Source organism: Leptosomus discolor, chromosome 8 (genome assembly GCF_034619465.1).
Source record: "Leptosomus discolor isolate bLepDis1 chromosome 8, bLepDis1.hap2, whole genome shotgun sequence".
NCBI classification, from domain to species: Eukaryota; Metazoa; Chordata; class Aves; order Leptosomiformes; family Leptosomidae; genus Leptosomus; species Leptosomus discolor.
The window spans coordinates 38,882,005-39,137,266 of record NC_141398.1 but is presented as its reverse complement, the minus strand read 5'-3'; the positions used below and the strand labels follow the sequence as shown (position 1 = coordinate 39,137,266).

General features: G+C 50.1%; 13 protein-coding genes across 21 annotated transcripts; 5 read left to right on the top strand and 8 right to left on the bottom strand.

Moving 5' to 3' along the window:
* Positions 1 to 13,669: 13,669 nt before the first annotated feature.
* PSME3IP1 (proteasome activator subunit 3 interacting protein 1) lies at positions 13,670 to 28,802 on the top strand. Its single transcript, XM_086469324.1, has 7 exons — positions 13,670 to 13,753; positions 16,718 to 16,863; positions 17,053 to 17,151; positions 20,635 to 20,756; positions 24,772 to 24,905; positions 26,853 to 26,917; positions 28,048 to 28,802. Exons 2-7 carry the CDS (start codon positions 16,734 to 16,736, stop codon positions 28,263 to 28,265), a joined length of 768 nt encoding a protein of 255 aa, XP_086325450.1. The 5' UTR covers positions 13,670 to 13,753; positions 16,718 to 16,733; the 3' UTR covers positions 28,266 to 28,802.
* A 2,963-nt stretch (positions 28,803 to 31,765) lies between these two features.
* Positions 31,766 to 89,155, bottom strand: CPNE2 (copine 2). 5 transcript variants are annotated; one of them, XM_086469603.1, is made up of 17 exons: positions 89,140 to 89,155; positions 73,784 to 73,980; positions 66,111 to 66,290; positions 62,713 to 62,787; positions 59,329 to 59,400; positions 54,578 to 54,661; positions 51,542 to 51,631; positions 51,197 to 51,295; positions 48,925 to 49,011; positions 48,115 to 48,174; positions 45,551 to 45,684; positions 44,679 to 44,733; positions 39,574 to 39,625; positions 38,301 to 38,434; positions 37,963 to 38,070; positions 33,364 to 33,600; positions 31,766 to 32,335 (listed from the first exon to the last, which is right to left on the bottom strand). In XM_086469603.1, exons 2-17 carry the CDS (start codon positions 73,949 to 73,951, stop codon positions 32,228 to 32,230), a joined length of 1,743 nt encoding a protein of 580 aa, XP_086325729.1. In that variant the 5' UTR covers positions 73,952 to 73,980; positions 89,140 to 89,155; the 3' UTR covers positions 31,766 to 32,227. The 5 variants fall into 5 exon arrangements, with proteins under 5 accessions (XP_086325729.1, XP_086325730.1, XP_086325726.1 ...); XM_086469604.1 differs by lacking the exon at positions 37,963 to 38,070; XM_086469600.1 differs by lacking the exons at positions 31,766 to 32,335; positions 33,364 to 33,600; positions 89,140 to 89,155 and adding an exon at positions 36,214 to 36,534 and having other exon boundaries at positions 73,784 to 73,970.
* Positions 89,156 to 92,542: 3,387 nt separating this feature from the next.
* On the bottom strand, positions 92,543 to 136,326 carry NLRC5 (NLR family CARD domain containing 5; the record flags this gene model as incomplete). The annotated part of the gene is given in 47 exon segments (XM_086468809.1): positions 92,543 to 93,743; positions 94,845 to 94,937; positions 97,213 to 97,296; positions 99,430 to 99,513; positions 99,672 to 99,755; positions 100,909 to 100,992; positions 101,848 to 101,931; positions 102,795 to 102,872; positions 103,826 to 103,909; positions 104,599 to 104,682; positions 104,775 to 104,858; positions 105,523 to 105,606; positions 106,246 to 106,329; positions 106,701 to 106,796; positions 107,353 to 107,433; positions 107,889 to 107,970; positions 108,583 to 108,671; positions 108,748 to 108,831; positions 109,366 to 109,431; positions 110,383 to 110,472; positions 111,105 to 111,188; positions 111,951 to 112,049; positions 112,727 to 112,795; positions 112,902 to 112,991; positions 113,817 to 113,900; positions 114,669 to 114,752; positions 115,817 to 115,891; positions 116,374 to 116,421; positions 116,545 to 116,633; positions 117,856 to 117,943; positions 119,020 to 119,092; positions 119,811 to 119,893; positions 120,927 to 120,992; positions 121,592 to 121,681; positions 122,081 to 122,164; positions 123,130 to 123,213; positions 123,922 to 123,987; positions 124,854 to 124,904; positions 125,775 to 125,858; positions 126,498 to 126,503; positions 127,475 to 127,558; positions 127,644 to 127,727; positions 128,095 to 128,175; positions 130,012 to 130,966; positions 130,969 to 131,424; positions 131,427 to 131,756; positions 136,269 to 136,326. Coding segments are annotated over 47 exon segments (5,226 nt in total), but the record flags the coding sequence as incomplete, so codon positions are not given.
* An 8,046-nt stretch (positions 136,327 to 144,372) lies between these two features.
* On the bottom strand, positions 144,373 to 153,417 carry CETP (cholesteryl ester transfer protein). Its single transcript, XM_009953168.2, has 16 exons — positions 153,273 to 153,417; positions 152,121 to 152,235; positions 151,223 to 151,357; positions 150,598 to 150,668; positions 149,418 to 149,505; positions 149,221 to 149,290; positions 148,859 to 148,919; positions 148,135 to 148,226; positions 147,670 to 147,849; positions 147,202 to 147,252; positions 146,694 to 146,861; positions 145,290 to 145,357; positions 145,132 to 145,174; positions 144,977 to 145,046; positions 144,544 to 144,629; positions 144,373 to 144,447 (listed from the first exon to the last, which is right to left on the bottom strand). The coding sequence occupies exons 1-16, from the start codon at positions 153,415 to 153,417 to the stop codon at positions 144,373 to 144,375; spliced, it is 1,518 nt and encodes a 505-aa protein (XP_009951470.2).
* Positions 153,418 to 159,401: 5,984 nt separating this feature from the next.
* HERPUD1 (homocysteine inducible ER protein with ubiquitin like domain 1) lies at positions 159,402 to 165,256 on the bottom strand. The gene is made up of 8 exons (XM_086469102.1): positions 165,125 to 165,256; positions 164,152 to 164,229; positions 163,994 to 164,068; positions 163,326 to 163,447; positions 162,843 to 162,965; positions 161,903 to 162,250; positions 160,560 to 160,656; positions 159,402 to 159,947 (listed from the first exon to the last, which is right to left on the bottom strand). Exons 1-8 carry the CDS (start codon positions 165,254 to 165,256, stop codon positions 159,780 to 159,782), a joined length of 1,143 nt encoding a protein of 380 aa, XP_086325228.1. The 3' UTR covers positions 159,402 to 159,779.
* A 4,199-nt stretch (positions 165,257 to 169,455) lies between these two features.
* Positions 169,456 to 174,531, top strand: PARD6A (par-6 family cell polarity regulator alpha). Its single transcript, XM_086469254.1, has 3 exons — positions 169,456 to 169,518; positions 170,718 to 170,940; positions 173,744 to 174,531. The coding sequence occupies exons 1-3, from the start codon at positions 169,456 to 169,458 to the stop codon at positions 174,529 to 174,531; spliced, it is 1,074 nt and encodes a 357-aa protein (XP_086325380.1).
* Positions 174,532 to 177,815: 3,284 nt separating this feature from the next.
* On the bottom strand, positions 177,816 to 186,527 carry ENKD1 (enkurin domain containing 1). Of its 2 annotated transcripts, none has more exons than XM_086469401.1 (7): positions 186,443 to 186,527; positions 185,925 to 186,149; positions 184,521 to 184,693; positions 180,862 to 181,023; positions 179,539 to 179,708; positions 178,484 to 178,620; positions 177,816 to 177,988 (listed from the first exon to the last, which is right to left on the bottom strand). In XM_086469401.1, the coding sequence occupies exons 1-7, from the start codon at positions 186,525 to 186,527 to the stop codon at positions 177,828 to 177,830; spliced, it is 1,113 nt and encodes a 370-aa protein (XP_086325527.1). In that variant the 3' UTR covers positions 177,816 to 177,827. The 2 variants fall into 2 exon arrangements, with proteins under 2 accessions (XP_086325527.1, XP_086325528.1); XM_086469402.1 differs by having other exon boundaries at positions 179,539 to 179,702; positions 180,892 to 181,023.
* Positions 186,528 to 198,380: 11,853 nt separating this feature from the next.
* On the bottom strand, positions 198,381 to 209,301 carry GFOD2 (Gfo/Idh/MocA-like oxidoreductase domain containing 2). Its single transcript, XM_086469298.1, has 3 exons — positions 209,273 to 209,301; positions 203,367 to 203,710; positions 198,381 to 199,279 (listed from the first exon to the last, which is right to left on the bottom strand). The coding sequence occupies exons 2-3, from the start codon at positions 203,623 to 203,625 to the stop codon at positions 198,381 to 198,383; spliced, it is 1,158 nt and encodes a 385-aa protein (XP_086325424.1). The 5' UTR covers positions 203,626 to 203,710; positions 209,273 to 209,301.
* A 3,071-nt stretch (positions 209,302 to 212,372) lies between these two features.
* Positions 212,373 to 216,966, top strand: LOC147414977 (uncharacterized). 2 transcript variants are annotated; one of them, XM_086469358.1, is made up of 7 exons: positions 212,373 to 212,799; positions 213,184 to 213,456; positions 214,083 to 214,352; positions 214,718 to 214,768; positions 215,168 to 215,272; positions 215,781 to 215,827; positions 216,127 to 216,966. In XM_086469358.1, the coding sequence occupies exons 1-7, from the start codon at positions 212,739 to 212,741 to the stop codon at positions 216,313 to 216,315; spliced, it is 996 nt and encodes a 331-aa protein (XP_086325484.1). In that variant the 5' UTR covers positions 212,373 to 212,738; the 3' UTR covers positions 216,316 to 216,966. The 2 variants fall into 2 exon arrangements, with proteins under 2 accessions (XP_086325484.1, XP_086325483.1); XM_086469357.1 differs by having other exon boundaries at positions 214,068 to 214,352.
* Positions 216,967 to 222,392: 5,426 nt separating this feature from the next.
* On the bottom strand, positions 222,393 to 231,574 carry CIAPIN1 (cytokine induced apoptosis inhibitor 1). The gene is made up of 9 exons (XM_086469129.1): positions 231,545 to 231,574; positions 227,877 to 228,052; positions 227,418 to 227,570; positions 225,972 to 226,048; positions 225,528 to 225,696; positions 225,246 to 225,319; positions 224,800 to 224,915; positions 224,186 to 224,255; positions 222,393 to 223,623 (listed from the first exon to the last, which is right to left on the bottom strand). The coding sequence occupies exons 2-9, from the start codon at positions 228,031 to 228,033 to the stop codon at positions 223,513 to 223,515; spliced, it is 927 nt and encodes a 308-aa protein (XP_086325255.1). The 5' UTR covers positions 228,034 to 228,052; positions 231,545 to 231,574; the 3' UTR covers positions 222,393 to 223,512.
* A 73-nt stretch (positions 231,575 to 231,647) lies between these two features.
* On the top strand, positions 231,648 to 239,772 carry COQ9 (coenzyme Q9). The gene is made up of 9 exons (XM_086468808.1): positions 231,648 to 231,702; positions 232,721 to 232,889; positions 233,493 to 233,628; positions 233,982 to 234,124; positions 234,396 to 234,480; positions 235,652 to 235,756; positions 237,629 to 237,784; positions 238,148 to 238,201; positions 239,717 to 239,772. Exons 1-9 carry the CDS (start codon positions 231,648 to 231,650, stop codon positions 239,750 to 239,752), a joined length of 939 nt encoding a protein of 312 aa, XP_086324934.1. The 3' UTR covers positions 239,753 to 239,772.
* Positions 239,773 to 239,932: 160 nt separating this feature from the next.
* Positions 239,933 to 247,658, top strand: POLR2C (RNA polymerase II subunit C). Of its 3 annotated transcripts, XM_086469066.1 has the most exons (9): positions 239,933 to 240,044; positions 240,392 to 240,441; positions 240,670 to 240,738; positions 240,920 to 240,972; positions 241,096 to 241,224; positions 242,272 to 242,323; positions 242,826 to 242,994; positions 246,391 to 246,465; positions 247,135 to 247,658. In XM_086469066.1, the coding sequence occupies exons 1-9, from the start codon at positions 239,959 to 239,961 to the stop codon at positions 247,277 to 247,279; spliced, it is 828 nt and encodes a 275-aa protein (XP_086325192.1). In that variant the 5' UTR covers positions 239,933 to 239,958; the 3' UTR covers positions 247,280 to 247,658. The 3 variants fall into 3 exon arrangements, with proteins under 3 accessions (XP_086325192.1, XP_086325193.1, XP_086325194.1); XM_086469067.1 differs by lacking the exon at positions 246,391 to 246,465; XM_086469068.1 differs by lacking the exons at positions 246,391 to 246,465; positions 247,135 to 247,658 and adding an exon at positions 245,921 to 246,051.
* A 2,698-nt stretch (positions 247,659 to 250,356) lies between these two features.
* Positions 250,357 to 253,749, bottom strand: DOK4 (docking protein 4). The gene is made up of 8 exons (XM_086469250.1): positions 253,684 to 253,749; positions 252,712 to 252,819; positions 251,779 to 251,893; positions 251,564 to 251,683; positions 251,261 to 251,450; positions 250,800 to 250,938; positions 250,582 to 250,705; positions 250,357 to 250,481 (listed from the first exon to the last, which is right to left on the bottom strand). Exons 1-8 carry the CDS (start codon positions 253,747 to 253,749, stop codon positions 250,357 to 250,359), a joined length of 987 nt encoding a protein of 328 aa, XP_086325376.1.
* Between the last annotated feature and the right edge of the window lie 1,513 nt (positions 253,750 to 255,262).

Sequence of the window (255,262 nt, the reverse complement as noted above, 5' to 3'; positions counted from 1 at the left end):
GAAACAAACAGGAATCACAGACGCCATTTTAATGCCTACAAATCTAACCAGGATTTTGAAAGGGGTGTTTTCTGTGCAGGTTGTATGCTTGTTCAGACCTAGCATCAAACCAATCTTCCCTTTTTGGGAACAAAGACTAATTCAATCATTCTTTTGTTTTTTGATTCAAATGGCTTGGATCAAATACAGACCCACTAGCAACTGAGGTTGCAGGGCAGTCCCTCCAAAGCATTAAACTGAGACTGCTAGCAAGAGCAATAGGATTCAAAACCCTATTTCGTTACCAGTTATTTTTCAAGCCATAGGGCACAGTTCTATAGAACATTACGTAAAGTGTTGGCTAAAATAAAGCCCTACAAAAGACATCATTTCCCTATTTATGCACTTCAAGCATGCCAGAATAAATAACTTAAGACTAAACACACGTTATTCTTTTAAGAAGCAAGCTCAACATTTAAACTAGAAGTTATGGTGAATATCCTTAACAGGTTATTACTATTCTACAATTAAATAATCTACTTAACAGCAGACATGTAGCACCACAAAATTAAAGGAAGTCAAAGACAGTTCCCACCTTTCAAATATGAAAGGCCCTCACCACCAGAGTGAACTGGCAACCACGCAGTCACTGGCTGCCATTTGGGACAAGATCGTAACATTATTTGGGAAGCTCGACAGTGGTCATCAGAACAAGTCTCTGGATGTATAGCTGTCCCTGGAAAAGCACTGCAAATAAGCTCTCACAGACTCTTCTGTAGTTTTAAGTACATTGTCTTCTTTCAGCACAGTGAGAACTTCAGTATTAAGAAATTAACTAACTAGGAAAAAAAAACCCTCAAGGGATATTAACTGCAAAAAGAATGCCAAGATCTTGACTTCTTGTTCAAGAAGTTCCTAAACCACAGATCATTAAAAGGCTTTCAGCATCACAACATGCTTGCCTTACTCTCTAAGCAATTTGACCACAGCAGGAGGTGGGGCACTAGGCTCAGGAGTCCTTCCACCTGAGTCAATGCAGCTGCTATCTTCTCAGTCAGCAAGTAGAAAGTAGATGTGAGGGTGCCAATACAGACTGCATAGGTCTTAAACAGAACTGTACAACATCACAGCCAGTTCAAATGACTTGAAAAGGTTGCAGGTGGTGAGGGGAGGTGGCGGTGTTTCTTTTTTTACAGAAGAGCTAGTTATGTTAAATGCAAAACATGTCTTCCCAAGGAAAAAATATGCATGTATTTATGAATCTAGATCATTTAAGGGCATTTTAGTAACATAAGACTAAAATGTAACTGTTACAGATTTAGAATCTGAATTAAGTTGTTCTGCAACTTACAAAAACATTGATACAGTGAATCAGACTTGTCATCAAAATGAGCACAGAAAAGCTGTATTTTAGGGATTAGCAATGAGTAGGAACCTACCTAAGGAAACAAAAATAGACATAAGTCAAGATTAGAAGTGATTATTGAAACCTAGGTTTTTCTGGTTGACAACTTAAAGCTTGATTAAAAACAAGTGATTATGATCAACTCACCCTTAAGTATGTTTGGTTCATGAACGTTTGGGCTTGCTCAAAGTGCTGTCGCAGAACTGGACTGTATTTTTTCAGGGCACGGATGCAATTGTAGCTGGAAAAGCAGCACTCTGAGCCTTTATCTTGGGCAGCAACTCATTATGGCTGACTGCTTTCACTTTTAGGAACTACACTGAAGAGCCCCTAAAGACAGATGGAAAAGAAAGAACAATTCACTTGGAAACTCTGCCTCTAAGGTAGATGTATTCCACCTCCTCCCTACATCCGCCATGACATCAAGCCATGCTGTTATTTTCAGCTACATTCAGCCTTTACAGGAGAAATTCTTTCAAGGCTTCAAAAAACACTTTGTCACCTACTAGCTTTAGGACTAGACACAATTCCAGAAAACCCAATCTGTTTTTTACAGCCTTGGTATTCCAGACACCATAGCACCAAATGCAGAGCAGTGACCGACTCCTCCCCTCAAATTACCGCTTACAGGAGGAAGAAGGGAAGTAATTCTACCTGCTCCAGAACACCCTTAAGTAGAGACAGCAGAAAATAAAAGCAAGTACACTATAAAAGTTGATTAGGTGAAAGGAGGAGAGAAATGACAGGATAAACGCCCCTTATTTAGTAAGGAGCAGAGTTTGACAGCATTCACTTGGCTATTGCTCACCATCATGTACAAGGAGTTCATTGTCAAGCCTCAAACAAACTGAAAGGCTAAGTAATTAGGAACATAAGGTAGAAGAAGAGATTGCTACAGAGCCGCCTCACAAACCAGCTTGTCTGGACAGAGTATGACTACATGAAGAGAGGTTCTGAAGTGCAAAGGAAAAGCTTTTTACCAGAAGTTTTTTAAAGCAGTGATGTACTAGATTGCATTTCAGCTGACATTTTTTAAGGACAGCTTTACAACATTATAATGAACTGTCACTTCAGCATCAGGCTGCTGGCAGCCATCCCAACTCCCTCACTCTCACTGCTGAAAAGGGACAGAGACATCAAACTCCAGGTCAGCTGCAGGATGGAATGGGGAAATACAGCAGAGAAGGGAGATGCAAGTGATAAGCGCGATCAGTTCTGCTTCTGTTCAAACTCTGAGACCTCAGTGACAACCAACACACAAAACCAAAAGCATTTTGCACATGAAAGATGAAATATATTATTGTTTCAATAAGAGGTAACAATCTCTGCATACAGAAATGGAAAGAAATTTTAAAATTTAAATTTCATGCCTAATTTTCACAAATCTCAACAAGCTCTCAATAAAACCTTGACACAAAAATATGGGTTTTTTAATTCCAAAAGTCTACTTGCAAATATTGTAGGAATAACAGAGAAAGGGGGTTTTTAAAGACTTTGTCTAAAAGAAGAAAAAAATTCAAGGAGCAAAACAAGAATACAACAGCAGTATCGAGACAAGCCAAGATAAGCCTCCCGTCTTACCTGGCAGACCATACTTAAAGTCAGGCACAACAGCAAGCTTATTATAACAGACAAATAGGCTCTTTCCTGGTGCACTCACCCAAGAGTCAGTAGCTCAGTCTCCCGAGAAAAGGGCCACATGTTTGTTTTGCTGTTAAAATACAGCTAAGGAAAAGACCTAATCTTTCATAATCCATTTAAATTCTTTTTCAGTAGTTACACAGCTGAGTCCCTGCAGCTGCTTTTAAAATTTAGCAGTCTTCCATTATAAGGCTGGGATCAATTGTTAACCAAAGCATACTAGTTTTCTTAAAAATTATGCTATTGGAGAATTTTGTGTAGTTTGGGACTTTTACTTTTCATAATCCAAATGTGTGTGAGCTAATGGCTAAGATTTACCTAAGCAACAGCACAAGAATAAAGGTAAGTTTCCCTGGAAGACTGCTGGAAGAGAAACCTATTGCCTCCTGTCAGCGCTACAACGACATGTGCAAACATCATTTTTTTAAACAATTAGTGCAAGTCAAAGTAAAACTGAAAGTCTTCAGATGAAGAAACTGTGTGTGAAAATACCAGCAAGAGCTAAGCTACAGGACAGAAAGAAAACAGGTTCTCCATGTTAAAAGCTGTGGCCCCTTAAATTTTGTGTCATTCAAACACCCTGCAATGCTAGAAAGCCCTACTCCCTCAGTTTTGCACTTGCCCAAGGAATACTCTTCAGCAAACTGTGAAAGTGATAACAAGACTGCGAAAGCTGTTCACAACAGCAGCCAGATTTATAGAAGTGATAACACTTATTTTAGTTTTAAATGGTATTTTATTAAAAGTTTGACCCCATGGTTTTAAGTGCAAGAAATGGCAATGGCAGCAGCCAGTACCTGCTTTTCAACAGGTAGGGTCATCCATTCACTCCGAATTCTGACCACCAGACATTACTTTGGGATGCAGGAGTACACAGTTGTCCAACACATGATCAGAATGTAAGTTTTTATTCTATAAGTAGTATGTGGTATCAATATCTCTCACCCTGAACAGATACTGTGGGGACAGCATAGGATGCCTGTGCCTGACACCTACTCCCTTACACCAGACAGCACCTGCAAGACACCTACCAAGACACCTACCAAACAACAAAAGCAGTTGCTGTGGCACTGCTGGAGCCGGGGCATGGCCGGAGCCCTCCAGCCGCAGCATCCCGTGCCCCCGGGACCAGCCCCACCACAGCAAAGCAGCTGCTCTCCTGGCAGGCTCAAGTACATGCATGGATGCATGGAGGAGTTGCAAGCTGCACAGACTGACCAACCTGCCACAGCTGGAAGTCCAAGTGGAAAAGATGAAAGAAATCATCATCCATTGAAACAAGTGCTATTTGAGTGGATTCGCACCTGCCTGGCAGCACAGCTGCCCAGCCTGTGCAAGAGAGGCCTCCTCTCGATCACCTGGCAGAGCACACCAGTGGAGAAGTCAGCTCCAAGTGGCATTAGGCTCATTTTCTCCGTAATATGCGGCCCGAGAGTCAGTGATTCATTCCCTCAAATATTCAGTTACAGCCAACCATAATACTGCCTCATGATGGAAAAAGCCTCTCCTTTCCATGAAACGGAGCACGTTACCAAACAAACAAAAAAACCCTCATGCACATAAACAAGCAGAGAGGATTTCAGCTACTAGAACCACTTTTCCACCTTTGCCACTGTTACAAGACTAAGACCAGCAATTTCTCCTCTCAAGAGCAGAGTAACACAGGAGCTCATTCAGCAAACCACACAGTGAAGCTGACGGCTTTTCAAATGCAAGACTGTGAGAGTTTTGGGCAGCAGCTTCCTATTAAGGAGATAAAATAATTAGAAATATTTCCTCAGCATTTCTTTCCCAAAGAAATGACGGTACGAAAAAGGACGAGACGGAAATACTTGTGATGCCCATTGGATGAAAGGTTCAAACTACCACAAGAAGGAAACACAGCTATGACTTGCTGCAAGATAATCAACTGTGATACAGGAATAAAAGGGGAAAGAAGCTTGTTTGCAACTACAAGCTTTTACAACACAGAGAGGATAATAGCTTTGAAATGACTTGCTGATGAAAACCAAGAATTTCCAGTAAGTTAAATACAATTGAAACGTGAAATTGAGACTTTCTCAGGAGATCGCAGTGAGATCTGAGGTTAACCTCTCAGCTGTAAGACCCATGCAACCAAAAAGAAAGAGCTACTTGGCATTCAGTGCAACTACCACACAGCGCATGCAGGCTTCAGGAGAGCAAGTAAAGGCCATGCTGGTTCTTTTGCATGTAGTAACCAAACATCATATTGTGTAATCTGAAGCAAACCCCTAATGTAATTCTATTTTCTTTAAAAATATCCCAGAGGGCTAAGACTAGTGTCAAAAATCAATGGGAAACAACATTTACTGGCATGCAGTGTGTCACCATCCACAGGACAAAGCCATTGCCACAGTCATTTGCTTTCTTGCTGTAGTAAGGGCACTCTAAACCGAAAACAGACTAACCTTGAGCGTGCCCTTTTCACAGAAAGTGAAGAGAGACTGATCAAGTCTCAAAACTTTCCACCTTCTGCCCAATTGCTTGTCAGTGAAAACCCCCGGGGTTGTGCAGGGCTTACGCAAAAAAAAATGGGCTTTAACCCTCCAGTCTTCTCCAGGTAATTCTGGCTTTGTCAGAAACACAGAGCAGTTGAAGGATCTGATCTCTTATTCACCTTGATGTGCTAACAGGCAAAGAAGAAAGAAGCAGCAGACACTACCCTCCACAACAGTAGTTTATTCTTCTGTAGACTCACTGTGAAAGTCAGATTTTATGGTCACCTGCACATTGGACCACTTTGTCTTTTTACTTCCCTTAAGTCTGTTTTTTAAGCTGGTACAGGAATGCTAAAATTGCAACACAGATTTAAAGGGAACTTCACCTTCTCACTCAAACTAGTGTCTCCCAAGTAGGCCTGGTTAAAGAGACTCCTGTCCAGCCCAGGTTTTCCCTTACCTTGGGATACAGAGACACCAGTGCTCGGGGCTGCTCAGGCATCAGCAGCTGCTCTGCTACAGCTCTTTCCAAAAGAGAAACTAAAGCATTTACCACTTCCTGAGCTTCCTTATCTCAGAGGCCATAATTTGTCATACCACAATCGGTTAGGTGGAACTGTCCTTTGTACCACTGACCTCCAGAAAACCTCAGCTTCACTTTATATCTAAATCACCCATTCAACGTTGGTATTGATCACGCTTCCCAGTTCTCGTCTCCCCAAATTGTAGACAGATCATTACATTTCTTTTCAGAGACAAAGCTTTAAGTTATGCTTTGAGGTAGATGAATACACTTCTGAGATACTCCTATCTTTTAAAAAGATGGTTATCTGACAGCTCCGGTGAAGTTGAACAAGAGTTGCCTCCAGCAGCCTGACGTGGTATGACAGAGCTGTACAAGCTCAGTAGTTGCCCAAGGAGCAGAGTATCATGCACTGCTTCAGAAGTGGCAGGAAGATAAGGAGAACACCCTGCAGAGGGCAGGGAACATTAATCCTTCAAACTGAAGGGATACAAGCATGTGAAAAAAAATTGATTAGCTATATCATATTAAGTTGTGGCACAGACATCCATTTGGAGGTTTATAAATAAATCCTTCAATTAATTCAAGTTAATCTTCCCTGCTGCCCTGAAATTTACAGATGTTACCAACAATAAACGAACTCCCTAAATTTTGACAAAAATATTCATGATACCAGGATTTTTTTATTTTTTTTTTTTAAAAAAAAGATTAAGAAATTCCGGAACAGGTAGTGCTGGGAAGAAAGCGTGGACTCTTTAGGTACCGAGCAGAGGTGTAGAATTGTAAACAAACAACACAAAAACACAATGCCTTTTTTTTTTTTGTAAGCTTTATCTAGTAAATTTAATAATAGTCTATTTCAGAAAGGATAAGGCTTTACCTGTATTACTATCCAGAAACCTACGAAAGAGCTCTCTTAAATTACAGGGAGATCAACTCTTTGCAGTAAACTGCAATAATACATAGTTCAAAGCACCTCATATTAACAAAATATGAACCACACAAGCATTTTGAGGGACAAATCAAGAGACTGAACAGCTCACACAGTCATACAGTATAGTCCTGCCACGGGAACCAGATCTAGGGCTAGCACAGAAGCATCTGAGTAATTGCACCATGGGCTACGAGCAGGGACTGCTGGAAGCAGGGACAGATTCTTGTCAGCAAACCACCAGCTTCATGTAACTGAGCCGGAACACTGACAACCCAGTTGTCCTGTTTCTTGTCTGTAATCTTAGTGCTTTTGTTTCTACTAAGTCAGAGGTGGGCTCATTTTCAAAGGTTAAGTACAGACCTACTCTGCAGAAGGCAGAGCAGTCTCCTGCTGTAGACCACTGAAACGTGCTCAGCTAGATGGCATGACCAAGCTACAACAAATGCATAAAATACACTGAAAACAGTTTTGGATGTGTGAAAGATTTTGATAACATTGCTGAAAAATTCAGTGGTGCCTCAGTTGGAAGCTTGCATTGTCAGCTGTCTGACAACTGCCTCAGAGAGTAGAGCACAGAGCAGACGATGTCTAGACCTTCCTATTCTCAGCTTCACCAAACTAGTCACTTGATGACACTGGTTATCATCTCAAACATGGAAAACCTAACAGTGTGGCAGGAAACAAGCGGAAGAAACTTCCACTTCTCGTTAACTCAAGCAGCATCAGAAGATGCCCAACCTTTCGGTGGCCACAGCCAAGAGCCAGTTTTGTGACCTTCCTTGCCAACCGCGGGAAGCCAGCAGCTCTTTGCTAGCCTAAGTTCAGGACTGTACCGGCAAAGCAGGAGAGGTCCTTCTAGTTCTCCTTCCTCCTATAAGTGGATACAGCACCAGCTCAAGAAACTGCCATCTCAGTCAAATATAACATGCAGGTCACTAGGTTAGCAAACCTGCCTCAGAGGCACTCACGGGAAGCATGATCCCTGATAAGTCTGGGGCTTCCAGAGCCAAAGTCTACAGAACTTGATGCACAGCTCTGGGCAGGTCACCAGAACCCCTTATCTCACCTGTTAAAAAGAAAAACAAACACACCCACGCAAGACCCAGCTCCATTTCTCCCCACTTATCTCTTCAAGGTTCTGCCTTGAGGACTTTTCCTCTCTGCCCCACTACAAGTCTAGCAGGAAAGCATGCTGCAGGAGGGATCCCAACATTAAGTAGGCAAACACATGTAACACAAGTGCTTCTGTCAGCAGCCGAGCCATTGACTCTAGGTCTCACAGGTATCTACTCCTACCACCAATCTGTGGGGTTTTTTGTTGTTGTTTGTTTTGTTTTGTTTTTGGTGTTGTTTTTTTTTTTTTGTATTTTTTTTTTAAATAGTGTTTTACAGCCTCTGCTTGCATAAAGAAACTCATAGGAAGCTGGTCAATGCTCCCATAGCCGAGGAGGAGGGGACTGACTGCCCAAGAGACAACTCAGGCAAGTGCACATGCGGTAGGAGGTGGGCCAAAGACAAGCATGCACATGTTTCACAAGGAAGTCTAAAAATGGTTTAAACAACAGCATGTACCAGTTCTGGTTTGTTATGGCTGCACATCAAAAAAAGCAAAAAAGCTCAAAAACAATTTAAGAAGCTTCCAAAAAACTGGAAAACAACGTCACGGTCATCTGAGGCTTCTATGTAACTTTGTGAGGAATTCCAGGAAAATTAGGATTAAACTGTTTTGATTATCATATTTAGATACTACTTTACCAAATGTTCCTGAGGGGTAAAGCTCTAAAGAAAGAACTCATCTGTTATTCAATTATTTTTTAAAAAATCTTTCATTCCAGGACTGACACATTGACCAGAGTTTGAGTGCAAACACACACATCACTCTTCATTCACCATTAGGTGAATGTTTTGAAAAGCCACGAATAATTCTAAGCTTTCTCCATGCCAAGAGCCAGCTTTGCTTTTAGAAAAAAAAGCATACCTGCTGGATTTTCTTTTTTCAATATCACTTTCTAGCATGTTTACAGGAAGGTATAAAAACACACAAATGGCACAGCCTTCTGGCACATAGTTTACCAGCTGTCCTCTAACCTGCGATTCCAGCTATATTAATATCAGCTTGCGCACATGCGCTGAAACAAGCAATCCGAAAAGCCACACCAAGACTTCAAATCAAAGTGTCCTCAACTCTCATCCATGTCCAGCAAAACAGCAACATACTCAGAAACTTACAGCAAGAGTGAAGCATTTCCTATAGCAAAAGCACCTTAGAAAGGAGGAAAATAACTACAGTTGCAAGTGTTTTGCAAACTTAGAAACCACTACTTCTCCAAGGGGAGAGATGTATCAGGAAGAGGATGGATTTCTTGTCAGTGATCATGGCAGCTTGCTGAACCCCCATTACTACTAATAAATGAGGAGCAGTACCTCACCCCTAGACTTTGAACAGTCAGGTATACCTACTGAATGGACAAAATCTATCAAATACACAAAGCTCCCATGGCAGAGTTGTGCTTCTAAAGCACAAGTTTGGCCACAGTAGTGGCAGATCAAGGTATCCAGGTAATCATAAGCACAGCTGAAGAGAACTCATGATGCCTTGGTCAGTCACACAGCCTTATGAGTCATGTGTGAACATCTGACTTCCATTAGACCTCAGCAAATAATGAAGAATAGAAAAGGAAATAAAGATCATGCTGGCACAGCCGCTGCCATGCCATGCCAACTTTACAGTCACTGCATACAAATCTGGAAGGGAAAACAAAATAAATGGTCAGGACACAAGGAAACCTAAAGTGACGTGACACAATCCTAATGAGCTACTTGAAAGACAATGAATCCCAGTGCAGCACCTCTGCCCGTGCTACTTTAAAACAAGGAATAAATTAAAAGTCTACTGAACAATAAAACTCATGAGGAAAAAAAAACCCAAATGGTTTAAAATGCTGAACACAACATTTGACAGGGGAGTAGAATAGGACAAACTTCATCACATTAGCTGGCCTCCCATTTCCTACCAGGTGACAGTATTTTAACTTGCTGCCTCTGTGTCGAGAGGGAAACCCAACAGTGCACGTGATGAGCTCTGCTCTGTTTTGTGAAGAGGCCACCACATATCTAAGTAACCAATAGGAGAGATTTCAAAATACAATACGTTATCAGCTAGGGGAGATACTCATGTAAAAGGAAATTTGAACAAAGAAGCCTAAAGAGTAACAGGCCAGTAAGCATTCCATTATCATTAACTTAAAGCAATACACGACTAAATTTACGCTACTAAATATCTCCCTTTATTCCTTACTTTTAACAATCAAGCAAAAGGCTTGAGGGAAATGGACTTGGATACCACCAGACAGGCAGAATATGAGGGATGTCTTACTTTATAGAAGGCAGCCAAAATATTGTAAGTAATCTCTTTCAGCCCATCCATTAGGCTCACGGCAAATGAAACATGCTGAGAGCCAAGATCTCCGATGTGAAAATACTAAAAACGTACCAAGGAAGAGCACCGAGAAGTTGTGCAGAAAACCATTGCACCCCTTCTATGAGGGGAAAAAAAAGAAAAAAGAGCATTAAGAAAAGCACAGAACAAGGTAACAGTGAGATTAATGGAGCCACTGAGCAATCACTGAATTATGAGGCCAGAGAGTAGGATACCAGAGTGGGTGACATGAAGCATTGCAGTCAAACTCCGTGTATAGGAGGCTGAAGGCAAACAAAAAGGAAGACGATTTCAACTCCACCTACCCGGAAAGACGCACCGATATCACAGCTGAAGATAAGGGAGGTGCGTGGGCTAGCTGAATTAGATGTATCTGCAATCTAAGAGTAGGCAAATAACCAAGACTAAGCCAACAAACAATCAGCAACAGCAAGAGTAATGACAAGAGTTGTGCAGAACGCAAAACACCGCATGAAAGTATCCTGGAGGAGCTTCCTAGGCAAGCGATGGACAGCAGATGCTGAAAACTTTCAGACTTAGCAGGAGCCTTGAAAGGGCGCTTGGATGAAAAGGGGAGAGACAATGAGAAGCAATCACATAACTACAGTTGTGCTTCACACATCTGAAAAGAACACACTAGGAGAAATATACAACCTGTTCTACCAGACTTATAAATGAGAATAAACAGCAGGGATTGGGGCACAACACACTAATAATGTCCTGAAGGAAGCGACAAGGAACAGGTGCCAGCAGGGGAAAGGATCCCTTTTGCTGAGTGGGCTTCAGCAGAGAACAAAGACACGTGCAAAAGCACTTGCAGAAGAGCAGGCCAGATTTAGATCAAAGGACCAATCAAGTCTTTGCATTTGGATAAACACAAAAGAAAAAAATACATTCAATAGCATCCTAGGCTCTTAAAATAATATGACAAGTTTTTAGAATGCAAAGTCCTCCAGAAATCCAGTCAAGAGAGGAGACAGGATGCAAGGGAATATTTCAGATGGCTCACAGGTGATGAGAACATCTACTGTTACAAGATTTGGATAGTTTAGCAGGGAAATAGCAAACATCCTAATACTGAGAAGTCTGCAGGGGAAGAGTCACAGTACACAAATGTATGGAGGGCACACATGACAATAACCTCATAGCACTGATGAGCAGCACATCGTACAGAAAATTATGATTAAAGCAGAAGAACTGAACAGAGGACCAGCATGAGGGAAAAAACCAAACAAAACCAAACACCAAAACAAATAAATGCATTCACTGCAAGACAAAGGACAGAAAAAAATGAAAAACCTGAGGCAAAGCTAGTGCTAAGTGGAAAAAAAAAATCTCTCTTGCTTATGTTGAAGAAAACAAATACTGACACAGACATAAAAGAAAAAAAAAAACCCAACAAAACCATCAAACACACCAGCATTCAGAAAACAGTGCAGTATCTACAAGGCTGAAAAAATTTAGAAGAGAAAGGGCAGCTCAGATATCCGTGCTTCCCCGTGGACCAAAGTTCCCCCATGTGAGAAATACTGATAAATGCAGGCTGAGCACCAAAATGAACTCTGGGCTCGGGGTGGATACCAAGAGAGTCAGAGCAAGATTTTGCAGTAACAAAACAGAAAAAGAAAACCAAGATGACCACAGTTGTTCTCGGGATCTACATTAAGACTTTACCCAGAAGTGACACTGTACCTACTGCTGCATAGCAGAAGATAAGAAACAGCTACATGAGACAGAGACAAGGAGCAGCAGGACAGAATCAAAGGGCTTAAAAGAGAAATGCACGCTTGATAGAGGCATAATACGAGCAGTGAGAAGACCTGCACTGAAGTAAGAGAGCAAAGCAGCATCGTGGTGTTACCACAGTACTAGGGAAGGTGCCACTGCCAAATCTATTGCCCAAGTACGCAAAACAAGAGACCTAGGTAAATAGTTGCATTTAGTAGCTCATGCCACATCTTCATATTTCCTCTGTAAAAGAAAGAAAACTTGCTCTGAAGAAATATTTTTATGCTAAGAGCAGTTTTCAGAATTCTGACTTTTTACATTAATGTAAAAATATTCAAGGGCTCACCAGAATTCTCCTGAGTGTTTCTGAGCTCCTACGAGGTCCCAGAGCACCGTGTCATTTTGCCTCCTGCACCCCAAATCCCAACCCGCACCAACCCGCTGTGGCCAAGCCCTTGTTTTGCAAGTCATACAAGTACTGGGAAGGTCTCCTAGCACCGGAGACAAAGCCGGAACGCCTCAGTGGCCCGAAGAGCAGCGGCCCGGGTGTGCCCCATTCCCGCAAACCCCCGTTTCGTTCCAGTTTTGCAGATTTTTTTTTTTTTTTTGCAAGCTCCTAACTCGACACCTTAGCCCAGCTCTCACCAGCTCCCGGCCTCCCTGCGCAGCACCGGGAGCACCCAGCGGGCCAGTAGCCCGGCCGGGCACAAGGCGAGAGGGGCTGCAGTGTGGCCACCCGGCTGTTATCGCTGGTTGCCCTCCTCGGGGGAGTGGGTACGGGTGCTCCCGGTGAGACAGGGCGCCAAGCACCCGTGGGAGCGCAGGCCGCTGCCTCCGGCCGGCGGGGCTGCGATGGCCGGGCCCCCAGCCCCGCACCCGGGCGGCCTTCCGGCCCTCCCCCCAGCCGGGACCCTGCACCGGCGACAGCGGCACGCGTGGGTCCCGGGGAAGCGGAGGGCAGGGTGGGGGTGAGCACTGCGCCCTTCCCTCGTTAACCCAAGGCCGGCCGCGGCGGGCCCCCCGCTGCACAGGGCCCACCAGCGCCCAGCCCGGCGCTGCCCCTTCCCCTCAGCGCCAGCCCGGTGCGCGCCCCGCCCCGCCCCGCTCCGCTCCGCCTCAGCCCCGCCGCACCCGCCCGCCCCGCCGTCGCCCGAGAGCGGTGCCTGCCCCGCCTTACCTCAACTCAGCCCCACCGGGGCCGCCGCGGGGCCCACGCCCCCCCTGCCCGGCGGCTCCGCTCCTTTGTGCCGCGGCGACGCACGGCTGAAAGATGGAGGCCACACACCGACCAGTCCCGCCCCGCCCCGCCTGGCCCCGCCCCCCGCCGTCTCCCGGGCGACTCGCCCAGCCCCCGGCCTCCGCCCCGGTCCGAGCGCTTCGCCCAACCGAGGCGCGGGGCCGTCCTGACGTCTCCTGTCAGCAAACTCTCCCGCGCGCTCCTCTGCTTTCCGTAAGAGCGGCGAGGATTTGCTACCGGGGGGGAGGGGTCGTCTGAGGAAGAGGTCACTCGGTTGGTGCTTGCGAGCGGAAGGGGCGGGGCGACTGGCCTCGGCGAGGGAACCGGGGCGGGCCTGTGAGCGGGGATCAATGGCGGCGCTCTGGTCTGGGCTGTGTGTCTCGCTCTAATAGGCCGGTAGCGGTGGTGGTACGTGCTGGCGGTGGTGATACGTGCTGACGGCGGCGGCCCGAGCCCCGGTGGGCGGCAGGGTCTGGGGCGGGGGTCGGGGGCTCTGCGAGCGCGGCGGGGAACGCGGCCGTGGCTGGGCTGTGGGGCCCTTTGGGGGCAGGGGCGGAGAGGGCCCAGTCTGGGCCCTGCGAGCGCGGCGGGCCGGGCCGGGGGCCGGAGCGTGGGGGGAGGCCGCTCCCGGAGCGAGTAGGTGGAAGGAAGGTCGAGAGGGGAGGTCGCGGTGAGGGCTCGGCGGCGCGGGCTGGGAGCAGGCCCCGGCCCCGCACGGCTAGGCCTGCGCCCGGGAGGCTCACCGGCTCCGAGCGCTACCGTTAGTAGCGGGTGCCGGACCCCGGTGGCGGGTTTCAGACTGAGTCCGCCACGGTGGGGAGCGCCTCGTTCCCTCTGGCTTCAGGGCGGCTCCAGGCCCGGTGCCTAGCGCTTTATCGGGCGCGGCGCGGGGGTGCGGGGAGCGCTACCCGATCGGTTGCGGCGATGGTGGAGGAACCCGTTATTTAAGGGGGGACTGAATGTGTTGGAAGCTGCAGCCGTTGTCTCTGCTCTAGATCTGTCCCAGCCTAGGTGGCGGCGAGGGCTGTGAAGTTTTATTTTTTCGATCCTGGGAATGTTACCATCTGTGAGTATCAAGAGGTGAAGTTTACAGCTGTGACATAAACTTCTGTCACAATGGCAGCGTATTGCTCTATAGAATACGGTTGCTGGGCAAAACCATTGGCAAACAGGGGACAGTGTCCAAACACGTGTGTTTTGTCTGGTCTGGAAGATTTTGTGTGTGTTTCAGGTGGGGGAGCACAAAGAATACAACAAGATTAGCAAACTTTGTAAGTGCAAGTCAACTTAAATGTGATGCTGCTTAGTTGTTTTGTTTTTTTTTCACCCCATCTTTGTGCCCCAGGATGTGGTTGCCAGTAAAGTTGTTATTTGCTGAAATGGTTTTTAATCAGACACCAGTTTCCAGGGCTGTAGTGAGAGTGCTGTGGCTATGTCAAGTCAGAATTCAACCTTAATCCATTTCAGGTATTGTGAAATATATTGTCTAAGTGAACTGGCTGATCCAGGAGGCAGGTGGTTTGCTGTTGAAGGCTTTAGATGATATTGTGCCCTTGCTGAATCCCTCTCAGTTTTTTTTTATGGCTTTCTGTCACCATCGTATTGGAACCTTTTGTTTCCTCTCTAAAAGGACAGGTTGAGATGGCACAACTGGCAAACGAGGTCATCTTGTTTATACAGCACTTGGGTAGGCCTCATGCTTTGGACCTGTATTCAGGAGGGAGATTCAGTTTTCATATTCTCTATAGGTTTCCAGCTTGAACCACCTTCAGAAATGACACTCGAAGAGCGGGTGTTCCATGCTTTTTGGAAACTGCACTTGTCTTAGGGTGGAATTTTGTTAGATACTAAAAAAGAAACAAAAGAAAGAAAAGTAAAAATAATAATAATAAAAAGAGAAAATCACCAGCCCTTGGTCTGTCCTTCCTTTCCCCAATTCTTAAGCAAATCCTTTTGTCGTCTTTTGAGAATTCTCACCTTAAGAATGCTGTAATAAATATCTGTCCAGTGCTCTAACCTGGGTCTTTCCTGAGGCCTCAGTTTGTCACCTGTATTACAAACAAACAATAACTCGCAAAAAGCATTAGTTTTTGTAGGAATTTTAGGACTCTGCGTCCTGCAGGAGCAGTTCCTTGTGGTACGAAGGAAGGATGCTAAACTGGTTCCTTCCATTATTTGGGTTACCACATCCCTCCCTCACTCCCTGGAAGAGGAAGTGTTCTGGGTTCTCTTCCAGTGCTGAAATGCCGGCAGGGTGAGATCCTAAATGGATGGTGCTTGGCGGTGCAGGGGGCAGTCGTCTGTAGTCCTTGAGGTACTTGCTGAAGTTATACCAAGGCAATAAGATGAAACTAGGCAAAAGCGTGAGGTTAGCATGACTTTAAATCGATGGCTGTACTTGCATACACAGGCTTGGCGTAAGAAACAAAAATAGGCATTGATGCCTCGTTCTGTAGCATGGAGCTGGCAGAATAAATCTTGAAGTGAGACACTGAGGACTAGCACAAGCAGTTTGTTTCATCCTGGGCTTACAGGTATCAAGACCATGAGTTTCCTTCTTAGCATCACTCCTTGGAGCACCTTCACCCTGCACCGAGTATTGAAACAGGGACCTGGCCAGTGCTCAGTGTTGGGACCTCTTGAAGCAGAGGGTGGGTGTACTGGGTGAGAGGGGCTCTGCTTGCTTGGTCAGAAGTGCTGCTCCTGTCTTCTAATCCCCGCCCCGTCTTAGCCCAAGGAAATTCCCTCTTTCCCGCACCTCTGTGTAACCCTGACAGCACAGTCTGTCCAAGCCTAGCTCTCCCCAGAGCTGCAGAGAGGTGCAGAATGCTTTTGAAGGCTAGAGAGATTAGTTGCTAAATTCTAGTAAGCACTTATAACTATGTATTCAAATCATTGAAAACAGGCAAGCTTTCTTGAGTTTTCACAGGATGGGTGAAAAAAACTTAGGTAAAGTGAGAGCAAAGGGTCAAATCCTTGCCCCAGAGCAGAAAGCTGTAAGAACTGAAATAGAAGGATGTGAGTGTAGGTGTGGAGTTTTAATTATTTTTTTTTTTAAATATTTATTTAAGGAAGGTAAATCCAAAGCAGGGTGGGGAAAATTCCATTAAAATATGACTTTTAGAAGAGCAGCCTGAGGCAGACAACAAACAAGGAAGATGTAATTATGAAAAAGAGTAAAAAACGAGTAACAGGGGGTGCTGTTTGTCTCAGCAGTTGTGCGGTGAGTCGGTATCTCAATCAATACTTACTCTGTAGTGGTCTTTTTAGTTATTAGGAGTGCAGCAGGCCTGTTTTTCAGGATGTGTGGTGATGTCTCATGCACTGATAAGTGAAATCAAGCCCACAGTGTCTCTCATATTGTGTTTTTAGGACGGGCTGTTCCACAATGGATGGGGGAGATGGTACTGCTGACCTTGTGATTAACAAGAGGTTTGTGTCTGAGTCGGAGCTAGAGGAGCGGCGAAAGAGAAGGCAAGAGGAATGGGAAAAGGTCCGAAAACCTGAGGATCCAGAAGGTATGGGATAGATTTGAATAATTGTAGGAAAGAGATCCGAGAATATTTCACTTTTGTGGAAAACAGAGCTAAAAGGTAATAACTTGTATTCTACAAGTTCAAAAGGTTTTTACATGAAGGAACTAAATACTGTCAGGGAGTTAGTATTTCTAACATGGTCTCATCTCCTGATTTGTTCCTTCCTTCCAGAATGCCCAGAGGAGGCGTATGACCCACGTTCGTTGTATGAAAGACTTCAGGAACAGAGAGAAAAGAAGCAGCAGGAGTTTGAGGAGCAATTTAAATTCAGTAAGAACCAGCAGTTACTATTTTGAACCGAAACCCAGCAAACTGTGCAACAGCTTTATTCAACACCTAAGGGACATATCTGTGTGTCTTGTCTGCCTCGCTGAGAGATAAACAGAGGCTTCAGAAAAGCAGAAAAGTGCTGTTGAAATCTTACGTTTTTCAAGGATGGTAGGTGTTCCTGCAGCTAACATGTTGTCCTGGACACCGAGACAACACTGCACCCATGCAAAACTCAAAAGTTGCTTGCAGTTATGAAGCTGCGTTCCTGTAAAGTGTGGAATGCTAGGCTTATTTTGCACATTAAATTAAAAAAAAAGCCCTGATACCAGTCAACGGAAAAGTGGAAATGTAACGTGGTTTTGTGGCTCTTGAACTCATGTGTTTACACAAGACCGTTCTGTTTGAATCAATGAAAAATCCTGTTCCAGCAGCTGTTACATTTCCAAGCCGTAATTAGTTGATGCAAAAGTGATTTGAGGCTCAAGATTACTATTTGGAAGGAGTAAACATGCAGGTATTAATTTTTCAAAAAGTAGATGTTTAAACTCTTCTAATGAAATGGAAACCTAATTTCTACTGATGCTTGAATTTCTGGTTTTATAGAAAAATCCTTTGCATTGTATCACCTGTATATGTGCTGCTGAGTGCAAAGATGATAATGAGAACTAGAAAATTGTTAGTCAACCATTTTGAGAAAAAGGGAGGTATTTGCTCTGTCTAAAGAGAAATAAGGATGATACTGTGGGATTCCATTTTAAGGTGGGTTCTTATTGATTTTCCTTCTTTAGCTGGAAGCCTTACTATCAAACTATTACGTTCTTTAGGCTCCTGGATTCTGACTAGAATTTCTCTTGTATTTGCAACGCAACAAAGCTATGTTTTACCTTTAACAGTGGCACGGTCTTTGAGTCCTGCTAGGTACCACTCCCTGCCCCTGCAGATGCTGTTGAGTGTGTTACTGTTTGCCACAATTGCCTTTCCTGTTTTGTAGCAGATGCTTTTAGAATCATTCCTGTAGCCAGATTTCTTTGGGAGAAGGTAAGTGGGGAGAACTGACTACCTAAAGATTAGTGCTGTGTGAACCATGGACCGCTAGTTTGCCTCATCAGAGTTCAGCCCAGTTTGGCCACTTGTGACGAGATTTTTTCCCTGATATGCTTGAATTTGCCTTAAAATGTTCCTAAGTATTTTTTCTATCCATGGGAACTTTGGAGGAGTAGGAAACAAGTTTAGTGCCCTGTCATCTGGTCAGTCAGAACTGATGCTGGGTCTTGGGAGGAAGAACACCTTAGTGCTGAAGAATTGTGTTTGCATGAACACACAAACTTAGTTACTCTAAACCTTTTGTGTAGATAAAAGCCGATATAGAGACTAGCAGTTTTTCTTTCTGCTAGGTTATTCAGCATGGCGAGAATGTCTTCCTTTTCAAAGTGAAGTGATTTTCGTAGGCTGTTGTAGCGTTTGAAATGAAAATTAATACTAGTATTCTCTAAAATGCAACTTTAAAAATTTTCTTTCTGAACAATTATGGTAACCAAAGTAAGGATATGTGAAAGTTATTTCCTCTCTCTTATGTTTCACTTGTATTTTTAGTGGTGATCAATGGAAAGTACAGATAGCAGCACTAAGGTGTTAAAGTTTCCAACTGTACCTACAGGATTCTTTCCAGCTGGAGAGTTTCCAGTTTGCTTCAGTAAACTTTTGATCCAAGTCATCTTTGGTAATACGGCTAAGCAGTTCTTGTCCAAGTAGCCACCAGAAAGCTGACCGCTGTCAACCTGGATGGGAAAGGCTTCCAATAACTGTCTAAATTAATTGTTTCCTTTGCCCAGTTGCATGAGATCTTCAACGTCTTTGTCTTCCCTTTGGTTCAGGAAACTTGTAAACCAAATACTGGAATGAGATGCATCCCTGAGAGGAGATAACTGAGAAGTAAAGCAACCGCTGCTTTTAAGGCAGCCCATGCAGAATAACAGATTCCTGCTAACCCAGAGAACAAAACCTGCTGCAGACTGTTTAGTAGCGAGGCTCAGTGATGTCACCATAAGGATCTCTACGGCTGCTTCTCTTAGTTTGCAGATCAGGCAGGCAGAGAGTGAAATGAATTCATGTCACTCGCTTCAAAAAATGTCCAGAGTTTCACTGCTTGTGCCGTTTGAAGGGGCCCTCAGCAGTAGTAGTGAATGCTGCAAGTTACTCCACAGATTTACGGATGAGCTCTGCATTCTTAGAGTTGGAAAGAGTAGGGATCAGCCTTTAAAAAGTAGCTTCAAATAATAATTGATTTCTAGAGCTTTTTTTTCCGTCAAAGGCAGAGGCTTGCTAATTAATCAGTGTAAATGGATTTCTTAGCTGGCCATGGGAGTGAGTGGGACTTGGCTTGGGTGAAGATTAAAAAAAAATACAACCACCTCATGTAAAAGCCTAAAAATCCCTTTGCAGAGTTAAACTCTAATGAAGGTTAAATGTGATGTTTGGGTTAAGATTTCTGTGGGTGTCTACAAACAGCAACATTTGGTCTTTCTAAAAAAATATTTTTTATTACCTTTCTAACAAAATGATTTGATTAAAAGACATTGAACATATGCAGAACAGAAAATATAAGACCTTCATTATCGTGAACTTTCCTTAAAGTAGGGTAGCATGTTTAGAAAGAATTTGGTTTTATTTGGAAGTTAGGAATTGTCTTGCTTCTACTTTTTTTTTTTTTTAAAAAAAAAGCATGTTAATCTCAGTTAATTTACTAATTGTTTGCCTTTAAGGAAATGTACTTACTATCTTTAAGCAAGATTTATGGGCAGAAGTAATGCATTTTTTTCCCAGTTAGTGGCTGGTGTAAGAACAGATTCTGAGGACACAGGGTTCAATTCGGTGTCTGAAACCAAAGCAACAAATGTATCATTGCTTAATGTGGTTGTTCCTTGTTTTGTGTAACCGGTTTCAGAACTGCAGAAAGACTGCTTGTGTGAAAACTGGGTCCGTTTCCCTTAATCATATCAGCAAGTCCAATAGCATTTCATGGCTTCCTGTGACCTGTGTCATGATTTTCTCTGTGGTAATAGCGTTGCTTTCACACTGTGTTAGTTTGTTGTAGTTTGTGTGCTTGAGCGTGTAAGACTTTTGGCTTGTTAGCATCTGGTATCATTAACTGGGAAGTATTTTTACTCCTTAATTACAGAATCCAGCAGAGAGCTTGTGGAGTTTGCTTTGTAACCTTTTCTTGGCCCAGCAGCATGACTGCTGGAGTACCTGATTCACTCAGTCACCCAGGACTCTGCTCCCCGTGTTCCCAGTGACTTTGTGCACAGCATTCTACCTCGGCAGTATTAGAAATGTGTGTGAGATGTGGACGCTTACCTGCATTTATGGAGCAGTTTGAAACCATCAGAAAATGTTCTAAGAGACTGGCGAAGTAACGCAGAATAAATGGCTGCTCCCTAAGCGGTTTTAGCTTATCAATGTGCATCCTTTTTCTTTATTCAGAAAATATGGTAAGAGGCTTAGATGAAGATGAGACGCATTTCCTTGATGAGGTTTCTCGACAGCAGGAGCTACTAGAAAAGCAACGAAGAGAAGAAGAGCTGAAAGAACTAAATGAATACAGAATATCCTTTGCATTAAAATGGCTGGCGGTTACATAGAGGAGAAGAGACTGGCCTGTAGTTTTATTTGTTGACATTCTTTCTATAAAACTGCTTTACAGAACATGTACAATGATAGGCTTTTAAAGATTAATGTTCTCATTGGAGCTTGGATCTCCCACTGTAATGTTTGATGTTCCCTCCCCCTCAACCCCCACATGTCTTTAGTACTTTTCTTTCCTTCTCCCCCTCCCGATTGTTTGGGGTTTTAGTTGTTTTTTTTTTCTGTTATTGAGGGCATGAAATACCACAGCTAAAATGAGAAAGAGAACATAAAGGAAAACCAGCCTGTTACTTCTAGTCTTTTGCTTTTGCCTTCTTATTGAAAAGTGAATGTTCTTGTTTGTTTTTTTGTAATGGCATATTGCCTGGTTTTAACCTGTTTGAAATAATGTTTGAATTGCTCTCTCTGTTATTCTTCTGGAGGTATTAGCTACTTTCTCCCTTGCTGATAACTGCAGGATGACAAATTAAATACGTCTGTGCAGAAATCAGTGCCCATGGAGACTCAGCCCCTTTGGGTAATACAGACTTTTAGGCAGTACTAAGAGCAGGACAGTTTGGCATTGCTGTTAAATGTGAAGATGTGCTGGAAAATAATGTAGGATGCTTTTTCTCTCTAATCAGTGCCAGTCAAGGGAGGTGGAATGGTTTGAGGATTTCTGTGCTAAGTTAAATGTTGTTTTTTGAGGCTTACTGAATTTGTGCAGAGCCTGATGGTTTCTTTGCCTCCTAGTGAAAACCATTGCTTTTAAGTCATCAGTGAACAAAGCACAAGTTCTCAAGGATGCTTTAGTATCAATGAAAGAGTTTGTGGACACAAGGAGGTGACCAAAACCAGTCAGCAAATAAAGCTGAATAGTGCCAGCGCTACAAAGATCTGGTTACCTTGTATTAGTTAATGATTTACAACTTAGAGCATGTGTTCTGTGCAGAGCATCTGAGTTCTCAGTAATGCGTTTACAAAAAAGCAGTACCAGTGCATTTTTTTTACTTCAGAAACAGGCTGTAGTTGGTTGACGGATTTGGAATATTTTCTTGATTTGTTGGATCTAGTAAGGGGATGTTCATGGGATATATTTAGTTTCGGCGATGGTTGCTTGCAGGTCTGGCTGATGCAGGGACGTGCAGTGTAAGATTGTTCTGTGGAAGCAGCTGACAGCTCTAGTTAGGTCACGAACGTCTGGGGTGAACCATACCAGCCCAGAGGGAATCTTACATGGTCTTGAATTAGCCACATAACACACTGATCCCTGAATTTACTGAGCAGGGCGTGTTCAAGATGTACAGGCCATCTAACCTCAGTCTTTGCAGTCTTACTAATATCATCAAGCTCTCGATCTGAAGTCTTGCTGTAAATTAAACTAGAACTTATGGTGATGGGGCAGAGGGAGGGAGAATGGTTTATAGTTGCCTTATCTCATGAGAAAATGAAGTTTTGCCCATAATAGTTCAAGCAACGTCAGAGCAACTTGCAAAATGACTCGTGTGTTTGAAATTTTTGGTGGTGGTCTTTTAAAACACAAAAGGTGGTTTTGCATCTGCAGGTTGTTACTAATAATCACTGCAGTGACAAAACCCAGTGGGTACTAGGTAAACGTGCTGGATCTGTAGGTGCTGTTGAAGTGCTCTTCCAAACTAATAAAAGGAACGTCAGCCCAGTGGGTTTGGTTATTTGATCTTTTTCCTCGTACAACATCCAGTTTGAAGGTACCCAGAGGCATTATTTTCATGGTAAAGCCTACATCAGTATCCAAGTACTGAGCTTTTATTCTTTCATTTTTTTTCTTCATTTTTTAGGTTGAACAATCATGAAATCATCTATCTTAAGGATAAACATGCCTTGGACTATTTTAATGTGCTCTCGAGCATAAGAAATTCATATGCATGGATGCATAGGAATTTTACTTCCTCCTCCATGAACAACTAGAGGTTTTTGTCTCCTTAACCTATCCAGACCCCACTGGTCTGACAGTATTTAAAGATTTACAGATTTTTTTTTTTAAGCTGTTTGCAAGAATTGTTCAAGAACAACATCCTTTTGTCTTAAATACTGTGTAAATTTAGGAAAAGTCCCCCTCCAAGAAGCAGGCTTTACTGTAGGACAGCTTTTTTTAAGATTGAGAGGTTTATTTCTAATGTAGTCTTCCTGAGAGAGGACGCTTCTTGGCTAAGTTTAGTGTTACATTTGCTAATGGCATCAAAAACGCTGCAAAACAAAATCTGTGTTAAAAATGTGCTGTGTCCGTGGTAGCTGAGGAGTGTTGGGAGAATGGCACCCTGGGTGGAAGTGAAAAGTCTGTCATTTGGTATCCTAAAAGAAAAGTCTTTGATTCCTCAGCTGGCTGTTGTAGTGCAGTATTGGAATATAGCAAGGTGATGAACCTGAATGTGGAGGTTGAACGCTGCAGCGTGTGGAGTTGTGTGTTGCAATATCAAACCGTGTTCGACACAATGAGCTTTCAGATTGCTGTGATAGCCACAGGATGGCACTCCTGTGCCACCTTAAAAAGTGAATAATGTGAACAGTCTGGTTTTGACTGAGAAGACTTTCAGTTGAGGTGGAGAGCAGCCTTGGTTACTGCTGTATCCATGGGAAAATCAAATAAGGAATGGCATCTGAACACTCGGAATTGTAAAGTGATTGGAGACTTTGAGGGTGTCACTTCCAAAGAAGGTGTAAGAGGTCTTATTTGGAGATGTTCAGTGAGGGGAAAGAACCTACAACTTCGAATACATCATCAGTCAATGTGAATTCGCTATCCAATATTTGTCTGCAGTAACTGGGGCACCTGTGAATCTCCAGCTTGTGGTTATGGCACCTGATGAGTGGAACTGTAGTTGGAGAAGAAACCGATAGAAAGCTTCATTTAGGGTTATAAACAAATTCCCTTTTAAATTAGGTCAATTTGCCTTTGCTATGTGCAGTTTAAAAGTTTTGCAGATTTTGTGACTCCTCTGGCACCTCATTAACAAGCAGGATCTTTGACAGACCTCACTTCATCAGATAGAGCTGGACATTAACCATTTCCAGGGATGGGACCAGATCTTGCCACAGAAGAAGACCTGCTCACTGTGTGTGCAGAGTGAGTGCACCTTAGTAACAGACCAAGCTCCTTATCCCATTTGAGAACCTGCTTAAGCTTCTCCACCTCATTATAGGTTTCAGCTGCATCCCACCTTGCTAACACTCTTTTAAGCTACTTAGTTTTTCTGTGCAGTGCAGTCACAGTCTTTTTTGGGTGAATCTTGGACCACATGGACCCTTAATCAGATGTCTCCTTCGTCTTGGGGCTGGTGTTCCAGCGGGCAGTAACAGCTTTGGGGCCCTTCTGAAGAGATGAGCTGAAGAGTTAGTGACGAGTACCAATACAGCAAACTGAACTGGTTTGCTCTGGCAGGCTGAAGTCTGCTGGGCTCAGCAAAAGCAGGGTTTGAGGAGTGGAAGTGAGCCCAGGAGGGAGGAAGGAACATATTGCTGCTTAGTGCTTTTGGTAAGGATTAGGGGCTGAAGCAGCACATTTGCATTGCAAATGCGTTGATCCCTGTAGATGGGGAAAGTACTGCATTGCCTTTTTTTTTTTTTTTTTTTTTTCCCCTGGCGGTTCAGCCAGAACTTTTGACTTTTGGTTTTTCTAAGACCTTTAGGAAAAGACAGGACGATGGGTATGTTTATGGGTGCTGGCTGTGTCATGTGTTGCACCTTTCCAGCTGTGGAAAAGCAGCTCCTAGTCTGCTGCCTGGATGTCTGTACAGGGAGAGCTGGTATTGATATCTGAGAGAGCTCTGAACCCAGAGGGTGAAGTCTCTTCTGTCTTGGGCAAAGGTTAGAGCTAAATGTCATTACAAATAAGTTTATTTTGATAGAATATGTGAATGAACTTCGGTTGCTGCTGTCAGCAGGGATGGCTAAATATATCAGAGAGGAAGTGTTTGTTCTCTCCGTTCCTTCCTGGTTGATCCTTAACCCTTAATTCACAGCACTCTCACCAAAGTGGGAGTCAGTGTGGACCCAAAGAAGGAAACTGAGAAGAAATTGCCCGTGAAGTCAATGGAAAGCAAGAACAAATTCTGTCAGGCGAAGCTGTTGGCAGGAGCTGTGAAACACAGAAGGTTAGTTTCACACCTCTATAAATTCCTGAGGAACGGAACCCAGTTAGCAGTGTAAAGGAAGGCAGGCCAAAACTGCCTTCAGAGAGTGAGGTGTGAACCTTAGCCCTAAAGAAAAAAGGGGGGAGGTATAAGAAAAGGCCAGCCTTGTTTCTATAGGCTCTCACAAACTGTGGGAAAAACATGAAGCAATTCAAATAGATAAGCGTGTGTAAAGCAAGCGAGTAGACTCTTCATTCTGGCCTGCCAGGCTTGGGCAATCCTGCTTGGGGATCTAGAGGGAATCTGTTTTACATCTCTGTTTGTAGATATCAGTGTCACCTCGCTCATGTAATTCATTCAGGTTTGCGTAATTTCTCCGCCGATTTTTGCCGGTGTCTAAAATGGATTGTTTTAATTGCCGCTGAGGGCCGCAAGGGGGAGACATAGGTTACAAGAGAGGAGTTTTGTGTACCAATTTGATCCTGAGGGCATCAGGCAAATTTCCCTTGTTCCTTGCTGGTTTGCACTGGTACATCAACATCCTTTCCGTCCCAGGGAGATGGCGGCTGGGTTTGTGATCTGTTTGCTGTTTTGTTCTTGGCATGTGAACGCAGCTGCTGGTGTGCTACAGGTTATGGAGAAAGCAGGCATGTGGGACCAGACTTATTTCCCACAGATGAGTCGTCTAATACTTAAGATGATTACTGACATCTCAAAATTCAGTCAGTGTTTTTGAATCTGTCCCAGAAAATGAGAGATTATTTTAGAAGCTTATCTTGTAGGGTGATGTTTAGCTCCCAGTTCAGCAGTAATTACATGTCTGAAAACTGAAGTAAGCACTTACACCATCTAATGTGTGTGGGGGGAGTTGGGTAGTTGTTTGGGTTTTTGAAAAGCAGAGAAGAAAAACCCTGAACTGATAACAAGCAGCCAACAATGTTTTTTTCTTGTAACAAGCAGTACTGAACCCAGTAGGATGTAGAGAATGAGCTGGCATGTGCTTAATGGCACATCTAAAGTCTGCAGATGGCATCTGTTTGAAGAGAGCATCTTAACTGATATGTCAGTGCCATCACAGACTTGCAGTCTCTTATTTTTGCCATCTTATCTTTCATCGCAAACTGGCCAAAACCGAGTGTAGTGTGAGCTCAACATCTGCTCTCTGAGCTTTGTAGCTCCCTGTAAAGGATGTCTTACTATTAAAACCTCCCCACACAGAAGAATCTTTCATTTGCACTGCATGTTCTGACAGGGACAGGAAAGAGTTAATGCATAAAAATGCTCATACTGCATTGCCTTAGTTCATCACAGCTGAAGCTGGGAAGCATTTGGTTATGTGGATGGCTTAGGATTGGGAACATGCAAGAAGTCCAGGGAACGGTCCTTTTCCCCACCACCGCTTTGGACCCAAAAAGGACCCCTTTCTTTTTTAGGTCAGATGCTGCAGCTGCCTGTGAATTGCTGCAAAACCTCCTGGGCTTCTCACTGGGTGCAAGATGTCTAGGGGTTTTCTAACAGGCTCTCTGGGTGCTTGAAGGAGGGGAAGGAAACCCTGGCAAAGAAAAGACACAGGTGTTGCGCCAGCAAGCGTGGTGATCATCCGCATGTGCAAGCCTGTGGTCATGTGGGCTGTCTGAAGCTCAAGTAGTTGCTCCTGATCTCCTGGGGGGTACTTGCAGCTGCATAGGCAGCTCTGGGTTGCTGCGCAAGAGGTCTGACTTGAACTCCCAGAGGCGTGTTTCTGTGTCCCGGGTTAACAGGAGATGCTTGCAGCGTAGGTGTGGACTCTTTCTAGGATCCAGCATGTTCTCCAAGAGCCCCATTTGACAGCAGCTAGACATGGTGGTGGTCGTCAGGGGATCCTGCTGACATTTGCTGTAGCATTTGGGGCAAAGATGGGACTTGACCTTCTCAGTGATTAAGTGGTTGCTTATGAGGAACAAGACACTTTCTTATTTTTTTCCACAGTTCAGATGGTGGTAACAGCGTGAAGAGGTTGAAACTAGATACTGATCATGACGAAAAGAATCAAGGTATGTCCTGATTTCTGCATGTGGGAAGCTGCCTGTCTCTCACCTGAACAGCAACTGACTTGGTGTTAAATCTGATAGAGGATTTGCTTTTCTGCTCCTTCGTTATGCAAGACAGCGCGGCCTGCCCTTGGCATGTTCTCCCTTAAAGTGGTAGAAGTGGTAGCTACAGGCGCTGACAGCCTTCACGGGGCTGGAGGGAACCTCTGTAGGTTATCAGTCTGTCCCCTCCCTAAACCATCCCTGACAGATGTTTGTCTAAGCTGCTTTTAAATCTCCTCAGATAGAGATTGTGCCCCCTCCTTAGGCAGTTTATTCTAACGCTTAACTGATTTAACCTTTAAAGAGTTTTACCTGATAACTGATAGGAGTCTCCTTGGCTGCATTTCGAGCCTAGTGCTTGTTCTGTTGACAGGAGACATGGGGAACGGATCACCCCCTTCCTCTTCACGACAGCATTTGATGTATTTGTGTACATCCACTGTGAGCTTTTCATGCTATGAAGTGATCTTGTCCATCCTGAAACAAATTTGTTCCAGAAAATTATGCGGAACTAAGCAGAAAAATTAAGTTGCATTTCAGTCTTAGCTGTCAGGGCTGCAGTTGACTTGCTGTCGAGATACTGTGACACAAACAGGGTGAGCTGCCATTGTGTAATGACAAGCCAAGTTGCTTCCTGAGTCTCCTTCAGTTCAGTAAACCTTCGGAACACTGGAAATAATTAATTAGCCGTGGAAGATGGGAGACGTTGACTAGCAGAATGATGGAATAAAACTTTTCCCCAGCTATGCAAAAAATTATTCAATTACACAAAACAGAGCTATTTATTCTTATTTAGTGGGTTTGGTACTTGACAAGCATCAAACTGACAACTTTAGAATAAATATCTGTAATGCCAGCATAGAGCTGGGCTTAAAGTAGTGATGAGAGGAAAATAAAAATCCCCTGAGGTAGCAAGTCCTTCCTGTCAGAATAGCTTTATTGCAGTATAAAGCTGCCTTATGCTTTAATTAAATCCTGCACTCATCTGGCGCTGATGTGGCGATAGCAGGTGAACGGCACGTGGCAGTTCCTGGGCTGATTAAAAGCCTTTCCCTGTGCTCTCCTTTTTGACTGAGGTACCTCTCTTTCAGAAAAACCATCCTGCGTTCCCCTGGGGAGCAGCTCGGTGGGCGGCTCCGCAGTGCACTGTCCCTCGGCAGCCGTGTGCATTGGGATCCTGCCTGGCCTGGGCGCCTACTCAGGAAGCAGTGATTCGGAGTCCAGCTCGGACAGCGAAGGCACTATTAATTCCACTGGAAAGATCGTCTCTTCTGTCTTTCGTAGCAACAGTTTCTTTGATGGTCCATAACAAAATCCCTCCATGTGTAATGTAGTGCAGAGTACCTTCCAAAGCCCCGATGGATGCTTGATGCGTCCTTCTGCCCCAAATATAATCTTTCTAGCTTACCTCTCGACTTTAATACACTCAGATACTCCTAAAATAACTCATTGTATCTTTTTTTTTTTTACCCCCCAGCTTTCCATTTCTGGGGTGCACACTGAGCCTGGAAGAAGGGCTGCCATCCTAAAGCAGAAGGCACACCTAGTAATGTCATGAAGGTCTGAGGGTAGGGAGGAGAGAGCTTTATCTTTTAAAATTCTTACGGAAAGAAAGAATTCTGGTGATCTATGAAGTTTATACAAGACTAACAGGCACAAAATACTCACTTGAAGCGGTGGAGTCTTGTAGAAACAGCCGTGTGTTCTGTTTTAAAATGTCATTTTTATTCTGTATTTGAGAAATGGGGGCAGAACAAAAATCAAGCAGATGGTGAAGTGTAGATTGCCATGACACTGTAAAGAAGTTTTAGTGTAACATGATTAAAGACATTCTGAATGCATTTTTTTTTTTATCTCCGCTTGTGCCATTCATAATTGTTCCCATTCCATTAAGCAATTTCTGCTCTACCCAACCCTTCCTCAAACTGCCATCCAGGAGAAGTGCAGGCCAGCCTCCTGCAAACGCAGAGTGGTGCTGGAAAACTTGTTCTGAGCGAATTCAGAGGAGCTGCGGTTGGCTGTTCTGCTCTCAGGCCATTGCTCCCGCACTGGTGCTTGACAGGCTGTTCAGCCTTTCTGCAGCAGTTTCCTGAAGAGCATGAATCCAGAGCGGGTGGGATTCCCCCGTTCAGCCCAACCTCTTTGTGCAGAAGCTGGAGAACTCCACCATCCTTTGCAGTCAGTGGGGTTTGAAGTTGGAGTTAAAAACCTCACATGGGTTATGGGTGGTGTGGACTGGGGAGCTAGGCATGAGCGAGAAGGAGGCTGTGAAAGCTGAGGGCCCGTCCTCTTCACCACTGTGAAGTGCTGATGGGAGGTTGGTGGGTTGGAACAGCTCAGTTTGACTGCTCAGGGGGGGAGATATCTTTGTGACGGCCTCCCTCGCAGCAGTCCTGCTCTATGGACCATGCTGCGCTTTGAGCAAACAGCCCATGGGTGCGTACCGAAGGGCGGTTACCTGCACATGACGCCGGGCAACTTGTATGAGAGCAGCTGGGGTAAAAAGCCCTGGAAACTGAAGGTCTTTAGTAGGATTTGTGCCTTAGTTTAAGTGTTGAACTTTCCCAAAGGAAACCAGGAGAGTTGTGCTCACACTGAAGCTATCCTTAGCCAAATACCCTTTTGTTTGCACAACCCTGTTCTGCAGTCAGATCTTTACAAACACGCTGTAATTCTTCCCCTGTTCTGGGCTGCCTGGCACCTCCTGTGTTTGCTCCAGAGTTGCTCCTGCCTCTTCTCCAGCTGCTGTAATTATGGTGCTTTCAGGAGGAAAATAGCTAGATCTCTTGCTGCCTCCTTGAGGCTTTGCTCTCGATGACTTTCATCGTACTTAGCTATGGAGTGAAATGGAAGCACAAAAAAAAAAGCCTATTTTTCTTGGAAGTTGGATCTGTAAGATCCTTGAGCAGTTGGAGTAAGAGGTGTAGGTGTCCTGTCCTGGCATCAAGCTAAAACAACGATCTCTCTCTAGAGTCAGAATGGCCTAGCCTGGCTGCAAGCACACTGAGGCCGTTTTCTCAGGGATATTTTGCACGGCTGCAGTCACAATGGCTGATTTCGACAGCAATTGATAGTGGGAGTTGCCAGCCAGTTGTGGGCAGATGGGATGGTGGTGGTGGTCCACAGGGGCTGCAGGTGAGATCTGGAGGGGGTTATGTTGGACCCTGCACAGCCAGAAGGAGACGTTACTCAGTAAAAGCCAGCATGGGACCCCCTCTGCTTTCCTCTTGCTCCCAGAAGAGCAGGAGTGGGCACTTGAGGAACACCTTTAGCTCACACAAGCCTTTGAGTCTGAGTCACCTCTGCTGTTCTCATGGCCTGGCCGCTGTAAACACACTGCAGAGCTGTCCCAGCTCATTGCTCCGTCTGTCCCATTTACCTTCTTACAAGCCATCTCAAAAGCCATCTGACATGAAAATACTGAAGTGCGCTGAGACATGCTGGGACATGAAGAGTGCAAGGGATGGAGGATAAATCAGACCTTCTGGAAACGGCAGCTGTGGCAGTAACCTTGCCCCAGGCCCGACATGCTGGAGAGCGGCTGGCTCCAGCAACTCTCGTTCAGTGGTGGATGCAGATTTTTGTTGTTTTGTTTTTTGGGGGTTTTTGGTTTTTGGTTTTTGTTGTTTTTTTTTTTTTTAAGACTATTCTCTCTCCCCTCCCCAGGGACAGCTTCAGAAACTGCTTGTTTTCTGTGCTAGCTGTTAAAGCTTCAGAGAGGTGTTAAAAAAAACCCGACAAACACTCTACTAGCAGAAGAGTGTACTAGCTAGTGCAGCTGCATGTGAGGTCCTCTTACAGAAAGGAAAAAAAAATATTCCAGAGCCACAGGCTTTGATCTGGAAGCTGAGCTGTGTACAGCATTATTTTGAAATGAGCCACTGCTTCTCCAGTTGGAGAAGGGTGGTGTTGGTTGGGTTTTCTTTCCTTCCAGGGGGCTTTGCAAGGCAACTGCTTCACTGAGCAGTCCTGCCTCTCCCAAGGGATGGGAGCTAGGAGCTGGCTCGGGGCCTGGCCCTTGGCTCCATGCTTTGGGACTGCATGGGGCAGCCTGCGTGCTGGTGACTCAGTGGCAGCGGTGACAACCACGCAGTTGCTAGCGGTGGTTGGCGGCAATGGGCACAGCGCATGCAAATGGGCTCCAGGCTTTACAGAGAGACACTGACCTCCCGCCACCAGCACTTTCGCTGGGGGGGGGGCAGAGAAGGGAGGTCGAGTCTCCCTGAGTTTGGAGTAAGGCTGGGGATCCCTGCAGTATGTTCAACTTTCTACCTGCCAGCCTTGAAAGACCACGATCTAGTTAACAAGAGAAGAAAGCAGCAATTAGCGCTGAAGATGGTACATTGCTGATGAGCAGCTCAAAGGAGCTGCTGGAGAGCAGGATTTAATTACCCAGCCCATCCTCTTGAGAGATGAAGCAGCAATGAACCACAAAACTCCCTTTGCCAATTTGTTGTGGTATTTTCCCAAACGCGTGTGTGTGTGCGTGTGTGCCCATCCGTCCAGCCCCCACCCCCGCCCTTGGCTCGGGCAGGCACTGAGAGCTGACGGGGGGGAGTGAGGGGACGCTGCCCTCCCTGGGGCATCTGTATTCCCCTCCACCTTCAGTAAATTGCCCTCTGGCATGCTGCCACTGCTGACCTGGGGCTGGTCCCAGGGCACAGCACGCAGAAACACTGAGCACAGGGTGAGGGGCTGGGGAACCAGGACAGCCCGTGTCAGGGTGACTCTCAAACATCCAGCACTGCTGACCATGTAAGGTGCCCCCAGACCTTCCCACCTAGGAAAGCCTTGTTTTAAATGTCCAAGTTTGTTTATTAACCTGAGTATAACAAATATAACATGTACACAGTATAAAAATGAACATAGAGCATGACATGTACAGGTACAACACAGATACATGAACTATACAATGACCAGTTTGTTGAATGACAATAATATATTAAGCATTTCATTGCTTGGAAAAAGCAAGTTTTGATTGTAAAAATTGTATCCGGTTCCACTGAAATTATACAAAGTACATTCAATACTGAAAATTGACTCAGCAGAGCAGGACCAGGGCATGGCCTGGCCGCTTAGTGTTGCTTTGGGCCAGGACTGTACAAAATGAATCCAGACGCTTCTCTGGGATGCGTTTTAAGAACTTAGCAATTAAATTAAGAAGTACAAAGTATTTCAGGGAGGGTATTCTCTTAAAAGCATGTGGAACACGCATGTTCGGTAGGACCAACAGGCTTCGGCAACATGCAGAGGGCGCAGCCTGGCACAGCTCTACGCGGGCTCCGAGTTGATGGGTGGCAGGTTTTGGTGCTTGAAGTACTGCACAACTTGCTGGGGCAGCTCTGCCAGCACAGCTTTGGCCAGGGTCTCCTTGGGGGCCTGCAGGCGAAAGTGAGCCAACATGGGTGTAAGAATGGCTGTAGGGGATGTGCCTGGGCTGTCCCCAACTCCAGACCGTGACGTTTCATTTAATACCCACTAGTCTCCTGGCAGCCAGCATTTTATACACCTGGGATTATTAAATTCTATGCTACACCTTCCCTCCAGGAGATAATTCACAGGTAGGGAAGACTAAAACATCCTCGGTAGGTTAGAAAAACCAGGTATTGAGTAACAGCAGGTGAAATGGAAAGACGCTGATTAGTTGCAAAAAAAGGGAAGAGAAGCACGGGCTGATTTTCTGCATCCTCTGCCAATACTGTGCCAGCAACAGTGTCAGACCCAGGGCTGACTCCGGCCCGATCAAGATGGGCAGAGAACTGTGTCTCATTCTGGGTTTTTTTTTTCCCCCCCTTTTTTTTTTTCTTCCTTGACTTTTTTCCAACCCACAATGGTGGGTCAGGCAGTGGGCAGCAGGAAGCCATCCTGCAGCGGGGACAAGTGCAGGGCCGGTGGCGGTGTTATCCTTTTCTGCAGGCGCTGGGAGGGGACCAGGGCGGGGGGGGCTCAGGGCTCACCCCCAGGGCAGGGGCAATTCTGCATTAGGCCCTCGGCACACGGCACTTCATGGGTGCCAGATGAGGCCTGAGTGAGAGACGCTGGCACAAGACCACGGCGAGGGATGTGCACCCAGCACCGCCCCAGCTTGCTGCGGGAACACGGACCCTGCTAGAATTAACTGGGTTTTGCTCCCACCTGCCTCGCAATGACAGGGGTTGGTGGAGACTGGGGGATGCTCAGATGGAGCACACTATGGAGATGTGGTGTGCTGTTGCCCCTGCCTGCACCGCTGATTTCTGTGGTCCATGCCAGAGCATCACCGAGGGATGTGGTGTAAGGCAGGCGACTGCCAGCCCTCCACCTCTTGCCTCTGTCTGCCTTTACCGCGCTTGCTCCACTTCGAGGGTAATTTCCAGGCTTGAGACCCTATTTCTGCCTGTGATCCCCTCCCTGCTGCCCACACTCACGTTGCGGAAATCTCGGAAGGGCACAAACTGGACGATGTCGCGCACGGCCTCCTCGCCAGTGTGGGAGCGCAGCACCCGGCTGTCCCCATCCAGGAACTCCATGGCAGCGAAGTCGGCATTGCCCACGCCAACGATGATGATGGACATGGGCAGCTTGGACGCCTGCACCACGGCATGTCTCGTCTCATCCATGTCACTGATCACCCCATCTGTGATGATGAGGAGGATGAAGTATTGCTGCAGAGGGGAGGGTGGATGGTCAGACCCAGTGGGATGCCGGGGCACCCTCACACCACAGCCAGGGCCCACAGGGTGTGAGCAGCCGGGATGCTCCACGTGTTGGGGGGAGGCAGGTCCCCCAGGGATTTGGGAGCATGATGTTCACTTCCCAGGACAGCCGGCATCACCCCCCCGTAGCAGCACACAGAAATTTCAGGTGCTCCCATTCCCCCTGGTTTTTGAAAGATTATAACCAAACAACAAATCAGCTCCCACACCAAAATATTTTGCTGACTTACTGATTTACTGTACTTAATGGTGGAAAAAAACCCCACCAACCTGTGCAGAGCTTCCGTGTCACGGCCAGGAAGAGTTTGGGGCCAGGCAAGAGCCCAGGGGAGATGAAATCTCCCCCTGCCCACACACAGCAGGGCACGATTCGGGGTGGTCCCCATCAGCACGTCCCTGCGCCAATGGGAAGTGTCTTCTGCATCCCAGCGCTGGGTTGCAGGGCGAGGGGCCCCATCCCATACTCAGGGCTTGCCCATCTCCTGTACAAAGCCGTGGGTCATGGAGACACCAAGGGGGGGATGCAGAGTGTACTAGCAAGCTGGGGGGATGCCAGAGCAGCGGCATTAGCACCCGTTCCCCTTCCCGTGGGGAAAGGAGGGCAATGAGGCTGGTCCTGCAGAGCTGGGGGAGGATGAGTGGATGGACGAACAGCCCATCCTGCTGGACTCAGCTCAGCAAATCTGGGGCATGTGGACCCTTGAAAAGCCCATCTCCTCCACCTCCAGAGAAAGTAATGGTTCAGTTTTGGCACATTATACAGCTTGCGTGTGCTGGAGAAATGACAAAAACAAGCACTTAAGCGCATTAAATAGCCCTTTGTTCTTCTCCTCATTCTTTCCATTTCCTCTGAAAACCACTAGCGCAGCTGTCCTGGAAAAGCAAGAGAGCGAATGCAGCCCCAAGCCCATTTTCTTGGTTTTCCTCCAGCCCACATCTCCTGAAATCTTTCCTAAGCGTCATCTTCCTTCGACACCCTCCAGTGCTAAACTCCAAGTACAAACGAGGCTGCGTTGATCTTAAACACAACCCGGGGATGTGGGTGAGGAGGTTTTCCTGAGCCTGGGCAGGCAGCCAGCCCCTTCCCAACCCCTTTCAAAGCATTAGCCCTACTTGCAGAGCACTGCCCAGGGTTTATTTTTTTCCCTAAATCTGAATTTTTCAGAGCAAATCATGGGGACACGTAGGTCTGAAAAGCAGGACCCCAACATCCAAGTCTGGAGGGTAAGACTAAGCTCCAGAAGACCTGCATGGTCCTCTGTGGTGGCCAGCACTGGTCATCACTGCAAGCAGGACCAGCGACAGGGACCTGACCCTGTCTGGGATCCAGTAACTTGAGGGCAGCAGCTGACAATGGGAATGACTTTAAGCTGATTCCCTCCTTCGTCCCCTAACCTCTGTGCATGGTCAAAAAGAGGAAACCCAGAAAGGACTATTTCCCTTTGTTCCCTTTTTTTCTGTGAAATCCATAACAGGATCAGAGAAAAATGCTGGAAAGTATGCAGGAAAAGAGGGGGGAGCAGAGCTCATCAAATGTTTATCACGACATATTTCAGAGGCCAAGTGGAATAAGAGCTGATGCTGGGGCTCAGCCTCGAAGCCCGGGGGGCTGCAGCGAGGCGAGCTCACCGGGAGCATCGTTACTTGCAAGGGAGCAGCGGGCACTGCATGAGAGCATCGGTGGGAGATTCCCCAGGGAGCGATGACAATTTTGGTGGTGTCAGTAAATGGCAGCGGGGCAGGAGTGCTGGTGGCACTTGGGGACTCCGGCCATGGTGCCCAGCTGGGGTGCAATGCCTGCCGAGCTGTGACCAGAGCTGCTGGGGCAGGGACCAGGCTGGCGTCTCCATTGGCACATCAACACAGCAGCACCTTCCCCTTTCTCTCCTCTTTTTTGTTGTTAAAATGGCCAATCTCTGAATCCACCAAGGGCTTTGGGGGTGATTCCTGATCATTTGCTAACGATATCAGCAATTAGGCTCACATGCATGAGCAGGACTTGAAGGGATTAGGCAGCATTAAGCAGCACGCAGTAAGAAAAGGGGAGGTTTGGATGCAGGGACCCTGCTGGAAAGGTGTGCTTTAATTCCCCAAAGCTTATTAATCCTTCCCTGAGACTTAAATCATGTGTAATCCCTCTGTCACTCCCCCCACCCCGACACGTTTTAGTCCTCCCATCCCCTAAGGGCTGACAGCTCGGGTGTTTGTGATCCGCGTTGCCATGGAAAAACTACGAGTTTTTTTTTTTGTTTTATTTGAAATGTTGGGAGCAAGCGAGAGCGGGAGGAAGAGGAGAGCAGGTCCAGGCAGCCACCGAAGCCAACAGCACCAGGGGTGGCTTTGCTGCACGCGTTGAAGATGGGATGGAAGAGGAGAAGACCCCAGGGGAGCGAGATCCCTCATCAACAACGCTTTGTGCTGCCATAAAAAAAAGACTGAGCCAACCCAGGCTTGCCTCTGACGGCACTATTAGTGCCCATTATTTAAAATCTCCCTTGATTAAACTATTAGTGCCAACGGAGGCATGCAATTTGCATACGATTAGTGCCTCTGCTTGGTGCGGAGCCTGTGGGCTTCTCCCTCCCCCACTGATGCCAAGACAGAAATCGAAAAAATGAGGAGCGACCTGGATTTGCGCTGAATTAAACCCAATTCAGTACTTCCTTGTGCCTGCAGCTGGGAGAACACTGGAGCTCAAGGCAAGGCTGGAAAAGGTCCCCTTGTGGAGGAGCTTTCAGGTGGGATCCAGCTCTGCTCCAGGCAGAATCAGGAAAGCTTTCACTCTGAGGCAGCTTGTGCCACACACATGCTGGTGTCCAAGCTGAGCTGCTTTTGGCCAGCAAAACTCAGGGGCCAGACCTGTCATCCTCCATGGGCAGCCTGCTGAGACAGGGACACAACAGGCACCCAAGTGAGCTCCCTCTTGCAGTCTTCAGATGCCCTTCACACCCCTAAGAGGACACCCTGGTCACCACCAGCAAGGCTGGACCCACAGCTGCAGCTCCCAGCACACACGGGCATGCCAGGATGCCTTCAACCACCAGCCTTGCCCTCCAAAACCCCACTGCAGGTGCCTTGTGGACTGGCACAACCAAGCCACTGCGCTAACGAGCAGCTTTTTGACATATGGATGTGAACAGTCTGATGGACTAATTAACAGGGACTTCCAGGACTGCCAAGTGGCTGGAGTGGCTGCACGGGAATCTTGGCCCTGAGCCCGCTGCTTCTCCAAGTGGCAACAATCAAACCAAGCCATCCCATGGTTTTCTGCAATTCCCCCTCAAATATAAAAACTTATTTGAAGGGGAATAGCAGAAAGGTCTTCTCTTGGCAAAAGGTTCAGATTCAGCCATCAGCTGCATCAGAAACATGAGGCTTTACACCACGGCATGGGCTTGCTCTCTCCTTCTGCTGTTTGCAAGGCTGGATGTGCACCCCTAGATCTCCCCAGGATATCTTCATGGAGGAGGGGGAGATGCTTCCTCCAGCTGTTTGTGGAGTATCAAAGGGAAGTAAGCCAAAGGTTTGAAGTCATGCTCAACCTCTTCCCTGTCACTCATGTTTCTTACCCTCGCATCACCATCCCCATGCCTCCTGGGGACCCCAGGACCCTCCAGTCTGTCCCGCCCCAGGACAGTCCTGCAACACGCAAGAGCAGGAGGCTGTTTTCAAAGCAAGAGCCACACTCCTTAGGACTATCATCCCCCACTTAGCCACAAGGACAGAGGTTGTCTCCTCAGAGCAAAGCCCCTTGGAGCTCAGCAGAGGATGTTTTAGGAAAAAAATTTCCTAAAAGACCAAAGTTGTACTTTCCTGTCTCTTGCCAGCTGCTGCCTGGCATGTGTCAGGGGCTCCTGAGCCCAGGCTTGCCTAGCACAGTGGTGAATGGCCCTTGATAGTTGGGTCTGCCACAAGCACATCCCTTCCCTCTCCGGACCTCCACAGTTCTCAGCCCTAGGCACCATCCTGGGACAGTCTCAGCTCCCTGACTTCACTGCACGCTGGCCTGTTGGATACCCATCACCCAGCCACTCCTGGGGGGCCCCACAGGCCTTCTCCATAAAAATGAGGGAGAAATCAATCACTTTTTCACCTTTCATGATTTTATGCATCTCTGATATTCCCAGCTGACTTCCCTGGCCAGCCCTACTGCTTCTCACAGGGGAGCTGTTCCACGCCGCTGAATGTCTTGGCCAACTCTCTCATTACCATCCCCAGGGCTGTTTGATCCTCTTTGAGATAGAGGGACCAACATTTTAGACAGTGGTCAAGGCATCTGTATAAACTCACCCACCTCATGAGGACACTCACCTCAGGCATCTCCCACCCTTGTCTCAATTGTCTCCCCAATAATTTCTGATTCTCCACAGCTGCAGTTCTGTTGACTGTTGTCAAGTTTTTGAGTTTTTTTTTTTCTTCCTAAGAAGCAAGTTTTTGACTTTTTTTATTCTTCCTGCAAGGAATTCCATGAAGTGATGACAGCCAACTGAGAGCCCACAGCTCCAGGGACCCCAGGAATAGTCCTGGTGGGAGGACCCTGCCTCCCTGCCCACAGTGAAGGAAAAGACACAAAATCAAGCTCAGCCTTTGCCTTCCCCCACCCGAAGCCATCAGGATTGCCATCGCATGACAGGATCTTACGGACTTACGGATGCAGCCTCCTGTTGGGTGGCCTGAGCCGCGAAGCGGGCCACATGGTTGATGATGGGGGAGAAGTTGGTGGGTCCGTAGAAGCGGATGTGGGGCAGGCAGGCTGAGTACGCTTGGACAATGCCCTCCACACCTGCAAGGAAAGCAGAGGAGCCAGGCGTTACAATGCTCCACAGCTCAGGCCCACCACAAATCCAATTAAGCATCATTAGCTAATGCTGTCAGAGCAGCTGAAGTTAGACCTATTCCTCCCCCCGCAAACTCATCCAGCTCCACAAGTTTTATCCACCTCAACTCAAATTTTCTAAAACCAGGGCTTTTTGCTATTGAGTCATTTTGTAGTGGGTCCTCAAACCTTGTCAGGTAAGACAGCCCTCATTGCACTCACAGTCTTTCCTTGCATTTCCACAGAAATCTCAGAACCAGCCAAAGAGGAAGAGCAAAAAGAAAAGCAACTCCCGGTCTCTGAGCATAACCAAAGACTGTATTTGGGACACGCAGGTCATGAGAGACCCTTCTGCTTCTGCCACACCAGGTAAATGGCTGCTCTCCTGAAAGGATGCATGGGTGTGTAATTCAAAAATGACCAATTCCACAATTAATCTGCTGATAATCAGTTCTTTGGGAAGGACCTGCCACTGATAAAAGAGTTCCAGAATGGTGGCTTCTGCACCCCATAACACCTGCAATAAATCAGGTCCAATGAATGCTCTACAGCTGCCGGAGACAGACTGAACAAGGCAAAGGCAGCAGAAAAGCAGATGTTTGCAGCCAGACTTCACGAACGAGCCAGTGAGGTTTGGAGGCTGCCTGAGCCCCCGTTTTGCTGGGGCAAGGCAGAAGTCAAACCAGCCAACTTTTGGAGTTGCACAGTAGCCCTTACCACTTCGATTTCAGCCATGACTGTGACCAGTTCTCAGCTGCTAAATGAAGAATTAAGTCTGAATTCCCCATCTGCTAATCAGGCCTGGTGTTACTCGCAGGCTTGCTGGAGGAGCAGACGGCTGGCAGGACACACTAGACATCAGCGTGAAGACGGATTTAATGCTGTCTGAATCCAGTTGCAATTTTACCCTGGGCCTTCCTACACATCCCCAAATTTTCTCTGCTTTCCTCTGAGTGCACCCTTAGCATGTGCTCTGCTAACAATGTTAGTGTCTGTCTCTGAACAGACCTTGAAAAATCCCCAAAATGTTATGGGAGAAATGCAGAGGGAAGGACAGAAGACACTGAAGGCATGTAAGGAGTCTTAACGACCTGGTAGACACTTACCTGAACAGAATGGGTTTGTGGGATTGAAGTTAATGGCAAACTCGTGGGATACCTGTGGAGAAGAAAAGACCCAAATTAACAGAGAGGGCCAATGCAGAGCAGGTTGCTCACCGTGGGAAAATAATGGAGACTGGTGAGGAAGACTGTAAACATACTCAAGTGTGTAAACACGCAGCTGGGGTGTTGAAAAACACCTATATCATACTAATTGTTGTTTAGTTCTGCATGTTGTACAAGCAGAACATCTGTGTCCAGATAACACAGGCCTGTGATAGACTCAGAGGCATCTTATCTAACATGCTTGAGATTCCTGCCCTGCTGCGGGAAACATCAAAGCACAGTGGAAAACCATTCCTGCAAAAATCCCTGATACACAGGCAAAAGCAGCAGGTTTGAAAGCTTTGTCGCTCTCTAGCAAGGACCAAGCCCCGTGGTGCCTGCGTCCCCGCTTGCGTGCCTCCGCCTGGGTGCTGCTGCGGGGATCCCCCAGATTGCGAGGTAACAAGAATAAATTTACTCTTTGCATTTCATCTGTGGTTCTGTGGTTGTTCCTATGTCCTGCCTGTGCTGGCTCACACACTCGCTATTGGTTTAGCTGAAGCTGCAAGGCTGGTTTGGTTCTGACGCTCCCCTGGGACAGGACCTGGTGGTTGCAGAGTTACGGTCCATCCTGCTGGGTCAGCAACACTTCCCAGCCCTCTGCTACCCAAACAGCACGGAGCAGCAAATACAAACATAGTCAGGATTGTGCAGCATCTGAGGATGCACTGGTTCATCAATCCCCCCATCATGGAGCCACCTGAAATTATCACATCACGCATTCTTCTACAGCTATCAAAGTGGGTTTGTCCATACGGCTTCCCACTGGCTGCCCAGAGGGAAAGCACATGGAAGGGATGCTCTCAGCCAGCTGGGCCATCTCACTGGTCACTAGGAGGAATTACCTCATCCTATTGCAGGTTATAAAGGCAGAAAATACAATTAACATCACAGGGAGCCCCCATTTCTGGCAGCATCCTGGTTCCCCATCTCTCTGCCACTGGCATGGTGCAGCAGGAGGGAGGCAGGCACAGAGCAAGCTGGGTTGAAGACCAGATGTGGCACATCAGCTACCATGACAAAGCCAGCAGATGATTAGCTTCATCATCTGAGTCAACAAGAGGGTGAAAGGCAGAGCAGGAGAGGTGACGTGAATGCTTGGGTGTGATGGTCAGCAAGTCCCAGCACAAGCTGGGCTGGTTTTCATTGACCACAAAACCATCTCTCCTCCAAGGCAAGTGCAAGATCCTACACCTCCTTTCAAGCCGAGGGAGATGCTCTCACAAGGAGGTCCTGTGGGACACTGGTAACAGCAGACAGCCCTGCACACCCTGATCCTTGGCCTGTTGCACTAGCCCATCCAGAGAAGCCAAACAGCACTGCTGACTGCGAATCACAAAACCTTCCTCACCTACTTCCACAGGAAGAGCCTGCAGACAGAAACCACAAAACGCTGGGCAACAGTTGCTTTGAACATACCTCAGCCAGCAAAGGCAGGGCAGCTCAACAGCCCGGGTGCAAGAGAAGGTCAGGACTCCTGGCCTTCAGAATGAACCTTGCCAATGCTGGCATCCGTCAACAGCTTGCCTGGGGAACAACCATCAGATCTGGGGGCTTAGGCATTCCTCACGCTGCTACCTTCAATTTAGGCACCTTAAGAAGCAAACGGACTCTCAGGAGCACCAAGGACACGCAACTGCCTCTTCCAGCACCTCTGAAGGTTGAAGGGGATGATTTAGGCTTTCAGGCCTCCAGCTCAAGGGCTCTGAAACAAAAAGCTCCCACTCTGTTCGTGCCAGAGTTTCAAAACAAGGAAATTTTCTCCCTCTCAGAAGGGTGGTGGTTTGCTGAGCTTCTCAGCCAGGGGATTGCTTCAGGGCATGTGTATTCCTAAGCTGGCAAAACGACTGTCCTCTAAAGCACTGTGTGAAGCAGAAGCCCTCCTGAGACTGCAAAAGCAACACGCATCTGATTCAGACTTTCCAATTATACTGGGCATTGTGTCGAAAGCAGCAGAAACTATTTTTGCAAGAGGCTGTGGGGTGGGAAATAGCCACCAAACAAAAGTAGGTCAACCAAAAGTCCTCCTTGTGCTGCAAAGCTGATGAGCTGTCGGACTGGTGAACTTCAACAGCCTGCTTGGGTCTCTCCATGCCTGCTGAGCACAACCAGTAACACTCCCAGCCACCAGTAACCCCAGGGTTAGAGACAGTCTGAAACACATGACTGTGTTTTGCATACACCTTTTCTCGTTGAAGCCTCATTTTTGGGCAATACATCCAAATTCAAATTTCTTGATTTTTCAGTTGTAAAGGGCTCACTTCTTTTTTAGACAATGTTCAAAATTCTGCCATGCGAGTATTTATAAACAAGGGAAGCAAAAATATTTCTATGTTTTGCACTGCAAGAGAGGGGTTTCTCTTTCTGTTAAGCAGCAACAAAATGGCTTGGAGCTGTGTTCCTCGCTGTCTGCAGAGCAGACCCCCTCCATGGCAGATTACAAAACCTCCTCCGGAGTTTTTACTGACTGTATACATATATATCTCTCTCTGTGCTAGAAAATTCAACAGGAGGGCTTCAAAATAACAAATAAAACAAAGGATCTCTATTCAGCTTGTACTTTGATAAACAGTTTCTGTGGAGTCCAATTAAATGCATATGGAACATCCACAGGTATCACATTCACCAGTAACTCACAGGGAGAAACTCTTTCAAACCACCCCAGAGGGTAAGACGTTCATCTGCAGCCAGCCTGTGTCCTCTTCCAGCCCTGGACAGGGATGGCCCTAGCTCTATCTTTTCCCATCAGGAACTAGGGACGCGCCTTGCAGACGCATGGCTGGAGCCTCTGCCAGAGAACTGAGCCCACAGAGGGTTCTCTGCCACCTCCTCGAGCGATCCCACCTCTGCTGTGACTCAGTTTCCCTATATATATTCAAGAAAGGGCAAATAGACGGAAAGCCTTGAAGGTGGCACATTGGCAAAGCTGCCAGCTTCCTTTGGCCAACCCCATCTCCCAAAGCCGGGTGACCGGTGGGCTCCGATGTTAAGCACCATTCTCTCCACTGCCGCCTTGCCTTTGCTCATCCCCCAGAAACTGCACCCCATCTGCTTCCCTCTCCTGTTCCCTACTGGGAAACCGCTCGAGGCTCTGTACAGAGCTGTTACACAGCAAGATGTTCTTTGACATTTCCAACGAGACTTTTGTGTGCAAAACATCTCGTTCCTACGATGGGTGCCTGGGAAGCATTGGGGGAGCCATGGCAACGGGAGCTCAAAGCGCCATTTTTATGACTCTTATCTCTTCATGATCTTCCCCATCTTCACTCTGGTCTCTGGGTACAACATCCGCCCTTCGTCATGTCCCCTGTGGAGCATCATCAGCCACGGGTTTCAATGAAGAACTGTTGCTTCGGCTTTGAAACTACCCAATGAGCCCTGATGGCCAAAAAAACCTTGAATGAGTGAGCCAAGCCGGTGGTGCACACACCCCATGGGCCAGGCAAGCTGGGAAGGGATGAAGGCCAAGGCTGGAGTGGTGTGGGGTGATACATGGGGGATGCCCCTACCGCTAACGTGTGACAACCAATGGGTCACTCTGGGCATTAGAGCTGGTGACCTTTAGGCAGGGTCCAAGCACCTGGGGAGGGAGTGCTCTCTCTGCTGGGGGTTACGTAGGCTTAGACATCATTCTGGGTGAAAATGAGGTGTTTTTTCTGATAGGACTTATGGAGCATTCCCAGGCCCACGGGAGTGGGCAATATTTCTGAAGCGGGCAGCCGCAGGGGGGCAGAGGAGTAGCATCCCTCTGCCCCACAGCCCCCAGCCAGCACCCTCGACCCAAGACCCACTTCCAGCCTTGCAGGAAGGGCCGTTTCCAGCCCAGCGATGCCTTTCCCACGGGCGCTGAGGGACGCTCACTGTAACGATTTGCCCATTCCCCCAGCAGCCTGAGCCACCATACCCTTTCTATCCCCACTGCATTTTCCATTCCCATTCCTCTCCCCAAGTAATAAATCCCTGATGGCAGCTAGCTGTTAGTCCTTGGAAGCTGCCTACTGAGGTTTTCCCACCAAAAGTGGTGAAGCGACAGATATTTGCTGGCCAAGGAAGGTGAATCTGCTCCAAAGTGCACACAGAGGCAAACAGCGAGAGCTCCTACTCGAGTCACATGAATTTTGGCTGCCAGGAAGGTGGAGAAAAGCACAAAGCTGGAACAGGCAGGACATCCCCAGCCTTGAGGGCTGGCAGTGATGAGCGTCCCGGCCTGATTCACGTCCGCTTGTGACTTACGTGCCCCACTGCTCTCAGCCCAGAGCAATGCTCCCCTCCCAAGGAACACAAAAGGCTTGCTCAGATTCAACCCCAGCCCAAAGCCCGGAACTTCTCAAAACCAGCGAGCGGAAAGAAAATGAACATTAAGGGTGTGAGCAAAATGCAGCCAGAAGACCCAGCCAGTAATGAAAGATGGTGGTGGTGTCCCAGCACATCTCAGGTGTGAGAAGGTGCTCCCCATCAGGGATTGTGGGCTGCAGGAGCAGCCCTAACCCCTGCCCACCTGATGAGCAGGAAGCTCCAGCTCAGTCCTTGCAGGACCAGGGTGCCTTTAACTCCTTCAGTGCCTAATCCCAACAAAAGATCAAGGTGGCTTTTGGGAAAGCCCCTCTGCTCCAGTCCTTGCAGTCTCTGCCCGTGCAACATCCTGTCAAGGCTACTCAGCTCCCAGCCCCCTTTCAGACTTTGTCACCATCTGACACATTCATCCAGGGGCCTTTTCTCTTGCCCAGAATTGTGTCTGGCTCTGCCCATTAATGCCAAGGAACTGCTACTTTCATGCCAGCTTAGAAGGGAGGAACGGGCTGCCTGTGCCCCATCCCCAACTCACTGCCCACCCACACTGCCACATCTCATTCTCCACCGACTGAAATCCCGCACCTGCCCATTCCCCCTCTGCCTGATAGCTTTTCCCTGACCGAGCCAGCTGGGAAGCCCCAGCAGCTCCGCTCCTGCCCAGGCAGCATCAGGACAAACCCATCTCAAACACGTAGATGGCCACTACACTTCACCTTCCAGTCTGGCGGGAGCTGGGCGCCGAATCCCAGAGCAGGAAACATCTTGTCTCTAAAAGAGAAGAAGAAGCAGGTATGGGTATATTTACACACACGAAGCAGGTTTGCATGGCTCTTGCTACAGCCTCCCTGTGCTACCAGCTGCCCAACACCCAGCTACAACAGAAGCACCAGCTAAAAAAAGATGCCAGCCTTCCCTTTGCCCAAAGCAAAAGAGTGCCTTTAAAAATCATCAGAACTGAACAGAGAGAGAATAGATGTTCCTCTTCGGCTTTTGATCTTTAAAGAGAAGAGTCCAGCTTTGCTTTGTCACCTGCAGGGATCAGGAGCATTTTGTTGCCCAAATACCTGAGTCTCTTGCAGATGCATAACCCTGGAGATTTAAAATATTTAACCACCAATTTTGGTCACAAAAGCCAGTGTGGCGAGACCAATAGATTTCTGTTTTGTTTTCTCTGTCAATGTCTAAGATGATATTTTTCTACGTTGCACCCCTCAGGGTGGCTGGGGAATGAGGCAGCCTGGCAGTCAACAGCAAATACCAGCAAGCTGAGGGCATCTGCCTCTGCGCTGAGAAAGCACCAAGCGCCTGCTCTCCAGCTGCCCCCGGTAGAGGATGCTCCACCACTGCCAATACACCCTTCCTCTCAACAGCAGTGATGGGGGGAGAGAAGAAACCCTTACCCTCTCCTTCTCCTGCATCCCAACGTATACGGTAATTGTCTCCAAAGGAGCTTTTCAAAAGCAAGGTATTATTTAGCCCTGGTTTTGCAGATGGGAAATCAAGGCACATTGCTCCCAGCAGCTCCCTGGGAAGCCAGAGAAGAATCTGCAAAACAGGGGTGGAGGCAGGAGGGCACAGTGCTTACGAGTCATAGTCCTGGATGATCTGGCCAACAGCCCAGATAGCTGACAAGTACTCGTTTGTCCCCATGGGGTTGATATAGTGCAAAGAGGAGGGGTCTCGTGGGTTCCCGTTGGAGGCTGTGAAGTCAATCCCAACCTGGGGGACAAGAGAGAAGCACAGACCCATCCTTGGTTAGCAGACACCACCACAGACCTGGCCACCCAGCCTCCATGGCCTTTGAGGTCCACGCATAGTCCCATCAAGACCCAAACCTCAAACTTTTGAAAAAGTTTAACAAAATCCAGCTCTTGACCTTCCCTAAAAAAAAGCTAAGTTAGGCAAAGCCATTCACTATTAGACGTACATTTTTCACAGCAAGCATCACACAAGGTGTCCTGAAGCAGCCCCTGCTCCTGCAGCAGGCCACCACCATCTCGCCCAGGATTCTCGCTGCCCATCTCCCAGGCATTAAGCTCGGGAACTGAGTAGCTCCATGGACACACCAAAGCAGCCAGGACCACCTGGGCATTTCGGGTCTTAAGGTCTTTGACCAAAAAGTCACAACCCTGAGCAGACCTTTCCCTGCAGCCACTCTTCATCAGCCTTCCCCCGGGACCAATCTACGCTGAGCTCTCAGGGGACTTTGTCAGCAAGGCATTCATTTTTCTCCCCCCTCAATTAGGCTTCCTATTTAAAGACATTTGTAGAAATGCCTGTCTCAGACCCAGTTAAATCTGGTCAGAAGAGGCGAGATGCTGAGCCACCCGATCCGAAGTGACTGGGAAGGAAGAGTTGGGAAGAGGTGAGCAGGAGGCATGACTGCGCTCGCCTTGTTTGCTTAGCAAATAGGTAAAACCCAAAATAACTCCTCTGGCTAAATTGAGCTCAGGAGATTCGCAAGGGATTTTGCTCTGTGTCTGTAATAGGAGAGGATGAACTGCGATTTGGCTGGGAAGGGACCTTGGCCTGGCTGGGACAAGAAGATGTCACAGCCCAGGATGTGCCACCACCCTGTGCCAGAGTGGCTGGTAAAACAGGCTTGACAGGACAAGGGGATGTGGTTTTAAAGTGGAAGAAGGTAAGTTTAGATTGGAGATAAGGGAGAAATGTTGTACGATGAGGGTGGTGAGACACTAGCATGGGTTGCCCAGAGAAGCTGTGGCTGCCCCCTCCCTGGCAGTGTTCAAGACCAGGTTGGATGGGGCTTTGAGCAACCTGGTCTAGTGAAAGGTGTCCCTGCCCTTGGCAGGGGGGTTGGACTAGATGATCTTCAAGGTCCCTTCCAACCCAAACCATCCTATGGTTCTATGAAAACCCAACACCTTCGTCAAGCAACCTTACAGCCTTACCAACCTGTGGTTCACTGCTGTAACACCCATGCCCATGCATCCAGCTCCTGCCAAGCCACCATGGGCATGGTCAGAGGGCAACAGGGAAACTGAGGCACGAAGAGGGGGCTCAGTGGAGGCAGACAGGCGCATGCCCCACTTGTGCAAGCAATGCCACCAAGAGCAGCACTCAGGCAACAGATTTCAGAGGGACACAGCTGGTCTGCCTCCAGCACGAGGCAAGCAGTCGGGCACAATGCCCTTCTTCTCTGCAGCTTCAGCCCTTCTCTTCCCACTGTCTCCCTCGGCAGGGAGGACACCAGCAGCCTTTCCAGATTGCAGGGGTGCGTGTGGCAGTGTCCTCCTCCAGCTCAGGCATTGCTACAGTGTTGCACCCATTTCAAACTCCTCCCCCCAGGTTCTGGACCAAAGATGCCTTGGGAAGACAAATCCTCCAATAACTGACAGATCTTTAGCTGGGGGGAAGATTTCTACGTTCAAGCCTAATTCACACAAGAGCTTCACACTACCAATAAACTTAATGATTTCCTCTTCTATTCACTCTCCAGCACCAAGACCTTAGCGTGCAGCAGCAGAACGGCACACAAAACGCTCTCCGAATTGCTCCTGTTTCTATGGCAACTCTTCCTCCTCCTCCTACTCTCCACCCATCACGTTTTTAGACAAAACAACAAAATACAAACTGAAATACTGGGAGTGCCCGCATCTCTCTGGATACTGCACCAGAAAAGTTTGCAGAAATTGAAAATCCCACTTCTCTTATTGTGGCAGTTTCACTCAGGGTTGTAATGTCCTTGGTTTAGTTACTCCTGACAAGCCATGGTCCGGCTTGAAAGAAGATGGAAATGCCAGTCAAAATGCAGAAAACCATCTCATTAACAGCCCAAAGCCTCTCAGCTGGCTTGAAAACAAGGAGAGCTTCCATAAAACACTGGAGGGTGGTTAAACCCTGCAATGGGGAGAGAAGTCGGTAACATTTTGTGAAGGGTCAGAAGGTCTTTGTGTGGGTCTGACCTTCAGCCGAAGTCTAGCCAGCCTCCGCGCTACTGGATGCACCTGAGCATCACAGTAATGAACGCCCAAAACCACATGGTTTAACAGCAAAACGAGGCAGCTCCTCATTGCCATGAAAAGCCACCCAAGCTCGTACTAAATCTCATGCAGAACCTCCCCTCCCCAGTTTTGACCGCTACATATGTGTTACTGTTACTCGGCAAAGAGGAGTAAAAGTCCTTACCGTAAACATCAGCTGGCAGCCTCCCAGGATGTAGTCCAGGAAGGAGAAATCTCTGGTTATCTGAAAGAAAAAATAAAGAAAAGTATTTCAGCAATCTTCACACTGCAGAACAAAAAAAAAAACCAAAACCCCAGAAAATATCCAAGCTTGCGGTCACTGTGAGTTTGGGCCTTCAAGGACCTTCAGCTACATGGCAAAGCAATGGGAAGAACCACTTGGGTCTCCCACGGCAGCATTTTTGCACTTCACAAGTTATATGGGGCCAAGCAGGGCCACATGTTGGTCCAAAGATGGGGTGGGAGGACTGGACAGGGATCCTTGAGAGCTGCAAGTGTCCATTATGGTGAACTGAATGGAAGATCCTCTTCTCATGGCCAAAGTGGTCTTGCACCACCTGCAGATCTGGTTTGGAAAGAGCTTTCCCCGCTGTGCTGCTGCCATACGACAGGAGGACTTCAGCAACACCTCAGCTCAGAAGGACCTCTCCCACCTGCACCCAACTTTTGCCCCCAAGGAGACACCAAGCAGTTGGCAAGCACCCACAGCCTGGGCTTCATGCAGACACTGCCCATGTTGAACATCTCCTCCTGGGTCTGTGGCCACCTGAGTGTGGAGTGGCACCAGCAACTTGGAGCATCAGATGCTCCAAGCGGAGAGAAACCCAAGAAGAAAAGAAATCACACTTTCATTTATGCTCCAAAGGACCTGCACTTGGAAACGCAAGGGCGCTGGAGGCAGAGGGATGGGGGGAGCTTGGGAAGACCCAAGCTCAGCCAGGAGCAGAAGAAAACATCCCAGCGTCGTACTCACTTTGCAGGACTTGACAATGACTATTCCGGAGTTCTTGTAATTCTTTTTTTTCTTCTGCTTTTTGGGGTTAATGCACTCTAGCTCAAGCTGTAACACATGAGACAGACAATGGCGTGAGAGCGGTGCTCTGGATGGCTGCAGATGCCAGCAGCAGCCACACCCTGTGGGCACCCTCCCTCCACATCTTTCAAAGTGCTAAAGAGACAAACAAATCACAGCAAGCTAATGATATTTAATGATGGAAATGGAGGCACTGCTTGGGAAGGGGCTGCTTTTCCTTTCCAGGGGCTTTCACCATGCCCAGGACCTGGCGTGTGGCAGCTGAAACACCCCAGTGAGGCTACATGGGACGACAGGATGGGACAAGGGCGAACGAGATGGGATGGGTCAAACACATGAATCATTAGGGCAGGACACCACTTTTCCTCAAAAGCTCTGGGAAAACAAAATGCATCTTGAATATCCAGAAAATTGCTGCAATGTTTCAAATTTTTAAAATCTAAAACTGAATAAGAACTCTTGCTGAAGAGGAAAGTTTACATGGTGGTTGGTCAGCAGGAGAGGGCAGGACTGGGCAGGGGGAGCATGGAGAGAAAGTCATGTCTGTTCTTACAGCTGCAGAAAATGGGAACATTTTAAATACTAAAATCCTTACATTTCCTGAATGTGAACGTTTCATTACACTGACTGAACAAAATCAAAATACAGATCTATTGACAAAATTCCCTAACTCTGAATAAACCCAGGCAGATGATCCAGACCCACTAGCAGGTAGCTCCCACATAGGTCCACAGGGGCCCCATGTGGGACAGTGGTGGCCAGTCCATGCCTCCTCCCCCAGCATCCTGCTCAGATCAGCCCAATGATGGCCCTGGACCTGCTCAGACCATCTTGTGATGGCTCTGGAATGTGCTCAGACCAGCCTGGTGATGGCCCTGGACCTGCTCAGGCCAGCCCAGTCACAGCCCCAGACCTGCTCAGAGCATTTGGTGATGACCCTGGACATTCTCAGACTGTCCAGTGATGGCCCCAAACCTGCTCAGACCAGCCCAGTGATGACCCTGGAGATGGCAATGAGCCTTTCCCCCCATCTTGGCCAGGTTGTGGCTGGACAGTGCTGCTCCCAACCTACAAGCATGCCAGCATGTGGTGCCTATTCTACTGCTGTAGAGCATCTCTGTTCCTGTTTCTGTATTTACCCTTATCTGCGTGACCACACGATGGATGACACAGGTCACAAGGAGCCACCCCAGGGAGAAGAGATGCTGAAGGGCGATGTGCAGCGGTGGCAAGCAGCAGCCACTTGCTTTTGGAGCCACCTTCCTCTGCCTGGAGCCCATGGCGGCTCTGCTTGGACAGGGTATCAGCTGGGGAACAGCTTCACCAGGGAAGGGAGGGTACCTGACCTTTCACAACAAGCCAGGCAAGGGAAAGAGGCAGAGAGAGCCCGTCCCAAGTTGGACCCATGTTACACACAGGGGCATGGCAGCACACGCACGCAGCAAGGCGAGGTTTATGCTCTTCTAACCAGCATCTCTCAGGGTCCCATGGAGAGAACAGATTTTATTGCTAGCCTGGTAGGTTGCAAATCCAATGGGAAAACAGGCTCAACGCCTGTCTCTGGCACCATCCACTTGCGCAGTCCTAGACAGGACACTTCATGCCTATATGCCTCAGCTTCCCCAGCCAGGGAAACTTTTCTCATTGTACCAAACATGGTGTTTTACACACCCCCACGTCTCAGCCAAGATGTCCTCTTGGTTTTGTAATCCTAGCAACAATGGCAGTGAAAAGCTCTGCTTATCCAGGAATCTTCACAACATGCCTTCAATCAGGTGGCATCTGCCAAGGCTTTTGGCCAGCACTTCAGGGGGAAGATGGGGACACCTTTGGCCACAAAACCAGTGTGGAGTTGCACGGGAGCTGGTGCTCCTGGGAACCAGGCTGCCCCTGCTGCAGACACAGCCCCAGCAGCACATCACACCTCCCCATCTGACCCCCCAAATCACAGGGCACCCCCTAAATCACAGGTGCTGCTTCAAACATCTCATCAGAGCTTGATTTTCAACCAAGAATGCCTTAGCCCTCTCTCTAGCTCAGATGCTTTAGCTACAACAGTGGCCTGGTCAGTCATGGTGCAGGTGGGAGGAGAAACAAGGTTGGACTTGGGTTCTTCCTGGCACAGGTTGAGGCTCTCAGTGAAAGTACCAAAATCCACCACCAGCCCCAAGGAGCCCCTTCCTCGTTCCTCCCGAAAAGCATCGGCACTTACCGGAAAGGCATCCTGGGCTTCACACATCCTGGCCACCGAGGTCTGAAACTCCCCGATGAAGTCATGCCCCCCATCACTGTCATAGTCGTAACACATCACCTAGGGTGGAAGGAGCACAAACCAGCTTCAGATGCAGTAACTATCTCCCATGAGGAGACCTGCTGAAGTTCTCAACCTCACCTGTTGGGAGACCCCAGACAAGTTTTTTTTTTTTTTTTTCTGGGGGAGTGGTTCTGCTTTGGTTTTGGTTGAGTTTTTTTAATAAACCATCCATGGGGTTTTAGATGTTTAATGATCAATCCCAGAGGCTGACCACCATGATACAAGCTGATGGGCCCCCATTACCTTTATCAGCTTCTCCACATCTCCATCGCACAGTGACACCAAAGGCACAGTGAACGGCTTCCAGATAGGGTCCAGCGTGTACTTGATCACCTGCAGGGTGGGAACGGAGGGATGCTGTTACAACGGGCATATCTGCAGGGGGAGACTGGCGAAAAGTGGGGAGGACATCTCCAAGAGCGACCCTGGACCAGGTCCAGGCAAGGCCAGGCAAGCTGCAGAAAGCCCCATCTCAGCCCTCTTCTGCCTCCTTAGACACAGTGGTTCCCCCTTCTCAGGCTGTCCCATGTGAGTTACAACAGATTCGTTTGCATTACATTGGGTGATTTATCCACCTCCGGGGGCAATTAAGCAAACCTGCTTGAGAAAACAGCTGCAGCAGACCGGGCAGCATTGGGCACAACCATGCCCAGAGCATGGGCACAACCACTTACCCATCAGTTCAAGGCCAGCGGCTACTATTTATGCCCTCTGCATCCCACTGCTTGCACCCTACTCATTGCTTACTCCCGCCCAGCACCCCAGCACAGCCTACATCCATCTGGGGTCTGACCACCACGAAGATGGAGCAGTGGGATGCCACAACCAGTCAGGAAAGCCAAACAGCCCTGGGCATGTCCAGCTGTCTTGTCTCATCTGCATAACATCTGCTGCCTGAGCTGGAGAAATAATTAATGCTTTTTGACATTTCCTGAGAGAATGCAATCACTTGGTGGAAACCCAAGCGAATACTAGCAGGCTCCACGCGCACACAGTGTACATCAGAGATGCCTCTTACACAAAGGTGTTGTGCTCAAAAAGAGATTCATGTCAATGTTAGGAAAATCAGACATGGGCAGCAGATTAAACCCTCTCTGTCCAATTTAAGCACAGGGGGATATCTGGCATGGAGGCTCTTTGATCTTTGCAGCCAGAGCAGCAACAGCCCAGCCCACCAAGGAAGAGGTCCACGGCTGCTGCTGCAGGCAAACAGCCGTGTGGGACCTCCAATGGGCGTCTTGTTTTACAGACAGGCTCTTGCGCGAGACCGGGGGAAACCCTGAAACTGTGAGCACCGTTTAGTCGAGAATTTGTAAACATCTCCTCCAGGAGGCTGGGAAGAGCAGGGGGAGCCCACGCACCCCGAGATGGCGCCTGCACGCTGCCAGCCGCCAGGTCCCTAGGGTGGGTGGGGGAAGGATCCGGTGTCTCCATCATACGGTGTCTGCCTGGGCGATCACACTCATGCTTAAATAACAGGCTGTAATGAGCGCACTAATCCTTCCTTGCCAGACACCTCCGTGGTGGCATGAGAAATGCCAGCATCAGCCTGAGAGCTGGTTATACTCCTGCATCGAAAGAATGGGAAGCCTTATTTCTTTGTATCCGGCCTCAAAACACAAAGATGCTTGCCTGGCGTGGGATTCCTCTGAGGGCAGCAGGTTACATTCAGGGCTGGGAAGGAGGAGGTTGATGGAGCACCCATCACTTGAAAGAAAACCTGGCTAGACCCTCGTCCAGCAAGCAGGAACTGGGCAGCAACCCAGAGGAAAAATCAGTATATACACCTACTCCCCATAAATGTGATCTGTTTACAGGGATCCCAGTGACACTCGTGCACAGCCGCACTCCCAATTCCTACGCCTCTTCCAGGAGGAAGAGCTGGAGGTCACTCAAAATCGCCACGTCTGAGAAATACATCTTGGTGAGTCAAAGCCCAGCTACCCACACTAAACCAGAAGGAAACAACAAACAAGCTCCCAGCCTGCTCCCACAGAAATACAGGTGAAATTTTATGGTTGATATGAATCAAATATGCACAGAAATGTGTATGGGAAAGCACCAAAATATAAACAGCAGAGCTAGGGTTAAAAGGATGGCCCGTATCAGTACCACAGGACACACGGTGGTACACACATCCTGGTGCTCATGCGCACGTGGGTGTGCGAGTGAAGGAAATCCTCGTGGACTTTGCACAGCAGTGGTAAAAAAAAAATGTACGGAAAGACTTTGTAAATAAATACCACCCTCTCCTTCCGTGTGAGTTTATACTGTGTTTTGTTACAATAATTCGCTGCAGTGGGACAACGGGGTCCTTAATCAAGCCTTGAGGGGACAAGAAAAAGAGGGAGGTGAAATGGGGATGCGAAAAAGAGAGGTGGGAGATGAGGTGTGATGGGATTCCCTTCCTCTGATATGGGGGTTGCTGTGAGCTCCTCCTGCAGTTATTGCCCCCTCCTCTTTCTGCCAGCTGCCGGGAACTACATGCAAAAAAAAAAAAAAAAAAGCCTTGAAACAAGCTTTGAGGAGGGGAAAAAAAGCCATTGAAAAGTCTCCATTAGGCTGGTGCTAGAGCAGAAACCAGTCTGCTGCTGTGCCTCTCATTCATAACATCACCAGCTTTAGCAGCTTGAGAACATAACCAGAAAGGAGCTTAGATCAAAATATGGCAGCAGGTATAAAGAAGGGACAGGGAGGGGTCAGCTGCCTCTGACTATACCCACCAGGACCCCAGTATAGGTCTCTGCCTCCTTGGCCAGGGTTCTGGCTCTGTTAGACACCAGCCCAAGTGCTCATGCACTGAAGCTGGAGATGCCCAAGCATCCTCCCAGGTTAGCTGCAAACCTAGCAAAAGTTTGTTTTAACCTTTCTCCACTACTGTTCCCTGGGCCACCTCCCATCACCTCTCTCCACCATCTCCTTGGGTTGCAGCTCATCCTGCTGCTCCTGCAAGTGGAGGGAGAGTGGTCCAGGACTCAGGCCATGCCCAGGCTGAGCCTAGAGGTTAACACAGGTTAGAAGATCACACCCCTCTCTGCTTGGTAGATACAGTAGTGAGTAGTACAGAAAAGTTCTCAAGACCTTGCTGGCTCTCAGTAAATCTTTGTCCACTGGAGTCCAGCAGCCTCAGCTGGACACCAGCAAGGCAGACATAAGGTTTTGAAATCCCTGTATCCTACCCTGCTTTATGGGTGATTGATGAGATCGTGCCATGAAGGGCAAGAGGAGCTGATGTAAGGATGGCGGTGTCTCAGCAGCTTCGGTTAGAGTTGCACTCACCTCCGTTCTGTGGACCAGCATCCATTTCCCATCATCACCTGGTTTATAAAACTCCAAGAAGGGGTCAGACTTTCCAAACAGGTCCTGGGGTAGAAGAACAGGATGGGTTACATGGTGCTCTGCAAGCAGTGACAGCCAGTCCAAGAGACCTCCTTTCCCTGGCATTGCCAATTCTGCAGACACCCTCACACCCTCACGAGACCGGCTCAAGCACACCGGCAAACAGGCAGCATCCATGGGCAGCACCCTGCCACCCCTCCGTGTCCTGGTCACACAAATCCCGTTGACGTTTGCACGGTGTTTTGGCAGTGATGTGGCAGGCAAGTCAGCACCCCAGTGCGCATCCAAGGGATTTGCTGGCAGGCATCTACAACCCAGTGAGCTCTCTGGACATAGATGCCACAGAAAACAACCTCAGCTGGGAGGCAGCTGCGTTTGGGCTTGGAAAAACACCCAAAGCTTCAAAGGAAAAACAGAATTATGAAGTGCACACATGTCTTGGGGGAAAAAGGAAAAAAACCCCACCCTCCTACACACAGAGGTAAAGCATGAGTAGAGGAAATAGTTAAGGAGCAAGCTGCCCTGGTGTTGACAGAGATCATGGAACACCCTCCGAGACATGCAGCCCTCAGTCAGTGTGCGCTGCCTTTCCTGCCAGCCTCTCCTCAGATATTCCCCCAATAAAAGGCTGCTAGTTTATGAGAAATATGTACACAGACACACACGTCTCTGCTGGGTATTGGCATGAGGGCTACTTTGGGACACCCCCAGCCCGGAGAGGAGGGCAGCGCTGGTGGCAGCCACACAGGGAAAATCCAGCATTTCTAAGCAGAACTTCATTCCCATTCAGAAAAACTGAAAAGTGGTGTGCTGGTTTTGGCTGGGGTAGAGTTAATTTTCTCCATAGTAGCTGGTATGGGTTACGGGTTTGTGCTGGAAACAGTGCTGATGACACAGAGGTGTTTCAGTTACTGCTGAGCAGTGCTTGCACAGCTTACACTTTTCTGCTCCTCACCCCACCCCACCAGCGAGAGGGCTGGGGGTGCACAAGGAGTTGGGAGGGGACGCAGCCAGGAGAGCTGACCCCAACTGACCAAAGGGATATTCCATACTGTACGATGTCACGCTCAGCATATAAAGCTGGGGGAAGAAGAAGGAAGGGGGGAATGTTCAGAGTGACGGCATTTTGTCTTCCCAAGTCGCCGTTATACGTGATGGAGCCCTGCTTTACTGCGGATGGCTGAACACCTGCCTGCCGATAGGAAGTAACGAATTAATTCCTTATTTTCTTTGGCTCACGTGTGCAGTTTTTGCTTTACCTATTAAACCTATTAAGCCGTCTTTATCTCAACCCACAAGTTTTCTCACTTTCACCCTTCCAATTCTCTCCCCAATCCCACTGAGGGGGAGTGAGCGAGCAGCTGTGTGGGGTTGAGCTGCCAGCTGGGGTTAAACTATGACAAGTGGCTAACAGGAAACCAAGCCCAAAATATTCCAAATTATTTACTGAGAACTCAAGCCATTTCAGTTGGGTTTTCCTCCCAGAGGGAAGGGAGTGGACCACCTCTCTTATGAAGAAAGGCTGAGAGACCTGGGCCTCTTTAGCCTGGAGAAGACCGAGAGGGGACCTTATCAATGCTTATAAATATCTGAAGGGCAGGAGTCAAGAGGATGGGGACAGGCTTTCCAGTGGTGCCTGGGGACAGGACAAGGGGCAACGGGCACAAACTGGAGCACAGGAAGTTCCACCTGAACATGAGGAAAAACTCCTTTACTCTGAGGGTGGCAGAGCACTGGAACAGGCTGCCCAGGGAGGTTGTGGAGTCTCCTTCTCTGGAGATACTCAAAATTCACCTGGACGTGGTCCTGGGCAACTTGCTCTAGGAGTTTTTTGGTCTTCCAAGCGACGCAGTAGGGATGCAGGGGGCTGCTCATGGAGGAGGAGGAAGCATGGATGCCCCAGGAGCCCCTGTACACAGCCAGCCCCGGAGGTGGTGGCTGGGATGGACACAGGCTCTAGTGATGCCCCAGCAGAAAAACAATTAACATTTCTATCCAAATCCTGTATCCCAATCCAGCGAGAAAAGCAAATCACTGCAAAGTGCTTTGGCTTAGAGAAATGATAACCTGGTTCAGTCAAAATTCTTCTGCCAGAAGAGCAGACCATAAAGGCTCACAGGGACGCTCTTTGGTGAGACGAGGCTCTTTTTCTTCCACCCTTTTTCACATGTTTTTAGAAGAGAAAATCAAACCATTCTTTCTGCAGGGTTACGTTTATAGCATAGCTCTGATCCTGCCCACCCACAGCCTGGACTTGGCACTTTCAAGCTCCACTGACAGATTAAAGAACCAGCGGTGGGTACCTGACCCTGCCTATGCTGGCTTAACCTGCAACACAACGCGGTTTCATCGGTGCCAACCCAGCGTGGGTTGGTGGAGGCACCGGCTCAGATGACAGCGGGGAGCTTTGAATGATGTCTGCTGCCATCCCACGCGTAGCAGCCCTGTTTGCAAGTCTGGTCAGCTTTGCTCCATTCAAAGCAGGGTGAGAGATGCCTCCAAGCCACAGGATTGTGGGCTGCTATTTTAAAACATCAAAACCACAAACGTCTCACTCCTGCAAGCCTGGTGGAGATGAAACCTGAGCAACCAAAGGAGCTCAGCAGCCCAGATCGATCTGCAAAATGGTCCAAGAATCTAAATCATCCAAACTGGTCCTTGCACACCATGGACAAGGAGGATAGAGGTGGCACTTCCACCAGATGCAGCTCCCAAAACCACAGCTTCCAGCACCATCCCTGGCTCACAACTCTTGCTCTCCCCGAGCTGTGCCAAAGCATGGCTGCCCTCCTGCCGTCCCCACAGCTGCAGTGGCACACACAGCTCTGGGGCCGAGCCCACCAGGTCTGGTCCTAGGTGAAAATACTTCCTCTTCTGCAAGACCTTTTTGCTTAAAATAACCCTTTCAAGAGCTGATCTGACATAAGGTACAGGAGCCTCAGGCTAGTTCTGCTGCTAACATGCTCCCGCTGTGCAGCTTCGGCTTTTAAACCAAGGTAGTGAGCCATGGGTGGAGAAACCATGGATGTGTGATGGGGAGAAGGACCTGCCTACAGCCTGAGAGAGGTCCCAGCCTCAGGGTGGACACGGCAGAAGGCTGCATGGGGCCAGGCACAGCTCCAGGCTGGGTTTGCGGCACAGCTGCCAGTAAGGAATGCTCAGAGCTTCAGCTCAGCATGTGCAGCAAGATGATCCCATGGAACCACCACAAAGTCCTGTGAGATCTGACCCCTTCACACGATGTCCAAGCCATCGGCCATGCTCCCCAGCTTCGTGCTGTGTGCTGCAGGAGGGTGTTACCCCCCTAGGCTGCAACCTTACTCCTGTGGGTTTTTGCTTAGCCACTTCTCCACTTCTTTCCTAAGCTTAAATGAGTTCTACCCAGCTCCCAAAGTTGCATTTCATCCATGATCAATAATGACCCAAAATACTGTGTTTCACCCAATTTCCTTGTTCAGAGACCCTTTTAATTTGTGTGAAGTGACACAAAGGACTTTGAGCACCGCAACCCTGTGCTGTGTTATGGGAATCGGTGAAGAAACCTCATTAGTTCTTGATGACGGCAGGCGGTCACCAAGGAAGGAGCTTTCTGCTGACACCTATTGATAAACTGGAGGGAGACCCAGAAGGAATAGGATTATTTACAGTCCTTATCCCAGTGTATCCAGGTAGATGCTGAATTTCCTTCATCAGTGGGTCTGAAGGGCAGCAGATCTAGTCCTAGTTGAAGAATACCAAAAGATGTCACCTTCGAATAACCTGGTAGAGGAACTTTGTTGCAAAGCAGATTAGAAAGGCAACTCCTCTTTAAGAGGAGCATTTGGCTCCTTGCACTAGGCGGGGTAAGCAGAAGGGCAAGAGAACAGCTGTTCCCAACAGGTGGGAAAAACAGTTGGATAAACCAGGCATCCATCCAGTTTGGACAACAGGTCTGGACAAACCATGTCTTCTGCCCTAGCAAGTACCCTTCTGCCTGAATGCTTGCTTTACTCTGAAAACAGAGGGCCATCCTGACAATAAAGCAAGCTCTGGAGAGATTAGGAAGAAGGAAAAAATATTCCCATCGATTGCTTAGCAACAGCACTGGTTTAAGAGGAATAGCTCTGGTTGCCTGGTAAATAAGGTCAGATGGCTTTGTTCAGAAAGGCTCATGGTTTCTCATGTATCATATCCAAAGCAAAATTCATGCATCACCTGCCTCCATGAAGTCAACATTTCTCCCTTGGAAAGGATGGGCCCTACTGTTCGATACAGAAGCAGATTTTCACTCCATTTCCAGAGGGGCTGAAGGCAACAAGACAGGAGCTCTCAGCACTTGTGAGATACGGGTTCAAGGGGCATCAAAACTGCCGGCTCTGTCAGGAGACATTTCCAAATGACAGCCACTGGAGTAGGAAATCTGCTCTCTTTAAGACATGCTAGGACACAGAACCCATGCCAGATGCAATCTTTCCATCTCAATGTGCATCATGAAGAAAGCAATACTGTGTCAATAGGGAAACTGAGGCACAGGCGTACCCAGCAGCCAGTAGCACCACCAGGATTTGAACCCCTCTAGTCTCACCCTAATGCTTTCTCCAGCAGGGCTATTTTCTGTCACTGCTATACCTGAAAGCAGCGATTTCTTTAGATACCTTAGCCTACGAAGGACACCATTTAACATTGCATCCCCCCAACGCAATCCCACTCACCTTTTTATCCAGTTTTCTGCCAGCCATGCTCAGAGTAATCACCCTGTTATCTGAGAGCTCTTGGGCAGCTATCTGAAAGACAAGGGAAGGCCGCCTTCATTTCCAACACAAAAAAGAAAGTGAACGCCAAGAGCGCTGAGGACACGTAGTCTGAAGATACCTGCATGACTTCTGCGCAACCCATTTCCCAGCTAAGAGACTGGATGATCTAATGCACACAGTGTTTCACCATTGAGGAGTTAAACTGATTTTACCTTTGCAGATCAATTTGGGACCAAAGCTGGAAAGTATCCCAGCTTCTCCCTGGAACGGAGAAGGATGGAGGAAAAGCCCAGACTTCCCCTGGATGGGTATTGCCATCTACCCTGTGCCAAGACAGTGACACACCAGCTTTAACACAAAACAGGATATGTTTTTTTTAGCAGGCTACTAGCTACGATGTTGGTGCTGCAGCAGGAGTCCCCGTGACATCCACCGACCTCCACAGCCTCATTGTTGGCGCTGGGTCCACATGATATACGTTCATTTGCAGGGCTGGGAGTCAACAGGTACAATCAAGCCTCTTGAATGGACAACCTGAAGGGAGAATGAGGTGCCAGGACACTCTGAGCAGCCTGCTTCCCCCATGTAATCAGATCTAAAATGAAGCTTCTGGGAACAAACTCATCCCCTTCCTTGAGTGACACACTTGAGCTGGTTTTGGATGGTTTTTTACACATCAGGATCTGGTGAAGCCTCCAAGGACCAAGCCAAGAGGATGCAGGAACCATAGAAATCCTTGCCAGCAAGATATGCCACCTTGCCCTCCGTGTCCCAGGCTGGGCATGGCAAAAAGCAGGTGCCCCATCCCTTGGGAAATATGCCAGTGGCACCAAGGACCCAAGCCACATCTCTGCACAATCACCTGACACGACAGCCCCAAGGGTGAAAACTCCATTGCTCCTCCTGAGGAACTACAACAGGCAGGAGTGCAGCCCAGATTACTTCAGTTTAAGAGACTTTATTCACATGCGCTCCAGAAGGGCTTCAGCTGCTAACCACCGGTGGGCTGGTTTTGTCTGGAACGTGGTCTAATGAGTCTCTTGGTATTTTAAAAGAAAGGGAATGTTTATAACAAAAAACCACATTTATTCACTACTGTTACCAGCCATTTTCTGAATCACTTGTATTTTTTTTCCTCAAGGTTGTGCTCTGCTCAAGTATCTGCTCCCCACCTCTCCCTCCTCTGCTCCCTGGGGTGAGCTCCCACCATCCCCGGCTGCAGCCGGCACCAGCCCAGCCTGGAGCACAGCATGGACATTTTCCTTGTGCACAGTGTTCCCAAGCACGGCCATTTGCTGGCTCTCACAAGGAGGCTGTCCTTCACTGGAGATACACAGCATAATTACAGCAAGGCTTTTAGAAAAACTTGCTGAAATCAAGGGGACAGTTTTCTGCAGAATGAGCAATCAGAGGGTTATTGGCACTTAGGAGAGCGGGGTGTTTGCAGAGACAAGGAGTCAGAGATGCAGCTTTTGAATCTGCCTGGACAGCTGGGTGAGGGGACAAGCCACAGCTCCTGAACAACCTCCTAGCCTTTCCATGGCAGATACAACTCTGTGGTCCACAGAGGATCCGTTCACCGCATGCAAACCCCAATTTTCCCCTCTGCTCCATACAGATGTAAGGTTGGAAGTTCCCTATTGCAAAGCCGCAGCATCCATTTTGTCTCCCACCTAGTCCTTGGTGGGCACACACGGTCATCAAAACCAGCGTGAGGAAGAGGAGCTGTAGGGAAGCGGATGAAATTTGCCCTTTGCTGATCCCTACAAAAGCACATCCAGTTGGTGTCCAGAGTTTTAGGGCTCACTGGAGACTACGTAAAAGCCAGACCAGGCAGACAAGCCAGGTATGTCCTTCTGCCACACTGCCGCAGGCTGCTAGTGGCAACTTCTCTGGGCCAGCATGGACAATAACAACATCCCCACCGCTATGTCTGGCAGAGGCATGTGACAAGATCTCGGGACTGATTTCTACAAACACGGTGCTTGCTTTGGGATCTTCCCCATCTCTTCAAACCTAGGGACCCCCACGGAATCCTGTCCATCCAGCCAAGGTTCTTCTGTTGCATTCATCCTTGCAGCATCTCAGTTGAGAATATGGATACTTGGGCAAAATTGAAGGGGATGGGGGTGAGAAAGGCAGGCTTTGGCTCCAAACTTAATATTTTATACGTGTGAGCCCAAGTTGAAGCCTTCTCCTCCAATGGTCTCCATAGCCTGTGCTGCCATGACAAGCAGTGAGGAGAGGTGCCCAACACACGTGACCCTATTGTCATCACCAAGCCAGGGCAAAAAAACTCAGATCAGAAAATTGCATCAATGGTACAAAATGAAGCAGACATTTCAGGCCCTTTGATTTTTAACGACACATTAGTGACAGATTGGAACGCTCCTTTTTTTTTTAAAGTGTGTAACCTTCAAACTTGATTGGAAACTTTTCACCTGGTCCAGCTCTTCCAACTCAAGCATCGTACAGGGTATTGAGAGCCCGCTCTTGGGGGCCAGCACATGGCATCGGGCACCGCTTGTGACCTTCACTGCGGCTTTTCCTCTGGCATTTAAAGACTAACTGCACCAATTAAGAGAGAAAAGCTGGCAGCATCTTCCCAGCCTCTAGAGCAAACAGCAATGGAGATGCCCTTGAAGCAGCCAGGTCCTGGGCTTTTAAATCCTTCCAGTGCTTTTAAACCTGACAGAGGTTTAAGTCCTTGCTGGCCTTTTCTTCTACACCTTTGTTGCCCATTGGCACATCTCGCAAAACCCATAACACAGGAGAGGTCCATAAAGGATGGCAGATGTGGCAGGAGGGAAACGCACCTAAATTTAGTCTTTTCTTCTTTAAAAAACCCCATCACTAAAGAGATCTGCAGCGGGAAGGCCACTGCCCGAAGGGGTCTGCATCAGGAGCAGCGGCTGTTGCTATGGCACAGCTCCCATCCTTTTCCTACAAACAAAATCACCCATTTCCGGCAAAGGAACCAGTCCTCTTACCTCCCGCTGCTCCAGCGAGGGCTGAGCAGGTGTGTCATACCAGATAACATGCAACAGCAGCACAGATTTGCTTTGTACTTCTCCAGATTGAAGTTTTTCTTATTTCAGAGACCAAAGCAGAGGTTGAAGACTCACAGTTCTGGGCACCAGGCAGACACCAGGCAAGATGGTCCCTGCCCCAAATAAAATTGTCCTCCAAACACACCAAAGTGGGCAGAAAAATGGGAGGTAAAGGGAAAACTGTTTATGAGATAAACCCCAGTCTCCTGAACCCCAGGTGAGTGTCCTGTGTCGCCCCCAGGTTATTATCCGCCTTTACACCTCAGGAGGTAAGGTAAAGGAGTAACCATACCGTTATCATCCCTTTCCCAGCTGGCTTGCCATTCCCCAACAGGAGGGTCCTTGTTATTTTCTTGCTGGAGACAATCTAGAAAAGCCAAAGAAAATAAAGTCATGATTGTACAAGTGATCACAAGCAGACTCATAAGCAACTGATCATTGCTTATGTTAGTTAATTAAAATTAAGCATTCACAACAGTAGAAGAAAGACATCATATTCAGGGATGACTCTGATACTGTGAGTATCACCACCATCACCCGAGCCCATGGGGCGCACGGCAGCAGCTGAACAGTGCAGAGCAGCGAGGGCGCAAGAGGCTGAAGCATCACCTCCCGTTGAACCCAGGGACCAGCTCTTTGTGTGGAGCAGGTCGGCTCCCACACTGCCAGAGCTACCATGATTTGCTCCCAGCAAAATCACAACTCAACCTTTCAGACCTCACTTTACATAATTCTAACATGACCCCTGCCAGCAACTTGTTTCCAGGCCACGTTTCCAGGGTGAATCCTGATTACAAGCCAGATGCTCTCCCCCAGCGTCGTTCTGGACCCCCGACACACCTGCGGCCAAGCAAGGCACAGGGGTCAGCACCCCCAAAAGGCATGTTCTCCCCTTCACTTCTGGCTTGTAAGAGGATAGGCAGGATGATCTGGGAGCTGAATTGAACCCCTTGAGATTTTTGCCAGCTCGCTGAGTTTTGGTAGCCTTCACATCTGGAGATCCCCTAAGTTTTCCCCACAAGGCGTAGACCCCACACAGGGATCCAGCAGCCTGCTGGAACTATCTGTGCTCTCCTCCCATACCTAGTGGGGACCCCTTTGAGATCTAGGGGTTGCAGTTTAAAAAGGGCAGTCCTATCCACTCTTCTGCCTCCACTCTTGGTACTACATCTCATGGTCAGAAAATAATAATATTAATTTTAAAAAACCCACATAATGAAATGGCTTAACTTGTTGCTCCTGCCATCCAGGTGACCCAGTCACGCTTGGATTCCTCCCATTGCTCCCCAGAAACGTTCTCCTCACTCTTCTTGCAATTTCAAGGCAAAATCTCTTTCCCATTGTGGCTAGCCAGCCATGTCTCGGAGCTTTTGATCCATAAGCGCACAGGAAGCACTAGCCAGCGTAACTAGCTGTTTGCGCCATGCCATGTACAGGGAGGTGAAATCTCCTTGCAGCCCTGGCTAGCAGAAACCACGGACACTCTCCAGCCTGCAATTTGATCCCTGCTACATTTTGTTCGGCCGCAGAGGTCATTACAGGCCCGCAAATGATCCAACCGTCCTTTTAAATCTTACCACAGACCTAATTAGCTGCAATAAAACAAGCCAGCTAATCTGACAGAGCTCCGACGCAAACTCGAAACTGAAAGTCAGATGCTTGCTGTGTGATTGTTGCTGCCCACAGCTGCTCTCTTTCCTTTCTAAGAGCTGCTCATACCTCAGAACTGGGCAGGCTTGTGAAAACATCTCATCAGAAAAAATCCAACCATCAGAGAACCCACAGCAGGGTGGCTGAACCCACAAACTCCCATCCACCCTGTTTCTCCCCTCTCCTCACCAGGCACACTTGTGCATGTGCTACCCCTTTGGTCCACCTCTGCCCTGCAACTGGGCTGTGCCGCTAGCCTGTGCTGTTCACAGGGAGAGAATTTCGGGAAAAAAGGGAAAATGAGAAAATCCCTCCATTCCAGGCTGGTGTCTTGTTGTGGACTAAAGGTCACCAAGAAGCTCACAAGCTGCTGTAAAAACTCATCAAAAACTGGGCATACACATGAGCAAGTTCTCCTTTGCAGAGTGTAAATATTTGCATGACATTACAGGAGTTCAGAGCTCTCTTTTTTTTTCTGGTGGATTAAGACCCCCAGCTGTGCCTAAAGACACAATAAACAGTTATGCCATGCCCGTCAGCCACCATGGCTAAACCATCAACTGTTTTGAGCAAGCACCTCAAATGTGAGACCTGCCAACAACTGCCCGTCCCCACCATTACCACAACCACAGGATGGCCTCTGCAGTCTCATGCTCTGAGCTAATCACCTTTCAAAGCACCAGAAAGGGTTGGGCTCGTCTGGGAGACCCACCAAGCAAGAGGAGATAGGTCAGACTCTTCCACCTTCCTTCCCAGCACATACAGATAATGTTCCTCTCTGGCATGAGCCTGCAGAGCCCTGGCCTTCTGCAGGGCCTTGTTTAGGAACACTAAGCTTTCCAGCTCTGTTTCCTTATGTCCATAAATTCTCTGCTTGCAGCTTCCACCAAGACCGTGACCTTCACAACAAGCATTGCTGAACTGCCCCATACCAGAGGCGGCTGCTTGTCAGCAACAGGAAAACTAACGGTACAGGATGGGTTTGGTCTAAATCACTGAACACTGGCCTCAGCTGTTGCCTGCACTGTCTCTTAACTTTTGCAGGAGCAGAATTAGGTCATCACAGAGCACTTCCAAAAGCCCAGATGTTAAACCTCAAACTCTGTAAATGTCAGAACTCTTCTAACACGTCAATCTCTTGTGTTGGTAAGGTCACTTGCCCCCTCTTGCTATGTGCAGTGCCATATTGCAGTCTGTGTAATAAAACGACCACATTCACAAACCTCCCTGAACACCTTGGGCTGGTTGTCCACGCCAACCCACCTATTACAGTGTCTGCTTCCCCCAGGTTCCCAGCACCAAGCCCAACAGAGACAGTTTCTCCCAGCCCCTGCACTTGTGCCAGGTACCACAGCAGCCCCGAGCCGCCAGATGCTGCAAAAGAACGGAAAAAATCCCCCGCATTCCCTGTGTCTGAGTCAGAGCAAGCTCAGAAGACAGAGACGTTTGGAGAATGTAGCTGCCAACTTCTAACATGTCTGGGCTCATGAACACAAAGACTTTCCAAATCGCATTGTGCCCTGAAAGCTTTTCCACAGGAAGAGCAGAAGACACATTCCTGCACCAACACACTAAAGTAGGAGAGTATTTGCTACACAACGGATGAAGCTTTTTTTTTTTAAAAAAAAAAAAAAAAAGGAAAACCAAAACTGAGATAGAAAGGTAGACAGCAATGCATCCTAACTTTAAACATCTGGAAGTTTCCCAAGTCCAAATCCAAGCCGGTCATCAGCTCTTACTATAAACCATGATGAGATATGGGTACCTCCAAAACCTTCCAGTTGATGTCTCTCTGTCTGCAGCAGCCCACACTATGACTACCTTAGACTTGAGCAAGTAGCCAACAGCCCTAACGTGGAACAGTTCAACCTCAACAGCTGAAGTGTGACAAGCAAATTAAATTAGTTTTGCCAGGAAGGACCCAGCAAACTTTACAGTAGATAAGAGTAGCAGCTCTAATCCCCCCATGTCCCTGTGGCTGACGTGATTTGGGGTCCCTTTGCTGGAGGACAGTGAGCTGCAGGGACCTCAGAGACTCACCATGCCCAGCGTGCAGGAGAATTCACCCAGGAAGTCATGCTCATACAGCTGCATGCTTGACTTGTCCTGGTCAAACAGGGCAAACTTGAGCTTCTGCACTTCTTCAAAGTGATAGTCGATGATGAACTTCTTGGCAAAAGCTGGGTTGAGGTTGTTCACGGCTGTCTCTGTCCTGTCGAGCTGCAAAGAATATAAAAAAAGAGGCATTTAGGCATGTGCATCTTGCATCTTTGTCACTGTGCTGTTTCTACTCTAACTTCAGCCAGAGCCACCCAGAAACCCTGCAGTGACCATCAGAGAGCGAGCGCATCAGGCATTCAGCACAGCTATCCCTGCATGCTGGCCGTTATACCCAGCGTACGCAAGGTGGGATCTGTCTAAATGAGTAATGACATGTCATGCAGATAGCTGCATCCCCAAGGACAGGGTGCGCAGGGCTGCACACACCTACCCCAACCAACAGCCAGGACAGGAGCGCCCACCCGGCCAAAGCTTGGCACAGACTCAAGGCTCACTAAAGCCAGAGCCATTTCATTTGCTTCTAAGCCCTGTTCTCCCAGGAGCTGAAGCTCTCACACATCTCTGATGCTGAACCAGACCCTCACAGCTGTAATGCCAAACTTGTTTCTTTCAGGCTGTGCAGCTAACAGCAAAGACAAGCAAAACAAGAAAATGTGTCACGAGCCAGAACAGCAACCCTCTAGCATTTCCCTCTAGACCTCAAACCAAAACATTCATGTGGTTTCTTCTTCCTTGGCCTTCCGTGGAAAAAAAAAAAAAAGGGAAAAAAATCACCACAGGCCATTTTTCACAGATTTCATCAAGTGTTAGGAGAAACAAGAGGCTGGAAGGACCCAGAAGACAAGACTTCAAGAGGCTTTGTCACCCTGAGCTACTGCGAGCAGGCTGGAAGAAATGATGTCTCCGATGGCTTGGAAGGGCAAGCGCACAGAGGTTGATGGAAACCACTAGGCGCGTGGGGAACCACTGTTGGAGAGGAAGCACCACCATGGTTTGCAGCATTCTGCAGCAAAGACCAGCGATAAGAGCAGAGGAAACTTGGCAGGCAGCTGGTGGAAGTGTGGGTTTATGATGCAGCATGGCACAGGTGGACAGAAAGCCTTGTGTGAGCCAAAAAAAAAAAAAAATCCCAGGGACAGCCACGCTGGAGATCCCGGGATGCTGCCCTCCAGTAATGGAGCTTCAGTCCCAGACCCCGTAACTCAGACTGCAGGAGGGCTGGGTGGATGGCAGCACCAGCCAGGCTCCCAACATGGGGTCGTCCAGAGACAGCAACCCACAATTTTAGCCAAAGTGGTAGAAACTGGAAAAACTGGGAAACTGAGGCTGAGAAAATCTGGTGTATTTACTTCTGGAAGTCAATGGCCAAGGAGGGTCTGAACTCTAATGTGAGGACCCATCATCCCCACCAGGCCGTTCTCCATCTTGAGTGGCACCCCGAAAGGACAAGTTTGGAGCCCAACATGCAACATGCCCTTATAAAGCTAAAATGGGCAGGAAGGACACTGGTGGCACAGATGGAGCTCTCAACAAGAAACGCAGCCTGGGGGGAAACCCTCCAGCAAGCAAATGGAGCAGGAGCTTTGTCTGGAGAGCAGCTATTGATATCATATTGATATCAGAAGAGCTGGGAGCTCATTTGGCAAAGGGCATCCTGCCCAGGCAGCCCCACGGGAAGTGCTGACAGCTCCAAGCTGGAACAGCCCCATGCCCACCCACCAGAGCTGGCAGAGAAGCTGGCAGCGTCAGCCTTTTGCCACATCGCCCTGTTATCCCAAGCTACGGTAACAGGGGCTGTTAAAATAGAAAGAAAGGCAGGCGCTCGCCAGTGTGATCTTATCAAAAGCTGCTGCCCCCGGTGGTGCCCGGAAAGACCATCCCGTCTGCCTGTGGGACAGCACAGAGCCTCCAGGGCCATGCCACAACCTCGGCCAGCATCCCGCCTCATCTCGCATCTGGGACACCCGGTCCCGGGCAAGGCTGAGCTGCCTGCGCATCCCAGGTCCCAGGGCAAGACCTCTGTGGAAAGCAGCCCCTGTGCCAGCACTCCCGGGTAGCACTGGGCTGAGGGACGGCAGGATGTCTGCCAGAGCTGTGGAGCCAAGAATAAGTATGGCAGAGCAAAAAAAAGGCAAACACATACCTTTGTCCCAAAGAAACTCATTCAGCAGAGGAGGCAGGTTTTGGAGGGGCTGGGTGGAAATGTGGTGAGTTTGCTATATATACCGATTACCGCAGTGTTTTTTGAAGTTCGTCGCTCAGTCTGTCTTAATTGCCAAGAAACGACTAAAGTACATGCTGTGTTCCCAGAATAGCCACCTGCTGCACTCTGGGGAATCAAACACATCAACACCAGTGGGCTGCAAGCTGGCCAAGGCCACGGAACTTCACACAGATCCTTCCATCTCTGCTGCCATCCCATACCGAAGAACGCCAAACGTCTGCTCAGAGATGCAGTGGACCAGGAGCAGTGGGCATCCATGAGCTCTACCTTATTTCAGCAGCACAACACATGAAAATCCCCGTTCAAGCCCAGGAAATGAGACTGTGCAGGCAACAGAGATGGATGATTTTAACTCCTTCCATGTTCTCTGAACTACTGGGAAGGCAGGGACCAAAGGAAACCAGTCCTCTCACTCCCAGGCACCAGTTCAAAGGAGATAACTTGAGGTCCCATCTCCAGCTTTTCCCTGGAAGGGGTGGCCCAGGGAAGGGGAAGAAAAACCCAGCCAATGTATCTTGAGCTAACCCTTTGGAGTGATGGGGCTTCCTTCAACACCCAGATTAAACTGAGTGTTTAATCTCCTGCCTATTATCAGTGTGAAGCACAACAAAATCACAAGCCCCAGCTGATTGCTGCACATGGTTTGGTCTGTGGTTTGATCATCACCTTGCCAGTGAGCATCAGGTATGAGGCCTCTTCACAGCACCTCCACTAGGAGACAAGTATGCCATCAGCTCCTGCCTTCCCCTTCGCCCCCAACACTTACAGGTCTATGTTCCCTGTAAAGAGCAGAGGTGGCTATGCCACTCAAGAGCAGAAAAGCACAAAGGTTTTTAAGAGGCAACCAGGCTAATTAAAGATACCTGTTTGAATAAGTCTTGATTCTACAAATCAAGCACAAAACCAGGAAATCATCTCAGCGACAGCCCTTGTGTTCAATGAAGGCAGCTGGAGAGTCCTCCAGTGTCCAAAAGACGGTTGGCTAGAGATCTTCAAGCATCCCCAGCATGTGGAGAAGCTTGATGCTCCAACACTGGGAGATGCTATCCCAAGTGCCAAGGCATGGGGCTGGCTGGATGACTCAGAGCAGCACAAAAGCAGCAGCACAGCTGAGTCACGTGTCCCTCCTCCCAGCATCACAGGCCAGGTCTTTCATGGCTCCTGCAAGATGATGTCGTTGGGCAGAACATTTAAACAGCATCCATCTCCATGTCACTTCCCGGCCTCTGGTTTATTGTCCCCTCCCTCCCCCACCCCCTCCAAGGCTGATTCACAAAGATTTTTTAATTCCTATTAAGCTCAGTGAGACAAAATAATTGTGTTTTGGAACAAATGTGACAGCTACAAAGAACAGCGAGCAGAAATATTTGTGTTGGCATCAGCTGGTGCTGCAGCCCCGCCACCCAGCTTAGATGCTGGCACCACCATGGCTAGAGCTGGTCCTGAAGGAGAAGACCCACCACCTAAACCAGGTCTGATGGCTGGGACATGTTGCTAACCCGGTGCGGAGGATGCAGGGACAGTGTGGTGGGATGGGTTCATGTTGCTGAGCTGCTGCTGTCCCCATCCATCCCCTACATTTCAGCTATGAATTATGACCACCGCCTTCCAATGGCAAAGAAGTTCACCTTAGAGCAAGGGGCATGTCTGTGTGGCCAAAATCCATGCAGGACAACACAGGCACACCTGGATAGCTCTGAACCATGGTGGCATGAACTACCAAGGGTCCACCAAGTGTCCCATTCAGCGAGGCTCTTGCAGGCGAGTCCACCTCTCCTGGCCCTCACCGGCACCCAGCCACAGCCCAAAGCCATGCACCGCTACTGCCACATGTGGGTGTGGGGGGATCTCGGTCCTGGCTGTGTCCCCAGCGTGCAGGTTGACCGGGGCCAGCTCCGTGCATGACAGCACACCACACCATGTGCCAGCTCATGCAGCACACTAACCTCCACTGAAACCACAGCAGTGGAGCACCAAGCAATCTGCTGCTCAAGGATGACGTCCAGTGCCTATGGTGCCAACTAAAAAGAAGCTAAAAATAGCACAGAAAAAGAAAAAAAATAAAACCACCACACATTTGTATTGCAAAAGAAGCTTTGGAATCAAAACTGTTAGACTGAGACATCACTGACAGAAATTCCTGAAAACTACAATCAGGTCAAAGAGATGACACCTATCAAGGCTGGAAAGCTCATTAGTCTCATCCAAGCTGCTGAGCAAAGTTAATTGCAGACCAGTCTCCTCCTGGCCGACAGTGAAGAGATCAGGTGCAGGACACCTGAGGTGATTCCCATTGATTCACCAGCTCCTTGGCCAAGCGCTCAAAGGCTGCCTAACTAGTCCAAGTATCTGAAAAACAAGACCACTTAATTTCCCAGGAATCAGGATAATTTTTCTTTGGCTTACAAGATTTAATGTTTTTCAGCTGCTCATTTTGCGTGCATCCAACACCAGTGCCTGTATCCATCCATCACACCCCCATGCCCTCCTTACCTGCTCCCTCCCAGACCAGCTGAAAAGAGGTCTTACGGTATCTACAATCGCAGTAATAAAATGAAATCCCCATTTTTTTTCTGCAGGTATTTTAGCCCAGAGTCTTTCCCCCTGTAGCCAAAAGGTTTTTCTTAGGCATAGAGCTAAATGATCTTGCATAGACTCTGGAGTTTGGATTCATGACACCAATTTTATTACAGACGGCACCTTGCACAACTCGGACTGCTGCAGAAGAGACAACTATAGTTTCTCCATGTGAGATGCTGAACAGTCAATAAAGCACCATGAAAACACTCCTTAGGAGTTCCCAGTCCACATTGTGCACATCCCGACTGCAAAACCGGCCCGAGACATGCATCTGCCTGGGACACCCACCTAAGTGCGACCTCTTGCTGTTGCAGCAGCACTGCTGGTGATGACCAAGGTCATGATGCTCCGAGCCAATACAGGCACCTCTGGGTGAACTGCGGTGCCAGCAGCATGCACACACCCAGTCCCCGAAACAGCATACCCCTGTCCCCCTTCCCTGCAGCAGCAGGATTTTCAAAGGAGTACACATCTAGTTACTGGGCATGCTGGGAAGCAAGCCTTTGGGATCAAGCCAACATTTTACCTATGCTACGAAATAATTCAGGCAGCTGCTGAGGGTCAATTCCCTTGTGCTCCACTAGCCTAGTTAGCAGCAGCCTCGTCCCGCTGAAGCGGAGGTGCTGGGAACAACACACAAGGGCTCCTTGTGCACTGTCTGCGTCTCGGAGAGGACGGATTTATCCCATGTTCACCCACCGCCAGGAATGGTGCAGCCATGGAAAGTTGTCCTGTCTCCAGGGTCTTGCCCTGGAGCAAGCTTCTGTTGCAGTGGGTAGGGAGGCAGAGGAAATGAATGCAGCTCTCAGCTCCTTAGTGCATACAAGGAAAATAAAAACATACACACCCTGAGCTGCAGGAGCGTGCCCACAGCCCACAGCCCTGCACATCTGCTGAGTGGGATGTCTTGTTGCAGCAAGGACACCCAAAGCTGGCAAGAAGGATAGTCATAGAAACACAGACTGGTTTGGGTTGGAATGGGCCTTGGAAGATCATCTGGTCCTGCCACGGGCAGGGACACCTTCCACTAGATCAGGTTGCTCCGAGCCCCATCCAACCTGGCCTTGAACACTGCCAGGGAGGGGGCAGCCACAGCTTCTCTGGGCAGCCTGTGCCAGTGTCTTACCACCCTCATCATAAAAAAATTCTTGCTTATGTACAACCTAAACCTCCCTCTTCTAAGTTTAAATCTCCCGAAGTTTAAAACTGTTGCCCCTCATCCTATCCCAATGGGAAGTGCTAAAAAGTCTCTCTCCAACTTTCTTATAAGTCCCCCTTACTTATATAGGAAGGCCACAATGAGGTCTCCCTGGAGCCTTCTTTTCTCCAGGCTGAACAACCCCAACTGTCTCAGCCTGTCCTCATAGGGGAGGGTGCTCCAGCCCCACGACCATCTTCGTGGCCCTGCTCTGGACTTGCTCCGACAGGTCCATGTCTTTCCTGTGCTGAGGACTCCAGACCTGGATGCAGTACTCCAGGTGGGGTCTCACCAGAGAGGAGTAGATGGGGAGAATCACCTCCCTCGACCTGCGGGCCACACTGCTTTTGATGCAGCCCGGGATACACTTGGCTTTCTGAGCTGCAAGCGCACATTGCCAGCTCATGTCCAATTTGTCACCCACCAGTATCCCCAAGTCATTCTCCACAGGGCTGCTCTCCATCTGTCCATCCCCAGTCTGTACAGGTACTGGGGATTGCCACGACCTAGGTGCAGGACCACGCACTTGGCCTCGCTGAGATTCCCATGGGCCCACCCCTCCAGCCTGTCATGGTCCCTCTGGATGGCCTCCCTTCCCTCCAGCGAATCAACTGCACCACTCAGCTTGGTGTCATCAGCAAACTTGCCAAGGGTACGCTCGATCCCACTGTCTACGTCATGATCTCTCCCCTCCCCTCCTCTCTTCCTGTAGGAATTACCTTTCCTATTTGTAAGGAGCCAGCTTCTGAAACCAAGCAAATAACAAGATCATCTGCAGTTTCTTCTCAGGGCCTCCCGGTATCAAATACAGCAGTTGAAGCACCTATTTATGAGATTTCTGGTAAGGAGGAAAGACCAATGTCTGCAAAGAGTTCAACCGGGATTTGCCAGACGGTTGCCGTCTGTCTGCAGCTGAACTGATCCAACTCCATGCGCACCCAGCTCCCAACAGTCTCTTTCCCCATCCCACAGTCCTGCCCTCTCCACAACCAGTCCATGAAATGCCAAGCTTAAGGACTGTCGACCTTGATATACTTCCTGGAGGAGGCCACAGGATCAGAGCACGAGCTGCCCTGGATAGTGTTTTTCCACTGGACTGACCTGTCAGACCCTCATCCAGCACACTCCTGGCCCCTAGAAAGAGCGACTCTTCAAGCAAAACCCAAAGACCAGCTTCCTAATCCAGCAATTCAGGATCCAAGAACCAGCTCATCTTGACTCACCTAGAAACATGCCGCGTTGCAAGCAGGACCTCGCAACATCTAAGTGTCACGTGGGATCAGCATTTCAGGGACCCAAATCTGAAGCACCTCCAGCTTACAGAAGACTGAGAAGGGGCTGGAACCACTTTGAAGGTGACAAGATCCTTTCACGCATGCGACGTGACTTGCCAGAGGTTGGCATTTTGAGATCTGCATTTAAATCTAAACCCCAGTACAAAGAAGAAAGCACCGATGGGGAAAGGACTTGTTGCAAAACACAAAATAAATAACACATGGGCACCATGCACACAGCTTCGGGAGGACTAGAAGAGGACCTCCTCTTCCTCGGGGAGGAATGAGGACTAGCCTTGTAGTGGAGCATAGAAGGAGGAGACACCAGCACGGGCAAACCACAGGAGGAGGAAATCCACACAACTTCAGGACTTACCTCCACCCATTTCCCGTTGACTTCCATGAAGAGGACGCAGAAGGGGTCGGATTTGGAAGTGACATCCCTGTCCAGAAGGTTTTGGCCACAGACGGACAACTCGACTTTGCAGACGCAGTACTGGGAGCCAACAGGCCCCGCCAGCATGGGAGTTACGGTGTATGCCATGGACTCCAGCAGCAGCAGCTCCAGGCAGTCTGTGGGACACGAGAACGGATAGAAACCTCAGTGCAAGCAGAAAACGCTCTGTCGGTGTCAGTGGGTTGGGCACAGACAGAGGGGCCACATCCAGAGCCTCATGCTCTAAGTTACATGCAATAAGTTATGAGGCTTTCCTGGCTCCAAAGCATCTGCCCTGCCCAGTCACCATCCCCATGTGGCCACCACACCAGGCAGACGCCCTGAGTGGGAGCCCAGCAGAGCACCTGCAACCTGCGTTGGTTTTGCTCCATAAAGAACAGATTTTCAAGGAAAGGTAATGTCGTCTGCTCACTCCCCTGAGGGAGCAGAGGGTCCCCCAACATCTTATTCCAGTATGCTGGGCTTCTTTTGTGGGGAGGAACTACACTTCCACACCACCTTTCAGCACAAAATCTGGTTGTCATCTGGCTAGTCCCAAGCCATGCACCATGAACCTAAGCTATGAGGGCCAAACTTGAGCTCTAATTGTCATAGGGAAAGGGGTGAGACCATGAGGATGAGTGAGGTGGAAGGCAGCTCCAGCCCTGGTTCAGCCCTACCTCCACCCAACTCACCAGGCCAGCAGAAAGCAGTGGCTCTGGCAGCACTTAAAAAAGCAGCAATAGTTGGTTCACAGATGAGCAAGGCAAATGTGACAACCGCTGCATGACCTGGTGCACAGGGCGATTTACAGGGCCCTGATAAAAAACGCTTTGTCATTAGAAGAACTTAACAAAAGTCGGCTACCAAAGCCACTTTGCAGAGATAAATGTGTTTTATACCATGATTAGATCAAAACCCCATCCCACATGACAGTTTTCCCTCCTGATGTGTGCAGTTTACTTGGCAAACCCACCAAAGATCTTCAACAGCAAAGAGGAAAGAGGGGGAAAAATAAAGAAGAAAAATAATTTTCTGATTCATTTATACTAATAACCTTTGCAGCTGGGGTTGCTAGTGGAGAGAGAGCGTTTTCAGCAGCTGCTTCAAACCTTTCGCCCTCTTTTTCAGGAGTGGTTCCTGGCTCATCCACTTTATCTGAAAACCCCAGACAACCTTCCTCCACCTTGATAAGCCATCTGCTGCTGTTTGGCACTGAAACCCCAATTATTTGTTTGCTTTGCTCGGGCATGAGTATTTACAAGCACTTGTGCTGCTGGGAGCTGGGCTGCTGCCGTCTTCCCTTGCAGCTCAGCCTCCAAGCTGGGATGGGAATGGAGGACAGGGATGGGGTAATCCCAGCATGGCTGTGGGAGAGGGAGCTCCAGGCTTGCTGCCAGATGTCCTGAGCACTCTGCCCCAGCTGCTTCCAAGGCTCTGAGCCCTCCTCTCCTACCTGCCACGACCTCTGCTTGGCACTAAGTCACCAGAAACAAGCCTGATGTTAATCACAGAATCATCAAATGGTTTGGGTTGGAAGATACCTCAAAGATCACCTACTTCCAACCACAGGCAGTCCTTCCACTGGACCAGGTTGCTCAAAGCCCCATCCAACCTGGCCTTGAACCCTTCCAGGGAGGGGGCAGCCACAGCTTCTCTGGGCAACCTGTGCCAGTGTCTCACCACCCTCAGAGTGAAGAATTTCTTCCTAATGGCTAATCTAAATCTCCCCTCTTCCAGTTTGAAACCATTACCCCTTGTCCTGTCACTACAGCCCCTGACCAAGAGTCCCTCCCCACCCTTCCTATAGGCCCCCTTTAAGCAATGGAAGGCCACTATAATGTCTCCCCGCAGCCTTCTCTCCTCCAGGCTGAACAACTCCAACTGTCTCAGTCTGTCCTCACAGGGGAGGTGCTCCAGCCCCCTGAGCATCTTCATGGCCCTCCTCTGGACCTGCTTGAGCAGGTCCACGTCTGTCTTACACTAGGGGCCTCAGAGCTGGACACAGTACCCCAGGTAACCCCCAACACTAAATGCAAGCCCTTCATCACAGCCTCCCGCTCAAGGCAAGAGCGGTGCAATCATTTCAGCTCCACAGGAACCCAAAAACATCTCCAGAAGAAGAAAATCCCTATGCTTGGCTGCACGCACATGAGCACATCACCAAAACAGCACCCACGTCCCTTCCCCAAGCGCAGCTTCCCCTCATCTAGACCAAGCCTGTCTCACACCATCACTCGCCGTCCACAGCAGCACAACACCAAAATGGTGGCACATGTGGGCCACCATCCATCTACCGTGACTTTGAGGACAAACATACGCAGGAGCAAAACTCCTCATGGCTCATCCACTGTGAAGCCCCTGCAGCTGCTGGGGTGATGACTCTGAAACACCTGACCTTGCCAGAGCTGCTTTTGCTTCTCTCAAGCCCATGTTGCCAGTTGCAGCTAAAACAAATTTCTTTTTCTTTAATGCACAGATCATGTAATCAATGTCTTAAAATAGCCGGGCCTGTTCTATTTATGCCGCTGTCTGTCTGCCTGCCGCTCCCTCCGAAAAGCAAACATGGGGCAGCTGTGCTGGCGTGGACCTGGTCCTGCCAGAGCAGGGAGATCTGGGCTTGGTTTTTCCATCTCCCCTTCCCCCAGATCTCGGCACCGTATCACAAAAAGCAGAGGCAGCAAATGACTCAGTGGAAAAAGCTTTTTCCCAGAGCTGGCAGGCGCCAAAACATCCTCTCGGCATGCTGTGCATCGCCCAAGCTCCAGCCCCTGTGCTCAGCCTGCCATGCTCTCCAGGGAGCGCACGGTCAAAACAGGCACAGGGAAGAAGAGAGGTGACCACCGCCAGACAGGGCCAGCTGAGGGCAGAGATCTGGTGGGACTCATGTCCCCTGCACAGACACACTCCCCACCCAGGCACCTGAAATCAGGGACTGGGATACTCGCTTCTCCCCCAGGTGCCAACTTGGAGAGCTTGATGCCATCTCATGGGTCCCAAGTACAAAATCCTGCAGTTGCCCCCTCCCCAAGAAGGCAGAAGGCAGTAGGAAGATGCCACCACCCCTTCCTCCATCATCCCAGTAAAGATGATTTCTCCACCCAGGAGCTGCTGGTCCAGCCAGCCCACCAGGGATGGAGATGCCAAAGAGATGGACAGCTGTCCCGAATCATGGCTTGGGCTACTCCTTCCCTCCAGCTCCAGTCCCTGTATAAAACCCTGAGGAGCATAACCATCCTAATTCAGCCAAAAAGTAATTCGTTTAAATTAAAAAGTCATTTTCCCAGCCAGGTTGGCTCCCCAGCGCTCAGAGAGATGGCAGGGACAGAAGGTGGTGATGCCACCAGGGCACAGCCACATCTGTAGATGCCACCATCGCTCAATCACGTGCACTATCCTGCCCTGGGAAACAGCCCCAGCAGCCACCTCCTCCCTGCCGAAGAGTCGCAGCCACCTCTCCTCTTGCTGCACCAGCACCGATCCAGCACCTTCCTTGAGGCCAGGCAGGGGTTTGGCCCCTGTGGCCTTGACAGCAGCCATGGGTCCCCCTGGCTCAGAGGCTTCACCTCTGAGGCACCACCAGGCTTCAGCGAGCCAGCGGCGTTTTAAGCCCCCAGCAAATGCTTTGAATTCAGAGGGGGGATTTGAGCTGGTACCAAAAGAGCTGGCTTGCCATCATCTGTATTCCAGTCTCTTCTCCTTTTATTGTTCTCCTCTCACCACATTTGCTGCCCTGAATGAAGTCCTGTAACTCACTCAGCATCTGCAGCCAAATATTCTCCCAACATACAATCCCAGCTGCCAGCTTTGTGCCAATCATGCGGGCACGTGGTCTCCTGCCAAAACACGGCCAGGCTACCAATAAGAGGTCTCAGGGACAAGCGTGAAGGTCTGATTGCCCCACAGTCCTGTCTGCCATCAGCCACAGCAGAGCCTGAAGAGGTGTCACAAGAGCAAAAGCAGGATGAAGGGACATTGTTCCCAAATCCTTTCTTTGCTCCAGCTTCCAGGACCTTCTTAGCCAGATACATCTTCATGCTTCATAACCTTAAAGTGCGTTTTCCTCCATGACTTGGTCACCTCCAAGCTGCTCCATGCCCACAACATCCCGCAGTGCGGGGTTTTGCTGGCTGGAGGCACACACAAGACCTGGGGCCACCCAGAATATCTGAGATAAACATCTGGGAGCCCCAGAGCAACGCAAACAGACGTTCTCCTCCTCCTCACCCCATGGTCCCCGAGTCCCTACAGCAGATCCCCGAAGTATGTGCAAAAGGGCCAGCTGGAAGCCCTGGGATCTTTTCTTCCTCTCATCTGAAAAAGTAGGAGGAGAAGGCATTATCTGTTTTGCAAGCTACCTTCTGCCCTGGGAGGTTCCCCTTCCCTCTGCTACAGAGAAGCCCCACAAGAAGCCCTCGTTCGGGCCATGCTAAGGCCCCATTTTAAGCATTAACAGGAGAAAACACAGAGGGAAAAAAATAAAGCCATACTTTAAATTAAACACTTTGGGGGCTTTTTTTTAACATTAATAATGCTGTCAAACTTCAGCAATCTCCCCTCCTTAAAGAAATCAGATTTATTTTCATAGGGAATGTGAGGCATATTTGAAATGGCCCCAGAAGTACCGATATCCATCAGTGATACCATGCAAAGTCGCTCTGGGTCCCTCCCAGGAATGTCCCGCCCCTTCTTTGGGATGACAATTTCTCTAATAAACCACAAAAGTCACCCAAGACTCAGTTCACCCTCTCTCAGTCTGCCCCACTACAGCCTACTGCAATTGCAGAAGCAAATTTATTTTCTGGAAGGGGAAAGTGAGAGAAATGAGTATCAAACAGGTAAATTTGGGTTCCTATAAAGCACATATCTGAGCTTACAGGCAGCGGAGACACAGCAAGAGAGCAGCAGTACCCGAGGGAGGATGAAGAGCAGGTGAAAATGGACTGTCAGAAGATTGAAGCAAAGAAGAAGAGCAGGAGGACACAGAAACCAGCTGCCCAGAGCAGCAGCAAAGCTGAAAGGCAGCACACATAGAGACACCAGGAAAAGCTGGGATGCACCATGACAGCTGCCTGATGCAGCTACCCAACGCCATCAAAACCCACAGCGGCCGCTTTGCTCCCTCCTGTCAACAAATATAGTCATCTCCAGAATTATTTTTCAAAGTAGAAATGTTTGCCTTTCAGTCTCGCCTAGGCAACACGGTGGATTCACCAGCCTGCACCTGGTCTTAATAACAGCCTTGTTACCTTCTGAATGCACGTGCAATTAGTCATGTATACAGCATCATGCTGCTGCCGGTCGCCTCCTCGGCAAATGCCTCTGCTGTGGGTGAGCAGGCTGGGCAAGGCAGAAAGGAAAACTCCCTGCAAGGATGTACCTTGGGTACCCACTACCATCAGAGGATCCTTCTCTCTCCTGCGAGGCAGAAAAAGGATGAAAACTGCCTCCGAGCATCCCAGCACGTGTGGCATGGCTGGGGATGAGTTCAAATGCTCCCAAATTCCCAGAGATTTGGGGTAAACCTGGCAGAGGGGGATGCCCAGGCTGGGCTCTCCTTTCCAGGCTGTGAGCGAGTCCCACGGCCCTGCCAATGGAAGGAGCCAAGGGGACTGTACTGGGATGTTTTGGGGGCCTCATACAGTGGGAGAAGGGTTTCAGGACAACATAATTAACTGATTTCCCCAATGAACTCTTCCTGATGGAAACGGTGCCTAATGATGCTTCCACGGGTAATGCCGCTCATGCTGACAGCTAGTTTGCTCATGCTGGTGCTGCTAAATCCCATCCCAAGCAAGGCATGACAATGGCTGGTGGCCACCTCAGTGAGACAGTGGCTGCTCCTTCATTTTGTGCCCAGGCAATAGTCACCCACAACATCCAGCTCCTGAGACTTCTGCTATCCCCAGAAAAGCCCTCGTCCACCAGGTCTTGGCACATTTTGGTGCCGGTGTAGGCAGCACCCTCCTTGCCAAAATCTCAAGTGGCTGTGCCAACCGGTACGCGGGCAGCACCCAGCAAGCTTCTCCTGTGGGCGATGACCAGCAGAGTCATGCAAAGTTGCTCAGAGTGACCTGGGAGTCACAAATCACAGCAAAGCCCCAAGGCAAACCCCGCAGTACCAGAGCTGGCCCCCCAAAGTGGCTTCACGTTTCAGCCCCTCCAGCAAGGTTGCATCCCCACTTCCCAGCCAGCCAGAGATGATGCTACACAAAGAGGGCTGCCGTACCCACTTGCGTTGGAGACCGCAACCTCCCAGCCAGCGTGCCAGGCCAGGCAAAGGAGTTTTCCTGAGTCCTGCAGCTCATGAAGGGAAGAGGGACAAAAGCTCAAGAGAGAAACTGAGGCAGAAAAGGAAAATGAGCCGGAGTCCCAGATGAAGGTACTGAACACAAGTCCATCCCGGCAGCATTTCTTGCATTCAGGCACTTTCAAGGGAAAGAGGTCTTTGGTGGAAAGAGGTCTTCAGTGGGTTTAAATGTCCCATCATCCTCCGTCTCACCGCAACCTCTGCTTTGCTTTAAGGTGGTACTATGCCATTTGGCGACAGCTAAATGAATTTATCACGGGGGAGAGAGTGAAAGGCAGCTTTAACGGTCTGGGCCAGGGGCCAAAGGCCTTTTCTGTGGTTGGATAGCTCTAAGTCAATTTGAATTTGAAGAGTCAGCTTTGGCAGGTAGGGCTATGCAAGGAGCTGGGGCAGTCTAGCTGGGAATAACACGAAGCTTGACCCAGAGTGCCCAAAACCCTTTCTAAAGTCACATGGTGAAAGCAAGAAGCACAGGGCAGTTGCCACCCAGACCCCCAGCTCAGCACACCCACCCAGACCTTGCACAGCCAGATGCACCACCAATTCCTTGGGGTCCCTTGGGGGAGGGCGGGGCAAATCACACCTCTTAGCAAGATCAGGGCTGGCCAAGAAAGTGCATCCTCGCCTGACCCAGGCATACCCATCCTCCCATGTACCCCACCCGGAGGTTACCACTCAGCAAAGGGCAGTCTATACCTGTCCCATGCCCTTGATGCTTAGATATCCATTAAAGAGCAGGTCCCACCCTGGGAAGATCTTCCCAAACCACACAGAGACCTCCTGGGGTGTGTCATGGATGGAGGATGAGGAAAGTCCCCCTGTCACCGACACCACAGAGCAGCCACCACCAGCCAAGAAAAAGCCCCAGCCCTTCCTGTAGCACCCAAGACGGATGGGGCCAAGGTGGTGAAAGAGAAGAGAAGGGAGAGTGCCAGGATTTGCAGCAGGACTGGGCAGGGAGTGGGATGGGCAACACAGATCCCAGCCAAAAAATGAGGCAGAAAAAGCCCCAATTCCCTCGGCAGTCCCTGGAGAGAGACTGGCATCTGCAGGGGGTACCTGCACCCCCCACGGGGTCTCAGGCTGCAGCATCTGCTCCCCTAGCTCCCAGGGAACCCTGGCAATTAGCCTTGTGGCAATTAGGTAGCTGGAGTTAGGTCAGGTTGAACCCAGCACCCCAGGCCCAGCATGGGACAGGTGGGGACACTGGGATCCCACTCTGTCCATGCAGGGAGAGTTTCACCCAGCAGGAGATCCGTCTCCAGAGAGCAACAGGATGGATAATGGGGACACGACCCACTAAGCCACATCCAAGCACTGACAAATCCTTGGTCATAACTCTGAAGAGAGAAGTACTTCCCATGCAGAAGGACCTGCCCATGGAGATGCTCATCGCTCTCTGCAGCCCTGGGACACGCACCTCTGAACCGGAGATTCGGGAGCCCCATCCAGCTTCTCCAGATGGATGCAGGGGGAAAGATCACTGCTTCCCTGCCTGGGATGAGTGATGGGTGAAAGGGAACCTACAGCAGCCATAAAACCTCCTGGGGACCTCCCAGTAGTCCCTGTCCCAGGGAGCTCCTGGGTGAAGCCACCTTTGCTCCCTGTAGAGGGGACGTTGCAGCCCTGCCTCCACACACCCCTCCAAGCAGCCGGCTGGCTCGCAGAGCTCCACGATGCAAGGAAAGGAGCCATGACGCAGCCTGCCCCACCCATGGGTGCCACTGCTGGATGCCCTGGGGACAGCCAGCCCTGGATGGGTGCTCAGCCGTGACAGCCTGCTCGGCCTGGCAGCCAGCAGGCAGGCAGGGGCCACCAGGCAGGACCTGCCGAGGGAGAATGGGCACGTACCGGGCCATGGGACAGCAGCATCTCCTGCCTAACTGCCATTTCCCAGGGCATGCCACGGGATGCGCAGGGACACCTCTCCATGCATATGAAGGTGCTGGAGCATCAGCTGCCCCAGTGCCCCGTGGAGTCAGGACACTGGCAGGTACTGTAACAGCACAATATATCACACCGTAATACCAGTGTAATCGGTTTAACAGGTCCGGCACATAAGACCCTCAAGGGAAAGGTGATTAGGAGACATCATTATTTACTGTCCATCACGCTGGCAGAGCTCCTCTGCTGCTCGTGCATCGCCAACAACAACACTCAGCACTTGCTAAGACCTCACAGGCTCTGGGTGCTCTGCAGGCACCACAGCCCCAAACTCGGTGGTGGCATGCAGCGATCCTGCCACATCCAGAGAGGATGAGCCCATTCCATTTTCTGCTTTCTACAGACCTTCTCCTTGGGCAAAGCCTCTCGCTGCTCTGTGCCATTGCCCCTCTCCCTCATCTGAGGGTCCAACCCAAGGATGACCAGTGCCTGGTGGGATTTAGGACCATGAAGAGGGCTGTCAGCAGCCAGAGCTAGGAAAAATGCTCTGAAGAAGCTGGGTGGATGAAGTAACGATCCTCTCGCCTGGACCCATGAGCACAGGGGCCTCCCAGTGCTGCCTGTAAAGCCCAGCACTTGTCAGCACCATCCACTGCTCATCTCATTTTGAAAACATCATCACCTGAAAAGCCACTCCAAAGCACTTTCCCCTGCCCAGTCTAGAGCTGAGGAAGCTGCCACAGACGTCAAGCACAAATCCACTGCCTCCAGCTGTCTCTCTGCCATCCCCACATGTGGCACAGTGGTTGCTGGACTCCGGGAGACAGTGGCACCAGCAAAGAAACTGGCTCATGATGAAGGACCTGCAGGGTGGGAGCAAGACTCCTCCACACAGTCCCACCCTGCCCTGCGTCCCCCCTCTTCTACTGCAGCCCTGCTCCCTGTACCGCCACGCAGTCCCAACATCTCCAAGGGTCCCCCACATCCCCTGTGATGCTACCCTGGCTGTTTCCCTGAGCCAAGCAGAAACTGGAGGGACCTGGGGCTGCTCTGTCCCTGTAGCTAAGGGGAGCTGCCATCCCCCTGGGACGAGGGCATCGGGAACAGCAAGAGCCCCCGCAGTGGCCTTGTACCTGTGCCAGCATCCCTCTGGGGTGGAGGCCGGTCCCCCCACAACTGTAGGGACACAGCCACTGCTCTATCACTGCTCCAGGAACAGAGGACGGGACCCACATCCTCAGAGAGGGGCTCACAGCCGCAGAGACACCGGAATCGGAGATCTCAGTATGCCAGGGGTAGAAGAGTAAAGCCAAACACCCTTACGTGCTTCCGGCACGCAGGCAGCTGCCGATGCTGGCTGGTGGCACCGACCCAGCACCCTCAGAGCCTGCCCTGGCACCGGGGAGAAAAGGGCAACAGGATTCATTCACCAACCCTCTCTGGATGAAGCCTGAAAATGTCATTACGTTGTCCCCAAAGTATCTAAAATCACTTACCGGCGAGAAATCACCAGCCCTGAAGAGACGGAGAGCTGAGCGCTCCAGAGAGGGCAGGGCCCTCGAGCTCCCGGCAGCAAAGGTCTTTCTGTAATGCTCACCCGGCGGCAAGCCAAGGGCTCCGGCCTGGCAAACGAAAGCAAAACTTGCTCCTCGCTCCTCCACATCCAGTGGTGACGTGCAGAGGGAGGCAGCGCCATTGCTGACAGGGGCTGGAGGAGCTACAGAGGCTGAGCACGTTTTGGGAGAGCGTTTGGAAAACCAGAAAGTGGCAAAAAAGCCCCCCCCCCAAAATGTATTTCCTTTACACCTGAGAGAAAACAGACGGGCTCTGATGGCTGCTACCAGACAACCGTACCCAGTGGTGCCTCTGCAGGAGGCAGAGCCCAGCCTTGCTGCATGCTCTGTGGTCACTGCATGCCCTGTGCCCGCTGCGTGCCCTGTGCCCACTGCATGCCCTTGCTTGCTGCATGCCCCATCACTGCTGCATGCCCTGCACCCACTGCACACCCTGTGCCCGCTGCATGCCCTACTCGCAAATCTGCCTGTGGTCTCCAGAGCAGCAGCAGCTCTGGGCTTGCTGCTCAGAAATGGAGAAAGGGCAAGCGAGAGGCAGGGCAAGCCTAGAGTGCAGCAGCAGCCTCTGTTAAGGACGTGCAGCGATGGACAAGCTGCACAGACCAATCCCATTCAGCCCCCGCTGGCAAGCGCGTGTTTGGCTTAGCTACGCTGAGAAGCCTGCATATCTTCACTTGACTACAGGCTTCCTCTGGGGCTCAATTTAGAGAAATCTGTGATTTAGGGCAGAAAACATAGTGATGTCACTGTGAATACTGGCAATCGCATCAAACCCCGTACACAACAGCCCCACGAAGGCGACCCAAGGCAAAGGTTTACGTGCCAGCTCTGTGCCTGCTGCATTCACATGCTGCTGACAGCCGGGGTAGTCACTTCTCTTTGCCATGCCGGAGCAGAAAACGACGTTGCACGTTGGCCACAGGCAAGCAGGAGGCTGGGTCCTGCGGGCAGCAGCCCGGCTGTGGGCAGCCCCAGTGGGAGGCTCCATCCAAGAGAGGCAAATGCCAAACACGAATCTCTTACTTCCCCACAGCAGCAATGCTCATCCCGGACATGTGCTCCAAGTGGGCCAAACAAGCAAACCAGGAGGCGCAGGGAGGAAGGACAAGGCACTTTCAGGATTTTGGGCAGATTTTAACTTCCAGCTGCTGCATGAAAACATTCCCAGCCCAATGCGAGAGCAGCTGTACAGAGCTGGGTACGCTCTCCCGATGAGGGGGGATGTATCTGTTTCAAGGACCAGATTTGGAGGAAATAGTTGACTTAATTGAAACCAGACCCTATGAAATGTAAAGGCGCAGGGCAGCCCCATGAAGGTGGCTGGGCTGTGCAGGACGAGCAGCCAGCAGGGCTCCCTCACAGGTGCAGAGGGAACCTCCTGCATTTTATGTCTATTTAATGTATACTGGCTGTTTAACTTATTAAAGGCTTTTATAAGCTTTTAAAACAAAAATGCTGGCTTTCTGAATTTTAATTGAATTCCGATTTCTAGCCAACACCATATATCACACGTGAGAGGGGAAGAAAAAAATCATCACTTCAGCAATGAGAAATATCTGTATGTGCTGTCTAACATACTCGCATACCAAAATTACAAGCATGCCAGCCAGAAAGCCCCCGCCAGCGGCCACAACAGCGGGCAGGCACATGGGTCCCTCCATCCTACACCATTTCATCCCCATAGCAGCCAGAGCTTCAGAGCCCTTCCCCTGATAACATAAATAAATATTAATTAATGGGTAGTTATGTACAATGCTCATTTGCACCAACACCAAGCCCTGCAGAGCCCCGCTGATGGCCCCATGGGCTGGAGCCACCTTCACCCAGCATGGAGGTGACTCTCATTGCTATGACCCGAGCATTTCCTCAAGAACTGTATTTTGTCGGCCCACTTTGCAGTAGAGATGCCACCACTCGACGTGTGAAGCTTCACCCTGAGATGGATTTGTATGCCAGCAATACAAAAAATCATTTTATAATGAGAATTACATCTGATAAATTCTTGACACCTTCCCAACTGCTTTAGACACAGCTTAAGGGAATATAAAACTCAGTTTAAATAGTTGCACAGCCCTGGACTTGCTGTTTAACAGCAAAATTTGTGTTCCCAGATTGTCTCATTTTTAAAATCAGCCTCACAATGGCTGATGTTTCTTCCTAAATCCTCAGCTTCTGGAATCACGTGATGACGGAAAATCCAAGGCTGGGAGGAAGGTGACTATTTTAGACACCAGCTTTTTCCTGCTGGCTACAGGCAGAAAACCTGACAGCTCCCAAACCCAAAACCTTAGCAGAAGCAACAAATAAAAAGTGGAGCCTTTCTTGCTGAATACTACACTTGTTTTTCTGCTATTTTAACAATATTGTTATGATCTCCAAACTCACCTGAGTTCCCAGGAATTACGTTTTCCCTTGCTGCTGTGATCCAAACAAGTAATCTTACAAAGCCAGCAGCCAGGAAACCAAGCCAAAGCAGCCAAAAGTGATGACTTGGGGCCCTCAACAAATATTTTATAGAGGTTCAAAAGACAAACTGTTAGATTTTGGGCAGGGTGGAAGCATTCAACTCTTTTTTTTCACACTGTCGTGTGGTTTTGCATCCTGCCAGTAGCACCATTTCAAACACCTGGCTACTCCACCACGCCAGAAAATTTACCTTTTCTTCTCCCTTTCCCCCCACCCTGCTGCTGAATGCAAGCCAAGACTCTCACATAAAGAGTTCCTTATGAGAGCTGGCAACCCTGAACCAGGACAGGAGACCACAAGCGTTGCTTTTTTCATCAATTAACTGGGTATTACGTTCTCAACACCCCAACGGCTCCTGGAAAACAAGCCCTGATTTATCGTGGTGTGAGCGACTCCGTCCAGTTTTCCCTGTGCAGAGGTTTCCACTGAAGACAGCGGGAAACTCTTTCCACCAGGTATAACGGGAGCAAGAGAAGTTATTCCTCCCATGCTCTCCACACACCACACTGAGACTGCTAAAAGGTGAACAAAGATGATGAAATTCCCATATACAACTGGGCAGATTGGGAAGCCACAGGGTAGCTAGCGGCTGCTCCAGCACGGTGCAACCCCACTGTTTTGGGGCAAGGGAGGAGGATCGCTGGAAGACGAGCAGAGACAAAGACCTTGGGGGCTGCATGGCTGACACATCCCCCCCAGGGCAAACAGCATCTTCACCCACAGCTCAGCTCCAAACCCTAAGGGGATTGTTCTGCACTGGAAATCCCAGTGCACAGGGCCATGCCTCCCCCCAGCACAGACTGGCCATGCACTGGGGTCTCCCGAGCCCCACAAGCAATGGCTTTACAAACTGCACCAGCTTGCCAGTAACCGGCACAGGGTCCCTTGCTGTCTACCAGTGCAGACCCCAGGAACGTGGATGTCCCCAGGGCAAGATGCACTGATGTGGCTCTACATGATCTCATTTCTCTGTAGATTAAGCTCAGAAAGACAGCAGGGAGGGAGAAGCATCACAGCAGCATCTCAAATACTAGCAGTCGTACGACCCTGCCCACCCTCACATTGCTACAGTGCAATGTCTGCAAACCCGTTCAAGAGATGCAAACTGCAACCCCAACCAAGCAGGTCCTGGGAACAGCGGGGCACACACCCACGGTGCCGGCAGAGCCACGCTGCCGGCAAACCCCATCCCCAGGGTGTGAGGGATGCCAGGCTCTCAGAGAGCAGCTCCAGGACTGCTGGTCTACTCAGGCAAGTGTTAGGGGCTGCCTACACCGCAGGTAGGTGCAATTTTGGGAACACCTGGAAGCCTCATCGGGTGCCTTCCCTCCATGTTATCCCAGCCGGGATGATCCAGAGGCAACAGCAGAGAAATAAAAAGGCACATCACCAGAAAATGTTTGTCCCAGGCTATCACACAGCTGTAACCAAAGCAAATGCAGCATTTCCCCAAGGCTACTCCAGAAAATATCCTCCACTAACTCAGTTCTTCAAAACATATCCCTTCCACACACCCCAAGCTTTTGTTCCCAGCCTTCCTCCTCCCATCGCTCTGCTCCCTGCCCCCCACCAGGCTTCAACAGGATGTGATTTCTGGCTGTAATAAAACATTTTCTAACCCCAAAAAAGCACAGTGGTATCACATGCCGGCACAAATGCCCCCAATATCTGGGCTGGCAGGAGGAGGCTGATGCTGATGACAGGGGAGCAATATCACAGCTGCGTGCCCCTGGGCTGTGCTTGCACTGGTCTGATTCTGACTCCAGCTTCTCCAGCAAGGTTCAAGTGCATCTCCAGGAGGCTTCAAACCTGGGGCTCAAGGTTGACAGGGATCCTCCCAATTCCTTCCCACAAAGCAGCTCAGGCTTTCGGGGAGTCAGCAGCAGGCACACAGCCCTTTAGAGACATTTCTGCCACTGAAGCTCAGCTCTTGACTCACCTCTCTATCCCCTGTTCCACCCTCCTTGCGCTGACCAGCTCCAAATAGTGTGTTTGCCCACCAAGTCCCCTAGCCCCGCTAGCTTTAATCCAGCCACTTGCCTAAATTAGGGTTACTCACCCAGAGATTTATTGTATCAAGACCTCAGGCTGGCGGAGCTGACAGGAAAACACCTCCCAGCCTGCCATCCTCTGAGTACCCTCACGCTGCCAAGCAAAATGCTTCACTCGCTGTTATCTTGGAGGATGATGAGTCTTGCTGGGTGCAGAGGAGAGGTGCAGCCCATCCACGAGTGTAAACCCTCTCGGTTCTCCCCTAAATGTTCTGCACAAAGGATATCACCACCAGCCAGAGCAGCATCGGGCTGCAAACGGCTCCCAAAGAAGTGCTTCCGCACTTCCCCAGCCTTCAGCTCGTCAGATCCCCCTGGGACTCGCTGCTGGAGAAGGAGAGACGCTTGCAGCAGCTGCCAGCAACTACCAAACATCCCCAGCCTTGGGGAGTGAAGCCACCAGGCCCCGGCGTTTGCTTGGGGGTCGCGCATTTGGTTGGCATCTAGCGGAGCGGTGCACGGAGAGTGGGGACTGGCAGGACAACTTTTACACGGTGTACGAACGGAGGGGCCCAGCCTGGGGAAGCGGAGTGTAAAGCAATAGCAGGGGCGGGGGGATGTCAAGGGGGGGGGAGGGGGGGGGTCTGATCCAGGGGTTGGAAGTTCTGTCCCAGTGGATGGAATGTCTCTCCGAGGGCTTGGAAGGTGTGTCCTGGGGGATGGAGGGTCTGTCCCGGGGGATGGAGGGTCTGTCCCGGGGGAAGGAGGGCAGAAGGGACACCACGCACACCCGGGACAAGCTGGTGGGGACGCCGCCCTGCGGGTCCCCATCCGGGAGCTGACAGCGAGGTTATGCCGGCCGGCCGGTGCAACCCTCCCGCCGGGATATCCGAGGTCACCGCCGGTCCATCCCCCACGGCTCTCACCGCCCACCCGACCCGCGGTGAACGATCCCGCCGTGGGACCGGCTTCGGCCGCCCTTGCCAAGACAGATGGCCCCTCTCCTCGCCCCCTCACCCATCCCGCGCCCATTCGTTAGCCCCACGGCACCCGGGGGCCGCCGGTACTCACCGCCGCGGGCCGGGCCGGGCCGGGCCGAGCAGCTCCCGCGGGGCCGCGGGCTCGGCGCCTCCCCCCGGCCGCGCCCGCCGCCCGCCCCCGGCCGGGGGGGGGTGGGCGGTGATGGCGGGGGGCGGGCGGGGCCCGGTGCCGGCATCACCCCGCCTATATCAGTTGGGGATCGGGGGTGGGAGCTTGTACCCTGCCGCCACTCCCCATGGGGAACAAAAAAACATCTGGTTAGACAAGGGAAACGGGCGGGCCCCGACGGCGCGGCCTGGGGGCGGAGGGGAGCGCGGAGGGGAGCACGAGCCGGGAGCCGGCCAGCGCCCCCCGCTAGCCTGGCACCCCAGCGGGCACCCTGCGCGCCTCGGCAGCCTCATCTGGCGCTTGGCGGGCACGTCGGCAGGGCCAGGGGTGTTTGTAGAGGTATTTCTGAGCTGGGGATGGGGTAACGAGGCTGGCAGCCTCCGTCCGAGGCTCCCGCTTCAATCAACCGTCATGCGGAGCCCTTGACTATGGGCTCCCTTCACGCTTTTAAAGACGAAAATAAGCAAGTCCCGTACTCCCCTCGCCAGCGCTCCCCTCTGCTGGGGCTCAGCTGTTAAAGGCACAAGAGTTTCCAGTCGGTTTTCAGCGCCGGTGAGGTCCCCCGCCTCTGCCAGCCCCAGCCCCACTCCCTTCCCAGCACCCCAGGTCAGGCCCACAGGCCATGAATGCTCCTGCTCAGCACAGGCAGCACGACAGGCAACATCCACCTAAAAGCTGAGCCTTGCTTTTCAGAGCAAAAGCCTTCTTACTGCGTAAACCATCACAGGAAGGGACAAAGTTGTGCCTGAGTGAGGAATTCAGTGGGAGAAGTGGGGTCTCTGCCAGACTTGCCCTTCTACATCCACACACGTGGCTTAAAATGTCGCTTTGGGGGAAATAGGGAGAGGCAGTGAGCACCTCATGAAAGCCAACGTGCCTATTTTCTCCAAAATGGGTTTTTCCTGTGTTTTCTCTCCTGCCCAGCATGACGCCTCCAAGTCACAGCAGGTTCAGTGCTACCTCGAACTGGTTTTAGCAGAGGGGAAGCAGAAGCTGCATTTCCAGCTCTACAAAACAGCAGCCATCGTGTGCAAAAGCCCAGCCCAGCCTGGCTCCGGCTGCTCCCTAGCACAAAATCCAGGCTCCTCACCACCCTCCAGCAGAGTGTTTATTTACAGCAGTGTATTTCTTTCTAAAGATCTAGTCTCAGGGGAAAAAAAAATCCCTTCTGTGTATGAAACCAGTACCAGCTAGCTCAGAAATTGTCTTCCGGAGACTGCAGGCAGCCTGAAACAATAGCAGTGTGTGGAGCGTCCTGATACATTGCCATTTTTGGACCACGATAAATCTGAAACCTAATAGTAACTGCTCTAAAAACGGCCCACGTTAATTAGCTGTTTGGGAATCAGCTTGGTATTCAGCCATCACACACAATCCGCAACAGGCTCACATCTTCCTGCATACCAGAAGATTCGTTTAACTCCTCAAAATTGGACAAAGCCTCCAGATTCCCCTTGGAAACTTTCAGGCATGACTACAAGCCAGAGTATGGACGTGGACACTACAATGAAAATGGGAAGCACGATGGCAAAGGGCAACCCAAAAGTCCCTGTCATTCACTGTAACAAACAAACTAGAGACCGATTACATTGTTGTGTTTCATGTACAACTCAATCCAAATCTCTGGGTTTTTTTAAAACGCAACCCATGCAAATCAAAATACAGCACAGAGCCCGGTTTTAGCCATAATCGCCCGACTCCATACAACCACCTCCCATTTTTGGGGTTTTGCTGACACCTGGTGTTCTGGAAGAGATGCTATGAGATCCTGCCAGTCTCTCTTCCCTGGCTCGCGCTGGGATGGCCGCTCTCTCAGGGCAGACAGATGTGTGTTTGGGAACTAATCCTGAATTTGGGGAAGAACCTGAGAAACGTTAGAGATTTCAGAGGCACTCTACCCTCTCAAGCCAAGAGAAGCGCTGCAGCAGTATCTGTAGCGTGCCTTGTCATGTTACTGCAAAACCCACAGTATGGATGTACACTTCCTAACTTCAGGAGTCAGGACAACTGCAGGGAGGAAAACTCAGGCCTTGCTTATTTTTAAACAGTGCATTTCATTGCAAGGGAAAACAAACTAATCCAGAGCTGTGATCCAAACCCAAGAGATCTCTCTACGGTGGCTGCTCTACCCAAGGCAGCCTACATGGCTCAGTTAGCACCCAAGACCCAGAAAACAAAACTGACTTGAAAAGCCAAGTGCTTCTCAAAGCAGCATTCTCATTTATTCAGTTAAAGCATATTTTTTTCCCCAACAAAAAATGAACAAAACCCAATAAAGCAAGAAGCCACGTTTCACACCAGTAAAGGAGGAAAATAAATTATCACGACACCTGAACAAATTAAAACGGAGGAGTCGGTGGCATCAGACCACACAATAGAGCTGAGCAAAAATCAGTTTGACAGCAACAGTGCCTGGTTTTCCCCTGGCACATGGGCCTGTGGTAGCAGCAAAAGGCTCTGGCTGTGGATGCTATCAAAGATGACAAAATGGCCATCACAAAGTGCATAAAAAAGTCCAATCCCAGTACTTTCCTTCTTCATACAGGATAAAACTCAGCCTCTCTTAGTCATCACACAATCCTATTGAAATGATGTTTCACATGCAGGAAGAAATTAATTTTCTGCTCACGGCCTGGACCAAAGCAGGCCATTACTGCAAACTCTGACCAATCTCTTGTACCTCCAGTAGAAGTCTGGGGAGACCAGGGCCTGAGAAGAGCCCAGCTGACAAACTTGCTCACCTTGAAAGCTGCAAAGAGCTAACGGCACTGAGACACCTTTTGGCACGTGATCACTCTGCCTTTTGTGCCATGCTCTTCCTCTGCTGGGTGCTGGGAAGATCTGCATCTGCAAACTAGATCTGAAGATACAGGATGAAAATAAAATAAAATAAAATAAAATAAAATAAAATAAAATAAAATAAAATAAAATAAAATTTTAGCCACATTTGGTGAAGCTTTTCCTCAGTTCCAGTGTTTGAAATGCAGGTACCTGAGTGCTTAATTTAATTATGGCCTGATAAGGAATTTCACTACCTTTTTTTCTTTGTTCTTGTTTTTAAACCCTTTTCAGAGTACAGTCTCTGCAAAATGTGTCCCACCTCTACGCAACAATGTCAGCACCTCACAGAGCCTAATGCTGATCTTGAAATTAGGACAGTGACTCCCCCAGGAATAGGAGGCACCAGCTGTCCACGTCCTCTGCCCAAAGGTTTGCTGGACCAGCACTTCCATCTCATCCCAAACACCCGCCCTGCCCACATCAGATCTGTTAGCTCTCCTCAGGCAAACATTGCTACAAACAGAGTCCACAAATAAATCCACCATAAAGATTAAATATTTACAGCACAAACACGTAAGAAAAACGTTAAAACACAAATTAATAAATAATGAGGATGATGTGGCCTCCCTCCTGCTATACAAGCTGGAGTTCCACATGTACAAGGGGAGCTGTAGTCCATCTCCTCCGCTGAGTGGCAAAGTCAAGTGTTTGGGATCTTCTCCCTCCAGTTCCCACAGGTCCAACATCCATTGCCCAGCGACGCGAAGGCTTTGGGATTCAGGAGATAGTAGAGGCTTGGAGTATCGATCATGTGGTCATCAAGCTAACTAACCCCTCACTTCACCTCAAAGAGATTAGTGCAATTGAGTCTTCCAAAACCCCCACAAAGGTCTACAAAACCCCATGTGAAAATAGTCAGTAGTACACATACTCTCGCATAGAACGGTCACAGTTTTCTTACAAATTGTTTTACAACCTCAGTAATCTAAGGTTTCTCACTGGAATTTATGGTGACATCAGCCTTTCCACATTATCAGAGTATAAATATTAATAATTTTGGGGAAATTATTTGAAACTTCAAATGTCCTGCAGTTTCTACTTGGCAACTCAGGCAATTCTGTATAAAAAGGAGCTTGCACGAAGCAAACAAAACCACATGTTGCTGTAGAGGCAAAATCAGAGAGGTATTTCACACACGGTTATATATCATTTTCAAACAGCCTGTTTGAGTGCATTTGCAACAGGGTCAATTATTTTACAATTTTGGAAATAATTTTACTTCCTCTCCCAGAGGTCATGCATTAATTTATCGGCACACCCTGTATGTGTTGTAGTCTTGATTAAAGACAATTAAATACTCTGTTGTCTTTCTGAACACCTGAGCAGATGCATCACATCCTCTTGAAGAGAGTTTCAGTGTTTTACACCTAGAACACTACCTGCCCAGCAGTGATTCTTTACAGTCTTTTGCTTTTCTGTACAATAAAAGCTCACAAGAAACAAAACACTGAAAGCATTCACACTTGGTTCAGTGCCACGCAGGAAGACCTAATAGTTACAGTTTTTAATTGTAGGAACTTTGATTTCCTGGGTTCTTCAGTGCAATTTTTGAGGGCAGTGGGAGATGGAGTGCAATTCCCAGTCAGGCAAGGGCTCTTCTTTACTAGTAGAAGGAGAAACACAATCTTGGGTCTTGGCTTGTCAAATTCTCTGCGAGTCCCTTGGGCACTGGATTGTCCCACAGCCTGCAATGACACAAATGCAGGGCTAAGCATGGGGAGTGAGGAGGTGGCATGCCCAAGACAGTGGAAGAGGCAGCTTTGGGTTTTCATCAAAGCAGGTCTGACAGCAAGACAGGAGTGATGTGTGGCCATTATCTCAGTGACATAGCAGCAACCCAGCAGCTGCCTGACTGCTGAGATGGACTCAGTGATCTAGCTTGGGAGAGAGATTAAGGCTTTGAAAAGCCCTCAGGTCACTAGGATCTCAGAAAGTGGAGGAAGAACCAAGTTACATACAAGCAACCCGATTCACAAAAGCCACCCTTCTTCATCTACCTCATTTGGTGGAGTCTACCCCAAAGCTCCTTGTACCATGCAAAGCAGAGTGCCCTGAGGAGTCAAAGGGACTGCATGCTATGCTGTGCCCACCAAGCTAAGCAAGAACACAGGGGCCCCAAGCTTCAGCAGGGACCAGAAACATTCCTCAGTGGTTGCTCTTGGGCTGCTCTTGCTGTTGCGGAAGGCAGAGCCTGTTTGGGGCCAAAGAGGCAGCTCAGGTAAGAGCAGACGCTTGGCTCTGGGACCTGTGTTACCAGAAAGTTACCAGAGGCTCTCTCAGAAGAGTGACTTTTCAAATGGGTGAAGGATGAGTGGGTCTCTCCTACAACAGGTTTCTCGTGGAGATACACAGGGTTTGGAGAAGCAATGACAAAGAGTGGGAAAAATCAGGTGTCCCAAGTATCTGCAAGATATGGATCCCAGGACAGAGTGGGACAGGGCAGGAATGTATCTCAGAAGTGAAATCAGACTTAACAGGAGAAACAAAACTTACAGGAAAAAATGCAACAAACTTCCTGATGGGGATGTTACACAACTGGGTCTCCATTTTTACCTCATTCCAAGCCAGTAAGCTTTTCAGTCCCTTTTCCCCAGGACTTTCTGAAGGGCTGGAACTGGCCTACAAAGCCCTCAGCTTAACTGGCTTGCAGCTGCATCCCCTGCAATACCCTATTCCGTGCCAGCTAACCCAAGGCAGCAGGCCAACATGGGTCATGTCTGTCTCAAGACTGGTCACCTTGACTTCCCCTCATTGAGCTGATATCCAGCCACAGAGCCCCATGATACCTGCTCACCTTATTGAATTGAATTTCCGGGCACTTGGCAAGTTCCTCTGCTAGCTTTGTGGCCCCATAGGCACCAATGCGATTTTTCTCCAGACCGTTTTAGAAACAAAAAGAGAGTGTTAAAATCCAAAAGCAAATCAAGAGTCGAAACCAGCTGAATAATCACTGGCTCCTTCTCCTGTCCCAGAAGAGCTACACTTCTGCATAAGCACAGCAATGCCATACAACTTACATCAGCCTCATCTTTAACACTGTGGCCCTATTTATGCAAGAAGTGTGTGTGCACTGTTCCTTATGACCTCCTTCTAGCAACAGGACTTGTAAGCAGATCTCTTGCCCTTGGAGCACTCTAACAGATCCCACTGCAAACTTGGTGCCAAAAAACCACTAGTAACAACTCCTTCTGCCTCGGGCACAACCTTCCTCCTTGTACCTGTGAAACAGCCAGGCTCTACTACGTAGTTTCCCTGCGCAAAAGAAACAAAACTCAGTTCCTGACCCTATGACCCACAGACTAATATTTTCATACAGCTGAGACATGGAAGACACACACCATGTATTCCAAGGGGTTGATGGGAGGAAAACTCCATGAACAGTTCTTGAGCACAAGATGACAGTCTCTCCCATAGAACAGTTTTGGTTGGAAGAGACATTCAAGATCATTGAGTCAAACCTTTGTCCTAGCTCTATCAACACCACTAAATCATGTCCCTAACTGTAACATCTACCCGTCTCTTAAACACCTCCAGGGATGGTGGCTCCACCACCTCCCTGGGCAGGCTGTTCCAATGCCCGACAACCCTTTCAGTAAAGAAATTCTTCCTAATATCCAGCCTGAACCTCCCCTGGTCCAGCTTAAGGTCATTTCCCCCTGTTCTATCGCTTGTTACTAGGGAGAACAGACCAACCCCCGCCTCGCTACAACCTCCTTTCAGGTAGCTGTAGAGAGTGATAAGGTCTCCCCTTAGCCTCCTCTTCTCCAGACTAAAAAGCCTCAGTTCCCTCAGCTGCTCCTCATGCTCCAAATCCTTTACTAGGCTGGTAGCCCACCTCTGTACCCTCTCAAGCACCTCAATGTCCTTCTTGTAGTGAGGGGCCCAAAACTGCACACAGTACTCGAGATGCGGCCTCACCAAAGCCAAGTACAGGGGCACGATCACATCCCTACTCCTGACAACACCGTTCCTGATACAGGCCAGGATGCTGTTGGCCTTCTTGGCCACCTGAGCACACTGCTGGCTCGTGTCCAGCTGGCTGTCAATCAACACCCCCAGGTCCCTCTCTGCCTGGCAGCTCTCCAGGCACTCCTCCCCAAGCCTGTAGTGCTGCTGGGGGTTGCTGTGGCCAAAGTGCAGGACCCAGCACTTGGCCTTATTGAAACTCATGGAACTGGCCTTGGCCCAGTAATCCAGCCTATCTAGATCCCTCTGTAGAGCTTCCCTACCCTCAAGGAGATTGACACTTCCACCCAGGTTGGTGTCATCTGCAAACTTACTAAGGCTGCACTCCATCCCCTCGTCCAAATCATTGATAAAGATGTTAAACAGGAGTGGCCTCAGTACTGAGCCCTGGGGGACACCACTCGTGACTGGCTGCCAACTGGATTTAACTCCATTGACCGCAACTCTCTGGACTTGGCCATCCAACCAGGTTTTCACCCAGCAAAGCATATGCCCATCCAAGCCAAAAGCAGTCAATTTCTCTAGGAGAACACTGTGGGAAACAGCGTCAAATGCCTTACTAAAGTTGAGGTAAATGACATCCACAGCCTTGCGCTGGGCTGTGATGCCACCAGGCCAGCGCATAAACTGCTGACATCAACTCCAGCTGCTGGTTGCACTGCAGATCCTGCACAGGAGCTGCATCTGAGCTTCCTGTGAGCTCCTATGGCCCAACGTCCACAGTTTGGCCGCTCCATCCTGGGGCTGGGTTGCTTACCTTACTGCTTCCTCTCACAAAGGAAGGCTCTCTGGGCATGGCACCCATCTAGACCACCCCAGACAGTGAAGGGAAGTAAAAGCTTGCAGGAAGTACCTCACCTGAAGTCACTAGGTGATATGACTCATGTTCTAGAAATACCAGTTTGTCTTCCCTAACTCGAACAGGAGGCCTTCACAGACTAGCTTCTGCTTAGATACCTACGCTGCAAACACCTTAAATAAAACAAATGCTGCTTCAATGCCTGTGTATGTATCACCCAAGCAAGGCTGACTCTCGGTGCATGGAACAGGCTAAGCAAGAAGTTAAACTGCAGAAGCCTGTCTATCTGTTGTTCCTAATGCTAACTCTCCTTTTTGGATTCCTGTGATCGAAGGCTCAACAACAGAAAAAATAAGTCTTCCTGTGGCTGCTCTCAGGGCTGTACTCACTCTAAAATCTTCAGCTTTTCCATTGCTGGGAGAGCACCAGCCAGCTCTCGGGCTCCTCTGTTGCCAAGGGCGTTCCAAGACAATCTAAGACAGACAAGAAATCTCAGCTGTGACTCAGTTGATAAACACAAGGGAAACAACAGCAGTGCTGTGATACAACTCCCTCACAGAGTAGCCTGTTTACAAGAGCTTATTGACATCTTATCATGGCAGGTAAACATTCCCCTGATTGACAAGCTTAATTTTGAGGAGTTTCCTCAGTTTCACCACATATTTTCATGTATGGTAAGACACCAGGGAGTGTCACCACAGAGCCTGGGGACTGTGGTTATCTCCAGAGTCTTGCAGGGCCAGGGAATGAGATGGGAAAGATGGAAATCACTGCTGACCACACAACTTTAACCCAGGACAACTCCTCCTTGCACTGATGGTGTTAAAACTATTGCAGCAGCTAAGGCACCTCTCTGACCTGCTCTTTTGATTCTGAGCTCTTTCAAAGGATAGCTCACAGGGCTCTTAAAAGGCTGGGGTTTTCACTTTCTGGCACATTAGCAAGTGAGAAAGTTCTTCAGATCCTTTCTTTACCAGTAGCTGAACAGTCTGGCCATTTCCTCCTCACCAGGAAAACAGAAACCTAACATGGCACCATCAGTGCTTTGCTGCAATACTCAGCTGGATGATCCTGGGGCCACCCCACAGAGCCATTCCTCTACCCAAGTCTGAGGAACTCTAGAATTTCTGGATTGTGTGTGGGAGCCAAAAAAAGAAAGGCAGGACAAAATCCAGCTCAGGAATTGAGGTCTTCTACCAAACAAGTCCACGGCCTGTTCTGGGATTTCAGGGGTATCAGCATATTGCTCACTGAATCACTCAGATTTTTGAAAGACAGAACTCACATATGCCTCCACTGACAAGACCAGACCCCTCCTAACACTACTATTAAAGGAGAATCTGCCTATCTGTTAGTAATCCAGGAGTAGTAATTCCCCACATGGTTAACTAGTCTTAGTGCCATGCTGCATGCAACACACCTATGCACAGATTTACTCATCCCATTACTCCACTGGATTATTGCCAGACTTGTGGGCCTGGCAATAAAATCCTGGCTTTGACCTAACGCCCTGAGTTCTAAGACATCTGTGATCTCCACACAAATATCTTATGGGGGAGCAAGAGGAAAGCCTGATGGGCTTATGACCCATGCATTGTTTTACTCAAACCATCCACAAGGACTTTGCAGAACTGAGGCACATAAGAGTAGCATGACAATCAAGTGTCACTCGGCTAGCCGCAGCAGAGATGACTAGAGAGCCTAGGTCTTGCAGATCTATATCCTGATAAGAGGAGTGATCTCAGCCTAGGAGGTCTGTACCCTGCCAGCACCTCAGGCAGTGTTAGTCTTCATTAAAGCTACAGGTAGCTCAGGATTGATGAGACCGCTGCTGACCCTACATGATCCTGTGTACTAGAATTAAATGTAAGGTCCCTCTAGGTCAATGGGTCAAATTGCTTTTAAAAAGACGTAAGCTGGAGCAGGTTCCCAGCAGGCTCCTCGCTGAGGTTCTCTTGGGCAGGTGAACACATGTCAGAATGTAGTAAGCCCATCTATGCAGTTTGTTGAAAACATGTTAAACATCAGAACAAACCCCTTTTCTTCCAGTGTGGAGAGCGAGACTGCAGCTGGTGGTAACACGCTGTTCATTTACAGGCTGAATTCACTTTGCTTTGAGCTCTCAATTCAGCCTTACAATTGCACAGAGAAGCTCCCGCTCTGCTCCAAGAGTCAACTGTGGCCATCTTGTAAAAAAATGGAGGCAACGCTTTGGCCCAACAGTCTTCAGTGCCTCGGTACTCACTCGACCTTCTGGAGGTTTGAAACATGGAGAATGAGATGGGGAAATTGGCCTGCCTCACAAAGCAGGTGCTATAAGACCAAGGATAATGGGCAGAGTTTGAAGATGAGCGTTTTCCTCCATATTATGTTCAGCTCTTCACATTCAGCTTCCAGTAAGTTGCTAGTTATAGCAGGAAATTTTTACCAGTGAATTTAGCCAATTAGTAAATTACTAGCAAATTTATCACGAAAAAGTATTTAGTGGTAAATAGCAATAAGTATTTAGCAGGATCAGAAGTGTACTGCAGTTGAAAATAGGAGCAGACATTAAAATGAGAGTGACCTGTGTGTTGAAGGATCTCCCTGTCCATCCCCACACTCACATTATCTCCTCCACAGAATGGCATTGTTGGAAGCCATGAGAAAGTGATTTTGAAGTATCATCAGTGATTCCACAGAGTTTCAAGCTGAAGCAGCGGAGAGAGAGAAAACAAAGAGCACAATATGCTGGTGTCAGAACTGGTGGGGAATACAGCACTAGCACCCTCTGCTGAGCTCCTGCCCTGGCAATGCTACAAAGCCAGCAATGGTCTGCCCCAGCAGCCTTCAGCACCCTGGTACTCACTCGATCTTCCGGAGGTGTTCCAAGCATGGCAGCCCCTCAGACAGGGCATGGATACTTCCTTCCCCAAGGTCATTTTCTGATAAACTGTAAGTGTAATGGAAAAGCTTTGAGTGGCCACAGAAAAAGCAGGTACAGTCAGAGAAAAGTCACCACCAAAATGTAACTGGGAATTAGCAAGTCAATAACCAGTACCCAGACTAAGCGAGGACTCTAGACATCAGGGCGAGCCAGATTAGCACGTGGCAACTCGGGGTCAATTCCCTGCTTGGTGAAATGGGAATGACAGCCCTGCTCTAACTCACAATGTAAGGCCATTCAGCACTGAATTGCTTGCAGACAGTAGTGTGGGGTTATACCAATAGCTAAGACGGACAGACCTGCAGCACATCATGTGTTGTACATGAAACTGGAAGTAAGAAATTATACTGGAGTTAATGCCTGGTGTGACTTGAGAGGAAAAGGCAGTAAGGCAGAGTGCAAAGAAGACATGGCTCTCAGGGAGCAGCAGTAACTGCCTTCCGCCTTTATCGGGATGTGCTGCTCTGTTCTCATCCACCAGCAAACACAAACACAAGCCATGGCAAAACCTCCCCTGCTCTAACGTATCTCACACTTAAATTACCAACACCGTAATTCATCCTGTTATTTAAGAATAAGATAGGATAAAATAAAGTATTATATTTCAGTTGGAAGAGACCTACAATGATCACCTAGTCCAACTGCCTGACTAATGCAGGGCTGACCAAAAGCTAAAGCATGTTATTAAGGGCATTGTCCAAATAACAAATAAACATATAACAATAATAAAACACATAACAATATCAATAAACAAACACATAACAAAGAATGGTGGCATCAAGGATGCAGGAAGAAGCGTTAATTCACATCACCTCCATTCCTTCAGTTCCATATTTAGAAATTCTACCACTCCCCAGGTTCCTGTACACAGTTGTTGAAAGGCACAGAGCTACACAGAGCCTGGCAAACAGCACTGGTAGACAAGGTTTAACATCTGAAGTGATCTAAGCTACCCTGCAGCCAGCACACTGCAGTGACCTTCAGAGAGTGTCTCCTCTCACCCTACAAAAAGAGTCTAGGATGGGTAGAAGGATTGCCCTCTGCAGAGTCACCCCTGAGCACAAAAAAGCATGTGATAGCCTCAGGCCTGTGAGCCAAAACAATTCCCACCCCAGTCCATAGGTTTAGCACCATCCCAAGGGTACCTGCCATGGCCTACCTTATCTCTTCTAGCAGCCCACATGCCACCAGGGCTCTGGCCAGCTCCATCCCTCCTGCTGGCCCAATGTTATTGTTCTGCAAGCTAATAAAAGAAACATAAGCATTGGAGGATTATTTTAGAGTAAAGCTGTAACAAAAGCTCATATTTAACTTGCCATGAAGGTAACTGCTACATCTTTTGAACCAGCACCCGGTGCTGCTAATAACCTGGGATCCTTGTAGATTGGTCTTAACGAAGGGGCCCAGAGAACAGGGAGACAACTGTGGGGGCCAGCAATGAGGCTGGCATGTCATGTGGCTCCTGCTGCTGTCAGTGACACCTGGGCTAAAGACATGCGGGTTCAGTGGATTTGCCCATGCTCACAACAAAGGAGTACAGTCAGGCAGTTGTTGCAAAAGCAAAGCCTGCACAGTACCACCAGGAGTCTGTCTCCATCTCTGTGCACATGGGATTGCTTTGAGATGAGCGTCTATGAGAAAGCCCTACATGTCAGAGCCCTGGAAAGACTCACATAAAAGGTTTAAAAATAGAATAACACTGAGTTCAGAGGGAAAAATGACTCAAGAGATGCCTGCAGAAAACAGTGAGGGTCCACAAAAGGTGCTCGTATTTATGCTTACAGTACACCAGAACGAGAGGACAGCCAGAGGCATTAGAAGCTAACATAACCCAGAACGAATTTTAAGGGTTATTTTACTGTCCATACAATGCCTGATTCACCTCTAAAGTTAACGTTGCAAAAGGTTATGCAAGTTGATGTGACTTGATGCAAGCAGAGTAATTGTGGAGGGTTTCTCAATCCTGAGTTGCTTAAGATAACATCTAAACAAGAGACCAGTACACTACTGCAGTCTATGCCTTTCCCCATGCCTTCTTTCCACCATCCCACGTATTCCCAGGATATCCAGCTTTCCTGGGGCAGAGGCTAACACTTACTGCAGGATCTTCAGACTGGTCGTGTGAGGTAGACACAGGGCAAGTTTCACTGCTGTCCTGTCTCCAAAACCATTCCTTGATAGTCTGGAAGAAGCAGAAATGAAATGTTACTGGCAGTGAACTACAGGGCCTCATTCCTCACCTGTGTGTCACCCACACATATCTGTGACCCCCATTCCTCACCCACATGTGCATGGGACTATGCTGAAAGGAGCCAATGTCCACAATTCAAAGGACACGGAGGGTGGGAGGAAAGAACAACAAGGTTTTGCAATCCTGCAGCAGAAGTTAAATAGGAGAGTAAAACGGACTTGCACTTCTTAGGAGCACGCTGACCTCCCTTTCTAACTGAGTTGCCCTGAGCTGGAATTAAGCTGAAATTTCACTTTTTAATATAAGCCCTTAGTCCAGTACACTGTAATCTGAAGGTTAGATGAATAGCTCCAGCATTTTAACCGTAACTTTTTCTCATCTGTTCTTTTTTTAAAATTTTATTTATTTAGTATGGCAGGGCATTTATGTTCTATAAACTGGTGTGGAATGGAATGGCTGATAATACATCTGGCTGAGTAAAGCTCCTCTCTGTCATCTGTCCTCCATTTTTGCAGCCAGACAGATTAATGCTGATTTCTTAGGCAACACAGGCACTGCACAGCCCGTGGGCCTGTGCCACTGCCTATTAACCCGCAGATTCAGCTCTTCCCCACTGAGTCAGTCTGTACGGTTCTTGGGAATCTCTGAGAGATTCCAGTGAACAATCAGTCCCCCAACCTCCCACACCCAGCACCACACACTCCTATCCCATGTAGCTGTGAGTTTTTACTCTGCTCTCATAAGAATCAGTGGTAAAACTGATTTTGGCTTTACTGGAGCCATATTAAGATTTGGTTTCTATGCCTTGATTTCTGCCCAGGTTCCTGAAGGGACATTGGAAATTACACACTTACAGTAACTCCTCGATGCACTTGCAATATGCAAGAGCTTCCATCAGCTTTTCCCCTCCAGCAGGACCTTTCCCTGAAAGGCTAAAATAAGCATGAAAGACTCTCAGTGACTGAACAAGAACCAGAATGTCCCAGCTTCAGGTATTTCACTGTTTGCCTGGCATGACGGGAGACTTGGGTCACTGCAGTGATTGGCCACACAGGGCTGCAGTGATGTGTTCAGAGACACAGGTCTCTGGAAAACGGCCTGGGGATTTGTAGTGTGGTTTTGCAAAGTACTAAGTCACTCCTGCTCCTGCAGGTACTGGGGGGAAGGTGCAGTTTTCCCTCTCCCAGACAGAAGCGAGAATTTCCTTTTCTTGTTCAAGTCATTTCCGGGTTTTTAATTTAAAAAAATTACAAAGCATACCCCAGAACTGAGCCTAACAAACAGCCTGGATGCTCTTAATTTCTGTTCCCTGGGAGGAGGGACAGTCTGAATCCATGTTTCTGAGAGAAAGACATGTCTAGAGACTGTATCCTCGTTTTGACAAATTCTGTTTCACTTCTACATCGACTAGTAAAAGAAAGCAGTGTAGCAACACTGGGGACCACCACACTGGGAACCCTACATAGGCCGAGGCAAGTTGCTGCATGGATCTGAGACTTGTATGATCCCCTCACAAGCTTGCAGATTAACTTTCCAGGACACAAGCAAGCCAGAGAGCTCCCTGTTCAAACAGCTAGCGAAGGCTGGCAAATGCCCACCGGCTGTCTCTGCAGGTGACTGCACAGGGACATAGCTGTAACCTGCACTCTCCGAGTCTCTGCACTGGCAGAAAAAGTCGCAGCTAGGCCCAGCTGTACACGGGGAGGGCATGAGAGGGAACACTTTCCATTGGTGTGGTAGGTTTCATGTCAGGTCTTCAATGACACTGAAAACACTGGAAAGTGGAACATCGTATAAATGAAGGTGGCACAGGGCTTCCCTCACAGGCTTCCCTACCAACTGTGGCCACAACCAAAATCGCTGCAAACAAAACAAAGGGACTCACTCGATTCTCTTCAGGTTTTGCATTTGTAGCAGGACAGCAGCTAGATTTATCAGGCCTGGATCTCCAATCTTGTTGTGGCTTAAACTTTAAAGAAGAGAAGAAAGGCTGTGTTGTAAGGCAAAGTATGAGATCTTACTTAATGTCTCACATCTGCTTGTTGACACCTCTGACCTTGGCAGCAGAATCAAAGACCTGCTTGTCTCAACTATCTCATGAAAGACTAACAGCTGTTAATGAGGCAGTAAACGAATTGCAAAGAACAATCAGAATCACTGGATCTTGTTAATGGGTAGGAAATTACTTCAGCCAGAATGCCAAGACAGTCATCAGGTGGTTATCTTCCAAACTACTACAGTAGAGAACGGAGACCATCTGGCTAGAGAGAGAGAGGGAAAAAAGTAGAGCAAGCCTGGGGCTGGCTCTACATTCAGATCTTTTCAGAGAAGGGAAGTGCTGGGCCCAAGGCTCTCCCAGGAGAGAAGGAGGCCTCTGGTCCTGTTCTGGATCCCAGGGCTTCCAGAGAAGATTTAAATTCAGAGGCTGTTTAATCCATTTTCTACATGACTGCAGCATAGCAGGGTTAGACCAAATTCTCCTCTTCTACACTTCAAGCTCTGACTCCTTCTAGCCCAAGGTACCTCACACATGAGCATTTTGCAACCTCTCTGCTTTTGTTACAACATTGCGTATAAGCACTACCTGGGTCTCTCCAGATGTTGGCACTAGTGGCAACCTCTCTGCTGATGATAGACTGCAAAAAAGGAGAAACTTGCTTGATTTCCTCCGTGTAGTGCATATTCCTCAAGGCTTCTGCGAGTCTGGAGCAGCTATCATTACCAATGCTGTTATGGTTCAAGCTGGAAAAAACATCCCCAGGATAATAGACATTAAGCTCCTATTACTCAGTACCACACGCCGGGCTATAGGCAAGCTGCAGCCACATACTTACATAAGCCTCTTCAGGGATGTCATTTTATGAAGTCCCAGCACAAGCTTAGGAATGGCAGCACTGCTGAGTTTCATGTAGCCCAGGCTGAAGGATGAAATAACACAGGAACAACTAACTACCCACAGGCAGTTGTGCAAGCACTCAGAGCAGAAGATAGCAGAACAAGGGTAGAAGTGGGAGTGTGAAGTTCTAGTCCCTGTGAACAGCTTTCGATTTTGTTCTTGAATGCAATTCTACAGGATGTGTTTGGATCCTGATAAAATACCAAGAGAATCCCAAACCTCTGGAGCTAGAATCCAGCCCCTCATGGAGCAAGGCCACATTGAGCACAAGGTGACTAAGCTCTCGAGACAGCGATACACACAGTTCAGTGGCACTTCATAACAGAAGGATGCCTTACATGTAGGTGCCTGGAAAAGCCATCTCTGCATGCAGGCCACCAGATTATCCTCCAGGAGTGAAATACTGGCTCTTGGATTGCTGCTGGGATGATCCATGCAAAACCCAGTACGAAAACACTTGATTTCTCCACTGGGCATTCCCTGCCACAGACTACTGATCTAGGTCTCTCTCACTCATTGATCATTGCAAATAAAGAGGAACTGTTCCTTCTTCCTTTATTGGAAGTCCTCCAACCATCAAGAAAACTACATCTGTCCACAGTGCAGGCAGAAGAGAGGCTGCAGTTTAACTAAAGCTTCTAGAAAGACCTGGCAGACTCTGGACAGCCTGGTAACACCACACTCACTTGAGCTCTTCAATGGCCTGGCAGTTCTGCAAGCCCGTGATCAAGTAATCAATTCCAGTTGGCATAATACTGCTAGAGGTCAGCCTGCAAAACAGCAAGGATCAAATAAGAAGGTCAGGTCTCAGCACACTGAGAAACAGGAGTTTATTTCCCTGACAGGCAGGCCGTTCCATCCCACACCCCAGCCAGCATAGACACCAGGGACCAGTTAAGTTTGGAGAGATTTCCACACCTCCCGTGTACAGGACTATGAGGACTACATTCAGAGGTGTACACGATGTACATGTACCAAACACCAGAGTCTCTGCCTGGGTCAGCCAACTCCCAGCATTTCACTGAGCAGGGATGCTCTTTACAAGCCTGTCTTTCACTTACAGGCAGCTGAAGAGGGCTGTGAAAAGGACTGAATGCTATTCATACCAGAAAAAGCTCTTTTACACAGTGGCGTGGCATAAACTTACCTACAATGTAAGCAAGAGCCAAGGGCTCAGTCTCAAATTGCTTTCACTTCAAAAAAGGGGAGAGCAAAAGACATCAAGACATGCACATGGTGCACCTATAGCCACCTTTAGCATGAACTGCAGAGAGCTGTTGAGTTTGCAACCTAGACACAGCTCAGAAGAGATCACAGAGCTCATGGCCATATTCCAGAGAGGATCAGGGAGAGGCACAGGGCTAACTGAACTATAAAGATCTGGAAAAGACCACAGCTGGGGAACATACCCAAATTTCTTCAGCTCTGGAAGAGGTAGCAAAATCCTGACTAGCATTTCTGCTTCATCATTGTGTAGCTCAACTTGAGACCATCTGCAAGAACAGAACAACATATCCGGGCTACGTCCACTGATGACGAAAGGTCTGTACCAAGCCCACAACTAAAGCACACTGGTGCTGGGACACTGAAGTGTCACAACACTGATACTTGGCGAGGTCCCATGGGAGCTCCCAGCCACGATAAGAGAGTATAGGTTATCTGCGCACACAGGAGAGATTTAGATGCCCCAGGAAGCCACTAGGTCTATGCATCTTCTCTATTTTCCATCCAAACACTCTAAGTAGGGGACCTGGAGGGCAGGGACTGGAACCTTGCACTGGCCTCCCCCTGCCCTACTGCGTGCTCTCCTGCACAAACATGGACAAGCTATTCCCTTCCCAACAAAAAAAATCCTCTACAATGCCTGGCTACTCATCTCAATTCCTGAAGCTGAGCACATTTTTCACGAACCCTTTGGTAGAAGCAAGCATGCTCGATTTCTGCCTTGTTGAGATTCAATCTGCAGGATGCAAACACACAACACAACTGCCAGTGATGAGCAGCAGACGCACACTGCAGCGTCTGGTGCCCCTTAGGGCCAGGCTTAGGAACACGTCAAAGGTTTTCAAGCGCTCTCCCTGGGCCCTCCTATGTCCCATATACACCACAGTCCAGTGTAGAGAAACACAGCCCTTCCCCAACTGCACAAGAAGGCACCTGCCGCCTTCTTCAGCTACACAAAGGGAAAAAGATGCTCATGCTGTTCTCGCTCTACACATTCACGAAGAAGTCAGCATATTTTAAGAGTTTTCAAAGTGCTCATGTCTCCTGAGTGCTCCAAGTCCTGCAGGGAAGTAGGTAGGTTTTTCTGCCTCAGGCAGGTCCAGTATGGGCCTGAAGGAGGGTGGCCCAAAAGACACATGCATGTGAATAAGATTCCTTCTACAGGTGTGGTACAGAGGCACTCTGTGACTGCACCCATGGAGACCAGAGCCTCAGATGCTCTGAAGGTATTTTTCATCCCATGGTGAGTTTCAGAACAAGCAGAAAATAAGGACAAATAGTCACTTTCTCACCTGCTAACAACTGATTCCACCTTCTCCAGGCAGTATGGGAACCCTATGCCTAACTGGAAGAGGCGTTTATCTTTACATATCCTGGAAAGGTAGAGATGAGAGAACATCATAAACCTATGAACTCTTGAGGGAGAGCAAATGCTATTTTCCAGAAGAAAAACCAGGAGGACTGGATGGCACAGGACTAAGCTGGTGCATGAATGCTAACCAACCATCTCTGAAAAGGTCTGCAATATTTGAACTAGTTCCAAAGCCAGCCTAACCTGGGCACCCTTCCTCCCAAGGGAGACCAGGAACATGGTCTCCTTTCCACTACACCTACTAAGGTGTGCAACCACAAACTTTCTAAGCACTTCTACCTGCCGGACATTTGGGTCAAACTGGCTTCAAATTGGCTAATGGCTTAAAAATGCACTGGAGACAGAGAATAAACAACAGAAGAGCAAGTTCAAGTGCTGGCTTCAATCCCGTTTCCTTAAAAGTATCAGGCTACAAGAAAATATTTACAAGTTACCGGAACTTGAGGTGCTACTTACGTGATCTCAGTAATGTTTCCACAGGCCTGGACAGCCAGCTCAAGAAGGTTTGTGCCACTTTCTTTACATACCCATGACTCTTCTACGTTGCAAAGCAGAATATAAGCAGCTCTGCTTGATTCACATGCACGGATCCATCTCTGCCTCTCTCAGCTGAGTGCTCAGCACTCTAATGTACATGGAAAGGCTGCTTTGCTCATCAGAGTAATGTCTATGTAGGAAACAGCGTGCAAACTGGGAACAGAGAAGCAGCGCAGCTTCCCTGCGGAGGAGGACACAAACATCTACTTCTCTCCTCCCTGCCTATCACTGACAGCAATGAGAGGGAGCCTGGCCCTTGTGCAACACACTTTGGGAGAAGTCAAGAATTCTTGACTACCCTCAGGTGAACTGCAGGATGCTCTGGCCAGACCTCTGGCGAGGACACAGTAGGAATGTGTTCACCAGAATTAGCAACCTTCTTTGTAAGGCAGGTAGAGGTCTAGAAACAGCACAGTTCGTGGCCACAGCTTTACGTGACACTTGGTATGAATCAAGGAGATAAAGCCAAAATGCCAATAACCTAACAGCCACCGGTGGGAATTTCTCAGGCCAATGCTACCTATCTTTGGAAGAAGTACAATTGACTTTTGGTTTTGATGAAAGGAAATCTTAGACAAGCCCCAGCTGAACATCTAAAACAGCACAGTGACACAGTACCTGATTTTCAGAGGACACAGATTTTTCCTCAGCGAATGCAAAAGTCTCTCTGCAGCTTGGACTGTCACGTTGTTATTTGAGGATCTAGAACCGAAGGTCATTGTCATGAACGGCTTAAAAACAAGCCCGGCCAAATGGGTCCAAACAGTCATTAACTCACATGCACTCTGTCAGACCAGTGCACTTTTCCAGAAGCAGTCACAACTTTTCCAAGTGCTCTGGCTGAAAGTTGCTCTCTGCAAGTCTGAAAGGATGCAAAAGAGAACAGTCTTAGCTCCTTACAAACACCTTAGGCTTTCTGATCTAGAAATCTCAGACATCACAGCCTTTACCCACAGAGAACGAAGGATGGCACCAAAACCTTAAATGCCTGGCAGGGCTTCCAAAAAAGATTGTGGCAACATTTCAAAGGCATCTGTGGAGATGTTCTGATACAGCAGATACAGCATACGTGTATAGTAATGGTGCAGCTTTTTGTAGCACCCTATCCTGTGACAGGGACTGTAGGTACACCTACATGATCCTAGGTGAGGAATGGTCAGTGGGGAAGCAGTGCGAGAAAGGGATATGGGATTCTCTGCAATGTAAGAAAGTTCTTCTCAGAAAGTGAATCAAAGCAAACTTATCATCTATTAGTGTAAAATATCAAAATACCACAAAATATCAAAATCGTGCCAGGAGCTAGAGGTTACAAGAGATTTTGTCTGCCTTGCCCCCAGAAAAAGGGACACCATCTTTGCCAAAGAAATCACCAAAAAACCAAAATCTGTATCATTACCTCAAAATCTTTCTCGGGTCATCTCTGCTTGTCAACTTGATGATTAAAGTTGCTTTGGAGCACAAACTGCACAAAGAGGACACAGATTTTAAGATTTGGAGGGAAAATGACTATTTTTCCCAGTGGTAAGAATTTAACAATACATCAAACTGCACAAAGCAACACAGTGCAGCATTGACAGAGGTCCCTGGCCCAGCTCACCTCTCCCTACAATAAACCAGCTCAGGGAAATGCTTCAGTAAGGTTTTGCTAATGCTAAACTGGCATAAGGCAGCGCTGGTGGTTGGAAAAGCAATCCTGATCTGCCCTGCTTCTGCCTGTTTCCTCCTGCCCCTGCACTCTCTGCCAGGCTCTGGGGAGAGCTAAAACAGGACACTGATCGCTTTAAAATAACCCAGCCAAAAGATTCAGCACCATATTTAACTGCAGGAGTAAATGTAAGTGACCCTGGTTAAATTTGGTTCATGACAGACCAACTGCTCTGTGAGAACATAAACATTGATAAGGGCAGACCTGCAGTATGGCCCAGCTTTGTGATTTGAATCCCTGACAAAAAGCAGTTCATGCCATTGCAACAAGCCCAGAACCCATGGGCTATTTTTTCAAAGACATAAATCCAAGTAAAGAACATTGGAAATTGCCTTCAACAGGCTCACTCTGAAATCTCTACATACTGAAGCGAATTAGGGACCACATTTTTAGAGAGCAAATGCTAACTCCTGCCCTGAAGAGGTTCGTTTACAGATCCATGCATTACAACAATGAGTACAGCTGAATGCCTATGTCTTTATACAGAAAAATGACTTGGCCCTGTGGAATAACAGTTCTTCCAGCTTCCACCTTGGCAGCTATGTTTGCCCAGCAGACACAGACAGGAACAAAAGCTTTGCATGCACTTATACATAAAGGTAGTTGAAAACGTGGCCCTTACCATTATTACCTGAACATCACAAACTTTTGATAATTAAGAGGAAAACATGCAGGGAAGAATCAGAAATTAATAAGGAGAACACACACCTGATGTGAACTTCAGTGGTATTTCCAGATGTGGCAAAGGCATTCAGGAGATGCAGAACTCCATCCTGAGAAATCCTATTATGGCTAAAACTGTACAGAAGAGAAGGAAGGTTTTTCGGATGTTAAGAGTCAGGGTTGTCCCCAGGCACCTCAGCCACACAGGCAAAATTCAAGTTCGTGCTAAAGGCAGAGAAGTTTGTGGGGTGCTGAGCCCCTTTGGCTGCACTAAATACACCAAACCCCTCCAAGACACAGCACTGAAGACTTTGGTGACGCAGCCAACTTCCAGCATGCCTCTTGCACTACAGAGGCAGCTGACTGCTGGAGCAGTTTCTTCCTCACCAGAAAGGGAAAGGGAGAGATTGGTATAGGGCACAGCTAAGCTCACAGCATCTATGGACCTTGAGTTATTCAGAGGACAATGTACACAGAAAAATGATGAACTGAAAACTCAGGGAACTGGGTCAACTTCTGTCACACTGCCCCACTCTGGGCCTTGTTATCTCCTGCTGACACTAACAGAAGGACTTTTACTTACTTCAGCATGTTTTGGATCAGACCCTGAGTCACCCTGGCCTGGAGGTCTTGAGTTGTGCTCGTGGCTCACTCAGACCTTACCTCTTAAGGCAGGAATGGGCAAGAAGCATGACAACCAGCTTCAGGAGGGATCACATGAACACCTTTCTGCTAGGGCGCCTTCGATTCACTGTATGTTTTCTTACTTGAAGGAACAGGTAGTGGGTACTTGATGCAAGTGGTCCAAGAGGCACCTCAGGCCTTCATCCCCCAGCTGATTCCTGGAGAGACTGAAAGGCAGAATAACAAGGTGGCCAACCAAAACTCAGCCTTTTAAGCAGCACCGCTCCTCTGAGAAACTTTGAAGAAAAAAGCCAAACTTCCTGGGCTTAAATCCCCACTTCGCCATTAAAGGTCTGTCTAAAACAAACTGCTGCCCTACAAAAGTTCCTCATGCATAAGCTCCAGATGTGGTCGTGCAAGGACGGACTCTGCATACCAACCAATATGGTTTCAAGCAAAAGCCGTTTATTGAACGTTTAGCTGTGTCTTATATACTGTTTTATTTCCATACATGTGATCATGCATTTTCAGATTGGCTATCTCGCTTTGTCCACCTGTCCAGCATGCAGTTACCTTACTTATGTGATTGGTTACAAGTTCTATGCGACAGTGTCTGTTGGTACCTACTATTCACCCCTTATTTCCTCTATGTCCATATTAGGTATGCTCTCTCTCTGCTAGATAGTCTCCTACATCCAGAGCAAGCTCAAATGAAGAGCTCTGAACACAAGCTCAGAGCAGAGCTCAGATGAAGCAACAAATGCCTCAAAACACCCACAGAGTGAAAATCTCAAGGAATTTGTCCCACCAGCTCAAGCTCTCTTAAAAATATATATAAAGGACCTGTACGATTACTAATCAATTCTGTTTCTAAATGGCCTGAACGAGCACAAAAACACACACAGACAGGCTGGGAAACCCCAGGCAATGCTGAACCATACCAACCCAGCTCTCCCTCAGCAACTCCTGTTCAAGGTTGTGGTAACAACCCAAGCCCCACTTATTCTATTTCTGCCAGCTGCCCATGCTGCTTCAGGACCCTGCAGAGCTCATCTACCTGCCCTTGACCGATGGCACAGTCTGTCAGCCTGCATATGAGACAGCAAGAGAGTTAGAGCACGGCCAGCAATCAGATTCAGCCTGAGTAGTGAGAGCTGCCCATCAGGAGTTGCATTTTTACACCAGTCTCCATGCAACATTCACAGAGATGAACGCCCTTAATTGTGCCAATTACTTCTTGTAACACCTCCCTGAGGTTAGTAATGACAACCACTAAGTCATAAGTGGGAAACAGATCTTTTCACATTTTTTGCCATCTCCTTGGTGCCTAACTGGAGACATGTTACAGTCTTCTTTACAGGGGCACCCAGCAACCATCACTCCCAGAGAGGCTGCAGACACGTATCATAAACACAACACACTGATGCTCATATGGAGATGATCACCCAGAATTTGAGGTGCACATTTGGAAAATCTGGTGGTTAGGGCTCAATTCAGTTGCTTGTGCAGCAGAATTTGGTGCCACTCAAGGTGATCATGAGTAGTCCAGTGGCCGCTCAAATAAGGCACAGGCCTCTACCATCCCAATGCATCCAAATGGTACTGAGTTGCACTTAGGCAGCTGAATTGAGCCACAAAGCTTCAGCCACTAGCCCAAGCTCCTTGACTACCAGCCCATGAGTTCTTCACACGAGGAGATTTGGATACCTGCACTAGTGTTTCAAACCTAATCAAAACAAGTGAATTACAATTAAGTGTTGTATGCCAGTATCTGCAGGATGTCTTCTGGCTTCACACACTTGCTCCTAGATGCAAAAAAGCATTTTCACTTGACCTGAAGCAAATACAAAAGACAGGCCTTCAGCAATGCTCTTCAAAGATGACAAGCTTTGTAATCTCTTTAAAAGCTCAGTTGCTGGGCTCCAATCTGAGTGTCTTACCAGACTTCTACCATTCTGATCCGCTTACAGAGGTTGATGGAGTTGATGAGTAAGACAGTGCAACGTGGGGAAAATGCATTATTCCTAATACTGAAAAGGTGGGGAAAGAAAGAACAACAAAATCGTCTCTCAAGAAGAAAGGTTCTGATACACATGGCCCAGTTTCCCCATTGTTTACTTGGAGATGCAAAAGGCTGGATCCACCCCATTTAACTCAAGATCAGCGAGCAAGGATCTAAAGTTTTGAGCATTGGCACCCCATGTTCCTCTAATTCAAGGAGGCTCTCTTTTAGTCTCCTTTGACTAAAAGGGGAGTACAGACCAAGGGTTTACACTGAACAACTCCTCTTCAGGTCTACTGCGCTAGATACCCCAAACTGGAAGCAACCTCCTGAGTGAGCAAATTCAGTCTCTCGAGGAACTGCAGCTTCTCCACACCAGGCTCCTTCTGGGCTTTTTGTCCACATGGTGGTAGAGCCCTGACAGCACCTCTCTAGCCTAAATTCCCAGCCTCAATGGCTGATACGCTGCCAGGAAACAATTTCGGTGTTGAGTGTGGAAGGATACCAGATCCCTGCTGGGGCAGAGCTGTGACACCCTGACCACAAGAATGGCTGTCACCGTGGGCCTACCAACAAGTCCTACATCTGTTATGGATACTGGAAGTCATGTTCCATGGGACCTGCTGAGCGAGGATTATCTGGGATGCTGTGCCTAGGGCAGGTATTTCTCTTTCCTGTGCTGCTTTGGTTCTAGAAACAAGACAGGAATGGGTCTGAAAGAGTTTCTGCATTTTCTTTGCCTAGCTTGTTAATCTACAATTACTGATTAATGTTCCTAAGGTATGCTGTGTCATTCGCACTTTCCAACCCAATGTTTCGTGGCAGCAATCAAAGCAGGGACCCCAAACATTACCTCAGTAGTGTCAGATGACAGAGGTACAGCAGGAAGCTCAGCAGTTTCTCAATGCTGTGGTCACTCAACAAATTTCCAGACAGACTATAAAACATGGAAGTAAATAAATCCCAAGAGAAACTGGGACAATCTGTAAGTATTTCTATAAAATCTACATAGACAAGCACACATACATGTGCATGAGGGTGTTATGAGCAAATTCTGAAAAAGGACATGTCCAGAAAGGCCCTGAAAGGTGGGCAAGATTTAGCCCTTACAGGCTGATCTCTGCATTTCCTTATATCCTATAGCAAATTAACATTCCAGTTTTAAAAGTGTTACTTTTCTATTACTGTAAATTTATAAAATGATATTGATGTACTTCGTGCATGCAATATGGGTAGTATGCTATTTTATTTGTTATTACTCAGTTTTTGTTGTGACCAGTATTCATCTAATATTCTTAGCGCCCAGCTCCTGCCTGGAGTGATCAGTTCTTCAGGAGTTCAGTTCATGGCTTAGTGACCCAAGTGCTCTTGCTTTGGCTATACTGCAAGCCAGGGTCTCAAGGAGTAGATGACAACACTTGTGTCTAGCCACGTAGTTGAGGAAGACTATGAGAACACATACATGTTCTGGGGTGTTTACACATAGACATGGTAGACTTAGGAGAGGCCAAACTCTGCTTGAAACAGAGAGGAAAGTAGAAGGTGTGGGTTTATCTAAGCATCTGGGTGAAGTTTCGTGGGGATTTCTAGGAGGCTGCAGTGAGAGGAGAGCAAATTTATGCCAGTTGCTAACTTCAACACCAGCTGTATCTGCAGTTTGGGGAAACAGACAGACAGGCAGGGTTGCAGAGTGCACAGCACTTACTCAATTTCTGTCAGCTGGGGACACTGAGCCAGTATCTGGCACAGCCCAGTCACATCCTCTGGACCCACTCTGCAGCCCCTGAGACTGAAGCAAACAAAGCACTCATGAGCTAAACATTTCGCATGACCATGGAATGGCAACACTCCCTTCATATCCCAGAGCCTCACACCCTAGGACAAGGCCTGTAGCAACCCTCTCACTTCCACTACATATATTTTAGTACTCATAAACTAGGACTGAGAAGTCAAAACCTGTGACAACCAGATGATTTCACCAGCTCTGAGCTGATTCAAGAGAGCCAGTCCACCAAAACACCAAGTCACTTTGAGTGTTGCCTCCCTAGAGCCACATCATTGATACTTAAATTGTCTCAGGATACTGGACAGCATCTTTCCCTGCTCAGCACTGCCTCAGCTTTCCCAAAGCAAGACTGGGAATGGTGCTTCCTACATCCTTCTCCAAGAGGGAAATCACAGAAGCCTTCCTCGCTGACAAGCTAGCAAGTCTCCATGGGATGAATGTAGTAGCCAGCCAGATCTGTAACTCATTATGGGCAGAAGCTTTCTCTGCAGGAAAGCAAGACAATCCCCTCAAGCCTAGCCAAGCAAAAGATGCATTATTTATCTTCCCATATACACCTGTAACAGTAGACAAGACATCCCGAGTCTATCCCAAAAGGGTGTATTATTCACCCAGCCATCTCTGGCATATCACTGCATCCCTCCAGAGACCACAAAATACAAAAACCTGTTGGCCTGGGTTGATGCCAGCTGGCCCAATCTCTTTAAGGCTTTGCCAAATTATACTACCCAAGACCTTCTCCCTTGTAACCAAGTGTTATTTTGGGGACTGCCCTCCCTGACGAGTTTCAGCAGGGAAGAGGATGAAAAAGAGCTATATTAAAGATGCACCTTTTCTAGAGGTGTCTCATGTGGAATCAGTCATGATGGCAAACAAACAGAGGAAAGAAACATCTGCTCCAAGAGAGCTGAGTCTGCCCCCGAAGGCAGGCAGGACACAAGACAGCTCTCTGAGGAGACGCAGCTGGAGGGATGGGTCTGTTTCACACTTTACGCTACAGACACAGACCTCCACAGCCATCTGTCCCTACACTCCTAGGTGACAAAAGGAAGCTGGGGCTGCCATACCGAAAGCATTGTCCTTTTGCTTCGTGCTTGGGATGTGCCAGGAAACTACTTCTCCATCTGTTGGTACTTCTGACCCTGGGGACAGAATGGTTTACTCCATGAGTTGTGCTGATGTTACTGCTCCCATGTAGCTGACTCCTGACGCTGCAGCTATGGAAGAGGGTGAGGTGATGAAAGTGGCCTCACACTCCAGTCTGCCTTTTCTCACCAGCTGCCAGAATTAGGTTCACATCATCCCCAGAAGAAAAAGGGCCTTATCATCCCTCTTCCAGCCTCCACAGAGTTCTGCCTGCACTCAGCACTTTGGGCATTTGCTCTGCCCTGGCCCCGGAGGGAGACAACTGCAGCCCGATCAGCAGTCTGCTCCACACCCTCAAGCTGCTGTCAGTCAATCGGCCATGAAAACATCTCACACTGCTTCCACCACCCTGACTGGAGTTTAGAGCCAAATGGCTCTTTAATTGACACACCTCAGGGACTCACACATCATCATCTATTTAAGATTTCATAAGGAAGAGTTTGAAAGATTTAGACAGATGTGTAGGCATGATTTTTACCTGATTCTTTCCCAAAAGGTTAGATAAACCACCTGCGTGTGTCCTAAGCTGTAACCAGAAAAGAATATAATTAGGATGGAGTCCGAAGACACATGCTCCTGTATCACTCCTTCAAAAACCACAGCTTGAGGCTTAAAATAGAAAAAATAGGAAAAGTACTTCTGGTCATACATGAGGTTCATTGTTTTAACGCGTTCCAATGTAGATAAGGACTGAACTAAGAAAAACGCAGAGTTCAGGGAGATCTGGTTGTCATTAAGCTTACAGGAAGAAGAGATGAAATCAGCCGCTGCAATCGCAACTACTAGCAATTTACACTGCATCACTCCATAATAGCAATCCTTGCTCAACACTGTCAGAGACTGCTTCTTTACCACCTTCTGCCTATGCTTACAACTACAGTTCTTCAAACACAACTCGCTCCAGTATTTTTTAAATTAATCTCTTATTTTTACAGTTCAGAAAAATCACAGAATAATTGAGGTTAGAATAGAACTTGGGAGATGATCTAGTCAAACTCTCCTGCTCAGAGGCTAGAGCAGAGTGCTCAGGACATTGTCCAGCCTGGTTTTTAACATCTCCAAAAATGAAGAATCCACAATCTCTCTGTCAGCCTGTTCTAGTGATGGACCATCCTTACCACACAAGTTTGTTCTTAAGGTTAAATGGAATTTCTTGTACTTCAAGATACCAATTCAAGGTAAAAACAACTCTTTGGCTGTAAGTGCAGTTGTGTCAGTACAAAACCCACACTAATTAAGATTGTGCTTGGTCTATTAGGTCTATCACATTATCTAGATCAACCATAGGCAGTGCGCTTGATGCTGGGAAAAAAATCCCAACAGATAAATAGCAGTGTGTTTCATTGCACTGATGAAAAGAGAAGCTGCAGACTGTCAGTAGCTGGACAGTCTGGGCTTGAGAACTGTTCAACTAATCAAACAGGAACAATACAGCAGACTGGTGCTTATTTAAGCTGCAGTCCTGTACAGTGCACTTGGCGATGGGAGTGCTAGGTAAAATAGCCAGGTAAACATAAGCCACCATTGCTGCTGAATTCAGACACCACTGCTGAAGCTGAAGCTCCCCAGCATTTATCTTGCAAAGGTGCCCACCTCAGGAGAGGAAGGACTGCTCTCTCTCCTGATGGGGAACCAGGAGAGGAATAATTCAGTGGCCTGTGAAAGACTTCAGCCTGTTTTAGAAACCAGGTGCCACACCTGCACACAAGACCACCTGTCTCCTTCACAGAGAACTGAGTGCAGAGGTTCTCGGGCACTGATCTCAATCAAGCTTCAAGTGAAGTCAATCTGTTCTGGACTAGAGGTGGGGACAGACCAGACAGCACCATGGACCTATCCTCAAGAGGCACAGAATATAACTGCACTTGACCCTGAAGAGCCCTTCCCAAATGTGGAACATGCTTCCACAACCAATATTCCCACGAAAACCCATCCATGACTAAGGAGAAACAGGAGTTACTCACTTGAGAGAATTTAACATTTTCAAATTTGGGAGGAACTGAAACAGCTGCAGAAGTCCCTCGTCTCCCAGATAATTATTTGATAAGCTAGGATTTAAAGAAATGCATTTAATTTTCATAGGAAAAAAAAACCACAATAGGCGCAATCAGCTCTTAGTGACAAGAGCTCTGAAAGCTGAACACAGACACCCTAATCAAAACAACACATGCACTGCCTCTCTCCACTGATGACTAAAGACTACAGTGAAACCAGAGACTGGAATTAACCAACACAAGACAGCCAAAAACCTAGCTCAGGGCTCATCCTTTTCTCATGCCCACCAAGTGACCCTTCTGGACTCTGGACTGACAGTGCTTTTCAACACCGTTACCAGGGACCGGAAGTCCACAGCTCTGAGAAATTATCAACCTGGACAGGCGCAACAGAAAAGCCACAGGTTAGTCCTGGAGAAGGGTATTAGCTTCTGATATTAGAGCCTAAGGATTACAATGGGCTATGGCCCATGTGAGATCAAGGGATGTAATTGCTTAAGAATAACAAAGGCTAAAAATCTCTTCCATAGGCTGCCAGGCCTAAGGGAATAGCCAGCCCTCAGGTGGTGTACATGGACTACATGCTTGTGCTGGTCCTTGTTCTGTCCTCAAAACCTATATGTGTGAGGGGAGGCACTGGATAGCCTTTCCATCAGGGCTGGGTCTGCTCCCCTCTTGGTGTTAGCAAAAAGGGTGACTCCACACACACAGCACTAACAGAAGAAAGTGCTTTGGTGCTGAAGGTCCTTGCAAGCCATATGTGGAATCACCAGCAAAACCACAGGCTCCCACCCTTGATTTGGTGGCACTCCTTAGCCTCTGTAGCTTTGCTCCCAAATGGCCCAAAGGCAAAAACGACAGGGCAAGATTTACAGCTTTTGTAATACCTGAAGTTGGGCTAACTGATATCAAACAGCCCCTTTCTAGATTCATGTCCTGCAACCTTTGCCCTAATAGAGCACTAGAACTGTAGGTCTCCTTGGCAAAGGACATTAGCCTTTGTAAAGCTATGCCTTTCATAAGGCTACATCTCTACCACATTCTCCATACAACACTGCAGAACAAACAAGTGGCATTTTCTCAGTATCCCAAAGAACTGCTGATAAAGACTATACGAGTTAAGGACTCACTCCAGTTCAGAGATGCTGCTACATTCCTTCAGGACTGCACATAACTTCTCCAGGTCATTGCTTGAAAATGACTCTTTGTCAGCCTAGGGTGAAAGGGAAACCAATAGTCCAGGTCTGCAGGGTTGCAAACAAGATTGTAAACTTCACTCCTTCAGAAAACCAGAGAATAAATGAAGAGAGAACAACAAAATAAAAAATCCCCTTGAAATATCTTGCTGCTTTTTTTTTTTGTCTGCAGCAACTGATAATCTGTACTTCCAGCTCCTGTCTGCAAACAGAGAATAAAGAGACAAAGTAAAGAAAACTTGTGGCACAAGAAAGAACCAGGTCCCCAAGGTCCTGGTTAGAAGGCTTTATGCACAACTTCTTTCCTCTCTGCAGCCTAGAAAACAGACAGGCACACTCTGTGCTGGAGTAAGTGCATGAGCTGATATGCATCCGAACACGGGTCCAGCTTAGGATGCATTTCTCCAGGTATCAGTAGAGAACCACCCACCATCAGAAACTCTGTCACTGCCAGCTCCCCCCGCTCCCTCATGGGAGCCGATGCAGTGACCACACAATCACCACACCAATTCTCTGAGTAAGATACGTAACCCACAATCTGTTTTGACTCCTGTAGAAGACCACAGATGCTAACCACAGAGCTTCTAGTGCTGCAAGCTGCGATTATGAACACAGTGACAAATGACCAACAGCTCTCCTGTGACTCACCTTGGAGATTCAGGTTACATCAGCTACAGGATCCTACAGAGAAAGGACATGCATGAAATACAATGAAAATTTGCCACGGTACCTTATTTTTTTTGAAGCAGTAGGTGTCTGGTTTTCCTAACCATATTGTTGGTAATCAGCAGAGAACATAGGCTCTTCCCTAGTAAGCAAGTACAAAACCAGACAAGGATAAAACACTTACTCTTTAGCAATGTGGCAGGTCCCTGGGGCTACCCTGGCTCTAGCCCACATCCATATCTTGCCAATAGCAAGCTCTTCTTTCTTTCAGTGATTAACCAAATACTTGAGCATGCAGGCAACCAGGGAGAAGGGGAAAAGACAAAATTCTCATCTAAGCTACAGTTTGATGGAGAACTCAGCTTTTGCCTAAACATGTTATGTGAAAAGAGTCCACATCTGTGCAAAAAACTGTTCATAAATAAATGGAACATCCAAATCCTGAAACACCTGAGTTTGAAATGTCACCTGGTGCTTTAAAGGGGTCACAGATCATATGTCTCATGCTGTCACTCTCTTTCAAGCATAGCCACAACAACTGGATCCCATGACAGCCCTACTGTTCCTCCTTGGCTAAGAGGTGGGATTCAGGTGTCCCATGGGAAATGCTCTTTTACAGTGGGCACAGTCCATGGAAAACAAGGGCATAAATAAACGAACCTACAGCTCCAGGAGGAACAGGAAACCACTTCTTAGTGAAAACACTTGGGTTGAGCTGTTTTGACCATAATTTTCTGAGGGGAAAAATAAAACTCCAAATTTATTTTGATTTAGGGGTACCATGATCCAGAATGCATGGTGTAGTGAACTAGATGGTTTTAAACACGCAGGGATCTGTGAATCTTTTTGGAATTTGGTCTGGAGGTGTGGGGTTCACTCATTTTTTTACTGTTCACTATTATCAGATAGCACAGCTGTCATTGAACAGTCTGCTTTGCTTAGGATGCTGTGGGTTGAAATGTCTCCTAGAGACATAAAACATAGTCAAACACTATAGAAGGCAGTGGACAACTTCCAAAGTGGCTAAGAAAACCAGGAGAAACTACTACGTCTAGATTCAGGGGGGAGCAGGGGCAAGAACTGCTGTGAGATGAAGTGTTACCCTTGGTACCTAAACAGGATGCAAGAACTAAATGAGATGCTGAGAAAACACCATTTGTGCACACACACTCTACCTAGGAGGATGGGAAGCAAACTCTCTGTCTTCTGTAAACCTCAGGACTGCAGTCCCACGACAAAGGCTGTGAAGAAGGGAAGGAATCAATGTCACATTTTGGTTATTTACAGGACTTCTTGTTTTAAGAATGCTTGATTTTGCTCTGCAAAACTCTTTGGTAACATCAATCACTTAAAACACTCCCAAAGCAAGCAAAAAATAATCTCCGCTAATTTTAAATCCTGGTTGGATCAAACCATGCAGTATCAGATGACCCTGTTTCTCCGAACCATTAGAGAAAGTGCAGACAAAATTGTTACACTTGAACTCCAGGGGGTTTCCAAGGGAAAGCAATAGAAGAGAACTTCCAGCTCCACTTCAGGAGATGTCACCAGTACTCATACTCCACAGAGACCCTCTCTCCCAGGCCAGAGAGCAGGAAAGAGTCTAAAACTGCCCCCACACATAAAAGGACACACAGTGCTGTGCCTTCTCAAATTCTGTTTGATAGCTCAGATAAAATCAGCTTCCAGCAATGTGTTACCAGGAGTCAGTGTTAGTAATCATCTTTGGACAGGTTCTTCACCCACCCCACTTCTGAGGTGACTCAAAAAAAATCTCAGAAGCTGACTCTCAGACTTGTATACTGGGATTAATGTCAGGAATGACTCAAGACCTACATACCTGACTTGTACCTCCATCACCTTCTCGCAGGTATTTGCTGACTTCAACAGACGGCAAATGCCATTAACAGAGATGCGGTTTTGACTGAGACTAAGAAAGATATAAAAGGCAATTAGCTGGTCACTGAAATCACACAGAACTGTCCTAGTGGGAGTGGTCATCAAGTGTGCTGCATGCTGGAACCCACTTCACTTCAGAAGTGGCATGGTGGAAAACACACAGGTCTACTACTCCTGAAGAAGGGGTTTCAACAAAAGGGCACTTAGATGCATTTAGATCAGTTTCCGTGCATGATGCTCTGAGCAATTGACCAATTTCAGCCTGAAAAGTCTCATGAGCTGAATCTCATCCTTAAAGAGTTCTCAGAGCTGCTTCTGTAGCATGGGTCTGGGTGAGGCCTTTGCCTCCTGGATGCCTGCTCAGCATCTCTTTACAGTCCTTGCCAGGCTCCAAAGAGGGCAGTTTGGTTTTGTACAAGGCAACACTTACTCCAGCTGCTTTGAAACTCATATCTGAGGGAGGCTTTCCAGCAGGCAACTGCAGCCTTCATCTCCAAGCTTGTTACCTGATAAACTGAGGCATTTTCCAGTTAGTGGGGACTGTTTTAAACAGTACAAACTACAAAGCCCTCAAAATATGCTTGCTTCCCTTCTCCTACAATTGCTTCTTTGCCTGGACTGTTCTTCTGATCCAGATCAATCTTCCCTGCTTATCTCTGCATGATAGAACTTCAGACAAAGAGTTTTATCCCTAGGACAATGTGATTTATGCTTTAGCCCCAAAACCATCTTACTTTAGGAAACTTAAGCAAGAGTACAAAACAAGAAACCAAATGAGTGTTTTCCATCCTCCTGGAAAGAGGAAAGGAAGAAAACACTGGATGACAAAGATGTCCAGATCCCAATTCAAATTGGTGAGCTAGAAAACTGGAGTTTGAGGTGTAGCTAAATTCAAAATACAGTCAGGCCTGAACTATCTTGGAACAGATATTCCTGCATTTTCCAGGGCTGACAACTTTACAGCCAAATCCAGGCGGCCTCATATATAGGCAAATAAGGAAAGGTAGGGATGATATTCATTGCAACATGCAGGTTATGAAGGGGATCTCTCTCGCCTTCCTCCTATCACTTCTCCCAACAGAGCTGGATGGCTTTAGAAGACAAAAGGGACAACACAGAAGCAATCTGTGTCCCTTCACTGGCTCAGAGGATTGCTGGAGGAGCTATGCCTCTGGAACAGCTCCATACTGCCCGCAGCATGCAGCACTGCTTCCTTAGCAGGGTCTGCTATGTAACCGGCATCTCTGGTTACAGTCTCAGGAAGCCAGAGGATGCAGTTGTCACAGGAATGAAAGGTTGCTCAGCATTCACCTCCTGCTGAACCTCACCAAAAATCCCTAACCAGGATCCCACCAGACACAGAATGCTAGGACCCCTCCTTGAAGTCAGGCCGCATGTCTCACTGCCCTCTACAGGTACACCCCGTGCTCCCCTCCACCCGCCTGCAGCCACTCAACAGGAAGGAAAGGAGACATTTACTCCACTTCGAAGAGACAGGGACAGCTCTGGAGAATGGCAACGATCTCCTCGGCATGTTGGGAAGTCAGGCTGCAATCCTGCAAGCTGTGAACAGGAAGCGTTAATGAGCAGTGAGTGGACAGTGGGGCCCAGGCATTTCTGGTTCTCTCCAAATGAGGGCACACAGAAGTACCACCAAGAGGGGGAAGTTTTACACTCTGCTCTGACACACAATCCTGGGCATATTACTCTGTCTCTCTGTAGCTGGCGCTGCAAAAGGAGTGCAGAGGGACACATTTGCAGAGTGCTGTGCAAGTGCAACGCTTTGTGTCAGAGCTGCCTGGCACAGTCCTCCACAACAAGTGGATGGATGTAATTGTTCCTGTGATGCAGAGTAGTGAGGGAAAGAGAAGGAGGTAAGGGAGGGACATTTCCCAGCTCTAACATGCTCAGATAACATGCCTGAGTCCTATTTTGCAAAAGCCACCACTCTTTTCTGGAGCCCAGGCAAGAAAGAAAACTACATGGCTCATGCCTTTGGTAGCTATAAGGAGACACAGCAAGATGGGCATTATCAAGGGAATTCTGCCTCTCTAGGGCTGTTAGAGCCCAAGACACAAGAAATAAAGCCACTGGCTGGGCCAGACAGGGATTTCTATTGTCATTTACTGATTCAGGTTTTTTTCAAACTTGTTTGTGTGTGGAAATTTCCTCTGTACTTGAGGACAAACACAGCTGCTGTTCCTGTCCTTCTGTAGTACCTGTCATCTGCAAATCGTATTCCCCAGCAGGAATTTCAATGCCTTCTCTTACCAGAACTTCACAAATCTAGTTGGAGTTACACATTCCTTATTCTCTTCCCACGTCAAATCCAAAGATCTGCAAACAAGCAAAATATTTGGCCTTTAATATGCCTTCACAAAATGTAAGGACCTGGGAGCTGGTTAGTATTTTCTGGAAGAAACAACAAGGTCTGTGTTCTGTCCAACCATTCCATGCCAGGTTAAGTGATTTTCAAGAGCCAGAAGACCCCCATCAGGAGATGGAAGCACAGGGGGCGTCCACATGGGATTTCACTGTGTATTTGAATCAACATGATAACTGAGCCCCAATTCAAAGGCACTACTAAGATGCAGGATGTTTTGCCTTCACGTGGGATTGTGCCACCACAGGAAGGGATAAACATATGCACCTGTGCCAGGATGCCTACAACAGCACAAGAGGACTGTTCAGGCATCTGAACAGGAGCAGTTTCTAGCTGACTCAGAGCCAGGCTGAGCCAGTTTACACATGGAAGCAAAATATTGTGAGGTCCCTGGGGGACTGCACAAGACAGGGCAAAGCGAGCTCCCTATCAAGGAACAAGAGATTGTTTCATAGATTCTTAATTAAGGTCAAATCCACCCTTCCCTCCAAGTATGCACAGGCAGGGAGAACACAGGAGCCAGCCAGAGAAGGAGCAAAGTCTTTTCCTTAATTCAGCCTCATGTTCAACTTTCAGCAGTTTTGCAATAGAAACACAGCACTTCAAGCTTACACAGGTACTGCCTTTGTGGAACTGGCTGGTAGGTCTGTGCAAAGACCAGCTCTTTTAGTTACCTTTCCCTTTTCTCAGGTGGATCCAGCTCTGCCAGGCGTAAGGGCAGAGGCAACCAGTTCTGGTGCTGGAGCAGTTTATAGTGACACCAAGCTGATGGTTTGAATCAGCGTAACTCTACAGCATAACCCCAACTGCAGTTTCTCACCTTGGAACATTCCCAGACAGGCCAGAAAAATATATAATCACGGCGTCCTTCCTGAAAAAGAGATCCAAGCCAATATTAGGTCACAGGCGGAAGGATGCCGTTTCTTTAGTAGAGGTGCTCAGTAAGGACCAAAGCTGTTGCCTGGATGCTAAAAAGGGCCTTGACATCTGCCATGCCAGCACACTGCCACAGGTGAGCAATCAAGCAGCCGTGTGGCTAGCAGGCAGCAAGACACCCCACGTGTTGAGCTGGGGCTGCAGTACAGACAAGACAGTAATATGGTTAAAACTGGGCTGGGATTTTTTTTTTTTTTTCAAGACCAGTAGTTTGGTGGAAAGAGGTTCAGCAGAAACTCCATTCCAGCAAGAAAAAATAAGAAAAATCTGTACACAATTTGACTTCCCTTGAGTTACATCAAGGATTAATTTGGCCTGTTAAACTTTCAATGCAAGGCAACCGTAAGAGCTAGGACTTAAAAATTCTACCCTTTCTCTATCACCCTGGACCCATGAAAACACCAAAACCTGTAGTGTAATGGACATAGAGCTAGAGCTACTTAAATCTACACCTTTTTGGTAAGCTTAACTGATTTATAGTGAATTTATGCTAGCTAGTAAAGAATTTCCCTGTTGATATATTGCAGAGTGTAAAAGCAAGTTTAAATTCTGTTACACAAGAAGAAATACTACACCCTGCAAATCGATTTACAGACCAAGGATGAAATGACCTATTAAAAAAAATACAAAGAGAAAGTCCATAATACGATTAATTCAAATTTTGTTTCGAACAGACAACAAAAAGGATTAAAATTAATTTTTGTTGATTAGCCAACAATTAAGCTGTAAAGCAGTGTCCATTTAAAAAGTCAGCGCCTAAAGAGACAACATATCTGCTTTGGTAACAGCTCTTGTGCATTGGTACCTGATATGTAGTTCAGTGGCATTTCGACATGCAACAACTTCCTTTGCCAAAATGAGAACATCATTCAAGGAAAGATCATTGTTGCTCAGGACTGTGAACATGAGGAAGAACACAACCTCAGCCGCTGGACCTAACAGGATGCTGTTTTCTTATGCAAATGCCCTCTGCTCTGCACCCAAACACCCTGAAGCACACATTCTTTTAGTTAGTGGATTTCTCCAAAACGTCAGAATTTTGCATTTAGGACCCAACAATAGCACTATCAGATCATAGCTCTTTTCTGCAAGCCATGAATTTAGAATCAGAGACACTTCCTCTATGTTCAACAGAAGAATCATTAACCATTTTTGGGTTAGGTAGGGAAAGAACTTCATACCTGTATGATGACCCAACTGAGCCACAGTGCAGTTAAACTCTGGCCATAACAAATCCAATTTGAGTATGGCATATTAAAAGTAGTGTGGTCTAAAACCTCACCCTTAAAACATCCCCAAAGACACAATACTAGCAACCTCTGAGGATTTACTCTTTAATTGCATGTTTCTTCTCTTTCATTACTCGTTGAACCTCATTAAACATAAGTTCTTGCTTCTACAAATCCTCTGCTTGTTCTCAGGGCCACAGATCACCATTCCTGTGAGCCTCAACAGAATCACCCACGACAACGCTGCATGTATGTAATAGAAACATGTAAAGGAATGAGGCTTCCTACCTCTTCCATACGATAAACTGCTTCACTGGGCATAGGCTGGCATTTCCCACAAGCTGTTATCCAGTGTGCCCACGAAAGCGAGGAGCAGGTACATTCCCCCTTTCCTCCCTCTTTTTGCCATGCTTTTCAACACTTCTAACCATACTGCAAAGCCAGTAATTAATTCCTGGACAGGAACCAATAATACCTGCAGGTATTTTGGATTCACCTGCTTGCACCTGGCGGTTTGTGGAAGACCTTTAAAGGCAGAGTCACTCCCTTTTAACTGGGGCAGGCAGGCAGTGGCTTTGTGGCTATCCCTCTCCTGTAAGGTGATCTACACTGAGACTCCAACACTTGGAGCAGCTCTGCTCTGCTTTCCCTACTGCTGCTTCAACTGCCTCTGCTAGCTTTTCAAAGGCTTTAAATCCCTTCACAAATCAGGCTGGTTCTCTCCACCTAAAAAGATGCAGATGCATCTTTAGCGGTCAGGTCAGTCCCTCTCATTCAGCACTGTGCATTACAGGAGCGTTAGGAGCAGTAGAGAAGGCAGCGGCTAACAAAAAGGCTGGAAAGACAGGGATAGAGCCATCCTCTCTTAGGCAGAGGTGAGGCATCTCAATCTGAGCCTAACCAAGGGGAAGAGAGGAAAGAAGGCAGAAGAGGAAAAACTCATGCCAGGCACCAAACTGAGCACATGCATTGTAATTCCTGGAGAGGTGTCAGTGGTGTCAGGACTCCCTTGAGATTATTTTAAAACACCTGGGTAAGAACTGTGAAGCTGTGTCTATCTCAAGCCAGGCCTCCAGCACAGACCTGCTTGCACTTAAATGTCTGTGCCTCAGCTTAGTGCCCCACATGTCCCCCACTGGCATCTCTAAGAGTGAGCATTACCCCTTATAGAGACAGCCAGCAACTCTGCTCTGATGGGGATTCAAACTCTCTCTCATGCTATGCTTGGCTTCACAGTGGCTACCATTTTTAATACGTTTAAGCCATTTTTACTCACTTTATTTTCTTCAGCTTTTCCATTCTGGAAAACAGGTCCATCACCCTCTTCACCTCTGGATCCCGTATCCGATTGTCCTGCAAGCTGCACACAGGTTCATTCTGATTAGTACCCCAGGCCCCCAGTGAATGAGCAGTTGATTTGAGGGTCACTGCCACAACACACTCACATTATTTCCTCAAGCTGGAGGCACTGTGATGAAGCCTGGACCAAGTTAGTCATCCCCTCAGCTGTGACGCTCCTGCCTGTCAACCTGGAAAAAGAAAGAATCATTCAAACCAAGCAGAGGGATGATTAGCATCCCCTGTGCAGCATGTGGCAAGCCTGTCTCAGATGCGTGCCTGCACCACACTCTGAGCACACCAACACAGAGTGGCCTGACTTTGCCATCTGCAATCAATTTTATACTCCTTTTCAAGCAGGGCAATGCAATACTTACCTTGATACCAGCATAAAACAAGAGCCATACATATCTGTGCTGCTCTGCATAGCACTGCCTTACTCTATAGAGAGTGCTGCACGCAGCAGATCAGCCTTGAGTGAGCCAATGTAATTAAACCGCAAGACAGAAACAGAGGACAGACACAGAGAAGGTTCTGACCTCACGAGCAAAGACTTACACTAGGTTCTCCACACTCCCCATTCCTTGTAAGCTCTTTGAAAGAGCAGCAAAGTCATTGCCACATCTCCTACTGCGAAAGCTAGAACATGAAGAAAAGGGAAAAAACATAAACACAACAAAACCCAAAATAAGCTAGCCCACAGAGCAGGGTAAAACATTATTTTTAAAAAAGCATTTAATTTCTTTCTTAACAGCCATTGATCATGCTCTGCTTTATCTTTTCAAACATCTGGTTAAAAAAAAGAATAAAAAAAAAAAACATTAAACTTGCACATCAACTGCAAATACCTCAAGAGATGGCTTCTGCCTTTTGGTACAGTGACGCCATGTGTAAGGGCTGCCACAGATGAAGAGTCAGCCCTATTGCATGTCCCATCAGAGTCAGGACCCTGGAGACAAGGGAGGTCACACTGGGGCAAACCAAACTCATATAGATGGTGTCTATCAACTCCCGTGTGATGACCTGCTGAGTTACAAGAGGGTTGATTTCAGGACAGATACTTTAAATTTGTGTGGCAAAGTAGCCAGTTGTCCAAAATATAAAAGACACAAGGTTTTTAGGGAAAGTATCTCTTTTATAGAAGGAACTGGTGGCGTCCAAAAAACCAGACAGGTAAGACTTCAGGCACGCAAGCTCTCCTTTGAATCAGTTGCAGAATGTACTAATTACGAGATGTATTGGTACAATGCACCCTGGGTTACATGTCTCCCACAGCATGTTTGGGGGCTATGAGAGCTAAAACCCACCTATGGCCCTGTTGCCTGACGTGCCTCCACCACCCTCCGCTAAACCAGATAGAGTCAGGAACAAACTGCAGAGGTGTGGTGGCATGATGGACATGGCCCACGGTCATTAGGAACACGCCTGAGGTGATGCTTCTTCTTTAGACAGGTTCTGTACAAGCACCATGCAGCTGAAATGCCACTGGCCTTTGCCCATCCTTCCAAGAGACAGTACTGAGAGTGCTAGTATCCTGCGGACCATAAGCGAAAGCAGGCACAGACTTGAGTGTGTATGAGCCAAGGAAGAACCCTCAAAAATCCCCTGTTCCGCTCTCTTAATGCAAGGGAACAGCCCAACCATCCTCAGACATCTGCCTAATCTGCTCTTCGAAAGCAGAAGACTCCATGCACTGCCCTGTGCCTGCATCAGCAATTTAGAGGTAGGAGGTATCATCAGAAAGCTTTTCTAACAGTAAATTAAGTGGTATTCCTATTCTTAATGGAGGCAGAGAACACTGATACTGTCCTTTTTGCAATGACATCAACATCCAGGAATAGCAGTTTTCACATCTGTGTTTCTGCTTCTCTGCTTCATAGCAGACAACATCATTCCCTTCAGGTCAAGGTAATTCTCACCCTGGCTGCTCCCCATCTTCTCCACATTAGCAAGCTCTACACATATTCCTCTAAGTCATTCACAGAAATACAGAACAAGACCCATTCCATGACAGGATCCCAGGCGATCCTCCTTAAAAATTTCTTCCAGCATTACAGCAAAACACTGATAGAGAGCACCTGAGAGTGGGGTTGTCACCTCCTGTTCATCTGGTTTATGGTGATTTCACTTAGATCACAACTTTCTCATTTGCTTGCAGGATTCACCCTGCCTTTGTATTGTCAAGAAATGCCCATCGTTTTCTCTCTAATCTACTACACTAACTACCCTGTTGTTCGTTCTAATCAAAGCAAAGAAACATACAAAAAATACAGCCAGAATGAATTTGTCACCTTAGCATCTTTCAATCACTCATAAATTCATTATTTCATAAATGTCTTCAGTATCAAAGTTATGCTGTTCAGATCAGAATTTCTCACATCATCTTTCTCTCACTTCTAAAACAAATACTAGGCTTCCTCTTCCAACCCTTTAGCCCCTCTCTCCACCTCCCAGCTCACAGCACTGTGTGCTTACCTGAAATGCTCTACATTTTTACAGCCAGCCAGAATCTCTAAACAGTCAATATCCATGAGACATCCTGCAAAATCCAAACGAGGCAAATCCTGGCCCAAGTTTATGACAAAAACCAAAGCTGACAGGTCCAAAGGTGTCAGTCTGAAGTTTTTAAACTCGTACTTGAAATTCAGCAGGCTCCCAATGTGCTGAGCTACTTTGAGGTCTTGTGTTTCAAATGTGCAATGGCAGAGCTCAATGACCTTAGGACCTGTCAGATGAGTGGTTGCCACCAGTTTCTTGAGAGACTGCAGGATTGTGTCTTGCTTGTCCTGCACCCAAGCTTCATCTTGTTCAGCTAGCAGCATGAGAAATGTCTTACATTCTTTTGATGACAAGCCTGAGAGAAAGATGTGAAAACTCTCCATGAGCTCAGTCTTTGCCTCATTCTTTAAAGTCCACTTTGACTTCAAAGAGAACTTCTTCTTCAGGTATTTCTTGTCCACCCTCTTACTTACCATGAGACACAGTGCTGCAAAAAATTCCTGCAAGCTCAAGTGCACAAAGGCATAGCCAGCCTCTGGGCAAGTGCCGCTCCTCTTCACCTCAAAGACAGTCAGCAATCCATGTAAGGAAGCAAATTCCTTCACATGCTCTGGAATATCACCAATATAAAATACAAGCTTCTTCTCTTCCAGGCCTTTCAGTGCAAGATCACATAGACCCAGAATGGCCTTCTTGTTAAGGTTCAGCTGAGTCTCCTCGCTACCCGCACGCTCTCCCTGCTATTTGCTAATGAAGATGAGAAGTATTTTCATATAAAACTGTGTCATAGTCTGAGGAAGCTCCACACTCATCTGATGCTTAAGGAGCAAATACTCCAAACAGATGCACACAAAGTAACACAGAGCAGGGATGAGGCACATGCTGAGGAGCTTGGTGTGGTTCTTCAGGTGAGCAATGGCTTGTTCTTTGAATGCTGATGAAAATAGTGGCTGACATATTCCTCAACCTTCTCATGGTCAAATCCCCAAGTTTCTGATAGGAGATCTACTGTGTTTAATAAGAAGTCAGGTAGTCTCTTAGGTCAGCTGATGACCAACACGGTGCAACCAGGCAGGAGCTTCCCATGACAGACGTCTGCAAAGAGCTCAGATATGGACATACGGGAGGTAAGAGTTGGGCTCCCCTTAGAAGAGGATGACTCGTCCATGTTAGCTGCAAACTCATCCAGCCCATCAAAGATGATCTGTGTACAGCAGGAGTTTTCCAGGAGGTACTGGAACACTGCATCAGGGCTCTCTTCTGGCTGAAGGAATAGGTCAAACAAAAGCTCCTTCAGAGTCAATTTTCTTTTTAATAAATTCAGCTGCCAAAACTCAAACAGAAAAGTGAAGAGAAACTGAGGTAGCACGCCTTCTGCCCATTTCTGACCATTAGCATGGTCTTGCCTGTACCTGGTTTACCAAACAAAAAGATCACCTTTGTCTTTCCTGAAGGGACCACACTACAAAACAGATCTGACACTTTCATGGCTGTATCCACACATTCTTCTGGTTCAGGAGCACCTGCCACATCCTCTCGGGGTTTATCTGTTCTCTCTTTTAAGTGGAAGGCTTTGCTCTGCTGAATGACAAGGTTGACAAAGGCTTGGTTGAAAGCCAGTGGCTGTGTTTGTTCCTGTGCTGCTGCTCCTGCTGCTCTCCTGCTTCCATATCTCTGGTGGATAGAATCAATGAGGAGATGCTGGTACTTTGTAGGTGAAACTGAGAGAGCAGAGTGAGTATGAGGGTAAAAAAGTTAGTTCTGAGACGTGACAGATCCAAAATACTATCATTTATACATAGAGAAACAATGGCCCTGATCAGAGGCTGCTCCACAGAGCTAAGTAGAGATGACAAATTTTGATCACATGAAAATAACCCATAATTTTTCCTATTTTTGCACAGGGGCCGAAGAACATGAAAATTCAGGGTGAAACAGATTTATATAAAACCTCAATCACCTTATCTCTTGAAGATGAGAATTCGGTAGTGGTATATTATCCATGTAATTCCCTGTTCACTAGCTCCCTGTTCACCCATGCTGGCCTTGTGCCACTCTTGCTCAGCCATCTGCACCTCTGAACAGGCAGAGCTTTTGCTTTGAGAATTTGAGATCCCTGATGGTATAAGCATCTCTTTGTTGAAGAGACAACAGTGGTGATAATTAAGGGCACTCAGCACCTTCTGAAAAACCCTAACCTCCTTGCTGTTAAGTTTGCTGTCAATGGACAAGATCTGGTCTCCTGGGACACCTCCTCAAGAACTTTCCTGTATGCAAACTTTCAGTCAAAAACTGGCTCCAGATCAGCTGCAGCTGCCAGCTTTGCCATGCTCTCTCTGTTCTCCCACCAGACACTGGGCAGCACTAGACTGTGGGGATGGGAAGGCTAAAAGCAGAGGCAGAAAAAGGTGAAGAAGGGCAGATGATGAAGGAAAGGGTGTGGACACTGGTGTCATACAGCCTGCAGGTCTGCTCAGGCTACCCAGTCTTTCCTGGGACCATTTGGCTTTCCTGGGACTCTGGCTCAACTCTGTCATCACTCATGTCTTCAGTTACTTCTCTACTTCAGAGTGAGCTGAAATCATATGAGTTTTTAATGTGCTAGAGAAACTGGGGAGCCTTTAGTGGGTTTTAAATTGTCAGTATGTCTCCTGATTTGGCTAAAAAAAGCAAACAAATACAGGGATGACCTACAACTGAATGCTTTACCAGCATATCACCCTTTCAGGGAGTTCTTAGCCTACGCCATCTGCATCCTTTCTCCTCAGGTAAGATTTAATATATCTCTGAAATGGAAATGGTTGTTTCTTGTTATTCGCCAGGTCTCATTGCCTGTATATTTTATAACCTGTTGCATTATGAGTTTATGCAGCTACTAAACAAAAGTTTCACTCCATGCGGGAGGCTGATTTCTTGGGTGTTTCTGCAAAGACGTTAAACAGGTCCTTCCTTGGAGGAAAGCACACCACCGCTCTGCTCCTGGAACATCTACATACCTAGTGGTTGCTGTTTAACATCCTTATCACTCACAGAGCTGCTGCAATGGTGATATTGAGCAAACCCTGAAAATTGAAAAGTCAAAAACATGTCAAAAGGGCATTTTGAATGACAGCTTATTAAAGCCAGGCAAGCTTCTCCAGCAAAGCATTTGGGGAGCTGAAGAGGCAAAATCAGAGATACAAAACTATTTGCAAATTCAGGCTTTACAGAACTGCTTTTGCAAATGTTGAATTAAAAGCGGAGACGCATCTAGTTATAGAAAGCCAGCTTGGGCTGGTCCTCATGAGACTAATCCCTCCTCTTGTCCCACCTCAAATATGCTACAGCTCTCAGGAGTGACCAAGGGGCCTAGGCTGGTTTAAAGACCTTCAGTAATGGAAATCGCTGAACTTCTCCAGGCAATTCATTCCAGCACTTCAGTTTATTTATAGAGATTTGCCTAGTGGATAACATCAGTCTTGCCTGCCACAGTGTGATCTGCTTGAGTGTTTTTGCAGAGAAGTCAAGCAGGTCCTTTCTCTTCCCTGGGACACATGATCAGCTACGAGGACTCAACATTTATCTAATATTGTGACATAACTTTGTACTTCACAGAGCTGTTAATACTCAAATCTTACCATTCTCAGCCAATAGCTGCTGGGACATCAGAAATAGGGAGGTACAAGCTGCTGGTGGAAGCCTGGCTTTGAAAAATCCTTGCAGGAAACAACATGAATTTTAAAAGGCACGCTTCGCAAGAAATGTGTTAGATTTAGCAAATGATGCTCAGATCCTTTTGTTCAATCCCTTCGTTTGCTTAGAAGTACAGTGCTACATAGTGCAAGAACCTTAGCAAAAATCTATCATAACAGCCCATCAAAAAGCATCCTAGGAAATTACCCTACTGGCAGCACAGCTGCTGGAAGGCAAAAAACCCAAGATATGTGCAATTCTGGATTCGGAGAAGCACACAGAAGTACAGAGAGCATTAAAGACTACAGACAGCCTAATCAAAGACTTACACCACAAGCACTGCAAAGTTACACAGGGCATGGAGAAAGTGGCTCTGAGCTTATGAAAGAAGCCTGGCAGGTTTGAGATAGAGATAAACCAAACAGCAGTACTACATATCCCAGCTACACACTGTAGCAAAGCCCACAGCCCAATTTCTTTCAATTGTTCTCCACTCCTCCTCAAGATTTAAGTCCACCCAAAGCAGGATAAGCCCATGTGGTGGACTTGAAAGACAGCAGGAGCAGGAAATATCAATGTTTAGATACATCTCGGCTCCACAGAAAGTTTCCTTGTGAGTGAAGCCAGCTGCCAGGTCAGCCTCCACAAGCTCAGCTGGCCGGGGAGCACTGGGGGAGGGAGATACACATACTGCTGTGAAAAGCCGCCCTGCATTTTCCGAGACTGATCACAACCACCTCACTGGTGAGTCTTTTTGTAGGGCTGGGTGATGCACCTGCCCTGCTTTGAACACGAGAACTGCTCTGTTACCCTGGGGAACAGTTTCTGGTGAACGCACAGCCCACAGATTCCCAGGGCTGTTTATGGCGATTAATTCCCTGTTTATGGTGTGCTATCAGATGGAGAGAACGGGTGGAGCTGAGAGAGGCCCGAGTCTTTCCTTCCTTAACTGGTCCTAGTAACTTTCAGCACTATTTTTCTGTTCCACCAGCAACTGGCAAGATCCACTGTCTGCTCACTAGGCCAGCACAGCAGCTGGCAGCAGCAGCCTGCGTGTAGAACACAAAGGTCACTTTTGTTTTCAGGATCTGTGACACACAAGATATAGTATTTGCAGTGCCACGACTCAGAAGTAGTCTCTGAGTGAAAAGCAGAGGCAAAAGTGCCTCTGTGACCATACGACCAGCTGGAATTGCAAAGGGTAGGTTGGGAGCTATGATTTAAAATGGGTAACACGAGCAGAGATGGGCAAGGCAGGAGTCCTGACTGCTCAGGGAGCACAGAGCTAAAAGCCTGCCTCTGTCTGGCCAGGAGCAGGGAATGCGAAGAGCAGCGGCAAACACACAATTATAAGGTACTGAGGAAACTGGCAAACCAGATCCAGAGCCAGCTCTGCAAGAAGCTCCTGAGTGTGAGCCTTGGCCAGTCCTCAAATTCACGCAGCAGGAAAAAAAATGAAGAACAGCTTTTCCTTCAAATCATCTGTTTTTCACCAATGGGCAATCCAGCACCAATCCACTCCCTGCCACCAACGTTCAGCACCTCTACAGGACACAAGGCCTGCGCTGTGCTCCCTGCACTGCCAGAGTCCTGGCTCAGCGACTCCTCTGCTGCAGCCTGCAGAACACAAGGCTTCATTTCCCGCTGCTTCTTTCTCCCCCAGTGCACATTTCCATGATGGCAGCTTTCTGTGATAATATGGATTCCTTTTGCTGCTACCTCCACTCTTTACCCTCTCACCAAGCCAGGTGCCAGAACCACACCCTTTCTCTCTCTTTCTGCTGTGAGACTTTTCACATGGGGAGGACCTGGACTGGTGTTTCATTTTCTGGAAACTGAGTAACTGGTGACTGAGGCAATTTGGAATTTAGCAGTTTCCAGTTATGCCAATAGCTGTTGCGTGAGGGCCCAGGCACGTCGCTCAGTGGTGGCACATACCTTTGGTATTTTCACATTGTACGAAAGGCTTTTGATAGACAGTTGGGTGATGGGCGCTCCTGCAAAGTGTCAGGGGAAGAGGAGGGATCTTGAAAACAAATCCCTCATTTCATGATCTGTACTGAGTAGGAAGGCCTCAGTCCCTAATTCACCCCCAAAGAAAGTCCTAGAACTACTACTATCTGTCCTTTCAAGCTTTGATTCTGACAATTCTGCAATGGTTTCTGCTCGATGAACTCCTAAATAGTCTTTCTGCTCTTCCTTTAAAAACCAAAGCAACTTTCTCCACCTACAAGTGAGCCAACCACAGCAGAGGCACAAAAAGCAGGGATTTTGCAGAGTGGGTGGGAGATTCTCTTGGCTAGAGAAACTAAAATGAGTGAGTTCCTTAGCAAAGTCAGGGCCAACAAGGCTTTTCTGAAATTCAGGGAGAGAAAATGAAACAGGGGAGGTTCATCTGGAAAGCACCAAGAACAGAAAAATCAAACCTGAATTTGCAGTGGCTTCCGCACACCTTGCCAGCACTGTGGCCAATACGTGGGACATTTGTAGTCCTGCCCAGCCCATGGGCAGAGAAGATAAACACCAAGAGCAGAGCACCCCAGGGTCTGTTCCAGCCTTACCTTTTGGCACAGACAACTGGACACTCACAGCTGTGCATGCTTCTTGTTTCTGGCTTAAGTTACCCAAAGGAGTTGGATTTGAAAGGAAACAGAGTTACTGTAAGCCTGCTGCTCTTGAAATCTGGGGTACTGCTGGCCAAAATCAAAGGGCAAGGAGCTCACAACACACACAGTGGCACAAGCCAAGACTCAGTATGAGGGCTGATGCAACGCAGCAAAGTTTCAGGCTCCGCATCTGATCTTCTCCTTTCAGGTTGCTCTAAAATAGTTAACCTCTGCTTTCAAGGGAGGAATGAAACCACTTTTCTCTATGATACATGCAAATTCAGAGCGTGGGCAGCTTTGGCTGATCTAAAACCACACCGTAGCCTAAGGGAAGCCCTACTCTTCCGCCTTCCTGGAAAGGTTTCTGTGATGAAACCGTTGGCAGAGTCAGTTAGCAGCCCAGTCAAGGGCCTTTTCTGACTCACTGCATGACGCAAGCTACCACAAAACTCCACTCAGCACAGCCAGCCCCACGGACAACATTCACAGAGCTTCAGATGGAGAACCTGCTCAGGCCAAACAGGAGGCCATATACCACCAGGACTCTTCTGTTCAGATAAACTCATGCCTGAAAGCATCACTCTCCAAAATCAGATGTGAAGCCTTCAGACATTAATTCCTCTCACTGTCATTTCCAGCATTTCCCAGCTGGGAGGGCAGGCCAGTACTCTGGTATTTCTAGGTCCAGCATCAGCACAAAGCAACACAGAACAAGGCTCCAAATGGGCACATGTGCTGTGCCATGGCCTCACACAAAATTCACTCAACAGCTCAAACATCCTGACTCTTGCCCTGTGTCCTGGTTTGAAAGACAGGTGTCTGCTGAGGAAGGCAGGAGCCTCCCTTGAAATGGAAAATGCAACCCCCTTCCCTCCAAATTATTATAATTTTGAAATTAACGGGCCTTCAGGCAAAGATATGGGGAATAGGAATAACAGTACTTTACTAATATACATATGTATATAACACAAGGCAGGGAAAAAAACAACCCACTGGTTTACATTGACAGAGTCAGAAAATACAACCTGCCACCCTGTTAGGGTGGCAGTAGCAGTCCGATAAGATGCTGGCTGCAGTCCTCCTGAAGCGATGGATGTAGTTCTGTTGAAGTAGCGATCTTGTAAAAGGGTCTGGTCTTCCTCCGAAGGTCCAGTGGTAGGTAGGTAGCTCTTGTCCTCTGGAACTCCAGTGGGGGGAAAACTCCTCTGGGAATCCAGTGGAAGAAGGCTGCTAGGGTGTTCGAGATCTCAGTTTTTATTTGGCATGGACTGCTTGGCTCCTTCCCCCCGGGCGGAGCATCTCACAATGGGATGGGGAGTTGTGAGGCAGTTCCTTGATGGGCCATTAACAGGAGATATTCCAGAGGGGGGAGGCAGGGAGCACTGCCCCACCTGGTCTCAACAGCTCCTGAAGATGGTAATAGAATACTTTTTTTCTTTTGGCACATTTTACACTGTAACCTAGGACACCCTGTGTGCCACGTAAAGCAAAGTAAGACAGTTCTGGTGCTGGAAGACTCAATCCCGCTATTACTCCGCTGCTTATCCCAACCACTGCTTGGGCTGCCCCTCAGGGTGGTTTTAGCCCACAGTCAGTTCTCCAGTCTCACTCACCAGGAAGACAGAAACCCTTTTCCCTAGGAGTCACTTCAGCTAAGGCAATCTAGTGGTTAATCTTGCCTAACCGAAGACTGCTTCACTACTGTAAAATGTGGTCCCATGTCATCCTCCTCCAAACCACCAACTCCTGCCGTTTGGACAGCCCCTGCAACCCCACAGCTGTGCAGAGGGTCAGGGTTAACTGAGAGCCATCCCTAGAGCAAAACCAAAAGCAATTCATCTTCAGAAGGATCAATGATGCTAAACTGTAAATACTACAGTTAAACCAGCATGAGCCAACTCTAAAACCTTAAGAGACATCTTTTATGGTATGTCACATCATTAAAAGGCTGAAATCTGTTTCAGCTTCAGTCCTGAGAGAAAGTCCCCATCAGTCCTGGCTCCCTGTTGCTTGTCTGGCCTTTCCCTCCGATCATCTCTGCAAAAGTTACTGTAAAGAGGATGTGAAGGACAGTACCGCTGAGAAGGACTCTGTGTAACCTGCAAACCGTGATGTTAACAGAAAAAACTAGTAACCAAAAGAACCCAGTAAGGGAGAGGTGCAGCTTAGCTGGCGCCGCAGGCTTTCATCAAGGAGAGCACATGCACAGTGAGCATACAGTCTACAAGGTAACACGTGGCACATTGACTGCACTCTTTATGGATCACATGTTTTTCTCTAAAGCCATTGCCTCCAACTGCTAATGACAGATACGGGGAAGCTGTTTTCTTGTGGTGTGAGTATTTCAAAACTTCTGTATTTCTTGCGTCCCTGGATCAGAAAAATAAAAAATAGCAATAAAAAATCCATGGAACAAAAAGGTAGTGGTTTTTCCTTTTTCAAATAAATCTATCAAAAAATTTCATCTCAGCTCTACTGGAGAGGGGGTGCACCATTTTTATTGGTTTTGGCTTTTTATGTCTAATTTTTTTTACCTCAACTTACATTTCTAAGCCACAAGTTGTGCTTCCAATTATAAAAATACTAAAACAAATTTCAGAAGTTTCAAAACCTTCCTTCAAGAAATCTGGAAGAGAAAACCTGGCAAAATAAACTTTCTTACCAAGAAACATGGACTGAAGCTAAATTTTCCAATGAAGAAAATCATTGCCATCAATGTTTTCTCTCTCACAGCCATCATGATGCTCTCCACTCTCACAAAAGCAATGGAGTGACCTCACAGCAGAGCCATGCTACTCCCTGGGGCCCATTGCATGAAGAGAACATCACCTCCCCACATCGCTGCTGGGCATTGCATGCACCCAGAAGAAGCTGAAGACAAAACAAAAAGCAGGTGCCAGCTTGGAGCACTGGAGGTAAAATTGCTTGAGACATTTGAGGGAACTGGCAGATGAAGTGGCTAAGCCACTGTCCATCATATTTGAGAAGTTGTGGCAGTCCAGTGAAGCTCCTGCTGACTGAAAAAGGGGAAGCATAACTTCCATTTTTAAAAAGGGAAAAAAGGAAGGCCTAGAGAACTACAGGCCAGTCAGTCTCACCTCTGTGCCCAGCAAGATCATAGAGCGGATCCTACTGGAAACTATGCTAGGGGACGGGGAAAATAAAGAGGCAACTGGTGACAGCCAACATGGCTTCACTAAAGGCAAATCGCGCCCGACAAATTTGGTGGCCTTCTACGACAGGGTTACAGCATTGGTGGATATGGGAAGAGCAACTGATGTCATCTACCTGGACTTGTGCAAAGCATTTGACACTGTCCTGCATGACATCCTTGTCTCTAAATTGGAGAGACAAGGATTTGATGGATGGACCACTTGGTGGATAAGGAATTGGCTGGATAGTCACAGTCAAAGAGCTGCAGTCAACAGCTCGACGTCCAAGTGGAGACCAGTGACAAATGGCATTCCTCAAGGGTCAGTCCTGGGACCAGGGCTGTTTAACATCTTTGTCAGCAACATACAGTGGGATCAAGAGCACCCTCAGCAAGTCTGCCGCCGACTGTGTGGTGCGGTTGATGCACTGGAGGGAAGGGAGGCCATCCAGAGGGACCTTGACAGGCTGGAGAGGTGGGCCCATGTGAATCTCATGGAGTTCAACTAGGCCAAGTGCAAGGTCCTGCACCCAGACCAGGGCAATCCCAAACACAGATACACACTGGGGGATGAAGGGATTGAGAGCAGCCCTGCAGAGAAGGATTTAGGGGCATTGGTTAATGAGAAGCTCAACGTGAGCTGGCAATGTGAGCTCACAGCTCAGAAAGCCAAGCATATCCTGGGCTGCACCAAAAGAGTGTGACCAGCAGACCAAGAGAGGGGATTCTCCACCTCTACTCCACTATGGTGAGACCCCACCTGCAGTGCTGCGTCCAGCTCTGGGACCCCCAGCGTAAGAAGGACATGGACCTGCTCGAACTAGATGATCTTTACAGTCCCTTCCAACCCAAAACATTCCATGATTCTATGATTTCAAGTTTAAACAAATTGCAGAATAACAGGGCTTGTTCCAAAACAAACTTCATTTCCCAGTAGCCTGATCAGTTAATCTTTACGGACTACCATTTTACATTTCTCCAGCCAAAAATCAGAAACCTGTAGACAGCAATGCTCTGACTTTATTCCCCTGATGATCAAGAACCATCCACTTAATAAGACCATATTAAATAAATAAATAAATACATAATCAGACCTTAATGCCAATGAAGCCTGAAGCCATTCAGGCAAAGACGAGACTCACATGAAATAATGAGAGACTCATCCTCAAGAACAAAATAACGCTGAAAAGTTAGATGAAAGTCCAGGTGATACTGCACAGCTCCTATATAACTACTACTGCTCTGCTAAATAAGACCATCAGAAACAATAGGCAGCAACCTACAGTAAAATACCTCTGAGCTCAAAACAAAGCACAAAAACCTCCCAAGAAGAGTCAGGAAACTTTGCAGCCTTGACCCTTGCCCTCGCCCTTCAAATGCAGAAACACCATTAAAACACATTGCAAAAATATTCCTTCCCTCCCCAACTCGACATTCACACCATTCTCAGCCATGAAAAATAAAACCGAAATGCGAAGCTCCCCGTTGCAAGTCTACCAACTTCTTGCACTCTAAGCATGTGCTACTTACCAAAGGCCCAGAAACCAAGCCTCAGCACCAAAAACAATGCGGGAGTCACAAACCAAAGGAGCTGGGGGACAATGTCCACTGCCTTGATTTCTTCACTCGCTAACTCACTGCTCTCCTGAAGCACACAGCCCTTCGGCACCATCTCAGACCTAATGAAAAAAAGACAGAGCAAAATGAAAGTAAAACCAGCTAGGAATTCCACAACTGCCACTGTGGCAAAAACAGACAAGCAAAAATACCCATTCAGAACAGCAGAAAAGTATTATCCTATTCTAAAATCTATAGCTAGATGATAATTTAGGTAAAGCTTTTGGGGAGTGGCCCAAAGAAATGGGACTCAGTAAACTCCAACTTGGTTGTGGTTAAGTCTCTTGCAATGAGAACATGTTTATACGCATACATGTGATTATTCTGGCACATGGAGAAATCTTTATTTACCGTTTCCATTACATTGAGGAGAAAAAAGCAACCTGCCTTTCCTTTGGAATGGGGATAAGCTTTAAGTCAGGCAAATGATTTGAGGAAAAATCCCAATTTTCTATGTAGAATTGTGTGCACAGCGATCTCCCTATTTAACCAGATAGGGTGCAACAAGCAATGAAATATTATTACTATTTCTTTAGATGCCAGGGAACCTACACTGGAAAACCAGATGCAGCCTGCAGCCAAATCCCAGACAAGGCAAGATGGCACACAGCGCTGTTTCAAAATTTATCGGAAAAAAAAACCCCACAGTCCACCGCACCCACATCTCCAGATGTGAAATGCTCGCTCCAGTCATCTTGCCTTAAGCATGGGGCAGAGGATGGGGGGAGATCTGAGAGAACCAGAGGTGGATGAAGGGGACCATGGGTGGCGAGGAGCAGCTGGAAAGGCAACAGGCTGCTATGGTCTGCTCCGTTTTGCTGCCCTCCCTGCCCACCACACCTCCCACTGGTGCTTCCACCAGACCACAAGCCATCACAGCACTACCAACACAACCCCTTTAAGGCCAAACTAGCAATTCTGTACTTAAAAATCCCCAATCTCATCCTTGATGGCCTCCCACAGTTCGGTCCAGCTAGTAAAAGCTGTGATACTGGTTTGCTCCCAGCCCCTGCAGGTGTAAGTCACCTCTGGAAACACTTACACCCTTAAATTTGAACACGGGGAAGGAAAGGGCGCAGCCAGACCCCCACCCCCCCCCAAATCTAAACCCTCATGGGTTGCCCCAGCACGACACCTCAACTTCCCTCCACCTCCTCCCCGCCTGGTGCGACCCGCCAACGGCACTCACCCCACTAGTGGTCCATCGCGGTGCGCTCCCATAGCCCTGCCACAGCCGCCCATGAAACCGAAACTACCCAACGGCGAAACTTCTTTGCCGGGAAAGCACGTGAGACCACGGTGCAGGCTCCGCGCCAGGTTCGGTGAGGCCCAGCCGCCGGCTCCACACCCCTCAACGCCCGGCAGGAAGGGCGGAGCCGCCATTTTGTGGAGGGGCTCGCGGCGAGGCACGGCGCCCCTCAGTGCCCAGCGCGGGGGGCGGGGTTGGCCACCATTTTGTGGTGGGCACTGCAGCCCTGCAGGGAGCCATGGAGGCAGCTCGGGACCCTCTGGGGGTCCACTGGCTGCTTTACTGCCTTTCCCCACCTTCAGCAGAGTCTCTGCTCCCCCATGCAAGGGCAGCCATCCTGCGCAGCCCCAAGGGGCTCTCACTGCTGAATGTCCCCAGCAGACACCTTCCCCCCAGTGGGGCAAGGCACCTCCAAGAAAAATGCCCTTTTTTCTGCCATTTTTTTTTTATTAATGCTCATCACTCTATTGGAATGTCATTCAGGAGGACCGGAGGGCTATGTCTTGACAGAAGCCAGTGGCCATGGTCTTCAGCAGATATTGCCATGCAGAGAGGGAAAATGTCACCTCAGCACTTGTGGCTTTAGAGCAGCAGGGAGCACAGACAAGCCCTTAGCTGGTAGTGAAATAGCTGGTGGAGGCAGTGATGAGAACAGGGTAGGAAGGGAGGTGGAAGGTTGCCCACTACACCAGGACTTCTTCAAGGCTCAAGGCCACCGTTGGTCACAGCATGGTGTCACACCTTTTGCACCACTGGGCTCCTGCTGTGTCATGGACCCGGCTGATTGAGACCCAGAAAGATAAACCATCCTTGTCTGCCATGGAGCAACATGTAAACTCAGCCTGCTATGTGTGCCCTGGCCTTCTCCTCCAACAGCCTTGGCACCATGACCACTGAAGAGATGTTAAACCCAGCAGTCACGTGGAGCACCGAAGTGCTGGGGGAGCTCGGTGGCCTCTGGCGTTGAGGGTGGGGGAGGAGCTGGTCAGAGGGGCCTGGCTCATTTCCCAGGGAGGACATCCATGGCAATGCAGAGGGAGCAACCATCATGCCCAGGGAGCTTGGAGAAACTGAGGCCGTCCTGCTACCAGCCTCGCAGAGCTCTTTGTGGAAGCCCCAACTTTAATATCGCTTTGTGTGGGAGAAGAACATCATCCTCTGCCTTTGTTAATGTGATCACCATTACAGTCTTAGATTTGTCACCTGAGATCTCTTCCAAGTGAAAAGACAAATTAAAAAAGGGAAGCATGAATTGGTACAGGAAAATAACTGAGCCACTTCAGATAAATTATTGCACTGTAGTAGGAAGGAACAGGAACCTGCTGTCTGACTAGACACTTATACTTTCTCTTATAATCTCTTTAGCTTCCTTATAATTTTTTATTGCTTTTCTCAAGTTTGCTCCCACTGTCTCAACCTCATGGGCATAACAATTTGCCTAGAACTCTATGCAGAGTTTACAGGCTCTGTAAAGTACCAGGGACACGAGATCGCTCCATTATTATACAGCACTGTAAATCCACATCCCATTTACTTTCTTTAGCCATACCCAGGTCTTTTAGCATAATGGTTCTGAGCTTACTTGGAGTTTGGTAATGTTATTTGAGTTGCTGAAGTCTGTCAAAATCAGGATCCTCTGATAACTCATGGTAGAAATGAAAAGCCAGGGTCAGCACAAAAGGTGCTGCATTTCCAAAATGTAACAACAGAGATGCCAAAAGGTGGACAAAGCCCATTTTTGCTGCCTCCGGTGACTGCTAACCCGGAGCCCATGCACTTCAAGAGTCCAACCCTTGCTCCTAAGCACACAAGTCCGTTAAAGATCCTGAAAAAGTGGTGTGCATAGAGGTACAGGCTTCAAGATCTTTGCAGAGGAGAGGCTCTGTGGAAGTACAATTGCACAGAAACTGGAGCGTTTCTCAGGAAAAGGAAAGAAAACTCAATCAAAGCTAATTTAAATCAGCTCATCTTTTAATTGGTTCACAAACAATCTTACTGTTTGTACACCAAATTTCCTACACTCCTTTATGAAGAGATCAATTCTACATTTTTTTCTCAAGAAAATCAAGAAGCAAATTGTATGGGAAGCTAAAGTCAAGTTGTACAATTATGTATCCCTAAAAAGGGAAGAGAAAAAAGAAAAGGTTTGTATTAGTTTATGCCACACACCCAGGAAAGGCTTTGAGAGTCAGGTATATCTGAAGTCTGCTTACCTTTCTTGTGATGATCTCAGGATTTCTGATCTCAAATAGATGAAGCCCTTTGCTGTTCAACAGTGAAGTCAAAGCTGGTTCAATCCCTATGGAATCAGTAAACCCATCCAGTTACAGGAACAGCTGTCCTGGTATGTGTACTGAGCATGCTCATTGTGTACTACAACCTTGTCTGCCTGTTTCCAAAAGCTAATTGTGCCCCAACGCCCCATGACCTTCGACCTGACAGAAAACTCAGTTTTCCTTTGTCCCAGCCATTTACAAAGGCAGGTTCCCCATTCCACAGGTGAATCCAGCAGAAATTCACATCAGTAATGTGGTCCCCCCCCTGCCTGTCAGGGTTATTGATGTATTTTTTCAGTGCTTAGGTTTTGGAGATCTGATGTTAGACACCTTACGGAGTACGTTTGCGCTTCCCAAAGGGAAAACTCACTTGAAATCACTTCTGGGATCCCAACAACTGAGATCATTGTCTGCAGGAAGTTTCTTATGGATGGGTCATTCTGAAAGCCAGAAAATTCATACAAAAACCTTGTAAAGATATCATTTAGCCACAAATGGCCTAGAGGATACTTTCTTAGGACTTACCTCACTTGGATCAGCTGTGCATTTAAAGACTTTAAACTCTATCCTGAAAGGAAGGAAAAAGGGGGGAAAAAGGTGACTAAAAGAGATCCTCTTTTCGTGCTGTTCTTAGACATGGGCTAAAAGAGGCAATGAACCCCCCAAAAGACCACAGTACCAACCTGGAGTCCAAAGGGTGCAAAATGAGTTTCTTTTCCACATAGGCAGCTTGGATAGTGACCATGATCTCCTGCACAGAGATGAATAGCAGGTTGACATGTAGCTTATCTTGCTTTATAGATGGGAGTTGCATTTGGACATTCTGGTTTACTTTCTAACAGCCCAGAGTTCGACAACCTTCTGGATTTACCTCCAGATATTACTAAAAATAAGTTCAGCATTTTTCTTCTCCATTTGCATGCAGCAAACTCCCCCCTGATGCCCACAGCCTCAGCCTGTGGGGCTCTAGACTGGCTCATCCACAGGACTGATGCTTTTGCCATTTTGTGAACCAAATCCTGCATAAAGAAGGAAATGGTTATGTAGGGTGTTGTTTCCTGGTCATCATCCCTCTCAACATGAAAGATCGTTAGACTGGATGTGGAGAGAACAGTCGCAGGTTAGCCAGGGCTACCACAAGTATTCTTACCACAGTGTTTGCGTTTATAGCCAAATTAAAAAAGAAAGCAGTCTCTGAAATCTGGGCATTTAGGCTCATTTTCTTGCTTTTGCCTGTGTGCAAACATTCATTTAAAAGGAGCATTTTGTGATCCAGCTGAAGGTCACAACCAGGGGACTGACAGGCCAGGAGCAGATCACATCCTATTTCCCCATAACACTCTGCTAAGGTGGGATACTTGCAGAGGGCAGGAGGGAATTATTCTTGATTACAGTTTAGCCCTTTAAATTAAAGAGTCTGGTCTGCCCCTCAGGCAGGGATTTGCTTTTGTGCAGTGTGTAGTGTCCATACCAGCTCATAATTACAAGGCTGGACAAACATACTGCTTTCTTGTGATGTTACCCATGACAGCAAGGCTGTTGGCATTTCTTTTTTCTGCCTCCTTAGGTTCAGTATAAAGCAGTTTGCAATAACATACAGTGTAAGCAGGAACTTTCATACAGGCATTCTTCAGGGCTGTATATTCATTTCAGAGACAACAGTCTCTGGTGGGGGCCAGAGCTAGAATTTGGGAACAAGATTTCAAAATAAATGCATTCCCATGGTGCCTTCATTCTCTCCTAAAATACCTCGCTAAAGGAGTTTCACTGTGTCCGATACAGGTTAACGGGGGCTCGTCAGAGCTTCCTGGTCCTTCACTTACCACCTTGCGCACCAGTGATGGGCTGGCCTCATAGAGGAGTCATTGAGGCAACACAGTCACTATCATCATTCCTAACCTCAAATGTTGAGGGAAGAGATGGGAATGTTAAAACGAACTGTTAGGCCCTCTCCACCTCTGTGGGTTAGCCACCACCCCCTTCCCAAAGGGCTCCCTGCTGTTACTGTTCCGGAGCGCTAGCCATGGTCCAGAGTCAGGACAGAGCCTGTCCCAAGGTCTTCACAGTCAGGAGAAGCAAGAACTGACCTTCTCCATGTACAGAACCATCAGGGGCTCTTCTCCTGCGGGAAGGATGCTGACCTCCACTGCTACCAAGGACTTCACAATTGTCCCTTCAGGCTGAAGAGAGATCTGGGGATGGGTGAGACTCCACACCTTGGCCACAGAGTCATTATAGGAGGTGCCCTGAAAAATCTGGTCAAGTAAGGAGCAACAGAAAAGTCAGGCTTTTTCCATACCATGTCACAATTTCATGCCAACTTGCCACACAGCTATATCCCTTTTGTAGTCCCCAGTTGCTCCTCCAGTTCGCACTGGAGCCCAATAACTTAGACAGGTTTCAGGGAGGCTGTGCCAGCATGGAGAGTAGAGAAATCCTCCTTGCAAAGTCTCCATCAGTTCCTGCTTTTCCCCCCTCAAGCCCACCCACGACTCAGGCTGTCAAGGGAAGGACACCAGATGTTACAGTGCAAGAGAGTCCTTTTGAACAGTTCCTCATTTGACATAAAATGCTCTAAATAGGACCAAAATTTACCATCTGCACTGCCTTCCGCTGTGCTTCTGTGTCTTCCATTTCAAACAGCGCCTTCAGAAACAAACCAGAAACAGATTGTAGAAAAATGAAATACGAGGTTATGGTTAGTCCTGATGCAGGCTGGATGAGCAAGAGCGCCGATATGTGGCTTGTGGCCGGTTCAGAGGCATGGCTGAGTTCACCCCCCTCCTACCTCGGTACTCCCACAGAAAATCGCATTACTTTACAATTCAGAATACAAGTTTTCTATCAGCTGGTGTTACGGCTCTAAGGGATAACACTACCTGGTAGCACATACTTGCTAAGAAGGTACAAATTTCTGACCAGGATCACATGCAGTGACTGACTATAGATTTCTATCTTCTACAGAAACTAGCTTTCACTAAAAAAAACAGTATTTAGAGAATTTTTTACTCTTGCCCCAAAATATAATGTATGAGGTAAGGACGGAACCACCCCTGAAATCACCTGCAACTTCTCCCCTGTGATAGTCAATACCAGGCGCTTATCTAAGAAAGCTGCCGAAGCCAGAGAGTTGAGGATGTGTTCGGACAGCCAGAGGTAGAGCATTCGGGACTCGGTCAGCAGCAATGGGGAGAAAACAGAGTCACTGAAGACATCGGAGTAGTTCTTGTATAGGACAAGGCCCTTTAAAGGAAAGCAAGCATGTTGGCCACGACGAGCAACAGGGAGACAGGACAATATGTCAATACCTGCATCTCCAGTGCAAGGCAAAGGCCTGGCTGGCTGGACTCACAGCAAAGAGCGGGCTGCTCAGCTGGGCGAAAGGCTGGCATCGGCCCATGCTGCAGACTTACCTTGGGCTGCAGTGCAGGAGCACTGCATGGCAGCAAGGGACCAGTCCCTCCCAGCCCTCCAGCGAACATCATCACCAGAAAACCTTTGGTCTCTGAACAGCCTGGGTTACTTTACCTTGTGATGTGATTCTAGGTAATTCGCTTTTATTAACGGAACAGATGCAAGGGAGATATCGAGTCTGATATCCTCATCCTGGACAAAATTTGCTGCAAGAAGAAAACACAAAAAACCTCACACCAGAAGTATGACCTCAAGCGGGGCTTGCGACAGTTGCTTTTAGGACTTGCAGAAGGTGACTGGGAGTTATAAAAGAACATGGGGATGGGACTGGGGTGTCCCACTCCTTTGGGTGCTAGCGCTGCTCCTGCTCCTGCTCACTGACTCAGTTTCTCCACTGGGAAATAGGGGTAATTACCCTCAGTTTTAAATTCTGCTCCTTTTCCCTGATACTTGGGACTAGGAACCATGGGAAAATCTCCAGCAGGTAGATACAGATACTGCAATATCTCAGCCACAATACTCCAAGGCATGCTCCTGTTCTAGCTAACATCAGTCCTTCTGCAGCTATCCTGCACCTCTGGTCATTACATAATGAAGGAGAAATACCTTATGAACTGAAATGTGTCTTTCAACCAGTGCAATCACCCTTAAAAATCAACCTGATGCAGAAAATTAAAAGCATAACATTGCTAAGGTTTATTTTGCTGTTGTCTGAGGGCTTGGGATCCCATACACATTTTCAAAGGACTTTTTTGATGGATGTGGCTGCTGCCCTGCCAGGGCTCGAAAGTTAAAAGAAGCATATAAAAAAAGAAAGCAGAAAACCGAGGATATTTACCTGCTAAATCATGTACAAAATTTGCCAGCAACTGGGCAAGAAAATTTATTTCATTGCACACCTACAAGAGGAAAGGAGAGAAAAACTGAAGGTGGGGAGAAAATGTGGGGTTATGGCGTGGAGTTGGGCCACATGGTGAGACCTGGGGGCTGTTGGTCAGAGTCCAGCACTGTCAGCAACCCCAGCGTCAGCACAACCTCCCACCTCATCCAAGCTGGGGGTTTTGTGGGTTCTTTTTATCTGTCTTATTTTTTGCAAGCACTAAAACTGTATTGCTGTTATCTTGTGGGCATACGTGAGCAGAGGAGTGTGCAGCATACAAACCGACCTTTCCTCCATGCACAGGCTGTAACTGACCTTACCTCGCTCTTGAGAACAAGCTTCAAAGTGAAGGAGATGAAATCCGTGAAGAGCTGCTTCAGCCAGCCTGGCCTGCACAAGACAGGGAGCACAGTCGAGAACCACCCATGATCCCCATGGTGGACGATGCTCAAGCTGAAGCACTCAGGGACCAGCAGCTGAGCAAGTGAAGCCAAATTTTGAAGGGGGACAGACTCACTCCTTGTCTCCTTGGAGGTGAAGCATAAGCTTGTGGAAAGTCAGGTAGCAGTTCGAGGCATCGGCAGCCACTTGGTCCTTCTGGCACACTGAATGGGATGAAAGAAAAAAGAAAAAAATAGGAAATTTGCTACTGCGACAAGTTGGACAAGTGCACTTTGCAGACCCTGCAGACCTGGAGCAGGGCATCACTGCAGAGGGGCAGCCAGAGTTCCCCACACCTCTCAGGGGATGTTTCCAAAAGATTCAGGACCCTGCAAAGTTGGGGCAGAGGGTCTACCTTGCGCATCTGGATGGTGGGTTTCAGCTTGCAGCTCCAGCTGAGCTAGTCTACTGGGCACCCTTCTTCACTCTTCATTTGGATACCTGCCAGCTTTGCCAGCTGCTATCGTCAGGGACTCGGTTGTCCCCTAACATCACCCAAGAGAACCTGGGCAGTATGTGCAACCCACAAACCAGAGCAAGGAGGAAATTAAGTCATATTGCAAAAAGTTTGGAAATTGCAATATACTGTCATTGAGAGCTTCATGCTGCTCTCCCCCTGGGACCTTACCAGCAAAATGTGTTTTGAGGCAGGAAAATTTATTGGAGCCACATGTAATAACCCACATCCCTCTCATCCCTTATGAAAGGTGGAGGAGTGTAGTTTGCCTCTTGTCCCTTTCTAGTCTAAGTCTATTGACCTTCCTGAGGGAGAGGCTTAATTTCCAAGAGCGCACCTTGAGCCTTGACCTGGAGACAGCTGAAAAAGTGGACTATAAGGACGTTCAAACCTCCTGCATGAAAGCCCTCCTTTGGCTCACTCCTTTGAAACATCCCCATGTTGTTTTCAAGTCATCCCGAGCAGCAGGAGACAAAAAGCTGGTCCTGAAGAGAGTCCAGAAGGCCAGACTGTTCTTCACTTGCTGCTGGTGTGAATCAGCATTACTTTGCTGAAATTATTTATCCCAGCTTCATCTGCTTGATTTCTTAAAACTATGAGGTCTTTGAGGGCCATGTTGTCTCCTATCCTGTGTGCACAGGGCAGCAGTGACCCACTTCCAGCTTCTGGGTGCCATCTGATCTCCGCAGAGGTGAGCAGAGCTGGCCTGGGCTCGCTGCCCACCACCTGGTCTGTCCTGCTCTGGAGGAAGCACACACACAAAGAGCCCCGCAGCTAGAAATCCCCAGCTGTTACTTACTCAGTTTGATGTTTATCTGGAGGTCAATGGAAGACTCGATTCCAAAATCAACTGAGTGAAAAAGCTGCAAACTGCAACGGCAGAGGAGAGGATATTTAGCAACCTGTTCTGGGAGCAGCTTCTCCCTGACCACAGGTCAGCCACAGGGTGGGTTTTATAGCGCCTCTCACGTTGGTCCTTGCACTGCAGTATGCAAAACCCTGGCGCACAGCAGCCCAACTCAGATACCCTGGCTTAAAATCATTGCAAACCACCGCCTCAGTGGCACTTTGGAGAACAGGAGCATTAAGACCCTTTTTTCCCCACACTCAAGGTTTATGGAGCAACAGAGGGAACTGAAGGAGTCACCTTGTATGGCTTTGGCCATCTTGTCTCCTCATGCAAGGGGTGATGGTGAGAACAGAAAGGCGGAAAGCAAGATGAGAAGAGCAGTGATGGGGCTAAGCAACACTGCTAGCGTATAAAATCTTGTCTCACTTAGGCAGTAAGCGATACTGCCATTGCTAGAGATCCAGAGGAACACAGTCTCTCTGCATCTACTCGTGCCATGGGCCAGTCCTGCCTGCGGGCAGCAGCAGGAGCTGGGGCCGTGGTGCCCGGCAGCAGCCAGCCCCCAGGTACTTACAACCAGGCCCCGGCGTAGCCATAGGTCAGGGTCCCTTTGAAGAAGGCCGTCACATTTTTAATGGCAATGTGAATGGCATCGTTCTCCTTGAGCTCCAACTCGCTCTGCTCTATGGACAAGTCATTGACCTGGATGCTAGAAACAACAGAAACCCAGTTTGTCCCCAGCCCTGGGGCTGTTTTCTGTGACCGAGGGAGACAGGTTTGCTCCTGAAGACGTGGAGTCTCTAAGGAGCCTGTGCCAACTCTGGACTCGGGAGCTTTTGCAGTTCACAGGAGCTACACACAAGGACAGCGGTGCTTTCACTCAGCCTGGGCGCACTGTTCATCCCCTGCAATGATCGGATACGAGGTGGGGGAATGCTTTAAACAGGAAACACGGAGCAACGCACTGCAGAAACAACCCCGCTTTGTTGCAGTGCTCTGTGTCAGCCGCAGTCACAACACGAAATCCATCCTGTGCTTGCACCGTTGCACTTATTGTCCCCAAAAGTTAGTAACACGGCGAAACCCAGCTTTGTTTGTCACAAAGCTCAGACAAGGGTGGCTCCGGCAGCCCCGGCTGAGTCCCCTCTGCTGCTCCATGCGCCGCGGGCACCATCTGTCGGTGACGGGCCCCAGGAGCTCCATCCCGCAGGGACAGAGCTCCCCATCCCTGTTATCAGAGATGTGGTCTACACGCTGACTTACCGAGTTGGAAAAGCTCTTAAATAATGCATCAGCAGCCTAAACATTAACGTGCAAATTGTCTGCAAGGCAGAGATCAGACAATGTGTCTGGCCTGATCAAGACCTTTGCTTTCACCAGGAATTGCTGGATCAATGTTCCCTCCAAGGCCAGTTTCCATTCCCCTCCGTCAGCCCACACCTCCCCTGGCACAGAGACGGAGAGGTACTCACTTGGTCAGCCCGTAAGCCACCTTGCCAAGGAGCCGCATGGACCTTTCCCCGGTGATATTTGGGAATTTGGCATTTCTGAACGCTGCTTGAATGACCCGCGCTGTTTCCTGGTTTACTGTCGGTAGAAGAAAAGGGCAAAGACCCCAAACTGCAGTCTCTCCTGGCTGCAAAGTTGGGTCCACACTCTGGAATAAAGCACTACAGAAGAGTTTTACCCAAGGCTTTTCCATTAGATTATGGAAGCACTAGAAGTAGCTTCAGAGTAACTATAAAAAAAAAAAAAAAAAAATCCATAACATCAACAGCTGATGGAAGCTGGGGACAGTAGCGTGTGTGGCTCGATAGCCACCAGCAGGGCTGTTTGCAGGGAATCAAGCCCAGCTTTCACACACCTCACCTGCACCTTAGGGGCAGATTTTGGAAAGGTGGAGGCTGTGCCTTTCCTTAAACCACACAAGCTGTTGACTTTATCCCAGTGCTTTACTCTGTTGCTGCTTGCTTGTATTGCAGTCAGCTGTTGGGTCTCCAAAGGAAAACTTCTGAGTCTCAAGTTTCTGTACCCATTTTCCTAGTGTTATCCAGCCCACTGCAGCCTGGGCTTCAGGTGCAAGCTTGTACAGGATTTTTTTTTCCTCCCAGAAATACCTTTAGTTTGGCCCAGCACCCAGGGACACCTGCATGTATCACTGTCAGAGGGGATGGGACAGAGCTGTTCCCACCCTTTGTGAAGCACTAATTATTCTTCCTCACCCACAAAGCCCCCAAATCCTTGCAAATAAACACACAGCAGCAGAGAACCTCAGTTTCTCCCCTTCTGCACATCAACCCGAAGAGGTGAGATTGCAGCGAGGTGAGAAATCAAAACCACATTTGCCCTAGCTCTTCCAGCCAGCCCCCAATGAGGAACAAAGCTAAAACTTTGAGCTAAGGAGAAGGGTGGGGGACCATTTCCTAGCTCCTTTGAGAAGTTGTGCCTGTTCAGGTCGGGTGTCCATGTGTTAACCTGTGCTCTCAGGCAAGTATTAATACATCTTACTAGATAAACAGTTTCCACGAGAGCCAGGGAAGCAAGAAAGCCCCTCATTTGGCTGATCTATCACTAACTTCTCCTGGTGGACAGCAGGGAAACAGCCCCATGCAGCGGGCACTTACACAGCAATGCCGCGGACTTGGTCATCCTGCAGACGATCCCTGTGACGCTGTAAGGGAAGGGCTCAAACTCACAGGTTGCTGATGCACAGACAAGCATTAGCAAGATCCCAAAAGTCTGAAGCCTCATCCTGCCAGCCCAGAGCATCTTCAGCCAGAGTGGAGAATGGTGAATGATTCTTGACTTTGGCAAAGGCTTCTTTCATACCTCCAAGCAGAGCTTGTTTGAAGCAGGACATGACCTGCTTCCTCCAGTTATCAAAACTCATCACACATTTCCTAATCTTCCTATAGTTTCCTTAACACTCTTTGAGTCACACACCACCTTCCTCCCACAGCAGGCGCTCAGGCTGCAGGACTTGGCTCTCCTGCCAAGACTGCTTTAACTCAGGACATGCATGCATTGAGGCAGGTAGGGAAAGCTGGAGGGGGATGGAGATTGGTAGGGGATGAAGTCAAGGGAGCAGCCTGGTGCTGTGCCTCCAGCAGGTCCGTCGTTTGGTCTTCCATATTTTGCATTCCTGCAGCAATTTCCCAGCAAAGCCCTGTTCAAAAGGTATGCACATTATTAACTGCTCCCCCTGCCACTGATTTTAGGCACACTGTGAGGAAACTGAGGCATGCTCCTGGGAAGGGTGTCTCTGCTGCTACCACTGGGTGAACCCACATCTCCCACATCCCTGGAGAGCTCCATGACCACAGGACTGGAATGCTTTCTGCCTCTCAGTTGGATTTGTGGACCATCTTTGGTTTGGCACTTTCCAGATGGGGAAGAACCTGCTAAACTGAAGCTTTTCATGTGCCTAACCTCTCAGCAGCTATTTGGGAAACATTAGAAACCCAAGTTCGCAGCCACTCCTTGTGCACACCTGCCCTGCATGCCACCGTTGTTCCCCGCCCCTTGTGGTGCTAGGACCATCCCAAAATGAGCTCCAGGGCAAAACAAAGTCAGGTTATTTCAGCAACAAGGCTCACAGCAGCTCCCATGAAACATTTTGCCAGCAAAGACTGATGGAGAAGGAAAGGTGAGACCTTGGCAATGCTGCTGGAGCACACTCAACCCCCCGAACAGGACAAGGTGCCAGCCTCCCTCCTCTCCCCAGCAGAGGCCTTGTCCTCCCTGCACTGGGCGAGCACATTTCCTCTGGGGAGCCCCACTGTCTGGTGGCCCCCACCCTGTTTTCTTCCTGAGTTGAGAAAGTGAATGGCCTCGGGTACCCCATGGGAGGCACTCACGGTCACTGACTCATGGAGGGAAACCGAGCATCTGCAGGCTTCCTCCAGGCAAGCAGCATTGTGGCCCAGGACAGGCTGCCTACTGTGAGCCAGCACTGCATTATAAATCATAGACTGGTTTGGGTTGGAAGGGACTATAAAGATCATCCAGTTCCAACCCCCCTGCCATGGGCAGGGACACCTTCCACTGGACTAGTTTGCTCAAAGCCCCCTGTCCAGCCTGGCCTTGAACACTGCCAGGGAGGGGGCAGCCACAGCTTCTCTGGGCAACCTGTGCCGGTGTCTCACCACCCTCACAGTGAAGAACTTCTCCCTATTACCCTTCATCCTATCGCTACACGCCCTTGTAAAAATTCCTCATCCAGCTTTCTTGTAGGCCTTCTCTTCTCCAGAATGAACAATTAAATGAACCATTAAATGTTGGAAGCACATATGAAGATAGCAGGTGTCCGACTAGCATAGTGCCCACATGGCAGCCCAGCGCCATCATCTCAGCCACCATGGTATCCTTGCTGCCCTGGCTAGGAGGCCTCTTCACAGGGAAGCCGGGAAGGGCACAGACATGTTACAAAAGGATTTAAATTCAAGAAGCTTTAAACTTGTAACAGCTCTGGTTTCCATCCTTCAGCTTACAGCTTTCACCTGCCCAGACCCAGCAGCTTGCAGTTCAAGGGATATTGGTGCAGTGGCCAAGACCTGGGGTGAGGGAGTTCTGCAGCTACAGCAGGAGCAGGTACCCCAGGCACTGCAGCGCAAACACATTGGAGGCATCAAGGCACTGAAATCAGCAGTCAGAGACATGGTGCTGCTGGGTGTCACACGAACACATCTGCCCATGTCCTCAGCACAGCTTTCAGCAGAGGAAGGACAGTTACTGCAGGGGACAAACTTGGGAGTGTTGCATGCAGTTTTAGTTTTACTGGAACAGATCTGGAGGAGACACTGCAGCCGGTGTCAGTCACTATAAATGAAAGCAGAGCAGGACTCAGGAGACCACAGCCACCCCTCTGCCCAGGGCAGCAATTCATACTAGCATGAAGGAAAGGGAAAACCAGGGTGTTCTGATACAGGAGTATTTGTCACTGGTGTCCCAGGGTAGATAAGAACAGAAAGGACAAGAACCCAGAGCCAATGTGCTGGTCACAGTAGATCTAGCGCATTTACAGCCCCCTTACAGACCACCTTCCCTGCCCCATCACCACTTGAGAGGCTGCTGCTGGCAGATGACCGGAGCTGAGAGCAAGTGAGGACAGTGGACTGCCGGGCATTGACCTCCAGCAAGAACAGGAAGGCCAGAGACTTTCCGCCTACAACAGCAAAAGCACGTGGATCATGGAGGTGCCACAAGCATCCCTGCCCTGGAATAATCAGGCAGAGGCCATGGCAGCAGGGACACGGTAGCCCACCCTCCTCCTCCCAGTGCAAGGTCAGGCTAGTAGGAGGCAGGTCAGATTTAAAAACTCAAAGAAAGGCTAAATTCACTAGCAGGAAGCAGGGCAGGCTTTAAAACCCAAAGAAAGGTTAAATGCCCAAGCTGCTGCGTAGTGCAAAGGGGATGCTGGAAGATGCTTTGATAAATACTTGTTTTGTAAGGCTTTATCTGAAGGCCATGCACACACACACATGTGCTCACCGTCTTGCTGGGGATTACCCTATAACCAGGGTTGTTTTTCCCCTATGCTATCCAGAGCAGAGGTACATCACAGGGCCATTAATCTTTGTGCTGCATTGACCCAAATGTTCAGTGTTACCCTGCAGCTGCTTCCCACAATAGCCTTCCAGGTAGCCTGGCCACACTCCGCTTTGTCAGCAGGATGGGCTCCAGGACTCAGACAGCAGACCAGCCCGGGGGTGGCCAGAGGGTGAGCCTGAAGCCAGCTGCTCCCATCTCACACAGATCCAGTGCTCAACAGCACAAGGCCATGGTCAATCCCACACATCCAGCAGCAGCTCTTTGAGACTGCAACCACATGCCTCGCATTGTCCAGGGTTGTGCTATCAATTGAGCCCCAGCAGCAGGAATCTTTGGTTGAAAAGAGACTCAACTTTGAAGAGGTTGCTTCTTACAGTTAAGAGTTATGGATGTTAGGTAGCAAAGGACATTGGACAGCAGATAAATTCACATACTCCAGTTCATGATTTGTGGGATTTTAACAGACTATCACTTGGAAAGGTAAACCACCCATGAGGGTTTTTTTTTTAAATTAAGTTTCACATTGTTTTCCATTAAACTCTCCTGAAACCAACCCGATTTCTTCTCTTCCCTACTAGTATCACCCATAACAACCTCCGAAAACCAAAAAAAATAAGGTGACCCACACAGGTGGCCCTAGGTCAGCCCAGTCTTTTCACAGTTAAGGCTGCCAAGGGCAATTGGGTTGAAGCCTGGAAGAGCAGCCAGCTGTGTTTCTGCAGCACTAATTCTGTACTGCCAAATCAGACTGAAAAAGCAGCAAATACAACTTCCTGTGCTAATACAAGAAATTCTGGGTGGTTCCTCCATACCACAGGCCAGTGAGCAGACACGGGCCCAGAAGCAGCATCTCCCAGCATTTGCCCAACCCTTCTTGGCAGGCAGCTGAGCATTAACTGACCACAAGTCCTTCACTGCAAGTTTGTGACCCTGGCTGCACACCAGGCCTGGTTTACCTCCATGATATCAGTTCATTTAATATCCAGACAACACTAATTACTAGCAGACATTTCCAGAGCTATTCTTATGAAGTGGAGGAGCTAGGATGAGGTCATGAAGGTGCAGTTGGCATGTCCAGTAACACAATGGGGGAAAATAACCCTGGGATGGCCTCCAGCTGGCCTGACATCTCTCCAAGGAGAGACCCTTTGGATGCACAGCTCTGCAAATCCCACCAGCCTCACAGCCAGAAATGGATCACAGGGCAGAGACCAGAAGGAGGTTATAACAACTTTGCTAGGCAAGTGCACAGCTATTGGGATGTCCCTGGCTGCTGAGAATAGCAACAAGTATGTGCACAAGTGAAACAGCTCTTTAAAGAAAGCTGGTGGGTGTGTGACTTCCCCTTTGCTCAGCAGCAACCTCATTGAGATTTATGCTGCACAAATTGATGACAGGAGCATACCCTTGGTGACAAACAGAACTTCAATGACACCTCAAGTGAGCAGCCTGTTAAAAGTTCCCACAGCAAGAAGAAAGCTGCCCGAGAAGATAGACTGTACATTCCTCCCTCAACTTGTCTTCCAGCAAGGACAGGAAGCTGCCACAGGGTCTCAGAGCAGCAGAGAAGCTGGGTTTATTCTGCTGCTCATTTCGCCACCCTGTGGACTACAGCCACCTGCACAACCCACCTGTTACAGGGAAGCTCTGCACAGCACACCCATGGTGTTAGCTGCAGCTGTGCTACACTAGTACATTTGCATGCAGCTGTGCTTGCAAGCATGAAGAGGATTTAAATTAGCAGCAGAATCACACAGCTTGAAGCATGAGCCAAGATAAATCCAGCTTCCTAAACCCATAGCCTCAAGGCCCTTTATTTCCAGCAGCTTCTGTCCCAGCACTGGGCCATGTTACTCCCAGAAAACCTCTCTGGAATTCCTACGCTCTTTCAGCAGCCTTGCTCAGGAAGTTTCAAGGCTCATTTTAATTCCAATATGAATTCCCTCAACTATTTTAAGGCCCATGCTCACCATCCCACCCACAGATGGCACACAGGCTATATCCCCTTCCATGCCATCACCATTTACGTATCTCAATGTTTACATTGCCCTTCCTCTAGGCTGAGCTGCCTCAGTTCCTTCCACTGCTCCCACACCTCAGGCATCCCTGCTTGCTCCCCACAGGCTATCTCAGGAGAAGCTTCACCAGTTTGGGATTAGTGACAGGAGCTATGGCCATGCCACACTCCCAGCTCCACATTAACACCAGTCACTGGTGCTCAGAGTCCTCTGCCAAGCACTGCTCTCTTGCTTCCCAGTGCTCCTGCCCAAGTGCAGCATTGGCAGCTCTCTGCAGAATTGCAGGGTATTTACTTTCACATTTGCCCAGTGTCCTCAGCTGTATTCACAGCTTCCCTCCACCCCAATGGCCAAGAGAGGTATGCATGTCACTAAGCCATTAAGGAAACATTCTCTAAGGCCCAGGAGCCTCACTGCATGTGATACCTGCAGAATTACCAGCTTCAAGACATCCATGGCCTTTGTGCCAGCAGCTTTCAGTGAGCAAACACAAACTACAAGCTATCGAAGGCACTTTAAATGCTAAAGGTTGCTCAAGAACACAATTAGGCAAGGGGCAGAGTTTAAAGCTGTGCAAGCATCTTTTCCCCTCCTACCCCAACTCATGTATCATGATTTTTCAATAAAAACAAGGTAAAAGCACATCCTGTGCTTTGCACAGGTAAGTTTTCAGATTGCTATACAGTGCATACAAGTATGGATGTAAATGCCTGCAAATTTTATTGGAATCAAAGCCCTTAACCATATCTGAAATTAAAGGGAACACAAAGTAGTAATACAAGAGTTGCTCTGGCATGAGGATGCATCAAAGTTTGAATACAGGCATTAGACTGCTTTAACTTTGCATCCAAAAGCAGTGAAGAAGTTTACATCTTGCATAAATTCTTACTAGATAGAGCTGAACATGCTTACTCTTCTCCCATGATTTGGCAGGGCAGGGGGAAATTAAGCCTTGAGTTTAAACTATCTGAACTTGGCAACATGAAATTTAGCCTGCAACTCCACTGAGGTAATCAAGGACCTTATCAAGAGGTCACCATCTTACAGTCCTCCACTTTGTCCAACAAGGAAATTGCACAATACATCCTTCATAAGAAACTATTTACACAGAAATTTTAAACTATTGTTGAAGCAACTTAACAGATCTTTCCTAAAAGTCTGCTAATGCATATCTAGCAATTTTTTTTGAGATCCTACACTCAGTGTAATTTAAATAGCATTTGAAACATTCCAACAGGAATCACATTGCACAGAAGCAGAAATTTGCTTCTCTAATTTTTGCACACCTGCTTAGAGCCTGTGCATTTAGTGCACAAGTTTACAATGCCAAGCCTCTACATAGGTACCTAATAAATGCTACGAAACAACATTCTTTGGGATGAGGGCAAGCATCTTTTCATCTCTAGGCTGTGATGACTTAAGGCTTCTTGCAGCTCTGTTTGCTTGGGCAATGAAAGCCAGAGAAAGTGCCATCCACCTTCACTCCTGGTTTGGAGTTGGTATCCAATTTGCTCTGGTAGACTAAAGCCCACTGCAGTTTCAGACAAGTAGACTGGTGACAAGTCAGTTGCGGGTCACTCTGGGCCCTTCCGGAAGAAGAGATGCAAAGAAAGTCTTGAAAAAAACCCATGCTGTGCTCATAAATGAAGGGTTAGCCTGCTGCAGTTCTTGTAAAACTTGTCCCTCATCAGGAGACGCCTCGGATTCATCTGCTCTGCCTCCATTTGCCCCCTGCCAAAATAAAGGATATTTGGTAAATGAGATAAATTCAGAAATGCATTAGAAGAATCAGGTGTCAAACAGCATGTTTTGTTACTCAGATGTCACTGTCAGAATATAACAAGCTTGCAATTATCCCCAGACAACCAAAGTCAAACACTAGTATTACTGGTTAACCTACACTGCATATCCAAGAACACCGTTAAGAACAGACATGAAGCACCAGATCATGTAAACTATGTACTTACAACTTATTAACTTTCACTGACATCAACCAGAAGCCTCAGCTTGAAATGCAAGACTCAGATTGCTTATATACTCAAATTGTGCCACTGAGGTCTAAACCCCATCTTCAGTAACAGAATCTGCTCAGCCTGTGGCAGGCCACTCTCCACTGCAACATGCTAAAAGGACAGAAGCAACTAAAAGATAACATTCAGCCTGAAATATTTTGTAGAGGAATTTGCTACACTAAGGAGGACTCAGGCTGCATCAATTAGTCCCCCATGGAAGACAGTTTCTGAGAAAAGTTTAGTGAGAAGTTTTTGCTACATGTAATTAGTACACTGAAAGTGAAACTTCAGGGTTTCACGCTCATGGTTTAAAAAAATAGCAAGACAATACCTGTAAGTTATTGTTCTGGTCCTGGTTTATAGCAGCTTGAGGAGGAACATTGCCTGGAACTGGTCTTTGTCTAAATGGAAGCCATCCAACCTGATGCCTGGGGAAGACAACAGATTTTTATCAATACTGCTTAAACATTACTCCTTCCTGTTACACCAACACAGTTTAAGTAACATCTGACTGCTCAGAGCTGCAGACAGGGGGTTCAGCATATCAAAGTCTCTCTGCCCTGACCCAGTAAGTACCTTCAAAGCCTCCTGTCAGCAGCAAACCATGAGGTAAGAGGGGAAGATCGAGCATCTGCTCACATTCAAAACAAACAGCACTGTGTCCAGGTTCGTATCCAGCATGCTGCTAGAGGTACAAAGAGCCTGCTTGTTTACCACATTATGGATACCCCTGGGTAGCTTCTGTGTTCACCCTAGGAAAGGGCACAACGCAGGACACGCAAAACAGCCTTATCTTACCAAAATGTAACAGGCCATATAGACCTTCTTTGGAGGTCTGTATCTCTACAGCACCTGCTCTTTGTAACCCACAATATCGGGTGTTTGAAGTTACACTTTAGAATTATCAATAGTAAAATTTAAGACTTAATAAAGCCATTAAACTTCACTCTCCAAGTCTGCACAGAGGTTGGAAGAGCTGATCATTTGAGCTGCTCCAGTTTCAACTCCTAGATCTACCAACAGGAATTCAGAGACCAATGTCACTTGTTTCACTGGTGAGCAAAGAATCTGAGAGGACATATTATCCTTCTCAGACAAGACATCCCAAGCACATCTGCTGAGGGCCCATTATCTTTATTGTGTTTCTAAGATTTATCCCCCCCACCCCTAGCAAGGCTCAAAGGCAATTCAGAACACTGCATGCAGTTTAGCTTGGTCTGCTCTCCAGAGAGAGAACATGCAGCAGAAAAACCTGCATGGGTACATGACTTCAATAGCAGGTGTGACTTCAAACCCTTGTTTCCCCAACAAGCCACTGTCATTTACTACACTGAACCTACAGGTCCATCTGCTCTACACTGCCAAGCTGCTGGGGCTCTAAACTGAGAGCTGCTTTGGCTTCAAGTAGTTTTCTAAAAAAAGAAAGCCAGTCACACCAGGAGCATTAGTACAAAAACCAGGTAAGATTACCCATTATTCATTTAATCCAGGCATAGGCTATACATCTGTTTTTGCTAAATAGCAAGTTGTACCAGGATAGAGGAGTGGTTTACCCTTTCCAGGTACAAAAGTCACATGAAGTTTAACTGCCAGAAAGCTGCCCACAGTACAAAGCTCAGTACTGCAGTGAAACATTTCTGAATACAACAGTAGATATTAATGCCATACACTTACAGATACATCAGAAAAGTGCCACCCATGACCAGGAAGAATCTGCTGACACTGGAGTAGAAATAGACAATGTTGACAAAAACATAGAAGAGTGTTGCTGAGTAGAGCCAGTCCAGCCAATCTCGATTGCCACCCTCCTCCTCTTCCTCCATGAGGGGACCCCCTTGGGCATTCATCCGCAAGTTCCGGTTGGCCACTGCGTTAACCTGGGCAGCAGCATCCTGGTTTCCAGGCTGATTTTGTGCAGGAAATGGGTCTGGGAGAGGAGCTGGAGGTGTCACTGGTGCCACTGGTATCTCCTGAGAACGTTGTGCGTGGGATGGGTCAGTAGATGCAGCAGTAGAAGCCAAGCTGAAACCAGAGAACAGAAAGTACAAAATAAGGCTTAATCAAACCCTTCCACAAAACGCAGGCCCTGAAAATTTGTCAGTCTTTAAGTACAGAGTCAGATCACATGCAAGTAGAAAGCATCAAGTTTAGAGGCCACAGAAGTTTTAGTTCTTCCCATGACAACAGTTGCATAGTGGCTTCAGCAAGTCAAACCAGGCACCTTTCACTTCACGAACAAGTTTCAGTACTTTGCAAAAAACTTTAGAGCAATCTAAAGGTGGTCTAGAAGGCTTCTGCAAGTCTCCGCTTCCATGTGCTACTTTAAGCAGTCAAAAAAATGGTGAAGAGCTAAGGCTCAGCAGCCAGATCACATTTACTCAACAGACAACTACCCTCCCCAGTCAAAAGTCAGATCTGCAATTTGCAAGACTCAAAACCACTGGCCTGAACAGTAGGCCACGCACCACATGAGGTACGTTCCCACACCATTCAGCCTAAGTTACCACAAAAAAAAAGTCTCCCACCCATCATCAAAAGGGGAAGAACTGCCAGAAATTCCCTTTCCTTGCAGTAGTTTCTACTTCCTACTGGTAGCCCTGGACAGAAAACTTACTATTGCATGTAGTATTGTCTTGCATAAACCTGCTGAAACCAGGACATCTGCAGCATGCTGTAGGTTGTATAAGCAGAGAAGCCAGAAGCCACACTTTGGAAGGGACCCTGAGTTGTTTCCAGCCTTGGTCAAGATTTGAACACATTCGTTAGCAAATACTGGACAAACTGCAACAGTCATTTATTACAGGACAATGTAAACAGCCTCTGCCATTTTGTGCACCCAAATGCAAAATTAATTCTTCCCTCTAGAGTATTAAAGACATCTCTTTACCCACATGAGCAAAGTGAAGATTTCCAACTAACAGCAGTGCCTTTTCATTTAGCTTCTTCCATGCCCACTAAAGATTTTCCACATAACCTCATCATCCTTGGCCCATGTTCTATGGGCTTAAGGCAGCATGTGTGACATGAGGAGCTGATAACCAACACAAAGCCAACATTTTAAAAAAATCTTAGTGATATACATAAAAATTGTATTTACCCATTACTGGTTTCTGCTGAAGACTGGCCACCAGAAGAGCATCTCAGTCTTTCATCATTTGAGGAAGATCCAGATGGTTCTTGACTAGCTTCTGACATTAACCCTAGCTGATCAGCTTTAACCTAGGGACCACAACGCAGTCAGTGAGGTTTATTCAGGACACTCCACAAGGCTCATCTTTGGCTTCCTCTCCACAGGCTGAGTCATTAACAAGAGCAGCTGAAGTGTCTTCAGTGAACAGCCTTCTTCCTTCCCTACACCCCCCACACAGATCAGAACCACTTGAACTGCTGTGTCTCCTGCCCACAAGCACAGCCTCTGTCCAGAAGAGCCTGGGACACGATTAGTCATATTCTATTGACTAAAACAGAATTTACCAAAAAGCGTTTTTCCTGAGCAGTGTGTTACAACTAGATCATAGTTTTGATGATGCCATGAGAATCTTTACTGATGAACTATAGAGTGTGGTTTTGTTTGTTTGTTTTTTACACTTAGCTTCATCCAACTACATATTCACATTCCTAAACAAGTTAACACAAAGTAATACTGCCACTGCACTAGCAGTAAGAAACTGCAGTACCAGGGAACTTTAAAACAGCCATTCAACACTCCCCATTTTTAGTCACAACTCCAAGATTCAGAGTAATGTGTTAACTTAGTGTAAGTACCTCTGCAGTGGTGTCTTGCACATTTGCAGGAGTCCTGAAGTTGTATACCAGATGAAGAGCATGCACCTCCCCATGCTAAAGTGTAAGGGAAGAAGACACATTAAAAAATCACTTTCCTTGATATATTTCAGCACATCATAAAAGGGGTTTTTTGGTACCTTTGGCAGCAGCTCTTTCAGACAATGATGATCAAGCAGCAGCTTCCCAGAATAAATCAGCTTTTGGTCTTCTTCAGGCTTTGAAGAAACAAACAAAGAAGGGGATGATTTGCTCTGCAAATCTCATGCAAGCATTAGCCGACACAACCTGCAGCCTGCTGGCCAGAGGTCCACAGGGGGAAGCACCCCACGTGTGAAGGTGCGCAGGGAGCTGTGCACATCGCAATTCAGCTCCTGAGATGAGAGCAACTCAAGTGCAAGATCACCAACTGAGGGTTAAATCAGCAGGAGGATGTACAGCACCCCTTGGGCAAAGATCTTTGGTACACGCTCTCTCCTTTACAGTGCCGACAAAACCATCTGGGTTTCTTAGGAACGGAGGGCTGGAGCATCACTTAATGCAAGCAGCACCGCGGTGGGGTCGGGCACCTCCGCCCCAGCGGCTTTGGGAACAATCCCATCGCTCCTCGGGAAAGCGAGGCAAAAAAAACGCAACCTCCCGCCGCAGCGGCCCAAAAGAAGCCAAACTTCGGCATTTTCAAGCGCCTCCGCAAGCTGGTTCCCTCGCTGTGCACGGCCGGGGCTGCCTCTCGTTCGACGGGGTAAGAGCTCTCCAAAAAAGCCAACCAACAACCCCAGCGGGGCCCGCAGCTCAACCCGCCACCCCCGCGGGAGGGGCGATGCCCGCCCGCACCAGGCCAGCTCCCCGCCAGCGGCTGCCGTTCCCCAACACGCCGGCCCGGGGAGGGAGGTTAATATTTAACAGCGGCCGAACCAGAAACCGAGCGAAGTCCCAAAATAACGCGGGCCCGCCCCGCCGCTGATGCAACTGGCTGCGAGACACCCGGCGGCGCTCGGCCGGGCGAAGCGGCGGCGGCGGCCCTGGGAGACCCACGGCAGCTCAGCCCACGGCACCCCCCGCGCCCAGCACCCCAACGGCAGCGGGATGGCGGGGAGAGGGGCGCGCACTCACCGGTGCCTCCGGTACGAGGCGGCGGAGCTCGGCCTTGAGGCGGCGCACGGTCCAGGCGGGGGCGACGCGGAGGCGCAGGTCGGGGTGCCGCTGCGTGGGGCTCCGGACAAGCAGCGACAGCTGCTCCTCCATAGCGGCCGCAGAACCCGCAAAAGCACTAAGACCGCAAGTCGCCCCCGGCCCAGACCTTTATAGGCCCCGCCGCGCCCCGCCCTGCCGCAGGGCCGCGGTGGCTGCAGCTGATTGGCCGCGGCTGGAGCGGGGGCGGGGGCTGCGACGTAGGCCAATGGGACGGAGCCCCGAGTGCGGCGTGGCCGGGCGGGTGGTGGCGAGAGGCCGAGAAGCTGATTGGGCAGCGCCGGGCGAGGCCTCCAGCTCTCGGCGCGGCGTCACCATGGCGACCGTGCTCCCCGCCCCGGTCTGGGACCGTGAGGGGCTGGCGGCCGTTATGGGGTTGGCGGGGCCCGGTCGCGCTGTCCCCGCCGGCGCGAGGCCCCTGCCTGTCCTCCCTCCCGCCCAGTGGCGGCCGGCCGGGCTCAGCCCGCGGGGCCCGCAGGCGGCGGGGCGGCCTCCCCGGGCCGCGCTGGCCGCCCGACCCCTCCCCGGGCCACGTTGGGCCTGAGGGAGCTGAGCCCGTCCGCCAGGCCGCAGCCCCGCAGCCTCACCAGACCCGGCCCAGGCACCCCTGCGGCACCCAGCAGGGGATGCGTAACCTGCGCTCCGCTGCGCCTTCTCCTTCAGGCACCCACCCCGTGGCTCGCCCGCCCGCCCGCGCGCTCCCGCCTCCCTTGGCCTCGCTGCCGTGCGGCAACGCAGCCGCCTGTTCATCTCTGGTCCTCGCAGCCCCAAAAGGCGGAGGGGCTCAGCAGTGGTGCTCGTTCACTGCAGTCTCTTGGTCCCCTGCTCAGGTGAAAGCTCCACCACACACCAGCTTTGCCAGCAGCGCCAGTTTTGGGGACCCCTGGCTCCTCTCTTCCCTTTCCCCTTGGCCTGCAGGAGCAGCACAGCCCTGAGCACGCTGGATCCCAGCTCGATCCAGGTGAAACATCGCCTTTTTCCCTATGGCTATCATAACAGAGCTGCGTAGCTACCTCAGCAGGCTTGTTGCTGGCTTCGTGAGGATAGGACACACCGTGCATCTGTGTGGAGCCAAAAGGAGTGTGCAGGGGTATTGGGAAAAGGTGATAATTCAAGAAATCGTCGCTGACAAAAGAAAAAAAAAAAAACAACATAAAAATATAGAGCAGCAGCTTCTGAGTCCTCCTCCCCGTACTCTTCTTCCTTTGAGATGTGATCCGGCACTGGGAAAACCAGTGGTAATGATCCTGATGCACCAGGAGGGGGTTTTAGTGTGCTTGAAACAACATCGTAAGATGCAAGAAGTCAGTTTGGTCTGTCAGCACCACGTATTTCCTCTGTGTGTTTCATTAGCTGCTCAGTATTCCTCGGCAGGCAGACCTGTTGCCCAAAGGCATGGATGAATTTGCAGCCGGTACCAGATTTTGCAACCAGAAAAGACGCTCCGCCACAGGGATGCATCACCTTGCAGCTTCCCGGGGAAGAGCTGTGCCGTGGGGCATTGCTGCCTTGGGAGCTGAGAAAATAAAATCACAAAGAGATGAACTGAGCCTACATCTGCTCCGCAGCTGCCAGGGTTCATCCTAGTGAGGTTGTAGAACGCTGGTGGAGACTGTTCCCATGTTGCATCCCTCCCCACGATGAGCACTTCGTCAGCAGGTATTGCTCTAGCACTGAGGCTGCGCTCCCCGCTTGCTCTACCCTCGGCTCTCCCGGCAGAGGCTCAGTGCTCCGGTGGGGTTTCCCTCCCTGGCCTCAGCTCCGTATCCCCAGTGAGCAAAGGGGATGTGGTCAGAGCATCTGCTGCTCTCACTGTGCTGGCAGGGACTGTGACCTGTGTCCCCCAGCTTCTGATGATGATGGAAGAGGCAAAGACAAACGCAGTGTGCAAGGCCATCCTTGCCAACGTTCCCCCTTAAGGTCAAGGTGACTTTGCTGCTCACTGGGCTGCAGCCTTTGCTCAGAGTGCCCAGAGGGCTCCCGTGGGTGGCAGCGACAGGGTAAAGCTGCGGAGATATCGGTATCAAACCAGGTTCTCAGGCTCTGTGTGTGTGTTTTGCTGGGACTCCCTGTGCTGTTGCTGGCCCGTGGACCGAGTGAGCAGCTGTAGCCGCAGCGGGGATCCTGCCTCAAGCTCAGACTCCTGCATTTCTCCCTCCTGTCACAGACAAGGTGGGCAAAGCTCACCTGAGCTGCCTGCTGCCCATCGCTTCCCATGGCTGGGAAAAACACCTGCTTGAGGCAATGTGCTGGACAACTGTCCTTGAACCCAGCGCTGACCTGGCTTTGAGCAGGGGGGTGGAGGAGCAACCTCCCAAGGCGCCTGCCAACCTGAGTCCTAAACCTCAGCAGTCCCCCTCCAAGTCAGGGGGTGCTGAGCTCCCTGGAGAGCCAGGCCCTTGCTGCCCACGCCTGAAGCGGCCAAGAGCTAGTGGATCCGAAGCCAGTGAATACGTCTGGACAGTTGGTAGCATGTGCTTCGGTCCCAGCAGCTGATTCAGAATTCCTGGTACCAGGGCAAAACAAATCCCTGCCCCAATACTGTCTGCTCAGCTCAGGTCTTGCTCTGTAGCTGCAGACTCAGGAACAGGGCGCAGAACAGAAGGCTTGATCAGCATGTCACCCCCACCGTCCTGCTGAACAATTAAGTCTGATTTACCAAAATTGGAGACGAAGGGCTGCAAGCTTCTTTTGTCACCGGTGCCTGCATAAACATTAACCCTGGTGTAAATCAGGATTATCTCTCTGACCTCAACACAATTACTCTGTTTTAAAAAACCTCAAACCTGGTGGGGGGAAAATTGCTGATGAGTTTACAGCTCTGTGTGAGGTCAGGCTCATTTTCGCTGTGTGGCAACCACTCGGCACAGCCAGCGGAGAATTTGCCAGTATGCAAGGAGGTGTCCCGCGGCCTGCCATGCTCCCTTTGTTCACACAGGCGTGGTGATGCAGGGGAAGAGCCTGCCAGGAGCCACGGTCTGGCTTATGCAGGCCTGGTGTGGTGGTGATGCCAGGGTCTGATGCAATTTTGTGCCATCCAAACGTTGCTCTACAGGCCGGGATAGGGCAGGGATCAGAGGACTGTGTGATCCAGCCACACTGGGCTGATTCTCGGGATTTGGACAGGACTTTTGTCTTGTTTAGGCCCTGGGGACGGTGACCCCCGTGCCAGCAGCGTGCAAGCCGGTGGGGAGCTCCCAGTGTGCTCCGGCACGGTGCAAGCAGAGCTGCACCGTGGTGGGGTCTGCGGGGAAGGGGCTGCCTGCTCAGCTCCGAGCGTTTCTGTGCCTGAATAGAGCCAGTTCTGCCGGAGACACACTCCGAGGGCATTACCCACGGAGACAACGCGGCAGCGCCCGAGGAAAGGTGCTCAGGCAGCACGTCCTGGCACTGGGATGGACGCAGTGACGTGAGCGCTTTGCCAGCGAACTCCAGCAGTTCCTCTCCTTTCGCTCCGTTGTTCCACCGCTCAGTAAAGCAACTTGTCCCCAAAACCACCAACCTTCCCTGGCCCGTGCTGCTCCGAAGCGGGAACGGAATTTTCCTGTGGGACAGGGGAGAAAAAATGGATGGAACATGTAACCAGGAGGCTGGCAACAAGCGGCAGAGCAGCGTGTTGCAGCCCAGGCTGAAAACCGTCCCCTGCTGCCAGGGGTGCCAGCCCTCTGCCCAAAGGCCACCGAACCGTGGCAGGTGTTCCCACCGTTGTCACCCGTGGGATGACTTGGGGATGCCGGCCACGTGTCCGAGCCCGGCGGCCCCGAAGAAGAGCAGGCGCCGCCCTCCCTGGGTGTCCTTGTGCCGCTAATGGCGTTCCCGGGAGCGATGGGATGCCCCGCACCACCGGGCAGCGGGGTGCCCGGTGCCGCCTCCCCGCAGCCCGACCGCGTCCGGCCGGGAGAGCGGAGCGGAGCGGAGCCGTGCCCGGGCGGGGCGGGCCGGCAGCAGCGGCGGGCGGAACGGAGCGGAGCCGACCCCGGCCCGGGCAGGGGGGAAGCGGCGGGGCCGAGGCGGGGGGGGTGGGTGATAACGAGGGGCGGTGTGTCCTGCCGCCCGCCCCACCCCCCGTTACCACGGCGACGTTGTCAGCAACCCTCCGGCCACGCCTCCCGCCCCGCCTGGGCCAATAGCGCGGCGGCTCCCGACCTGCTCGCCGGTGACGTCATGGCCGGTGAAAATCCCCCGTGGCCGCGGGAGCGGCGGTGGCGGCGGCGCGGCCCCGTGGCCCGGTGCGGCCCGGCCCGGCCCGCAGCATGGCCAAGCACCACCGCACGCCGGCGCGCTCCGCCGAGCCCGTCATCGAGGTCAAGAGCAAGGTAAGCGCCCGCCGGCTCCGGGGCCGGTACCGGGGCCGGTTCCACCGGGTCACGACCGGGCGCGCCGCCCCCGCGCCGTGCAGCACACGTGGGGCGGCACCGCGCACCGGGGAGCGTTGCGGGAGCCGGGCCGGGCGGCCGCGCCGCTCCGCTCCGCTCCCCTGCGCCGGCGCTGCCCGGGGCCTCCCCGAGCCCGGCCCGGCCCGGCTGCCGCGGCGTCCCGCCACCGTGGTGCGCTCTGCCAGGCCGCGAGCGCGCTCGACGCGACCGGCAGCGGCCGTGGGAGCGTCGCCGGCGAGCGCTGGCCAGATGTGCACCCTCGCCGGGTGCGCGGTGTCTGCAGCCCCGGTGTGCGGGATGGCCCCGCCGGTGCGGGCGTGCTGGGTGCGCGGCGAACCCGGGTGCGCGCCTCGCTCAGATGTGCACATCCCAGGGCACGCGCATCCCTGGCTATGCCGTCCCCCAGATGTGCACCCCCAGCAAGGGATGAACCCCCTGCCGTGTGCCCAGATGTGCGCGCTCGACTGGCTGCGCGCTCACCCAGGTGTGGTCTCCCCCCCGGATGTGTGCTCACCTGGAGCACTCTTGCCCAGATGTGTGTCCTCACCCACATGTGCACCCGTGCTCAGCTGTGTCCACCCACCCCCTGTGCTCACCCAGCTGTGCGCACTCCCCTGCTGCACCCCTGTCCAGCTATGCGCTCGCCCAGATGTGCCCTGGCCTGCCCGGGATGCCCGGCGGGCTGCGCAGTGCCCTCCTTCCCGGGGCCCCGCAGCCAGGCTGGGATCCTCCTCGGGCAGCCAGAGCCTCGCAGCGTTCCTCAGCCTGTTCTTAATTGGCTTCCTCTTCGTCGTGACTGAGGGAGGCAATAATTAACGCTGTTGCTCACCAGGTGCTACGGCAGCGCCCGTGTTGCGGGGAAGGACGGCACAGTGCCCGCTGCTGCTGGTGGTTCGGCTGGGGAGTCCTTCCTCTGCCGCGTGGGCACCTCTCCACCCTGTCGCTTCGGTGTTTGGGCAGGAAAACGGCTCCACTCCTGTTGGTTTGTTTTTGGGATGGGCGCTGGCTGACAGGCTCCGCTGCCTTGGTGCTGCCGGGGCTCTGCCTGCCCCGGGGCAGCTCTGTGCAGTGCCCTGCCTGCATCAGTCCCACCAGCCCAAGTCAGCCCTGCCCAGTCTCACCCTCTTCCTCCTCCACAGTTTGATGCCGAATTTCGCCGCTTCGCCATGAAGCGCTCCGGCGCTGGCAGCTTCCAGGACTTCTACCACCTGCTGCAGACGGTGCACCAGATCCCGCGTGTGGACGTGCTCCTGGGCTACACGGACATCCATGGCGACCTCCTGCCCATCAACAACAATGACAACTACCACAAAGCCCTGTCTTCTGCCAACCCCCTTCTTAGGGTCATCATCCAGAAGAAGGGTAAGCAGGAGCTGGAGAAGGGCGCTAGATCCATCCTTTCCATCAAGGGAGATGAGCCACATCCCGTGGTACCACTCGTTCCACATTTGGGCTGTGCCAGCAGCAGGGACGGCCGGTCACGTATCTGCCAGCCACTGCTTTGGTGGATGGATGCAGAAGTGGTGACACCAGGAGGCTCCCAGAGCCCCACGGGGGCCATGGTACCCACACGGGCTCTCCCCAACAGCCGTTCCCTGTGGCAAAGGCACCCATGCCAGCCCAGCCCCGTGTGCCCCAGTGAGCAAAGGCAAAGCCTCACGATTCACCCCTTGGAAGTTGCATTTTCCAGCACGGCTTGCACAGGCTCCCGGAAAACCACAGCATTGCTCCTGTGAGCGCCATGCCAGGAGCCCTGTCCGGCTCCCAGCCCTGCGGTGGTGGCAGCCATCATTTTGGCAGAGCTCTCAGGGTGCCGGGTGCTGCTGAGATTTTGGTGGTGGGAGGAGGCTCATCTCCTCCTCAACAGCCCAGGGGCTCGCCCTGACCACAGTGTCATGTTCCCAGAGAGCCATTTCCTTGCGCAGAAGTGTGAAATTGCCGTGATAGCAGCATCCCTACGAGGACGAAAGCCTCCCGGTGACAAATGCCCCGGGTAGGTCTTCTCTTCACCAGGGAGATGGAGATGAGCCTGTCCCCTTTTGCTCAGTTTAGTAGCACTGGGGCTTTTTAACCATCAAACAGAAGTGGACAAAGCCAGAGCCTGATCTAAAAGTCCTGGCCTCCCCGGCACAGTGCCCAGAGCAACCCTGTTTCAAGCTCACACTGTTGGTACGAAGTGCTGGGGTGAGGAGTGATGCCAGTGGCTAGCCCCAGCTGCCCTGCTGGTTTTCCTGGGCTCTTGCACTGGGGTGATGCCCTGGGCATGTGTTTCCTTTGGGGCCATGCAGCATGGGGGCCAGCAGCGGTGATCCAGGCTGCTGGCAGGAGGGAGCTGGAGCCTGTGGTGCACTCAGGGGCTGTCGCTGCCAGCACTGAGCCATCCCCTGCTCCTGGACCAACACCTGGACCCAGGCTGCCACACAGGGCGCTGAGTTCACTGGGGCATCCATGGGAGCATTGCTTCTGCTCTCAGAGCCACCTCGTGTGTGCTGGGAAAAGCCTGTGAAGGCCTAGGGGTGACCGTGCCAAGCTGGCAAGGTGCAGACAGCAGGCAGCCACAGCCCTGGCACTGAGCGCAGCATGATAAGGAGGGTGAGGAGGCAGCACCAGCGAGCCCTGGCATCCAGCTGTGCCTGCAGGAGAGGGGCCACTGGGCTGGTAGCACTGCAGGAGGCATGTGGAGAGGCCAGGAACAAGCCCTGGGTGAGTCACAGCTGATTTAAAATGGATCCAGGTCATCCTGGGGCTGGGCCGTCTTCGAACCAGTCTGGGTCAGCGAGGAATGTGGCTGCAGAGCCTCTCTCCCACGCCGGGGCGTGGGGAGCCGTTCACATGCATGTGTACATAGGTGTGCACCTGTCAGTGGGCTGGCTCCACAGCAGCCAGTCCTACCACAGGGGGTCAAAAAGCAAAGGCTGCAGCTTGGTTCTTTGTGCCATCGCCCCATTGCATGAAGCCGTCCCCATGGGGCAGCCTTGCTGGGGATAGTGGTGCTGGCCCTCCTCAGCTGGGCTTGGCTCACGGGAAGGGCAGGGGAAAGCTCAGCACATTGCCAGGGCCGCTGGTGGGCTTGTCCATAGGGTGCTGGACCTGCCTGGCCCAGCCACTCTGCGCCCCTCAGAGACGAGCTGTGCAGTGAAATAGCTGTGGGAAAGCCTCCACCGCCCTTCCCTGAGCTAAAAATACGTCAGGCTGTGTGTGCAGGGAGATATTTATAACCCAAGAGTGCCGGCAGGCTGGCTTGGCCAGGGAGAAACCCCGCGTCCCCTGGACCTGGAGGCGTCTCCAGCACCCCTGCGGCTGGAGCAGGGTCTGGGTGCTGGCAGGGGAGCATGGTGGGAAATGCGCCAGCAATGCAGCGTCCTGATCTGGGCTCCCCCATGGAAAGGGTTGGGGAGAAACCAGAGAAGGCCCAGGGGATGCTCGATGCTCCCCAACACCCAGTGGATGCAGCCAAGGAGGGGACGTGACAGAGCTGGGCCCCACGGAGCAGCCCCAGGGCAGGGTCAAGGAGGACGGAGTCAAACCCTGTGTGGTGGTGCCAAATGGTGGAATACGAGATAGTGGCACAAATCAGAGTTTGGGGCGTTCAGGAGCCCTGGGGACGCTGCGGCCCTGGAATGGGTCTCCAGGAGCTGGAGGGTCTCCATCCTTGGGGACGGCAGGGCTCCTCAGGACACAGCTGTGGCCATCCTCATCCTGTGCCAGCGACGGCCCTGCTCCAGTGGGGACAAGGGACTCTGGTGCTGTCTCACAGGGCTGGACTTGCTCTCAAGGACCTGCCTGCCACCACACCACCCCCCCGCATGGGGGGGGTTCCCTCTCCTCAAACCCAAACTGGGGCATGGCCGTGGCTCCTGGGCCATCAGGGCTGGCAGCTCTAGTGTTAAACTGCAGAGTTTGGATTAAAGTGTGATTAAGGCTGAATCACTGCCTGGATCCCACTAATCCTGGCCTTGTGTATGCTGGGTAATCCCAGGAGATGGGCCCGGCGGAGACAGGCTGCTGGAAAAGCCAGGATGATGCTCTGGGGAGGAAAATCTGGTGAGACCCATGAGCAGAGCACTTCTCCTGCCAGCTCCCCTAACACCTGGGGCCGGGAGCACACAGTTGCATCCCTGGACAGCTGTGGTGATTGACTCGTGTCCTCCCTTGCTTCCTACAGCAGAGTCTGATGCTGGTGTCTTCACTTCGAACTCATTGCAGCGGAAGAAGAAAGGGCTGCTGCGCCCCGCACACTACCGGGCCAAGCCTCACCTCCTCATCGGCATGCCGCAGGACTTCCGCCAGATCTCCTCCATCATCGACGTGGACATCCTGCCCGAGACTCACCGCCGCGTGCGGCTCCACAAGCACGGCTCCGACAAGCCGCTGGGCTTCTACATCCGTGATGGCATCAGCGTGCGTGTGGCCCCACAGGGCGTTGAGAAGGTGCCTGGCATCTTCATCTCCCGCCTGGTAAAAGGTGGCTTGGCTGAGAGCACGGGGCTGCTGGCAGTGAGCGACGAGATCCTGGAGGTCAACGGCATTGACGTGGCCGGCAAGTCCCTGGACCAGGTGACGGACATGATGGTGGCCAACAGCCACAACCTCATCATCACCGTCAAGCCTGCCAACCAGCGCAACAACGTCATCCGCAGCAGCAAGGCCTCAGGCAGCTCGGGCATGTCCACGGACAGCACCCCTAGCCAGCAGACCCCCAGCCCAGCCTCCCAGTACCTGAGCAACTACAGCACGGCCGAGAGTGATGAGGAGGGTGACCTGGTCATCGAGAGTGACAGCGTGCCCCACTACATCCCCGAGGGTTACCCCAACGGAGGCCCCACGGACAGATCCCTCCAGCGGAGCCTGTCCCCGCACAGCTCGCGGGGCTCCCTGCAGTCCCTCGGCAGCCATGACGGCAGCCCTGGCCGGGACAGCAGGCAGGAGGACAGCACTCTCCTCACCCTATAGCCGTGGGGTCCCGTGCCACCCTTGGTGGCCGGCTGGGCTTCTGTGTAGCCAGGCTGGTTGTGGGCACCAGGGCGATGATGGGGCCAGTGGGCAGGGGTGGAGTGGGGCTGCCCACTGCCCTCTCCTGCCACCCGTGTCCCTGGGGGCACTGCCCCTCTGAGCCCCCTCACCTCCTGCCCCCTTCTTCCAAACAAGTGGGTTTTTTAAATTGTTTTATCAAAATATGCATCATCAATTAATATATTGCAATGGACAGTAAAACCTTTTCTAGAAAGCACCCCGCTCGTCCCTGGTTCACATCACTGCGGGGGCTGGACCGCAACAGCCGCAGGGCACAGCCCTCTCCAGGACAGCAAACAGCCTTGGTGCCGTGGGATGGGGCAGGCATGTCCCCCACCAGCCCCACTGACCTGTCCTACATGCCACGGCCCATCCTGTTGTGGGCCAGCACGAGCCCTGCGACAAGCTCTGCAGGTCCCCCAGGAGGAGGGGGACAGCGGGTGGGGACCCTGGCCCCGTGCACACAAGGCAGTGCCAAGGAGCGGCACCTTTGACCACAACATGTGTCATGGCTTCACTGCTGTGCTGGGCGACCCCAGTGAGGCCCACTGTGGGGAGGAATGGGGGCGTTGGGGGGACACTGCGGTGCATCCCTCCCCCTGCACATCTCTGTCCCACATCGTGTGTCCAGGCTGGTTTGGGCAGCGAGCCTGGCAGGGTGGCCTGATGCCATGAGCCTTGCCTAGCCCCCTGGTTCCCACCTTGTCCCTGCTGCGGTGCCCTTGCTATGCTGGGGACACCCCAGTGACATCTGTAGCGAGCTAGGGGGCACTCAGGCTGGCAGCAGCACCTCGGCTGTCACTCAGCCCCAGTAAATGCTGCTGGGGGTGGCATCCTCCTCCAGCCCCGAGCTCAGGGGGCTATATCCACCCCTCCTGCTCACCTGGGGCTCCCAGTGCCCTCCGTCCCTCTCCCAGCACCAAAGTGCTGGGCTGCCGGTGGTTTTGGCCTCTGTTTTGCTGCTGGCCTGGCCCAGCACCTTCCTGCCCGCAGGGAAGGACAGAGCAACACCCCAGCGGGGCGGTGCTGGTGGGCGCTGTCGGCCCCACAGCAGTGACAGCTTCTCCTCCTCCTGTCCTCTCCTACCTAGGAACAGGCCTGGCCAGATGGTGGCTGGCTGTCCCCAGGAGCCATCACCACTTCTTGCCGCACCTCCTGCAGCATCAATCTTCTGCCAACACCTCTGCCCCAACCCGCCATGGCCACTGGTGACATTCACTGGTGAAGCAGCCCAGGCACAAGGTCCGGCAGGTAAGGCACACCTCAGGGCAGTGCCTTTCCAGCCCACTTGGGGACCAAGGGCACCAGCATGGTGCCAGATCCTTCACGGCACAAGGGCTCTCCCACAGCCCTCGGATTAAACCCCGTGGGAACCAAGTGCAGATGGTGCTGGGTGCCCTGGCCTGGCTCCCGTAAATCCGGTGGCAGAGCCGGTCACCTCTGCAGGGAACGGGGGCTACGTCCTGTTGCTGATCGCCGACAATCAAAGCACACAGAGCTCCCCATCCCAAGGCACCTGTGCTGGTGTAGCCAAAACCTCGTCAGCAGCCGCATGGGAGCCGCTGGGTTGGTTTAGCGCTGAAGGCTTGACTGCGCCAGCTCTGCCAACCCATTTGCCAAGGGCTCGACAAACACAGGGGCCTCACGCCGGCACTGCTGCCAAGGGCACATGATGGGACTGGGTGAGGAGGAGGAGGACCTGCAGCTCTCAGGGTCTGAAGGGACAGCACCAACTGTTCATGTTCTGACTATCTGTCCTGAGCCCCAGCCCTGGGAGAGGACCGAGGGCTGAGGCTGGCAGCTCTGGGGCTCCCAAGCGGGGCGACACTCCCAGCACACAGCCTGGGCCCAGACAGACAAGACAGCAAAGGAGACAGCACGGCTGGTTAGTCCAGACTTGTTTGGGGCAGGGAGGTGCACGGGGGCTGGTGCCTGCTGCCTCCAGCTACCCTCAGCCCTGCTGTCATCCAGCCGGCTCAGCCTGTTCACCCCAAGAGGGGCCCCAGGGGAGCATGGGGTGATTTTTCCAGTTGGCATCTCACCTCCTCCAGCCCTCAAGTGCTAAAAGTTTCCCCAGCCCTTGGCAGCACTGTCAGACCCTGACGTCCCAGGGCACCGCAGAGCACCGCTCTGCAACATCCCCACCCTGCAAAATCCCGCCCAGGATAGAGTAACCCCGTGCCACAAGGCACCTGCTTTGGGCAACCATGCACAGCATCGCCACCCTGAGCAGCAAAAGGAGACGGGGCAACAGGCACGAGCTGCGACAAGTGAAGTTTTGGTGGGACTTCAGGGGAAAAAGCCTAGCAGGACACGGACTGAGATCTGGCAGGACTTCAAACATTCTCAACTCCGAGTCCATGACCTCGTCCCAGCACCCCAGCACTGTGCAACCGAACCTCCCCAGCCACTTCGGGATGCTGCAGAAAGCAGGAAGAGGACCCACAGCTTTCCCCCTGCCTGCACTATGTCACTGCTGCTGGTTTCTGCTGCCCACCACCACTCCTCAGGCCCTGCTGAGTCCTCCGGGAGCTGCCCACACACTAAGGGAGGGAAATGATGCTTTACTGGAGCATGTCCTGCCCTACAAACAGGCTTCTCCAGACATCCTGACAGATGCCCCTGCAGCCAGCCCAGTTCTTCCCTGGGCAGGAAGGTCTAAAACTCTGCACCTCTTCGTTGTCCCCAAGCTGCTGAGCCCAGCCACCAGCTCAGAGGGTGCAGTGGCACTGGCTGCATAGCAGGATGGGTCAGTGCTCAGGACCAGGGCATGCATGGCAGATGTACAGCACGAGGGTTCTGTGCAGACAAGTCTGCAGGTGCCCAGAAAGAGCCAGCTCAGGAGAAAGAGGGGGACAAGGAACACCACAGGCAGCAGGATGGGAGACCTCCTACGAGTTTCTAGAAGTGTGAAAAAATGGGAAAATAAGAGGTGATGCCATGGATCCAGAGCAGGGAGCTGAACTCTAAGAAGTCAAACAGCACAGAGACAACTGTTTTCCAGACCACAGAGCAGAAGTATATTGGGGCACCTCCCTCCCTCTTCCATGGACAAGACAGAGCACTGGAGGGTGAGCACGAGATGCTGGCTGCACATTGGACACCGTATTGGCACCTGCGTGGGCCCAGGGTCTTGAACTTGCCTTCCTCTCCATTCCTCCCAAAGTGATGATCGTCCCTTCCCAGCAATGAAGGATGTTCATGCAGAGCAGCACAACGCACCCAGCCCTACCGGCTCAGGAATCCAGCTTGATGAAGACCTTGGGCCTCGAGAAAATTTTGATGGCCTCTTCTATCTGGGAGAGCTTCCCCTCTAGCTCTACCCGCCTCTTCTGCACGCTGAGGGTGTCTGCGCGCACCGGCAGCATCACCAGGTCCCTTACCAGCAGCTCCTGGCCTGTCAAAAAAACCCAAACAAGTTGTGTAAGTGGCAAAGAAATCCATCCTTTTCCTAACGCTATGACCTCACCCTCGGTCATGAAAATGGTGGCAGCTCTGGAACAAGGACTTAGAACACCCATCCTTCTACTCAAAGCTCAGCCCTGTGAGGACCTAAGTGACCTACTCCAGCTCTGAGGAACCAAGTGTTGGACTAGAGACCTCTGAATGTCCCTTCCAACCAAAATCTTTCGATCATTTTAAGAGCAATAGTAATCCGAACAGCAGGTCTGCTGGACAAGCCTGCTCTGGAGAGCCAATCTTGTAACCTGCAGGTCTCACCAACCTGAAGGTGATTGCTCTTTCCACACACACAGCTCACATCCCAGCTACACACCTTATTCCAGGCAACTCTCCAAGTGGCAGATATCTGTGCCCCAGAACTCTCTTCTCCCTAATCCTGGCTAGGATCACCTGTTTTTCTGAGCTGGAATCCCCGTTTTTTAGCTCTTACTCTGCTTCAGATTGCCGAGGGTCTCCAGCCGCTGGGCCTCCGGCATCATGGTATGACCAGGTGGCGTGTTGGGATCTGGCAGGTTTCGCAGCCGCTCCTCCATCTGTCTGCGCCACAGCTCCTTCCTCTCCAGCAGGCTGGCAAGGCAAATGAAAGCAGGTGTCAGCACAACTGGCAGGAGCGGTCACCCAGGGATGCAGGCAGAGGCCAGGAATTGAGCCCTTCAAACCCTGCTAGTCTCCATGTCACTGCCTGAGGACCACAGAGACCCACACTGCCAGCACATGTCCTTGCTGTGGAGGGATACACGTGGCTTCAGCCCACGTGCACGGATTAGCAAACACGCTCTGTGTGCACTGAAGGGCTGCTGGGAGAGACACACTGAGGCCAACACAAACTCCTTGGAGACCAGGGCTTCTGCTCCTTGCTTCTGGCCCAGGCCACTGAGTCCTCTCAAAACCATCCATGGGCCAGTGATGGAATGAAGTTGGACAAAGCATCTCACAGCCAGGGATGCTGGCAGAGAACAGCAGAGAGCCAAAGGACTGACACCACAGTCACTCCTGGGACAGGGTCACCCAGCAACTGTTTTCCACTCGGAACCCCAAGATGCGAGTCACCAGTTTTATGTTCTGCAGACTCTGGGTCCAAGGCAGGATGAACGCTCACGAAGCAGAGGAAGCTATCTGCCTCTCTAAAACCAGACCTTTTAACACCAAAGCTACGTCATGTGGAGCAAGGCTTATAAAGGGGCAGGGGCACATTTCTCAGAGCACACAGAGCATCCCCACGTCAGCATCACTGTATGACAGCAAGCACAGGAGGAGGAGACAAAATTCTTAATTCTTTTTGAGTCCAGCCAGACTGGGCACACTCATTAAGTCAAGAAACCAGGAGGGACTGCATTTATTCCCCAGTAAATCACACTGCTTGCATAAGGCGAGAGCGCCTCTATCCTCAGCCCCCTGTCTTTCCACACAGAAGCTGGGAGAACGTGGTGAAGGGAAATGGGCTTGCTACAGAAAGCCACATGGACCAGAGAGGGGCATACGTACTACTGGGGGACATGGCCCTTTTGCTTGGCATTGTACTCCTCCTGCTCCCGGTGCTTCTGTTCCAGCAGCTCGGCCAGCGCCTGCAGGGACTGGGAGCGCCGCAGCGGGGCCCGCTTGGCGTTGCGGGCATTGTGCTTAATGAAGTCAATGTTCTTGCCCTCCACCTGGATCTGGAAGAAGAGAGAGGGAGGCAGCAAGGGCCAGCTTGGCACACACACACAAGGGACAAAGCAGAGAGGCACCCGCACAAGACACTGGATTGCAGGGCTACTACAGCAGGACAGGCACACCCGCAGCCCACCCCATCTCAGGTGTGGAGCCATAGACAGGCAGGAGCTATAGCCATGGTTTGAGAAGGCAGGCACCAAAAGCCAAGCCTAAAACTGGCCGTTTTAAGGTCCCCAAGGTGACCTCATGCTCTCAAAGCCAGAAGGACAGAAAGAACCAGGCTTGACACAGTCCACGTGGCTCCTACTGGTGCATTTTGAGCCCATCAGGGCAGCTAGAAGGTCAGAGGAAAAACTGGTCGGGCCCTCGCTAGGTCAGTAAATGCAACAGAAAACCCTTGGCAGAGCTGGAATTTAGCAGGTACTTGGGGGCATTTCCCCAGAGACAGCACCCTCTATCACAGCTCCTCTGGTGGTCAAGAGAAGGGAGAAGGTCGCTGGATTTCAGTTTTAAGGTTTTCTTGGTTTTTGTCTTTAAGAGTTAATGCCCTGTTTAAATTAAGTCACTCCATGGCATTTGGGAACCAACAAACGGACAATCCCATGCTTGCCAAGGAAAGAAGACATGAGTCATGGAGCACTTTAGGACCTGGCAGACAGACTACCTGAAAGGTTTAACTGTTAATACTGCTTTAACTCTCCTGACTAAAAAGCACACCCATTTCCCAACATTTTATCGAACGTCCAGAAGCCACAGCTCCTTTGGTTAAGGTGGGAGCAGTCTCCAAATCCCCAAGACCTCCTGCAAAGCCCTAGGAAGAGCAGATTTGACATCACTGCCACTTCTACAGCGAGGAGGTGGGATTTTCAAAGGGAACTTTACAATCTCTTTAACTATGAACAAGGATGAAGCCAGAGGGTAGTATCAGCAACCCTTGAACGCCTGTCTCACCACCCCAGTGACCAAGACCCTGTTCCTTCCCTTCAGCCAGGAAGAGTACTTACAGACCTCCTTGTTCACACAGCACATCTGACCCAACACTTTAGAAGAACACACAAAGAGTTCAAAGCAGGAGCAATGGGTAAGTGCCAGAAACCCCAGGGACAGATGAGTGCCAGAAACCCCTGGGATGGATGCAGCTAGTGTGCAACTCACCTTGGTTTCAGCATCCCATGCCTCTGGAGCCTCTGTGTCTGCCCCTGCTTTTGTTCCAGCAGGCCTTGGGGAGAGTGGTCTGCATGGCTTGATCCCAGGGCCACAGCGAGAATATGCCCTCAGGAATTTCAGAGCCTCTGGATTTAGAGGTGGGGAGCTCTCCTGGGAAAGGCAAGAAAAGATCCACGAGTGGAGGGAGGCTGGAGCAAAGAAACCCAGCCAGCAAAGTCTGGGTAGTCAACCACAAGCTCAGCCACAAGTTCCCAGCAGGCAGATGACAGCACACTCTTTCTGCCATGACTTGGTAGAAGTTCTTGGGGGCAGGCAATCTGTATGCAGCCAGCAAAGGCCAAACAGACTGCCCATAGGAACAAATACGGACCTGACAATTGAACTTTGTAAAGAAATGTTAAAAAAAAGGGAAAAAATCTGCAGAAACATGCATTTGGATCAAATGCATGTGTAGCATTGACTGGAGAGTCCTTCTTCACTGACTAATCTGGTAGGCACAAAAGGAGAGCAACACCACATAGCTCAAAAGAGACAGCTACTAGAGCTAGGGACAATCTAAACGGATGGACAGCCCACACTGTCAGTGATCGTAACTCCTTAAGAAGCAGAAATCTTCCTGTGAACAGGGCAAATGGCAGCACGGAGTGAGCATGCTGAAAGTCGAGAGACACAGGCCAGTCTCCCTTGTGGGCCACATGAGAGCACTTGGAACTCCCAGAAGAAGCCATCCCACCTCCGTAAATCCAGAGCGTGCTGCAGAGCCCTGCTACGGCAAGCTTTAAGGAAATGGCACGGGTAGGCACGAAGCTGACTGCTGAGATGCTGTTCTCAAGTGCTGCTCTGCTCAGCACCCAAATCTGTGGTTATGCTACTCCAGACAAAGAGGAGTGGAGAGTGAGGGCGTCTGGGAGTTTTGGGAGGGTGGAATTGCATCTTCAAAGGCTGTGGTTAGCAGTGGCACAAGGTGACACTACTTGATGTATAACAGGCGGTCTGGGGACTACCTCAGACAGTCTTGTTGCAAACAAACCCTGAAAACTGAAAGTTGATGCTGTGGCAAGCGGGTGACCTCATGACAAATGCAACGAGGGCACTGCTGTGCTCTTGGGAGTGGGAGGAATTGTACAGGGCAGCCTCCAGATCTTTAGAGGTACTCAAGGTCTCAGCTGCTCTCTCAGCTGAACTGCAGTCCCCTTGAGGCAGATTCCTCATTGCTTGGCCCATTTAGGTTGGCAGACCTGAAGACTGAAGGTAGGATAGGACAGTAACATCAGTAATTTTGGTGTAAGGACCAGGGTATGCGATGCCCTCAGCACTGCCTAGACTGATCATGCTCCAAAGATGATCAGTCTTGTTTCAACAGGAGCCAGGAGACCTAGATCTCTCCAGTAAGTTAATGAGAAGTGCCTTTACCTAGCTGGTTGGTTGGTTCAAAGTCAAATAAGCCCGTGATCTTAGGAACATGCTAGCAGAGCGCAGCGTGGCCCGTTTCCACTGAGACTGCCAGAGCCCTTTTCAAGGCAGCTGCTACAATGAACAGCGTCAGGGACAGATGAGAGAAAAGAAACGCTGTGTGAGACATCAAAACCTGACAGAATCAACATAATCTCAGAGCAGCAGCTCCACAGAAGATGGGGCATCCTTTGAAGAGAACACCCCAGCTCTAGGAGAGCCACAGCAAGTATTAAAGCAACATGAGTCAGCACCAGGGCCCCCTACCACCTCTCTCTGGAGGAACCCGCAGAGCACAAGTAACGCACCATGCAGAAACTGCACAGAGACCATCCCCTTTCCCCAAAACAAAAGAAGAAACTATCTCAATCTTCCTCTAACAGAGATGATTTGTCAAACAAGAGCGTATGCTTGTGTTCCTAAAGCACACATGGGTTTGCTCCCATGTGTGGAAGGGTCATGGACGTCACAGAGGTTGGTGACACACCGGGAAGAAGGTACACAGCATTTGGAACTACTGGTTTGGAAATCATCTTGCTGTTTTGCAGTTGTTATCTACACACATATATAATTTTAGTGTCAGAAGTTGGCCCAAGGGCCACAGACCAGAGGGAAGCAATGCAGAGATGAGGAGGAACTTGAAGGCTCCAACTCAGCACAGGAGCAGCAAGGGAAGGGCTGTGTACGTGGTAGTGCTCGAGGCGACACCCAGCTCGCACCCACCATCTGCACAAGCAGCAGCTCGCTGTGTCGCTCCTGTCCACGCAGTCTGGTTGGCTGCAAAGACAGAACAGAGATGGTGACCGGGAAGGCTACCAGGGACTCGCAGAAGGACAAAGACCTCTCCTGGCAGCCGACAATCCTGAGGCCAGTGGGAACGCAGGATCTAACAGTTCAGACAGCCAGCAGCTCACTGGCCAAGGCAGCAGCCCTGCACTTCCCCCTCCTCAGGGGGCTTCTCCCATATATGGCTGAGCTGGAAGGGAGCCCCAAGGCTTCTCCTTCCAGCCACTATGGTAAGGGTGGGCACAACACCCCTCTGCTTGCTGCCATGCAGCGGGAGCCCACCCCATCCATAGGAGCCACAGTGCCTATTTCTGGACAAAAGAAGAGGCTAACGGAACACAGAGGTCACCTGGATGAGACAGATCTCCCAGATCCAGACTGAGGACAACAGATCCACCCAAAGACAGTAATGGAGCTCTCCCTTCCTCTTCCAGTGGGCCATAACTTTTTTTTTTTGTACAAACAGGTACACTTCTACCAAGGCAGCCACTTTGGTGCATTTTACAAAGCTCTCTGACAGAGGCACCATTTAAGCACCAGGAACCTACCAGGGAGAAAAAATTATCCAGTGAAAGAAAAAGAAAGCAGCCAAAAGCAATCCAAAACCTTCACAAAGCCAGACACCCACTTGGAATAGAGGCCACGAACATTTCAGCAGTTGAAAAAGCCTAAGGATGCAAGCCATGGCCCTGCACCCCTTCTCCCACAAGCACATGTACAGAGGACAGGAGGTACATACACCCTTGCAGGTTGCGCTGGAGGTATGAGGCCTCCAGCCCAACTGCCTGGAGATGTCTGTGTGCCTCCACTGCACAGTGGTTATTCACCAGGACAATCGCTTGGAGAAGAATCTGGAGATGTACAGCCCATGGTGGGTCCACAGCGTGGTAAGAGTTGGATCGAGGTTTGATGCAGCCTCAAGACCTACCTCTGAGGACCATGATCCATGGGGCAGTGTACCACAGCCTTTTGGCACAAACCCCAGCAAGCATTGCCCCAAACACTGGGAAGCTGAAAAGACAGTTGGATGCACCTCTAGACAGCGAACAGGCCTGTGAGGGCTGCTCTGCACTCCCCAGGAACCACCTTTAGATCCCTTACAACCAAAGGGACAAGTAGGAGCCCCCAGGCAGATGGTGTGATGAGTTTCCTCTTCTCAGCTTCCCCTGCGTGGGGACTCTACTTGGTCAGACAGAATGGGGATTATTACAGGAATTGCTCTCCAGACCGAAGGCAAACGTTCACACTCAGCACACAGCCCCACTGTCACATCTGCCCACCACGCTTCAGCACCACGTTGCCCCCAGACCCATAGGTTCTGCGACTCCCCCATCTCTGCCATCCCACAGAACCTTGTGGCTGAGCCACATCACAGGCCAGGAGAGTTCAAGAGCTCAGTGGGTACTGACCTGCAGTTTGGCCTTCACCTTTGACTCCACGTTTTCATATTTCCGGGATTTCCACAGAGCTTTCACAGGCTTGGCCTGGCTGTGCTCTTGGGCTTGCTCTTTCTCTTTGCACTTCTTCTGAATCTCCTTTATTCGCCTCACATTTTCCTTCTCGTGGACCTTGGACTCTTTCCCTGCACAGCAAGGGGAGACACCACCTTCACTCCTCGGACACTGCCAAAGGACACAGGCTCTTGGAGCACTGGCACCAGAGCCCACAGCTCCATCTCAAAGCTGGTCCAGCTGCTCACAGAAACAGCAAGCTCTCCCCCCTCCTGCAGACTAGACAATCTGCATTTTTCCCATGTTAGACACATGCTCCTGGATTGACCCCACAGTGCCCAGATAAGCATCAGCACAGTCCTGGGCACATCACTGGTGTTCCCTTGTTCTGAGAGAACATGGCTCACTTGTCTCATTTTGGACACGCCAGCATCCTCTTGAGAGCAAAGTCAATTCCCACTTCAGCATCCCGTGGCATTTCTGAAGCGAAGAGAGGGCTGGTTAATGGCAGCTGCGGAGCCTTCAACCTGCGCTGTTCCTGGTTTCAGGGTCAGCCATTGTCCCACATTCAATGGGACATAATCAAGACTATGGATTGTATTTTTTGGTTTTGAATCAAAAATGATCCTTCCTTGAGCTCCCAAGACAGGGAAGATCTCAGTTTACACAACCAGACCCTCTTCCCTTCCCCTCCTGCTTTGGCACAGCAGTTGTGGCAGCCACCAGCTGGCATCCAGCACACTGGCACCAGGCAGGGCTAGGGGCAATGCCAGCACATAGAGTAAATCAAATGACACGCAGTGCTCAGCCTTTTCTCCTTCCTGGACCTCTGAATATACTCTAGGTAACCTCACTGGAGAAGAAACGTCTTTCACAAAGATGTTCTCAGCATCCATATATACAGACAGTCTTCCCAAATCCTGCTTCACTTCACTAACAAGGAATTCCCCAGGCTAAACATCCTCTAAAAATTAAGATTTCACTTGATTCATCTTTAAGTTTGACCGTAAAGATACTAGTTATATTCAGAGGCAGCAAACTAGAAGGTCTTGATTTCTTTCCAGCATCTCTCAATAGTTTCTCATCCATGACTAGTTCCTCAAGTCCAAACTAAACAGCATCTTTTTTACAGTCCCTCCTCCCACTGCAGACCTGGGCCAAACTGGAGTCAGGGTGGCCACAGCAGCACCAGTGATGGCCTGGGGGCACCACTGCTAGGCCAAACGCAGGAGATGGGGCAACCGGCCCTGCGAAGCTCAAGCGCTACTCAGGCAGCAGAGCCGAGGAGTCCACCCAAATCCCTGATGCTTCATCCCTGGCCCCAAATGCAACTCAGGCCAGCAGCAACTCAGCTGTACTTACTCTTGACTGGCAGCCCCCCGTCAAGGGAGATCCCTTCGAGCTGCAGTAAGAGACTGAGTGTCCCCTTCTGTCCCTTCTCCAGGAAGTCCTTTCCACTGGAGCGAATGCGAGGGGCTGGCTGGACCTGGCGGGTACTGCCCAAAGCAGAGTATGATTTGGGAACTGGGTCCAGGGGGCCAGAAGTAAAATCCAGCTTCTGAGCATTCCCTTCCAGCCTCCCTCGAGCTACAGAGAAAAAAAAAGAGATTACCAGGAAACCATCTTACCTCGTGGTTTTCTTCACCCACAGCCTACAAATCATGCTGAAGACCCCCTCTCCACCTCTACCTTACGCTTTCCCAGCTTTCAATCAGCTGTACAGATCACCTTTAGGATCACCATCCATGAGGCAACAGGAGAACCTGCACCAGTGTAAGCGGACACTGTTGAGGTTGCCAAAGAATAAGAACGTCAAATGGGCAAGCTGTGCCATGCCAAAGTACAATACAGCACGTCCGTAACAAGTATCAAGGACTCACCTGAGAAGGAGCGTTTGTAATAGTCTGGATAAAGTGTAGGGTCTGGAGGAATGGGTCCAGAAATCCTGGATGGCCCTTCACACATCCTGCCACTGCTCTGCCTCCGCCACAGAAACCAACCACCACTGAGAACAGAAAGGAACAGGGCTCACTGCACCACTGAAAAGCCATATTTTATATCTATATCTCTATCTATATATATAGGTGAACTTCTGGCCTTCTTAGAGAGCTCACACCTAGCTACAGAGATGACCTGCAGGTAGGAAACCACCCCAAGTTGGACACCATGCAGGTGAGGCAAGGGATCAAGCAGCACTGTCCCTATTGTGGGGCTAATCAGTGTTTTTACCAGTGTTGAACATGAGATGTCCACAGCTGCTGTAATACCGGTACCTTCAGAAAATCCTTCCTGCCTTTGCTCTCCCATTCGGGAATGTTTCATACAACCATGCAAGCAGGAGCTGAGCTGCTATAACTGCCCTGTGTGCCCTTCGTGAATAGGAAAGACAAGGTTGCTGGACATCATCTGACATATTTTAGCCTCAGATTTGAATTATCTTGCACCTTGGGCTCTTTCCAAATAAATCCTGTGGTTCAAACACAACCTACCCAAAGCAGGTTGCCCCACACAGATAAACTTCTCTGCTGCATCCTCTGTGAGAGACACACCAGTGCTGTCACCACCCTTGAGCAGGCTGGGGCTGAACCTCAAAAGGACCCGAGATAAAACACCCCAGGACAGCACAGAGGAAGATGCTTCATTTCTGGGGAAGAGTCCTGAGACAAAAACAGCCCAGCTATCTCTTGGCTCTCTGGGAGAATGGAGAGTTACCAATTTAGAAAAACATCTCATTCATTTCTAAATAACTTTGTAACACAGACCAACACAGGGACCAGCACAGATCTGGCCCACACCGATCCCTGCTGCCTCGCTCCTCCCCATGACAGGAGGAGCACAGATCCTTCCAGCACAGGAGCAGCCAGCATCTATTTCCCCATGATGCTCACCAAAATCTCATGGACAGCATTTTATTGCCTACAAGAAACCTGGGCGACTTGCACCCCACTCAGAAAATGAGGATGCAGGATGCCGCACTGACAGGCACAGGCTGCTGGTGAGCTTTTGGCAGATGCCACAAGAACCTCAATACACCACCAGAGTCACACCATGATTTTGACAGGCACCAGGGCAGCTTGGCTGGAGTCATCACTGTAAGAGCTGGGGCTACAACCTGCATGCCCTGACTCCCGAGGCAGTAATTTGAAGATTTCTGAGACAACTCTACAGGAAGAAGCGCTTTCAGGATCCTCAGCATGCCAGCACTGACGGGATGCAGCATCTGCAGTTTAATTTATAAACCAATAAACGATCAAGACAAGGCTGAGTGAGTCTGAGTCATAGCAACTAATGCACTGCAGTCTTCCTTGCTAAATCACCCGTGTTGACATGAGACCCATTAGCAAAAAGCTGCTGTTGATCTGCCAGACACGACTGCAGAGGCACTGTAAGCAGTGCTGACTATTGCACACCAGCATGCATTTACATTCAGTACCCAGCTGCTCTGGAAAAGCTATTTCTGAAGAGCAGACATAGACTCTCAGCCTGAGACAATGGATCCAACTAAGCCAGAACAGGCTTACTCTAAAAAGAAAGAAAAATAAATAAATAAATAAAATGTTCACCGTGAGATCACTCCAGAACAGCTACTGGCCTTGAATTTCACATCTGTTCTTGATCTGAACTCACCTTCAAACCCAGTAATTTACATGCAAAATGACAGGCTGAAATCAAGACCTGTAAGAAAGCAGATGATTAGTGCAGGGGATTGAAGGAGGAAAGGCAAGTTGATGGGAGGCAGGGGATGGAAGGCTCATTTTATACGTTCACACAAGTCACATTTCATGTCCCAACAGCACCCTGCGGTGCTGCAGGGAATTTGCAAATGACACCCCCTCCCTGATTTGCAAGTCACATCGCCTTTGGATTGGGATCTTGCAAGATCAGACAACCTTATTACAATAGCAAGCATCTTGCCTATTTAGGTACCTACAGTGAACTCACCTATGTGGGACACAAGCCCCTGGCATCAGCCTCCCAGCCCGGGGACGCAGCAGCCAAGCCTCAGTTACCAGTGAACATCGGTACAAACTTCCCAAGCTGCTGACCATGGGCATATTCAGAGGGATACAAGTGAAAGAACCCCATGGCGCGCTTCTGCCAAAAGGAGATGCACAGACCTCCTCCGTTGCCATTCTCATCCTTCTGCCTCATCTCTTGGGACAGCTCTGTAGCGCACAGCCCTGCGCTGAGCCGATTCAACTCACTGCCCCTGCATGAAACAAGTCACTTCTTTTGCTGAGTTAGTTTTCTGCCTGTTTACCCTTCTGTCCAAAAATAACCTGGCTGTTACCTCCACAGGAGGATGGAGAAGCACTGGAGCAAGCACAAGGCAAACAGATCAGGAGCGTGTGCTTATGTGCTTATGAGCACAGAGGAGAGAGGACGCAGGAACAGGGTCAGACCTTCTCAGCAGTGCCCCGATCGCTGGCTCAGTCACACTAATTCACACCAAGGAAAGCATCTTCTCTATCACCGTGATCGAAACCCAAATGCCAAGAATACAGTACCTGACCTGTTGCCACCAGAAAGACGCTATTTAGAGTATTCACAGGCTATGAGACACAGGCAGACTCTGCAAATGCAGTCTGGTTAAGTCCAGGTCAACAGATACATAAGTGCAACACCTCTCCCTTCTTAACACCCTGCCAGACTGTAGAACTCCCTAGGGAAGCAGTGATGCTGCTTGTAGCCACAGGGCTGCACCAACCCTGCCCCCTGCCCTGCACAGCTACAAGAGCTACAGGGCAGTTGCTAGAGTAACCCAACGACTTCAGCATTGCTTACTCACCCCGTCTGAACCCGGCCGGCTGCTCATTTCCAAGCCAGGACCACAACTTAATCCTGGCCTAGGAGTCAAGCAATGCAGGCTCCAGCCCTACCTCTCCCAGTGTCCCTGTAAGTTTAAGAACCATTAATACAACTCTTTATGCCCTTTGCCCCCAGTTTACCAAGTGGTAAAAATGCTACTTATACATCTGGTAAACCGAGATCTTTCAGAGCCTGTATGAACCACAGCTTCCTTTTGTGGCTTATTTTCAGCACGGTAGTTAAAGAAACTACAAAACACGGGAACGGACAAGGCTTTGGCAGGTGTTTTTCACAGCCCTGAACCTGCTGTGTCTGACTCTGAAGCACTCTCTCTTCTTCACAGATCACATTTTCACTGTGCCTGCATCCCTAGCCAGAAAGCCGCTACCACACACAGAGCTGAAGCAAGCCCAGCCTCCTGCCCTTCTGAGCCAATCTCTGCAAAAACCATGGGGGGGGGGGGGGGGGGGGGAAATATCCCACAGCTGTGATAAGCTGTGATAAACAGAGCAAGTCATCTGCAGCAAATCAAAGAGCTAATCTCTGTGCAGCTGGCCTTGGCTGTTTGCTTCCTTCCTTAGCAGTTTTAGCTGAAATGGAAAGTAGCACCAGGATAACTTCTGTGCTCAAGGGCTGCAATAAAACAGGGGGGCACATGGATTTGGGGCTGTACCTCCTGTAGAATCAGGGGTCAGGAAATGAGGTCAATGTGCTGTGAACCTATCCAGCGATGTTAGTCCATGCCTATGCTTTCACCTTGCAGACTGCAATGGGAGAGATTAATATTCTCCTTTTAATGCTATTCCCCATGCCATGTTACCTCTGGTACCATCAGCTCTTCCCCACCCGCCAGTCTCCAAGACCCACTTTCTCTTTTGTCTCTCTGGAAACAAAGAGGGACGGCTATGGCCAACTGTGATACTGGCATTTGCATGTTGAATGTGTTCCCTGGGAGCTGACCATGTGTCCACCAACACCCCTTTAGGAACAAACCCAGCTTGTACAGCCAGCCCAAGGAGTTCAAATACACATCCTGCAGCAGCAGTCCTGAGTGGGAGGTGAATGAGGGCTGTGCTCAGTGCTGGAAGGTGGGCAGAGACTGATGTGGGTATTACAGGGCTGCAGCTGAGTCCTCTCAGGAGAGCAAGAAGGAAGGATGAGACAAGAGAGGCCCCACCTTACCGCGTGGGATTCCTCTCTGATGCAAGGATGAGCCACGTGCTGAGCTTACAGGGCCTGATGTGCAACACCGGGTCCAGTAATGGAGGCTGGAGCTCGTGTCACAATCAACGTCCTCCTCTGGCTGTGCTGTCATGGGAAATCAACACAAACCCTGTTTTGGGGCACGTGCTGAGATCCAACACCCCACTGAACAACACTGGATACCCCTGAAAAACCCTTCTTGGCTCCTTTCCTTCCCCTGGGAAGGGGGCAAGCAGAAGAAGTGCAGCCCGAGACCCAGAGCTGGGGTGTCGGAGCCAGACTGCCTGCAAAGCCTGAAGCAGCGGGCGGCCAGCAGCCAGACGGGCGCAGCGACCCCCTCCCCGGGGCTGCAGGCTGTCGCCAGGGCTGCGCTTCGTCCTCGGAAGGGGCACGCCGGCCCCCCCCCCCCCGGCCCCCTGCTCCGGCATTTCCCAGCTGGGCTCCCCCGCGGTCCCCAGCCTCCTAGGGACAACCCTTCGGGGCAGCGGGGGCCCGTGAGGGATCCCTCCGGCTTCCCCGAGAGGACTCACCGAGGGAGGCCGCACGGAAGCTCTCCCGGCTGCGTCCCGGGGCGAGGGCTGGGCCGAGGAGCCCGCGGCCTGGGCCTGGGCCTGCGCCTCGACTGGAGCCTCCCGCCGGGAGCCGAAGGCCCGGCCAGGCTCCGCGGCGCTCCCCAGCAACCACCGCTTCCGCCGGGCGGGGCGGGGGCCCGGGGCGCTGCCGCAGCTCAGGCGTGGCCGGGCGGCGACAGGACCGGAGGGCGATCCCCAGCAGCCGGGCAGGGCAGGGCAGGGGCCCCGCTCGGAGCCGTCCCCGGGTCAGGACAGCGGGGGTTCATCTCCACGCCCCCCACCCGCCCCGTGCCCTTAGCTTCCCCTTTCCCTGGGGTTTTTGCGGGGGGGATCGAGAACAGGCTCGAAAGTGGCACCGCTCATCCTGTTACCATGGCTTGAAACACTTGCGGTTGGCTTTCATGGCTTTTGGTGGCCTGTGCCAGTCCTTCCCATGCTGCCTTCTGGTCGCAGAACCACTTTGCTGGAGGTTTTATGGCTGGAAAGAGAAGCCGGTGCATGCAGGACCTGCAGTGAGTTGCTTGGGGCAGGTAATCAGTGCCTGCAGCTTCTCAGGGTGGCAGTTTGTCAGTTTGGATGTCTGTTTAACAGGCAAAGTAACTGTCCCTTCTCATTCCCAGTGGAAGGGGAGGCAATGCCAAGGCTTCAGCCAGGAACTGGGTGCTGATAGTTGGCTTGAAGGAGGTACAAGGCAGAGGTGTATGGTGTTCTGGGGTGGTTGGGGTCTTCTGGCAGCTCAGGGTGGGGTGGGGAGCTCCAGCACGTGATGTGTTGGGAGGTTTTCACAGTCCTGCATCCCTAGGTGCATCCGGAGAGCTCCTAGGGCCAGAGCTTTGGAGCATCTCGTGGGGGTCTTGGGCTGGGCAGAGCTCAGCCCCTTCAAAGCTGCTGCCCAGACCCAGGGTTGGGAAGGGGGAACCACCACCCTGGCAGCTCAGCAGGGAGAGGCAGCCAGTGCCCGTGTCCCTGCAGAAGGGGCTTGCCGTGGCCTGCTCGGGCTGAGCACCATGCATTGGGGTGAGCCCCCATGCCAAACCAAACACTCATGGAGATGTTGATCTGCACACAGCCCCCACTGGTGGCCTAGAGCATCTGCCATGTCAGTCCCGGTGCCGGAGTCCCTGGTGAGCAGCCCCAAGGAGGGACAGCATGGCGGCCATGAGCCTGAGCATGTCCTTGCTCAGCTGTCTGCAGCCCTAGAGAACCCAGACATCAAAGCTTTGGAGGTGAAGGGCAACGCCGCGTTGGACATGGGAATTGCGATGAGCACAGGCTTCATCCCTGGGCACCACAAGCACGGCACTTGCCCCTGTGCGAGCTTGTGCGGGAACAGGGGGTCCCAATGCGTGCCAAAATTTCGGGAGGGGGAAGGAGTGGGAAAAGCTCCTTTCTGCAGAGGATGGATGTCCCTGGGGCTGGGGCTGCTACCTGGAAACAAAAGGCGTGATGTTACTCCCAAGTTTTTCCTCAAACTGAGTGTAAATGACCCCAAATTGTTATCTGCGAGTTTCTAGTTAAGCTGCATGAAATGGCAGCTGAATGATTTCCAGCCAACTCCTTGTAGAGTGGTTTTCTGGCCTGGTGGCACAGTTGAGGGTGTCCCCAGCTGCTGCTTAGGGCCTGGGGTGCAACCGTGGGTGATGGGGGGGCAACATAGCAACCAGAGCCCTGCGAGGACCAGCAGGACTCGTGGGGCCACCCAGCCCCACGGTCCCACCCACCATAGACAGCCACTGCACTAGCATGGGTTGCTCCCCCTGATCAGCCAGCCAGGCTTGCCTCCAAGACCTTGGAGCCACGCTGGGTGTAATACCCTAAACCCAGGTGGTTACTAGCGGCCAGCAAAGGGTCCAAGCTACAGCGGTAGGGTCATCTGCACCAGGGCCCGAGGAAAGCAGGTGCAGGGACTGGCAGGATGGGAACATCGCTTGTCAGTGCTGTCCCTTGTGTCTGCCACAGTGGTCCGAGAATGGGCAAGGTGTCCTTGTCCATGTGGAGCTGTACAAGGAGGAGATGGGAAAGAACAAAGTGCTCTTCCCAGAGCTGGCGGATCTCAGCTGTGTTGCAGCGCTGCAGGCCTGGCTGCTAGCCTACGGTTTCAAAGTCAAGGGGGCAAAGTAAGTCGCCAAATCTCCTTCACGAGCCTACACTGTGCTGCAACGCAGCTGGGATAGCTGTGTGAGGAGCCACCAGTGAGGCCTGAGTCTACCCTGGGTGGGCTGCATTGCATGAGGATGAAACAAGGTTGGGAGGAAAGGATGAGCATAGGATGGAAGACACTAGTATCCAAGATTTGTGGCTTGACATTGTTCTAAGTTGGGTTCTATTTTGTTGAAAATTGAGGAGCTCGGTTTGTAGTAATTTTGAGAGTTGCTTAGAGTTTAAAAGAGCAGATAAACTAGAGAAGCATGGAAATGGAGAAGCCCAGACTTGTGAGGCTCGTGATGGAATGGGAAACAGCACCTATGGCAATACAGTAGCCCCGAGCCATCCATCAGCCACAGTCAGTGACCACCAGCCATGTCCAAGTCCAGCCAGGGAGCTGAGCCAGCACGGCCAGGGCAGGAGCAGCAAGGTGCTGGTCAGCCCCAGGCACGGCTGTGCCATAGCACAGGCACAGACCAAGGGCAGGGGCTGCACTTGGACACAGCTGCTGTGCTGGAGCATGGAGCACCCCAAGGTGCTGCAGGGCTCCGTCTCCCACTGCAGCTGGACCCTGAGCTGGCCGTGCCCCAAAGCTGGTTTCTGTCCCACAGGGTCAACTCGCAAGTGCTCCTGTTGCAGCACCCTGACTTCCAGAGGACACATCCCACTGCTGAGGAGCCAGGCGCAGTTGGAGGCGATACTGCTCTCTCTATCAAGCAGAAGAGGAAAAGGAAGGAAAACAGATGTGTGAGCAGCCGGCGCCCTCCCAGAAGGGTCATATCCCAGGACACGCTGGGTGAGCAAAGCTGGTGGCTGCAGCTGCACAGGCTGGGCTGGGCTGGGCTGGCATGGCCTGTGCTGTAACTGACTTGTCTCAGGAACGATGCTGGTCTAAGGCTGGGTCCGTAGTACAACAGGGTGGTTCCCAGCCCTTTTGCTTCTCCCAGACTTGGCAGCATCCCCATGGGTCAGGTGACGTTGGGGGCTCTGCCAGTGGTGAGTTTTCAGCTGAGCAGCATGATGCCCAGGCAGGCTCACCATGGCTCTTCCCTCCAGCTGCCGTTTTGTCTCCGAGATGTGGCCATGTATCCCTGGCTTTTATCCCACCAGACAGCCTCAGCTCAAGGGCATCTGCCTCCCCTGCAGCCCCTGGCCCCACTCCTGGCAGGGATAATAATGTTCTTCCTCTCCTCCCAGGGCCACTGCAGCCCATGAGCTACAGCACAGCCCTGACAGGGAAGGGGGTGTCAGCATTGGGCTCTTCTTGTACCTCTCCAGGACAACAGCTGCGCCTGCGACCCTTGTACCAGTACATCAACTATGACATGCCGGAGCTGATGCACCCACCACCAGATGAAGTCCCAGAGCTGGCACAGCCAAGCCAGGTCCTTGCAGCCCCCAGGGGGACAACTGCTCTGCAACTGGATGGTGAGCTCCAATAAAGTTTATCCAGCTCCTGTATTCCCCAGGGAGCTGGCCTTGTCCCACCAGTGACTTGCTGGTTACCACAGCTTATCTCCCCAGAAATGGAGGCTTTGCCCTTGCCTGTGCAGGTTTTGTCACCTTATCCTGTTTCTTCTGCCCTTGCCCCTAGCTTTTAGAGAAGTGGCTTGGATGTCTCTGGGTAACCCTTTACAGCAGCTCTGCCCTTTGGTTTTCTCTTGAAGCTCTGAGGTGGCCCAGACAAAAGCAGGACCCTTCTCCCTTAAGACAGCATTCTGCAGTTGACTCCACAGTCTCCAGGTTCCAGAGCTGTTTTCCAAGATTTGGTGGGACAAAGCCATGGCCAGCCTGAGCTGGAGACAGGCCCGCTCCAAGAAGGTCAGGGTGGGGACCCACAGTGGCCATCCCACCCACACTGCTGGGACCCTGCCTCCTGCTGGTGCAAATGACTCAGCCTGTCTCTGAGGAGGTGGCTGGGCTGTTGATGCACTCCCTCCTCTTGCAGATACCTGGGCCAGCAGTGCTCTGGAGATCCCAGCCCCAGAAGCGGGTGACAAATCCATGCTGATTGATATTGATGGCTTGCTCAGACACGCAGCTCAGGTGATGCCAGCGCTCTTCCCTCAGTATAAATAGCCACGCAACTTTCTGCCTCCTGCTTGGCCACTACAACTTGACCTGGAGGGTGGTGACCATCACCTGGTCCATACAAACAGCTGCAGGTTTACTGTGGGGTTTTTGTCCTGGTTGCAGAGAACCTGATTTGCCTCAAAAAAAAAAAAATATCAAACCAACAATTTTTCATTATAAAATATACCTGCATGTCACTTGGCCTTCGGATGCGTGTGCTGTCATTCCTTCCTCATGCATGAAAAGCAGGACAAGCCTTGAGACCAGCTGCTGGTGATCACCCATGCAGAGGACATGGGAGAGGATGGTGCAGTGCTGCCTTTGAGGCCAACAGACAGCAGAGCGTGGCCTGGTCCCCTCTGTAGGCAGCGCTAACCAGCAGGTGCTTCCACAACATCTGCGTTAGACAAACAGGGGTTGCACAGGGGAATGTAGGATTCACAACAGGGATCTGCCTCATCCAAAGGAGTGCTCCTTTGGCCACCATCCCACTCTGCCTGTGGGGGAGTGCCTCCACATCAGCTGGAGGCTGCAGCCAGCCCATGAGAAGCCCGATTCACCCCTCTGCACACTTCTGCTGTCAGGTCTCTTGCTCACCCAGGAGTCTTGGCCCCCTCCTTCCTTCACTGGGATCATCTGGAGATGTTTTGTGCTTCCTTCTTCTCCTGTAGAAGGAGTTGTACTTTGGGATTTTCCGCCTAGTACAAACGTACTGACAAAGGCACAGAAGAAGGTTCTTGGATCAAGTAGGACAGCTTCAAAACAGATTCAAAACTGGCATGAAATAAGCCAGAGCTGTTCTGTCTGAACAAAGGAGGTGACTTTCACATGAGGTCAGGAGACATTATCTCACTTGCTTTACGTAGCACATAGACGTGACATTAGATGCTCAGAGCTATGGCAGGAACACCAGTCCTCTACCAGTAAAGGAAGGTTTGCAGAGATGCAGATTTCACTGCTCCACTTGCTACAGCTGGAAACAGTGAATAAATTTCAACCATTTGGTTTCTTCATCCAGCTCACAGTGGAGACGAGACTGCGCAGAGCACGGGAGCAGCCACATTCCTACCCTCTACAGCAGCATGTCAGTGGACTTGTTTCTGTCCGAGCTCTAATGTGTTGAAAGTAAATGCCCAAAGGCAAATACCTGATTTACACACTGAGAATGGAAGCGGTCCCATCAGTACTGCGGGTATTTTGTTCCTTAATTGGTGTGTTCCAGCAATTTCTACAGTGAGTCAGGCAGAAAATTAAAGATCCTGTTAATCACAAAAGTTGACATGGTAAGTCCAAGATAGGAAAGAGGATTTCAAAAACCAGCTACTCAACAGCTGTAGTCTGAGGGAAACAGCAAAGAGGTGGGATATAGATATTCTGGTGGGACCTACTTTCCCTTGGTGATAAATCGATGTCCCTTGCTAGCATGGCAGAGAGCTGTATAGGATGGCACAGAGCTGGATCACTAGGTATCACAGAGCTTCTTCCAAACCCAAGCTACCCAGCTGGTAGCAAAACAGCACAGAAGTAGGGAAGGACTCAACAGATAACCGAGCCCCAGCTGTAAGCCTCCTGTTCACATTTATTAGGATGGTTTCAGCATGACCAATCAAACACAAGCATACAGCTTCATAAAGAATGCCCTCAACAAACACAACTTTTTATTTCTGTAGAAAACAAGATACTTTTCAGGAAGGACCAGCTTACGAAACAGCAGTTTGCATGATAATATACATAAATACACAGGGTTACAATTTAGTGGAAAGTTAACGTTAAAAAAAAGCTTTCACGTACATAAAATAAATGTAGTAAAATTGGACTATCCTTCCCGCATACCTGTCAGAGAGAAACGTTTCTCAAAACGGAATGAGCTTCCACCCATCATCTGCCAACAGATCTCTCCACTGGACACATGCTGCAGGAGGCATGAGGATGGGCAGGGCCAGAGGGTTAGTATCCAGTGTTTGAGATTAAGAGCAGACTTACTCATGACAGTTAGTCTCCATTCTCTCAACTATCGGGATACGTGTAGTGTGACAATCACCCAGACAGCACGTTAAGAGAGCTGCAAGAGGTAGGAAATACCTCCTTCCTTCCATCTTCAGGTCCCTGGAAGGTTAATGCTGTACAACTTCATCACCCACGACACCATGGAAAGCCTGTGACCCTAGGAGGCATTTATTAACAGTCACAGAGATGAGAACGTGGCCCCGCAGTCACGGCACCAGTGCTGCCGGGCAGTAAACACAACCGATGGACACAGAGCTTATGGAAAAAAGCTGCCGGACGCAGGCAGCCTCCCGAGTAGAAGGAATAATGTCTGCAGATATGGATGAATAGCACAAATCGTCACAGACTTCCTGAAGATTTTCCTGCTGACACACTGTCAACAGAGAATTCATAGCATCATTTAAATAAAATACCAGCTCAACTGAATTTGAAAGACATTTGCCATGTGCAAGAAGCCAAAAGGCTGATCCTTACGTTACAAACTTCCATGCGTTCCTTCCACTTTTTATCCTATAGCAGTTTAGAGAAGAACTGTTACCTCACAAAAGGTTTTTATAAAATTTTTACAAACTGAGGAGTAAAATTTAATCAGTCCCCAAGAGAGAAGGAAAAGGCATCTGAACAACAGATACTCCCTGATCTTGCTCTATGTGCTCTCCTGTAAAAATGGTTAAAATAAGCAACCTGTGCAACAGGGGTTGTGTCCCATTTCCGAGCCATGCAATGGCAGAGATCCCACGTTTCGCTTCAGCTACTGCAAGTGCAAAGGGCAATTCAAGTTCTCCTACCAGTCCCCAAGACAAAAATTAAACATTTGCAAAACCAGAAACATTTAAAACACTTTCAACAATTTAAATCAGAACAGTTTCTATCAGAACATGGCATATTTTACACGTTTAAAAAAACAAGGAATTCGGGTTATTAAATAAGAATCTACATATCATAGAGAGTTTTTTACATTACAGCCAGAAGTGTTAATTGTCCTACATTCCAAAGCAGGACCGACCGTTCATAAGTTATTTCTTTGAAGCGCCTCGCAGAGGTTTTGATTGGCATCTGGTTCCTCGGTCATCACCTCCACAGCCTCCCACTCCCCTGACCTGCTGGACTTCTTGATGGCCTCTACTACACTTTGCATGTATAGGCCATCTTCAAAGGAGGCCGCCATAGAGACAGGTTTATGATCCCATGTCCGACGGTCTTCCTGGTCTTGGAAGGACTGCCGCAGCGCTTGCGCCATGTACACCATGCCTTTTAGGTAAAGCAGAGGGATATCTTTAAACCCCTTCTCCAAAAGGCCCTTGTTGACAGTCAGAGAGTCTGTAAACAGTAGTTCTTCTTGGAGCGCCGTGTTTTTCTGCCCATACAAGTCTGTCCCACGAGCTATGAGGCGACCGGCAGACCCAACAATCATGACTTCATGGATGAATGAGCCAGGCATATTGAAGTTGAGAGTCACAGTGGAACACACTCCTTCGCTCATCAGCATCTGGAAAAAGCAGAAGTCATCGCTGGTGACGTGGCGGATCCCGCTTATAGCTGTGTTCTGCTTCACAAAAGTCTTGAGCAAACCATGGACCTTCTCTGCTCTCCTGCTGATGAGGTGAGTCAGGAGGTCGATAATGTAGGTTCCCATTGTATGCAGACCGCCTCCTCCCATCAGCTCATCACAGATCCAGTTGTACTTGTGGCTGAGCAGGCTCCCCCCATAAACTCGTACGTCGCAGATCATCACGTTGCCCACATAGTGTTCTTCTATCAACTGCTTCATCTTCACAAAGGCAGGCAAGAAACGGAGAACATTGCCAACGATGCTCATCAGCTTGGGGTAATACCTGGCAGCTGTGACCATCCTGAAGGCATCCACAGAGGTAGCAGCTTTCTCACAGATCACATTCTTCCCTATTCCTGCAGCACAAATAAATAAATAAATAAATATAGCATGTGCAAGCAGAACATGCTCAGATGCCCTGAAGGTTGTCAAGAAATGGGGGCTTTAAGCGTCAGGCTTTCCTGCTGCAATTTCAAAGGTGAAGGTCTGGGAACTAAAATAGGAACGCCAAGTGCAGCAACCATTCGCAGCTGCTTCCAAGATGCTCTGGTTGCAGAGCTGACAAACTCCCACAGAGACAGGCTCCAAGTAAAGAGGATTTTTACATCATGAAGGATAAATGGCCAAATGGTATCAAAACATGACACAATCTGCATGTTGTAGCTATAAAATTATTTGAATACCTGTACAGCCAGAGGGAAAAAACCCATCACGTACCCTGCAGGGAAGAGGTGAGTGAAGGGGAGATTTGATTTTCACCATCACTATGAATTATTTTAAACAGACTAATAAAAATGGGACATACAAGCTACTTAGTGGCCTGTGTACAGAATACAAGAACTAGACATAATGTTTTGGTAGGTGGATTGATTTAAAAGCATCACTAATTGGAAAGCAAAACATTTTGGCCTGCACATACAACCTGCTCATACAACCAGACTGCAAAGGTGACTGTGTGAGCTACACAGACAAGAGCTGCACTTGCAAGCTGACCCGCTGCATTTTTTTTCCCCACTGATGCACTTGATCTTGTGCTCAGCCTAAATCAATGTAGGCAGCCAATATTTTTTTTTTTTTAACTTTAAAGCAGAAATAAAGCAATACAAAAGAGCATCCCAGTGCAAGCTCCAACCAAATTCCTATATTCGGTGCTTTGCTGGTATTCCCTCTTCCTCCCCCATCTTCGCCCTTTTCTCATGGCTTAACTTTTCCATATATCTGATATATCCATATCTGTTCTGATAAAATACTTATCTAAACATTTTTCAGTGTAACAACCAGGGGCATACCATTAACTGGTATGATGTTGACTCAAACTATGACATCTATTTATCCCATGTAAATATGTCCATTGAACTGGGGCCCCAGTTCTTTACTCCCCTGAATAACGTCGGATACCCAAGGTTGCACCTAGGAAGATGTACAATCGGCCAGTGTTGAAGCACATCAGACCATTGCTCTGTCCACTGTAAGAAGCTGGGAGTGTCTGAGGAGTCTGCCCAAATAACCGTCTGTTTCAGATGTACTTGCTTTGGGAGCCTCCCAGTGAACGAACGCTCATTCCAAAACACACTCCATTTTGCCTACAGTTTGAAAAGACCTCCGTGCTACTTGTTACAGAGATGGGAAGCATGATATGCAAAGAGTACTCGCAGGATGCTTGTTCATCCTGTTTCAAGACCAGGAAATCTGGATTTGTCGCAACAATGCAGTGATAGAGCACTTTCTGACTCTTTCCTTCATAATTAACATGTAAGTGCTATAATTTGTAGGGACTCCAGAAAATCAAGGGGTCAAACAAAGATATCTTAAACGATGCAGTCAACCAGGATAAATCAAGAGACACAAGTAAGAGGTTCCTCTGTAGCCACTCCACAAACCACCTGTGGCTCAGTACAGCTGGGCTCAGTACGTGCAGCATTATCTTTAGCACCCTGGAGAAATTTTACTCTGAGGACTTCTACATTCTGCCTCCCTGAACTTTGCCTCATGCACAAACATCCCATATTTTACATTCCACTCCAGCCAGTAACTCTGCTCTGCGCTCACCTAATGCAAAGGTGGATGCATTTTAACTGTGGGACAGGAACCACAACACAGACAGTTTGCGAAACTAATTTAGTTCCCCTGAGATCAAAAGAAGCACAGATTTTAGGATAGCTTCTTCCTCTGCCTGTTGTGGAGGTAAACCATAAGATTACACTGATTTTAATTTGAATTATCCTCCGGGCTTTGATCTGTTCCGTCTGGTTCATGAACTCAATCCAGCGTTACTGCTCTGTCCCCGTCATGCCAAAGTTGTACTGAGGCTTGTTTATGGATGTCCGTCTGTCAGTAAGATACTCATGCAAGCAAATTTCCATGCACCGCCTGGAAAAACTGTGTGTGTCTCTTTTCTTCCAGAAATAGAAATGCAAGCACATTTTAAAATAAAAAAGTATTGAAAAGTACACAAATAAGTAATAAAAATGTAAGCACTTTAAAACAACCCCAACAAATGAAAACACACCAGCCCATTATCACCTCACCATATCATGCCTATATCATCTGACCTTTCCCAAAGCCCACCTCTCAGCTAGTAAACACTAGTCTATTATACACCATTCACAGCCAATAATTCTCCAACTATAAACATCACTGTATCCATCTGAACTTCCAGAGAAAACGTACTTGCCATCTTGGGCCCTACCCCGATTTTGCGTTCTGTCAGCATGCTCAATCCCAGCAAGCCATCCAACACTGCCCTAAAACACATCACAACATGCTTGGTAGCAGATCTAGAAATACCATCGTGACTAGCTTTGCTGAAAGACACAGTCAGCATCATACTGGGTCCGAGATGCCTGCATTAGTTTGCAGATCAGAACACTTCAGGACAGTCAGAAGTGGAGAATAAACTACCCTTTACTACTTCATCCACCCATCTCCCTTGCTTTTTCAGCTTTCCACTTATCGATACTTGCAGTCAAGCATACATATCACCTCTGCACTTCTGCACCATCTTTATCCCCCTTTCCTCCTCTGGATAATGCCATCTTATGGGTTCCTAGCCTTTGAAGAAAGAATCCTAATCCATTTCAGTTAATAATTCATCAGAGAAGATTCAATTCTCTCCTTTTAGCCCACCTGATTATCAAGAGTCATGAGTCCTAGTGAAATGCTTATTACCCAACAAGTGCTTAAAAGAACTTTTACCATATTTCAAGAGATAAATTCTAACTTACAGTTCAAATATCCAAAACCCAGCATACCTTAAATTCAAAGAACAGTACTCTAACAAGGTAAACCAACAGATCTAACAATGAAAAAAGAAAAAAGAAAAAAAGCCTGAAATATCTCTCTGCATATCTCAGTGGCATTGCAAATGTTTGTGCAGGGAGTTGTTTACTTCCAAAACAAACTACTGTAAAGCAAAGAAGCTAACAATGACAAACCACCCTGGCTCACATGGTTTGAGATATTACCCATCCTAAAATTAACTCCTGTGGACCTCCTGTAAACACAGTAAAAATAGCACGCTTGTTATTTACAGAATTACACCAAACACACCCACTAGGGGAGAGGACATTAACACTACAAAGTCACACACTGGAGAATTAAGAAGTGTCAGGATGCCCAGGCTGTTGGCTCCCACCTCCCAACCCAACGAGTTTGGGGTGAGTCCCTTCTCTCCCAGACACCTCCACCCAGCCCTTCTTGCTGGATTCCTCCTGCTGTCCCAAACATCTCCTCCTCCCCCAGCATCTGCCCTCCTGCATTAGGTGGAAGGATTCCTCCAGCAAGTCTGCATCCCAGCCTATACCAGCCGTAGCAGGCCAGGGATTTCCACAGAGAGCTCCAGGTGGTGGCCAGGGTCACAGCATGCTAACTGCAAACAGCATCTGCAGAGAATTTAGGTCCTAACTCTCCTGAGTGCATGCAAACATTTTTTCAAAGGCTTTTAACTTTCAAGTTTGGTTTTATTTGTGAGGAAAACAGAAAGCAGAGCTGAACAACCCCCCCACTGCAGGCAAACCTCGGTTCCCTATTGCAGAACGTGGGAAGATTTGAAATTAATTAAGGAACTTAAGTTGTTTGGGTTTTTTTTGTTGCTTTTTCTTTAAATGGGCATAAAAGCATTTTACCCCCTCATCATCATCATCATCTCTGAAACAGCTCATTTTTATTAAAATCTCCCCACCATAAAGTTCAGTCTGAAGAACACATGAGATAATTTAGCCCAATGGGTTCAAGACTTGCAAAGCTATAAGCAATTATAAACAGTATTTTTACAAAAAATTCTAGGTAACCTCTCTCGCAGAGGACACTACCGATTCCACACAAAACCTTTAGCACCGCATTTGCACGTTGGTGCACCCAGAATTGTGCTGGTGTAACAGCTTCAAACTTCAATGTGCCAACGAGCTACGGATTTTTGGTCCAACTCCAAAGATAAAAAGGTACCTAGAGCCTTCACAGCAATTTGCCGAGTTAGCGGTGGAGGGATATTGATGCAAACCAAATCTACGTCCTGGTGCAGCAAGACATCGTCAGTCCGACTCGTGTAGAAGGAGATGTTCATTTCCTCTGCCAGCTGTTTGGCTTCCTCTTCAGTCTTCCCCCAAAGTGCTTCAACGGAGAAGCCTTCTGCTCTCAGCAAGGGTACCAGTACCCGAGCAGTGCTGCCAGTTCCAAACACGCCCACTCCAGGAAGCATTTTCATTCTGCATTCATTCAAGCATCAAGGTCTACACGTAGGCCTTCCATAAAGTGTTCGGCTCCTCAGCTTTCCATTCCAACCACAGTTCCTAAAATGTGAAAAGTTACAGGTCTGTGTTAAGAAAAGGCATATTTTGATATCAAATGCATCTCCCCTGAATGCTAGCTTCTACCATTATAAATTTTCAAAGATCCTAATTAAAAAAACAAAACCCCCAAAACTTGCAATCCATAGAGAAACAGTACTAAGGGACAAGTCTAACAAGCCAATTGCAGAAGAATGGTAAGAAAGCAGCTTGACAAAGTCACGAGCATCTCCTGAGCTTCAACACTCAGGACACACCGACAGAACCACGCACGAGCATGCTGGGACAAACCAGAGACGGCGAGTACAAACTGGGAGGGACAGGAAGCGCCAAGAGGACAGGACATAGAGTCTGTCACACCGGCAGTCAAAGCAGCGCTGCTGTAGTTGTGATGATGTAAGTCTCTAAGTGAGACAAAGGTTTGGGAGATGTGGTAATGTCTTTTATTAGACTGACTGAGATCATTGGAAAGAATAGGCAAGCTTTTGGGCACACAAATCTTTCTTCCAAATTAAATACACAAACTGAAACCAACTACGTAACAATTTTATGGCCAATAGTTAAGCCACTCGAGAGAATATCTAGAAAATATGTCCTGCGGGGAAAGGCTGGATTCACAGAGCTTCTTTAGCCTTGGGAGGAGGCTACAAAGAGAGAGAACATCAGTGTTTAAATACATAGAAAACTGCTTTCAGAAAGGAAAAGGGCACTCCTGTATGTCCACTGTGGGCAGGTGAAAGTTTTACTTAACTCAGGACAGTTAAAGATATCTCCTTCTGCCCGTGCCATTTAATCTCCAGGAATGCAGGGGTTTGCACAGAATTATTTGTTCCCAACACACAAACATTCAATTAAGTCACGTTTCTTTTAAGTATTTCTTGGTAAATTTACCCCTTCAGATCCCTACTTGCCAGGTGGTCTTCGAACTGCTTCTGGCCACAACTGGCTGAACCGCCTTCAGCATCCACTTGAGCACTAACTTCGAGGTGTCAGAAGTCTCCTCAATCTGTGACACCGCAGCAACTACGATCCAGCTTTTGTTCAGTGACTTTTTGAATTCTTATTTACTACATCCACTGCTGACCTTTTTTGAAATTTTTTTTTTTTTTAAAAAAAGTAAAAGTTTCCTTAATTTTATAGCCATGACAAATTCAGTTTTCTTTAGAAGCCTATAATGAAAAAGCAAAGACCATGTTTAAAGAGAGAACTGATACCACCAGCAGATCAACACCTTTAGAACAAATCCCCCCAAGCAACAAGAATCATGATCCGTTTTGGAAAGAGACAGTTACTAATCTCCCCACGCTAAAATACTCGTTCTAAGTTACAACGTGTGGAAGCAAACCCTGACCCAGCACTGGGAAGTACCAGCACACAAGTCAAACTCCCCAGAGTGCAAATGCTTTGTGTGCGATCAGCACTTTGTTAGTCTGGGGGTGCCTACGCTGACCAGCACAACAAAACTGCAACCCCGACTGAGTTTCTAGGTATTGTTGTAGTACAGACGCTAAACCAGGAAACAGAAACCGCAGCACTTGTCAATATTTATTTTGCAAAACACACGCAAATGTTTACAGATGCTATAAAACACCTTATGAAATATTTACTGAATTAATTCAGCATGCTTTTTCCTTATTCTCTGTGATGTTAGGTTTGCAGTGATCCAGTCATTGTCTGTCTTTATAAATATGAACAAAGTTCATTTGAAATAACTCCTTTTTATCCCACATTTAGCAGAACACTCAAATAAGGATGGTATCAAAAGGATCTTGAAAAGATTCTACATAAAAGGTTAATTTACTGGCAGGAAGGATGGCTTGTATTCAGGCTTGCTTTCTATGAATGACACAAACAGAAAGAAAATCTTGCAACTGGATGGACAGTCAGTGTAACTGTTGAAGTCCCCACAGATCTGTATTTGGCAGCTTACAGGCTGGAAGAAGAAAACAAGCTTGCAGTGAAGAGAGCATCATCTTCTTTCAAACAGCCACAAACTACACAAGGTGAGTGTATGCCTGCTTGCACCGGATCACACAGACATGCTCAACAACATCAAAATTACACAACAGGACAGAAGTTTAGAAAAGGTTGAATCCTTTGAAAACACTATTAAGAGCACACTGTATATCACTTAACATGTGCGACAGGAGACTCCTGCTACTCTGATGAGCTGATTTCTGTAACATTCGCTTGTTTTAAGCTTTGCTTTTTTCTGTTTCCCATCCAGCTGCCTCTCCTCTGTAAGGTGGAATTAATTTTGAACTCACTTATTCCCAAAACGTCAGTGTCGCTAGCAGCTATCAGTACAAACCCAGAAAAGCTACTGATTTACCTCCATAGAGACCAACTCCTGATGATACAAGACCTTAAGCACACCAGCTCACCACCAGTACCACAACAACTCAAGAACTGGCCAGCCCAGCCTCAACAACGACTTCTAGCAAGGTAGCCATGCTCTCAGGGTGCAAAGACATGGCTTGCACAGCCCCAGGGCCCAGCAGGGCTGGGGACCCCCCAACCACTGCAGCCAGCAGACTCTGCAGAGTGGCACTGACCAGGGGCACGCTTCTCTCGCCTCACCTGAGCGCCACCCGCAGCCTCTTATTCCCCTCTCCAGTCCTTCACCAACTGGGAAGTCCTGGTTCATCAGGACAGTCACCATGGGATGAATGTGGATGCTGAAGGGCAGTGAAAACAGAGTCCTTGCACAGGGCAAGGCACAGAGCGGACGTGGTGCAGGCAGAACTAGAGTAAATCCGGAAAGAGCTGTAATGGGAGCTCCAATGGGAGCTTTTGAAAAGGGGTACCTGTTGGTACCTCACCCACGCACAGCTTGCAGACACACTCAAGCGCTGGCAGATGAGACATCCCAGCCCAGGCCACCCTGGTGAAGCATTCTAAAGCCCCACTGCATCAGAATGAGGCCAGAGCTGAGGAGAGAGGCAGCTGTAATTAACAGTCTATGAAGAACAGACAGAAAGCCCAAAAGAGCAGCACTGTGCCACACAAAAGTCCTCAGAGCACCATTCTCTGGAGCTCTATGTGCATTTCTGATACTTCTCCTCTAATGGGGGTGGGGGAAGCAGAACTGGAAATGACACAGACAAAGGTGATCAAAAGCATACAACATCTACGTAAGTAGGACCTAAGCAAGCAAAGATTCCTCAGTCTGGAAAAGGCATCACAGATGTCATAGAAGGTAATAAAGTCATGAGTGGCTTTGGCTGCAGAAAGGCCGATTTTTCAGTTTCTCCCAATACAAGAACAAATCAAATGGAGCTCAGGGAAGGCAAAACCAAAACAACCTAAAGGAGGTGGCTCCTCACACCAAGCTTTGGTCAGCTGGGAAATGCCTTGCCATAGGCTGTTGCGGACATCAGCCATCTACAAGGGGTCAAAAGGGAGACGAGAGAATTTCAAGGAATCTGCTGAGGGTCCCAACTAACACAAGCAGCTGAGCTGAAAACGAGTGAAAATCAGATTCAGCAGAGCATGGAAACAGCTCTGAGAAACAAACGCCTAAAACTGCGACCAACACCAGCTTAGAATTAGGTACAACAGCTATGTATTTACTCTAGGACACAGCAAGTCTCAAAACTTCAAACAAGCCTCAACAAATTAGTTGTATAAATCATTAAAAGCCTTTTATAAGCCAATCTTTCAGAAAGGGACAACACTCACGCATTGGTATCCCCCATGACCAAACCCTGGAATGAACACTTTTCTGAGGACCCTCCCACAGAAATATCAAAAGGCAAGTCCTTTACCTGGAAGTGAAAACCAGACTGAAACAGGTTATCTTGCCCGTTGGGAGATGCAAATCAATCTCCTTTTTAAAGAGATGAACTAATCAATGCCTGCGACATCATTCTGAACTTGAATTTCCAACTAGAAGCACTGCAAGCTCTTTAATCTTGTTGCTAGCTGCCATTCTATTTTGTGGCCACAAAACGTTTCCATTCTTGCCAAATTTCATGGTGAGTTTGAAGTCCCACCCTACAGTCACTAAAAGGAGCTGTTTGACTCTTTTGGTATACACAGCAACAAGCATTTCTGTGACCCAGTGCAATGAAAAACCTGACGATTCCTACAGGATCCAATTCAATTCCATATTGAAGCAGTCAGGGAGTTCAGCAGAAGTCTCAAAAACTATATAGTACAGTCAAGGACTAAGCACCCAGAAACCATTGTGGACCATTACAGATGGCCAAAGGCAGTAAAAGAGTAACAGTCTGTGTACAGAAAGACACTGGTCAGGGTAACACTCGCTCTGCAGGAGAAGAAAACAATTAATGGTTCTCCAACTCATCCTAAAAAGTTCCATTTTGGTTCCAAGGAAGGTGGTGGAGGAGCACACCAGCAACAGGGCACTGTTTTCATCCAGTTGGTCACTGCTGTTGAGTTTGCAAAGAAAGCAAAGACAAGTAACAAGGGCTGTACAAGTAGTAAAGTGGTTACTGGTTGTGACATCCTCATGGATCTTAAGGCTGCATGAGAATCTTTGACAAAGCCAACACAGGAACTACTCAGATTTTCACTCTGCAGCCTGGGCCTTACACCTATGATGTTAATGCACTGCAGGGACCTCCTGTGAAAACAGATGCTGCCTCAAAACTGTCACTTCTGCAAGAACCCCAGAAGAGGTGACAGAAATGCCGGTAGAGATTGGGGGCATCACTCTGGAAGACAGTAAGGTCTCTGCAGGAAAAGAGCTGGGAGAACTTCACTGGACCACCCTGAGAAGCTGGAGGTCACCTCATACGTTAAGTCATTTCTTCCTGTCAAACTGTTTATCCGGCCTTCTGGCACACTTGAAGCTCTGTATGTAATGGTTCACGTGCATGTGGTTCATGTGCTGACGTCAGACACACCAACATGCTTTCTTTACTAAACACACTTTTAACCCAGTGTAAGCAGACTGTGTGACAACCCACGAGTCCAAAGCCTCAAGCAACTTCCACTACGCCCCAAGACAAGGCCGGCTCAGCGCTGTCCTCCCTGGTCCCAGTGTGGAATAGCCAGGTCCCGTTTCTGGCACACCGCTTCCCCTGGGTACCGCCCGAGGTCAAGGCGGCGGTGGGGGCCCTGGCAGAGCCAGCAGCAGCTGGAAAACCGCGGTAACCAAAACGGTTCTCACGCTATCCCCGCGCTGCAAAGCTCGGGGCAGGGCCGTGGCAGCCCCGGGGATGCCTCTGATCTCTACTGAGTCGGGTGCAGGGCTCAGGCAGCGGCTCTGTCTGTAGGTCGCTCGCGGGGCTGGACTGGGCAGGCACTGCCTCACCTCACCGGGCCAGACTGGGCCGGGCAGGCCCCGCCCTGCCTCGCCTCGCCTCACCTCACCTCACCTCACCTCACCCCACCTCACCGGGCCGGGCCGGGCCGGGCCGGGCCGGGCCGCCCACCCCCCCCACCTCACGGCACCGGCCCACACGGAGGAGGAGGCGCCGTGTCCCCTCCGCCCCTCCCCGACCGCGCCTGGCCCAGCGCCCTCGGACAGGGCCGCCCGCCGCCAAGCGGCCCCGGGGCGGGGAGGGGGCGGCGGGGCCTGCCCCGAGCAGCCCTTACCTGCCGGCGGCCGGCGGAGGGGGCTGCCGGCGGCGCCCCGCCTCGCCCCCCGCGCATCCTCCCGCCGGGCGCGCTCCCGCGGCAGCCGCTCGCACCCGGCGCGGCGACACCCTGCCCGGCCCGCGCAGGCGCAGACGCGGCAGCTCCGCCCCTTCGCCGGGCAGCGGCTCCGAAAATGGCGGCTCCCGAGGAGGTCTACCCCGCCGCGTGGTGGGCGGCCTATCCCTCGGGCAGACAGGGGCGGGCCTTCAGCCGACGGACAGCGCCGACAGCCAGTAGATGATCGGTGCGGTCCTCGTCATCTCCTTGCTGCACCCTCCCCCAACCTGTCCTAGGAGGGTGCTGCGGTCCGGGCTGCACCGCCCTGCGCTGGGCGCCCCGATGCGGCTCCGTCTGCGCTGGACTGGGAGCCCAGCGCCGGACGCGGCGCTCCAGGGGCGGCCCCAGCAGCGGCAGCGCCCCTCGGCAACGCTCTGCCCGGGCACCGCCGGGCGCCTTCGCAGCTCACCTTCAGCCGGGTGCCCGCCAGCACCCATGCCTCTGCTCATGGCTTCACCGAGATGGGCCGCAGGCTGGTGCTCGCCCGGCCCAGCTCAGTGAGGGCTCTGGGTGGGATGTCCTGGGACTGGGATTTCAGATTGATGTGCCTCCGAGCCCTGTCAGCTCCTCTATCCACCCGGGGAGTTCATGCACTCGGATCGCCTGGGTGTAGCCTTCGACTCAGAGGATCCATGTCTCCCCGCGAGTCTCTGTTGTTCAAGGAAGTTCCTGATTACGGGCAGGCTGAGGGCGGGATGCAGGCTGAGACCCTGAGGAGGGCAGAGCAGTGCGACGCCCAAAGAAAAGCCCCTGTACAACTGCCGTGCTCCATCTGAGGACAACCCTTCTCATGCTGCTGCTTGTCCTCTCCTCATTGCACAGGAGACTCCTCGCCTGCTCCCAGAGAGCTGCACGGTGCTGCAGAAGTCAAGAGAGGCAGACCATGGTGGCAGGACATCAGGCAGGAGCGCCTTTTGTATTTCCCTGGTTCGCTGCACGGGAGCAGTGAGCTGCTGAGAAACTCTGCAGCCTCTGTCATGTTTCATATATTGCATAATGCATGGTGTAGCTGCCTCACAATACGGGGTGCCCTGTGTTGCTAAGAGCATTGTCATTTCCCGCTCTCCTTTCTCCTTTGCAGATAGCATCATGGAGTGCTGTCATGGAGCTGGAAGGGGCTCTGGTAGGAGAGGAGCTCTGTGGAATCAGCAGTAGGCAAGACACTAACAAGTTCCATCGGCACTGCAGCTGGGAAGACTGGGAAGGCACTGTCTGTTGGAGAAGGTCTTGCTGAGCCCGTGTCCTGGGCAGAGGCGTGCAGGTCCATGAGGGAGGAGGAGGTTGTGCATGGAAAGGGAAGGGATCATGGGTTTTCCTATCATTGACTTGCTCTTCCTGAGCTCTGTGCACAATCTTCCTGTTTCTCCCTCCTCCCCTATCTGGAATGTAGAAAATTATCCTAATTGAGCGGAGAATACAACTTGCTAAGGGCAGTCTAGGTAGGGCTTGTACTTAGGTGCAATACTCCTGGAGGAGGATGGCTCCTGTCTATTTTCTGCACCAGAGGCTTTGGAAGGTGACTGCAGGCATTGCGTGCTCCAGGATCCTTGGTGCCAACATCTCCGAGCTGGGAGGAGAGTGTGGAGGAGTTCACCTTGTGTCCAATTGGCTTCAACAGTGTTAGTGACCATGAGAACTAGAATAGAAATGAAAGGGAAGGAAGCAACAGGTATGTGTCATTGTGCATGAGGCAAGAAGAGAGCAAGACTCAAATGTGGAGAGGAACTGAACATTTTAGAAAGAGCATGGGAAGAGATGAAGAATACCAGAGAGGAGAGCAAGAGAGACACAGAGCCTCTCGCTTGTCATTCTTGTGGATCTCGTACCACAGGAATTTCATTTTATGACCGTCTCATCAGCAAATACCCTGCCGATGTTGCTGTTTCCCTATGTGGGTTGGTTCCCAGATGAGACCTCAGCTGTGCTTCAGCCAGGAGCTACCACTGGCTGGTGGAGAAGAGCTCCACTGAACACCCTTTCTCCCAGGAGATACGCGCGGCTGGGCTGTGGGTGCCTGGCACGGGGGTTCTGAGGGAGACCTGGGGAGCAGAGAGGTGCCGCCAAAGCCAGGTATTTAGGACTCTGCCCTCTCTCTGGCAAAGACGCGCACGGGGCTTTGAGAGGACACCTGCCATGCGGAGAGATGCAGGATCAGCTCGGGAGCACACCAGTGTTCCCAAATTCTCAGCATTGCTTGCTTTCTGCAACCCTCCTTCAGTCTTTTACCCAGGAGCACCCCTGTGGGACAGGCTCTGCCATCCTCTTCTGCTCCCCGTGCTGTGGTGAAGGTGGTGTTTGGGCCACGCTCACTGGTGCTAGAAGGTGGTCCCGGTAGGATATGCTCCCCAGGCTCTGTTTTGGGGAGGGCTGTGGTGGTGGGCCCCCATCCCGCATGCTCAGTTTGGGCTCCATCATCTCAGGAAACAGGGAGAAAACAGGGATGGGAGGAAGAAGGCAGAGAAAATGGGAGGAGTTGGGGGGGGGGGGGGGGGTGTCACGTAATGTGGGGACATAAGAGTGCTGCCTTCAGAGAAGGGAGGATGTCGGGTCCTGCAGGGGAGGAGTTGGGGGTTGGGGGGGCGGTCACGTAATGTGGGGACATAAGAGTGCTGCCTTCAGAGAAGGGAGGATGTCGGGTCCTGCAGGGGAGGAGCTGGGACCTGGGTGCTCACAGCCAGAGCAGGGACAGGGGGCTGCAGGGGTCCCTGCCTGGCTGGGGCTTGTACATCCCACATGTGAGCAACCAGAAACTTCTGACCAAGCCCATCCTCATGTCAAACCGCAGCAGACCTTACTGTTTGGGGGCTGGCAGGGTGCGTGGATCCCCACCGGAGCTCAGCTAGCATGCTGGATGGAGTGGACATCACCCTGTCACTTCGCCATGACGGCAGTGTCACTTTCTCCAGGGGCTCTGTTCCCTGGTGTAAAACAAAAAGGACTTGGGTGGTGCAGGGAGGCGGCGCTGTAGGAAACTGGGGAAGACCTTTCCCCTGAACTTGTCCAGCCCACGGCAGGGAGCTACTGGGCTGCGACCTGAAATACTGGGAAATGGCCGTCAGCGGTGCCCAGCTGCGTTATTTGTGTCTGTCTCAGGCCAAGGGTATGTGGCTGGCATGAAACCGCAAGAGGAATTGAACAGCGAAGACAGGAGATAAAAATCAGGCTGAAGCAAGAGAAAGGAAAGAGAGGGGAAGCCTACGAGCGCAGAGGGAACTGCCTGGCCGACCGGCAAGGAGGTGAGCTCCCGACAGTCTGCAGCTTGCCCTGGCTGAGCAGTGACCCCTGCACTGCTGGGAGAGACGGGAACATCCCAGCCAATCCCAACGGGTGTCCAGCATTGTCTCTGCAAGGCTGTTGGGAAGACGGCATGGAGGTCTGTCTGGCTGGTGGCTTTCTGCCCCTGCTGCTTCTTACTTGGCTGCCTGCTGGTGAGTCTCTCCAGGCCCTCGCCTCTGCTTTAAACAGTTCTGTCTTTGCACACACCTGCAGGAGGTTTGGGATGTGGCTGCTGCTGATTTTTCCTCTTCTCTTGCAGCATTTAAGCCCCTTTTCTGCACCAGCACTTCACCATGTGCCTTGCAGAGGGGTCCCCCCCTGCAATTGCTGGTGCCCAGGCTGCAGGCTTTGCCCACGGGGACCCAATTTCAGGCTTTGGGGCTTTGAACAAGCACTGCCTTTGGCAGCAGAGAGAGAAAACAGTTGAGATGGGGAAGGAAACAGAAGGAGGTTAGCTTCACATGGAGGATGGAGGTATTCCTTAACACAAATCCAACCCTCAGGTTGGTTTATTTGGTTATTTTTTTTTTTTTCAGCAGGAGTCACTCACCAGATTCCCGGCAATATCGATGTGCTGGTACAGTTAGATCTCGTCTTGCAATGTCTGCTCCAGACAGACTTGAGCAGCACTGCTGGGGAGATGAAGGGGTTTAATAGCACCCAAAACAATGGAGAAAAGCAGAGTGAAGGTGGTGTGGAGCTGAAAAAAGGTTCTGCCCAGCTCATCTTCACCTGTGTGAACAAAGCATATACAGGAGCGTCCACATGCAGGGTGGAGAACACAAGGATCACGTCCAAGATCAAGTGTGGTAAGAGACACAAGCCCACAAACACCCACAGCAGCAGAGAGAGGACTGAGGAAGGAAGAGGAGAGAGGGAAGAGGGGGAGGACTCTGTTGAGAGGGTGTGAAGTGACTTCAGCACAGAGGTTCAGGAGCGATTCTGAAGTACTCCAGAGTGAGCATAAGGGAATGGGATGAAGCCAGAGAGGCTGCAGGGAGTCTATTATGTTTTCTTTCCTTCTCTAGGGTTGACCATTTCCCCACAGCTAGCCCCCCAGTCCCACCTCACACTCCATGAAATGGTGGAGCCTGAGCCTGTGGCCTTGGTGGCATGTCCTGCTCAGATGCCAGAAGACCCTTCTGCCTAGGTTGCACGAGGAGGTCTTCCCCCTGATCCTCCCATTTTCAATCCTTTTTGAGACTGTGAAATGCTTGTGTGCTGCACAGCGTTGGGCAGCACTAATCAACGTGCAAGATTTCAACATTCAATGTTGACAAAAGTTTAGCAGCTGGATTTGGAAAAGAGCATCAGCTGCTGGAGGAACAGACAGTTACTTCACCACATCTTTATGAGCGACACGTGCCGGCGGGATGTGACCCCTGCAAGGTCATATATATGACTTATATTTCACTTACAGTTTTGTTTCCTGCAGTGACAGTCAGCCAGCCAGAAGAGTCAGACATCACCATGGAATGCATGTTCAAGATTTGCTCAGGGAATCTCACGGTATGTGTGAAGTTGTACAAACCTGCAGGTCTGGAGGTGAGGAATCGAACCAACACCATGGCTCTGGGAGAAAACTGTACCAATCTCACCAGTCCTGGCAGGCATGCAGCCAACACAGGAATCTGTGAGTGTGGGGTGATCATCACAAGCACAAACTTGACAGTCACTGGAAACAGCATGCAAGGGACAGTTCCCAGTAAGTGGCACCGCTTCCATTTTCATGGGGGTGGGATTGGGCAGAGAAGGATGCTGACGACCGATGCTCCCCCTGTGGCCATTTCCCCCGAAAGCACCCGGAGCACTGGAAGAGCTGACCCAGCACAGCCCTTTTGGCAGATGCATCCCACCACTGAGCTGCTTGGCCATTGGGTCCTTGAAATAGGATGTGCCACACCCTCCAGCTGCGGCACCAAATCAGTCAAATGCTGAGGTGGCTGGAGCTGCGGTGGCAGGAATGGGACAGACGGGGCTGTGGGGTCCAGGTCCCTACCCCAAAGCAGAGCAGGGAGCAGGGTGTTTTCTGCCTCTAGGCAGTCACTCACTTGTGTTTCTGTCCTCCAGGCTGTGGCCCTAGGGTACCTCAGACCAGTGGCACCAAGGACACCTGGCCAGGTGAGTCCCCACAGAACTGTGGCTGCAAGGACGGGGGCCAGGAGGGGTCCTCAAGGAGGAGGAGGAGCATTAATATCCTCGTGTTTTCCTGTGAGTGGATGGAAGCCACTGGCAAACTGGGGTAGGCACCAGCAGATCAGAGTCTGTGATGCTGGGAAGGAGCTCTGATTCTCCAACCACTCCCCTGGCTGAGTTGGGATGCGTTCAGATGAGTTTTTGGAGACTGTTCTCTGCACAATTTTGTCGGCACCCTGGTGCTGTGAGGGCTGTGGGTGGTTCGGGGTCTGTAAGCCCAAGTTTGGAAAAGAACAACACCCCCCCCCGGCAGAGAGGCAATGGCAGCATGCGTCCCGGCTCGGGATGGCGGCTCACAGGTGCCTCTGATGGTTATGTGTGCAGGTCTCCACTGCCTCCTGTGTGCCACCTTCGGCTTAGCGGTTGGGACGCTGCTTTACATGCCAATAATTGGCGTTCTCTTGTGGCAGTGCAGACGGAACAGAAAAGGTAAGGCTGAGCCCACACCAAGGCTCCATCTCCTGTGGAAGCCAGTAGGTATCTCCTTCTCACCTGCTGGTCTGGACAAGCCCAGGCGTGGGAGATGTCCATCTTCTATATCCTACTGCTTCTGCTCACTCGGTGTTCCCTGCACGAGTCTGTCCTCCTGGACAAGCTGTCCTGAGGTGGGGAGAAGGTTCACCCCCTCCCTTCCCTCTGGCCAGTTGCTGGTGAGAGCCCGATCATGGCACAAGCCAGGGTACAAGTGTAACAGGTCTGATTCTGCACATCACCACATTTCCAGAGGTGTCCAGCTTGGAGCTCTTCTCCAGCCCCTCCAAGGGATTTTAAATCCTTGCCAACCCCTCCTGCTCCTTGGCCATCTTTAGAGCCAGCCACCACAGAGCTCCATCCTCCCCTGCAACAAAAGCAGGACCAATGCAGATGTTTTTTTCATTTAAAATAACAATCATTATCGTTATTTTAACTACTGTTTAAACTATGTTTCCTTTTTCAGGAAAGCTCACAAGCAGGCAAATGGTGGAGGGGAATCAGCTCAGCATGGTAAGCCAGGGAGGGCTTTGCACATATCGTTTCCCACACCCTGTAAAAAAAGGCACTGGCTGTTGAATACCCATTTAAAGGATTTCAGAGTAAAATCGGCTTTGATTTCTGAAAATGTGGTCCTAAACACTTATTAATTCCTATTAAATAGGGGCTTACAAACTTGCAGATAGGTGGCACCTCTGAGCAAGTTGAATAATACTTGGGCAGTGGAAAATAGTTGTGCCAGTGGAAAAATACTAGCAGGGGAGATGCAGAAGGGAAAGCCAGGGCTCTACTCATTGCTTTCTCCCCTGCAGGCAGCCCCGGTGACAGGGACCGAGGACCTGACCTATGCCAACCTGAAGTTTGAAAAGAATGGGACAAAACCCACCTCCTCTGACATTGTTTACACTGAGATCAAACCATCACAACAAAAGCAGAGCAGCAGGGATGCCAGTGCTGCCAACACAGGGGTGGATGTCTCCTCCAAGGGAGAGGGCAAATGAGGGAGAAGGGAGGGATGAGCAGCTTGTTGTATGCCTGTCAGGGTCATCATCCCTGAAAACTAGGCATTAACTCGTACAGAAGTGCAATCTTAGCAACTAAAGCCACCTATTTAACCCCAAATGGCCGCACCACTGTGCTTTATGTTCCCCTGGAAGAAGCTGTCTCTCATGGTGAGGACAAGGCTCTTCCAGATGGTTTTCGCCTTGCCTTCCCACAGCCCCAAGCATTGCCAAGCCTCAGCAACTCATTTCATGGTCTCCGGTCACCGACAGGCTCCTCTAGCAACTTGCTCTGTGTTTCAGCAATGGTCACTGCATGGTCACCATAGTCCAGGAAGCACTTGGTGTTCCCTTGGTGCTGGACATGCTTGGCGGGGTGGCCACGAGTAGGTCCTCTCGGTGTTGGAAATGTTCTGGAGCAATTTTCTGAATTTTCTCCAGAGCAGGCACATGCTGTCAACGTGGGTTGACCTTGCTCTGGTTCATTCACTCGAAACACAAGGATCAAGGATGGAAAGGCATTATTTACTTCACAGAGGTGCAACGTGGGTGCTGATGCAGTGATCTATGTGGACCTGCTTCCTACCAGGACTGGATGAGTGTCATTGTAAATGTAGAGCTTTCCTGTAATTTGCGGGGAAAAAAAATAATAAAAAGGAAAAAAGAAATAAAAGGTGATGTCTTTGTCCTCAGTGTTTCCAGTTCTGTACTGCTGATGGAGACCCAGCTGAAGTCTGGCAAGAATGGTCACCAAGCCCTGGAGACTTTCTGGTTTCTCCACTCAGTCCAGTTTCAGAGCAGCTACCCATGGGAGAAGTGGTGGAGCTCCCAGTGTCCTGGGGGCAGAGCACAGGTCACACGTGGCCAGGAAGACACAGGCGAGGGCTCCAGAAAGGGAAAAATTGGGAAAAAAAAAAATCCCAAATACTTGGGGGAGCAACCACTGGAAAAAGGGCAAAAGAGGGTCAAAGTGTTGAACCAGGGAGGCTCCTCAAGGTTGCTGGGGGATGCTGCCCAGCGGTGCAGAGCAGAACCAGGCTTCACCAAAACATCCTCGACAGCCACCTCCTGGATACTTGCAACCATGGAGGAGGATCCCTAGGGGTGCCCCAGCTTGGAAAGGGAAGGCCTAAGTTAAATGAGCAGGTATGAAATGCAGCCAAAACCTCAGCAGCAGCTCCTGAAGGAGCTAGAGGAGGAACTGGGGTTTGAAGGAGATGTGCCGGGTCTCCTGGCTGCAGAAAGGAAGCAACATGGAAGATCTCCAGAATCTCTCATTGCCCATTGGTCCTTGGGATCTGTTTCCAACCTACGTGCCTGGAGGTGCGTGAGATTTGGCTTAGAGCAGGCACCGCTCAGCCACAGCTCCCACCCTACCCTCATGGCGAGGAGACCCATTGCTTGTACTTGGGTGGGATGCAAGGGCAGCCTTCCTGCACCCTCCTGACATGGAGCTGGGGCAGGGCGGATGTCCAGCAAGGGATCAGCAGGGGACTGCTGGCCACCTTTTGGTTGACAGCTGGCTGAACATCAGCTGGCAGCCCAGGTGGCCAAGAAGGCAAACAGCATCCTGGCCTGTATCAGGAATGGCGTGGCCAGCAGGAGTAGGGAAGTGATCGTGCCCCTGTACTCAGCACTGGTGAGGCCGCACCTGGAATGCTGTGTGCAGTTTTGGGCCCCTCACTACAAGAAGGACACTGACATGCTGGAGCACGTCCAGAGGAGGGCAACAAAGCTGGTGAGGGGTCTGGACAACAAGCGCTGTGAGGAGCAGCTGAGGGAACTGGTGGTGGTTAGCCCGGAGAAGAGGAGGCCGAGGGGAGACCTGATCACTCTCTGCAACTACCTGAAAGGAGGTTGTAGTGAGGTGGGGGGTGGTCTCTTGTCCCAAGTAACAAGCAATAGGACAAGAGGAAACGGCTTCAAGTTGCACCAGGGGAGGTTTAGATTGGACATTAGGAAAAATTTATTCACCGAAAGGGTTGTCAAGCATCGGTACAGGCTGCCCAGGGAAGTGGTGGAGTCACCATCCCACGGCACTTCGGGACATGGTTTAGTGGTGGACTTGGCAGTGTTAGGTTAATAATTGGACTTGATGATCTTAAAGGTCTTTTCCAACCTAAATGATTCTGTGATTGTATATAGCCAGGCTGGGTGGCCTTTGGGCTGGCCTAGCACAGCCCTTCTCACGTTCCTATAGCATGAAATGACCAGTGTTGTTATTCTAAGAAGGAAAGGGTTTAAAAAAAAGCTGACTTCAACTAAGAGGGACTGCTCCTGACTCCAAGAACAGGAGCAGGACACCTGAGACTTGTATTTAAAGCCTTGGCAGCCAGTTATCCTCTGCAGAAGCAAAAGGGAAAGCTTCAGGGGGGCAAATACAGCTGCAGAGCAGTTCTTCAGCATCCCACTGTTTACAAAGGAAGGCCACGAGGAAAGGGAAAACAACAAAGGACATGAACAGAATGACGTGATCACTAAACTGCGGAGGCAAAATCAGAAAGCTAAGGTACAAAAGAGCTAAGACCAACAACCGCTGTGAAAAGCTCTGCATTTGCTTAACTGCCTCAAAAAGAAGAGGAAGGAAAAGTAAAAGGTTGCCCTATTGCTTCACCAAGAAAGAGTCATTAACCAATGAGGTGCAGAAAGCTGAGACATTTGTAGCGCTGCTTTTGCATCCTCCCTTATGCCTAAGATTAGTGGGGATCAGATCTGGGATAGGGTTTTTAAAGAGGAACCAGGAAAGAAGCTGTGAAATAGCCTTGGAGCAGTTACATGAGTGAGCAAGAGGTGAAGAAATGCAGCCAGGGTTGATTAAGGAACTGCCTGAGACTATCTCTCAAGATCTTGGGGGCTTTTGCAAGCGCAGGCAGGAAGGGTGGGGGCAGTGTCTTTGTCTGTTGGCTATTTTTAAAAATATGAAGCTGCTACAGGCAGAGCTGAGCCTCCAAATTTCAGTTCTCAGAAAGATGCTATCACAAGAGGTTAAGCAAGTGTGTGAAGATAAAGCAGGAATAAACGCAATGCCCTCCTTCCCCCAGACATGTACATGTCACCTCCACCTTTGTATGGACAAGGTCCCCATTGTCCCTGTCTGCACTCAAGGCAGTTGGGTGAAACATCTGTGGTGGGTTTCCATACCAGGAGCACGGAGAGTGTCCTCGCTGCCACACAAGATCTGCTCACTGCACAGAGGAAGCCTGACTCAGGAGGAGAATCAGAAGTAAAAGTGCTGCTTCTCCCAGTTTGTTTTTTTTTTTTTTTTTTTTAGGGAAGAATTGTAGCAGCAGGCACCTGGGGAGAGCACGGAGGAGCCCTTCAACCTCTGGAAAAGAGGTGTACCAGGGAGTGCAGCCAGGGATGTCTCTGCAGCTCCTGAGGAGCTGCTGCCTGATGTGGTCCCCAAGCTTCATGCTCACCGTGATGGTACTTTTGGGCGCTAGTGGACAAGCCCTCAGTGCTGCGGTCACTGCCCGCCCAGTTCCTACATGGTCCTCAGCTGAACCTCCCACAGAAAGGGCTCAGCAGAACACAAGATCTTGAGCAAAGCTGCAGCCATGCCAGAGCACACAGGAGAGGCCTGGCCTGCACCCTGCTCCCTGCCCGCTGGAAGAGCGGCAGAAATCCACGTGGGAAATAACAAGGATGTGACCGAGGTCACAGTGAGAAAATCCAGAAAAAGCAAAGGGAAAAAGAAAAAACAAGCCAAGGAGCAGAAGAGGAGGAATGGGAAAGGATAGGGATGGGCGAGGGTGGCAGTGCGGAGGACCATAGTATACTTGGATGGCATGAAAGAGAGAAGGAGAGAGGACGGCAAAGAGAAGAGAGAAAACAAGAGAATTAGAGAAAGAAGAAGCAACAGAGAGAGGTGGAAGGAAGTGGAGCGTAGAAAGAGAAGGAGAGGAGAGACCAGAAGAGTTGGAAGAAAGGGAAGACACTGGGGGAGGAAAAAGGTTCAGGCTTAGGAAAAAGAGCAGTTAATTCGTTGGGTGATTGTGTTTCTGATGGCACATTCATTGGACTTTAACACCTCTGAAGCTCTCAGAGATGTCTGGGCCAGGCATAAGGAGAGGTTTATTCCCTGCTCTGCAGACGTCCCTCCCTGTCTCGCAGACCATCTCCTTCTCAATTAGGAGACCCAGTTTCTCTGGCAAAGAAGGTTACCAGCAGGCATCGTGTTTACTTAAGAGCAAAGTAGCGCACGTAAAGCAAGCTGCAAACACACAGAGGAAAGCTTCCTGGCCTGTGGACCTTCAGGCCTCTGAAGGCCACCAACATGGCCATGCTTTTCCCAACAGAAGGAAAAGCAGCCGCTCTAATTCAAGGGGAGGAAAGCAGACGTGCAAGTGGAGCCAGTGCTGAACTCCCCAGCTTTTGGTTCCTCCCCAGGTCAAAGCCGTGCAAGGGGACATCCTGGGGTGTGATACAGAGGCAGGGGTAGATGCACTGGCATGTTTCTCCATGAACGGCTCCATAAAGGCTGAGTGGGTCCTGAACAGGCTCCAGGGTAAAAAGGGACATTCAAAGGATGCTAAGAGAGGCAGGAGAAGGGCAAAAAATGCTGCTGATTTCATCTGTCAAGAGGAATGGATGCTCGGCTCCATGATGCAGTGCTGGGCTGGGCACTTGACCCGCAGCACAAAGGGCTGCATCTTGCAGCCCCCTAGAAAACTGGAGCAATTCACTCTGATTCAGTTTTATTACTGGGGAGGGTTGGAAGAGCCTCCCTGATTATTTTAATCCACCCTTTTTGTAAATTAAACTATTTCTTTGTCCCCAAGATGAAACTCACTGGTTCTAGTGGTGCTGAGAGGAGAAGCTGACAGCACTGGGAGTTGCTGCATGCAAGGGTCACAGAGCTGGGGGGATGAGGACCAGGTGATCCTGAGCAGGCGCAGCTGCTGGAAGGAGGCCGTGGAGCAGAAAAACTGGCAAAAAGAACCCTTGGATGTGGCTGGAGACAGGAAACAGCCCGACCAAAGCAAACTGGGTAGGAGAGGCACATGCCTGCACCAGGGCCTCTCCCTGTCCCTTGTCCTGCTTATAACCCAATTCCATCGCCTTGGATGGCTTTTTGTGCTTCTGCAGCTGGAAAGAAAACCATGGTCTGTCATCTTTGCGTGGCACAAGTGGAAACAGGAAGAGGTGAGGTGAGGGAATTCCTTTGGTGACAGTCCTGGACCAAATCCCGCACCCTTGGTCCCTCTTGTCTAGATGTCACAGCCCCAAATCCTGTCCTGATGCAGGTGGGACCTCCCAGGCTGCCCCAGCCCCTGCTTTGGAGGAGGAACCACAGGAAGGATAAGGCTGCCAGCAGGCCAGGGAGGGAAGAGGGATGTGACTTACAGCCACCAAGGAGAGGACGAGCAGATGCTCATCTTCGCAGTGCCCTGCCCTTGCATGAGGCAGCGGAGCAGAGGGGATGCTTCCAGAGGGTGATAGTTGATGCAATCCCCCAAAAGAAATAAAACCACCTGAACGATGCTTCAAAACCATTGCACTAAGAGTAAAAGATCTCACAAGAAAAAGCGCATGGTAGGAGACAAAGGAGCAAGGCCGCAGCTGGAACGATGGAAAACAGGCAACGGCCAGATTCAGTAAGGTTGCAGGGGTCTGGCCTAAGGCAGCAGGCGCTCAGAGGCCCCGGTCTGGCACACATGTGGCCACACAGCTCGCTCTGTGCCAGAGAGCAGTGTGATTTTTAGTACTTTCTGCTCTCAGCAGCCTCGCTTGAGATCTGAGCATGAGTTAGTCTCACACTCCCCATGGGCCATACCAGGGGTGCTTTGCACACCTTAAGGATTCCCTCCCTTCTCTCCCTGCAAGCCACCTTCTCCTCACTCCACCAGAAGAAAGCCTCTTTCTGAAATCTAGACCAAAAAAAGAAGGTAATCTAGGGCAGCTTGGTTCTGTTCTTTCCAGTGGGCATCAGGTATTCAAGTCATATTTTCAGTGGAAAAATTTATGGAGAACTCCAAGATACAACCCAAAATTTAAATGCTTCCACAAATCACTGAGGCTGAGCAAAAGGAGAGATGGCCCTAGAACACCGCTAATACCAGTCTTAAAACAAACGCTTTACTATTCGTCACTTTTATTTCAAGAACAGAACAGCTTTTCATCCCAGCTCCCTCTGAGTTTTGTGTGTAACTCGGGTAGCACAACAACAAGCAGTCACATCCTGTGGAGCAAGAGCTCCAAACAAAGCAATCCCCGCCGAGACACTGGCTTTGGGTTTTCCTCTTCTTGCTCCCGGGGTGAGAAGCAAGCCTGGCACAGAACATGAACAACCCCCTCATCCCACACCTGCATGGATGCTTCACTAGCAGTAATTACACAAATAAAGAGTCATCAGTATCTTGCGGAGCAGGAGCAGATGGTGACCACAGATCATCTAGAAATTAAGTTATTGCTATGTTCTTACTTATTGGACACTGCAGGTAACTCACTTGATAACCACCAAGAGAGGCGATGGTCTCAGGTTGCCCTTGTGTTATCAGTTCACATTGGACAGAAAGGTGTGGGAGGACAAGACAGATGTTGTTTAATCTGCTCCCTGCCTTAAGGGCAGGAGTTTTCTCAGTGGGACTGAGTCTTTGTCATTTTGATGAAAATAGGTGGGAGCAGGGGCTATCATGGGCAAGCTCCCAAAACACTTGGAAATTCATCACGCCTGCCAGACTTTACCAAGGAGTTCACATAGGCTGCTAAGAGAACATAGTGTTAAGTGCACTGACTGCTCCTGACCTGCAACAGGAGATGCTGAGCCACCTGCACACGGTAAGGAGCCGCGGGTTCACGTTTCAAAGAGAGCAGGAGCCCAGCGTCACCTTGAAAGCTGAGCCAGAGCTGCTGATTCATCAGGGAAAATCAAGGCAAACACGATGTCAACCTGACACTTGATTCTACTTCCCCCTGCTGGTGGGATATGCTGTGATGGCCAGCGTCCCAGTATCAAGTCAAGCAGCTAAAACAAGGTGTAACAAGAAGCCTAATACATACGTGTCACCAATTATCAGGTAGCCTAAGTGATGAGCTCACAGCATGTCAACAACCAGTGTCAGCACCCAGTGCCCTCCCCACAAGGAGTATTGTCCAGAGAGTGTGAGTTTGAGAGCATGAGGAGGACTGCAGGAAGAACCTCAGACTGATGGAAAAGCAGAGGAGTCCTTCACAGGACACACAGAGATGTCTTTGTTAGGCATCATGCAGCTGGTTCTCTTTCAGGAGAATCTTGTCCCCAGGCTTGAAGGCGGGCATCCCCAGGTACGGGCAGCTGGCACAGCGGAATGCATCCCCCAGGTAGCACTGGCAAGAGAAAGAAAAGCAGGATAATCTTGTATTCAGGGGCAACTTTCTCTCCCACTGCAACATGTTTTTTCCAGCTTAAGAGATGACATGCACCTCAGCATGTATCAGCACAGAAGCTGCTTCCCTTTTACCCCCTTCTCAACACACGTCTGGTCAGCGCAGCCAGCAGAGCTCGGCAGGGCGCTGCGCTCACGTGGAAGAAGTGAGTTACCACCCTGGCACAGCTGCAAGCTCGGCTTGGACAGGCCCCTAACCACCAAGGGTCCCCATGGGCTCTCCCAAGGTGATCGTGGAGCAGATCACTGGCTAGCACATAAGCAGGGAGGTAAGGGTTCACTGTTCACTCTGACTCCAGTGCAAGTGCCGCTCTTGCAGGAACAGACAGCATACACTGGTACAGAGCGTGTGGGCACAGGGCAACAGGCTGAAGCTCTGTAGAAGCTGCACAGTGTCGGGAAGCACCAAGCCAGCTTAGGGAGCAGTCACTAGAGAATGCAGCTCTTAAGACACAAATCAAGTACTGCAAACCACAGTATAAAACAAAAAAATGACTATTTACATTTCCACAGGCAGATTTAGGCTGTGAGCTCTTCTTCTCCTGTTCCAGCTCTTCAGCCAGGCCACATGTGCTGTAGAAAAAGAAAGAGGTCACCTGCATCTTTCTGCTTAAAGGTTGCAAGTCACGAACACTTGTTCCAGCCCTACACACACACACGCAACAACCCTCACTCTGTCACATGACACAGCTGACTCCAGGACTTTCAAGCTCTTCACTTTGTTCTTCGACACCATGGTTTGTATAACAAGTGTTGAAACGCGCTCCTCAAGTTTACGCTGTGTGGGAAATGATGCTACAGCACTTGCGACGTGTACTGTTTCTCCTTGAAATCTGAGAAACCAGGGTTTTAGCCAAGGCTGCACAAACCGTGTCTCCACGTTCAAAAGACTGTTGATCATACTGGTGCAGTAATTTGTCGCGGTTTCGGTGTGGCTAGTCAATTCTCCCTGTCCTTGGATTTACATTCAAATAGTTGAGACGAGAAAGGACATGAACCAAGAGAATTATGCTCTGAAGAACAGCAAAGTCTCTACAATCTTTTTAAAATCCATCCAACTATAAGCATTTAACGTCCCAGTTAAAAGGTTCACTGACACATTAATCCCAGCACTGACCAGTTCTTGCAGGCTTTCTTTTTCCCCATTTCTTTGCAGGATGGAGCTCTGAGGGATGACGGATCTGGCTTTTTCAAATCCTCCGAATCCAACAGCTCATCAGAGTCCAGAAGATCCTGAAAACATACGATGGAAGACAACATGCAGGGAACTGATTTGTCAGTAGGAAATGATGCTGCTGTTATGTTCAAAGAACTGGTGCTGTCTGTAGCACTAGCATTGAAGTACCGCAGTTGTGCCCTCTTATCCATGTCTCCTCTCTGCCCTCATCACACCTCTGGGCTCTCAAGACCACAACAGTAGATGAGATATTTTGCCCTGGGGATGTTTTTCTACCTCTTAAGTTTTAAAGCTTCCCAAGATGCAGGACTGAAACTGAAACTAGAGTAGGAAAGAAGAGGAGAGAGAAGGAACAACAGCAAAGCCTCACAAATAAGACCAGATACCATGTCTTCGTCATCCATATCATTGGCAGAGAGTGTCCACAGCTTGGCAGTGGCTGGGTCCACAGCGGGTTTTCCTGGAGCCAAAACAAAGGAAGAAATAGTAGTTACTCCAGCCTTTGCCCCATCTACTCCCAACATACAGAGTCCAAACAACTCTGGAAAGCCCCACTTCACAGGTTTTTACTGCAGTGCTCCCTACCCCAGAGTTGTCTCCCTGTTCCAAGGGATGCTTGTCACCCCAAAGGCAGGCAATCCAGACACTGACCACACACCACTCCTTACCTGAAGGACCAGGTTTCTTGGCAAAGGAAAGTTTGAGCTGACTGGAAGATCCCACTTCAAAATCGGGCTTCCTGCCTTCTATCTGAACAATGAGGAGGTCATTGCCTTGGTAACCCAAATGCTCTCGGACTGACTGGGCCTCCTCCGGGGTCAATGCTTCCTTTTGCAGCTGCAAGGTAAGATTTTTGGTTAACCTCCTGCAGAAGCCCTTACTTCAGCACACAGCCCAGCATTCCAGTGAACACAGACAACCAGTATTTTCAATCCTAAAGAAAACCACCGCTTTTGCAGTAACTGAACTTTGGGGCAGGCAGTGCCCATACACATTTACAGTAAACCAGAGCAGCTAAACACCTCGTCACCCAGCAAGTCCCACGGAATCACCATCTACATTTCAAGGTAACTGCCTGAAGGAGTTTCTGGAAGCAGTTAGCACATACGTACCTCCTTCACTTCCACCAGCCCAGAGAGAGTCAGAGCTGTGGGGAGTTTGGCTGCTGTCTTGATTCTGCTGTTGTCTCCTGGAAGACATGAAACCAGGAAGTAGGAGGAGGGAAGAACAAGAATACAGGTCACTGAGAAACCTGGAAGAGCAAGGGCTTTAGAAGGAAGTACTCAAGCCAAACCTCTGCTTTAAAATTGGGCCCTTTCTTGTTGACAGCAGGAACAAACCAGAAAAAGCTTAAGCAGCTTATTCATTAAAATAATATCCTGGAGCCATTCTAGCTCCAGATCTGTTGTATATAAGCCAAATCTTCCTCAACCCAATTAACACCCAGCAAAAAAAGGAAAAAAACCCGCCACCCCAAAACCCAAACAACAAAATCCCCCAAAACATTTTCACATATTAAAGTGAATGGCTCATGAAGTTTCCAAAACATGGACTCCTAAATGAACGTTACATTCAGGAACATAACATTCAAGAGCCTTGTTCTCGTGGGCAAAAGCCATTATAATCACTGTTTAATCAAAACCTCATTACAGGCTTCTCTTGGGCACAGGATTGTGCTGAACAGAATCCATTCACCCTCTCTCACTAGTCCCACTTGCACTTTATTCCAAGTCCACCAAATTCCAGCCTGTCAGACATGACTTTGGAAAAAAGAAACCTCATCTGCTCCAGACTTTGAATGCTCTCTGTTCTGTCCCAGAAGTGTTCCCCCCCCCCCGGCTCCAAGGTACCACTTGCACCCCAGAGACACTGCCAGCTTCAAAGCATTGGCAAATCTTCCCAATCGTAAGAAGGTGTTTCTGCTGCCCCTTACGCCACCATTTTCAGCACTGTTGGTTGTGCCAACAGAAACACCATCAGCACAGATGCATCTGTTCTTATCAGGTGGTGTTTCACCTCCCACTCCCATCTTGAACCAGCTCCCTGTACCAGCAAGGTTTGAATGCAGGTCAAGTATAAGACAGAGAAGCAATCTTGTTTGTGTTCACCTCCCTCTGTGCTCCTCCAGCTGTCCCATGGCAGTTGCTCTGGCCTTACTCTTAAAACTTAGTCCAAACACTCTGGATAACTATTTCTCAGCTGGCTTCTGAGACAGCTTCTCTCACCATTTGTCACCTGTTTTTAAAATTACTCAAGAAGCTCCTCAGAAACATAACATCTGCAACTATTTAATGTTACATGCCCCAGGAGAAGACCAGTGTCCACTGAGCTTTTCAATGTAGTTTAGGAACAACTTTTGGTAGAAGGAGAGTGAGTGCAAACCTCTCTGACAGCTACCAGCTGAAATACAGGATAAAAATTTTGCTATCGAGGTCAGTGTGTCAGAAGAATGAAAATCACTGAAAGTCGGTCAGGGTTCCCGTCCTTTCCATTTCAGCCTAACCCTCACAAGAATTGCTGTGCTGCCATGAAAGCAAGGCTGATGCAGATTCTCTTACCTGATTCTGTAACCACCGGTTCTTTCAGGAGCACACGGCCCCCCGGCTTAAGTATCCGAGCTATTTCTGCCAGCACCTCCACACTGTGCTGCGCTGTGCTGCCTGGCACCACACCAGAGAGGATCACATCAAAACTGGACTGCCTGTGAGCCGCTGAAAAGAAAGAAAAGAGGACGATGGTACAACTTTACACATATACACACAAAGCTTTGCTTAATACATCTGTTCCACCTCCCTCCTCATCTCCCATGCTTGTGCACAACAGCAATAACTGACGAAGGACACCCATCACAGGGAGTACGCCAGGGTAGATCCCATTCTTTGCTGTACAGCCAGAGTCAGCAGTAGGTGCTATAGTTGTTCCGAATGCTGACCTACGACCAGGGAAGATGCCAGATCATGCCACAGAAGCACCCCCTCCCTTTAAATGAAACAGTGAAAAATTAAGCTCATTCTTACACTGAGACAGCTGGTTAACGTTTTCCACAGAGACACGATTATCGGCTCCCACCAGTGCCTGAATTTTATCCACCAAATCCTTCAGGGCTTCAACTGGCGTGGAGCTGTCCCAGATGATGGCCACGCGCTGGCCTGGCGCGATTCCGTACTCCCCCATTTCTGCAGCAGCAGCAAACCTGGCAGCGGCAGAGAGAGGGGGAAGACAGAGAGGAAGGGTAAGTGCCAAGCGCAGCATGAACCTCTGAGGTCTGCGACTCAATCACAGAGCACTGACTTGTCTTAATAAATGGTAATTATTTTCTGGAGACAGACAGCACAGAGTTCCCACAAGCTGAGCGTTAACAAGACATTGAGAAACAGCTACACTTAAGGGCATAATTCAGTTTCTCCCCAGTTCAGAGACCAGTTCTGCAGGGAGACTGCAACCATGCTTAAAAAAACCCCAAACAAACCAACAAAAAACTTACTTGCTTTACTTAAAGATTTGAATAGAGATGTACACAGGATTTCTGGATTTCCAGACTAGTGACAACTATTTGACATTAAACCCCAATCTGTCTCTCCTACTCAGGACAAGACCTAGTGGAGTTTGCTTCACATGAGAAGAAAAAAAGCCAAAACCTAGTAACTTTCTGCATTCCCAGCATTCCGGATTGAGGCTCTTTCTACTCTTACCATTGGTGGTTCTGGGTGGACAATTAGATGGAGGGAGGAGGGGGCCAGAACGTGCAGTGAAGTGACAGTTTTAGGAAACCTGTCTGCACTAATATTTTATAAAAGACTGTATTCCTGACAGAGTCCAAAGAAAATCTGCACTATAGAGGTGTTGGAACAGTAGCACACCAGCACTTGTACTCGTAGCAGCACCGGCTACTGAAACAAATTACCCAGCCTCTTCCACTCTACTCATTCAATGCAAACTCAATTTTCTTTCTAATTCAACATAACCACTGAGAACAGAGAGCACCGGTGTAATGGGTTTGTGTGGCGAGGTTTTGGTAGTGGGAGGGTTACAGGGATGGCTTCTGTGAGAGGCTGCTAGAAGCTTCCCCTATGTCCGATAGAGCCAGTGTCAGCCAGCTCTAAGATGGATCTGCCGCTGGCCAAGGCCGAGCCAGTCAGCCACAGTGGTAGCGCCTCTGTGATAACGTGTTTAAGAAAGGAAGAAGTTATTGGGCAGCAGTAATTGCAGTGAGAGAGGAGTGAGAATATGTGAGAAACATCCTGTAGACACCAAGGTCAGTGAAGGAGGCGGAGGAGGTGCGCCAGGTGCCAGAGCAGTGATTCCCCTGCGGCCTGTGGTGAAGACCATGGTGAGGCAGGCTGTCCCCCTGCAGTCCAGGGGGGTCCATGGTGGAGCAGATATCCACCTGCAGCCCGTGGAGGACACCATGCCAGAGCAGGTGGATGCCCGAAGGGGGCTGTGACCCCATGGAAAGCCCACGCTGGAGCAGGCTCCTGGCAGGACCTGTGGCCCCACAGGTGACCCACGCTGGAGCAGTCGGTTCCTGAAGGACTGCACCCCACGGAAGAGACCCACGCTGGAGCAGTTCATGAAGAACTGAACCCGTGGGAAGGACTCACGCTGGAGAAGTCACGGTGGACTGTCTCCTGTGAGAGGGGACCCCACACTGGAGCAGGGGAAGTGTGTGAGGAGTCCTCCCCCTGAGGAGGAAGGAGCAGCAGAAACATGTGATGAACTGACCACAACCCCCACTCCCCGTCCACCTGCACCATTTGGGAGGAGGAGGTAGAGAAACTGGGATAAAGTTAAGCCCAGGAAGAAAGGAGGTGTTTTAAGATTTGGTTTTATTTCTCATTACTCTTCTCTGATTGGTAATAAATTACAGTTTTCCCCACAAGTTGAGTCTTGTTTATCCCATGATGGTAATTGCTGAGTGATCTCTCCCTGTCCTTATCTTGACCCACAAGCCTGTTGTTCTATTTTTCTCTCCCCTGCCCAGCTGAGGAGGGGAGCCATAGAGCCACTTTGGTGGGCACCTGGCATCCAGCCAGGGTCAACCCACCACAACCAGCGAGCACTCCAGTTGCCTAGTGTATCTCAAGTTAGCTGCAAGCCACACATTTGCTTCAGGAGAGCCTGTTGCAAGGTCTTTACCAGAAATCACTACGTTACATGCTGGATAATGCCTTATTGCCACCACGTTGTCATAAAAGCATAGCTTACAGGTATGCTGCACCAGATTCAACTCAGTTGCCTGCAGTCAAGGGTGGAGTGGATTTTGACCCCCTGTTCCACTGTCCCCAAGTGCCATGAACTCCTCTCTCCCCGAAACTGCAACCAAGTTCAGAATAGGACAGTCCTGCACCTCATCAGAGCTACTCTGGTAGGAATTTGTGTTAGTGCAGCTCATGCTGCCAACCAGCTAAGGAGTGGAAGATCGTGGATGTATGCTATGGGTTACAGTCCTCACAGTTGGCCTTGCATGCATATGCAACAGAAGCTAAGCGACTACAACAGATAGTAACACCACTAAACACACATATTAATCTCATTAAAAAGGCACCTTTCCCAGGAAGAAGGCTGAAAACTTCAAAAGATATGCAAGCTGTCAGAGTAACATGGAGAAAAAAATACATAGAGTCACACATTCCTCTCAGAATAGCAGGCTGTGCCCTTTCAAGATCGGAGTCCAAAATACATCAACAGCAACACCAGCCTGCATCAATCCCTTGAGATGCAATCTAAAGAAAGTAGGAAGCTATTGTAGCCCTCAAAGACATGACATTACGCCTGCCTTCAGTCAGCGTAAAGGCTAGGAATTACCATCAAAGCACGCAGTCACGTTCTTGATGGGACAACGGGGAGGGTATTTTTCCCCTCTGATTTTTTCTGGTAGTAGATAGAATATATTTTAAATGAAAGGTTTTGCATACCAGCTGCCTTCTTAAGTATTTCCAGACCTAGACTACAATGAGCTATACTTGCTTAACGACCTGAGCGCTTGGCTGGCCAGGGCTCCATGAAGACGACAATCGGGTGCTCTCCTCTATTACAGGAGGAGGATTCCCGCCGGCTAGGATCAGGCTGCTTTGTGCCATGCCAGGGAGGAGGCCCAAGGGCTGGACCCGGGGCAGACACCGGCCTGGGGGTGGGGAGGGGGCCTTATCTTCATTTCACACACATCTTAACGGCCCTTGAGGAATGCGACTACCCAAAACAGGGCAAGGAAGGGGCTTTAAACAATATTGGAGGTTTCTAGTTCCGACAGATTAAAAAGCTGCCGCATAGAGCACGTCCCTTGGGCATAGAGCAGGCGGGCTCCAGCGGCCCAGGCCGCGACCCACGGCTGCAGGTAAGGACTGCGCTGGCCCTGCAGCAGGTGAAGGTTTCAAACACGTCCCCTCGTGTGGAAAGGGCAGCATACGCCTCAAACACCGAGCCGGGGACGGGTCACAGGGACGAAGAAACAGATACAGGAAGGAATTTCACACAGGAATTCCCTGGCCGCCGCCTCACAGCAGGCCCAGGAAGAACCTTTTTAAGGAGAAAAAGGGGGGTATCGGCTAACGCGGGAGGCACCCCTCGCCGCTGCCTATCCCCGCCACCGAGGAGAAGGAGACGCAGAAGGAGACAGAAAGAGAGAGGCCCAGGCCCAGGCCCAGGCCCAGGCCCCGGCCCCGGCCCCGGCCCCGGCCCCGCTCACCTCCGGACGCGCCCGCGTCGCCTCAGCACGCCTCGTCCCGGTCTGACGCCATCACCGTCGCGTCCCGCCCTCGTAACGTCATCGCCCTCTGCCCTCTTCCAAGATGGCGGCGGGCAGCCTGTGGCGGGCGGGCTGGCGGCTGTGGCGGGGCCGCGCGGGTGAGGGGGCGGGTGGGCGCGGCTGCGGGGGGGGGCGGTGCTCGTGCCCGTGCCCGTGCTCGTGCGTGCGCGCGGCGGGCGGGGCGGGGCCGGACGGGGAGGGGGAAGGTGAGGTGAAGGGCAGAAGTGGGGCGCCACTAGGGGGCGGTGCGGGGCTGCGGGTTGTTCCGGGCCCAGGCCTGAAGTCGGGTCGGAGCCCGCCTTGACTCCGGTGGCTGTGGGCCCCGGGGGGTCTGGGAGGCTGGAGAGGCCCAGCCTGGCCCATGAGGGTCTCTCTGGGGAGCGCAGTGCCTGGCTGAAAGGGGCTGCGCAGGGCCTCGTGTGAGGAGAAGGCCCCCCAGCAGGGCTGGTGCCCGGCCAGCCCCTTGCACCTCCTTGGCCCTAGAACTGCCACGTGGGGTGTGTGAGGAAACCGGAGGGGGAGTGGGTTTGAAGGAGGGTGTTTGGTGGTGGGGTTTTTTTTAAGTGTGGGCCATGCAACCCAAGCTTATTAAAAACCCTCTGAAACCTCTCTGCAGTTACATAGAAAATTCTCACAGAGTAGCTGTAATTGAAAGCTGCGTTGCCTTCTCATCTGAGAAACACACGTCACGATGAGCATGTTGTATCTGTTAAGACTGCTTGCTCTGTGGAGCATTACTCGCCTCTCGCCCCAAGCTCAGGGGCCAGCACCTCCCTCTAACTCCTCTCCTTCATCGGGGACTGAAAAGGACCCAGGGCGTGTTGCAGGGGAGTCAGTGCATGTTTGTGTGACTGGTCTCCAGTCCAGGATTGGGAAACTCCTTTATGTTTGTGATACGAGCCATCTGCCCAGTTCTTTTCCTCACAAAACACTTTTGCTTTATTTTCATCAAGCGTGACCTTGGCTGAGGGGCGCTTCTCGAAAGTGTTAAAAAGAGACTGTCTCTACAAATTTCTGTTATTTTCAGCTGTTTACAGCAACTCTCTTCTTCATCTTAATTTTCTGTGCTGCCTTTTGTTGGAAGGAGACATCTGACTCTCTTGGTTTCCCTTTCAGTGATCAGGTGCCAGCTGTACCCACCACAGTGTGCCCTCCAGGCCTCAGCCGTGCTGAGAGTCTCCGATGAGCAGAAGAAGGAGCCGTTTGCAGCTTCCTCTCAGCAACAGTTCGATTCACATCCAACCGATCACCAGCCTGAGCAGGAACCTCAGGGCCCTCGTCCCAGGTAACTCACTAGCTACTTCTAGCGCCGCCCTGCCGACAGCAGGATCGGAAGGCTTTGCTTTCCTTAAACTTGAAACAACGAGATCCTGATTTAATGGAGCCTCAGACTGCAGCAGCTGGAGAGATGGTTTGCTGTGACAGTGCAAATTCCACTGTTCGCCGTGGAGTCAGGATGGGACTTGCTTTCAAGAGGGAACCTCTCTGGTCCACAGACCGCAAGCCTTCACTTCTGGATTTTTGTGTAAAACTACACAAAATATGGACAATACGTTGTCCACATGCATATAACTATAAAGCCCCTGATGGAAAAGCTTATAGTTTAGCGGGGTTTTTTTAAAGAAGGGGAATCTGAGGCTGATTGGCCTCCAGATAGGCACCTAGCTTGAGCCCTCCCATATTTTTCTCTTCTCCTCTCATGGCAAAGGTTCATTAAGAATCCTTTTTCTGGAAAGGGAAGGATTTTATAGGAGGAGGTGGTGAGATTTGTACTAAGCAGATCTCAAAGCATGCCTGCACGCAGTGGTGGCAGAGAGTGAGTGGCAGAGTCCAGGTTGCTGATGTTTGCTGGTGACGTTCCCCTCACTGTAACAATACCTTCTCATAGTTACACTGGCCAGGGCGGCCAGGAGTCTGAGGACTATGAGAGCGAGGAGCAGCTGCAGCATCGAATCCTCACAGCAGCGCTGGAGTTTGTGCCTGAACATGGCTGGACTGCAGAAGCCATTGCAGAGGGAGCCAAGGTATGTGGGGAGAGAAGCAAAGAACTAGTTGAAAACTGGATGGAGCTGAAGTTCAAAGACAGCCAGGCCTGCATGCTTCCCCCACATACTCTTGGGTGATGCACCCCAGTCAGGAACTGGGCAGGAATGCGTCCCAGCTACTACACAATAACCCTGTCAGAGTTAAGCTAAGGCACGATGTAGAGTAGTGATCCTAAAGAGGGGAAAACATGTACAGGAAGCACTTTGTAATACAGCGTTGCTTTGTTTAAATTCATATAACTTTGTTCACAAAATAAATCCAACATTTTTCCTGGCTGGACCCTGCTTAGCAGTGTGTGACCTGGGCTGTGCTTCTCCCTTCTTCCCTACAGACCCTGGGTCTCTCTGTTGCTGCAGCAGGGATGTTTCACAGCGATGGCAGTGAACTGATCCTGCACTTTGTGTCTCAGTGCAACACCAAGCTGTCTGAGCGGCTGGAGCAGGAACAAAAACTAGTGCAGTTGGGTGAAGCAGAGTGAGTATTGGGTATGAAAAGACATCTTCCTTGGCAGACTTTGGGGACTGGATAGACAGAAAGGCCACCTGCCACACAGAGACTTTAAGTACAAAATGTAATTTACCCAAATAAAACCACGTTCCCAGATACAGAGTTGGACCAGAGGCATGAAGGACACCTAATACTTTGGATACCTATTGCTGAAGCAGGCAAGGTATCGATCTGTCAAGTTCAGAATTGACTTTAACTTGGGTGTTCTTCATATTTGTATTTTGTTTTCCTCATCCAGGAAGAAGCCTACAGATCAATTCCTGAGAGATGCTGTGGAAGCCAGACTGAGGATGCTGATTCCTTATATTGAGAAATGGCCCCAGGTATGAAATGAATACCAAGATTGTCTCTTTTTTTTTGTGTCTATTTTAAACACCCTGTGGCCTTCAAGACAGTCTCTCCACCAGAGTGGTTCGAAGTTTTAAATTAAACCCTTGCTGGTTTCAGATGATTTGTAGCCTTCAAGAGGAGAGCGACCTTGGGAGGAGGCAGTTAAAGGTTTCCTTAGAACAACTACTTCTTGCAGTTCCGGAAAGGCACTGCCCTTTCCCTCCACCCATCTGGGATCCTCAGGAGATAACCTGTGTCTCTGCTCAGCCCTATTTGCAGTGTTACTGCAAATCCAGCTCCTCGCAGCATTATTCTGGCTGCACTGCTATCGCCTGATGCCTGGAAATGCAGAACTACTGCTTTGTGGCAAGAAACCGCCTGCCTAGTGTGTGAAGGACAACCGCTTGGCAACCTGAGGGCAGATCTCTGAACTGAGTGGGCTCCATCCTTCAAAATTCCGATTTCCATCTCGAGCCGTTCTTCCCAGGGTGGGAAGGGAGCCGAGTTGTGGCCACAGTAACGAGCAAAGAGTTCCCAACCTTGGGCTGCAAAGATTGCTGCAAAGCCCAGAATCACTGCTGGCCTCTGAGCAGCTGAATCCAGTGCTCCTTGCAGAGAGGGAAGACAGGATTCATGGGCTTGTTCCAGATTAACATAACTTGTCTTGTGAAGGACGTGGGTGGTTTGTGACTCTCCTGGTGTTGCATTATTACGTTCAAGGGCTGCAGGATCCCAGTCCAGCCATTATGGCTGGCTGTTCTGCCCTCGGTAGCTGCTTTGAGTTCAAAGTCAGAAAAATGAGAGATTTGACTCCCTGCCCGTAGGGGCACAGCAGAAGTGTGAGTCAGCTCAGCCTGTGCTGTGTTTCCGTGCCTGGGGAGGCAGCTCAGGAGAGCACGCACCGTGGCGTTAGTGCTGAGCGGGGAGCTTTGGGCTCCAGCACAGGCTGAGGCCTGAGCACGGCGGCTGCACTGTACATCCCCCACAAATCCTGCCACTTGGAAAGACCGGTGTTAGCTGAAAAGAGCTGGGAGGACTCATGACTGGGAGCTGGGGGCAAGTCAACAGCAAGAGGGAAGAGAGAGCAGAGCATTGTTGGTCTGCTTTAGTACGTTGGTCCTTCTCTCTTCGACTCCCTCGTTTATCTGTGTGTTTCCTTTGCAGGCTCTGAGCATCCTGTTGCTCCCGCATAACATCCCCTCCAGCCTCAACCTCCTCACCAGCATGATCGATGATATATGGCACTATGCTGGAGACCAGTCCACAGACGTAAGTCTTTGTGCTTTGCAGACTGGCTGGTTCTGGTTCTACCCCTCGGCACTTCAGCAAAATGATGGGTTGAAGCAGGCATCGTGCCACATCTCTCTTGAAGCGACCTGTTTGTGGAGTGAAGAAGACATTTTCAGAAGCACCCAACGGTCCTACAAGCTACAGTCTAATTTCCAAAGAGACTTAGGAGCCAGTGGGACTAAATGCAAATTAGTGCCAATGGAATTAGTGCAAATTAAAAGGACCTACTTTCCTAGACTCTTTTAAGTGCTCTTTTGGGTTTGTTTTTGAAGAGACAGACAAAATTGTTGAGATTTTGAGACTAAGTTGATCTAGTATTCAGTGAAAGAGCAGCATGTCTCTGTCAAAGCAGCTGTCTCTTCCATCAGCAGTAGCATTTACAGATTTGATTTGAAAACCTTTAAAGCACCTACCTAAAAATACCAGTAGCTTATTAAAGCTTTCATCTTTCTGGCAGGAAAAATTATAACCTTAATTAAATCCATTAATAAATTACTTTAATTCTTATAGATGTAGGGAGAGATGAGAAAAGCTGAATGAACCATTTTAACAAATTACTTTAATAAGCTGCTTTTATTTGTGTATAAAAGAGAAGCTACTGCAGTGAAAAATAAATAAGATGACAGAAAAATTAAAGGAATAAACCAGAAGAGAACTGAAAGGCTGCGATTGCATCAGGCACTGCAAGTCCCTTATGGGTTATGGAAGTCAAATCGACATGTCAGAGTCAGTGTCTGCACTATGCTGTTCCTGAGGTCTCCTCACCACCACAGGGATTAGGAGAGGTTCTCAAGTTTGTCTTTTGTTTGCACCTTCTGAGCAATTACAAGAGTTTTCGTGGGAAGCTGTGATGCTGAGCCTGCTCCCTTTTTCCAAACTCACAGTGGAGCCCTCTTCACAATGCCAAGAGCTCGGTAGAGTGTGCGCATGCCTCAGAGAACCCTTCAGGTGGTTTTCTCGGAGCAGGAGGAGAATCAACAGAAAGAGTTTGATCTCAGGCACCTGGGAGATCCAGCTGCAAGTGGCAACATCCCTCATGTTTCTCCCCTTGTCAAAGCTTGCAGGTCATGGTGCAGACAGTCGAGCTTTTGATCCCACTGTTGTTTTCAAAACCAAGGCCTGTGTTTTCATTTTCTATTGCTTTGTAATCATGAATGGAACAACCGGTATTTTTTCTAGGTAATAGCAGCAAATGAGCACTCATTTTAAAAAATGTTTCTATATTTAATCTGCTAGTGGTTCAAGTGCAACTGGAAAAACTAGAGTTTGAGTTCCTTGTGCATCTTTGCATTGTGTGACCTATTGTTGTCATGCATCCTACGGCACTGCTGCCAGCAAGGCACTGAGGCATTTAGTGATGCAGCAGGCAGTAGTGGTATTTCAGTGAGAGGATTTGGGAAAGGTGTATCTCTGTGATGTCTTGCACAGTGCTGTCCTCTCTTTGTTCCCTTTCTTCATGCTTGTATCTGGTGTGAACTGCAGCTCAAGTTCAGCGCGAAATATAGCCGTTTCTCATCTAGTCAGGTCTGGAATTGGAGCTTTGCATCACCTGCTAGCGGTCTGTAGAGTGAAGATGAACGCTTGCCCGGTGCATGCAGGCTAGCTGAGCAAGGATGAGGTGGTGGGGATTTTGTTCAGCACTTTTAGACACCGTACTTGTGACCTCTGTCTGGTGCCATGGGAGCAGCTCGTGGCCCACTGCATCACAGAGCCCAGTTACACAGTTTAAGTGAGGAGGAATGTCCAGCCGTTATGCTGTTTCCCTTCGCCGTTCTCCAGTCTGCTTTTATGAGCTGCATTCTTGAGCTGCATTCAGGTCACACCTTTCTCTCTCATTTCATGCCCTTGCAGTTTAACTGGTACACTCGTCGGGCTGTGCTCACTGGCATCTACAACACCACTGAACTGGTGATGATGCAGGATTCATCCCCTGACTTTGAAGAGACTTGGCGCTTCCTGGAAAACAGAGTAGCTGATGCCATGAACATGGGCAATACAGCTAATCAGGTAACATTACAGGCGAGGAATACACGCAGTGTCCCCCTGCTCCCCAAATATACATGCAGAGAGACCTGGCACTTCAGTCATGCAGACCACGTGCCTGCTGAGAGACCACGGGTGATTCCATCAAACATCAGTAAATGCTTCTGTGTTTTCTAGTAAAATGACTGTAGGCGCCCTCTTTGTCAGACCGGCCCGATGGTTAGGAGACCTATATTCCCAGGAAATCTCTTCCATGTTTCTTATCTCTGGCTATCGTTTGTCTGCAGTGCTTGGCTTCTGTGGGCACCTTTCAAATACAGTTTGTGTTGGGCAGCCACAAGTCTAACTGCAGAAGGTCAAAGGCCATGTTCTCCTTGTGTCTCCTAGGTACAGTCAACTGGAGAAGCAGTTGTCCAGGGCCTGATGGGCGCTGCAATCACTGTAAGTAATGCTGAAACCAGTGAGGCTGTAAGGGCAGGATTGTTTTTGCTCCCTTCCATGCTGAATGTCAGGATGTTTTTCCTCCCAAATGTAGAGGGCAGCATGAAAAAGAATTGTCTTTCATAACTGAACTACCTGTAAGGATGATTTTCTGGGTAGTTTGAGGTTAGTTCACTGTGTTGTGGTGAAAGAACTCATAATAGAGCAGAAAAAAATAAGTCTGAAGCTGCAGGGTGAGCTTTAGGGATGAGGGACAGGTGATCAGAGTAAATACTGTTCTCCATCACTTGTCACGAGATCTCTTCCTCTGTGCTGGATTCTCTCCCTGCGCTGGAGATCTTGACAGCAGCTCAGTGTCCCCGTGGACACACAGGAGGTGGCACATGTCCCTGAGCCAGAGCAGGGTGACTTCCTCAAGCCATTTTAGTCGACTGCAGTGTCCTTCCAAGAATTCATTCCCTTCTTGGTAGCATCCTGGACTGCTTTGTGTCTGTGCAGAGGGAGCTGCGCTTCCTCTAGGATATGAAACAAACGTTTGTGTACCCAGGAATGATTTTTGAAGGGCTTCAGGGCCTCCCTCTGAATCTATTTTTGGGCAACTCCCATTTCATTTAGCAGCAAAGTGATTTCCTTGTTATCAGAAATATATTTTCCTTGTACCAGTACAAATAGGCTGGAACATAAATTAGAAATAATTTTTACTATATGAAGCAGTTCTCAAGAATTTCTCCCACCTCCTTCCCCCTGCAGTTACGGTGGAATTGTTTCATATCTTTAGTGTTTCTCAGCCTCTCTCTGCTTTCACACCTGTGTGTGCCAAAAGGATCCTCCACCAGAGAAATCCCCACGCTCTGTTGGTGTTCTTGTGCATCAACACGACGCTCTCCTGCAGACTGCGTCCCTGCAGCTTGGGTCCGAGATGTCTGCTGTTACCGGATGGTTAGCCTGTCCCTGCAGCAGATCAAGAGGAACTAGGCTGCTTCGGGGGGGCGGGGGGGAGGGCTACGGGTTGCAGCCAGCTGGGTTTTAGGGCAAAATCATTCCAGTACATTAACTATGAGGAGCAACCAGTCCAGGCCTCCCGTGTCTGAGGGTGCAACTGCTGTATGGGTGTGCTGAGCCCTCTAGGTCTCTGCAAAATGGACAAGCAACCTGAATGCTTCAACGGCTTAAATTCACTGCTGGGGTCCGTGTGGCCACGGAAACGAAACCAAGCTGAAACTTACTGACCTAGAGAGCAAGTTCAGGTCAGAGGGATGCCTGTGGCTGGATCGAGGGCGATTTCTCCACCCCTTTTGAATTCCCCGCCGTCCTCTGACCACAGATGCTGCCTTTCCCCGCCGGCTCCCGAGCACACGGGCCTCCCCTCCTCACCTCCGCTCTCTCTTCCCGAGCCAGACTTGCTGCCCGGCAGCGCTGAAACCTCCAGGGCTGGGCGATAGGCTTCCGTGTCCCGGGGAGCGCGGCTTCTCCCGGGGCACCGGTACTTAACCCCCTTCTCCCTCTGCCCCACAGATCCGGAACCTGACGGGGCTGAACCAGCGCCGGTGAGGAGGCAGCGGCGGCGCGGGAGCCCGGGCGGGCCGCGCCCGACACTTCCTCGGCACCAATAAAACCGAACCCCAGCCTAGCACGGACTCTTTTTGGGGGTGCACCGACGGGGACGGGGACGGGGACGGCCCGGGCGGGTCCTCCGGGGGGGCGGCAGGGGGCGGGCGCGGGCGGCGGCGGGCCGGGAGCGGTGCGGGGGCGTAGCCATGCCGTACGCCAACCAGCCTACAGTGCGCATCACCGAGCTGACGGACGAGAACGTCAAGTTCATCATCGAGAACACGGACCTGGCGTGAGCAACCGCCGGCGGGGCCGGGCGGGCGCGGGGACGCAGCAGGCGGCGGGCGGCCCCGGTGGCGGAGCTCGGGGCCTGCCTCCTCGCACCGCCCCCCTCCCAGGCGCGGCCTCCCCGCGGCCGCAGCCGGCCGGGGGAGGCGGGACGGGCCGCGGGGATCGCCCCCCTCGCTCCCTCCGCGGGTCGCGGCCTACCTGCCAGCGGGCACCTCCGGTGCGGGCCCGGTCAGGGCCTCCAAGGCATGGCCTGGGCCTCGGGCCCGGCCGGCGTCTCTGCGGACAGGCCAGCGCATCGCGAAGCTCCACGTTCCCTCCTGGCTAAACACGGGTGTTTCTCTCCCTCAGGGTGGCAAATTCCATCCGAAGAGTGTTCATCGCAGAAGTCCCTATCATAGGTACTGCCTTACGCTTCCCTGGGGCCACGGTGCCCTGGGCCACCAGCCCTGTTGCTCTCCCCGCTTCCCCTCCATCTTCAAGCTGCCTTCAGCTCACCCATTTAGCCACTACTGTGTATTACCAGATGCTGTCTCAGCTTCACCGTAACGTTTTCTGTGCCCTCACAAATCGCTCGGCTTTTCTCCACAGAAATATTTCTCAGGTTGTTGACCTTTTCTTCTCTGCAGCCATCGACTGGGTCCAGATAGATGCCAACTCCTCTGTGCTCCATGATGAATTCATTGCGCACAGGCTGGGTGAGTGCCAGGCATGGCAGGGAAGATGATGTGCAGCAAGGCAGAGGTTGCAGGCGAAATCAGTCTGGAGATGCTGAAGCACCTTTTTCAGGAGGCTTCTGTCCCTCTGCCTGTCTCAGCAGGAGGGTTGGTGCTCCCATGGTCTCACTCGGGTGATTCTCTGATTTCCTACTTTCCACAGGTCTCATCCCGCTCACCAGCGATGACATTGTGGATAAGATGCAATATTCCAGAGTGAGTCAAGCAAAATGTTGTGGGTGATTATTTTGGTGGTGGTGGGTGTCTGCTATGATGGGAAACACTAATTCCTTGCTGGGAGAGGTTTGGCATAAAGGTCTTGACCTGTGTCTGTCCCAGGACTGCACATGTGATGAGTTCTGTCCAGAGTGCTCTGTGGAGTTCACCCTAGACGTCCGGTGCAATGAAGACCAGACTCGTCACGTCACATCCCGCGATCTCATCTCCAACAACCCCCGGGTCATACCGGTCAGTGCGATGCCTCTGCTAGTTGCAAGTCCCCGCTCTACATTCCTATTGAGGCCAGGTTGGCGAACACAGGGGGTGGGGACAAAACAAGGCCTCTGAGCACATTTCACGTCGCCTAAAGCCCCGCTTAAAACTGGTGGGAGAGCAAAGCAGGAATATCTGCAGAAACAGCAGTGTGTGCCAGTGCCTGCCTCTTTGCCTTGTTGTCCTCCATTTGCTGCCTGATGGCTTGTCAAAGCAGCATGGCCTTGTTAAAGCCTCATCCTGCACCCCTCATCTCAAACCCTTGGGAGGCTTTAGTGTAGCCCCTCCATCTTGCTTTGAATGCACAAAGTGTGTGCGCTTGTGTCTTGCTGCCATGTCGCTGCCTGCCCGCTTGCTGCCAGGGCTTGGGCAAGGTCAGCCTGTTCGAAGGCTTGGCAGAAACCCCGAGGCCTTTGGTTTTCTGGTTCTTGGCTCTCAGTGTGGCAAAGTGTGAGGAGCCTGGGCCAGGGACTGCCAAATGGCTCTTGCCCAATTGCCTTGGGAAGGGTTGACAGAGCCAAAGCAGAACAGATGTAGAGGGACTTAGTAGAGAATGGTTTTAAAATGCTGTTGAGGCCACATCCAGATGTCACCACAACCTGCAGGCTGCTTCTGGTGGCTGGTGGTAGTGTCTGCCTGGTTAAAGCCTCGCTTGTAGCCCAGTGTCTCTTGCTTGCTTTGGCTGAGGTGCTGTGAATGCTGTGTGTCACCTGCCATCAGTCGTGGGAGTGACTTTGGGCTGTGTCACAGCCACACAGCAGCGCTGGGCTGGGCTGAAGCACTCGCCATCCTGTGGGGAGAGCAGCTCAGGAGACGAGCAGGCTGCTGGAGTGGGATGTCGTGTACCTCGCTACAATGGCCTGTGTTGTCCCAGTTTCCGTGAAGTAGGGTGGGCTGCATTTGTTGCTTCAAGTCACTCTAGAGTGGCTTTCTGCAGTCTCTAATTTTTGTAGGCAGCTGCTATTTGATGTGGGGAGTAAAGTGGATCTTGCCATTAATTTAGTTGCTTTTGTTCTTCTGCAGGTAACATCTCGGAGCAGAGACAACGATCCCAATGACTATGTGGAGCAGGATGGTAAGTGGTGTTTCACTGGGAATAAGAGCTGGAGGAGGAAATTAATTTTTCTTTCAGGCTCTTTGAACTCATTCTTCCTTTCCTAGCTGTGTAACTGTAAGGCAGCTGTAAAGCTGGCAGTTGAGAGACACCGGCATCGCTGCATCAGGGGTTAGCCTTAATGCCACTTAAAGATTATCCCCAGGAGTAAAGTCCTGTCAGAGGGTACTTCTCTCTCTGCTTATGAGAGCTTAGAGACAGCAATGATGCAAAATGCTGTAGTGTCTGCTGCTGCCTGGGGGCCTGAGCTGTGCCTTTGGGCATACGTGCAACTCTCTTTTACTTAGCAAGATGTTCTCCAGCTACTCTGGGGACACAGATGAGCCCCTCTAAGAATCCAAGCGAGCCCTGGCTTCTGATGATATTTTTCTGGGCCCTAAAAATTCCTGCTTTTGCCAGTGTGAGATCTGCATGCTCGTTTCTCCTCTGCAGCCTTCTCAAACAGGCATGTGCTTTTCCGCAGACATCCTCATTGTGAAGCTGCGAAAGGGCCAGGAGCTGAGACTGCGAGCCTATGCCAAGAAGGGCTTTGGCAAGGAGCACGCCAAATGGAACCCCACGGCAGGCGTAGCCTTCGAATACGACCCGGACAATGCGCTGAGGCACACCGTGTACCCCAAACCAGAGGAGTGGTAAGTCCTCATGTCTGGAGGGACTGGAAAAGATTTTCCAAAAGGCACCTATGCTTCAACCCTGGGGATAATTTGGGTCAGTAAGTGAGCGTGAGCATGCCAGTCGCTTCCCCCTGCACAGACTTTGCTCCTGTGTTAAGGTACCAAGGCCAGTCACTTGATTGTAGCTGTGTGCAAGGTGGACTGGCTTGTGGCCGCCTCTTGTCCTTCCCTCACACAGTGTCACAGCTGTTTTACCTCGCTCACTTCCGTGTTCTTTCCCGCCATGTGTGGCTGTTTTTTCTTCCCTGCAGAAGTGGTATGTAGGTCAGGGTAAGGTCTGAGGAAGGAATAGGTCCATGCGAGGTGAAGAGATTGCTACGAGAGCGAAGAGCAGAAGGTTAGGTTGCAAGGCTGATTTTGCAGCCCTCTTTGTTTGAGGGAGCTCAGTGTGTGGCTCTGATTTCACCCATACATCTCCTCACTCCTGGAGCATGAGCTCTGGCAGCAGGGTTTTCCTCTCTGGCCCTTTCCTCTGCTCTGACATGTGCTGCACTGGTAGCATGCTGCATCTCATCTAAAAGTGACATGGTTTTGCTTTTGGAAAGCTGCTGCCCTGCTTTGGCCAGGGTGAGGACTTCACCTAGCAGCACTTCTTCATGAGTAGCTACCTGAGCTGGTGAGTGGATGTGCTGCCGTAACAGCAGGGCAGCAGCCAGAGCTGCGCTCAAGGTCAGGAAGACCTCGGTACAGGGATAGGATATGGTGCAGGGACCGCAGAAGCCAGGGCTGAGTGAGCCGGAACAAAAGCCTGTGCAGAGCTGCAGCTGGAGACAAGGCTGGGTGGCAGCAGGGGCTCATCGGGTTTTCCTCCTGTCACAGCCAGGCCCCACGCTGCCAGATTTGGCTCTGCAAATGGTGGCAAGCAGTAGCAGGCAGGAAGTGGGCTGTTGTGCCTCCACACTGTCCGCTGCAAGTCTGGGCACTCTGATTCATTGCAGAGCATGGCCTTATGCTGTCCCGTACTATGTTAGCTGTCAGTAAACGTGCTTCCCAGGGGTGCAGTTAGCCTAGAATTCACACCTCAGCCTGACTGCCAGGGGCTTTCTCTCAGGAGCTGTCACGGAGATCCTGTGCAGCTAGGTTTGCACTCGGAAGGCTAGAGAAGCCTTTTGTCACCAAGGGTGGAGAAGTGAGTGAATCCAGAACATGCATGAAATGGGGTGGGATCTGCCCGCAGCCGTCCCAGCCCTGTTTTACAGATGGAAGGAGCGAACTCCTGTTGGCTTTGATGGGCTCTGTAAGGTGTGTTTGTGGGTCCGGTTCAGTCAGTCTGGGTGAGAACGGGATGTGCCAGGCGTTTGGGTCCTTCAGGACTTCGTCAGGGCAGTGCTCTGGGATCTGCAGTAGGAACGAGGCTGGCTGGTAGTGCCAGAAATCTGGAATTGGGCTTTTTCCTTAGCGTTGCTGAACTGCACAGTGGAGTGCCTGACTTTGGGAACTGCCAGCTACAGACCAAGCTGTTGGGGAAAGTCTGTGAGAAGCTGGTTGTGGTGAGGTGGTGCAGAGCCAAGGAGGATGCTGCTCAGCAGTTTTGTGGTCAGGAGCATGTTAAAAGAGTTGATGTGCCAGCCTGTCCTTTGTCAGCAGCAGTTTGGGAGTGGAAGTGAATAGTTTTGAAGTTTCCAGATCATTTGCAGCAGGTGAATTGCCCCAAAATTCAGTTGCTGTCTGGGTGATAGATTGGATGCTTGAGGAGCAAGAATGTCTCTGTGATGTGGAATTTCAAATCGGGATTTGAAATCATTTTAGGCTTCATTTTGGTGCTGTAAAAATTATCTGGTTTAATTTTTGTAATGCTGGATAGTAAGTCTTTGACACTGATGAAGTGACAGACCTGGAATACTGCTTTGAGTTGGACAGCCAGATGCCAGGCAGGCTTAGGTATTGCCTTCTTTTTGGTTGAGGATTCTCACAGTGTGAATTTTGGAGAGTTTGGGCTTTTGGAGATGTTGGCGTTGTGGAGAACAGCCTCAGCTGTGTGGCTGAGCACTTGTACCTTGGCAATGAGGTGCTTCCCTGGCTGGGTGGCCCAAGGCAGCTGCAACCGGGGATTCTTTTGTTTGGTGGCAGAGTCGCCTGCATCTTCAGGAACCTGGTGTGCTATACAATAGGCTGGGTACCTGGAAACAGTTTTTGAGAAGTTCTTAACAAAATATATGTGAAAGTTGGAAAAATCCCAAAAGAAGGTGGACGTTGGAGCTGCCTGTGCCCTGATGATAAGTCTGTCTTTCCAAGGTCATCCAATTCCCTGTGTAGACAGTACAGAGACAAAGGCCTCTACTATCCAAGGCTAAGCTGTTATTTTTGGTTTGGTTTTTCATGCTTTTTGAGGCTGTTGGCAGAACCCTGGCATGCAGCTGGACTCTCAAAGCGGCTGTCGTGGTGGTGGAAACCTCTGCCCTGTTTTTTTTAGTCCTGGGTGGTTCTGCAAGTGATGTGAAGACCCAGCTCCATTATCGCTTTACCTCTCTTACTGGTTTGTTACAGACAGAGGGTTTGTTTGGGAAGTGCAGTTTTATTTAAGGCAGCTGATGACAGGGTGCTAGGATCAGCCTTTCTTGACATCGCTGAGGCGGAGGAAGGCCAGCAGGAGACCTTGATGGGCATGGGATTTTCTATGCTGGCTTCTCAGACAGCTCAAGGTTTTGGGTTTTCTTACACGGATGGAGCGCTTCCAGTCTCCCCAGTATGATGCTCTATAAGCCAAGGGACGCCGCAGGTAGAAAGACATAGTGGCCTGGCTGATGCACAGGTATTGTGATTTTGGTGGCGATGCGTGTAGAGGCGTGGAAGTGCAGGACATTGGGACGGGGCTCACTGATGCAGCTGGTGTCTGAAGTACAGGAGATTTTTTTTTTTTTTTTTCCTGCTGGACACAACCCAGCTGGGCCTCCGCCTCTCAGCTGTGCTGCACAAACCGAGTGCTGGAGTGCTCCCGTGTTTTCCTGGCCTGGTGAAAAGCAGAAAAAAAAGGTAACATGAGGTCCATTGCTCCATAAACAGTGTCCAGGCTCCACAAACACAGTTGCTTCAGGCATCGGCATCCCTTCGCTGTACGTACCTGCCAGATTGTGCTGCTGTAGGTCGATGGAGCCGAGTTTGGGTGGAGCGGGACTGATCTCTTTCTCCAGCACTGCTGGGTGACTGTGTGTCATTAATGAGGAGTTAGAAAAGACAACACAGGACTGGGCTGTTTTTCTGTGACTTGATGTTTGATGGCTGCTCCCCTACCTGCTGGATGGGAGCCCCAGTGCTCACTCTGTGGGACCAAACAATGCCGCAGAGTGCCTGGGTGCTGTGGGGCTATGCTGGAGCGTGGGCTCTGTGCTAACCTTTCCTGCTCTTTGATTCCAGGCCCAAGAGTGAGTACTCGGAGATTGATGAGGAGGATGCTCAGGCTCCCTATGACCCCAACGGGAAGCCAGAGAGGTAGGAAGCTGAATGCGCTGCCGCAGCTGGAAGATGGGGGGACCAGCTGAGTGCATCTCATCTACTTTCATTAATACAAGAGTATCTAGTCTGTGCTGAAGTTTGCCAGCCCAGGGAGCTGGTGTTCCCTGAAAAGCAGGGCAGACGTTGGAGTTAAAGTGGTGATATGCTCAGGGCTGGCAGGTTTTCCCCTCTGGGAGATACTAGATGACTCTCCTGAGTTTGTGGTATCAAGTGGGGCAGTGCAGCACTAGGTGAAGCGTGAGGCCTCTGGGGGAAAATGGCTTAGGGTATTTATTCACCCATGTGGGTCTCTCGTGCTCGGATTGCTCGTGATACCCCCTCTCCCAGGTTATTTGCACTGCAGCCAAGCCAACCTTACTCCCTGTCGCGGAGCTCTGTGCTGGTTCGGGGATCATGGTGCTGAACAGAAAAAAATTCCAGAAGTGCTCTTGCAGCCTGTGGAGTCACGAGTGTTGGTGTGATGGTCTTAGACGGGTAGTGCTGGCTGTTTCCTGGTTGGGAGGTGAATGATGCTGATGGTTGTGTTTTCCAGCAGAGCTCCCTGCGATGGGTCAGGACGGGCTGGAACTGCTCTGTGGATGCTCTCTGGTTTTGCACCTCCTCACAGGGCAGGTGGTGACTTAACCCTCTGACTTGTAACCTCAGGTTTTATTACAACGTGGAGTCCTGTGGTTCTCTGCGCCCAGAGACCATCGTTCTCTCTGCACTCTCCGGCCTGAAGAAGAAGCTGAGTGACCTCCAGACCCAGCTGAGCCACGAGATTCAGAGCGATGTCCTCACTATAAACTGAGGTGCCCCCTTGCAAGCGGGTGCTGACGTGTGAGTGATGCAGAAAGTCCTTGCCTCTGTCCAGCAGCGCTCTGGGCTGAGGGTTTTACCTCCCCATCTCCCTCTATCTTTCCTGGCCCAGCTCTGCTGGTTGGTGACACCTCTTCCCTGGCCCTCCTTCTCATGAAAAGCCATCGTGGTGTGTAGGGTAAAGCAGGAAGGGAATCAATGAGCACCTTTGCTGGGACAGGCTTTGTCTTTAAGCGATCCCTGAGCTTTAGGCCAGAGGTTTGGATTCTGGCCATGTGGCATTTGGGATTGGGAAGCGTGTACCTCAGTTACACAACCCTACCTTATTTGCATGTTTCTCCCTTACTGTGCTGAATAAAGCCTTACCCCTCTGTGTTCTGTCATCCCTGAAACCTCATCTGGGGCCACAGGAAGAGATGTCACATCATTTACTTCTCTTCAATAGACATTAACTTAATGAGATGTTTGGAGGGAGCATAGCTCTCTACCCTTGATTACTGCTCTTGACGTTATCTCCTAAGGAGACCAGAATCCTCTCCAGCAGGTAGCCTGTCATTTACCAACCCAGCACTGCGTTGAAAGCAGATGTTTGAGGCTGGGCTGGTAGGTGAGATGCTGCAGAAGGCAGTGCTGCAGAAGAGCCCAGATGGGCCAGGCAGGCTTAGCTGTATTTAAAAACTCCTTCGGAGCAGACTCTGCCTGTGCTCTGTATCATCTCTGTGTTAGGAGCTGGGATGGCGGGGAGTCTGCCGTTAATAACCCCTGGCTGACAGCTTCCAGTGTGCATACAGCCCCAGGGTGGGTTGTGTGCTGGGCTGGAGCTTGGTGCGGGGTCCCAACCTGTGACCACTGTGGCAGTGGTTGGTCACCCTTTCTCCTCCCCTGCATCAGTGTCCAGCAGGACTTGGGCTGAGCTTCTTGGTGACGCTTTCCTGGAGAGATCCGCATCTTCCTTCCCGTGGTGGCTGAGACAGAGGGGAAGGCATGTGTGCCACTGTGCTTGTCCCAGCGTGGACGTGGGGCATGGGAACGGCTCCAGGGTGCTGGGACAGGTGCTCATGCTGAGCCAGGGAGAGCTCCGAGTCGTGCTGCCTTCCCCTCCAGGGAAGAGCGGCTGCAGCAGGGCTGCTTCTTTGGTGTCCTTGCCATGGCAGGTCTCCCCAAGACCTGTCCCCGTCCCTGGAGGGAGCGCTGCCCCGGCTGGCATGGCTGTCTCGCCTTGGGGTGAGCGCTCAGCCAGACAGTCATGGCACTGATAACCGAGCTGGCACAATTCTGGGAGAGCTGGAAGACGGAGCAGCCTGAACCTCCTTTGCCCGGGGTCTGGGAGCCTCCACTGCCCTGGCATGTCCCCAGAGCTGGAGGTGAGGGGTGACTGTGGGGTGCTGGCATCCTGTTGCACTTGGGGTTGTTTGATGGAGGGTGCCAGCTTGCTCCACCCTTTGCTCCCTGGCGGTTTTAGGGCTTCGCTTGAAATGTCCTGGCTGTGGCTGGAGGCAGAACAAAGCTTTGAGCCAAGGATGCTGCCAGGAGCCTGAGGAAATCTCCCCCCATCAGCAGTTTTCTCTCTGGCAGGCGCTACTCCCACTTGTGCTTCCCAAGTGCATTTGGATGAAACAGACAAACAAGAAGGGTGGATAAGGGTTGTTTATTCATTGAGCATCTCCTTAAAAAAAAAAAAAAGAAAACCGAAACATTTTTGGTAATAAATGTTAAACCTTTTTCCAGATGAGGTGTGTAGCCAGGAAAAGAGAGCAAGTTACACCTCTGCCCTGGGCGAGGATGTGGTGCTGGGGTGCCAATGAGCCCCTCTGCACCTGACTGTGCTGCAGGGGGCAGGGAGCAGCCCTTCTCCATCCCACCCTCCCCCCAGCCTCAGCCACAAGCTACACCAACCCAAGACACAGTATTTACAGACCACAGGTTCCCACATCACAACACTCCCTGTCCCCAAAGCACAGACCTGGAGCTTTAAGGGTGGAAATAAAACCACTGACCCCCCAACCCAGACCAAAAGAAGACTCCAAAGAAACACCAAGGTTTGCACAGCAATAAAAAGATAGCCCTTCTAAAGGAGGTCAATAAATAGGTGAACTAGAAAAAATCAATTGCTTTCGAGTTCAGCACATGAAGCCCAGCTGCACCCCCAGGTGAGGGCCTTCACCCCCAGGTGAGGGCTTTCACCCAGCCGCACCGACGGTGAGGAGGGAGTGAGGACAATGGGAATGGGGGTGCACGGAGAAACACGGCTCTCCCCCCATCGACTTCTCTGCCCAGGGGCTTTTTATATCTGCAAAGCTGCCCCTTGAGTGACAGGTGCTACTGGCCAAAACCAGTCTCTGGGTTGCCCACGAGCAGATAAACAAAGGGCATGGCCAGGGGGGGAGCGGCTGCAGGTGGAGAAGTGAGGGCTGCTGGGGTGGGGACAGCCCAGGAATGCTGGGGTCTTGGCTCTGCCCGGCTGCTCACCCCAGCAGAGTCCCCTGGAAGGAAAACCAGTTTCTCCTGAGACATCTCAATTCCACAGCAAGTGCTGAAATAGCTTCAAGAAGTGCAAAAATCAGCTCAGAGGTGGTGGGGCATCCCCAGGAGCACCCCATGCTTCACGGCAGGGGTGTGAGATGCTGGGACCCTGCACCATCAGCCTGGCACAGCCACATCCCCCAGCGCTGCTCCGTCTCTGCAGTGGGGTGATGCTCCAGCCTTCCCCCCCCGCCTCGCAGAAAACACCCCGACTTTCATGACCCCCCTCCCTTCTCCATCTCCCACCTGGATTGCCCAAGAGTCAAAATCCTCTCAGCGCCTCATGCATTCATGTGAGAAGGAAAAATCTCTTATAATACGGATATTCAATATATATTTCAAGTCAGTTGAGGCTGAGCCAGCCATCACCTCCATTAATGTCAGGCCAGGGCGCGAGCCAGCACCTGCCTCCCTCTCCAAGGTCTTGGCATGGAGGATGCCCCAGTTCGGTCTCTCTGGGGACTTGAAGGGGTGGCTGCCTGCATCCTTGCCACCCCTCAGGGAAGAAAAAGGGGAGCCCCACCGTGGCCCCCTCCCCCCGCCAGCTCATGGGGATGATGTGGGCTCCCTGCTTTCAGGCTTGTCACTTTTGGAGGACTTTGGCTTCAGCAAGATGAACCTGTTGAGGGGTTCGGTGTCGGAGCTGGCCTGGGCACCTGCATATGCCTCCCCTGGGGACGAAGCAGAGGGTGGGCTCGTGGTGGGGAGAGACACCCCATGGGGGGCTGGAGGAGCACCGGCGGCTCCTTGGTGGGGGCCGAGGAGACTCACCGGCATAGCTGGAGGACTCGGCCATGTTCTGGGAGCCAGTGATGTGGTGCCAGTAGGCGCTGCGGGGCAGCATGGTGGTGGGGGTGCAGGGGTAGGAGAAGTGCTCGGTGCCCTTGTTCAGCAGCTGCAGTGGGTGAGAGGTGGGGGTGAGGGTGACACAGAGTGCCCCGAGCTCCCCCCTGCTGCAAGCTGTGGCCCCAGGGTGGGCTGGAGCTCACCCTGACATTCTTCTCCATCTCCAGCAGGACCCTCTTGTGCTGCTCAGCGATGGCCAACGTGGCGCTGTGCACGCGCTGGTAGATCTGCTCGCCTTCCTGCGTCTGGAAGGTGTAGAGACCTTCCCCCGCATCACACATCCTGCAGGGATGGGACACCGGGTGTCACTGGGATCTGCAAGCCAAGGGATGAATAAAAATAACCCACCCCACCCCCCCCCAGGCAGCAGCTCGTCCAGCTTCCCATGCTTCAAGTGCTGTCCGCTTGTCTCCTCCATGGTGCTGAGCTGGGACCAGCACCAGCCCCAAACCTCCCCAGCCGTGAGGCACTTTATGAGGGCCATGGCCATCACCCCAGTGTCAGGCCTGCCCTGGGGTGCTGGCAGCAGTGCCACCTCCTGATGCACCCAGCAGGATGAAGGCACCCGGTGGTGGTCCCTGTCCCAGCGAGGGTGACATCTCACCGTCCGGCCTCGAAGGTGAAGCGGGTGGTGTCACGCCCGTAGCGGCGCAGGGAGCAGAGAGGCCAAGAGACCAGCTTCACCCGGGGGTTGTGCGTGTCCCAGAGGTAGATGTTTTCATGGGTGATCTGCAGCTTGCACTCGCCATAAACGTCCAGGTTGGGGCAGGGGAGGAGGAACACGTTGAACCTGTCTGGAGGGGGGGGGGGGGGGGGCGGGGGGAATAAAATAAAAAACCAATTGGGGGCGGGGTTTAGCGAGGCCGAGGCCGAGCCCGGAGCGGGCACCCCACTGCCACGTGCTCACCCGTCTGCTCACACTGCACACCAGGCGCCAGCAGGTCGGGCTCCCCCAGGCTGATATCATTCAGGCGGGCACCCAGGCACTCCACCGACAGCGTCTTGTACCACTCCTCTGCCTCCAGCTCTGCAAAGCACCACGGCAGCCCCTGGGTGACCCTGGCCAAATCGGGGTACCCCACCCGCACCACCAGCCTGGCTCCCCGGGGTGCTGCCCTGTACCTGAATCACAGGTGAAGGTCCGAGCAGAGTCATCGGTGAAAACAATGGCCACGGCCTGTCTCTTGGTCTCCTTGGGCAGCCGGGTGATGCACTTGACATTGCTGATCTCAGTGACCTGTGGAGGTGGCAGGCAGTGGGGGGTGTCATTGAGAGCTGAACCCAAATCCAGCCCCGCTGCACCCAGACCCCAGCTGCTGCACCCAAACCTGGCCCTGCTGTGTCACGCAGGTCCTGGCTGCTGCACCAAGGACCCCATGGCACCCAGATCCCAGCTGCTGCTTCTTCACCCAGACGCTGGCTGCTGCACCCAAACCTGGCCCCTGCTGCACCCAGATCCCAGCTGCTGGCACCCAAACCTGGCCCCTCCTGCACCCAGACCAGCCACTGCGGCACCCACATCCCAGCCACCGCTTCACCCAGATCCCAGCTGCTGGCACCCAAACCTGGCCCCTCCTGCACCCAGACCAGCCACTGCGGCACCCACATCCCAGCCACCGCTTCACCCAGATCCCAGCTGCTGGCACCCAAACCTGGCCCCTCCTGCACCCAGACCAGCCACTGTGGCACCCATATCCCAGCCACTGCTTCACCCAGACCCCAGCTGACATGGCACCCAAACCCTGACCTCTACGGCACCCAGCCCCTGGCTGTTGCCCCCTGACTGGCCACCGCTGCACCCAGATCCCAGCCGCCACTTCATCTAGCCCCCAGCCCCTGCTGTACCCAGCGCCCAGCTGCCATGGCACCCAAACCCTGGCCCCTATGGCACCCAGATACAGCTGCACCCAAACCCAACTGCATCCCCCACCAGAGTGCATGGGGTGACAGCCACCCAGCTCCAGCCCAGCAAGTTTAGGCGAGGAGGGACCCGCTCCGGCACAAAGCCCCAAGCAGCAGGCAGCACCCCAGCACCCTCCCACTGCACCCCTTCACCTTGGGACACCCGTGCAGGCACACCGACTTCTCATCTGGATATTTCTCCAGGCGCTGGGGCCCTTTGCTGGAAGCTTTCCGGAAAACCAGCCAGCACCGCCGGTAGATCTGACGGACAGAGAGCGTGGCGGCTGCTGTGGTGCAGGTGGGGGTCCCTGTCCCCACCCTGTCCCCATCCCCTTCCCCAGGACCCTTGCCCAGTCCTGCTTACTCTGCTGGCTTGGGGACAGGAGGGGACACTGGGGATGGGGACATCCTGGGGCTGCCATCATGTCCCTCCCCTGCCCCCCCCGCCACCAACACTAATTACAGAGATTAATTAACGAACATGGGTAAGGCTCCCAAGGGGACCCCCATCCTGGCATCTCCCTATCCCCTCTCCCACAGCCCTTGGCTCCGGGGGTGGCGGGGCCATCGTCCCCAAGCATGTGTCCCCCCCCTCAAGCCCACTCTCTCTTTGTTCTCCCTAATTAGCGTGAAATTACCCAGCATGCTCGTTGCCGCTGGCTTCGAGCGATGGAGGCGGGCGACCAAACTCCCTGACCCCCCCCACCTATGGGCAGCCCCCCTAATTTGTACCCTGGGGCATCCCCAGGGCTAAAACTGGGTACGGAGGGAAACTGAGGCACAGGGCGGGGCCCTCAGGGACACCCCCAAATCCCTGCAGTGACCTGTGTCCAGTGGTGGGAGACCCACGGGGGGGACCCACCCAGTGCAGGATCCGCCCCCCTGGGACTACTGGGTGATTTGGGTATGAACAAGTGGCCTGTCCCTGCCCCGCCCCAGCCACCACAGCCCCCAAAATGTCGCTTATTCAGCCCAAAACCAGGGACGCAGGTTGCCGCGAGAGGCGACGTGGCTGGGAGACGCAGCCACGTACCCTCTTGCGGCAACCAGTGCCCCAAATCCATGGGTGCCCCCGCCTTCCACGTCCCCGTCCCCTCCCCCCGTTCCCCGAGACCCCCCACTCACCCCCAGCTTCTTGCTCTTCATCCTCACGTAGCCTTGCTTGATGATGTCGTTAAAATTCGTCGCCATGGTGATGGCCCGATGGGGTGGGGAATACTTTGGGAGGGGGGGGCTGCCTTTACCTTCGCCCCCCCCTCTCCATCCTCTTCCTCTGTACCCCCCTGCCCCTGCCTCACCACCAGCCCAGCTTGGTGTTAGCAATGTCCCCCATCCTGGCTGGAAAAGAGAAATGACAGATCGATGGGTGACATCTTCCTCCTCCTCCTCTTCCTCCTCCTCCTCCTCTTCCTCCTCCCTTCGATGCCTGAACCATCCGAGTGGAACAGTCTGGCATTAACCCCTGCCAGTGCAGCGGCGCCACGAGTGGCGTTTGTCCACCCTCCAGCCACCAGGTCTAACATGTGCCCTAGGGGACACCCACGCTGGACCTCACCCACGGGTCTCCATTGCCTCTTGCACTGCCCCTCCTTCCTCCCGGGCTGCTCACTTGGGCAGCAACACGGCCTTGGCCGCTGGGCATCAGTAGGGTTCAGTGTTAACAACCCCTCCAGCCAGGCCAGCTCTGGTGCGGGGTGTTTTGGCCCTGGCACTGGGTGCCCAAGGGACCCCAGCTCTGCTGTCAGTTTGGCCTTGCTCAGCCTGGTCCTCGCTTGGTCCCACCACTTGGGGCTGCCGCGGGTGGTGGGGCCAAGCAGGGACTAGGCTCCTTTCCCAGCATCCAGGGGGATCCAGCCCCATCCACCCCAACAGCGACAGCCCAGAGGAGCCAACCCACAGTGACTACACCCCAGCATCCCCCTCCAGCCACCCCACCACCGCCACCGGGATGGTTTGTGTCCCCCCCTGTCCCCCGCCAAAAGTCAGGCTGGCCCCACTGCCTGGCACCCCGCACCCGGTCCTGTGGTTTCAGGGGCTGCTCTGTGGTGGCCCACTGGGTGGTGATGGGAGCTAGGACAGCATCCTAGGGACCCTCTGCTGTCCCGAGAGGGACTTGGGTCCAGCGCTCGCCCCTGTCACCCTCACCCCACCTCATGCACACCAGCACCCCAAAGGAATCCAGAGATGCTGGGGGGGGGGGGGGGGCACCTCCTGCCTCCTCCCCGCCATCTGCCACCTCCAACACCCCTGACCAGTTGTCACCCGGGCATCCCTGACCCCCTCCATCACCCCCAGGTCTCCGCCACTCTCACCGCCATCGTCCCTCCCCGCGCTGTCACCCCCCCGACACTTGTCACCTCGGCCAAGCCCCATCCTGTGTCACACACCCCCACCCCGCAGCCGGTGCCCCACCGTGTCGTCGTATCCCACTCCGCGGCCTTACCCGGCCCCCCCCGGTTGCAGGCGGCAGCTCCGGCGTCCGGCTCCGCGTCGCTGCCAGCCCTGGAGCCGCGCGGCCCCGCCCCCCCCGGCCCCGCCCCGCCCCCGCCCCTCAAAGGCCCCGCTCCCCACCCCGTCCCGGGCTGCCTCCTCCGTCCCTCCGGGCCCGACCTCGCCTGGCCCAGCCCAGCCAGAGCCACAACCGGCTGCCCTGGAAAGAGTTTTCCTGAATGCACATCATCAGGCTTCAGAGTGAACGTGCCGT

Coding starts and splice junctions, on each gene's coding strand:
- CETP (XM_009953168.2), bottom strand. CDS start 153,417: ATGCTCTGGGCTGGCAGGATGAGGCTTCAGACTTTTGGGATCTTGCTA. Junction 148,227..148,858: donor TTTTGTACATGATTTAGCAG/GTAAATATCCTC, acceptor TTCTTCTTGCAG/CAAATTTTGTCCAGGATGAG. Junction 145,175..145,289: donor TTGCACCCTTTGGACTCCAG/GTTGGTACTGTG, acceptor CCTTCCTTTCAG/GATAGAGTTTAAAGTCTTTA.
- PSME3IP1 (XM_086469324.1), top strand. CDS start 16,734: ATGGATGGGGGAGATGGTACTGCTGACCTTGTGATTAACAAGAGGTTT. Junction 17,152..20,634: donor TGAGGAGCAATTTAAATTCA/GTAAGAACCAGC, acceptor TTCTTTATTCAG/AAAATATGGTAAGAGGCTTA. Junction 24,906..26,852: donor GGAGCTGTGAAACACAGAAG/GTTAGTTTCACA, acceptor TTTTTTCCACAG/TTCAGATGGTGGTAACAGCG.
- HERPUD1 (XM_086469102.1), bottom strand. CDS start 165,256: ATGGAGGAGCAGCTGTCGCTGCTTGTCCGGAGCCCCACGCAGCGGCAC. Junction 164,230..165,124: donor GCCTCGTACCGGAGGCACCG/GTGAGTGCGCGC, acceptor GTTTCTTCAAAG/CCTGAAGAAGACCAAAAGCT. Junction 162,251..162,842: donor AGACAATACTACATGCAATA/GTAAGTTTTCTG, acceptor CTCTGGTTTCAG/CTTGGCTTCTACTGCTGCAT.
- GFOD2 (XM_086469298.1), bottom strand. CDS start 203,625: ATGAAAATGCTTCCTGGAGTGGGCGTGTTTGGAACTGGCAGCACTGCT. Junction 199,280..203,366: donor AATTGCTGTGAAGGCTCTAG/GTACCTTTTTAT, acceptor TTTGTGCTGCAG/GAATAGGGAAGAATGTGATC.
- LOC147414977 (XM_086469357.1), top strand. CDS start 212,739: ATGGAGGTCTGTCTGGCTGGTGGCTTTCTGCCCCTGCTGCTTCTTACT. Junction 213,457..214,067: donor CACGTCCAAGATCAAGTGTG/GTAAGAGACACA, acceptor TTTCACTTACAG/TTTTGTTTCCTGCAGTGACA. Junction 214,353..214,717: donor CATGCAAGGGACAGTTCCCA/GTAAGTGGCACC, acceptor TCTGTCCTCCAG/GCTGTGGCCCTAGGGTACCT.
- COQ9 (XM_086468808.1), top strand. CDS start 231,648: ATGGCGGCGGGCAGCCTGTGGCGGGCGGGCTGGCGGCTGTGGCGGGGC. Junction 233,629..233,981: donor CCATTGCAGAGGGAGCCAAG/GTATGTGGGGAG, acceptor TCTTCCCTACAG/ACCCTGGGTCTCTCTGTTGC. Junction 238,202..239,716: donor TGATGGGCGCTGCAATCACT/GTAAGTAATGCT, acceptor TCTGCCCCACAG/ATCCGGAACCTGACGGGGCT.
- ENKD1 (XM_086469401.1), bottom strand. CDS start 186,527: ATGTGTGAAGGGCCATCCAGGATTTCTGGACCCATTCCTCCAGACCCT. Junction 184,694..185,924: donor CGGGGGGCTGCCAGTCAAGA/GTAAGTACAGCT, acceptor CTTGCTGTGCAG/GGAAAGAGTCCAAGGTCCAC. Junction 179,709..180,861: donor CATGGGATGCTGAAACCAAG/GTGAGTTGCACA, acceptor CTCTTCTTCCAG/ATCCAGGTGGAGGGCAAGAA.
- CPNE2 (XM_086469603.1), bottom strand. CDS start 73,951: ATGGCATACACCGTAACTCCCATGCTGGCGGGGCCTGTTGGCTCCCAG. Junction 49,012..51,196: donor AAGCCCAGGATGCCTTTCCG/GTAAGTGCCGAT, acceptor CATGTGTTACAG/CTTGAGCTAGAGTGCATTAA. Junction 33,601..37,962: donor AAGGGTGGGAGATGCCTGAG/GTGAGTGTCCTC, acceptor TCCCCTCTGCAG/CAATACTTCATCCTCCTCAT.
- POLR2C (XM_086469066.1), top strand. CDS start 239,959: ATGCCGTACGCCAACCAGCCTACAGTGCGCATCACCGAGCTGACGGAC. Junction 240,442..240,669: donor CGCAGAAGTCCCTATCATAG/GTACTGCCTTAC, acceptor TCTTCTCTGCAG/CCATCGACTGGGTCCAGATA. Junction 242,995..246,390: donor TACCCCAAACCAGAGGAGTG/GTAAGTCCTCAT, acceptor CTTTGATTCCAG/GCCCAAGAGTGAGTACTCGG.
- PARD6A (XM_086469254.1), top strand. CDS start 169,456: ATGGCCAAGCACCACCGCACGCCGGCGCGCTCCGCCGAGCCCGTCATC. Junction 169,519..170,717: donor TCATCGAGGTCAAGAGCAAG/GTAAGCGCCCGC, acceptor CCTCCTCCACAG/TTTGATGCCGAATTTCGCCG. Junction 170,941..173,743: donor GGTCATCATCCAGAAGAAGG/GTAAGCAGGAGC, acceptor TGCTTCCTACAG/CAGAGTCTGATGCTGGTGTC.
- DOK4 (XM_086469250.1), bottom strand. CDS start 253,749: ATGGCGACGAATTTTAACGACATCATCAAGCAAGGCTACGTGAGGATG. Junction 251,894..252,711: donor GCCTGCACGGGTGTCCCAAG/GTGAAGGGGTGC, acceptor CCACCTCCACAG/GTCACTGAGATCAGCAATGT. Junction 251,684..251,778: donor GACCTTCACCTGTGATTCAG/GTACAGGGCAGC, acceptor GGTGCTTTGCAG/AGCTGGAGGCAGAGGAGTGG.
- CIAPIN1 (XM_086469129.1), bottom strand. CDS start 228,033: ATGGGGGAGTACGGAATCGCGCCAGGCCAGCGCGTGGCCATCATCTGG. Junction 226,049..227,417: donor ACCGGTGGTTACAGAATCAG/GTAAGAGAATCT, acceptor CATGTCTTCCAG/GAGACAACAGCAGAATCAAG. Junction 224,256..224,799: donor AAGAAAGCCTGCAAGAACTG/GTCAGTGCTGGG, acceptor CTTTTTCTACAG/CACATGTGGCCTGGCTGAAG.